Here is a 273,668-nt window from a genome sequence, read left to right on the forward strand (position 1 = left end):
GTGGAGACCAGAAATGGATTGTCACCATGGAGACTTGCATAAACACTGCCTGTATGATTTTCATGTGAAATCAGATACAGAGGATATTAGGGAAGGAAGATGTATAAATAGAGCTGGCAATTAGAATGGCTGGAGTGAGTTGTGTAAAGCGGATGGTGGGTATTAAAGCAAATTGGCAATCTAAAATGTGTCTGCTCACCATTGCTCCATCAGTGAGCAAGGAAAACCTTCAGGGAAAACCCTTAAGTTTAGAGAATGAGAAGGGTGTGTTGCATCAGCTACTAAAATCCTACAGGTTTGGAGGCAGTTTCTACCCACTCTTTCACTTCTTTGTTCACATTGGCTATCTGTTACTGTTATAATGTGATGTGATAAGAATAACAGCTAGTCTTTATTTAAGTCTTATCACATTGCAGGGACTGTGATAAGCCCACTATTGTTATTGTCACATTGAACCTCAATACTTATAAGAAAATGCAAATATTATTCTCACTTTACTAGTGAAGAAACCAATGCACAGAGAAGTATCTTATCCAAGGTCACACAGCTAGAAAATGGTAAAGCCAGGATTCTTATCAGGCAGTCTGGTGGCAGATCCCATGATCTTAAATACTATACTCCAAAGAGAAGATGAGGTCCTTGTTTTTGAGGTACTTCAAATCTAAATAAGGAAATTGTAATGGAATGGAAGTGTACCATTATACACCAGGGCAACAATATGTATTTATAGCACATATACACATTTTAGCTAGTATGTAATTATAAACCAATATCCATATGAATTTTATTCCTTTACTGTCTCTCCTCTACAGATATTCTATCATTGGGGTTCTTAGTTCAGAGAATAGAATCCATATTAGCTAGCTAACGGAGAAAAGAACTATATTAAAGGGTATCAGTCATAGGATAGAAGGGTCAGAGAGTCAAACTTGAAAGCTACAGAACCCAAATTACACCCCAATTCCTATTTCAGTGTATACCTACCAAGCTGCCAATCACATTTGCCTTAAAATATAGATTTAAACTTTCAAGGTGGATAAACTCAGGGGTAGACTCAGTTGGAGTAATGCTGGCTTCTCTGAGCTCTAATTTCTCACAGCAGCCCATGGCCAAGCTTCTCTAATGGTTACAAAGCTCCAGATAAGGGATTCCCAGTGATCGCAGGAAGCTTTGTGTTGGGCCAGCCACCCATTGCTGAGAAGCCTTGTCTGACAGCAAGGATCAACAGAATTTATTGCAGTCTTAAGAAGGCTGTATCAATAATTTTGGATAAAGTCCTTTGATTCAAATCTTGTGGAAGCCTCCTTTACAAACGAATGGTACACAGCACGAGACGCAACACTGGTTTTGCACTAAGTACTTAGCAGATAGCAGAGTATGCAGGACCTTCTTCTTCTGAGGGGAAGCGAAGGACACTGTGTGGAGTGCACTGGATTCGTACTAAGGTCGAAGTTGTTTTGAATATTAAATTAGAAAACATGAGGGTAGTGCCTGGCCCCAAGCACACATTCTACAATATAACCGGTGGTTCACTTCCTCCACCCTGAGACCATGAACGTAATTCCAGACGAGGCTTGTATAAGCCAGATGGGAAGCAGTTCGTTTTGTTTTTAACCCTTTAGATGCTGTCAGTTATGTAAAGAGGTTGTTTTCATTTTTTATTGACTGAAAGTTTATAACCAAATCTGTGACCCAACTTTATCTAGCCAAGTGCATAGGATTTTATGGCAAGATTTTTAATACACACCTAGCTTCATCTTACTTTCCAATTCTCTTTTCTCTTTATCTCTTTAAAAACTATTTATTTGTACTTTATGTCACTATGTTGCATGCATCTTTTCATGCTTCAATCCAGTTTTGGAAAAAAGGTGGCAAAACCACTGAGCCACCCTGCAATATCCCAATCACTCTGATGCTGGAAGAGGAATAGATCTTTGAATTGTCTGTGCCACGCACACTGAGGATAACAGGACAGCCTATCAATAACATATCAGGTTTCCTTCTCACTGGTGTGGATAGTTTCCCCTCTCTCACCCTGAAAAGGCAGCTAAGCGTTTTGTTCCCATCGGCAAGCTCTTGTGTTATGGGGCCAATAGCTGAAGTGGCCAGGTACCTGGCCAGTCAACTAAGCCTCAGCTTTTGTTTTCAAGGCATAAGCTCATAAAAGCAAAGTAGCAAAATACTTAAAAGGGAAGGAGGACTCCAAAGTCTGAAGAAAGTAGAATTGACCCATTTAAGGGGAAGAGAGGCTATAAAGCTTCCTTGAGGATGAAGGGGTCAGGGCTTCGGCCACAGGCCAGAGAGTGAGCACCAGCGCCATGCTCATTCGTAGCACTGGGCACACAGGCATCCTGTGTGGGAATGGTCACAAGCTGTGACTCAGGCAGCCCATGTGGACTTGGAAGCACTTCCCAGGAAGCAAGACCTGGATGAACCCAACAGTAGGATGTTCTTCTCTTCGGCTGGACCTGCAAGTCAGCTAAAACTGTAATTTAACCCTGGAGAAGTGGGGAAGCACCCCCAAACGAGATTAAATTCTGTACCACCCATCCCAGCAGATATAAGCTTGGGGAGAATCTTCTTCTTTTCCAACATAACGTTTTTAAAACCAACATGTTGTGTTAATATTTATTCTTGCTACAAAGGATGGAGCTGGAAGTGGAACTCGGGCCCCCTGGGTGTTGACCTTACAATATTCTCATGTAGCCCTGCTGTCTCTCAGAGCCGAGGGTAGGATTATGGGAAACAATATTGGTCACTGGAGAATGAGTCATCCTAATTTCTCATCTTGCTTCCTTGGTTCATCATTTGTTCTGTTTCCCCCCATATTAATTTAATCCTACATGGTCTCCTTGATAGGCTAGAAACTTCTTGAGGGCAGGTACTTGGTCTAATCTATGACACGGACCACAGGTGTGTTGCCTTGCTCACAGCTTGTCATTTCACCAACGCTTCGTCAAATCATCCTGGCGAGACTTATTAGCCAGGATTTTTCTGTTTGCGCTGGATCTCTCAGAAATCAGACCCAGAGAGAAGCGATCCCCTCAACAAAGTTGTGAGAAAGAGAGAGATCACGGTTTTTTTCCTCAGCCTGGGGCTTGTTACAGACTTAAATGCCAGACCCAGCTCTCCAAAGGAAACCCAGGGAGTTATAATCAGTGATATTAATCATTCAGTCGGTAGTGGAGGTTTTTTTAACTTTAGGTGAAAGCAGTGGGTTATGAGGAACCATTCTTCAGCTGAGTCATAGAAACGAGTTCCTGCCCTCTTGCAGTTACAAAAGCATGAAGCATTTTCAAAAGCTATTCAGAATGAGGCTTGTTTACATCTTTTCCCTTTCTTTCCTTAAATATTGTCCATATGATTATACCGTTGAGGTTTTCACTCTTAATGAACTGTAATCTGGTGTTTTCAAATGGGAAGCCTGGTTACCACTTAGTGAAACTAAAGAAACATATAATCATTATATGGAAGCCAGCAACAAAACAAAATATAAATGTCAGTGAGTTTTACTGTGCTTTGCTACAGGGTTGGCAGGCTTTGAAACTTGACATGCCAAGGTTGGCTCTCTTCCCAAGGTGGATAACTCAAACTGCTAACTTGAGGCTGGAAACATTTGTCAGCTACTGCATTTTACTGTCCCATGTTGTTCCCTCAATCAGGAACAACATGTGATTGTAGGGGTGGGGTGACACTTGATCCCTGACAATGAAAGCTGGTCAGTGTCTCCTAATTGGCCCAAGTGCCACAGATTGCCGGTGTCTGCATTGGTACCTCATAACTGGATTTCAAATATTAAGTTTTGCAGCCATGGTTCTCTGAGATGCCATTGCTTTTGCTATTAGAAACAGAAAAAGACATCAGAATACTTCCCTTAGCTGAATATTGGAAGAAAGTCCAGGACCTTGGAGAACTTAGTATTTCAGGACTGATGATGTCACACAATGTGCTGCCCTCTTGTAGTTAAAAATGCATGAAGCATTTCAAAAGGCTCTTGAGACACAGCACTAGACCTCTCCCCACCAAGTTGCCCAGCTCCTTGATCCTGACCTCATAGAGCCTAACCTGTGGAGATTCTAACCTTGCCCGAGTCCCCCACACCCATGGAGAAGTTTAGTAAATCTCTCTCTCTCTCTCTCTTTTTAATTTTTTTAATTGATTTCAGAGAGGAAGGGAGAGAGGTAGAGAGATAAAAGTATCAACAATGAGAATCATCGATTGGCTGCCTCCTGCATTTCCCCCATTCGGGGGATGGAGCCTACAACTCAGGCATGGGTCCCTGGCCAGAATCGAATCCAGGACCCCCTCTAGTTCGCAGGCCGATGCTCTAGCCACTGAGCCAAACCGGGCCAGGGCTCTTTGGTCTCTTTTTGTGTGCAGTACTGACTCATCCCTTCACAGCAGGCTCAGGAATGGTACAAGGCAAATGTCAGGAATCTCCAGAAAACCTAGAATTGTCACTGAAATAATAGGAATAACGATGATGATGATGATGATGATGATGGTGATGATGATACCATCTTCCTTCTCAGAAAGATAAGGATGCTTCTTTCCCAGAAGCCTTCAGAAACCATTTCAACTTTCATTAAACCAAGTCAATAAAGACCTACCCTAGGGCCAATAACTATGAGTAGAAGGTGGGACTGTGCTGATTTCTATAGGCCCCAGTCAGGTCTTCCACCTCTGATTCAGAGGGATATTGAGCCAAGAGTGTGTAGAGCTTCACCCAAAGTATAAAGGCCTTGTAGGGTTGGGTATGCAAAACTAGACAAGAATGACACATTTCCAATAAGAGGATGAACGATGACAAGATATTTGCAATGTCCACAGCAACTAACACTATTTATTTAGCACTCGTTTTATCTTTTCACAGTTTTAAGAACTTTTTCACTTAATCCTCACACACACACACACAAATGTAGAAAGAGGTTCCAATTTTATGCACCTTTTCAGATAAGAAAAATTAAACTCAGAGAAGCTAAGTAACTTGGTACAGTCACACAGCCAGGAAGTGGCAGAGCTGATATTCAAATCTGCGTGGTCTGACTCCAAAGCTCAAACTTATCCATTCTCCACATCAGAAAGTGCTTCCAAGTTTAGGCAGAGCACCCCGAGGGAGGCAGGAGCCATTCCAGGCCTAGGAGACCAACAAAGCTGTAGAGCCAGAGCCAGTTAATTAGCACAACTTCCTCTCCACCTGTGGTTCTGGCAATAGTCACCTCCCCAGGCATCCATCTACACCCTCCGCTGGCCCCTCTGCTTTGCTTTACACCTCCCCTGAGAGCAGAGGAAGACCTTACTGGGGCAGTATGACTTCCTGTGAACAACATCCTCCTAGGGTGGGCCCAGCCTGCAGGGACTAGAGCAAATGAAAGAGAGGGTTAGAATGGATGCCCTCCCCTAGCAGTACGTTCCCCTCAGATGTGATAAGACAAGCTCTTGTGGCTACACAGAAATAGCTCTTGTTACTACACAAATGATGTACCCTAATTTAAAAATGGGTAAAAGAATAATTTCTAGGAATTTTCCTATTAAAATAATGAATTAAAAGCATTTAAGATAGTCTTTTCTTATGACAGCTAATAAACAGCATTTGTAAGGTTAGCCCAAATAATAATAGAAGGCTCTTGTGGTGCTGATTAGGCGGGGCAAAATACCCCATTCACAACCGTTAGTAAAATCTATTCTATCAGTTTTGAGGGCTTAGTTCTCTGAGTAGCCAGTCTTGGGTTTCTGTTTCTTCCCTGAAGAAGTGGGTGTTGGAAATCAAGCCAGGACTCGGTAGTGGGACAATTGACATGTACCCGGTGAATACAGCTCCTCCTGACAGTGAGATCCTCTCAATTCATCTGGTCTAGCTCATGACATTTTATTTGGCAGGTTTAAAGGAATGAGATACAGAGAGCTGTCTGGGTATAGCAGAAAAGTCTTGCCTCTTTATTGTTCCTGTCTTCTCAGGTGGTGTCCTGATTCACAGTTCGTTCTGAACTGAACAGTTGTGGCCTTTATCAAACAAACCATGTTCATTCCAGATAGTTGGATCAAAAGGATGAAAGGAAAAGATGGGAAGGAAATTTATTTGGAGGTATAAACCCATAAATGGTTAAAGAGAACTTCAGGAAATTATATATGCCAGTTAAAAGGCATCCATATTGTTTTCTGGACTAAACCATTTTTATAAGTATTACAGTCATATGTGTTAATTGAGCTACATTTTTCAGGTTTGAATTAAAATTAAAAAATTAAATAAGCAATAAGATAAGCTGTTACCAGTATTTTTGAGGACCTTTGAGGCAGATTTAAGATGGTTATAAATAAGAAAGCTTTTGAGATTTCATTATTTATTTTAAACACTATCTACACATATTTGTTAATTTTCTCCTATTTATCAAGTGCTATGTTAGTATCGGAAAAGCAGTGATGAATGTGGGTATAGATGGTTGCCTGGAGTAGGCCTTACCACTTAATAAGAAAGAAGAAAAATCGGCATAATAAATAATTTCAAATTTGTAAAGTTCTATGAGGGTTGATAATAGAGTGCCAAGACATAGAATAACAATGTGGAAAAGAGGGACAAACTTATGCAGAGTAATTATGGAAGGCTTCTCTGAGGAGACACCAAAGTATGAGAAAAAACTAGCCAGGCAGATAGAGAAGAAAACAGTATTCTAGGACGAGGAAACAGGATGTCAAGAGGCCACGTAGAGGGAAGGCACCTTAACTGAGATAGGGAGCCTGAGTCGGGGAGGATCCTGGAAACCAGTGTTTGAAGTATCTGTGAAACACTGAGATTTCAAGTAGGCCACTGAATAAGAAACCTGGAATAGTGATTTTCAACCTTTTCATTTCATGGCAACATATAAAGTAATTACTAAAACTCTGTGACACACCAAAAAATAAATTTTTTGCTGATCTGACAAAAAAAAATAGGTATAATTTGGATTCATTCATAGCAGATGACTATTGTGTTGGTGCCATATTTTTATTTTTATCTGGCACTCTAAGGCAGTGGTTCTCAACCTTTCTAATGTCACATCCCTTTAATACAGTTCCTCATGTTGTGATGACCCCCAACCATAAAATTATTTTCATTGCTGCTTCATAACTGTAATTTTGCTACTGTCATGAATTGTAATGTAAATATCTGTGTTTTCCGATGGTCTTAGGTGACTCTGATAGCTGTTTTCAACCTTAGGTTGAGAACTGCTGCTGTAGAGCCTAAGACCAAGGATATTTTTTCCATTGATTTTTATAGAGAGTGGAAGAGAGAAGGAAAGACAGAGAGGAATATTGATGTGAGAGAAACATATCAATTGGTTGCCTCTTGCACAAGTCCCAACCAGGGCCCGGACCAAGGAGGAGCCTGCAATCAAAGTTCATACCCTTGAGTGGAATTAAAAATGGGACCCTTCATTCTGAAGGCCAGTCAGAGCGATAGATTTTAATGTGTCAGAGTGTGAAGATGTCAGATTCCACACAGCAATCACCTTGTAATAAACTATTATTTGTCCTGTTTTGGTGAAATATTTAAAAAATATTCACAATAGGAATTATTAGCTCTTCAGTGAACAATATTTACAAAATCACAATAATGTAAGCACTTTGTTGATTTTCAGTATTTAGAATCAGCTTATTGGCCTAATTATTGTTAGAGAACAGATGGTAAATAGTATCAACCTTGTCGATTCAATAGAGCAAGTACAGAAGCCAGAAAGTGAGACGTACACCTGGGAAAAAGAGATAAAGAATAGGGTAGGAGCACTAGTCCCCTCTCTTACAAAAAGACCAAGATGTTACATATAGTTGATGGAATAAGAATTTGATAGTGTTGGAATTTTATTAACTGCTGTAAGGAAATAACAACTAACAAAGCAAGTTAATTCTATTGAGAGAATGGGGAAATGAGGAGAGAAAGGAATAGAAATTATGCAACGAAACTAATCCTCATTTATTATCACAGAAGCAAAGAGATAACGTAAAAAAAAATCAAGAAATTTAAAAATTTAGAAACTTAGAAATATAGAACTAACTATCAGAAGAAGCAGCTTATAAAAATTAGGAAGTATTGCTCTGGCCGATGTGGCTCACTTAATTGATTGTCTGCCCCGCACAGAAGGGTCGCCGGTTTAATTCCCAGTCAGGGCACATACCCAAGTTGCAAGTTCAGTCTTCAACAGGGGTGTGTGCAGGAGGCAACTGATCTATGTTTCTCTCTCACATCAATGTTTCTCCCTCTTTCTAAAATCAATAAAGACATATTTTAAAAAATTAGAAAGTATTGCTTCTGGGGAGCAGGACAAGGTATGGGACATGGTGGAATGGGTTAGACAAAATATAACCAGTTACATTTGAATTTCAGATTTAAAATAAAGAATATTCTTTTAGTGTAAGGATGCACATATAATGCTTAAGACATACTAAGAAGTAATTGTTGTTTACCTAAAATTCAAATTTAACTTGGTGTCCTATAATTTTATTTGTTACATCTGATAACTTTCTGGATGGTGCTTTTGTTTTGTCTTGTTTTGTTCTAATGGCCCTTTTATAGGTTTACATTTTTAATCATATGTTAGATTTAATATTTTTTAAAGAAGGAGGAGGGTGAAGGTAGACCAACAGTGTTCAGTGCCAGTGAGAGGGTGACTAGGTGAGGTTATAGGCATGTCTATTGCATTTGGCACGTGAAGAACAATGGTGTCTTTGACAAGAACAATCTCAATGCAGGGGCTGTACCGAGACTGTTTGGATTAAAAAGTGAATAAAAAGTCAGGGGAGGCTAATTATAAAATCAGAAAAGAGGAAAGGAAGGCACAGGCATGAGATTTGAAGAAAATCCTTGGATGACAAAGTAATGATACATTTTTCTTTCTATGTATCCCTCACATATTTTAATCTTTTTTTTGAGCTATTATATCAAATCTGTGCAACATTATGAAAGATATGAAATTCTAAGAATAATTTGGGATATGTAAGGGTCTGACCTTCTGGTGGAGGATATTTGGAACAAAATGAACATTCTTTATAGAAAGGAGGAAGTAAGTAAAAATATAATATAGTGATTTGCCAAATATTTCAATCAGATATGGATCTAGGTGGGAATTTACAACCCCATTCTCACTGACAAAAGTCACCAAAGCAACCTAACTTCTCTCATGAGAACTTGGAAGTCTAACTCCCATGAAATTTAAATCTACCCAGTGCTTGTACTGAGCACATGATATATGCAAGGTCTTGGGGGCATACAAATATGCCAAGGACATGGAGCCTGCTTCTCAGGAAGAGAAGCTTTCAATACAGTTGCTGGACTAGTCCTCTGACTACAGATTGACTTGCTGGCTTGGTGCCAGATGGAAGACTACTCTTATGAGCTCTGTCCCATACACTCTTACCCCCACCCAGTCACTGTGCTTCACTTCCCCCAAAGCTCCTCTCAGACCTGGATTTGACCTGGCTTTTTTACCAAAAGTTATAAAACCAACCTGACTCTCTTCAGCAGATTTTATTAAAAAAAAAAAAAAAAAAAAAAAAAAAAAAAAAAAAAGTCTGAACACATTTTTTCTCTAGTTGAAACAATATGCAAGCCACCCTGACATCGCTTAAGCTTTCCAAGTACACTTTGTTCCCCATCCACTGTGTTGTGATTTTTAAAAAGCCAGCTCATTTGTATTGCTGGAGTCACATATGTGTATGATGAGCCATGGATAGCTTTGAAATGAGAACTTATTAAAAACCCTTCTCTAAGCAACACAGGAAGAGCAAAAAAAGAAATCCCTATCTTTTCATCTTTCCTGGCCAATGACTCATCATTTCCTCTCCTCCTTGGAGGTTACCCTCCTTGTGACCTCACCTCACTTCTCAATCACTTCTATGACCTTGAGACTCTGCCATCTTGAAAGCTGCAGAAAGAGGAGACAATAGCAGCAGGAGGTGATGACTTTCCCTTTGTGTTGGAGCTGCTTCTTCCCGGAGTAATCAGGTTGCTGCTGAGGCCCTTGGGCCATGCTTCTTTCTCTCTGAGCACAGTGTTAGCACCCTTTCCCCTATCAAACCTGTAAGATGTGCAATGGATATGTTTGCTAATACTTTTGAGAGGAGGAGGAAATTATGTTGCTCATCATGTAGGGAAAGCTTCCATTATGTCCTCACTGATCATCTCAGCCATCCCCTAAAATGTCTCCCTACAGCAACATCCATTCTCCCAGCCTCATCTTGGGCTTAACCGCTCTCTTATCAGCCCCTCAGCAACCAGGCTCTCTCTGGTCTCTCCCTTAGGATCCAGAAAACCCCATTCAGATCGCGTAAAACTACACACAAGGCAAACACTGGTTTAACAACAGCCCAAAAGAGAAGTAGGCTTTAGTAAGCAAACCATGGTCACCTTGTATCTTTTTTTTTTTAATAAATCTTTATTGTTCAGATTATTACAAATGTGATCCTCTTCCCCCCCTCAATTGCTCCCCTTCACCAGGTTCCTACCCCACCCTCTGTCCTTTCCCCATCCCCCGTTGTCCTCATCCATAGGTGCACAGTTTTTGTTCAGTCTCTTCCCGCACCCCCACTCCCCTTTTCCCTGAGAATCATCAGTCCACTCCCCTTCCATACCTCTGATTCTATTATATTCACCAGTTAATATTGTTCATCAGATTTTTAAATTCCCTTGGTTTTTAGATTCACTTGTTGATAGCTACGTATTTGTTGATCATAATTTTTATCTTTATCTTCTTCCTCTTCCTAAATAACCTCCTTCAGCAATTCATATAATTCTGGTTTGGTGGTGATGAACTCTTTTAGCTTTTTTTTATTTGTGAAGCTCTTTATCTGTCCTTTGATTCTGAGTGATAGCTTTGCTGGGTAGATTATTTTTGGCTGTAGGTTCTTGTTATTCATCACCTTGAATATTTCTTGCCATTCCCGTCTGGCCTGCATGGTTTCTGTTGAGAAATCAGCTGACAATCTTATGGGTGCTCCTTTATAGGTCACTACCTGCTTTTCTCTTGCTGCTTTTAATATTCTCTCTTTGTCTTTTGCTCTTGGAATTTTAATTATGATATGTCTTGGTGTGGTCCTCCTTGGATTCCTTTTGTTTGGGGTTCTGCGGGCTTCCTGGACTTGTAAGTCTATTTCTTTCCCCAGGTGGGGGAAGTTTTCTGTCACTATTTCTTCTAGTACTCTTTCGGTATCTTGCTCTCTCTCTTCTGGAATCCCCATAATTCTGATGTTGGTTCGCTTGAAATTGTCCCAGAGGTTTCTTACACTATCTTCAACTTTCTGGATTCTTTTATCTTCTCCCTTCTGCAGAGGAGTGTCCTCTGGCTCCTTGTGTTCTAAATGTTTGTCTTGATTCTTGCGATCTTCCCGTCTGTTTTTAGGACTTTGTATAATATTTTTTATTTCAGACAATGTTTTCTTCATTTCTTGTTGATCCCTTATTATTTCTAGTTGCTCCCTTTTCATATCCTCATAGGTCTCATTTATTTTATTGGCCTTTTTTAGGATATTGTTGAATAACCTTATAACTGTAGTTTTGAACTCAATGTCCAATCTTTTCTTTTCCTCCATCTCCTTCCTTTGTGTCCTTCATCTTATCTGCATTTTAGTTGTTTCCCTGATTTGATGGAATAGCTTTGTGTGCTAGGTGTTCTGGTAGAGCCCAGAAGCACAGCCTTCTCAGTTACCTGCAGTGGACAGTCTTGGTGTAGCCCTTTGTGGGCTGTGTGTGCAGTCTTGTTGTTAAGCCTTGCTTATTGTTGGTATCACTGGGAAGCGTTGATCTCCAAGCCAATTGGCTGTGAGGATCAGCAGTGTCTCAGCTAGGAGGGTTTCCCTACTCTGCTTGAATAGGGTGGGGGTCTCGGGGTGGCGCAGACAATCTTTGGTTCCCTGTCAGTCTCGCCTTAGAAAAGTCCTGTTCGTGGAGAGTTTTGGAAGATTGGTTGCAGGCGCGCACACACCTCTTTGGTAAAGGCACAGACAAGCTTTGGATTCCTGCAAGTCCCTCCTTAGAGAAAGCCAGCCTCTGGGAGAGCTTCTGTGCTCAGCCACAGGTAGGGCGGAGTCTCGGGTTGGTGCAGACAAACTTTGTTTTCCCTTGGGCTCCTCCCCAAGTCCCGCAGTAATGGCCTCTGGCTTCACACACCTCCAAGAGATCTCTGCCCACTGCCTGACAGTCTGGCCTCTCCCTGTCTGGGGCCGTTTATCAGAGCAATAGGGTGATTCTGTTTTCCTCTCGGACAAGAAAGCCAGCAGCGTTAGCTGTTCGCCCTCTCCGCGCCAGGAGTAAGCCAGTAGCGAACTCAGCCTGGCCCGCCCTCTCTGCGTGCAGGGAGTGAGCCAGCAGCAATCTCGGTCTGGCCCTTCCTCTCCACACCGGGATTAAGCCAGCGCCTTTTCGCGCACACAGTTCTCCGCACCTTCACAGTTCCTGAGGTTCAGTGTGCCTTCTCTCTCCTTCCCAGATGGCAGAGCCTCCTCTCAGCCAGCCGTCTGGCGCTTCAGGGCAATGCCTCCCCTGTTTTTCAGTTCTAAATTCAAATTTGTTGTGGTAGGCTGCATTTGGGTGTCTACCCTATGCCGCCATCTTGGTTTCTCCTTCACCTTGTATCTTTCAAGCCTTCCAGCCAGTGGCTTCCTCTCAGCCACAGAGGTTATCAAGAGCAGTGTGGGTTCTAAGGATGGTTCTTTGACAGGATACAATTTTCAGTTCATGTGAAGCTTTTAGAAAAGTAGGTCATTAAATGGTAACATATATGGATGTGATCCTTATATCATGAAGGAGAATTCCTTTTCTCCTAAATTCATCTTTTATATAAAAAAATAATGAATGGTTGAAAGTCTTTTGCAAGCCTACTTGCTTTGGAAAATATTATTAAAATTTGGAACATCTCTTCATTTATGAATTGATAATATAATTGAAATCCATGGGAAAGCTTGAAAGTGTTCAAATAGCTATAAAATGGACCAACCTCAACCTTAAATTTTTGTCCTTTATAATAAAAAACGTAATATTGAAATACTGTATCGTCAGTAATACATAAGGCTTCCATACCTAACTCAGCTAGATGGTCTTCTGGTCAGAAATTGAATGACCTTTGGGATACCACTTCTGTTTCACACTGCTGGATAGAAATATCAGGTTACTACACTCTGGGGCTTTCAAAAATATTTTTAAGGAATTAAAAATAAAAAGTTAATATTATGTGACTCATGGAGGCATTTTTTAATGGTTTTGCTGCTGTCATGTCATCCTAAGAGAAAGCTCTTCAAATTTGGTCAATATGGTGACACTACATCATTCTGAATTTTATATGAAAGACCACAGGATTATTTTCATTATAATGATCCTGCTATGATGATTCCATCAACCACTAACGTTTGCAGTTAAAATAGGTGCAGACTTTGTTCACTCTTATTTGTATATTCTCATAAAATATGTATGAAAACAATCAGAGAAAATGTCAAAATATCACCCTTTTTGAAACTTAGCAGGACTGACTCATGATGTTCAAAATTGAGTAACATATTGAATGGCTGAAAAAACAACAACAGTCAGTCTTAGAATAAAACATTTAAGTCTTTTTGAATGGACAATGAAATCTTTATATAATGCCAACTAGTTGAAAGTGAAAGGTGTGATGTGACAGCTTACATTCTGTCATTATGTTATTAAATGTCTAAAACTATATATAGGTAGTTGATTAATTGATTCCATTTATCATTATGAAGTGATGTTCTTTATTTTAAGTAACATTCTAAGAAATCTCTCTTGATATTAATATAGCCATTCCAGATTTCTTTTTATTAGTGTGATATAATTTTCTATTCTTTTGCTTTTAACCTGATTATGTGTTTGTTTTAAAGGTTTGGTCTTCTTTTTTTATACAATCTAATAATCTCTAACTTTAATTGGTATATTTATGTCATTTACATTTAATGTTAATATTGATATCTTTGGGTTTGTTCCTTATTTCTATTTTGACCTATCTGTTCTGTACTCCTTTTCTTCTGTCATATCATGGATTAACTTAATATATATATTCCTCACTTGAAGATATGCTTTTATTTTATTAATATATTTTATTGATTTTTTACAGAGAGGAAGGGAGAGGGATAGAAAGTTAGAAACATTGATGAGAGAGAAACATCTATCAGCTACCTCCTGCACACTCCCTACTGGGGATGGGCCTGCAACCAAGATACATACCCTTGACTGGAATTGAACCTGGGACCCTTCAGTCCACAGGCTAATGCTCTATCTACTTAGCCAAACTGGTTAGGGCTGTTTTTATTGATTTTAGAGAAAAGAAGAAAGAGGAGGAGAAGGAGGAGGAAGGGAGAGAGAGAGAGAGAGAGAGAGAGAGAGAGAGAGAGAGAGAGAGAGAGGAAGGAAACTATCCATGTGAAAGAGAAATATCAAGCAGTTGCCTCTTATATATGCCCCAACTGGGGATGGAACACGCAACCTAGGTATGTCCTCTGACCAGAAATCGAAACCCTCCACCTTTTGGTATATGGAATGACATTCCAACCAACTGAGCCAGGGCTAATTGAATATATTTGTGGTTTAATTTTATCTTATTTTTTTACTTGTTAGATATAACTTTGTTGTTATTTTAATGGTTGTTTTAGGGTACATCTTTATTTTATCACAGTGTAACTTTAAATAGTATAGAATAAAAATCTTACAATAGGTTTTTCCCATTTTTCCCCTCCTGGCATTTATGCTATTATTGGCATACTACTTGTGCATATATTATAAACTCCACAATACATTTTTTTTTGTTTCAAACAGCTGATTATTTTTAAAAGAGATTTAAATAATAAGAAAATTTTCAACCCACATAGTTTCCATTTCCAGGACTTTTCATTCCTTTGTATATAGATCCAGATTTCCATATGGTATCATTCTTCTGCCTTAGGATCTTCTTTAACACTTTTTGTACTGCATATCTGCTGTTGATGGGTTCTTTCAGGATTTCTAAGTCTAAAAAGTATTTGGCCAAAACTGGTTTGGCTCAGTGGATAGAGCATCAGTCTGCGGACTGAAGAGTCCCAGGTTCGATTCCAGTCAAGGGCATGTACATTGGTTATGGGCACATCCCTGGTGGGGGTTGTGCAGGAGGCAGCTGGTCGATGTCTCTCTCTCATCGATATTTCTAGCTCTCTGTCTCTCTCCCTTCCTCTCTGTGAAAAATCAATAAAATATATATATTTTTAAAAGTATTTGTTTCACCTTCTTTTTGTTCTCCCAATAATTTTTTATATTAATAGACCCACCATACTTGGAACTGTTTTAAAGTTACAGAAAATAAATAAGAAAATTCTCATTTATCTCCCCACAGAGTTTCCTCTATTATTGACATCTTACTTTAATATGGCACATTTGTTACAATTAGTGAAACAATATTATTACACCATTATTAACTAAAATCCATAGTTTATTCAGATTTCCATAGCTTTTATTGAATGTTCTCACTCAATCCCAGATACCACATAACGTCTAGATCTCAAGTTTCCTTAGAATCCTCTTAGCTATAATAGTTTCTTAGACTGACCTTGTTTTTGATGACCTAGACAGTTTGTAAGGGTATTCATCAAGTATATTATAGGATGCTCCTCTATTGGATATTGGCTGAAACTTTTCTCATGATTAGACTAGGGTTATGAATTTTGGGGTAAAAGAGCACAGAGGAAAAGTGCCATTTTTATTACATTATATTAAGGATATATACAGGGCATTCACCCCAAAATGTATAAATACTTTGAATAATTATTAATTTCAATAGTTTAAATCTAAAAAAAGAAAGAAACATCAATTGAGTTATCAGCTGTTAAAGTGTGTATACACTTTTTGGGACAATGTGTACAATAGATGAGTATGATTGATCACTAGTGATGTCCTCGACCACCTGGCTGAGGTAGTGTTTGTTAGGTTTCTCCACTGTAACATTACTCTTTCCCTACCACTTCCCATGCTATTCTCCTTAGAAGGAAGTCATAATGCACGGAGCACACCTAAGGAATGAGGGCTTATGCTCTGTCTTCTTTAAGGTCGAGTATCAATATCCTTTATCATATGAGAGATTCTTCTGTTCTCCCTCATTTATTTATTTAACTCAGTATGAGCTCATGAATACCTACTTTATATTTTCTATTATAATCTAATATTATCTTCTTCCTTCCTCCCTTCCTCCCTCTCTTTCTTTCTTCCTTCTTTCCTTCCTCCCATCCTTCCTCCCTTCCTCCCTCCCTCCCTCCCTCCCTCCCTCCCTCCCTCCCTCCTTCTGTCCCTCCCTCCCTCCCTCTCTTCTTCCCTCCCTCCCTCCCTTTCTTCCTTCTGTAGTTACTCTCTTGCACCCTCTATTGGCAAGGGAGAAACTCTTACAGGAGCTGGCTCCAATATCCCTAGGGGACAATGAAGGGTAAATTTAGAGCTGGATTTAACTAATACAGATACAAATGATAAAATTCGGTGCTGCTAGCATATTAATGGAACACCAAAAATACCAAAATAGATTTAAATGCATTCTGGCACTTGGCATATGAAAAATTAGGCATTTCAAATAAGTACAGGGAAATGGGTTATTTAAAAATTTGTGTTGAAAATAGCAGAAGGGCTGTTTGCAAAAATAAATTGAGCTAGATCCTTATTTTGCTTACTAATTTAAGAGAGAAACATTGATTTATTGTTTCACTTATTTATGCATTCATTGATTGATTCTTGTATGTGCCCTGACCAGGAATCAAACCCACAACTTTGGCATTTCAGAAAAAAGCTCTAACCAAACTTATTTTACTTCTTATACAAAAATTCTAGGTAGATCACAATTTAAATATTCAAAAAAATTAAAAGATAAAAACACGTGGGAATGATGCATATATAAAATATCAGAGTAGAAAAGTCTTTTTAAGTATAATAGAAAACTTTGAAGTCATTAACAAAAAAAAATGTCTACACTAAAAACATATATAGGGTAAAATATTTTGAAAAGTCAAAAGAGAAATGACAACCCTAGCCAGTTTGGTTCAGTGAATAGAGTGTTGGCCTGTGCACTGAAGGGTCACAGATTCAATTATGTTCAAGGGCACATACCTTGGTTTTAGGTTTTAGGCTTGATTCCTAGCCTAGTCAGTCATGTGTGCAGGAGGCAACCAATCAATGTGTCTCACATCGATGTCTCTCTCTCTCTCTCTCTCTCTCTCTCTCTCTCTCTCTCTCTCTCTCTCTCTCTCTCTCTCCTCCTCCTTCCCTTTCAGTCTCCCTAAAAGTCAATGGAAAAATATCCTCTGGTGAGGATTAACCAAAAGAAACAAAATGAGCGAGGGGTAGGGGAGAGAATGATAACTGAGAAAAATGCTTGTAACTTATCACAGATCAGATGAGGACACGGATCTGTGTGGGCTCAAGAATGAACAGGGAGGGCAGACTTCATATGGGAAGGAGGCTCCTTGCCAAATTATGTTCCTTTAAATCCAACTAACAATGGAATCCAGTCATTGCAGCAGGAGCATAACCAGTAAGCTGTAATCTTTGAACATTTTTTAAAAAATACTTACTTTTATATAGGCAATACATGTCTTATAGACAAAATTCAAAAAGTTATCTACTACTAAATATAGACACAGTTCAAGTATGCCTTACCCCCCACTCCTAACAATTCAATGCTCACCTCATTAGAGAAATCACAGACAAATCAGTAAGAAATAAACAAATTATTTGCAAAATTACATGAATAAATATTTCATAGAAAAAATGATATAAATGATCTGTGATATATAAAAATGTTCACTATAAAGGAAATAAACATTTCACTCATAATAAGAAAATATAAATTAAAATCTTAATGAAATGCAAGTTCTTACCTCTTAATCTGAAGCACTGAGCAAAAAGTTGTGATAGTAGAGGTGTGGGAAAATAACTCATATATTGGGTTGCAGTATGACACTTACTTTCATCATAGGCAGTTTTGCAAAATTATTAAAATTACATGGAAACATATTGTTTCACTCAACACTTGTACTTCTACAAACTTTACTGCAGATATACTAGCACTCCTTGCCCTATTGTTAGTGATAGCAAAAGATTGAAAACTACCTCAGTGTCTACTATGGTCTGTTTGTGTTATTTCCCCCCCCACCCCATATGTTGAAATCCTAACCCCCAAAGAAGATGGTATTAGTAGGCAGGGTCTTTAGGAGGTGCTTAGGACATGAGGGTGGAACCTTCACTAAGGGCACTAATGGGGTTATTTTATTCTTCTAAAAGAGACCTCATAGAGAAACCCTCACTCCGTGTGCCACGACAGGACACAACAAGAAGGTGCCAGCAATGAACAAGGAAGAAGCCCTCACTCGATCATGCTGGCATGCTGGCCTTGGACTTCCAGCCTCCAGAACTATGAGAAATACATTTCTGTTGTTTCTAAACTGCCCAGTCTGGGCTATTGTATTATAGCAGTCAGTCCGAATGGACCAAGACAATGTCCATTAAGGGGATTAGTTAAGTGCTTATGAGATCTCCACTCAGAGAATACAATGTGGCTCATTTTTAAAAATGAGGTGGCTTACTCCCATTTGGAATGTGGAATAATGCCCAAGAAATATTTTTAAGTAAAGAAAATCAAAATGCAGAAAATATGCATAGCATTATACTACTGCCAGGAATATATATATATATATATATATATATATATATATATATATACACACACACACACACACACACACATGGGGGCCCTGGAAGGAGACACAAGAAATTGGTAATGGTGGTTTTCTCAAAGGAGGTGAACATTGAATTGTTGGGAGTGGGGGTAAGTTATACTCGAACTGTGTCTACATAAATTTTGAATTTTGTACCATATTACGTGTATCACCTATATTAAAAATAAGTTGTTGTTTTTTTTTAATGTTTGAAGATTACAATTTACTGGTTATGTTCCTGCTGCAATGGCTAGATTCCATTGTTAGTTGGATTGAAAGGAGCACAGTTTGGCAAGGCGCCTCCTCCCCATGTGGAGCTTGCCCTCCCTTCCATTGGTGAGGCCTCGTGAGCCCACACAGATCCGTGTCCTCATCTGATCTGCAGGCTTCTTTGCGTCTCACTGAGTGTTGGCAGCACTCTGTGCTGTTAGCATCTGTGGAGAGCATTCATCTTAGAAGGTGCTGCTTGAATTTCTGAGCTATGGAATGATGCAGTGGTTATAATTTTGTAGTTATAATTTTAATTTAAGAGGCCATGTTTCATCATACACTTCATAAATAATGTTTTCTTCTTCATAAGGCTGTCGTCTCTGCTTCTGCACAGAGTTTGATATGCAAGAGAGAGACATGCTTTTATTCACCCCACAGAATCACCAAATGCCTTAGTTTTATAGGCAATAGATTCAGTAAGGGATCCTCTTATGTCCTCCCAATCAGAAGGAACATGGAACACTTTTGCTCAGTACCTTTTTCTTTATTTGCTTCAGAAATATAAAGGATGCCTCTCACAATATATCAATTCCAGAGAAAAGGAATTTGTCTTCAAAATCAACTTTTTCACTTAGATCTGCTCTGATTCCAAAGACTATTTTCTGAAGCTGATTTTGTTTTCCAGATTTTTTTTTCTTTTTAAAACAGAACCCCATCCTGGTGTCCTGAAGATATTTTGAGTTCAAGAGGATGAATACACATTGAAAGAAGGAGCAGCTTTTCCACCAGGTACCACGTGGCTCTAAGGAAAGTCCTGCAGGCCCCAAGGCGTTCAACTAGAGAATACATCCGTTAAGATGCCAAGCTAAACATCATCTCCTCTGGGAAGCATCTACCCACTCACCCGAGCAGAGTTAACTCTCTCCTTCCTTTGAAATTTTAAAATGTGCACATACCTAATAAAAACAGGCATCACATGTATTATAAGCATTTTTATACACATTTCTTCCCTCCCAGTTGGACCCTTCCCTCTAGCTAAACCAGCAACTAAGTATGTTGTTGAACATAATGCTTGGCCCGTTATCATCCCTCTTTAATTAATACATAAATGAGTGAGTGGATAAGTGAAATGGTACTGAGCCCCCTGAGAAGGAAGCATTTAAACTCCCTGGGTGAGTCAGGGAGAGGCCACTAAAAATGGGCTGCCTCATTTCTCTGGATCTGGCCAGCCAGACAGCCTAGAGGATGTGCAGAACAAATACAGGAGAGATCTTCCATCTCCCCACAGGGTGGACAGGGCAGGAGGGAATACCTGCCCTCCCACAGGGTAATTGGTGCTCAAATCAAACCTAGAAATCCTATATTCACCCTCCCTTTTAGTGGGAAACACTGCCTGTGTAGCTAGAATTTCAACAGACATATTCCCAACTGCCTTTAATATCATGACCTAAATATAAATATCATGGCAGGAGCCCATGAGGTGGGAGCACGATTTATTCTAACTGGAAATAGAGGTGGAAAACATCAGCCTTAGTATCCTGGGTACTAGAGTGGGGTTGCCATAGCAACCAGCTGAGTCACTAATGAAAAACGAACAGTTGTGCTATGACTAGGCTGACATTCTGTGACATTCTCTTATTTTACTGTAGCTCTAATGATGTCTTCAGTAGGAACGAAAGAGAGAAAGTGTCTGACCTCTCTATTAAACCTGCAACTGCCAGCCTTGACACGCTCCGCCTTTAGCCTAATGCATGTGAATCTCTGTGTGCAAATTCTGCCTTGGAGAAAAGCACTTTAGGAACCTGTATGATTCATATATTAAACTTGTTGATACCATTGTTCCTTTAATGAGGTCCCTTCTCTTCCAAATTAAGATGGCAGTGCTGCCGATGAGCCTCAGAGCAAAATGGGAAGGGAACAGGATCGTGAAAAGATGCAACAGGGGCATGCTAATCCATCACCGATGACATGAAACCGAGAAAAACAACCCAAAGCAGTGTCTGCCCCTTCTCCAAACAGGATGAGCCACAGGCAATTATGCAAGACATCTAGGACACTCTGCAAAGACAGAGGGCCTTGCTGGCTATGGTCAGAGAGCTTCCTGACCCACGCACTCACTGGTCGCCACAGTCAGAGCCCTGAGCTAGGCACGATGGGTGTGCAAAGAACTGGTATCCTCAAGTCATTTGAAATCTAAAGCCGAAGGAGCGGGTGAAGAGGATTAGTGACTTAAAGTGCAACCTACACGTGACCCCTGCAACTGCCAGGAAACGTGTGCAGGAACCCACACATGTATAAAGCTCAGTTTTCAACATCGAAGTTGATAAAAATAGAAAACGGCCACAACTTTGAGTATACCAGTGAAGTTTTAAAAATAAAACTGATCAAGACATTGTTGCTGAGCTTGTAAAACAGTGAGAAAGCTTTATTTATGTTCCCCCCCCCCACTCCCAATTGTACTTGTTTGCAAACATATGGATTTGTTTTAAGTCCAACATTGGGTTGCTTTCATCCTCACAAGAAGGGCCACAGGAGCTGGTGTCACATTGGCTGCATACCATGGGGGCGTGTCTGAATGTGAGTATAGGCGCACTCACCCCTTCATGGGCAGGAGAGGAGAGAGCTCCTTCATTATTAAACAGCCTTCCAGCTACCCGCTCTCCCATCGGCATAGCAACGCCTGACAAATGTTCTTCATCTATGACTTGAATCATGTGATTCTTCTCCTCAAGGTCTTACTTACCCTTTGTCATGCCACTCTCCCGGTTCAGAACAGATGGTGGTTCCCCTGCAAAACAGATCACACCCAGTTCTGCTGCCTGATTTGAAATGCCCTCCACGGTTCTGCCCCAGCATATCCATCCACACATAGAGCTAGTCTTCCCCAGCACAATCTTCCTTCCTGCCAGGCTGTCTGCTGCCGGACCACAAAACGGCATTGCCAATCCTCACCCCACAGCGTCCTTTCCGCCGATGCCGTGCTAACGTGTCCGGTGGGAAACAGCAAAGGCCGCTTCTGAGTTCTCGGAATGGCTGCTGCTTTTGTAAACAGGCCTTCGCTCTCCTGACAGCTCAGCGTTTTCCTAACATCTTCTCATTTTTTCTGTTGACTAAATTGATTGCCCCTGGAGAGAAGGCCTCCCATCCTATCTTTCTTTTCATGTACATATTCTCCTAGTTCATATACAGTCAGTCACGCCAGAATGCATTCATTCAATAAATGTCTATGAACATTAGGCCAGGGTAGCTCAGAAGACCTGTGGGCATCTTCAGGTGGGCTAGTTAGACTTCCCAGGGTCTGGAATGTAGAGAAGGGATGATGCTGGAGGGGTACTTTGGAACTAGACAATGGAGAGGATTGGAGACACCTAAAGGTTTTGTTATTTAATCCGTCCTGCTTTGGTGGAGCATCAGGGTCTCATCCAGGGGAAGGGACAGCAATAAGAGGTGACGTGCTTTTTTTCTTGATTTAACCAGAGCAGTTTTGCTTACATCTGTGGGTGTAGATGTCTTGTACTTTGAGCTAAATTTTCTTTTGCAGTAAGGGCCCTTTTTAACTAAACATTTGGAACCCTCTTTTCTGGGTACCGGTGAGCCGTTAGTGTTTGTGAGTGGGGAGGGAAGAGGTTTCGGCTCTGAGTCAAGACGGGATCCACAACAGAATTTACTGCATCACTGAGCCCTCTGGGGGCTTTCGTACCGGCAGCATCATGTATCTCTGACAGATGTTCTTTCGCTGTTTGTTTGCTGGTAAGACACAGAAGGTAAAGGTGGTTGAATTATCCCTTAAATCCTGAGAGGCTTTGCGAAAAAGTATTCTGTCGTTATATTTTGTCTTCGTTTGCCCAGAAATAAGATGCTTCCTTCTCTAGTCTTTCCGTGCCTATTGCTTTTGTTTTCATAGGCGATGTTTACTTCCTTGGCTTGTCACACAAGGGAATATTTTAAAGGACTGGTAGAGGACAAGTAAAACCGATCTCTATCAAAATGTGTAAGAACTAAATCTATATGTAGGTAGAATATAGTTAACAAAAAGCCAAGCATACTAGCAAGGGTCAGTGGAAGTGGCGTGGAAAGGGAATAATATATATGTGAGAAATCAGCACAGAATCAGCCTTTGCTATTGATATTGAGTCAGAGCCCTAAATAGAAGTGGCTGGTCCAACACGGCTGCCACCCTGCACAGGCCAGGCCTCTGATGCCGCACTCCAGCAACAAGCCTAAGGCTGCCACCTCCTCAGCTGCTGCTGTTACACATTTTAGGCTAATGAGTGGAAGAAACTCCCTGAGGGTTTCTATCAATAGGTGCCAAAGAAATAGAAACACCCTTCATTTTATAGAACGCCTCTCTGCTGAAATAGACATTAAAAAATAAAAAATAAAAATCCTAACACTTCAGCTCCTGAAAGAAAAGGCACAATGAGAGAGACCTCTCACTCGCAGCTCTGTTTCTGTCACAAGAATGTGATATGTGTGGCAATCAAGAAAAAGCATCCCCTATCCGGTTTGGCTCAGTGGATAGAGCATCAGCCTGCGGACAGGAAGCTCCCGGGTTCGGTTCCGGTCAAGGGCATGTACCTTGGTTGCAGGCACATCCCCAGCAGGAGGCAGCTGATTGATGTTTCTCTCTCATTGATGTTTCTAACTCTTTATCCCTCTCCTTCTCTGTGGAAAAAAAAAAAAAATCAATAAAATATATATTTTTTTAAAAAAGAATGAAAAGAAAAGCATCATGTCAGAGTCGGAAGCATTCAGGCCTGGCAGTCAGACAGTGCTATGTTCAAATTCTGGCTCAGCCACTTGAAGACAGAAGAACAAAAATTAGGAATATTTGGGGCTTGCACACAGAAAGGAAAATCCACAGGGAAACCCACTGAACACCGCGTCTGAGTCCTAGAGGCCACTCCCATCCTGCTGCCTTTGTAAGCCGCATCGCTCGGCACCTGTCACCTTGCTCCAAACATAACAGGCTCTGCATGTCCCCCTCCCTGAGCTCCCATAGCACACGGCTCATTACTACATCAATCTTCAATTTCCTTTATTGTGATTCTTCTTGTTTCACTGCTAACTTAGGAATGATAGAATTTGGAGACTAAAAGTCTCAAAACAGCAACAAGCAAGTCATGAATATTGACAATACAATCACAGCTCCAGTCTGATATGCCGTGGTGCCTGTAAAAACACCCACGGAGATTGCATTCTTCATTTGGACACCCCCCAGCACTGTTTCACTGTTTGATCAGAACTGTTTGCTTCCTGCCTACCCTCTCCCATGTGCCCAGAGCAAATTGCTCCTATGAGTCAGTAGACTGGACAATCTGATTAAGGCCCTGGTTTGACATTCTGCCTCACCTATTTCATTTGATGAACATGCATGGCACCTGGTTCTCAATCACATTTCTCCGTCTGAGACCTTCTCAGTCTAATTCCATCTGAATGACATCACAGGGACAGGTTGCATCCCCAGCTAGAACCAACATAAATGTATATATAGCCGGACCTAAAATTGGTGGCTCACTTGGGAATCTTGAACAGCACTGTGGTTGAAAACCACAAGTTTATGAATTTGACTGCCTCACAAGACTGTGAAATCCTTCAGGGCCTTGGGAAAAGTGATTACGTCTTGTTCTGCACTGAATGTCATGTGCTGAGCAGATGTCCTGGTCTTCTCTTCCCTTTCCCCCTCCAACTATAGCTGACCTGGGCATCAAAATAAGGTTTGCACGGATCCCTCGGCTGAAAATACAGCCTGCTTGCTGCTAGTCTCTGCACTTTGGACAGGCTTACTATTTCCTGCAGCGTGTGCCAGCCAGGAGAACAGCTGTGAGCCTGTCGGAGCCGAGAGGAGCTCTGTATTTGTCCACCAAGTGTCATACTCCTGGGGGGTATGGCTCATGGCACCATGCATAGCCTGGTGGGAGTTGGTGAGACAACAGGAAGAAAGGTTAAATGAGTAGAAGAGTTAGTGAGAGAACAGGAAGAAAGGTTAAATGAAAAGCAAGTGTGCTCAGGACAAAATAGAAATAAACTGGGCAGGGAGTTGAGTGGTGACAGGAACAACTTACCTGATGACTAATTGGGAAGGGAAAAAAGCTGTGAAACTGAAGGACAAGTAGGAGCAATACATGGTGTAGGTAACTGCTTTGGTTGCTGAATCTACCCACCAGGTAATTTTATTTTATTATGTTTTATGGTGTATGCCCTTGGATTGTGCACTGAGTGTGATGACTCAGATGGTTAAGAGCCAGATGGTCTACCATATCTCCATGGGAGTCCCCAGAAGGGCAGACATTTGAATTTCAAGGCATTTTGTTACCATAAAACTTACTTTTTCTTGTTTTTTTTATTTTGTCTATTTGTGCTTTTTACAAAATGACAAGCACATATTGTAAATATAAATGTACGGGCTGATGAATGTTGACAACTGTACCAACCCACGCATCCTGCACTGCAAACAAGATAGAAAACACTGACATCAACTTAGACAGTCCCCTTCTGCTCCTTCCCAGACAGTCCCACCCACTACTCCCTTGGGCAACCACTCTTCTGATCTTCATCATGGTAGGTTAGTTTAGCCTATACTAGTATGTCATAGAAATGTGATCATATAGCACATGTTCTTTGTTTCTGGCCTCTTTTGATCAGCATAAGGCTTTGGGGATTTTTTTCATGATTTATGTGTTAGTTTTTCATAAAATACACATAACACATCTTTATTGCTGAGTAGTATTCTACTGCAAATATACAAAACTTGTTATCCATACCCTCATGTATTTGCTCATTTTCTAATTGAATTGATTGGTTTGGTCCTATTGTATTTTGGCAGTTCTTTATGTAGCAATTATATATTGACTATGTGGCCCATAGATGTGTTCTCTCATGATGTAGCTTAGCTTTTCAATAAGGGCTTTCACATAGCAATAGTTTTATTTTGATGAGGTCCAGTGTATCAGTGTCTCCTGTTATGGATTGAGCATTCTATGTCAAGTCTAAATACTCTTCGCCTCCCCCTAGATTCCTAAAATTTTATCCTGTTGGTGTGTTTGTTTTTTCTAAAAGTTTTATAATTTTACACTTTTCATTTATGTCCCTGCTCCATTTTATGATTAATTTTTAATGAGGTATAAAGTTTATCTTTTTTGCCTATGAATGTTTAATTACTCCAGCACCTTTTGTTGAAAAAGCTATAATTTATATATCAAATTATTTTTGCACCTTTGTCAAAAACTAGGTCAGCATATTTGTGTGGGTCTATTGCTGAGCTCTCTATTATGTTCTGTTGATAAATGTGTCTATTTCTTTCCCTTTGCCTTTTCAAATAAATTGTAGAATAAGCTTGTCTATTAAGTAAATACATGTATACATACAAAGTAAATAACCAGCCTTACTGGGATTTTGACAAAAATTGTATTAAACCTTTAGATCACTATTAGGAGACTTGGCGTTTTTATTGAGTCTTCCAAACCAGAAACACAGTAAATCCCTCCATTTACAGAGGTCTTTTTAAATGTTTTTCATCAGCATTTTGTAATTTTTAGCATGTAGATCCAGTACCTATTTTGTTAGGTGTATTCTCTAGCAGTTTATTCTCTGACATAATTATAATGGTATTGAATTTTTAATTGCAGTTTCACATGATAGTCATATAAAAATGATTTTTATTTTTGTGTGTTGTTCTTATTGAACTCAGTTCTAGAAGGGTTGTCTGTTTTTGTGTATTTTGGGGGATTTTATACATAAACATTAAGACATCTACAAGCAGAAAAAAGTTTCATATATTTCTTTTCAATTTGTATGTTTTTATTTCTTTTTAAAAAACCTATTGCAGTATTATGTTGAATAAGAGTAGTGAGTGAACATCCTAACCTTGTTCCTGATTTTTGCTGATGGTTTTTGGCTAGTTTCAGAGGGATTCCCCTTCAATCTGGGGGAGGAATGAGCCTACCTGGGCTACCTCCATTGCTAGCTTGGGAGCCAGGAAATACTAAGTCTGGGTTACCTTCTTCAGTTATGTCCATAAGGCCTGCCTGATACCCTGCCATTGTGATGTTTCTCTTGTCTGGACTCCCAAACCAATGTGCCTTCTTACCAGTTTTCAGAGTTTCCTTTGGTTATCTTCTGAGTTATTCCCAGGGTTTGTAGTTGTACTTTGTAGGGATGAGCAGGGAAAACAGGTCTACATTATCTTCTTCACAATGGAAGTAAAATGTACCTTTAAAAGAGGAATTATTGATAAATTGAGTCCATTACATTAAAAAAAAAAAAAAAAAGAGGAATTATTTTTGGTTCTCAACTGTGTTTAGTAATTCTAGGGCCAAAGCCATTGTTGCAGTATTCGTTTCCAGACATTGCTGATGTGAGATTTAACACAACCCCCAACTTTCTTCTGGGACTGGATGCCTGGATCTGGTCCAGAAGCAGATGGTGAGGATGAGGGGTCAGCAGGTGGATGTTTTGAAAAAAAGAAATGAAGTCACTCAACCATCACATGCATAAATATCTTCAGTTAAATATTGTATATTATTATCTTGCCCTCTTTCTCCTTCCCCTGAAGGCTTATTGTAATATTCATATTAATTGGATTTAATATGTTCATAAGATAAAAGAAAGGGTAGAGGGAATTATCAAGAGCCTGACCATACCTCTTTATTCAAAGTTTTAGATATATTTTCCCCAAAACTGAGTAATGAGAATCTCTATGGTAATCCTAATATAATAAAAGGCTAATATGCAAATCAACCTGATAGTGGAACTACTGGTCGCCATGGTGCATACTAACCACCAGGGGGCAGACACTCAATGCACTCACTATGCTCCCACAGAGGGAATGTCTCTCAGCCAGAAGCTGGGCTCATGGCTGGTGAGCGCAGCAGTGGTGGCCGGAGCTTCTCCTGCCTCCGTGGCAGGGCTAAGGATGTCTAACTGACAGCTTAGGCCCACTTCCCATGGGGAGTGGGGCTAAGCCATCAGTCAAACATCCCCCAAGAGCTCCAGGACTTCAAGAGGGCACAGGCCAGGTTGAGGAATCCCCCTGAATGCATGAATTTCATGCACCAGGCCTCTGCTCTTAATATAAATATCAGAGCCAGGGGCAAGAATTAAAGACCCTTCATGCTCTGTTAAAGTCTTTCTCAAGTCTTAGTATGCAGGCAGATGGGTACCTTGTAAAACTGAAGCTTTTGATTTAGAAGACCTAGAGTAGGGCTTGAGAGTCTGCAGTCTAACAACTTTCAGGTGATGCTGGTCCTAGTCAGTGCACCACACTCTGAGGCCCTACTGTGCAGGTCACTTTTAGGAGATACTCACTTATGGGCCAGCAGCACATCTTATGAGAATCATTGAGAAGCAAACTTGTAAGGCAGAATAGACATTAAAACATAGTTCCATGAGTAACAGTAGAAAAGTCAACCCTTAATCCACTTAGAGCTCTTTCAAATTGGTAATATAAACCATCCAAAGACAACAGGTAAGCAATTGAAAAACAACAAATCACATAAAACCCAAATACAGATAACCAATTAACATTCAAAAAGATGTTTGACTTTAGTAGTGGTCATGGCATGCCAATTAAAACAACAATGTGATAGCATTTTGCTCCGAAATAGGCAAAGTTTAAAAGCTTGGTAAAATCCACCCTAGCTGGTGTGGCTCAGTGACTAGAGTATCGACCTGTGGATTGAAGGGTCTCGGGTTCAATTCCAGTCAAGGTCACATGCTCCAGTTGTGAGCTCAATCTGGGTTGTGGGCTTGATCCTTAGTAGGGGCCATGCAGGAGGCAGCTAATCAATGATTCTTATCATCGATGTTTCTGTCTCTCTCTCTCTCTCTCCCTTCCTCTTTAAAATCAATAACAATATATTATTAAAAACTAAAAACTTGATAAAATCCAATGGGAAAACAGGTATTGTCATACCCTCTTGTCATGTTGGTGAAGCATGAAGTACCACAGTCTTTTAAAAAAGTAATCCAGCATTAGGTATTAAAATAAAAAGGGCGCACATATACTTTGACTCCATAATTCCACGTGGAGGAGTCTTTGCTGATGAAATAAACCTAGAATTATGGAAATACTCACAAAGCTGCTGATTGCCACATCATTGAGAAAAACTCTGAATGTTCACCCACTAGTGATGGATTCTGTGCCCTGTGCAGTGTTAGAGAGAACTTGCTATAAATTCCTGCTCCCAAGGGTGGAATTATAAGATAGGAGGCTTTTTATAGATCAAACACCACCCAGAATGCTCAGTCAGAGGCCATCAGAAATGCTATTTGGAAAATCCTGTGGAGGCAAGGCATTGGTCTGCTTGAGTTCCAAGTTTCCTTCCGACTGTAAAATGCTCTGATTCTATCCATGGGGCACAGTGACCCTTAATGAAAGAAAGAAGAGGAAGAGAGGTGCCTTGTCTGCCCCATTTTTGTCTGCTTCCCTCGTTGTATAATTGGGACTTTGGGAGAAGGTTTCAGAGCTGGAATATTTTCATTGGCATGTACAGAGGCCACAGACCAAAGCTGTTTCGTTTAGAGACATAATAAATAAAGAAGAAAACTGGGCATTGGTTTGTCTGTCCCTAATTGTTGAAATGAGATCCCTGTTTCAGGAATGCCTCCTTGATATTCACAGTCACTAACGGAAAGTGACTAATTGGTGACTGTGCAGAGACAGAGCGTCAAACACCCTGAGCATATGGGTAAGTGACTCTCTGTGTGTCTAAGATCAATGAAGCCTGACGCCTGCTGCTTTGCCTGCGCGTGGGCCAGCATAAATGCTCTCTGGAAAGGCAGCCAGCCTCCCATTTCACCTGGGGATGGGGTGACGCCTGCATTTCTTTCCTCACTGGTGTGCACAGTATGATACTTCCTCACATGTGCTTCTGGGCCCAGCAAGCGTTTGTTTAAAATAAGTTTTAATTATTATTTTTTAAAACAATTTAAATAGTTATTTTTAAAACTGTAAATAAAAACTAACCAGCCAACACATTCAACTGTGATGGATATATGCTAAATTTTAACATTTGATTGTCTGTCTAGAAAGTAAATATCAATGTCAATGCTTAAGATAAGTTCATGTAAAAAGTACTGTTTTGCTTGATCTATGGTACAATATAATATCTTGCTTGAAAAAACAGAAAATTGCACTGCTATAATGTTTTATAATCACTGTCCCAAATGACAAGTTAGGGAAGATGGAAAAGTAAAAGTGGAATGAGTTAAGCCTGGAAATTACTATTAGAATAAATAATTCATACATATCACAAATCTTTAAATAGTCCTCACCTTCAGAACATCCCACCTGAACACAAAAAGCTCTTTTTTTTTTTTTTTTCCACTTTAGGACACTCAAACCTATTTTGTTTCTTTTCAGAAACTGAGATAATGTTCTTCTTCCCTCATTCTTATGTTTTACGTAATTTTGAAGGAGTGGGAATTGGACTGGGAGTTGGAGCTGAATTGAATGTTGGTGATAAGGGTTAATGTGATGATTTGCATGACTGTTACTATTCAAAGGAAGGGGGTTATTCTCAAAACATCCAATTCTTTTTCTATTGCAAACATATTTTGAGAGATTAAATGAATCAGGAAACTTTCCAGCGCAGGTTCTGGAGTTGGAGCACCTAGGTTCAAATTCTAGGTTCCTTATCAGTAACATCTTTAGATGTGAAATAAAGAACTATCTGGGGGGGGTTATTAACTAAACTTTTAGAATCTATTATAATACTTTGATAATAATTAAATGTATTTTCAAAAATAAAAACGGTAGCTAACATGGAAAACTTCTGTGTCAAGCACTACTTTAGGTACTTTACATACACTGTCTCATTTATGTCTCACTAGCTCCCTATAAAGTACATGCTTTTATTATTCCATTTTACAGATGAGAAAATTGAGGCTCTGCGAAGTTAATTACCTTCCCAAGGTTACACAGCTTAGAGGTACCAACTAGCTCTTTGAGAACTAATAAGAAGATAGGTCAATAACTTCTTAGGAATTACCTTTGCATTTCCTCTGTGTCTAGAAATAACTTTTTAATATCTGGTTTTGATCATTTTAGATTATCAAGAAGGATTATAATATAATTTTAGATTATCAAGAAGGATTATAATTATCATTTAGTATAATGTAAATGAGTCAAAATTTGTTTTGCTTTAACAGAAATGTTATATCCATAGGTGGATGAGGAAGCCACATCTCCTAGCCTAGAAGTTGAATGTCATACGAAGCAAATCAGAGACAAAATCTTGCTGCAGCCACAGTGTGGTGATCAACAGCTCTTCTGGGTAAGTTATTAATCCAGTAATCAACATGGCAGAAGGCTACAATTCATGAAAGCAACCATTTCCTGAAGACTCCCACTTCCATGATAGCTCTGACCCTGCAATCAGGATCAAAGTGAGGAAGGAAAAGCTGCTGATCTACACAGCACAGGCACATCTCCTGTGATTATACTTGGCTTTATTGCGTTTCGTGTTTCTTTTTTTTTTTAATTTATTTTATTTTATTTTTTAACAAATAGAAGGCAACACCCTTCACCAGCAAGAAAGATTACTGCTTGCTTTGTTGCGATACTGGCTTTATGATGGTGGTCTGGAACTGGAACCTCAGTGTCTCCACAAAGTATGCCTGTAAGAAGTTCCAGTATAAATTACTACAAGTTAACCAGGGGTTAATGCAGAAAAGATAGAGAAGAGGAATAAAAATCACTCCTATTCATTGGGTATCTATGATGTGTTAGCCAGGCAGCATGTTGAGCCCTCTCTATAGGTTATCCCATGAAAACTCCAAGTGAACACCCTCAGGTATTTTTATCTCCATATTACAGATAAGGAAATAGAAGGTAAATTAAACTGCATAGCATGTTCAAGATCACTGAGGTAGGAAAACTGCCTTTAAACCCAGGTTTATTATGTTTTTGTGTGTGTATGTTTTTTAATATATTTTATTGATTTTTCACAGAGAGGAAGGGAGATAGATAGAGAGCTAGAAACATCGATGAGAGAGAAACATCGACCAGCTGCCTCCTGCACACCCCCTGCCGCGGATGTGCCGGCAACCAAGGTACATGCCCCTGATGGGAATCGAACCCGGGACCCTTCAGTCCTCAGGCCGACGCTCTATCTACTGAGCCAAACCGGTTTCAACCAGGTTTATTAGGTTTAAAGACTACAGTCTTTCTACTGCTTCAAGCTGCCTCAGCTCTTATTGGATGCTATTTGTTTCTATAATTGTTATGGTTATTTAAGCAATAGAGTTTTGTTTGCGGAAAATAAGACCCTCATTCTCAATTCACCACTTCTGCTAGGAAGGTTCGTAAAGTAGCTCTTAGCTCTGAAAAACAAAATTGACCCATTAACAGGAACCTGTTACAGCTGCGGGAGCCATGGCCTCTAAAGCTCAGAAGGTCTATAGCAGGTGCCTGCAATCCTACACCGCAAGGCAATAATGCATTCAGTCATTCCAAGGGTGAAGAGCCAGGATTAAGAGGGGCTCACTGGGAGAATGGATGGAGACTTTACCATCGGGGAAAGTGTAGTTATGTTGGTAAGAATAGGACAGGAAGGAACAATAAGAAATAGTATTTCTTGAATGGTTGCTACTCATTAAGTTGGTAAATATTTTGAGTGTCATCTCTGCTGAGAAGTGAATTGTTGGGGCACAGAAGGAAAATGATGGTTTCTTTGTTTTTAAAAAGGCATGTGACTTAAGCAGAAAGAGGGGTAGAAAGTGGGTAACTAATAAGAATATTAGACAAATTAATCATGATAAATAATACATTTACTGACAACTTCAGTGCCTCAAAGATGTTCCAAGGGCTTTTACTTGATAGTTGTATTCAAGTCCAGAGGAAACGGCTGATTGGGAAATGTTGACAATCGTTAAATTCCCAAGACTACCAAGGTAAGAGTATTCTTTATTTTTGTTCTAATTGTGTGTGGTATTTAAATAGGGAACATTATGGAAGTTGTTTCAGAAGAGCTTTTATTTTTATGAAAAGCAGTCTTTCTTACAGGGAATAATTTTTATGAGAGCACATATGCAAAGTGCCTAGCACAGTGCTTACCCCGTGTAGCTCAGCTCTCTTTTCCTGATTGGAACGTGCTGTTCAGACTCATTTCATGACCCTGCACCACCCACCTGGGCTGGAATCACTTCGAAGAAAATAGCTTCTAGACGAGTGGTTCTCAACCTTCTTAATGCTGCGACCCTTTAATACAGTTCCTCATGTTGTGGTGACCACCAACCATAAAATTATATTTTTGTGGCTACTTCAAAACTGTCATTTTGCTACTGTTAATGAATCGTAATGTAAATATCTGTGTTTTCCCATGGTCTTAGGCTCTACAGCAGCAGTTCTCAACCTGTGGGTCGTTTCTTTCATTTACCAAAAGCTTTACAATTAAAGTAAATATTACAGCCCATGCTAACTTCACATTTTCTTCATAAAAATAAGGTATCAGTTCACCAGGTTTTGTCATTGAATAACCATAGTGGTCTAAGTCTAATTCTGTTGATGTAGATAAGGAAAAAAAAAGGTTTTTTTTACCCCACTGGATGAATTTACAGTGAGGTAGCTTGAAAAATGGTTTATGTTCAGATCCCAAGAGAGTAATCAATTTACACTCTGAAGCATGAAATCCGATTGCCCTTTTCTCTGATGTAAAACACCATGTACTACAATTTATTGACCATAAAACTACTCATCCATAGTCAAAGCGTTTCTTTTATAATTTCTCTATGCAATCTCCAGAGGAAGGATTGATGTAAGATTCATCAACTATTTTACTTCACCTGGAGAAAGCCCACCCACCCTTTTTTAGCTCTCCATTGAAGGGAGGGTCCAAAATTGGTAATGGAATTCTGCAGTTCAAATTCATAATTTATTTCATTCAAATGCATACTACATTTTTAGGCCTCCAGAATAATTAGTTTTCCCACATAAATATTTTTTAATTACCTGAGTTAAAGTTTGACATTTTTCTTTTTCTGCTTTTTAAGGTTATTGCTACAACTCCCCTGCCTTCCAAAGACATTTTCATTCAGAAAACAATTATTTCACTTACATTACTTTAGTGAGAGTAGACTTCTAAATAATGTCAAATTCTTCCTATTAATAAATGTATACTTAAATATCTCAAATGATGCTTATATTACAAAGATTGATAAATTGCCAAATGATTAATAAACTTTTCAGAGAGATTGAAGAAAGATGTTTGGATTTTATATCAGTAAATGTTTTCATAATTTTTTTCAAATTTTTTTATAGTTTGAATTTGAATAGGAATATAATTTATTTTAAATCTCATAGCATATCAATGCTTTCTCTTCAAAAACTGGTATTTATAAAATTAAAACATTTACATTTGTTATTTTCAAAATGCTAGAATTTTTGGAATTCCTTTCCTCTTTCAAAGAAATTTTAATGCCACTGAGCTTATCTTAAATGCCACTTTCCACTTTATCTAAAAGTCATTTTTACATTTGCCTTTAAATTTATTTCCATTTGGAAATGAAACATACCATTTATAGTCTCCAAATCTGCATTCATTGACAGCTGGACAGAAACAGTAACAGTTTCTAGAGCAAAAAATCTTAGTCACAATCTGAGGAAAAAAGGATATTTTAAGTTCAAGTGATTCTTTTAATAGTTTCTCTACATCAAAAGTCCAGAATAATATAATAATTTTAACATAATTATGCATTTCTTTGAGTACGTTCAACCTAGCAAAAACGTCTTGATAAATAACCAGCTCTCACCTTTGCTTTGCAAAGGTCTTTCTTTGATTACAAACAAAAGCAAAAACAAATTCAATAGTTTTCTGCATTCCAGACAAGTGTTCCTTATAAGAACTGTTCATAATGATGACTTTAAAATAGGTTTTAGAGTGTTACCAAGAACAACTTGAACCTTCTAACATATTGGATGTGCAAAACTGAACCAAGGCAGTTTTAGTCAAATACAAAGGTTGGACTTCACCTGCAGTTCAAAAGAGGCTGTCTTACACTGTTTCTGGTTTGATATTCCGGTAACTAATATTAGAAGTCAGGACATTTTATGAGTTCTATAGGTTTTCTAAGTTATATTAATTTTTCTTTAATTTGCAATGTTCCAGAGAAAGTTGTATTAATGAATCATCCAGCTCCTTGTTACACCAAGTATGGTCCATGAACCACACTGGTGTCGCCTGGGAGCTTGTTATAAATGCAGACTCTCAGACCTACTGAATCAGAATATGCGTTTTTAATGAGATCCCAATGCACTGCATGAGCATATTAACATTTGAGAGGCACTGAGCTAGTTAACATTGAAACTTGGGAGGACTAGAGACTGTTACAGAGCTTCCTGCCTTATGTGCTGAGGCAAGATGCTGGGCTGCAAATGTGTTGCAGGTGCACTCAAGGAATGGCTCCCTCGGCCCTCAGCAGATGGGTAGGAACTGACACAGTCAGAACCCCCTACAGTTGCAAGTGTCCTTGTCCATTAGCCACTGCGTGCCATACAGATATTACCATTTTCTATGTGTGCTGCTGCATGAAAAAAGATAGCAGACCACTGCTCTGATGAATTCGATTTAAAGGGTAAATGTTTTGATGGGGAATAGTTTGATGTTTGGGGCCCAGACAGATCTAAGGTGAGGAAGCCAGGATGAGACTGGAAATTTGCTTCAATTCTCTGGCTCCTTGCATAATAAGTAGAACTTATGCAACAGCTAAACGATGTTGGAAGAATAGTTCCTGGCTCATAGATTTTATTTCCCCCCCTAGCTCTTGCTTTAAGATAAACCAGCATATTCAAAACCATGCTTAAAATTCTTCAGCAGTAAATCCTTGGTAATGGCAACAGGAGGATCACAGAATAATAGTAGGATATAGACCAAATTTTAAAACTAATATTTCTTTTAGTCATATTTGTTAAAGCATTTGTCCAGGGCTTTGAGGAGAGTGGTTTAGAAATTATATAAGAATCTAACTCTATACCAATTGTGGTTGCTATAAAAGACATTGTGTTTTAGTCCATATTTTCGCTCTCATTCCTCAATATGAATCTGCCTTTCTCAATGATTTTTTTTAAGGGACAAAATTAAAGAATCCCACAGTCTGAGCTTCTCTCTTATAGCACAGCATTGGCTTCAAATTGGTTTCTCTTGCTACACTTACCCCCTTCAAGCCCATCATTCACATAAAAAAAAAAGGCCCTTTGTAAATACAAATCATTTTATGTCACTTTTCTGCTTATACTATCCAGTGACATTGCATACCTCTCTGGATCATTTAATCCCCCCATTTGGCACTCACATGCCTTTAAGACTCCTAAAAGGATGGCACCATCTTTTACTTTTAGGGTCCAGGGCTGGTATTTACCATGGCTATGAGGACCACATCAGGAAACATGATGAAAAATACTTCCAGAACACCTTTTCATTTCCAGGCTTAATTTGAATTCTAAATATCACAGTCGGACCAGGAATTTGCCCATTTGCCTGAAGAAAGAGAAGACAAGGTTAGATTTGTCACCATTTCCCCACACACCTATTTGAAATGCTGAGTACAGAAAGTACAATAGAGAAAACACTGTCTTTTTGTAGAAACCATGCAGCTGGGGCCTGCTACCAGGAGATATTGATACAAACTGGAAGTGCTCTCCAGCAGGCCACGTAGGTTACCATCCCGGCTCCATAAAGTGCCCAGGGAGCTCCTCTAATTAGTTCGGACCCAGACTTAGTCTTGTGTCTCTTTCACATAACGTCAGCAGCAGCCACGACAGCCTGCGCTTTCCAACATCACACTCCTTCATTAGTGTGCTCTGACTCACCCTCCTCATATCCGACCCAATAAACCTTTCACTGGGTGATTTATTTTTCCGTGTACTAGTAGCATTGAAGCCACTGCCTTCCTTTTCCTTTTTTTTCCTTTTTTTTTTTTCTTTGCAGCTGTCTTGTAACTCCTTCCCACAGATCTAACACACAGTTCTGTGAATAAAGGAAGCAACATATTTATTCTGAGTCATTTCCATATTTTTAAACTTTAAGTTGCAGTTGACATACATTATTATATTAGTTTCAGGGGCATGTAGGCTATTTTATTTAGGCCTCACGGTAACCCTGTTGAGTAGACATCGCCCTCTATAAATGGGAAAAGTGAGTATCAAAGCAGTTGTGTGGTTAAACAACAGTCCTGGGTTATCCTGATGGGCATCCAGAGGGATGGGGACAAGGGGGAGAGCGGGAAGGAAGAGGGAGAGACGGGTGGAGCGAAGAGGAGAGGGACCAGCAATCTGCAGTACAGTTAGCTGAGCCCCATCTCTGCCTTCCCTCCTGATCAACACAGCTCCTCACATTCCCAGAGTTCTGTGCCCAGAGATTAATTTTATGGGAATTCATTGTAATAGAAACTTGAATAACCTACTTGATGAGAATTGTTTGGACTTTCTGTCCAGACAGAGCAAAACTTTAGTGCAATTTTATAAATAAGCAGGGAGCATACAGTCAGCTTGAGGGAAAATATACTCTTTCTTTGCTGTTGATTTCTTTTTGTCCCAAATGCATTAGAAGTGACTTTTTTTTCTTTGCCTTTTACTTTTCTCTATACAAGTTGGGGTAGGGCCCCAAATCTGCCCAGAGCCCAGCCAGTTTCCCTGTTGCCAACCTATGCCCTGGGCAGGACCAAGAAAGACTGTCATGCCTCACCCACCCAAGCACCTGCTGAAACAAACTCCTCCACACCTGCCCTTTCTCTAGGGTAGCAGCCTTGATTTCTTCAGGAGAATAAGCAAAGGCCTGGCTCTAACCTCTTCCTGCCTCTCCGTGGCTTCTAAGCTGGGCCACTGGGGCTGGTGCCACAGGACAAACCAATGAGAACAGCTCTGCTGTCTACGGCCATACCACCCTGAACGCGCCCGATCTCGTCTGATCTCGGAAGCTAAGCAGGGTCGGGCCTGGTTAGTACTTGGATGGGAGAACAGCTCTGCTTCTGTTTTTCTATGAAAAAGGTGGGATCACTGTTGTGGACTTGAATGCCTGGGTCCTCCCAAAACTCATAGGTTGGAACCTTACGGTGGTTGTGATGGTATTAGGAGGTGATAGCATTAGGAGGTGGGACTTTTGAGAGGTAATTAGGATTAGATGAGGTCATGAGGATGGAATCCCCATTATGGGATTAATGCACTTACTAGAGTCACCAGAGAGCTTGCTTCCCCTCTCTGCCATCTGCCATGTGAGGAGATAAGAAGTCCACTGTCATAACCCGGAGGAGGGCCCTCACCAGAACCGCATGCTGGCACCTGAACTTGAATTTCTGGCTTTCGGTATTGTGGGAAACAAATTTCTGCTAATACCTACCCGTCTATGATATTTGTGTTACAACAGCCTGAGATGCTTAAGACTATCACTGAGCCATAACTTTGTGAGACTTTTAGCATTATGGTTATGTTTACAGAAAAATTTCAAGTTGTCAGACAAATGCACCATGTAAACACCATTGCCTGATAATTTAGGGGATTGAAGAGAAGGAGGGGCTGGTGGCTGCTGTCCCAATCTCCCCTCAGGCTGCTTGAATTCACTGTTGTCCCCAGTGCTCACATCAGTGCAGGTGACATGGTCCCCTGTCTCTAATTATTTGGGGGATTCAAGAAATACCCAGTTCTATAAGTAAGGTGAAGTACAAGATCAGGTGTACATTTAACCAAGTTATAAAGAAATTCATCAGAGGAAATATTGAGACTGGCTGCCTATTCAGTCTGATAAGAACCTGAAAATCTTACAGGGTATCCAGAAAACACTTTAGACCATCTGCTTTTCTGGGGTCTTTATTCCTTAATCCTGGACACCACTGACTAAGCTCACAGAGGTCCCTCTGTTTCATTGGGCTTGGTAAAAAAAAAAAAAAAAAAAAAACCCTCAAAAGTTATTAACTTTCAATGGCAAGTTTGAAGTGTTTCATATCAGTTCTTCTGGATGTCATGACTAACCTTGGCTTTGGGTTGGTGAGGGAACATGCAGTGCTTTAACTAGGCTGCAGGGCACTTGGAAGCCATGTGCCCAAAAGGAAAAAAGGCGGATATGCCTGGTGTTTGAAAATGAAGCTGTCCTAGATTAAAGCATCTAACCCATTCTCCCTGCTCCTCCTCTTTCTCTGTGTTTCTTCGTTTGTCTTCTCTCTGTGCACCTACCTCCCATCCCCCCCACTACCATTTATCTGTGATAGGACTCCCTTCTTCTTCCCCTGCCTCCTCCCTTTCCTTTCTCTCTCTCTGGTCTCTTCCTTCTGTGTGAATGCCTCTCTCCCATTCTTCTTCGGTATCTCTCAGTCTCTTACTCTTCCTTTCATTCTCTTTTCCCTCTCTAGTTGCCTCTCCACCCACCTTCCTCCTTACTATCCTTACTATCCCTCTTTAAAGATTACAAAATGGAAAGGAAATGTATTTATTAGTGCTTGTCATATTTTGTGTTCTATTTTTTACTTAATCGCAGGTGAACATCTATTTTATTTTTTAATGAAAGGAAATACCTAAACTAGCTGCTTTTGCAAGTGTCCCTTAGCTGATTGTAGTCTTCAGTATTCTGTGGCTTTGAGAGAAAACAAAGGTTCTCCAAGTCTAGGCTCTGCTTAGAAGGTTACCAGGGAAACAATAGATTCTCTGATCAGTTTGTATTGGGAAGAATTTTTTAAAAATCTCCCAGCTGTTTAAATAAAAGAGGAAAGAAAGAGAAAAACACAATCCATTATTTACTAAATTAGATTGTTAATCCAAAAGGGACAGAGCTGTTATTGCAGTGAAAACAATGATTTTAGCTTCATTATATAGAACTTAGCTCTCTTGGGGGTACCCTGGAGCTGACATCAATCGTTCCACTAGGTTAGTTTTGTAATGCTCCCATGTTGCACGTTAACTTTATGAATCTAAAAGTAAAGTTCCAGATTACATCTTACTCTTCGTAGACCAAGTCCAAAGCCCGTATCATAATCTTTATTATCCTGTCAAATGACTACAATCCCTTTTGGCCTTTAATGTCAACTGAGAAAGTTACCCAGCTTTTGGTATGCATTATAATGCTAATTGCTCCCTTTTGTAGCCAAGAGCATAGTCTCCTGCCACCTAGTGTCTTAACAAAAAATTGCAGTAAATGATCCATTGAGTCAAAGTCTCCTGGGCTCCCTCTGAACTCATTGGACTCCTAGGGTTTACGTTCAGATTCCTCTCTCTGTGAGAGGTTACTAGACCTGACTTCACTCTGAGCAGCAGAATCCCATGTCACAGTCGGGTGAAGTCCCTCTGGTCTATATGTGAGAATCCCTAAAAGAGTGCTCTTTCTCTGAACTTTATGGGAGAGTAAAGGATGGTTGAAAATAGCTGAAACATACCCAAAGTATGACATTAAAAATACATAAAGTACATACACTTAATGTTATATTGTTACCTCAACAATAATTACATGGAGTGATTGCACTGACATTTTAATTTAACATTTCACAAATGTTTAAAAGTAATATGCCCTGGGTACCATGCTTGGAACTGAGAATGAGGCAGTGAGTGTTGGATGAGGGTCCTGCCCTCACAAAACTTATGTTCTTTGGAGGAAGATGGATGACAAACAAAGCAAGATAAATCCACATTGGGATATTATTATAAAGGAAATAAACGGGACCATGAAATAAACTTATTGGAGAAGATGACTTGTTTAAGGTGGTCAGGGAAAGCATTTCTGAGCAAGTGGCATTGAGTGGGACTCAATAAGAAGATGCCACTATAAAAGTGGCTGGGGAAAGTTGCAGAGGGGTCAGCAAGTGCAAAGGCCTGGAAGAAGAAAGGTGCATGATGTGTGCAAGGGGCAGTAGAAAGGGCACAATCATTCAAGTGTGATGGGGGGGGGGGGTAGAATGGTGTCTGTTCATAGACATTGCTGATTTAGGACGCGAAAACAAAGTTGTCCCCTGAGATTTAAATTTTGAAATCAATGCATAATGGACTATGTATTTATTGCGACACTTTAAACCAAACCAAATTAAGAGGAAACAACGTCATGTTGCAGGAGAAGGAAAAGAATTTATTGGTTTATGTACCCAGAAAGGATATTAAATGTTGAGTGTTGAATCCAATCATTCCAGCAGGAGAAGCATGGATCCTGGTAGCTCTGGGCTTACATATCCTAATCTAAAGCTTCTTTCCTCCTGACTCGGGGAAGGACTCTGATTGCCCTGACTCTGTGCTCAATCCTTGGGTCCAGGGAAGTGAGGAACTATGCCTCCCATCCTGCACCATGTGCCCATCCCTGGAGCCAGGTCAGTTATTGCAAATAGAAGGGAAGTGTGTGGTGACACAGATATGGCCCCTGGGATGCTGAGCTATTTTTGTTTTACAAGAGATGAGAAGAAAGATATGCTAAATCGTATTAAGACTAGAACACCAATAATATGAAAATTTTTGTTGTTGTTTCTTTTTTAATCCTCACCATAGGATATTTTTTCCATTGATTGTTTAGAGATTAGACACATCAATTGGTTTCCTCCTGCACATGCCCTGACTGGGACAGGGATGGAATCTGCAACCCAAGTATGTGCCCTTGACTGAGAATTGAACTTGTGACCCTTAGGTGCACAGGCAGATATCTAACCACTGAGTAAACTGTCCAGGGCAGTAATATGTTTCTTTAGGTTATAAATAAAAGGGGAAAACTAGGGTTTGGATGATGTTAATATTATCAAAACGGGAAGAAAAAAACAAACAAACAAACAAAAACCTGTGTCCTTCTGAAGGAGTCTTGGTCAGCCATTAAAATACAGATAAGAGGAAAGCCACGAGATGAACTTTGGTGAGTCTCACCTGAATGCAGTCTTGGGGAGAGGAGGTTTTGGGCAGAGGCCCTTATGGTAAGGTGTATTGTTGAGCTAGCCAATCTCTCTGAGCTAGCCCCTCTGTGGGCTATTTCATTTTAACTCACATGATCAGTACGTTTCTGATGTTAGTTTGAAGTACGTCCTCACTGAAGAACTTAAGAATCTTTACCATAGTCAGGATAGTCTTAATTATTTTCCCAACCAGGCCTTTTTCTTCTTGCATGATTCAGACTGTTGGTATGTTTCTACGTCCCCATATCAGTTCAGATAAGATTTTGCTTTCTTATAATATTGTTAACAGGAAAATCTAAGGCTCTGCATCATCTATTGCTGTTAGCTCACAAAATTTGGCATCGTTTCTGCTAAGGACACTTTACTTCTCTCTAAAATGCCCTCCTGCTAGTTACTTGCTGTAGGAAAATAGCTTCTCACTCAATTTTTATGGTCCTGCTGCTCAGCTCTGTGTGTGTGTGTGTGTGTGTGTGTGTGTGTGTGTGTGTGTGTTTCCCTCTGGCTCTTAGCTGCCTTGTTAACAGTGTGATCAGCATTCCACCTTTGGAGAAGGTCTTATGTGGCATTACTTTGACATAAAAAGTAACATTTAACTCTTCTGAAAATAGGTGTAATGCTGGACAAAATTATGAATGATAGTAAAGATCAAAACAAACAAACTCATAATTGAGTCACACAGATACCCATAAAGCAGTGACCCTCAATCCTGACAGCACATTTGAATCACCTGAAGAACTTTCCAAAATACTACAGCCCAGGGGAAAGTGGAGAAGGACTACTTTTTCCTCTTTTTAATAATGAGCTGCTCCTGCACACACCCCAGCAGAGTGCTTTTCTACACATGCTTCCATTTCCCTCTATCTGAAATGCCCTCTTCCCCCTCCTCCCCCCTCTCTTCCTGACCTCAAGGTGTGGCTCTTATTTTTTTTTTTAATGTATTCCTTTATATTTCTTTATTGATTTCAGAGAGGAAGGGAAAGGGAGATAGAAACATCAATGATGAAAAAGACTGGCCTAGGACATGACTTCCTTTTAGTTAGGAAATTTTAACTTCCTATGTGGTTACTTCAGGTCACCGAGTTTGTAAGGAGGCCTTCCCTGAGCTTGTCAGGCTTAGTATGTGGTCCACTTTTTGTCCACAGAAACATCAATGATGAGAGAGAATCATTGATTGGCTGCCTCCTGTATGCCCCCCCCCCCACTGGGGATAGAGCCCGAAACCCAAGGCATATGCCCTTGGCCAGAATCGATCAACTGCCTCCTGCATGTCCCCCACTGGGGATCAAGCCCACAACCCGGGCATGTTCCCTAGGCTGGAATTGAACTTGGCACCCTTCAGTCCACAGGCCGATGCTCTATCCAATGAGCCAAACAGGCCAGGATAAAGTGTGGCTCTTTTAAGAGAAATCTAGCTCTTAACGGGTTCTACTACACAACATGTGACTCAGGGATAACACATTTTAAGTAAAAAACCACCCGCACCAACGTACTTAACGATGGATGTTGTGCTCAGGACCATTTTTAAGAGATTGGGTTCATGATGCTGCTGCCATCGCTTACAACAGCTTTGGGACTTGTGTAGGGGCAATTGCCTCTGTGTTAGAATGTGCTAGGCTGAGTTGCATGACAAAACACGGCCCCAAATGTCATTAGCTTGATGCTGTAAAAGCTTATTTCTCTCTCATCGTATTCCATTGCAGCTCAGGGGACTTTGGTGGAGGCTCTGCTCCAAATAGCGATTCAGAAAGCAAGGCTCCTCCCACGGTGTGATTCTGCCCTCTGTCTTAGGAAGCCTGGCCGCGGGCTGAGGAGGAAGAACTGGGCAGTTGCTCAGGAGGTCTGTGATCAGATTGAAAGGCGTTCCCACATTCCAAAACCCGGTCAGGTGATTCCAAGGTTGCTGCTAGCGGGATCCAGCCAACCCTATGCCTCTGCAGAGGAAACAGTACCGGAGAGTGGGCCAAGTTCTGCACACACTGAGGCGTTGTGCAGGTTTTGCAGGAAGGTGAGCTGCTCTGTGTTCCAGAGCTTTCCACCCATGGTCTGAGGCCCGAGGTGCGCAGAGATACTGCCTCCCTCCGCTCTCAGGGGGCTGAGCAGAGGGTGATGGCAGCGTGGAGGGGCCCAGCACAGCCACCACCGTCATCAACAAACTCATGCAAGTATCATCTTGGCATGGAAAACAAAAGGAATCACTGTTATGTGGTCATGTGGAGTCATTGACCAAAAGTCATATTAACTAATTTAACTCTTCTCCGAAATCAAACTCAGCTCCCAGATGTCTTTCTTATTCTAGAAACTCAAGCTAGAGTGCTATCTGCTCTAAACGTTATTCCAAAGGGGGCTCCAAAATTATTTTAGTTATTAATGATATCTCCGGGGTAAATGTTACAAATCGTGAGGGGCTGCTTTGAAAGGGATCACCTTCATTTTTACGTGTGAAAGGGTGTGCTTGCTAAAATAGCAGTGTCATTGCATTGCACAAGTAGGCTCCATCCTGCCTGGGATAATTATCTTTCTCTTCCTCCTCCTTCTCTTTCTTCTTCTTTCTTATTTCAAATATGCTAGCAGCCAGGTAGTCTGCTCCTGTATTCCCCTTACAGGAAGTAGCTTGCTGCCAGGCCCCTGATAGGTGCCCAGAAAATAAATGATCCTGGTTGATTAATTTGCTCTATAGACATGTTGATAGGAGAAAATAGATTTAAGCTAAAGTATGTTTTAAATTTTCCTCCCAGATATAAATATTTAATACCAGAATTATTTATTTGGCAGGATATCAATCCTCTTTAATAATCACAAATGCATTTTAATATGTGCCATTCATTTTCTGTACATTATCTTTCTCTCTAAACTGTTGCAAGCATATAAAAGTTCCAGACAACGTTATAAAAAATGTATCTAAGCACTAACCTTAAATTATTAAACATAGCAGATCTTACTGAAACTCTGTATCCTTACTGGAATGCTATCATTTTTTCCTTTACACAAGTAGCTACTATCCTAAATTTAGTATTTATTATTCATATGCCTAAATGGTATTATACTGTTCATATATCTTCGACAATTGCCTTTTTGTTGTTGTTGCATAACATGAGCTTCTGAGGTACGTGTTATGTGCAGCTCTAATTTGCTTGTTTTATTGGCTATATGGCATTTAGTTCCAAGAGAAAATATATTCACCCATTCTGCTGTGTGACTGTACTTCTAAATTATTTCCAATTTGGGGCTTTTGCAAGAGCTTCAATAAAATCCTTGTGAATGCTTCCTTGGTGCCATACTAACGCACTTCCAGGATAAATGCACAGAAGTGGGGTTGGTGGCTTTGTAAGTGTGTGTTTTTAATGTTACAAGGTTATGCCAAAGTGTCCTCCAGGGATGCTTGGTTGGTGTTCACTCCCCACCAACATTCATGGAGAGTTTCTCCTGCTTCTTCACTTGGTATCATCAGACTCAAGCTGGTGGTTATAAATTGCTATCTAATTTTTCTTTTCTTTTAAAAATAATTTTATTGAGGTATAATTGACAATATTAGTTTTAGGCATACAACAATATATATATATATATATATATATATATATATATATATATATATATATATATATACACACACACACACACACACACACACACACAAATAAAAGAGAGTAACATGCAAAATGACTGTACCTTCATGATACCCACCAGCCAATCAGGAGTGAGTATGCAAATTAGCCCAACAATGATGGTGGGTTAATTTACATATGCAAGCACCAAGTGGCCTGGGGTGTTCTGCACTGCACCAGCTGCTCAGGGCCTCTGGGCAGTGTGGGAAGGAGGAAAGGCAGCTCCAGCCAGAGCGAAGGTGGTGCCAGTAGCCAGGGAAAGGAAGGCCCATTCTTGCACAAATCTTTATGCATCAGGCCTCTCGACAGAGAGAGAGAGAGAGAGAGAGAGAGAGAGAGAGAGAGAGCGCTGATCACCACAATAAGTCTAGTTAACATCTGTCACAGTACATGGTCACAAACATTTTTTTTCTTCTGTGTTGAAGAATCTCAAGATCTACCCTCTTGGTAACTTTCAAATATGCAATAAGTATTATTAACTATAGTTACCAATCTGTTTATTATATTCCCATGACTTATCCTATATAATAAAACCCTAATATGCAAATCAACCGAATGGCAGAACCACTGAACGTAGGAGCTGCCCCCTGGTGGTCAGTGCACTCCCACAGGGAGGTGCCACTCAGCCAGAAGTCAGACTCATGGCTGGTGAGCACAGCAGTGGTGAGAGCAGCACTAAGGACCTCTAGGGGGATATCCGCCTGCTGGATTAGGCCCACTCCCATAGGCGTAAGCCGGCATGCAGGCATCCCCCCAGGGTCCCAGACTGTGAGAGGGCACATGCTGGGCTGAGGGACTCCCCTTTCCGCTCCCAGTGCATGAATGTCATGCACCAGGCCTCTAGTTTATTTTATAACTGCAAGTTTGTACCTTTTGACCCCCTTCACACATTTCATTCATCCCCCATCCCCTGCCTCTGGCAACCACAAATCTGTTTTCTGTGTCTATGAATTTGGCTTGTTTTGGGATTTGGTTTTAAGGTGTGTTTTTTAGATTCCACATGTAAGTAAGATTAGATTGTATCTATCTGACTTCAAATGGCAAGATTCCACTCTTTTTATGGCTAAATAATATTTTATTATGTATATATTGGATTGTTTCCATATCTTGGCTATTATAAATACTGCTGCAATGAACACAGTGCATATCGCTTTTCAAGTTAGTGTTTTCATTTTCTTCAGATAAATATGCAGAAGTAGAACTGCTGAATCATATGGTAGTTCTACTTTTTGATATTTTATGCTACATTATTTTTCAGTTTCCATTTCTCTCTGTTAAGTGCTGAGACTGAGCCCTTTGTCTAACAGACATTGATATATTTTCTTTTGTGAAGGGCACGTTCACATTTTTTCTCCATTTTTTCCACTGAGTTATCTTTCTTTGTTTTTATTGATGTACTCTGATACAAATCCTTTGTCAAGGATGTATTGCAATATCTTTTCTCATTCGGTTTCTAGTCTTTTCATTTAATTTATGGTGTCTTTCCATGCTTTTCAAAGTGTTCCTTTATTTAGGCACTCACAAATAGCTTTCAAAGTAATATTTACTTTTTTGCATAATTGCCCATCTTTTGTTAGATTTTATATTAGGCATCTTATATTTTTTATTATTACTGCTCATGTTACCTACATTTCCTGTTTAAATCTTCACAAACCCATGAGTTAGATATTTTATAACTAAGGAAACTTGATTTAGAAATATTAAGTAATCCACCAATGTCACAGGTAGGAAATGGCCAGGTAATGCTAATACCACTGGTCCAAAGGACTCATTGGGAACCACTGCTCTGTAAATCTCTGTGATGACCTTTAATTAACAATGACTAAAGGTGAGCGCTCCACCAGGTGGCAGCAGGAGCTCATCATGTCCTCTCGGTGCATTTCCACTTCCCTCTGGGTGAGACCCCCATGGTTAGGCTATTTCCAGAAAACGAATCGGGTTCCCTTCACTCCTGCGGCTCCGCGACCTCCTATCTACTGCAGCTTATCAGTATTGACAGGGGACTTGCATCAAGAGCAGCCAGCTGGGTCAGGGTATCGTGCCCACAGCTTCTTCCATAAAGCTTATTTCAAGAGGCTTGTAACGGAGGATGAAAAATTGTTTTCCATCACTTGCTTTTTCATCACAATGAGTTCAATTTAGGCACTTAACCAAGAATGGCAGGCATTATTTGAAATGTTTGGCAGGATATGAAAGGAGGAAATGATTCATTCCCTGTGAGGGAAGGAAAAACGGTTCAGGCAAATAACCCCAAACAGAGTCCAAAGATCCAGGGGAAACCCAAGCAACAAGCCCGAGGACCATTAGCTTCACTCCAGAGCCCAGGTTCAGCTTGTACGGAGAGGCCTCTCCCCTTACTCAGTCCTTTGATTTCCTCTCAGAACCAGAAAATAATTTATTTTTTAACATGAAAAAAGAGTCCATTATCTCCTAATGTCCCCTCTCCCCTCCCCAACTTGGTAAAGTAGGAACCCTACAGCCTCATTAAGGAGGAAACGGACTATTGATTTTTAGTTGTTCAATAGCATGAGCTTGTGCCCTGGGGAGGCTCCTCCCCTGCATCCGCCTTCAGCACACTCCAGGAGGCTGAGGTGTTTGGTGCCACTCAGTAGTCCTGGGGAGATCCCTCCTCCTCAGCTCTCCTCATCCTGTGGTGACCATTGATGCGGTCAGCACTCATCTTGCAGAGACTCCCACGGGTTTCAGATGACTTCATCCGTGGGGCTAGTGGGCACCTTGGAAATTAAACAAATCGAAGGGGGGAGTGTGAGGCTGTTCTGGCTGGCACTAGCACTGATGGGACCCCTAACACGCTCCAGCCCTGGGGCCCTAGGGAGACAGGGAGACTGAGAGGGGCAGCTGGGGTAGAGGACCAGATTGTCAGGGGCCCTACCTGCTTCAGCACTATCCTGGGGGGCAGGAAGGAGGACAGGGCTCTGCCGCGGAGGCCCAGAAATGAAAGTGTAGAGAGGTCAGGCCACTTCTCTAGTCAGATGGACTGCACAAAGTGGAGCTGAGCTGAGCTCCAGGCTCTGCTGAGTGGGCTCCAATACTCAGCAGAGGTCTAGTGAACTTATTTGTGAGAGAAGTTGCACTTCGTAACAAACAAACAAAAAAAATACAGAAGAAAACACCAGACATAAAAAGCCAGTCATCCAGAGATGGTTAGTGGCAGAGAATAGGAAGGTCCTTGGCAATTGGCTGTGGACGGTGGACCCCATGGCTCTTTCCTCTGGGTCTCAGGATTCCAGTCTCACACGGGGCGTGGTGCTGTCAGCCACACTTCCCCGCAGCTTCCCTGACCACACCTTCCTTAAGGCTCTCAGATTTCGGCCTTTGATGCATTGAGGCTATAGCCTGAATCACAGGCTAATCCACTGGCATTAGTTGCTGCTGTGAATCATTTCATAAAACAAAGACACCTTTTGTAAAAAAATGTTTAAGTTGAGACATAAAATCCTATTGGTGTCACTTAGTAAGGAAGGAGCAAAATAGGAAGGGATGAAATTGGAAGTTACTTTAAATTTGTACCTTTTTAGGCAGGCGTAAATAATAGTGCTCTTAAAACCCCATAAAAAGTATTCTAATGGGAACACTTTAAAGGTATTATAACTGTTTTAAGTGGCCACATTGGGTGGAGAGCAGGGAGAAGGATGTGGAGAACATTTCTGCCCGGTGGGACAAGGCCCCGGGCTCCGCTGCACACAGAGCAAGGCTCTGCTCCCGGGTGTGAGCCGCTGGGTGTGTGGGGCTGGGAGTCCCAGCTTCGATGGTAAGAGAGCACAGAGGACACTTTACTTCCATCACACAGTCCTGCTAGCTCTACCCCAGGGCCCTCCTCTAGAGACGGGAGCAGGTTTCCAGCCCAAAGGTGAATGTTGAACCATCTTAGGATGTTCTGAGGACATCTGTCTGAGCTCTGCTCCTGCTGGAGTTTAAAGCTAAGATACACTGAGCATGATGCTCTCTAGGCCCCTCCAGGCTGTCTCGAAGAGTAAGAGGTCCCTCTTTTTCATGGCTGCATGGTATCCCACTGTGTAAGTGCATCACAGATTTTTTTATCCACTCATCTGCTGATGGGCTCGTGGGCTGTTCCCAGATCTTAGAGATACAATTAATAAAGAAAAATAAAGATAAAATAACACAGCTTTGTGGTCAGACAGCTAAACTGGCCAGGCACCCTGGTTTTCCTGGTTCTCTGCTGGTAGTTCTGCATCTCAGAAAACCTCTCAGTCCTGGGCAAAAAGGCACAGTTGGTCACCGTACTTGAACCCTAGGAAGTGACCTTGGGCCAGATGCTTAATCTCTCTGAGCCTCCGTTTGCACTTCTGTAAAATAAGGCTCACCCCCTGTGTTCCAGGGGCTTCATGAAGACTAGATTAGGGACAATGCAGGCCAATGCCCAGTGTCTGGTAGGCGGTCTTTTACTGTTCTTTGTTGTTATTGTCCTCCTTGTCTTTGCCTGGAAGGCCAGGTTTTGGGGATTCCTTGGGGCTACAAAAATACTTGCAGTTCCCTCATCCTTGTCCCCTGGGCCTCTGAGGCAGGTCATGAGGCCCCAAATCCAGGAAGGTTAGTAGAACAGGCCCAAGATGGAAATGTGATAGAGGCAAAGCATCTTTAACTCTCACTTTCTGAATCTTTCTGCCCAGCCAGTTCCTCCTCAGACTCCCCACCTTGCACTCCCTGTCTTCCACTTCCCCGCCTGCCTCAGGAAAGGAGCTGCACTTTAGGTTTAAAAGAACCCCCCGAGAGTGATAGCATGTTAAATCTCTTGTCTTGAAAATAAAAGTCTAATGTCTCCTTTTAAAGGAGATTCGCAGGAGGATTTGACCCTTTGACAGCAGTGTCAGTTAGGCTAGGCTCAGCTACCAATTCCGAACACATGAAGTTACAGTAGCTTAAGCAAGACGGGAGTTGATGCCTCTCTGTAAAGGTCGGGAATGGCAGTTTTGCAGACATTCATGGACAAGGCATCTTCCGTCTTCCTCCCCCTCCACCTCAGTGCTGGTTTCTAACTTAAAGGTCACTTCCTGTTTCCAGGAAGCTGCTGGAGCTCCAGTCCTTACAGGTCATTAAGGGCAAAGGAAAGAAAAAAAGCTAAAAGGGCAGAAAGGATACCTGCTGAGTCAGTCCCTTTAAGCAGCCTTCTTACCGAAAGTCCCACCTCCTTGGCCAGGGCTTAATCATGTAGACACCACTAGTTGCAAAATATATTGGGAAATATGCAAAGGAAGAAAGGGAGAATGCACCTAAAAATGCCCCCCCCCCCCCTTTGGAGAGCTGCACTGGTGAAAGGTTTCACCATTTCCCTGGTAGTGGTTTATCAGATTCACCATAGTGGTGATCAGTGGGAATTAGACACTTCTCAGTGACCAATAAGAGAAAGAACAAAGGGAATTACACTAATATTGGAGGGACTTGAGTTTAATGGCTGGTCACTAGGTCAGATTTTCAGGGAATGTTCTATCTCGGGATTTAAAAAAAAAACTGTTTTAAAAATCTTTATCACATATCTGGAAGTTTAAGGGATTGTTCTATTCTCTTATGATCCTATTTATAGGTTTATAGTTGTTTATCAACTATGTAATGAAATTAACTTATAAAAGCAGTCAGGCCCTGGCCAGGTGGCTCCATTTGTTGGAATGTCATCCCGCACACCAAAAGGCTGCCAGTTAGATTCCCAGTCAGGGCACATACCTGGGTTGTGGGTTCGATCACTGTGGCATGTGAGGGAGGCAACCGATCACTGTTTCTCTTTCACTTCAATGTTTCTCTCTCTCCCTCCCTCCCTCTCTTCTTCTCCCTTTCCCTCTCCCTCTCCCTCCCTCTACCTACCCCTCTCTCTAAAACCAATAAAAATATATCCTCCAGTAAGGATTAAAAAATAATAAATAAAAGCACTCAGAAACTCTTAAAAACAGAGACTATTTCTTTCCCAACATTTATTGACCATGACTCACATAGTATGGGATGACCAATGAACCTTCAGCCTGTGAGCTAAAATTGCTAATGTAGCATTGGTAATATAGTGGGGGCTGATTTCTGAGGAAAAACATAATCCTGTGGGACAATTTCTAGCCTATCCAAGAAGGAGTAAATCACGTCAGCTTAGTTGCTATGTGCAAGCAGGAGCTGGGATTTCTCTCTAACATTACAAATGAATGACATCAGATGGATGCAATGCACATAGTGCTGAGCCTGATGCCAAAAACATTCTCCTGACTCTTTTTCTCTGGATACATGATTCTTTTAACATTCACATTTAAATCTCAGAAGTATGAGCAATAAACTAAATCACCCTTCCAGCTACAAAGCAATGAGTAATGAGATAGCCTAGGGTTGGCTGCACAGACAAGACAGCTATGATCCATGAGGAAAGCACCCCTCGATATGGAAGTCTGGTTGACCATAAAAAGAGTAGGAAACATTAAATGCCTAAAGAGCATTAACTATTTAGGGAAAACATTGAACACAAAGTCAATCAGGAGGTATATTCATTAAACTGAAAAATAAGAATCAACAGTCCTTTTCTTAAGGGAGAAACACAAGATTTGAATGGACAGTCAGTTGCATTTGCCGACCGATTCTGTGTGGAATCTCTTGCAGCAGCGGCCTGAGCACATTGGTCCTGATGGAGAAAGAGTGCTTGGCCCTGTTTTCTGTATTCAAAGCGTTCATGTCCAATTTATCTTAGTGAAATGCCTCATTCCATGAGGAATATAAATCATTTTCCTTCACAGATAGATTGTACCCCTGGCGTTTCATAAATTGCATCATATCCAGTGTGCTTCAATAATTGTTGTACCCCGTGCTCTTAACTGCCCTCTTCCATGATTGTCTTAGTGACAGGTCACAGAATCTAACGTGCATTAATAGCATCTGTTTTCATCCGCTCCAAAACAGCAAGTGGAGTGACTATTACTGTGAACGGACACTGCAAATTCATAGGATAGCACCTGGGCCTGAGATGGAACCCTTGGGTTAATTCTTTCAAAAATCAGTAATATTAATAACAGCAGCTGTCAAGAGGAGCACCCACTTTGAGCCAGGCAACTCTAAACATAGCTGTACATTCATGGTCTCATTTAATTCTCCTGACAACCTTCTGAGAAAGTATTTACATCTCCATTTTTTAAAAAGAGGAAAGTAAGGCTCAAGGTCTTATTGATATCAAATGGCAGAGTCGTCATTGAAATCATTGAAATCCAGGTCTGCCTGAACCCAAATCCATGCTATTTTCTACATTTAGCTGCCTCATGAAGGTTCAGATTTCCTTCTCCTCTGATTAATTTAGCATACCTTCTTGAAATAAAGGAGAGGAAAGTTAGGGCTTTTTTTTTTTTTTTTTTTTTTAGATTACAATAATTTTGTTAATGACACTCATGCCATATTATTTTAACTACTAGATTTAAGTCACACCCACAGCTTTCTGTACATTTTCCTAGATTAAAACTGGGCCTGTCTTTTAACCATGTGCTCTACTGGGGATTTCCACAAATGTTTGTGGGTATAGCGAGGAAATAACCACAACTAATTCAAGGGAACAGTGTTCTGATCCCCATCCCATTGTGTGTGAGTGCATGTGTGTGTTTCTTGGAAGAAATTCTAGGCATAACTTTTCTTTGAGAAACAAACAGCTATTCTTAGCCAGACAACGAAGCACTGACTAAGCATATGACACTGAACAAGTTTAAAAGAGTCTGGAGAAATAGGATAGATAATGTGATTCCAATCTTGTAAACACACATGTCTAGTTCATTGTTTAATATATGGATATAATTATCTGGAAAGAATTATACCAGCATCATAACAACAGCTACTACTGAATGGTAGCATTAGTGATTTTTCTTTTTTCTTTTAGGTGTTTTATAACTGTCCTAAAACAAATGGGTGTTACTAATATAATGCCCTCCTAAAGTAATGTTTTTAATGGGCATAAAAATTCCCAAAACATCGAGTGAGTTGTGGGAGGCAGAGTCATGTTTGATTAGGTGTGTTAGTATGGCATTCATCTTATTTATGGATGTAATTATTAATTATAAGATCTTTGCTATTTCTTTGTCGCTTTTCCATTAACTGAAAAGAGAAACTGGTCTCAAAAAAAAAAAAATGGCAAACTCAAAGCATCTACCATAGGTTTAATCTCTGTGAACCGGCATAATTTAATAAGCAAATATTCTCATCCATTTATATGTCTTTGTATGTGTGTGTTCCTTTTATATGAGAATTGTTTCTAAAGATAAGAAATCACTGCACCATTCTGGGTTATCTATTTCCATGGCAACACATGGATTCAGGGAAGAGTTCTTACTGTCTTGGCTATTTGTTATGTGCAATTTTAATAGACACTTGGTCCTTCTAAGTTAGTAAGGTTAATGCTGTGCAAGACTGCCTCAGTTGTCATTTTTCATGACAATTTCTCTTAAAAGCTCACAAAACAAAAATCTTTTTAGGATTACTAATTAGTATAGAGTATAATGATGATGGTGCTTTTAATTAAGGTTCTACTTTCTCTCAAATGCATACACACACACTCTTATAAATCAGAATATGACTTTTTCTTAATCTTTCATAAAAAAAGAATAGAAAAAAATGTAGGCCAATATTCTCTCATTGAAATGTTTTTGTTTTGTTTTTTGGTGAATGCTTCAAGATAGGGATAAAATTGCAAAAGTTAGGAGGCAGAATTCTGATCATTTACCATAATCTCTGTAATCTTAGGTGATTTTTCTAACCTCTTTGTGCTTTCAATTTCACAGTAAAGTAATATCTATATGTAAAAAAAATCAGCGACCTTAACGACCAGAATGACCCATAGACCAGTCGCTATGAAGTGCACTGACCACCAGGGGACAGACACTCAATGCAGGAGCTGACCCCTGGTGGTCAGTGTGCTCCCAAAGCAGGAGCACTGGTCCTGACCAACCAGCTCAGGGGGCCCACCAGCCTGGTGGCAGCCACTCACTCCCTCAGTAGTCCTGCAGGTTCAATCTCCTGAGGACGGGCCAGGCACCAATGGACCAGTGCCACTGGCACTTTCCCAATAGCACTGCTGGCCTCCTGGAACTCAGCCTCAGCACTGTGGCCGCTTCACCTCCCTACATGCTCCACAAGAAAGAAAAAATACCACCAGCAGTGCCAAGGGCGACCAGTGGTGACTGCTCTCCCGTGCTTCCTCCAGGTCACTCGAGCCGGCTCCTCCCACCCTGCTCCAGATGAAGTGTGATCGCTGCACATGGAAGGAATGTAGTAAAAAAAAAAAAAAAAAAAAAAAAAACATAAACCAATGACCAAGAGAATGCTGCAGTCCACGTCCAGAGTCCGGCTCAGGAGAATGGAGAGAAGGGAGAATTCTATAAGCTGGCCAATGCCAAGTTATTTCTGAGTGACTGCCTGGTGTGTGACAGTTGTGTGACCGCAGTGGAAGGAGTCCAAGTTTCTCAGCAGAATGCCAAGGACTTCTTCCGTGTTCTGAACCTTAATAAGAAATATGATACCTCACAGCACAAGGTGCTAGCAGTGTCCTTGTGTCCCCAGTCCCTGCCTTATTTTGCTGCTAGATTCAGCCTCAGTGTCACCGATGCATCCAGAGGATCTGAGGCTTCTGGTGCATATAAGACTTGGTGTGCACTGTCTTTGACATGAATATAGCCGCATCCTGGAGAGTCAGGAGGAATTTGTGTGTTGGTACTGCCAGCACCGGGAGGAAGAGCCCTGGCTGCCATGCTGACCTCTGCTTACCTCGGCTGGGTCTAATATGCAGAGCACATGCTTGGTTACCCCATCACCCCCCACCTCTGCATGGCCAAGTCTCCCCAGCAGATCATGAGCTCTCTGGTGAAGGATTACTTCGCCAGACAGCAGAACCTGTCCCCAGACAAGATTTTCAGTGTCATTGTGGCCCCAGGTTATGACAAGAAGCTAGAGGCCCTTCAAGAAGATGTTCCCACAGCTTTGCATAGTTCCCAGGATGCTGTGTGTTAACTTCAGGTAAAATTGTCCAGATAATGGAGCAAAATGACCTTGCCTCGAATGACACCACCGTGGACACTCTGTCTGGAGACATGAAGGAGGAGGAGGTGAGGCTCCACCATGGTGCCAGCTCCAACGGGTACCTGTCACACATCTTCAGGCACATGGCCAAGGAGCAGTTCAATGAGAATGTGGGAGTGCTCACCTACCACACCCTAAGGAACAAAGACTGGCAGGAAGTCACTCTTGAAAGGGATGGAGAGGTTCTGCTACTATTCGAGGCTGCTGTGGCTTTCGGAACATCCAGAAGTGGTCCTGAAGCTGTAGAGGGGCAAGTTCTCCTGCCACTTCGTGGAGGTCCTGGCCTGGGATGGGGATGCCTAAGCGGCAGGGGCCAGGCCCAGGTGAGGATGAGTGTGCAGAAAGGGCACTGCTTTGGCAGATGGAAGGCATCTATGCTGCCATCCCAGTATGGCCCCCGGAGACCAGTGCCCATTGCAGGAGCTGTACCAGGAGTGGCTGGGGCGGAGGGGGGTGACTCCCCAGGGCCCCCGTGGCCCTGCACACTGCCTAGCAGGGCCCAGGGCAGCCTGCCAGGACATCATTGGTAAAGGTCCAGCAGATGTCCAGCCTGCAGGCCACCTGAGGAGGGGCGTTAGATGCGTGAAGGAAAGGCTTAGCATCTCTGTAATTGCTTTGGTTTTCAGAATTCCCTGCTCCCCTTCTGTCGGCTCCCTCCTTCTGAGGGGCCCTGTCATCATCATCATATGGGTGCATTTGGAATATTGTATCTCAAGAGGATTGCCTTAATGTATGTATCCTTTTATGCGAGGATGAAAAAATCCCAAAGAACAAGCATGGAGACAGACTACTGTCCTTTAGGCTTAAAAAAAAAAAAAAGTGTCCTGCAGAGTGTCCTGCAAAGAGCTGAGACTTGGTTCTGTCCACACACCTCAGAGAGATTGAATGAAGAAATGGCCGGTTTGGCCCTGACTTTAGCCACTTGTGTTACTCTTTAAGGTGTCTTTGCCACAATGTGAATAAACTGCCACCTTTTGGAACAGGGGTTCATACGAAAGTCTGCATTCCCAACTTTTCTTGAAACAGATCTATGTTCTGCATCTGTGACCACTATCCTGAAACCAAGTCCTGTAGCTGGGAATCAGGGGGCGCTGGAGTGGAGACCCACCCCCGTGCCCTTTCATATTCAGGATTGAGCTGAACTCACTTTGGGAGAGGCCTGGCAAGGGTGACAGGTGGCACAGATGCAAGAATGGAGGATGGAGAGGCAGACACCTGCTCGGTCCCTCCCTGGGTGGGTCAGGCAGATGCAGGCTGGCCAGCCAGCCCCACAGTTGTATGAGATAGCGTCCTCTATGTCTACCTTTCACCCCATGGGCCTGGCCTCTCCCCTCAGCTCCGGGCAGCCCCCTGTGTTCCCCAACAGCATGCTCTGCCCTCACATGCTGCTTGCCCTAAGTGAGAAGGAAGAGAGCAGCTGGTCCACAGACAACTACACAGACAGATACGCAGCCACCACAGAGCCCAGCACCCCATGTGACATGAGGGCTGTCCTGTGACGTGAGGCCTGATATTGAGCACTTAGATTTTGTTACCATGTGGGTGACATTCTTGAACCCCTCAGCCTGTTAGATTTCCCTCATTCCTGTGTTATTGTAACTGTGCACCTATCTGGGTCGATAACTGGGACATTGCGTGAAATTACCTATTTTCTGCTTTCAATCTATTTACAGTGGGGTTTCATTCTCTGTGGTAACATAGATACATTTCTGATTATGAAATAAACAGTTGAAGTGTAAAAAAATAAAATAAAAATAATGCAGCTGCCAGGTCGCTCCTGACAACTGGCGGGAACATCTAGTGGGACCGATCCAGATCCCAGGCCCACAAGGGAGTCATACTGCCCGCCCAGAGGGCAGATGGAGTCCTGGCTCCTCCCACCCCCTTTGGATCCCTACTCACGAGTGAATTCATGCACCAGGCCTCTAGTAAGCTAAAAAAGAGTTTTAAAATGGAGGATTTCCACTCCACACAATTTCTGTTCTTGTTTTCTCCATAAGTGCAGGGTTCACAGAGGAAATAAAGAATATAAGAGGACTCCCTGCTGCTGTCCAAGCACACATAAACCCCCCAGAAAGTTTCAATTTGTCATTTACTCCAGACTCAAGCAATGTACTCCTGGCCCCGAAATTCATGCGGCTGGTGGTTTATCTAATAGCCCATTACCTAATGGCCCATTAAATCTGTACCTACCAAGACTAACTAGCAGTCAGAGATTTTCTTCAGATTTTCGGGAGCCCTTCGTCTTCTTCTTTTACTCTTCTTAGTACTTTTTTTTTTTTTAAGGAATTTATTAAAGGATACTAGAGGGCTCATAGACTTTCCAACAGGGCCAGTCTCGGAGAACATATTTAAACCCACCATAAGTGTTTCTCTGGGGACTGAAAAGCCAGAGAGAAATAATAGTCACAACTCGGTGAGCACACTGGTGGGTGGGCTGTCACCTGGGGAATCCAGGAAGACACAGTGGCCTTGGGACGATCACTGTAAGCCAAGAAGAGAATTGAACCAAACAAACTTTCCCCTGGACCCAGTATTAAAACCCCAGGCTCTTGGGGCAAGCCGATTGCAATCTTTTTTCTAGGGCTTTCAGGTATTACTAAAGCATGCCGAGTTTTCCTAGCTGTTGAATAGCTGGGCCAGGATTCCAGCCCAGGGTCCAGGTCCTTGATGCTCCACGTGTGGTGTGTGGGTGCGCAGTGTCAGCGCCACCAGAGCTCATTACGCCACATCCCGTAGCCCACATTTCCTGACAGGTGACACGAGAGTGATTCCTGTTCACCTGCTGTAGAGGTTGGAGGGTTTTTGACGAAGTTTTTACTGCTCTTCAGAAGAATGAGAAAAGTCAGGATAATATAGTGAATGTTCCAAAAAGTCCATTGAGGGCAATTTGAAGGGCATTTTATATTAACTGACTGCCTTGCTCCTTTGCTATGACCATTGCCTTTCTTTCATGAGTGATGGACATTGTATGTGACAACCTTTTTCTCTCAAAGATTGTTATTTGGGACAAAACACAAAGTTGGACACTCTCTGTTGCTATTCATTTTTTATTTTATTTTACTAGTCTGTGAAACCCAAAAATCTGCGATCCACCACATGAAAATGCTTGGAAAGCTGCAAAAATGTTTAAAAAATAAACATGAGGTGTTGCTATTTTCTTAATTAAGCACAGATTTCTAACTGAGAAAGAAGTTTATGCTCAGGGCACACAAATGTCAGTGTTTTACTGTCTCCTGGATGGTGCGGCTGGTTCATGGAAAGAAAGAGAAGGGCCTTCTGGGGTGACTTGCAGCGTGTGCCCTTAGCATAACACTAGAAGCTGTTAGGGACCTTCAAGTCCATGCCTCAGGCACCCTGAGTTTGCAGGTCCTAAGTAAACCCTAAAGATGAAATTTACCTATGTGCCAAACTTTCATTTTCATTTCACTGGGCACCTGCTTTATTCCACAAAGTGAAGAGGAAAAACTGGTTGTTTGCTTGGTTGCTATCAGTGACTTTATTATAGGAGCAGAAAACTCCTATATTAAAAGTGTACATAAATATTACCCTTTACTGTACAAATATTTAGACAGGAAATACATTCTTTTCATTGTTGTTGATTTTTTTTTTAAAGCATTCGTTTAAAGGGACCACTTCAGTGCACAATAACTTTTCTCCACTTATTTGTCTATTTCGCCTTCATCACACACAGGCCCCATATGGGCTGGTATGCCCCAAACAGTTTTGGCAGTTTACCTGGACTTGTTCAAATTGCTCTATAAAAAAAGACAGTTAATAAATAAATTACTCTCACCCAGTAATTCTCAACCTTTCTAATGCTGTGACCTTTAATATAGACCCTCATGTTGTGGTGACTCTCAACCATAAAATTATTTTTGCTGCTACTTCATAACTATAATTTTGCTACTGTTATGAATTGTAATGTAAATATCTGTGTTTTGTGATGGCTCTACAGCAGTGGTTCTTAACCCATGGGTCGCAGGTTGAGAACTGCTAGCAGAGTCAGCTAAGACCATCAGAAAATACAGGTATTTACATTACGATTCATAACAGTAGCAAAATTACAGTTATGAAGTAGCAATGAACATAATTTTATGGTTGGGTGTCACCACAACATGAGGAACTGTATGCAAGGGTCATGGCATTAGAAAGGATGAGAACCACTTCCCTAGCAGATCAGACACTCCCCATGGTTAACATGTTGGGAACTCAAAAGGGTGTCACCCAACCTCTTGTTGCTCAGAAGAGACTTCCCCCAAAATGACAAGAATCAGTTTTGACCCTTCTATAAACATAACGTTACAGCTGTGGGTACAAACTGAGTAAGGTTTCTATTTCTATGTGCTAAGTATTCCCTAATCATACATAGAGCATTAAAATATAAGGAAATTTATAAACCATCCAGCCAACCTCCTTTAAGAATCCAGAAAGCTGAGTGAGACAGCTGAGATCATGCAGCCTTAGAGCCAGGCAGACAGATATGCCCTGAGCCTGGCTCTGCTGCCAGCCAGCTGCAAGGATTTAGGATGTCATTCATCGCTCCTTATCTGTGAAGTGAGGATGATAATATTCCGAGATCATCTACGTCACAGAGACCTGGGCAGGGACCTGGCTTTCTCAAAGTGACCCAATTAGTTTAACCTTCAGAACCCAAATTAGAAAGTTGTTTGGGTGCTATTTTCCCTGCATAACCAAAACGTAGCCAGTGAACACAGAGCTTACTCCTGAATGGAGCTGTCACGTGATTACACAGCTGCTTTTTATCTCTGCTTAGGGCCAGCACACTACTGGGAAGGAGGTTCTGAGTCAACTTGAACTCTGCCCTGCACATCTCATCCTGAAGTTCCCAGAGAAGTTTAGCGTCAATGACAAATACTACCTCTCCGTGGTGGGCATAAGAGACAGGCAATGCCTTTGACTCCTCAGGGTCACTCACCTGTCTTTGAAAGGTAACGCCTCCTCGTTAAGTAACAGCATGAAAAGTTCACCTCAAGGAGCCTGGCACTGGAGGTAGACAATGAAGTTCATTTCCTCCACCCCTTATTCTCTTTCCTTAAAAATAACATTGCAGGTAGAATTAAACAGCTTCTAGCCAAAAAGGGAAACAGTCTTTTCCTTGTCAATCGATGATCTTAAAAAGTCTAAATGATTTTAAAGTCTTATATTTCAAACACCAAACCAAGGAGAAGGATAGCAGAATGCCGTCGTTGGCCTAACAATGTCTCAGGAAGAGTTAAGGAAGATGAAGTGGTCCTCCTGCGTGCCACCTATTGTTTAAAAAGGAAGGAATTTGATACTATTTCTTATGGGCTAAGAGAGGAAGAATACATGGACAGTATTTACAGTGAAAAAAAAAGTAAAGAAAAATAGCCCTGTTACAAATGTCAACCGATGCTCGGGTGGGCTTGTGTGGTAGAGGGGGGACCAGCGAGCAGATCCCCTTCAGGCCGACTTGTCCAGGTGCAGAGCACGTGGTCAGCGGGCAGCCTCCTCTGCCAGCTCCTTTCAGAGGGCTCCGCTGCAGAGAACTGCTCAGCCTGAGGCCGTGCCCTCACTGGGCAGCCTGCATGGCCACTGAATGGGCCTGGAGGGGTCGGAATTCCAGGTCGTAAGTTTGGTAGGATGTGACCACCCTGTTGAACAGTTCTCTTTCCAGAGCCCCCTCTGGGTTGGCTAAGGAATTGTCAACCCTCCACCATAGTTAACATCTCACGCCACAGACTCTGTTTTAGCATCACCTTCAGAGAACTACATCTGCACCAAGTGTTACACCTTCCTGAGAAGGATGGGTTAGCACTTGCCTCAGTCTCTCTCCAGCAATGAGCACATTGCTAAATGTGAGCGCTGTTACAGATCAACCAGGCTGATTTCAAACTCTAACATATCATCCTTTCTTCCAACCTCACCCTCCACATGCCTCCCGTCAGCCTTTCACTCAGCAGCATGGGTTTGCTTGCTTCCTGTCTTCAGAATCCACTGGTCTGCTGCCTGAGAGCAATGCCTGCGCCGTCTCTTCCTGCCCTACCTTCACTAGTCCAGGCCAAGCCTTGCATCACCACCCTTATTTGGGGTTGACTTTGGCAGAGATGATTTTTTTCCCTCTGTCAGGTGCTATAAAGTTTACAAACACAGAACTTAACCACAGCCAAACCTTAGACCAGCTAAGCCTGGGATGTTGTGGACCAGGCTGGACAGAATCAGTTTCAGAACAAGGCAATGCCAGGTGCTCTGGGCTGGTAATCTAAGGAGGCTTGTCCTACTATCCCAGCTCTCTGCCTTCACAGCTAGTCATTCATTCAACTAATTTTTATGGGTCACTGTCCTAGGCAGTGGGTATGTCACTGAAGAAAACAATCGTGTTCCCTGTCCTCAGAGTTAGATAGAAAAGTCCAACAAACAAACAAACAAGCAGAATTGCCTGAGTAGGATGCACTATGAGAATGCAGTGACGGAAGATAAAGGTGGGCAGGTGGCAGGGGCAGGGAAGGCCTCTCTAGAGAAAGACTTAAGTTGGGCCTGAAAGAGACACGGCATGAGCCCTGGAGAGCCAGGGGGAGTGCATTGCAGGCAGAGAGATGACCCCCCAAGCATTCTTTATTTATTGATCAACTAAGTTACTTCCAAGTTGAGGACCAAAATGAAAAAAGGAAGAAATCCATCTTTTAATCACACACAAAATTAGTGCTGTATTGACTTATTTTAAAAGTCTGTTTTTTGTTTTTTAGCCTATAACTGATTTATATATATATATATATATTATTGTTTTGTGTTTTCTTTTTTGTGTGGTTTTGTTTTTTGTGTTTTTAAAAACATATATATTTTATTGATTTTTTTTACAGAGGGGAAGGGAAAGGGATAGAGAGTTAGAAATACCAATGAGAGAGAATCATTGATCAGCTATCTCCTGCACACCCCTACTGGGGATGTGCCCGCAACCAAAGTACATGTCCTTGACCGGAATCGAACCTGGGACCCCTCAGTCTGCAGGCTGACGCTCTCTCCACTGAGCCAAGCTGGTTTCGGATGTTTGTTTGTTTGTTGAGAGAGAGGAAGGTAGAGGGAGAGAGAAATAGAAACATCAATGAGGAGAGAGAATCATTGATTGGCTGCCTCCTGCATGCCCCCAATTGGGGATTGAGCCCGCAGCCATGTGTCCTTGACTGGAATCAAACCCGGGACCCTTCAGTCTATAGGCTGACACTCTACCAACTGAGCCAAACCAGCCAGGGAGGGAGTTCTGCTTTTATTGAGTCAAGTATAGAGGTCCAGCATTTCCTGGGCTCACTATTGGGGAATCTAAAACATAAGAGTGGCTAATCAACATGCTTGTGTCTATGAGTCTTTTTGTTTGTTTTTTGCTTAATCCCTTAACCTTTTTCATCCAGCCCTGCAACCCCTCTCCCCACTGATAGCTATCAGCCTAGTTTCTCTCTATCTATGAGTCTATCTCTATGTTGTTTATTAGTTCATTTTGTTTGTGAGATTCCACATATGAGTAAAACCATATGGTATTTGTCTTTCTCTAACTGGCTTATTTAACTTAGCATATTGCTCCTCAGGTCCAGCCATGGTGTCGTAAAGGGTAATGTTTCCTTTTTTATGGCTGAGTAGTATTCCATAAATGGGGGAAAACCCCACATAAGAACAGGAGTATAAAGCATGGAAAAGAGAAAAACAAATAAATGTACAGATAGTTACTGAAATCAACTAATATCTTTAAAACAAACAGCCTCATTTTTGGAGGTGGCTGTAATCTTTACTCTTGTGGCTGGAAATGTGTTTATTCTGATATTGTTTTTGTTTGTTTATTTGTTTAAGTGGATGCCCCTCTGGATATCTCAGCAATCAAAGCTTAAGTCAGTCACTTGCATTACAAAAAATAAAAATAAAAATAAAAATGTCAGGACTTATGCTACATGTATGTATACACTGAGTTGCCAGATTATTAGTACCACCTAAGGTTTGTAGGCGAATTAGCCATATACTGCATTGAATGGGATATGGAAGCCAAAGGCCTGTTCGAACACCTTTGCTGTCTGCCGTTACCAACATAAAACGTCTCCAATTCGCAAGGGAACACAAGGATTGGACAGTTGAGCATTGGAAAAAAGTCATGTGGTCTGATGAATCACGTTTCCAGTTGCATCATGCAGATGGCAGAGTGAGAATTTCATGGAAACAGCACGAAAGAATGCACCCCACATTGCATGAGTGCAACCCTTCAAGCTGGTGGGGCAGTGTTATGGTTTGGGGCGTGTATTCCTGGCATGATTTGGGCCATTTGATTCATGTGGAACAACATCTGAATAGCACAACCTACTAAGTATCATTGCTGATCAAATTCATCCTATCATGTTGATGGCGTATCTCAATGAAGATGGCTTCTTCCAACAAGACAATGTGCCATGACACGGTGCTCGTATTGTGCAGGAGTGGTTTCAAGAACATGAGGGAGACTTTACCTTGCTTAGGTGGCCCCCACAATCACCAGATCTCAATCTAATTGAGCATTTGTGTGACAAAGTTAAAAGAGCCATCAGGCAGCTGGTTCCACAACCATCAAATCTTACAGAACTGGACAGTGCCATTAATCAGGCATGGTGTCAGGTTCCTCACATCACTTTTCAACATCCCGTGAAGTCAATGCCAGGAAGAATCGCCGCAGTACTAAAGGCAAAAGGTGGCCCAATGAAGTACTGATGGGGTGGTCAGAATAATCTGGCCACTCAGTGCATATTTTTAAAGTTTTTTAAATAGCTGCTTGCAGAGTCCTGAACTGAAAAATGAATTGCTTCATGGCTCTATGCTTTTGTACCTTTGGTATTCTCTGCCTAGAATTTATTTCTCCACTGTCCACTCAGAGGACCTTTATTTGCTTATTCACAACTCACTTTAAGCATTTTTTAAATATCATTTAAAAAATTGAGATATACTTCATATGACATAAAATTTATCATTTTTAAATGTGTAATTTAGTGGTTTTTAGTGTATTAACTATGTGCTGCAATTGTTGCAGTTAATACTACTATCTAATTCCAGAACATTTTCATCACCCCAAAAAGAACTTTAGTACCAATTAGCAATTAGTCCCAACTCCCCCCATCCCTTCACAACCACTTATCTGCTTTCTGTCTAGACATCTTCTATAATTGGAATCATACAACATGAGGCTTATTGTGTCTGGCTTTTATCTTTCATTTAGCATATTTTCAAGGTTCGTTTTTGTTGTAGCATAGATCAGTATTTTATTCATCTTTATGGCTAAATAATATTCCAATGTGTAGATATACCATTTTCCAATAGAAAGAATCATGATGCCTTGAAGAAATGGTTAATTCTAGTGCTGCAACAGGGAATACATAAACAGGCCGAAGCATCTTGTAAGGCCAGAAAGAATGTTCAGAGATAAAATGATGGGTTATGTCAAAGGGAAACAGAGCTGACCCAAAAGAGCTCCCAATGGCTCACACTGGAACATCTCAGCAACACAATAAACAATGTAGCATAAACTATAACCCAAAGTATAAAATACATATCCATGAGTCCGCACTGATATAAATAAATCAGTAGGGGAGAAGAGACAAATACTTTATACAGAACTGCAACTAATACTTCCTCCTCAAGAAAGTAGAGCTTAACTTTCCACCTCTTGAATGTGGGCTGTCTAGTGGCTTGCTTACTAAGAGTACAGACAAGTGTAAAAAAGTAAATTTACAGTCAAAGAACCTGACAAACACTACAACAGCCAAGTGACCCAGATTAATAAGGTCAGTGGAAAATCATGTTGAAAATATGTACCACTGATACAGTCTTATAACAAAGGGTTATGTTACAATGACCCTATGTTTCCATGGTCCTGAAAGTCTGAGAAGCCTTTACAGAACAGGGAGCCTAATGAGACATGAGGAATGACTGTAATGTGTCCCAGATGGGGTTCTGGGACAGAAAAAGGACATCAGGGAAAAACTAAGGAAATTAGAATAAAGTCTGGTTTAGTTAACGGTAATGTACCGATGTTGGTTCATTGAGTGTGACAAATGCACCATGGTAATGTGCAATGTTAAAAAAGGGGAAACTCTCTATACTATCTTTGCAACTTTTTTTTTTTTTTGTAAATCTGAAACTATTCTAAAATTTAAAAATTATCTTTTTAAAAATTAGTAATATATTTTCATACAAATATATACTTGAATCAGAATTTCTATAGAGTAATAAATAACAGAGACAAACACCAAGATGAACATCAAAAGTCCCATTTGCTGGAGGCCATCATATTTTTACATAATAGGTAAGTAGACAGACAGCATAGTGGGGAAGCAGACAGCATAGTGGGGAAGCAGACAGCATAGTGGGGAAGCAGACAGCATAGTGGGTGAAGCATGAGACCTTCAGATCCACTCAGCTGTGTTCAAACCCCAGCTCTGCCACTTACTGACTGGCTAACCTTGAGCAAGTTACTTAATCACTTTGAACCTCAGTCCCTTTATCTGTTACCTGTGGATAATTAAGTTGGAATACCTACTTTCTAGGGTTATTCTGTATACTGGATGAGGCAATGTATTAAAGCACTTAGTACAGTGCCTCATGTATGATCATTGTGTACTACTGCTGGTTGCGATGATTGCATTACATTTATTATTGTAATAATAAATTGAAAAAATTTAAATTCCTGTAGCATCCCCACCCTGAGTTAATGGCATGCTCATATGGGCCTTCAGACCTGCGGCAACACTGAAAACCAAGTCACACAATGAAGTACTCTGGCTGGCAGGTGTCTCTCTCAAATTATGTTCTTGAAATCTGACTGTTTTCTTCCAACTTCCATTCCTCTCACAAACACCATTTTATTGAGTGAATTTCCTATACAAAAATGTTAGCTGCCCAATTCTCTCAAAGGTAAACAGCTTACTTCAGTGCTTAGCAAAACACAGTTTTCATTTGAATTATCTTATCCTTTCCATATATCCTAATCTACCCCTCCCACTCAAAGTATAGTCACCTCACTTGTCCTTCCTTGCCCTCATTTCTTCTTTCTGTATGACTTTTACCAATTAATAAATATTTCTTGCAGTGTACCTAGAAAGTCTTTAACCTGGGCTGATATGCTGAGCAAACCATATTTCCTCACCATAGGGAAAAAGAAACCACAATTGGTCATCAACGTGACTCACCCAGGCTCTACCACCACACCCAAACCACATGTTACTGCAAATGCTTTGGTTAGATTTAACCAAGAAAAAAATGTCATTAGCAGAATAAGATTTTGTATATCAACATATGCCTAATGTCACATCTCTTTGGCATTGATAATAATATTAATCTTTCTTATTTCCGATCACTTCACATTACATAAGTAATGGTGTTGGATTTATTTTTATTTCCCCCTATATTTCTGTTGTTTCAAGCTCAGAGGACAATGTGTCCCTTCTAAGAGTCTCCTCAGTGGATTACACACCCATCCTATGTCCAGATTTCTTTTTATTGAGAAAAAGTATCTCTTCAATTATATACTTCAATTATATACTCAAGGTCATTTTGGGCACTTGCATAATCTTGATTTTTATCTTATTTTATTGCAATACATCATTAGAGAGTTCCTAATTTTTTGAGAGAAGGGAGTTGAGAGCATGCACAGGACCATTTTGAGTATACTCCCAGCATGTTCTAGTTTCTCCTCCTTTGGACTAGTTTCCTAGAGCTCATTATTGCCTCATCACAACACCCCCTTCTTCCCAACACATACTAGTGAACCCAGGGTATACCTGACTTGAACTGACCCAAACAAGGTTGCTTTCCTCATTGGGAGGTGGGCCTGGATAGAAAGGTAAAGAGGACAGAGAAAAACTTTCTAAATGACAACTATAAGAGGGGTGTAGAACTGGTATTCGCTATGAGAAGTGACAACCCAGAAAGCCAGCCTGCAGAGAAAGAACAGGGTAGGCCCCTGAGGGAAGCAGAGAGATGGATGGAGGTAGAGAAGAAGGAGCTTCCTTGTAGCCTTCCTGCCATGAGTTCCAATCTGAAGTGAGGCGGGTTGCATTTCAGCTCTTTAGTGTTGGCAGATCCCTTATTTCCTGGAACTAATCTGCCCTCTTTTTTGTTTGAACTTATACAGTTGGCTTTTTCTGTTACTGAATAACAAAAGAGTTTCAATAAATACAGAACTAGAAAATTGCTCATCTCACTACTAAAAACTTCACATCCATGGTTCTCTTTATGGGGAAAGACTGTGGGCTGCACTCAAACCTATTCCTCCCTGTTTGGTTCTCAGAGAGGATAAAGAAAAGTTGCCCTGAATCCTTCCTTCTCCCAGCCCTACTCAGGGAGCCAACTGTCTCCCACTTCTCCGCAGTTTTTCAAGTTGCACTGCCTGAAGAGTCTTATTCCTGATTATTTAAATCCTGCTTATGCTTCTGGCTGATCACTTACCCCACAGTTCTCTCTGCTCTTTCTGATCGCTTCATACACTTCTAATACATATTTATTGACACCAAAAAAAAAAAAATTCAAGATCCTATTTTAGGTAAATAATGCAGTTACAAATATCTTTATCTACATCTCTGTTCGTAACAGAGATGTAAATAAAGATAAAATTATACATCAATAACTTAACTGTGTATTGGGGGTAATTTTATTTCAATTTTATTTTTCCTGTTTGGGTTTTAATAATAATAATTTCTTCAATAAACATAATAAGAGGAAAAGTCTAAGCTCCTTGACCTGGTTTTTAAGGATTTCCATAGTTTGCATTCTTCCAAAATTTTATTTCAATTTTATTTTTCCTGTTTAGGTTTTATTAATAATAATTTCTACAATAAACATAATAAGAGGAAAAGTCTAAGCTCCTTGACCTGGTTTTTAAGGATTTCCATAGTTTGCATTCTTCCAAAATTTAGCACAAACCTATATTGTCTTCAATTGTTCTCACTTATTCAGGTTAGCTCCCACTTCCAAATATATTATAATATGCTTAATATCTTTATTGATTTCAGAGAGGGAGGGAGAGAGAGAAACATAAATGATGAGAGAGAAACATCGATTGGCTACCTCTTACATGTAACCATACTAGGGATCAAGCCCACAATCTTGGGCATGTGACCTGATAGGGAATCAAACCAGCCATCTCCTGGTTCATAGGTTGATGGTCAACCACTGAGCGGCACTGGCCAGGGCTACTGTTCATTTTCTGCTTACATAATTTTGATGTAACAATGAATTATTAATTTATATATTTTTGAAACTATGAGAAGTCACGCAGAAGCTCATACTATGTGTAAATGTGTGAGCTCCTTCTGAAAGATGCAGTAGTCAGCCTTTCATTGTTGGTGTACCTGTGGTCATGTTTCTGTTCCTGGGAGACTTTAAGTCTTACATTCTGCATTGCATCATTTTAATATAGGCAAGATAATCCCATGTCCAAATAATACACGTTAAGTGTGAGTCTTACTAAGTAAATGGCACACACTCATTCCTTGAGTGGGCTTGGCCAAATGCTGCACGTCAGGAGGTTCTCTGACACAGGGCGTTCAGTGGACGCTTCCCAGAGGAATCACCTAAACACATATTTTCCACCTTGTATGTGTGTCATGAGCTGATTGTGACTACAGTTAAACTTATAATTAGGTGCTGTGGGTTACTCACCTCACTTTTCTGCTTCATATCTCTTCCTCTGGGTTTTAAGCACCACTTAATGCTTTAGCTAAAATGATATTAAATCAATTATCTTTGCTTAAAAATATCCTTGTGACATTTGCTTTGATTATCCAACATAATAAAGGCAAACAGAGTTGGAAGAAAACCCTGGGGTTGTCTAGAACTTGCATGACCTGTATCACGTGTCCTTCTAGGACCACCCCTGACAGTGGCCGCCTCACCTCTGCCTAGGTGACTCCTGCAGGTAGGATGTGTGCTGGTGAAAGGCTGGGGCTTTGGGCCCAGTTAAATATAGGTCTGAATCACAGCTCTGGTACTTAGCTGGGAGCTTTTAAGAAATTTACTAAGCTTCTCTGAGACTCAGTATCTGCATCTGTAAAATGAGCCTACTAATCCACACTTTGCCAACAAAATTGTTGCATCAATTTATATTTCAACCAACAATGTGGAATACTAGCTCCTTCTTTACATTATTGCCTGTGTTGTGTGCTGTTAATCCTTTTTGTGTTTTCTAATCTAATAGGATAAAAATGGTATCTGATGGTGCTTTTATGTGTTTTTGCCTTATTTTGAATCAGATTGGAGAGAATTTTCACTTGCTAATAATCCATGTAATGCCCTTTTTCTGTGAAATTTCTACTTGAGTCTTTTACAATGTGATGTTTCTATTGAATTGTTGGTTCTATTATTGGTGAATAGTTATTTTTGTGTTATCTTTTTTATATACTTATTTTCTGTGAGAAAATTTTAATGTAATCAAATTTATTAATCTTTTCCTTTAGGGCTTCTAAGTTTTATGTTACATTATAGAGAGAGCTTTCCAATATAAGATTATGAAAAATATTCTCCCATTTTGTCCTCTGGACTAGTAAAGTTTGAGATACTTTTACCGTGTTTCCTCATTCATTCACATCTTAAAATTTAAAAAAAATCATAATTTTAAAAGAATTATACATACTCACATTTCACCTCTGGGAAAGTAAGAGTCACACAGTCTTATAATTTAGAACATATTTATTTCCAAAGTACTAGAATCTAAAAAATTTAAAGTTTAGTATTAGATATCAAAGAAAAAGAGAATCCCAGTCAATTGTAATAAATTTTGAAATAATTTTTGAAATAATTGGTGAAATTCAAATAAGTCTGGAGTTTAGTTAATAATACTATTCCAATGTTGGTTTCCTGGTTTTGACAAATGCATTTGAAAAATATGAAAGATAGTCATATTCAGGGAATCTGAAACTGGGAACCCTCTGTAAAAATGCAACTTTTCTGTAAACCTAAAATTATTTTTTTTAAATTTATTAGAAAAAGTTTTATGTTTAACAAAAATTTTCTAAAAATAAACACCCCCTAAAATATTTGAACTAAATTTTTATTTGTAATAACCATTTTTAAAGATTTAAAGATAATTTCCCAGCAATACATTTATTGCTTGAAGTAGCTGACCAACATGCAGTGTGAATCCTCCCAGCAGGAAAACTAGCCCTGCTGTGAGCATCTCTCTAAAATCCTTGGAGGAGCTGCACATGTAAATGGGTGAACAGAAGATTAGGTGATGGCCTTATCCTGTAGATGGATCTTAAAGTGTTCTTGTGAAATTCAGTTATCATGTTGAAGACAGGTTTGTAAGGAAGTATTTTTTAATAACAACTTTATTTTACATACTATACATTTCACCCATTTAAAGTGTACAATGTGATGTTTTTATATAGTATATTTCTTCAATTTTATTCAGACACGTAAATTGCCTGTTTTAGAACATTTTCATCATCTGAAAAACAAACAGCCCGGCCAGTGTGGTTCAATGGTTGAGCTTTGACCTATGAACTAGGAGGTCATGGTTTGATTCCTGGTTGGGTCACATGCCCAAGTTGCAGGCTCAGTCCCCAGTAGGGGGCATGCAGAAGGCAGCCAATCAATGCTTCTCTCTTATCAATGATGTTTCTATGTCTCCTCCTTTCCTCTCTGAAATCAATAAAAATATATTTAATCAAACAAACAAAACCAAATTCTCCAAATCCTTTTCTTATCACATCCTCTGGTTGGTTTTGGAGACTATAGAAGTTTCAGAGCATGGGGGAGTTAAAGGAAATAAGATAAAGAGAGAAAGGATTAAAATGTTTGGCTGGGTGTTCAGACTGTGTGCCCACTCAGGCATGTTCAATTGCAGTAAAAATTAAAATGGTGGATTTGGCTCAGTGGATAGAGCCTCGGCCTGTGGACTGAAGGATCTAGAGTTCCATTCCAGTCAAGGGCACATGCCCAGGTTTTGGGCTTGATCCCCAGTGACCTTCCCTCCATGCAGGAGGCAGCCAATCAATGAGTCTCTCTCATCATTGATGTTTCTCTCTCCCTCTCTGAAATCAATAAAAACATATATTGGGAACACATTAAAATGCTTTTAATTACCTTTGCAACGCTGGACCACTGTTGCTTTAAATACAATCTGCATTTAGGATTGAGCCATGCAGATTTTGGATCTTATTTGGGGTATAGACAGTTACAATATAATGAATGCCACGGAAAGTTGGAGAGAGCTTTGGGAATGGAAAGAGAGGAATATTTTAGGGGATGGGAAATGAGCAAAGCCAAAGCATGCTCCAGGATCTGAAAGAGGAGAGCAAGGTGGATAAAGGCATGTGGCGCCCCCAGGTCAAATCTGGCAGCCCCTGGGAGACCATATTAAGGGTCTTCATCCAGAGAGAGGCATCTAGGAGCCATCAAGGGCTGTAAACATTGAAGAAGACGATTCTGCAGGGCTAGTTATTTGCTGGCTGCAGATTGTACTAACACCGAGAACTGTGCTCTTTTCCTAAACCTGTATCCCCAAGGATGGAAAGCTGCAAACCTGAGAGGGATTAGCAATGGAAATAGAAGACAGATGAAGGCTCTTAAAACTTCATGACAAGCCAGCAGTGTCATACCTACTCCTTGCCTGCTGCCAAACCTACAGAGCAATCTTTTTTGTTTTAATGTTACTAGATAAAACAAAAAAAAACATAAAATTTTATTTCCCCTTTATTTCTAACCATTCTTAGTAATCACCACTGTAAAAATGTTGTTTCTCTGTATCCAGATCGTCATATTAACAGCTTGGCTGCTCTGTGAAACAAATTGCTCTTCAGTGACCCCTCTTGAAGGCAAATGTCATTATAAAAAGGGGAGAAATTTAATTGAATGGGTAATATTTTTAAACCTAATGTTCTGTTAAATAGCATTTTGACAACATGCTTTTGCAATATTTATTCCCTCCTCCATTCTATCTGCAAAATGGTCTGATGTTATATAACACTGAGGAGTGTAATGGGTGTGATGAGCTACCTGAGTCCCCTTCGGGAATAAAAGAGCCCTTATCTTAGCTGCTGGGAGTGCCACCAACAGAGAGCCCTCATCTTCCAGTCCCCTTTGGGGGTTGCCCCAACTCAAGGCAGCTACCTTCCTCCCCTAAAGCCAGGTTCCCGCCCCCTCAGTCCTATCCAGGGACTGGTTGATTCCAGCTTCAAAGGCCCTTTCTTGCCAACACCAGCCATCTCTAAGGCATCTCTAAAGGCATCCCATTTCATCCTACCCTGCAGGTTATCTGAGGCTTCTCCTAGACCAGCATCCCAGCTCAACTGCTGCCTCAGCCCATCCTTGCCTCCCTTCCACAGGCATTTAATCCCAAGAGATTCTCTAATAAATCCCTGGTGGGGCAAGGGGGCGGGGGAGGGAGGATGTAATCTCAGTCCTCTCTGTCCACATAGACAAGAAGCGGGAAATTTTGTCATGCTGAAGAATAGGCCTGAAGGTATTTTTAGGTGTTTTACTATCTGGAGGGACATAAAGGATGAGACAGAAAACCTGAAGTTCTAACTATCGGCATGTGTGTGACTGGAGTTCTTTTTTTTTTTAATTTCTTTATTGATTAAGGTATCACATATTTGTCCTCACCCCCCCCATTCCAATCCCCCACCCCTTCCTACTCAGACTGGACTTCTTGTGTGGTAGTTCTTGTCTGATAGTGAAAATTTAAAGCTACTTCCTCTGCTGTTTATTTTTTTTTTCTCTTCTGCCTCTGTCTCTCCATCCTTCTATCTCCTCTCTTCCCCCTCCCACTTCTGCCATCCATGCACAAACCCATGTGATCTGAGAAGCACACATGGGATGCTATAAAAAACAAACAAACGGTGAACTAGGGAGCTTAGAGGGAGCAGAAATGCATTTCTCACCGTTCTGGAGGCTGGACGTCTCACATCAGGGCGCAGCCTGTTTGAGTGAGGGCCCTCTTCTGAGGTGAGACTTCTTGTTTCTTCACATGGCAGAAGGGGCAAGGGAGCTCTCTTGGGCATTATTTTTAAGGGCATAAAACTCTGCCCTCATGACCTAATTGCTTCCCAGAAGCACCCCCACCTACTAATGCCATAGATATGGGCACTGAAATTTCGACCTAAGAATTTGAAGGGCACACAAACATTCAGACCATAGTACATAGCAAGGCTCCGGTGGTCTATACATATTCTCCAACTGACTAGCACCTTCCTCTCCTTTGTTTTCATAAACCCATACCCTCTAGGATGGAAAGAACTTTACCACTGAGGCTGCATTCTACAGTCAGATGCACGCAGCTCCTACCCAGATCCTTGATGGTATAAGGTAGTAGTCGGCAAACTCATTAGTCAACAGAGCCAAATATCAACAGTACAACAATTGAAATTTCTTTTGAGAGCTAAATTATTTAAACTTCTAACGCCACTTCTTCAAAATAACTCACCCAGGGCGTGGTATTTTGTGGAAGAGCCACACTCACGGGGCCAAAAAGCCGCATGTGGCTCATGAGCCACAGTTTGCCGACCATGGGTATAAGGGGAAGGAGGCTGAGAACCTTTGCATATTTGCTAATTAGTATGTGTTTACAAGGATTCCTTTTTTTTTTTTTTTTTTTTCTGGTTTACTCAGGAAAATACTATGGAGTAGAGCAAAGTTGACCTAGAGTCTGGAGATGGCAGATAGGCCAAGTATGTTTCAGTGGCATTGGAGAACACTGGGTGTCAGCCATAAGCTCCAGGGTAACATCCCTTCCTCTGGGGTACGTGGTGGTGTAGGAAAAAACACCACCCAAAGTGAAGGGGACTGTCCAAACTGTGGGTACCTCAGAGAAACAGTCTCCTTCTCAGTTTACCCACTGACTATTATCAAAAACCTCTCAGCTGTCAGATCAAAAGGACACTCTTCAAACATTGTCCCACCAAACCTTTGAGTGACATTTTTTATTGTGGACCAGCCCTTCCTTTTAGAAGGCCCCTCCCCTGGCCTTTAGTCCCACGTCTCTGTTAGCTTCCTTCGGCCCCACCAATGATCTTTCTTGGGCTCTACTGCCTTCTCTGGATTCCATCCTGTCCTTTTCTCATTTTATATGCTTCCTGGTGAGAAGTGAGAAGTTCCTGAACAATTATAGGGATGAAGAGGAAGAGATAAAATGTGGAGCTTACTTGGAGGGGATTTCAACTCACTCAAGTTAAACGTGGGGGGCGGGGGGAAGGGGAGAGAGAAAGAAGCTGCCTTTGAGCTCACCTACTCCTAGGTCAGCACGAAAAGCCCCTCCTAGGATCCTACAGCGCTCTTGAAATACCGCTCCTGGCCACTGTCCTCACCTGCAGTCACTTGTTTGTGGATTTGTTTGTCTTTCCTTCTGGACTGTGATGTCATTGAGTGTAGGAGGTCCCTGGTCCCTTCACAGAGCCTGACACACAGCAGGTATCCTGTTATTGAGTAAATACAAGGATAAAATTCTTATAATATATGCAAATAAAAATGTAGCAAAAGTTGCCATATACAGTATATTTAAAAGGAGCTTCCTCAAGATACTCAACCGCTGGTTCTGGTATTAAAGTTTCAAATTTTTCACCGACTACAAGAGAAATTGAGACCATCACCCTCTTCTTCAACTTTTTTGAAAATTTTCTTTTCTCACGGTCATCAAATCAATACACTGGTTAGCCTGTAAATGTTCTTATATGAGTTCCACCTATCTCCTCCAGATTTTGGTATCAGCTATCTCATGAGCACAGTGTAGCTGCTTAATAAGTAAGTTGATAAATGGATGGATGGATTACTCCTGAACTTGGACTAGTAACTTCAGCCAGGTGGATGGGCACTTTTTATTTCCTGAACTGCCTCAACCCTTTCCTTTTCAGTCCACATCCCGCCACCCAGCCAGCCCACTCAAGCCTCCTTTCTCTTCCTATAATCACTAAAATCCACAGAACTCCCAACTCCCATAACACATCTGTACTATTTGCACATTGTATAATATGTCTCTCAGTGACACCCAAGTGATCACATGTTATAAATGCCACAGGGCTTCAGCTAAAGTGCAAATCTCTAGAGGGCAGAAAATGTGTATTTAAATATTTATCATCTTTTGTTGTTGTTGTTGTTAATCCTCACCTAAGGATATTTTTTCCAGAGTACCTGCCCTCAACTGGAATGGAACCCACAACCCTTCAGTGCCAGGCGTCCTCAAACTTTTTAAAGTGGGGGCCAGATCACGGTCCCTCAGAGAGCTGGAGGGCCGGACTATATGAACTACTAATTCCTACTGTAACACCTCGGCTGCGCTCACTGCCCAAAAAACCTGGCGGGCCGGATCAGACTCCTCTGCGGGCCGCATGTGGCCTGCGGGCCGCAGTTTGAAGACGCCTGCTTCAGTCCATGGGCAGTGCTCTAACCACCGAGCCAACCAGCGAGGGCTAAATCTTTATATCACTCCCTCTCCAATTCCCTTCACAGTGACATACATGGGAGCCTTTCGGGAAATATAAACCTAATTGGTTTATATTTCAAATATTCTATTTGAAATATAAATAGAATTTATATTCTATTTATAATATTCCCGTAAAAACATCTCAAACCTGAATGAGAACCATTCTTCTTCCAGATCAATGTTCTCTGGGATCTAACATCAAATCTGGGGCCTCTGGGCTCCTGAGTTAGGAAATGGTTCCAGTTCCTGGGCCCGAGGTGGGCTGCCTATCACCTCACCCCGATAGTTTTACCTCCCACTTAAATCACTGCCTTCGTTTGGTCACAATCAGAAAAGCAGTTTTTTCAGGCTTATGACACTTGCCCAACTATGCATGTAACTGATGCCATCAATCACTTTTTCTTGAAATGACAATCATAGACCCCCATATCCAAGTTGTTTCTTTTTTTATGTACAAATTCCTTTTATGTATAAATTCCAACAGACTGCAGCTTGCTTGTTGGAAATGCTACATACCTAGACAGTAAGGAGAACACCTTAAGAGGAAATGCATTTAAATCATCCCTCCTTCCTCCCCCCATTAAGAATGAGGCTAGCCAGTCTCTTGAGTAAAGGGAAATCAGAATCCCTAAAAGTGAGAAAAAAACAAGAAGTCCATGCTGCCAAAATCCCTATAGCATGACAATCTGGTCCCTTTCTCTCTTCAACCCGCCTCAAACACAGCGCTGTGGAGAGTGGTGGCCCCGAGGCGGAGCGTCAATGCCATGAAAGGGCAACAGGTTTTGTGGTCGGATCTGATCACTAGCAGGCAGCCACCGCAGGCTGACATCTCTGCAGATGAGCGTTTTTGTAGCCTGGCTGGTAACATCTCACTTCCACAAAAACCAGGAAGTGCTGTGCAAGATGAGCCAAAGACAAAAGCAATCAGCCTCCGAAAGAAAGCGCGCCCGGCTCCGGAAAGCCTTATAAAGGGTTTCAACTTGGGACTGCTGTTCTATTGGGATCGGGACTTGGCAGCTTCCTCCCCCCACCCCCCCCCCCAATACATTATTACATTCTTTAAATTGCAACACCACTCCCCTCCTGAAAAAAAAAAAAGTAAAATGACAGAAAACATACGCAGGCGCTGGCGCACGCACATTCTCAAACACACAGACCAGTTTGTTTTTTGTGATCCGCTTTCCCATCCCGGACCAGATTTGGGTCGGTAAATTCTTCCAGGGCAGACTGCCAAAAAGGTGTCTCTTTCTCCAGATTCTAAGGGAGAAGCGTCCAGAAGTGCACGGCCACGCCCGGGTCCCCGCTCTCCCGTTGCACAAAGTCTGGCCAAGCCTCAGAGGGTACCTCGGACCTCCTGCCCGCTTCGCTGTGACCCCGGGGAGCCGGGCGGACCCGGGGGCGCGGGGGCGAGGTCCCCGGTGGAGCGGGACCGAGAGCGTTAAGTCTCAGGCCGGGGCGGCTGCAGCCCGCAGCGGGCAGGAAGGGGAGGGCCCAGCGGGCCGGGGCAGCCCCCAGCACGGGCGCGGGGCAGGATCGGAAAAGCCGCCTCACGGGCGCGCCCGCCCGCCGGCCCCTCCCCGCCGCGGGCAGCAGCCTCCCTTCCAGTCTCCGCTGAGCCCTCCCGGAGGCAGCGCCCGCGGCCGCCTCGTCATGTCCCAGCCGGGCCCGAAGCCCGCCGCCTCCCCGCGGCCCCGGCGCTCGGCAGCGGCCCGCCGCGCCCAGGAGGTGAGTGGCGCGCCCCCCGGGGGCCGGGCACCGGGAGGACCCCAGCCCACCAGCCGCAGGCGGCCGCCTCCTCTGGGCGTAGCCTGCCTGGCTTCCCACCCCCTGCGCCACCACCTCCCGTCCTGGGAGGACTGTGTGCCCGCCGCGGGCAGGGCAGGGCAGGGCAGGGCAGGGCAGGGCAGGGCAGGGCAGGGCAGGTGGCGGGCGGCGGCGAGAGGTGGCCAGGGGTGCCCGGGCCTGGGCTAGGTGCGCTGGGCGTGGTGCGAGCCGCATCGGGGGCGGCCGGCGCCGGGAAAAGTTGGGTGGTGAGACGTGAGTGCAATGGTGTGAGGATGAAAGGAACCAGCGTTCCTTCGGGGACCCCCTCCTGCGCCCCAGGGTGGGTGGGTGGGGTCGTTGCACTGCGCGGCTGGCTCGGATCTTCCGCGTAAAGTCGGGGCTGCAGGGCGTGGCCGCGGGAGCAATAACACCTCGCGCCTCCCAGCCCGGAGCCGGAGGGGGCGGGGCCAGCCTGTAGGGGCGGGGCTTGTGTCAGGCCCCGCCCAGGTGCCCGCCCCCCTGGCCGCTTGTAGGCTTCGCTGAGTTTGAGTGCCAGCCCGGCCCGGGGCAGGTGGAGTGGAGCCCAGCGCCTTGAGCACCGCACCCCGAGTTCTCGCTGGGTCCCGCGTCGTGTTGCTCAGAGCAAACCGGTTGTCACCATGGCATTCGCAAGCTGGTGGTACAAGACGGTAAATAGAAGCGAGCGTCCCTGGGCAGGACCGGGAGGGGAAGAGAAGGGAAGGGAATGTGTTCGCTTTGCCTTTCTGGGCGTGCAGAGGAGGTCTGATCCGGGTTTTGGCGGGGAAGGGGTGGAAGCTCGGTGCGACCTCCTCTGTATCTGCAGGCTAGGCTCCGGGAGAGGCCGGGACTCACCCTGCCGTGGTATGTGGGAGCGCGCCCGGACGTGCAAGTCTGTGTGAGCAAATGCACCGGGCTCAGCCCATGCTCAGAAGTTGAATGAAACAGGAATTTTTTTTTTTTGCTGGAGGAATTCCGCCTCAGGACGGGGATTCCTGGATGAACTCGGGCTCAGCTCTTGAGAACTAATATCTACGGCTTGTTTTTAACCCATGCACAAAGCTTAAAACGGAGGCATTCTCCAACGCAAAGGAGAGGCAGCTGGGATGGAGGCGTGGGAAGAAAACGCCAAACGCCAAGGAGCAGAAGCAGCTGAGTGTGGTTAAGACCCTTGTGGGGAAGGAGAGAGGCAGCGCTGCTCTGTACTTTATTACTTTGGATGAGGAACAAATATGTTCCATTTGTTTAGTGTTTTGAATGCCAGGCCAACCCACTAGATGTGATAGCCAGTCAAGCTGGCATTTGTAATGTGTAGGAACTAGGAGGCAAGATTTAACATTAGATTATGTATGCCAGTCTCTGCCAGCATGCGGTATTGTAAAAGAAATAAAAGGCAAGGACGTTGTCATCAGACCCTGTTTAGAAAGCAGTCTTGTGTTGGAATTAGTAAGCCGTCTCTTACCAGTCAGTGACCATGTACTGAACATCTATGTGCCAGGCAAAGTGCTAGCCTCCAGGTACACAGTGGAAAACAGGACAGGGTTCTTGTTCTCAATGGGCAATGAGTCTACTTTTTTTAAACCTGTTTCCAAATCTATAAAATGGGGGTGATAATAGGCACCACGTCAGGGATTCGTTAGATTCATGAATCAAAGTTCCATGGGTCTATACTTTTAGTACTGCGAATTCCAGTTTCCCTTGAGATATTTCTTCATGACTGTTTCCCATCATGTATTGTGGGCTTTTAAAAGTTTGCTTTGAGTCATTATTGTCCTAAGGTTATCAAAATGAAGTCTGCAAATATGGATGTCAGTGGTTCAGAGCTGGTATCAGAATCCTTCCAAACTGGTGATTCTCTAGAGCAGTGGTTCTCAACCTTTCTAAGGCCACGACCCTTTAAGACAGTCCCTCCTGTTGTGGTGACCCCCAACCATAACATTATTTTCATTGCTACTTCGGAACTGTAATTTTGCTACTGTTAATGAATCGTAATGTAAATATCTTTCCGATGGTCTTAGGCGACCCTGCTAGTGGTTCTCAACCGCTGCTGTAAAGCCTAATATCGGAAAACACAGATATTTACATTACGGTTCATAACAGTAGCAAAATTACAGTTCCGAAGTAGCAGTGAAAATAATGTTATGGTTGGGGGTCACCACAACAGGAGGGACTGTCTTAAAGGGCCGTGGCCTTAGAAAGGTTGAGAACCACTGCTCTAGAGGAAATTGTGGGGGAACTTTGGATGAAAGTAGGTTAAATCTATGCTTTTAACTCTTACTTTAAGAGTAGGATGACATTTTTGTTAAAACCTCTCTTAGAATCCAGTTTTGGAACTATAGTACTACAGAAATTGCTAGTAGGAAGGTCCTAAAGTCAGCAATATGCCTGTGGCCAAACTTGGATTTTCCCTAAACCAGTGCTGACCAGTGCTGCCCAGTAGAAATATATTGAGCCACACATGTCATTTTAAATTTTCCAGGAGACACATAAACAAAAAAACAGATAAGGTTAATAACATTGTATTTAGCCCACTGTGTCTCAAACACTATTTTAACATGTAACCACTGTATAAATCATTTTTATATATTCTTTTTCATATTAATTCTTCAAAATCCAGTTCACACTTGCCACATTTCAAGTGCTCAGTAGGCATGAGTGACTAATGGCTAAAAATGTGGACAGTACAGTTTAGGTTCTTAAACAGTTTTGTATGGTGATTGTGAGAGGGTGGGTGATCAAAGACCATTTGAGAATTAAATGCAAGTTAAGGGCCATTTTTCCACAAAAGGATATACACATACATGCCCAAAAGCCCACCAATAAATCCCCTAAAGGTCCATGGAGCCAATTTATAACATATACACATACATGATATGTATGCATGCAGGTATATATCATATAATATATTGATATATAATACAATAGCATGGCTTTTGGTAAATCTTATAACAAATATCTTTAGTGGGATCCTTTAAATACTGAAAAAAAATTGTGAATGACCTAACTTTAAAATTTTAGGCAGAATATAATTAATTAAAAGACATATCTGTGATGTGTTTGTTTAAACTTTAAAGGAATGCCATGTTCCCTTAAACATTGCAATGTATATTTTCCACATTGAATAACATCAATATCATTGATCTTCTGAAGAATTATGTATAGAGTTGAAGAACATCTGATGAGCATCATCATGATGAAGAGTACATTTGGTTTACACCAGTCATTACATTCCTGAGTCCTAAGTTGACTTGATTAGTCCATATTAATTAAAGGTGTTCCTTAGCCTAATTAGGCCCGTGGGCCCAGTGGCAACATGATCAAGGAGCCAGTCATTTGGGAGGCCCATCCTCGCAGCCAGCCTGGGAAGAGTGTCTGTCACAAGCCTTCCATGGCTGGACAGACCACTTGGCCTCAGTGATGCTTAGGAGTAGGAATGCAAATTATAGTGTCTGCAAAAAGGGCACAGGCTTTAGGTGAAGAGAGAATGGAGGTCAGACACTTTAGTCTTTAGGTTGGCAATTTATGAGTGTCTTTGCTTCCCATTGCAGATAAAGACTTTTAAACTGAGAGTGATATCTCATGATGGTGTTCTTTAATCAGTGTTGACACTTCCCAAAAAGTTAATTATATTCCACAAGTGCTTTTTAAAGAATGACAGAGCTTGCTGGGGGTGTAAAAGTGGGGGATCATTTGAGATTCTTAGGTGACTGAGTAGATAATTAGTTCCGAGTAGGTTGTTTCTCCGGAATACAAGACTTCTCCAAGCAGCCCATTTCTATTCTATCTTTTCCTTGAGGTTTTTTTGTTTTTGTTTTGTTCTTAATTCTGGTAAAATACACATACCATAGAATTTACAACTTTAGCCATTTTTTAAGTGTAAAGTTCAGTGAAATGAAGTATATTCATAGTCTTATGAAGCTATCACCATCATCTATCTCCAGAACTCTTCTTATCTTGAAAATATTGAGACTCTATAGTTTTTAAATGTTTATAAAACTACCCATCCCAGTTTGTTTTATAAACATGAATTCAAATATATAGCATTGTATTTAAGTATCTGTGTTCTTTACCATTTTCCTTTTTTATTTTATTGTAAGGACATTTAAGATATATGACATTTTGTTTATTCATTGATCTGAGAATGAACACGTAGGTTGCTTCCATTTTAGCCACTTTTAAAGGAACCATCTTACTGTTTTTCCAAAGTGGTTGTACCATTTTACATTCCTACCATTAGTACCAGAGGGTCCAACTTCTTCACATGCTACCAATACTTGGCCCACTGCCTTCTGATTTCTAAGGTTTGCAATCTTCTTGAATATGCCTTGCATGTGACAGTCAATTTTTCTTGCTGCTTTCAATATTCTGCTTTTGTCTTTCAACAGTTTGATTGTAATGTGGATTTATTTGAGTTCATCCTACTTGAAGTTTGTTGAGTTTCTTGATTATATTCATATCTTTCATCAAATATGGGAAGTTTTAGGCCATTATTCTTTAAATAATCTGCCTCTTTTTCTCTGCTTCTCCTTCTGAGACTCCCATCAAAGATCTGTTAAGGTCTGTTCACTTTTCTTTAATCATTTTTCTTTCTGTACCTCAGATTCAATAATTTCAATTGTCCTATCTGTAGGTTATTATTATATTCTGCCTCCTCAAATCTTCCTTTGAAAATCCCTCTAGTGAATTTTTCATTTTAGTTATTGTATTTTTTTGCCCTAGAATTCCTTTTTACTTTCTTTTTATCTGTCTTTTTACTGTTGCTTTTTTTTTTTTTACTTTCTCTACTCACTGATTTTTTAAAAATAAATATACTTCTCACATTAGCATTCTCAATGAATTTGTTTTTTTATTTTATTTTAATGAAAGTAAAATGGGTGAGTAGGGAAATATATAGTATTGAGATAAGAACACTCCAAATTTTTTTAAAAAAAATTTTATCACAGAAGAAGAGAGAATAACATAATGAATTCCTCATGTACCATCACCTGACTTCAATAATTATCAACATTGTAGCATTATGCCAATCTTGCTTTATTTATCAAACTTCCAGCTTCACCAACACACACACACACACACACACACACACACAGCCTTCCAAAGTATTTTAAAGTGTGGGAATCAGTATGGGTTGTTTGGAAAATGAATTCTCTTTACCCTGTCTACTTCATTAGGTATAATATGGATCTGTGAGATTAATACACAGTCATGAGATAGACAAAGTCGTAAACATAAATTTATTAGAGGAACCTAGTTCCTTTGTTCTTATAAAAAATAAAAATAAAATCTCTGTTCTAATATTTACAGCCTTAAACTTTTGCTTGCATCTCATATTCATTTTACTGTCTCATAATTCCCTATAATCAGATTAGTGCTAGAGAAAAAGAAGGGAGTGGAATAGCTTTTATTGTAGTATTCTTAAAATGAGCCAGGCAATGGGCCAGGTTTCTCATTAACTCAACCAATTTCATAAATATCCCATAAATATCCCTGGGGGTAGGTACCATTGGCTCCATTTTACAAAGGAAAAAAAACACACACACACACAGGAAGGTTAAATTATTTGCCCAAAGTCACATAGCCTTTCACTTCCATGCTCTTTCTGTCCTATTATTGTTTGTCAGGGAATGGAATGCAGGGAATTGGTTACCCAGGTTATAGAAGAGTCTGGGAAGCCAACTGGGGTGGGTGAGGCAACCCAGAGATTAGAAATTCCAGGAAGCTGCTACAGTACCTAGGCTGGAAAGACAAAGGGAAGAGCTGGATCACCCTGCTGAAGCTGGAACCTCCAGTGGCTTGTCCTTCAGGAGACCCAGAGGCAGAGAGGAGGGGAAATACTGCCCACCTACCACCTCCGGTCACTTGCTGGTGCCTCCCACTGGCCAAACCGAGCCTGAGGCCATCATCTTGGGAGCCAGCAAACATCCTTGCTACACCAACTGGCAGGCTCAGGGCGGCCCAGAACTGCACTAGGGAGACTGTTAAAGCAAAACCAGGGTTACATCTTGGTCCTCCTTGTTTGAACAATCCTGTTTTAGCAAGTGAAATACATAGAAGAATAGATTTGAAGGGATTTGGCAGGAAATATCAAATTTGCAGTTTTTTTGGGGTTTTTTTGTCTAGTTTTTGGACCTGAAAAGAGCAAAAGTGCTTCACAGGGAACATGTAGAGGTTTGTGGGAAGGTTCATTCAACCAAGATTTAGTTGTCATACCCCCATCATGGGCAAAAAAAAGGAATAGAATTTACCATGTGGTTAGGAAGGCAAAATATACATTTATGAAGTAACCAGTGAGCAAGAGAGTCTACAATAAAGTGCTAATTAGTTTGCTTTACTAAGAAAATAGAGGCTTACGTGCAGACATGAAGATATGATGTGCCATGAAGATGATATGGACAAGGCTCAGAGACAGGAAACGCTGGTGTGAACACAAGGCCCTGAGCCATCAGCACTCACCCAGGGGGCCCAGAGCTGCCCAGCCTGCCTGTCCAGGACAAGGCCCTCACAGAGGCTGACTCAGTCGGTGATTTGAGGAGCAGAAACCTCCACTTCCAGTCAGAGTGCCACAAATCTCCCTGCAAAACCAGTGGTTCCCAATCCTAGGTGCATATTAAGAATTTTAGAAACCATATTCATGTCCAGGCCCCACCCTGAGCAAACCAGCTCCAAGTCCCTGGCTCCAGTGTGAGTGTTTCCAAAAGTGCCCTAGGTCCTTGTGGCCCCTCTGCGGGTGGAACCCCCTGCTGACCGAAGGCTTTCTGATCCTGAGGAGGCCCCGAGACAAGCCTTCCTCAGAAGGTGCAGTGGTAGTGCAGTGAGAACTGAGCTTTGTGCACTGGGGAAGTCCAGAGGGCACCAAGATAACATTTTATTGCTTCATGGTTTTGGTACAGCAAGCCCTGGACATGCAAATACTGATCTCTGTGGCCTTGACTCCAAGTTGAAGAAGGAAAGTTTTCAAATAACTTTTATAGTTTTTTAACACAACTTTAAAAAAATATAATTCACAAACCATAAATTCACCCATTAAAACATACAATTTAATATTTTTATGTACTCGTAGGGTGGTATAACCATTGCCTCAATTTAATTTTTTACAGAGAGGAAGGGAAAGAGTTAGAGAGTTAGAAACATCGATGAGAGAGAAATATGGAGCAGCTGCCTCCTGCACACCTCCCACTGGGGATGTGCCTACAACCCAGGTCCATGCCCTTGATCGGAATCGAATCCAGGACCTTTCAGTCTGCAGGCTAATGCTCTATTCACTGAGCCAAAAACGGTCAGGGCTCAATTTAACTTTAGAATGTTTTTTGTCATCCCCTAAAAGAAACTATATTTTTTAATAAAGCAAAGGCATTTCAGTGTTGGCCTTTCACAGCTGGCCTTGGACTTGGAAAAGCTCATTAGTTTCTGCTTTCTCTCCTCGTTCACATGTGTAGAAGTTTGTTGATTGTCTCATTCTGTGCAAGGTATGCCCTTGTCTGTGTCTGGGTCATGGTGCATTTGGTAACAATAGGGCGGGTGCCCAAGTGCTGGAAGGTCCTCAGCTGGTAGGAGCAAGGGCTCCAGTCTTACTGCTCCTGGCTCTCGTTATTTCCTGATAGGTTCAGGGTTTGGTTTGCTAGGGTAGAAGATTTTAGCATATAACTGCTATCAATCGAATGAGGACAAAGACAGCTGTACTTCCCAAATCCATGGTGATGTCAGGGGCTGGCCATCGTTTGGAAAATTTTTCCTTTTTGAGGGATGAAAGGAAAGCCCTCTATTTGATTTGTTTCCCTGCTTCTGAACTCCTGTCTTCGGTGTCTGGTCTTCAAAGTGAAATTTCCCTTGCTTTAGGGCTGGCCTTCTGCTCTTCCTTGTCTCTGGCCTCATCTCCAGCTGCTTTTACAGGATGAAATGTACAAGTACTGTGTGTCTGATAATTTTATAAAACAAACCAGCCTTAGAAAAGAAGGATTTTGTATTCTTTTTTGTTTTTCCTTTTTTTTTGGGGGGGGGGGGGTGGTTGAGGGGGAGACCTTCTTTTCAGAGCATTAGATTAAGACTTTTGTTGTTGTTGTTGTTAATCCTCACCTGAGGATATTTTCTCACTGAATTTTAGAGAGAGTGGCAGGTGAAAGGTTTGGGGTTGGACCAGGGTTGCACAGAATGGACTCAAACTTCAGTGTAATCAAAATGATATTTATTCATGGCACCTGGGTGCAGGTGGACTGATTTTGAGAAAGAAACCAGTGGCAAATGGGGAGGGAGCAGGCTTTTTATGTGCTCAGGGAGCGCTGCAGACATATCAGGACCGGGCCTCTACCTCCACCTCCCACCCCCCACCCCCACCCTGGTCATAGTTTTACAGTCTTGCCCTATTATCCTTCTGCTGGTGGTAGAAGTCCTTCCTCCGGGGGGTGGGAGGGCTTGCAAGAATTAGGGTCTTCAGGAATTTCTGTAAAATAACCACTCAAGGGGAGCATGTTTGTGCAAGGCTTAGGCTCGCAGAATGAGCTTTCTTTTGTTAGTCTCTGCTGAGTTAACTCTGTTTCTTGATTAACCCTTTCAGAAGGAAGGAGAAGCAACAGAGAGAAACATCGAGGTGAGAGAGACCCTTCAATTGGTTGCTTCCTGCATGCACCCCAACTGGCAACTGAGGTACATGCTCCTGACCTGAATTGAACCCGTGATCCTACGGTCTGGAGGACTTATGCTCTAACCACTGGGCTACACAGGGCTGCATTGAGATTTTTTGGATGTGAATCTCAAGATCTCAGCTAGCTTTTAACTAGGTGCAGCATAACCCAGCCTCTGTCCATAGACTGTAATCCTGCCATGTGGTGTGACTAGAGAAGCCCTTACCTATCAGATCCTCTTCTTCCCCCCATTTTATTTATTTTAATACTTTTTGTTGGAAGTTTTACATATGTCTCCTTTTTCTCTCATTGACCTCTCCCTGCCTGCTTCCACCTCCCAGCACATGCCCCCAGCCCCCTATTGTCTGTGCCCATTAGTTATGCTCATATGCATGGATATAAGTCCTTTGGTTGATCTCTTACTGCCCTACACCCTTCCTTACCTTCCCTCTGAGGTTTGACAGTCTATTTGATGCTTCTATGTCTCTTGATTTATTTTTGTTCATCTGTTTATGTTATTCATTATATTCCACAAATGAGTGAGATCATGTGATATTTATCTTTCTCTGACTGGCTATTTTTGCTTAGCATAATGCTATCAGGTCCATCCATGCTATTGAAAGTGGTAAGACTTCTTTCTTTCTACAGCAGCATTGTGTAGATGTACCACAGTTTTTTAATCCACCCATTTGCTGTTGGGCACTTAGGCTGTTTCCAAATCTTAGCTATTGTAATTTGTGCTGCCATAAACATAGTGATGCATATATCCTTTCTGATTGGTGTTTCTGATTTCTTAGAATATATTCCTAGAAGTGAGATCACTGGGTCAAATGGGAGTCCCATTTTTAGTTTTTTTGAGTAAACTTCATACTATTTTCCACAGTGGCTGCATCAGTCTGCATTCCCACCAGCAGTGCATGAAGGTTCCTTTTTCTCTGCATCCTCGCCAGCACTTGTTGTTTATTGATTTGTTGATGATAGCCATTCTGACAGGTGTGAAATGGTACCGCATTGTCATTTTGATTTGCATCTCTCAGATGATTAATGACTTTGAGCATGTTTTCCTATTTCTCTTGGCCTTTATGTCTACTTTCAAAAAATGTCTATTTAGGGCCTTTGCCCATTGTTTGATTGAATTGTTTATCTTTCTTTTGTTAAGTTGTATAAGTTCCTTATAAATTTTGGAAATTAAACCCTTATCGGAGATAACATTAGCAAATGTGTTCTTCCATGCAATGGGCTTTCTTGTTTTGTTGATGGTTTTTTTTGTTGTTTTTTTGTTTGTTTGTTTGTTTTTGCTGTGCAGAAGCTTTTTATTTTGATGTAGTTACATTTGTCTATTTTCTCCTTAGTTTCCATTGTCCTAGAATCTGTATTGGTAAAGATATTGCTACGACATATGTCTGATATTTTGCTGCCTATGGACTTTTCAGAGATTTTTATGATTTCCCATCTTACTTTAAGTCCTTTATCCATTTTGAGTTTATTATTTTGCATATATCTGACCAAATTTACCAGCACCATTTATTAAAGAGACTGTTTTGACTCCACTGTATGCTCTTACCTCCTTTGTCAAATATTAATTGAGTATAAAGGCTTGGATTGATTTCTGGGTTCTCTGTTCCCTTTTATTGGTCTATATTTCTGTTCTGTGCCAGTACCAGGCAGTTTTGAGAACAGTGGCTTTGTAATATAATATAGCTTAATGTCTGGTATTATAACCCCGTCAACTTTGTTCTTCTTTCTCAGAATTGCTATGGCTATTCGGGGTCTTTATTTATTCCATATAAATTTTTGAAGAGTTTGTTCTAGTTCTGTGAAATATGCCCTTGGTACTTTAATGGGATTTCATTGAATTTATTGATTGCTTTGAGTAGTATAAACATTTTAATGATGTTGATTCTACCAATCCACAAACACGATATATTCTTCTACTTGTTTATATCTTCCTCTATCTCTTTTTTTCTAAAATGTTCTGTAGTTTTCTGCATATGGGTCTTTTACCTCCTTAATATTAAAAATATCACATACTCTGACCAAGTGGGATTTCTTCTGGGGATGCAAGGATGGTACAATATCTGCAAATCAGTAAATGTGATACTTCACATAAACAAATTTAGAGACAAAAATCACATAATCATATCAATCGATGCAGAAAAAGCATTTGACAAAAATTCAACACCCTTTTTTGATAAAAACTCTTAGCAAAGTGAGAATAAAGGAACCATACCTTAACATAATAAAAGCCTTTAAGACAAATCTATAGCACATAGTACTCAACAGGCAAATACAAAAACCATTTCCCCTAAGAACAGGAACAAGACAGGCATGCCCACTTTCACCGTTCCTGTTCAACATAGTATTGGAAGTGCTAGCCATAGCAATCAGACAAGAAGAAGAAATAAAACTTGAAAAGAAGAAATAAAATGTTTATTATTTGTAGATGACATGATATTGTACATAGAAAACCCTAACAACTCCATAAAAAGACTACTGGACTTAATAAAAAAATTTGGCAACGTAGCATGATACAAAATTAGCACTCAGAAATCTTTGGCATTTTTATACACCAATAATGAGCTCACAGGAAGGAAAACTTAAAAAAAAAAATCCCATTTACCATTGCAGCAAAAAAATTAAGATACCTAGGAATAAACAGATACTTTGTTCTTTTTAGTAGATGCTTAGCACCTGTTAATTTATTTTTTCTCATGGAAAACTGCTTGGATTTATCGGGATTGTGATTTGATTCTCTTCCCTGATTTCTCTTTCCTTTCCTTCTCATGCTTATCACCTCTCTCTCCGCATCTCATAGCCTCACATAGTAGCAGACAAAGTTTTCTCTCTTTGTTCTTAGAAAGTCTTCCTGCAGATTCCTAAACTGGATAAAATTTGACATATTTCCCAAATATTTTATTTCACCCTCTCAACTATGTCAAAATTTCTCAATTATTCCTTGAGTTAAAACATTACGCACTTTGACACTCTCCCAGTAAAAAGATATAATTGATTTTATGTCATTAATTGAATTCTGAGTGTTGAATGAGCCCCATAAAAGGTCAGGGCAATGGTTCATTCAGAAAGTTGCTATGTACTGGAAATTGAAAGGCATTAATAATACTTGTTAATTCTTTTAAAGTGATGATGGTGGAGTTTTATGGGAAAAGTCTTCAATTTAAGGAGATACATGGTGAAATATTTAGGGGTAAAGTTTCAGGATATTTCCAATTAACTTTCAAATATAGGTTCATATACAAACATAGATAAATAGATTTATGTATCTGTCTATAATGACAGATTCATAGATTTAGTTAATAGTTGTTGGATTTAAGTGGTGGGGATATTGTCATTTAGTGTATTCTTAAAACCTTTTGTATGCTACCAAAATCTATATATATAAAAGGCTAATATGCTAAGTCCTTCCAACTGTCCAACCGATCACTATAACATGCACAGACCACCAGGGGGCATATGCTCAACACAGGAGCTGATGTGATGCACACTGGCCATTTACAAAGAAACATCACTGCAGACCTGGTGCCAACAAAGTAATATTCAGCTTTCCCCAAATGGGACACAGGCCCCCACCATCCCAGAGCAGCACCCCACCAAATCGCAGCCAATGCTGCTGAGACTCCATGGCGCAAAATGGGGCCCATAGCCCAGCCCATCCTGGAAACAGTTGCCTTGGGCACTGGGAAATGACATCACGTAGCAATGACTGGCTTCCTCTCTCTAGCAACTAGCCTCCTTGGAGTTTTTACAGCCCAGGATCACGACTTGCTTTATAGCCAGGTGCAAAAATTTTACAGTTAAACCAAATGTCTGTGAAGCATTTTCCTGTGCCTCATCTCATTTGATCTTCACAGAAGTCCTGGGGTAGGTAGCTAGGAGACTTCGTGGAATCCTATTTTCTTTTCATTAGCTAGAAAATGGAGATTTAGAAAGTTTAGAAATTTGACCCAAAAGAAAAGAAGTAAGAAATGGTGGACCTTGAATATGACTTCAGTTTTTCTCACTGTGCAGAATATAGTCAAACACTGCTACAGTTAAATATTTTACCCTTTTTTCTCCCTGCAATATCTACAATAATAATCTGCCTCGTGTTGGTATTTATTGCTGTGTTGCTGACAATTACCTGAAAGAGAAGTTGAGATGCTTCACTGGGCTGGAAAAAGTTTAGCTAAATCAGAAAGCAGGTCTAATTAAGCAAGTTTATTCTCTATATATACAAGGCTAAGTTGACTCATGCATGCACGATACGTATAAAGCTCTCGCTGATGTCAATCGCACATGTGTGTTTTGATCTGTCATTGTCGATGGTGAATTTGGTTGATACTTCTATTACAGAGAAAGGGCAAATAATGATATAAAAATATTTCTTCTAATTTCCTTTCAATGTGCATGAATCTATGCACTGGGCCTCTAGTTTTATAACAAAAAGCCAGGTTAAAAAAGTAGAAAATGAAAAAATACAATACATACAGTTCCTAAAAATTTTGTCACTTGTTTATGTGACTTTTGTCATTATGCTTTTGAATATTATAAAAAAGCTTCTTATTTGAGAGCAAATATTTCTTTTGAAATGACAAAATACCAATTCTTAAAATCTATGTTTTATAAGTTGTCATTATAACATTTTAAAATATTATATATATATATATATATATATATATATATATATATATATATTCCAAACTATTATTTAGAACCAACATTATTTTGAATAATTTTGAGCATTTCAATGAAAACATGTAACTGATATTGTTACTTAATCTGGAGAACTGCAACTTGAAACACCATCAGGAAACAACTTTTTAAAAATTTCTAAAGAAAAATATCTGAATACCAATAGAGAGAAAAAGCTGTACATTTACTGTGGGGTAGTAAGTCGTAACCTATATTTGCTACATGAGTAGAAAGCAGATTGAGTCCTTGTGGAGAACATGGAACCTTGCACTGACTAGAGCAAACTTCCTCTTTATTTGTAAAATGGAATAATAATACTCCTGGCAAGTAAATGAGACATCTTAGACAGTGTGTCAGTAAAACAGAGGATACTGTTGTGTTATTACCTATATCTAATCTGACAAAGATATGGAATTGGAGATCATAAATGAATGTGCTATTATGGCTCTAAATGACTGGTGGTTCTGGGAGGAGACAGACTAAGTCGATCTCTATCACTGCAGATCTGTTCCTCTCAAATTCTGTCTCCAAGTGCCAAAAATCCTTCCCCCTACTCTGGCTTTTAGGAATTGTTTGCTCACCAAATATTATAAAATTTACCAATTCCCACCTTGCTCTGGTGCATATGGGTTTTTAAATGGCGTCCCCCTCTCCCCCCCAAGATTTATGAACTGCTCAGTACTGATTGCTCTCAACTGTGGACAAACAGACCCCGGGCTGGGCCATGTGGGTAAAACGAGCCCTGGGCAGAGGGCTTCATTCACAGGCCAGTGCAGCAGCCGCCTGCTTTTCTGCGGATTCCACTCACCAGTTCATGAGAGCTTGTCATACGGGGAAGAACTTTCCACTGATGATAGTGATTTCTTCATAGTCTTTCATACAAAAATGCCCATGTGTTGGGCATTCCTTGGCCTTTTCTTTTTAATTTTACTAAAATATCTGTTGATATTATTAAAGGGAGTAGTATTCTATCTTGTTGTTTGTATAATAACAAACAACATATTTTAAGTCAGGAGACTTGCTTCGTAAATTTTTCCCATTTGTTAGGTGTCTGTCCTTGTGAAAACCATAGCCATTGACTCCCATTCTTAGTATTTAATCCACAAAAGCAAAGGAGCCACTTTTTTTTTCAAATAAGTATCTGAAAGTGCCTTGTAAATAATAAAGGATGATATAATTATTATAACTATTTCAACTCTTCTTAATATGACTAATTTCAATGACATGCATACCATGTTATGATTCTGCTCTAGGGAATGTAATAGAATTTTATATTTTGGTTGAACTGAAGGTAATTGTGATTGAACCCAATGATGAGCTTTAAAAAAAAAATGTAGGCTTCCTTTTCTCACTTTTTTGAACATCCCACAATGTGCAAAAAAATGAAATTATTCTTTAATGCTCTTGTCAGGAATATGCAATTTTCAGTTTTCAAACAAATCAATAAACTTTATAGCTTATTTTACTGTAGCATCAAAACCAATGAGCCGGTAAGCTACTCGAAGCTTTTTTTGTACCACATACAAATACTCGCCTTCATCCCCAATGTTCTAGTGCAAAAAATAATTCTGTTTCTGGATATTGCAAACTTTTAAAGCCATAGTGATTAGAAGTTGCAGGTATGGTCTTGCCACTTCAGGATTTATCTCTCTGATCTGGTGAATACGTAGAAGAGCCGTAGGGAATTCCAAGAGCCACCGAAGTGATGGCTGACTGGGAAGATCTGGTCCTCCCTCTTGTCCTCGCTGATGGAGGCTTTATCCTCAGCATGACCCCCAGACTTCTCATCTCCCTCAGGAACTAGACGTCTCCCACACTGGCAATTTGGCATTTGGTAGGAGATGAGATGCCACCTTAGCATCCCCATCAGATCTGTGTCTGGTTAATTACAGACTGACTTTCTACATCCCAAATGCATGTTTGTAGTTTCCCTTGAGTTTTGAAAGCCACCCTCATCAGTAGGGATAGAATTATCAACATTCCCAGGAGGAAGATTAAAGGGGTCCTTGTTCTTGACAGTCTATATATTTAGCCCTTTGGGATTAAAGTCACTATTATCTTGTATCACCTCCCTTTATTAAACATTATCTTTTTTTTTCTTTACAGCATGTCTATGAAAAAGACAGTGGATCGCCTTCCAGGTCAGGAGAAAAGAAAGGAGCAGATGAGGTAATTTCCACAACACTGGGTTTTCATTTTCTCTTGCTTTTAAATTGTGAATTCTTCCTTGAAACAAATAATGGGGTAGCAAAGAATTCCTACTGGTATATTGGCAAATTTAGTTTTAACTAAATTTAATTCAAGAATATAAATGGAAATCATTAAAAAATAAAATGCTTGCCCTGGCTTGTGTTGCTCATTGATTCACACCGAAAGGTCACGGATTTGATTCCCAGTCAAGGGCACATACCTGAGTTATGGGTTCGCTCCTTGCTCTTGATTGTGGTGCAGGCAGGAGGCTACCAGTGGATGTGACTCCCTCACATCGATGTTTCTCTCTCTCTCTTTCTCTCCCTCCCTCTCTCTCTTCACTCTTTCTGAAAAGCAGTGGGGGGGGGGGGGGGGAAATATCCTCATGTGAGAATTAACAATAAAGTAAAATGCTCCTGGAAATTGAACCTTTAGAAAAAGAACTAAATTATTTAGGGTATTTTTCCCATAGGAATTGGTGAATCTTAAATGTTCTGTTGTGAACATGGCATATTGAGAAGGGGAATCCAAATGCTGCAGTGGAAACAGAAATTTTTTTATTTTGTTTTATTTTTCAGTTATAGTTTATATTCAATATTATTTTGCTTCAGTTTCAGGTGTATAGCATAGTGGTTAGATAATAATATATATTTTACAAAGTGATCCCCCAGATAATTCAAGTGCCCACCTGGCACCATACATAATCAATACAATATTATTGACTATATTCCCTATGCTGTGCTTCACACATCCCAGTGACTGTTTTATAACTTCCAATCTGTGCTTCTCCGTCCTTCCACTTTTGTATGCAGCCCCAACTCCCTCCCCCTCTGCAACCATCAGTCTGTTCTCTGTATCTGAGTCTGTTTCCATTTTGTTTGTTTATATTGTTCTTTAGATTCCACATGAGGAAATCTTTTCAAAATAGGAGTGCACTGTGAAAGGAGGACAGTGATGGCCTGGATTAACCAGTCATTCAAGTTCCTAAACAAAAGGAGGGGAGAAAGAACTATTTCTGTTTGGAGTGATTCTGTGGAAATGCTAGTAGAACCAAACCTCCCCTCTTTGAGGCGGGTTTTCTGGGAGCCGTGAGCTTCTCCTTTCAGGGAGCGATGCACCATTGTGTGCACCGGAGCACTGGCCCGCTTCTCCCGGGGAAGGTCGTGTGAAAGTGCTGTCCTTCAAAGGGGCATTGAGCTGGCCTCCCTTTTCCGGCTTTTTACCTTTTAAATCTCAATAGGTAGAGTCATCTTCATTCAATAGAAATTGTTTTATTCCAGTTCGCTAAACAGCTCCTGAAAAGGATGTGCAAAGTTAGAAAAGCATGAAGTGATCGTTTTATTTTTCTCTATTTTATCGACATGTTTATATTTAGAAAGTTTGCTCCACTTTCTCTTTATTTTATGCACTTTTGAAATACTCAGTATATTCCATATGTCAGGAGGTCATAACAGCTAGAACCAGCCAGGAATTATATGCACTAAGGTTTACTCCTTTGCTTTCTACTACCCATGAGAATGTAATTTAGATTATTTCTTATTAAGAAAATTTGCAGTACATTTTTGTAACCAGGGAAGGCAAATATTTTTTGAAAGAGAAAAAGTAAAATTTTATTAAGCCTTTTACCTGCTTCTTGGTTAAATTATTAAAAACTAAATGTTCATATGAAAACCACATTTTTCCTCTTCACAAGCATGAAAATCTATATAATATTATTCAGTTCCCTTATTGATCTTACTCTTAAAATATATTCCTAGATAAGTTTTCTATCAAATAATGTTCTTTTTTAAAAAAGTGATTTTAGAAAGGGAGAAAGAGTGAGAGGAAGGGAAAGAGAAAGAGAGAGAGACTAGAGCTTGCAGGTGAGAGAGAAACATCAACTGGCTGCCTCCTGTATGTGCCCTGACCAGGGATCAAACCCATAACCTAGGTATATGCCCTGATCGGGAATCAAACTGGCAACCTCCTGGTGCAATGGGACAGTGCTCCAACCCACTGAGTGACACTGGCCAGGACTATCAAATAATTTTCTGTTTGAAAACTGTAGTTTTGCTTTATTCTCCAAATAATAAATATATATAATATTTTTTATGTTATTCTCTAGTAATATTACTCAAGATTAAACTATTTGTACAAAAAAGAAAATCATTTTGAATATAGTCAAATGGTTAGTAGTCTAGTTCTTATAGGCTATTTCTCCCCATTTACGTTATCATTATGTGGAAGCTTACGTATTACCTCTGGAGTGTGCATGCATTGTTGGGTGTGCATGACTGATCACATAGTATTAGGACTTATTTTTTTATAACATCTGGACTATTAAGTGCCTTATTTCCATTTTTATAAAGAGCTTGGCAAAACTGATAAGGAGCCCTGTTACAGATGCAGCCAGGGGAGACTTCGATATTTCTGTCAGGAGGCAGGCTAAATGAACCTCTACCTCAAGAAAAAGGAGGAAGAAATGTTTCTTCTCTTCATCATCCAATTCCAACAATTCCAACATTGTTTCATAACACATGAGAAACCCAGATTTGCAGCTCCTGCACTGTGTCAGAGCGTGCACTGTGGGTCTGTTCTCTGTCCTGGCCAATAGAAGCGAGGGGCGGGGGGAGAGGACCCTGCTCCCAGGGAGTGAAACGCTGTAGAGATGCATATAGTCTGCGGTGGAGGATTGTTTATTACCTCACCAGATTTTGCCCCGGTCCACTTACCGGGGCTGACAGACCTGTGTGTGTGTGGGGGGGGGGATGATTTGGTGGGCAGGGAGCCTCTCCTTCTGTATGTTATGGGAAAATCAGTCACTGAGGAGATGCTGTGGCCTTGGAGACAGTTCAGGGAAGTCATCCTGCCTTAGTCTGTATCGTAGCCTTTGTATTCAAAAGTATGAAACCAAGTCCAATCTGGAGTTGTTGTCTACCCTGCCTCCCACTGTGGTTGCTTCTCAAGATTGCCAGAGAAGGATTTCCCGAAACTGATTCTTTCTCCCAAATATTTTTCTCACTACTGCTCTGCTGAACAAGAGGTAAGATTAGGAAGAGTATTTTGGGTTTTGGTAATCCATTTTCAAACTAGCATGCATTCCAAACGTTAAACATCACATTGTCCTCAACATATGTAAACATGTTGGTTGGCCTTCCAAGGACAGACCTAGGCCTTGGAAATAAAGTCAGTTTGAAAATTTGCGTTCTATGCTCAGGGTACTTCTTGTTGGTCTTTCTTCTGCCTTTATTAGTCTGCTGCATTTCATTTGGAGGTGCAAGAAAAAAAGGGTACAGAGGAGGACTTTGGGAAGTTACAACCAAATAATTTATAATTCTTCTATCTCTGAGAAGGACCTAACAAATTCATAATGATTGTATAAACTAGGGGTGTCGAACTCAATCAGAGAAGGGGCCAAAATCTAAAATCCAGCCTAAATCGCGGGCCGAATGGTTTACTGAACAGTCATAAACTGTCATTGTGATGGAAACGCAGCGGAGTGCAGTGATGACAGCACGGTGCGGGCCACATTGCAAGGCCTGGCGGGACGGATTTGGCCCGCGGGCCTTGTGTTTGACACATGTGGTATAAACAGATAAATACATTCTCATAGGCATTAACTCTAATCCAATCTCAAGTGTTTGCATTGCAAAACTGCCTTACAGTTTTCTCTCTTGGACCTTTACCTTTGCGTTCTGGGAGAGTTTCTGAAGTTTATCCCCCATATTTTTATTTCTATCATCTTTTTTTGTGGGGGAGAGTGTGTTTACTTGCAGCCCCCTCTTCTGTCTACTTACCTTTCTGTCTCACTCTGTTATCTCTCTATCTCAGTCAGTTCTGACTGCAGCTCTCAGGTTTTGTGGAGGTAAGATCATCTTGTTTCCTATTAAGGATGCAAACCTTTTCCTAAAACTTTCTTCTTGTTGCATATCATTTTGTGAGATCTATTCTCTTTTTTGGTCTTCAGGAAAATAATGCTCTCTCTCTTCCTCTGCAGTCTTTGAGATTTCTTTATTTCTGTGTGACCATTTTGAAGTAGAACTCTGTGTACATCTGGTTTGTCCATACGTATGAGCCTGTCACCCACAGCCCCGTTCTGGCCATGTACAGGCCGGTTCAGTCTCCTCAGATCAACATCTGTTTGGCAGGTGGATATGTATACTACCGGCAAAATCCCTGCCATTAACAGGCTGTCATTCAGCACAGAAGTCTGTCATCTGTACAAAATGACATGCATAGAAAAACGTCACTCCTTAGCCCATTTACTGCTAACGGGGCTCTTCTTACCGCTGTCCCCAAGGAGACCGCTTCACTTAGGACCGCTGCTCTCCCAGGCCGCAGGGTACCACCTCCACACCCCGCCCTCAGCTCCGCCCTCCCACGTCTTGCCCCACCCCTGAGCCCACTCCGGATGCTGCTTAGTTGGTCCTCAGATTTGGAAACCTTGACTTAGTTCAGAAAGAAGAGACGCTCGCATAGAAAGAGGCACCGATGAGGAATAAAGGTGGACTGTCTCATTCCTAGGCTTTCTAGGTAGTTGCATTTCAAAACGAGGAGCCCACACCCTAGCGGTTTGGCTCAGTGGATAGAGCTTAGGCCTTTGAACTGAAGGGTCCCAGGTTCGATTCCGGTCAAGGGCATATTCCTTGGTTGCGGGCACAACCCCTACTGGGGATGTGCAGGAGGTAGTTGATTGATGTTTCTCTCTCATCCATGTTTCTAACTCTCTATCCCTCTCCCTTCTTCTGTAAAAATCAATAAAATATATTTTAAAACAAACAAAAAAGAACAACAACAAATGAGGAGCCTGAGTGTTCCGGGAAAAGGAAAGGGCTCTCAGAGACGCGCAGGATTGCTCTGTTTCACCACTCATGGCACAGGTGGTTCGCCCATTGTGAACACACAAAGTGCTCTGTCAGTGCTGGCTGCTGTTCTTGTGGCTGTTATTATTATCATTACTTTATTATTATTAATTTTTAGGGCTAGAAAGAGAGCTCCCATGGCAATAAAGGCGAGCCCTGTGTTGATTTCTAACCATGGGATGGGACAGGACTCAAATTCCTTTCTTGATTACGCATTGCAGAGCCCTACCCATGAATAAAGGAAGAAAGTTTTGTAGTTTATTTAGCTTAGTCTTCTGTTTTAAAACCAACCAAGGGCAACACCTAGGAACATATGCCAAAACCTATGTTTAAAATAGAGACCTTTTACCTCATCATTCAGTCGTTTTATGAGAAGCTGTTTTATGAGAAGGTTTTAAGCTAATAATATTTCTAGTTGGAGATATTGTAGGTCCCTGTGGAGGTGTTTCTGCTATGCTTGTGAGAGTGTAGGTGGGGATTCTGCCTGGATGCCTCTCTCTCAGCGTCAGCATCGATTTATGTGCTGAACATCAGATAAAGCAAAAAAAAAAAAAAGTTGAAATTGGTGTTTATACAAAGAGAGATGAGTGTGCCAAGATGCATTACAAGTTACAGATTTCTTGAATTATTTCCCAGTTGTTTATAGGTAGATGAATTCAATAATTAATCGAACAGTAGCAAATAGGGACATTATTTGGAAAGAACTCACGAGTGACTTCTGAACTTATGTTCATCTACATTCCTAGGGCTCTAGACTTCGTCGTTGCTTACTCACATTGAGACCGACACACCTGGGCTTTCCCTTTTGCAGATCATGGCTCTGATTCCTAGGTCGTCTAATTTGAGCTTAAGGAGCAGAGTTTTGGGACGTTAGTATAGCCCAGAAATAGATCATGCTGAGTCTGCAAATATAGTGTTGAAGGAAAAACACTCCTCTTTATAGGAAATTGAGAGCTAAAATGATATCCTATTCCCATTTCAGTTTTGGTTTCACTCAGCACCTGGATAAAAAATTGCTTCTCTGAATATAATTTTGTTACTCATTTTTTTCTGCTTCCTTTCTTTAAACACTGAGTTACACTCAGTAAAATCTGAAACTCTACATGTCTTTCACTGAATAGTGGAAGCTGAACAGGAAGCTGAATCCCTAATGAACTTTAAAAATAACACGTTTAAAAGATAATGAAGGTTCTTACCACCAGCTACACAGAGGAGAGGTTGCTGAAATACTCCTTAGATATGATACTGTGCAATCTAGCTGCCCGAATGCTAAAGGTATAGTTCAGGGGACACCCAGTGGTCAAAGGGAGGAAATTCCTTGCTGTTGTGCAGTGTTAACAAACAGATGGAATAAAATATTTCTAGCCTCAGCGATGGGAACACACTGTTGATTTTGTCTTTCTGAATTAGCAAATGTTAGGGTGTGTATTTTTAAGAAATAGGCATGCTTTTGACTTCTTGTGTAAAATTTCTTCAAATATTTGAAAATTTACAAATTATAAGTTTGAAATGTTAGAATATGATTAAACTTTAAAAAAACAACAACAAAAACTATTGCTGCCGAAACCGGTTTGGCTCAGTGGATAGAGCGTTGGCCTGCGGACTGAAAGGTCCCGGGTTCGATTCCGGTCAAGAGCATGTACCTTGGTTGTGGGCACATCCCCAGTGGGGGGTGTGCAAGAGGTAGCTGATTTATGATTCCCTTTCATGGCTGTTTCTAACTCTCTATTCCTCTCTCTTCCTCTCTGTAAAAAATCAATGAAATATATTTTAAAAAAACTTTATTGCTGAGAGTATTACAGATGCCCCCCTTCCCTCCCCCATGGCCCTTCCATCCAGTTCCCGCCCCATCCCAGGCCTTCACCACCCTGTTCTCTGTGTCCATAGCTAATGCATATATGCATATAAGATCTTTGGTTACTTTCTCCCCATCCCACCCCCCTTTCCTCTGAGATTCATCATGCCTCTGGTTCTATTTTATTCATCAGTTTATTTAATTCATTAGATTCCTTGTTAGTTTACTTTGATTTTTTTCCTTTAATAAAAATATAAATTACATTTAGAAATGTGAAATAAGTGACTGAGATTAATGCACAATATTTAAACCTTTTTGACCCAGAAGTTCTAATTGTAGGAATTTGTTCTTGATGGCTATGCACAAGTATATTTACCCTAGCTTTACTTGATCATTGTGGCAAACTAGGGGAGAAACAGTTGTACGGCAGTAATGAATTAGTGAAGTTATGGCACAGATGTAGTGACTGAGGCATCTTTAACACCATGCTTTGAAAACTTTAATGAGAGAGAAAAATGTTTGTTAGGTTAAAAAAAGAGAGACAACTCCATTTATATAACATTTAAAACACATATTACTTATTTTTGTATTTGCATAAAAATAGAAAACTGAAAGTAGTTGTCTTGCTTGGCAAGATTTTGAGTGATTTGCATTTTCTTATATTTTTCTCTTTATTTTAAAACTAGAGGCCCAGTGCACAACATTAGTGCACTCAGGGTGGGGTGGGTCCCTCAGCACGGCCTGCACCCTCTCACAGTCCAGGAGCCCTCGGGGATGTCCAACTGACAGCTTAGGCCGGCTCCCCACTAAGCCGGCAGGCGAACTTCCTTAGTGCTGCCATAGAGGTGGGAGAGGTTCCTGCCACTGCCACTGTGCTTGCCAGCCTGTGAGCCCTGCTTCTGGCTGAATGGTGCTCCCCCTGTGGGAGCGCACTGACCACCAGGGGGCAGCTCCTGCATTGAGTGTCTGTCCCCTTGTTGTCAGTGAGTGTCATAGCGACCGGTCATTCTGCCATTCAGTCAATTTGTATATTATCCTGTTATTATATAGGATGTATGTTTTTTAATCAGAAGAGAAAGAACAATACACAGAATAGAGATAATAATGGAAGAGAGTGTTTTAACAATGACCAGAACTACATCTCTGCTTGTCTGCTTAGGCCTTGAAAGAGAAAGGTGTTTTATATGTGAGCCCTTTTCCTTGGGAACCCATAAGACTTAATTCCAGAGCAAGGCTGCTGGTGTGTATGTGTGTGTGTGTGTGTGTGAGTGCGAGAGGGAGAGGGGGTGGGGGCAGGGTGAAGTGGGGGAGGGAGTGCAGGTTTGAATACAAGTGCATCTCTTACATATGGATAAAGAATAAGAATTTAAGCAGCTTAGAGGGCAAAGGCTCTTAAATATTTTTAGTGCATGGTCCCTTTGGCATCTGGTGAAAACGGTTACATTTTCCTCTGAAAAGTACACATATACGTGAATACAAAAAAATATCCCCTAAACATGACCACAAATTAAAGAGGCTTAAAGATACATTCCCACGCTAAAGGGGCAATCTTATCAAGTAGGGATATGTAGGAGGCACCATGTAATCATGCTTTCCCAGGTGGCTTATTGTTCATGCCTGAAATTCCACCATTACCAGCTTCCTTAACCTTTGAGTTGAAGCATTACCTTCCCCTGGGTCTTCTTTTTAAATTGTTAGTATTCCTAGGAGGGATATTACTATATTAATTATTAACATTTTAGTGAGAACTATTGTAGTTTACAAAAGGGGAGGAGAATTACATAAACACTATTTTCTATAGATTTGATAAAGGTAGTTGAGAACTGGAAATCATTTGTTGAGAACTAGAGATTAAGAATAGCTAATACATATATAGGCATTTCACACACACACACACCCACACACACCCTTACAACTATAGTCTTCTGAAGAGGAAATGGAGGCACAGCTTAAGTAACCTGTCTGAGGTTATAGTTATTTAGTAGTGGAGCTCAGAATTAACTTCTCACAGAGTCTGTGCTTTTAACTAGTAATGACACTAGCTATAAAATGACCTATTTTAAGGATATTACTTAAGGCAATGACTTTTTTTTTTTTTTTTACTACCGTTGCCCATTTTTGCAACTTCCTTCTCTAACTTTTCCCTTCTTTCTTCCTTGTGCTGTGCCGTGTTTTCACTCAGAAGATCATAAAGTAAAATAGTCATTCCAATCCCCAGTGGAAGAAAGTATAGGGACAGACATATTCCCTCTTTTTTATGTGGAAAATGTGGCTTGGAGGGAAGCCGAGTCTCAGCCGAGGCAGAGGTGGGAGAAGGATGGCATTCTCCTGCCTCCAAGTCAGTGCAGCCACCTCTAGAGACTTGAGCTGATGACTGGGCGCTGAGTCATCAGGAAGAAACCCCACCTCACAGAAGTGTGGTCTAGTAGTGTGTGTCATTAAGGCTGTTATATATGGTATATCTCACTTAATTCGCTTCTGTGTAATCCTCTGAGTTAATGGATAACTTACTCATTGTGACTGACTTACCAGTGTTTCCCAAGGCCATCATATCCTACTTGCTGCATTGCCTTTGTGGTAGCACTCGTTTAGACTCCGTTTGGTAATGAAAGCAATTTGTACTTCTTTGCAGACTATTTACAACCAGGATATGAAGGAGCATTTCTAAATAAGAGTCACAGATTTATAATTGCTAGTGTGGGGAAATCTGCTTACCCTTTTGAAAAACAATCTAGTTCTAGAGACTATTTTTCCAAGAAAGCATGTGTTTTCATGTGGAAATACAACACTTGTCATTTCAGAGGGTGACTATTAAGTAGTGGAACTGATTTGTTAACAGATACGTCAAAACATATATTTTAATGAGAGTTCTTGTCCTGAAAACGCTACATTTCATCAAGCTTAAGATGCCACTGATTAAAAAACACACAACTGATTAGAAAATGCTAAGAAAGAAAGAAAAAACTATCAATTAATTTCTGACCACAGTTTTCTTATATTGGTTTTAAGAAGCATCAAATGTGAAAGAGGAAAGAAAAGTGACATTAAGTCAATGAAATAAAATTCAGTAGAAACCTGAAAATTTATGTAGTTAAGGTGTTCTCTGTTGTTCAGTTGATTTTGAAACTAATTCTACTTTTACATTCAGAACACACAAAAAGTTTTCTCTTCCCCTCAATATTTTTTTCACTAAAATCAATATTGTCCAGTTTAATAGCCTTCCCATATTTACCAGATATGAATCTGATTAACTTTTGATAGTTTAAAACAATGTGATTGCCATTTGAAGGATAAATATTTGTTTTTGCCTTTAGGAATAATCAAGTGATAGGTGGCAGTTTCTGAAGACAGTTAAACAAACAGGGTTTCAAAAATAACTTACACAATTATTTGAGCATGCCGGCTGCCAACTTGAACCTTTGAGGCTTTCCATACTCATTTAATGCAAAAGTGTTTGTGTATTTGTGTGCTCAAAATTTTTGCCACATGTAACATTCTGTTACTCATAGACCATTGTCAGCTACAGAACCCCCTGGCCTGCTCTCTCTTGAGAGCCCCCTATGGAATATTCGCTATGACTTTGGTTGAATTGAAAAGTGGTCTAGCCCCTTTTCCCTGGACTTTGGGTGGGGAAGACACTCAGTGGATTGCAGGCTGCAGGAGCTCTGACATGGCAGGGAAAGGCTCCGAGGCTTAGCTGGGACAGGAGGAGGAGCTCTCTCCCCACAGGTGGCTATTTCCTCCTCACAGGAAGTCTTTGAGGGTGTCCATCTAAAACCCAACTTGCCCATTTCTTCTCTCTTACTTGGGATTTGCTGGGCTTGAGTGGCTTATACTTTTCATCAGATGTTTTAACCACCTTTCCCTCAAATACTTGGTTTTGTTTCCTCCTCTCTCTCCTCTCTGGAGGCTGGGGTTGCACATGTATTAGCTGCTGGAAGTTGCCCCACGCTCACTGATGCTCAGTTGCCTATGTCCTGTCCTTTACTCTCTCTTTCATTCTGGGTAATTTTTATTGCCTCACCTCCAAGTTCACTGATCTTTTCTTTTTCACTATCTCATTGTTTGTTTGTTTTTTATTTTTTTATTTTTTTAATATATATGTACTTTTTTTTTAAAATTGACTTCAGAGAGGAAGGGAGAAGATGCAGAGATATAGAAACATCAATGATAAGAGAGAATCATTGTTTGGCTGCCTCCTCCATACCCCCTACTGAGGATCCAGCCGACCTGGGCTTGTGCTCTGACTGGGAATCAAACTGTGACCTCCTGGTTTCTGGGAAGACCAGCAGCCACTGAGCCACCTTGGCCAGGCTCTCACTGGTTTCTTTCTCCCAATGTAGTTTTCATCTGAGACCTGGTATTTACCTAATCCTTAAAAGTTTGATTTGGGTGTGTGTTTTTAAGTATCTTCTATGTGTTGTGTAAGGTTTTAAGTATCTTCTATGTCTCTCTTAAATATACTTTTGAAAAGCTTATTTTGAAATAATTATAGATTTCCATGACTTTGCAAAGATAGCATGGAGAGACCCCATGTACCCATTGGCTGAATCTAATGTAGGTATAGCACAGTACCACAGCTAGGAAATTGGCATTGGTACAAAATGTGTATATAAGTTCTAAGCCAATTTATCACATGTGTGATTCGTGGGGGCAGTAAGTACTGCAATCAGGGAACTATACTTTTGGAAATTGTATTTCCCTGCATATGGGAAATACGTTGTATTTTCCTGCTTCTATGCATGCCTTGTAGTTTTTTATTAGATGCCAAACAGAAGTACATTTTGTCTTGTTGGGCGCGTGTTTGTTGTTGCCTTCAGTTTACTTGAGCTTTGCTCCGGGACACAGTGAGGTTGTCTGAAAGCAGTTTGATCCTATGGGGTTTGCTCTGTAGTTTTGTTTGGCTGGACCTGCGCAGCTTGTGGAGGGGGACTACTTTCATCTGCGCGTCCCACCCAGTGAGTGACTCACTGCCGGGAACACGCCCTGCCTGGCCGGTGCGAGAGCCCAGTGCTTATGCCTCTGCCCCAGACTGAGGCTTTCCTCCCTATCTGGCGCTCTCTCTACAGCTCTCCTCTCTGGAGCTTTCCCTGGAGCCCCTGGGGCCGCAGCCTGGGGAGCTGCCAGCTCCTCCCCCTCACACCGGGGAGACCAATAGCTTCTGCCAGGCCCCTCCTCCAGGCTGTTCCAGGAGCCTGGGCACTCCCCTTCCTCCTCCTCTCCCTCTCAGGGCCACTGTCCTGGGCGCCTGCTGTCCACTGTCTGAAAACCACTATTTCAGGTTAATTGTCTGGGGGTTTTTAGTTTAAGGTAGGAACACTTCTCACTTTTGAATCTAAATATCGTTACTTAAGAACACCATGAACACAAAAGAGAATTAAACCCGTACTCATAAAGGGATTTGAAAATAGTTCCGGAGTTGGGTTATTGAGGTTTTTCTCAGCCATAAGCCTTATCACTGACTTACTTTTTTGTCCCTATCCTAATGAGTTTAGTGCTTTCCAGGTATTCTGCCGAGGCCTAACTGTGCAATAAAAACCTTTGAACTCGCCTCAGCAGTATCCTGCCCTGACACCTGTGTAGTAGTACCTCAAATGGGCCCTTGCAACTCTCAGGAAACACACTGAGGTCATGTCCATGCCTGTAGGTTATAATGACTCTGAGTCACCCCTCCTCCTCCCCCACTCCCAGACCCATGTGACAGTGTTGGCACCTGGGGGCCCCATCCCAGCAAGGCCAGAGGGGCGTCACCTTTGACATAAAAATGCAGGACAGCTGGGACCCGCTGCCGGCTCTGGCAGCCCCCTCAGTGGGCAGGCCTTTGAGCGTGAATGCTGTGAGTGGTCCCGGGCTCCCCATAGCTGGGGTGTCCTGAATGATTGCACGTCTGTCTGTGGGCTAGGTGCATCATATTTATATTTCATGTAATCCCCAGAGCTCGCACAGGGCCAGGACAGGACATGTTCCCACTAGTCAGAATCACTGGATAGAGTCCTCAGAAGGGTGCCATCTCTGCACTGAAAAAAGTCACTCCTAGTCTCAAAGCTGCTCTCACTCAACAAAGCTTAAGAGCCAACCTCAAAAGAATCAAATTGTTTCCAAGTAATTGAACTGTGTCCCTTATTAGAATCATAGTTAGTCCTAAGGAAAAATCACTTTTTCTTTGGTATGTAGTGAAAAAAATAATTATTTTTTTATGATGTAAATACAATAATAAAATCTCTTGGAAGATTCTCCAGACTCCACATCCGTTAAAACGGATTGTTCCCTGGGGAGATCAGGGTGTTTGATTGATGTCAAGAACTTTGGGCCAGTCTCTTTAGAGGAGGGATTTCCAACCTGTGCAACAAGCCTGAGGCCATACCTCATCTCATTCATCCTCACACTCTCCCTCAGAAGTTTGGGTAGGGCCATTCCATTTTTCAGATGAGAAAATTAACTTGTCCAAGTCATAGCTGATGTTTGGTAGTGTCAGAATTGTTGCCACATCTATCAAAAGATAGAGCCGTATTCTAGAGAATGTACCTTTTACAGAGCTACCAAACCTCAGACTGACATGAAACTCCACTCCAAGGGCCTTTCCTGAGATTTTTTAGGGATAGTCATTGAGCAATTCTCTGCCTGCCTCTTGGTGCTTCATTGCTACTTTGAAAACGGCTTTTAAAACTTGAGTTCTGATTCATTCAATAAAAATGTTTATTATGTACTACAACAAATACAATACAAAAAAAGTTATATGATTCTTTTCATGCCTTTCTGCAACTACAGATAGTTGATCTAATCTGGGCATTCTTTATTGAACTTCCCTGCTCCAGCATCAGGTGCCTCTTTGTGTGTCTCTTGGCTGTCCGACTCTCCACCCTTGTTGGGGACGGGAAGACCCCTTAAAGGAGCAGGTGTGGTTTCACAGTGCATGGGGTCAGGGCCTGTGCATGCTCAGGAGCCTGTGCCTGAGCAGGAGAGATTACTCACGCTCTCTGTAACTGGACCAGACTTGGTGTCCTGCAGTTTGAGTCCAGTAGAGGCAAATAGGGCGTGGAGGGTTCCCCTTCTGTCCCTGTCAATCGGGAGGACTGAGGCCCTGTGACGTGATGAGCTGCTAGGAGGGCATGACTCAGCCAGGCCTGCGACTTGACATGCAGGGGTGAGGGGCAGGCTGCTCCTGATCACTTCCTTTCTATAAAACTTAAACAAAGCAGAGCTCACAGATCAGAAGGAGAACGATTGGTTGGCAAGGAAAAAGCTGCTCCATGGTCTTTCGTCTATAGGTTTATGGAAAAGGAATTAAATTCAAAATTTGAATTATCATAGTATTGACATCTTCATTTAACATCATCATCTTTTAAAGACCAGAGTTCATTTGTATGTTAGGACAAACGCAGAGTGACAAATGGGCTTATTTTGAGCCTTCTGTGAGCAGATGAATTAGTTCTGTTTTATCTAAGGGTAGATCCAGCTCTAGTACGAGTTAGTGGATATGCACACCCACCTAAGGGAGAGGTGTGTCCAGGCCTGAGTGGGCTGTGTGAGGACCAATGATGATGGTGAGGAGCTGGGGCAGTGAGCGTGAGGAAGACACCTGTCAACTAAACAGGAGGTGACCGGAAGCCAGAGGATTGAGAACGTTTCACTTCGAGGCCAGGGAAGATTCAGGGGGGCTAGATGGCACCCAGAAAAGATCAGTGCTGGGAGAAACTGGTGATCAAACACACCTGACAGTGGGGCCATCCTAAACCTCTTACTTCAGTCCAAATATCTTGATCCAGCATCCTGTTTCATCTCATACACATGCCTGTGTGCACCGTGCTGCACCCGCACTAACTTCCTTCTGTTCCTCAGACTTGCCAAGCTCATTCCCACATCTGGGCCTGTGTACACGCTACTCTGCCCACCTAAAATGCCTCCCCTCCCCCATCCCATATGTGCGTGATTGGTTTGTTTGCAGTCAGGTCTCAGTAGAACATCACTTTTGTCCATCCTGTCGGAAGTAGCCCTCAACCAGTCATCCTGCTTTAGTGTCATTACCCTGTTTTCGTGTCTTTATTCACTTAACCCAAGTTATTTTGTTTTGTTTTTTTGTTGGCTTATTTAGAGCCCTCTGACTGTAATGTAAGCACTGTAAGAATAGGACTTTTTTCTGTTTAAATGATCATTACGTCCCTACTGCCTAGAATAGGACCAGGCTTATAGCCAGGGTTCAATACATGTCTGTCCCATGAGCAAATGAATGAAGGGATGAATGCATAAAGTCAGACACAATCGGAGAAAGAGAACCAAGTCTTATATATCAACCAACAATCTATAGTTAAATATATATATTTTTATTTATTTATTTATTTATTTATTCATTCATTCATTCAAATTCTGCCCTTGTTTCAGTTGAATTAAATGGGTCCTTTGTAGACCAGGTAGTCTAGGTGGCTCAGAGGAAAGGCAAGCTTTGAGTGACAGGCCATCCCCATCAGAAAGCTGAGAACCCGTCAAGTTTTGAGTCATCTTTTGAGTTAGAAGACATTGAACTTATTAGTAAATTGATATTTTGAAAGTACACTTTGATTTGATATACAGGTAAAATAAAAATCAGCATGTGTTTAAGTAGTTATTGCTTTTAACTTAGTAGTAGTTCTATAACTCAGACAAAGGCAAGTCTTTGAATTCTTGTGTGTGGTAGTGGAATTCATTTACAGATGAGCCAGGGTGCGGAATGTGGGCTTGGACGTGATGAATGGGAGCTCTCGTTAGCACAGCGCAGGAATGTGACCTTCCTCGGTTGAAGCTGAGACCAAACGCTGATAGCTGGAGTGAGGGGCAGCCGGGGCGCACGGGACAGCTGGGGCGCACGGGACAATGGCGTGACCTCTCTGGACTGAAGTCTCCTCCCTGCAAAATGAGGTTGAAAGAGTAATGAGGTTAAGTTGAACAGCCCCATTGCTGTGTTCTTGTCTTTATTTCTTATGCTTGGTCCCTTATACTGGATCCAAGTATACTCGGAGGTTATCAGAGCTGTTTGTTAGTGCATTTTATATTTTTAAAAGAGCCTTGTTTTATGGATAAAATTTAGGCCATCCCTCCTTTCACCGTGCCCCGTTATCACACCTGCATTGCTAGCTTTTTAGCAGCCTCTTTATTTTGACCAATTTACCTAGGATTTTCCTCCCCTTGGTTGATAGTGGTGCACTTGTGCTTTGGAGAGACTGTTCAGCCTCCAGGTGATGCCTGGGCGCCTGGCACTCCTGCAAATGCCTCTGAGGCCCTTTAGATGCCCATTTTATAAACCGTGTCCACCTTGCTTGTTTCGGTGACCGATATCCCTGGAGCGCTCTGAGAAGGGTCAGCCCCCGGGCACTTAGAGATTATACTTTGAGGACAGGAAGCTCAGGTTTGGCTTTGCTTCTTGCGAAGACAACGTTTACCGTGAAGGAATACGAGGCTTCTACTCGAGCTTCCGTGGCAGGCATTTTCAAAAATATGAAGCAAAGCAAATTTTGCTAACTAGTCTTACTAAATGTTAAACGATTAAACCAAAATTTTCTCAATTCTATATTTTTTAATTTTTTGCTGTATAGACATTCAACTTTTTAATGTGTTATGTGTCAGCTAATTAGTGCATCACCATCTCTCCTGTATTCCGTGTATAGAGTCCATTGTTCAGATTTTATGGATGGAGGCTAATCTCACCATTTTATATGATAAAACTTTACATGTTTGCTTCTTTGAAATATAGATGTTAATGAGAAATATAAGCTATCAACGCCTTGTTCAGAAAGTAACTGTGTATTTCACATTTCTCCCCCTCCCTCCATTCATTGTTCTTTTATCAGGTGAATAGTTAACAGTTATATAAGAAAATACAAAAAAGCACAATGGAGAGTATTTTTAAAAATCACTCTTAACCATATCATTAGAAAATAACCTATTTTATAATCTGAATTTCTTTACATAAAATATGAATATTTTCATTTAATGAAAGGTTCTTCTCAATGTAAGTTTTAATAATGGCATATTTCATCCTGTTGCTGTCCATAGCATAACCCCTGATTGCAGGAAGCAGGATAGGAGATAAGAAAATGGTCTGAAGCAGACATTCTCCTTTTTACTAGCTGTGACCATGGCCACGTTTTCTGCCCATTCCACTCCTCAGTCCCCTCTCCCATAAAATGGGGTAACAATAGTACCAGCAATCTATCCAGTAATGTGAGAATGAAATAAGTTACTCTATGCTTAGAGCACTTACAGTAATACTCTCAGATATCCTATTATTAGAGCATTATTATTCTATTATTATCTATAATTCCATTATTCTAGTAGAATAATTACCTGGCACATGGTAAGTATACAATAAACATTCATTCTTACTTACATTATCTTCAAATTTTTGGTGTTATACTACTGTGATGAGTATCTTGAAGAAAAAAAGGCTTTTGCTCTTTTCATCTTATTTCCCTAAGGTACATTCTTAGAATTTCATCTTTGCTGCTTCCTGCCAGGCCACCCGCACAGAGGGTGTATGTACCGCGTTCTCTCCATAGCACTGTAGGGAGGAGGCAACTGCTCCTTAGTTTCCGGAAGCGCACTGTGGTGGGAAACAGCAATGGCCCATGTGAGGATTCTTCCTCTTCTCCGAAATCACTGACTATTGACCAGCTGGGATTTAGTCCACTTACTCTTCCTTTTCAATATTGATGTAATCTTCAGGCAAAAGTATAAAAAATTAAAAGACATAATTTTTTTTTGGTGCTTAGTATGTGATAGTCTGATTCTTACTTGAGAGGATATTTGTATTGGTATGAAAATCTGCACTTTACATGGTTAAGATGTTTTCTCCCATTGAAACAAATATTTTCTATTTTCAAGAAAAAAGCCACAAGCCATGAGAGCAGTCAGCCCTCCAGAACCCATGCTGGTGGAAGAGTCCCGGCCTCCAAGGTCAGTCATTTCCTAATAATATTATTGATAAAACCATGAGAGGACCCTACACTAGGGTCTACCATTAGTGGGTGGGGCTTACAGTGTCCATGTATCACAGAAAGATTTTCAACAGAGTATCATTTGTGCATTGGAGGGGCAGGGTGTGTGTGTGTGTGTGTGTGTGTGCAATTTCTTAATTATTTTATTTAAAACCTAGTAAAACCATTTATGTTATAATTTTTACTGGCATAGTTTAATGTATACAATGAATATTATTTTCATAAATATCCTATATAATAAAAGCCTAATATGCTAAGTGTCCGGTTGTCCAATTTATGTTTCTCTCTCTTTTTTTTCTCTCTGTCTCTATCTCTCTGTTTGTCTCTCTTTCTCAAGTAAAAAAATCAATAAATATCTTTGGGTAAGGATTAAACTTAAAAAATAAAACTGAAGCTGTAAATTTTTTTTCAATACTTTTATTGATTTCAGAGAGGAAAAGAGAGGAAGATAAAGATAGAAACATCAATGATGAGAGAGAACCATTGATTGGCTGCCTCCTGCACGCCCCCTACTGGGGATTGAGCCCACAACCCAGGCATGTGCCCTTGACGGGAATTGAACCCAGAACTCTTTAGTTCTTAGGCTTACACTCTATCCACTAATCCAAACCAGCTGGCACTGAAGCTGTAAAATCTTAAAATCCTTCCCATAATACTTAGACTAAATCCAAATTTTTTACCAAATCTTTACAAGACTCCATAATCTGACACTTGCTCTCCATTAATCTTTTACTTTCTTAGTTCATTACACTGGCCCTCTCTTCCTTTAACACTTAATTTTTAAATTCTTATGAGTAAGAACTTCTACATTTATTGTTGTCGATACCCAGAAAGCTCTCCTACAGATCTTCCCAAGGACTCCCCTTTTTCAACATTCAGGTTTCCTTTCAAATATTATCTCCCCAGAGATTGCCTCTTTGCCTGCTCCATGTAAAATATTAACCCCATCCACCCATACATGAATCTAACTCAATTTTTGTAGTACTTAAAAATCATATTTACTTAGTTATCTAAATGCTTATTCTGTCTTCCTCCATATAAATCTATGCTAATAAAAGAGTAATATGCTAATTAGATCAGGAAACCTTCCTGACATCCTTCCGGACAGAGCCATGGTGGAGGGGCCGAGGCAGAGGTGGTTAGGAGCAATCAGGCTGGCGGGGGGAGGGGGCAATTTGGGGAGAGCAGGCCAGCAGAAAGGGCAGTTGGGATGAGCAGGTGGCAGGGGGGCAGTTGGGGGCAAGTAGGCTGGCAGGGCGGCAGGTGGGGGCGAGAAGGCCAGCAGGGAGGACAGGCAGATGGGGGCAATCAGGCTGGTGGAGGGGGAGGGCAGTTGGTGGCAATCAGGCCGCCAGACAGAGTGGTTAGGGGCAATTAGGAGGTAGGCAGGTGAGGCAGTCCCAGATTGCAAGAGGGATGTCCTTCTGCTGGTTTAGGCCCAGTCCCACAGGATCTGCCAAAGGGTCCCATATTGGAGAGGGTGCAGGCCAGGCTGCACAAATTTCATGCACCGGGCCACTAGTATAAAATAAAAGTCTAATATGTAAATTGACCAAATGGCAGAATGACCAGTAGAACAACTGGTCGCTATGATGTGCACTGACCACTGGGTGGCAGACACTCAACTCAGGAGCTTCCCCCAGCTAGTAGGCCCCCGGCCAGCCAAGATGGGTGCTGATGGGGGCCCTCTGGATTGCCCTGCCAGTAGCCTCACAGATCAGCCCTGATTGCCAGCCAGGCCTAAGGACTCTACCCATGCTTGACTTTCATGCACTGGGCCTCTAGCTCTAATAATATTGGACTTTGCACATACAATGAGTATAAATCTAGTCCTCCCACTTCTTTAGGAATTATTTTAAATTGTCTTACTGAGCATTAACAACACAAGGCACTCTGCTAAGTAAGTGTTCTATATAATTATCTTACATAATCCCCCCATAACCTTGTAATTATTATTCGTTTGTACCTGAGGAGACCAGGGCTCAGAGAGGTTTAGAAACATTGATAAGGTCACAGAGCCATAAGATGGAATGGAGTCTGACGCCAGGTTTCCCATTCACACAGGTCCTAGATGTGCTGGGCCTCATAGATCTGGTTGAGTATTCTTTGGTAACATAACACTTCAAAGCTTTGCAATTTATAAAAATCCCTGAAATGTCACCTTTCAAGATAAGAAACTGCAATTTTAGCTAGTAGTTAATAATATGTAAAATAGTTAGATTCAGCCCATTTCAACTTGTGTTCTTCCAATATGCTGCAAGTTTATCAAAAACCTTAACCTATTTCACGTCTGTCTAAACAATTTTTAAAATGAGCATTTTTCCTTTAAAACTTGTGGCTCTCCTAAGGAGGTCTGTGGATTTTCTCACATAGGCTACTGCTTGGTGAAGTTAATTTTTATTGCCTTCCAGAACCCTAGCTGCTTTCCAAGCCTCTAAAACACATGTGTCAAACACAAGGCCCGCGGGCCAAATCCGTCCCGCCAGGCCTTGCAATGTGGCCCGCACCGCGCTGTCATCACTGCACTCCGCTGCGTTTCCATCACAATGACAGTTTATGACTGTTCAGTAAACCATTCGGCCCGCGATTTAGCCTGGATTTTAGATTTTGGCCCCTTCTCTGATTGAGTTCGACACCCCTACTCTAAAAGGTGCCAAAACCAAAACTTAGCCGAGAAATGGGAAGAGGTTGGGCACAAAGTAGAACACCATATTAACTAAAAACTTTTTTTCCAGACATGTTGTCTTTTCTGGTATTAGGACCTTTATTTAACTTTATTTAAGTTATGCCTATAAAAATAAGAAGCCTAATTGGCACAACGGCAAGCCAGTGAGATTTAGCAAATCATTTGTAAGTGGTACCAGAATTGTTAGTGCCTAAACTCTTGAAGGTCTGTACCTTATGGAGAACCACACTCAGTTTTTCTTGAACTTTGCCGTAAGCAGCAGTACCTTTCCCATCTTTTATTTCCACATGAGAATTATTTAATCATTCTGCAGTGGAATGGTTAGGGAGAACTAGATGTTTCCCCCAAGGCCTGCTCTGCCTCAGGAAGCGGGGGGAGGGCCGTAGCTGGGAGGTGGAGATCTTTTCACCACATGTTTTTTCATTTAATGGCAATCTTGACATTCTTTCCTTGGCTTCTAAAGCACTGTCCTTCTTGACTCCATCCTTCTCTCTCCTGGTAACTGTCTCATCAGGTTTCCTGGCTCACTTTGCTTCACCAGTTTCCCCAATATTAGTTCTCCCTGGGTTTAATTCTTCACTCCTTCCTTCCTCTTTAACGCTTACACAGATTGGAAGAAAAGTAAATAAGTATATTATAAAATATACTTTCTTCTTTCTTCTTTTGACCCAGATTGAAAGGGCTTTAACTCAGTATCATTATCACTTTTTTTTTAAATCATTCCTGTGACTAATTAGCTGGGGTTAATAATAGCACTTGTGGTCATTTGAAGCTTTTATTACACAGAGACAAAAATAATATTTCCTCAACACATTTTAAAAAGGCATGACAAAGTAATAGATGTAATTGGTAGTGATAATTAATCCTGTTTTGTTTGTTTTTTTAAATTTTGGACACATTCTACTTGAAAGTTAAAATAAATGATACATTTACAATTATTAAGAAAACCAATTATTAAGTATTAAATATCTTTAATATTTAATACTTAATTTTGAAGCTTATGGGTAAGCAATATATTGTAGAATAGTCACCATGTATTTCAGAACTACCTAAGAAGAATTCTTACAAAATGAGTAATTACATGTATGAATAATATCACTTATGCCATGAGGTGTGGATCTCGGAAGATCCAAAGTGTTTAAGTGGCATTAGCAATTTCTAACTCAAAATAATTATTGTAAGATGTTTAGGGCTTGAAATTCATTTTTTTTGGTAAAATTAATAATGAAGACTAATGAAATTATATAGGCTCTTATTAAAGCTCATTGAAGGTAGTTGTGATTCATCATGTCATACAATTTTATTGTTGAAATAGTTGTCAGGCAACTTGTGTCATAACTACCTCCCTGTTCAGGTGAGGAAACCCAGGTTGACGCTGCATTAGGAATCTCTGTAGAAGACCATAGCTGTAAAGGAGCTGTATTGGTTAAGGTTACTAATTCCAATTGGAACCCACTCTGACTAGTCCAAGCCAAAAAAAGAATTTCTTAAAGATAGCAGGTAGCTCCTAGAGAAATCAGAAAGCTCCCAGAGGAGGATCCTAAAGTCTCACAGCCAGAAGCATCACCCATCTACACCATGGGAGCTTCTCCTGCTGCAGCTGCCACTCAGGTCACATGTAGGACCAGATGCCAGAAACTCTGCCGCTGCCAGTCTTAAAGACTGACCAGCCTTATCATAGATTTCCTGGTGGACAGGGCCATTCTTCGCTGGCACTTCTGATTGGCCAACACAAGTCACATGCCTCCACCTTGCTGCAGGGGAATCTGGGGTTGTATTCTGGATTCTACAATACTTTGGGAAGGTGAAGTTCGAGTAGGTGGGAGATTGTCAGTATAGTATGTATGAGGGTTTGTAAATGTGTGTGGTCAGCTGCCAACAGACACTCACCATGGAAGGGAAAACAAGGGAATTACCCAATTGAGCTGAAGGGAATCACTGATGATAGGCTGTTTAGTGACATGAGGGCTTTTAAACAGAAGAAGGTACAAACAACTTTTCTCTAGCTAAAGGGGGTAAATCTAGTAAGCACCGTCAGAGAAATGCTCTGGGATTTTGGTCCCGGTTCTGCCATAAATAGCTGTGTTGCTGGTGCCCACACAGCTCTCCTCTCCAGGCACTTGCTTGTCTCCTCTATTATCTGAGTGAGGGGCTGGCTACACTCTCCGTGTGTTGTGTGAGGAATTCCGGCCTTCAGTGTCAGTCTCGCCCACTTAGGCTACCTGTAGTTAGTGAGATGACTGTGTGTTCACAGGCAAGCGTTTTTATTTTAATAATGGTGCATATATTTTAATATCCTATAAAGAAGTAAACTAGAACTTCAAACTCATGATCCCATGACTACTTTTGCTTAAGACAAGGCTGAGGAAAAGTTAAAAAGTAAATATTTTTTTAAAAATATATTTTATTGATTTTTTTTGTCAGAGAGAAAGGGAGAGAGATAGAGAGCTAGAAAAGCCGATGAGAGAGAAACATTGACCAGCTGCCTCCTCCACACCCCTTACCAGAGATGTGCCCACAACCAAGGTACATGCCCCTGACCGGAATTGAACCCAGAACCTCCAGTCCACAGGCCGACACTCCATCCACTGAGCCAAACCGGTTTTGGCAGTAAATCTATTTTTTAAAATATTAAGTAAATAAAGTATACTAACTACAGATTAAAAATATGTATTATAGGTAATATACAAATAACATGAGTTTTAAGAAACAATATCCAGAGCAGTAATTCTCATATTTTAATGTGCATACTAAGTCGGGGAGAGAGGTTATTAAAATTATTCTGATTCAGAAAGTCTGGGGTGAAGCCAAGCTTCAGCTTTTCAAACAAGCTTCTGGTTGATGCTGAGGTTTCTGGTCTGGCAGCCACACTTTGAAGAGCAAGGATGCTGATTTGTGCTGCAAGTGGGTGGTTTGGAGTGCCTGCACTTTAGATTACCTCAACTTTGATTGGAGAATTGGGTTAAAACACAGATTCTCAGGTCGCAGCCACGAAATTCTGATTTACCCGGGAGTTTACATAGGCAATAGGTACCCTCAGGGGTTTCAGATGCAGATGCTATGAGGACCACACTGGGAGAAAGGATGGGAGCCTCAGCGACTGGATAGCCACAGAACATCATGGTGCACTAAGGTCCTTCTTCATCTCTTAGGAAAGGAGCCACTTTCTTCCGGTCTTGCAAGATATGAGTCTTCGGAAATTTATTTCATAAAGTGTAATTGCTCATCTGTACTCTTTGGGAGCACATAAATACTACCTTTATTGTTGGAGATATGCTGCCTAGCACTGGGGACTACGGAACCCAGAATTTATTGAACCCTACTGGGGTGTGGCCCAAATAAGTCACTCTGTGCTGGTTTGTCACAAGAGAAATGAGTATTAGTAAAACTTAGATGAGCTGAGGTTTAGTTTAAAAGAAAAAAGAAGAAGAGGAAGAAGAGGAGAAGGAGGAGGAGGAGGAGGAGGAGGAAGAGGAGGAGGAGGAGGAGGAGAAGGAGGAGGAGGAGAAAAACAGGAGAAAGAAAATACATTAAATAAAACAGGAATTTTTAATCTATATTTTGATTTTAAAAATTGCAAGGATAGGGTCTTCTGCTCAAGGAATTACAGAATATTAGAGTTGGAAGGGCTCTTACTTCAGCTTTATTTAGCAGAAGTAAGTGAAAAAAGAAAAGAAATAGGTGGCTGTGAGGAACACCTCCTCAGAGCAGCCAGAGGGACCCCAGCTGCTATGACTCCTGGTGGATGGGTGGATGCGGGTACAGAACTGTGCAGATGGCTCTCAGCTGTGAATGCCAGCGGGCGGTCACCTCTGCCTTGGCTGGATGCTCACCTGTCACTAGGTGGGTCTGAGGTGTCTGCTCCTCCACCCCTGACCACCACCACCTCCTCCGCTCACACCCCATGCTGAGGGCCCACAGTCTTCATTGTCATTGGCGGATGGGGTTGGGAAAAGTTGGCTTTCCTTTTTTTTTTTTTTTTTTTTTTTAGAATTTCATAGCTCTTTTCTCTAACCCCATCATTCATTCTTTATTTATTTATTCATTCGCATTCTTCTCTAAGAAAAAGCATTTCCTTTCCCCCTACCTACTATTCATTCACTCATTTTTCTTTTCAACAGATTAAAATCCATTCTTTTTTATTGTGAAAAATTTAGTCACAATTTTTAGCAAAATCCTGATTGTTAAACTGCTCTTAAAAAAATCCATTATACCATTAGAAATGTGATTTCTAATCCCTGGTGGTGGCGATCATGATTACTATCTAGGTTAAAAAGAGAGATGGGGGTGGGGCATGCATTTGCATAGAGCACCCCCCCCCCCCCCCAAAGAACACCCACCGCTGCTCCCTTACGTGGGTAGAATCCAAGGATGACCGCCCGGAGCGGCAGACTGTCACCAGCCTGAATCACAGGCCCAGAGCTCAGTGAGCCAGCCTCCCCGCCTCCGGGAAGCCACCCCGTGACCAGTCACTGCGGGCGGAGGGCGGGGCGCAGCCTGCGTCCTTTCCCAGGCCCGCCCCTTAGCTCTCTGCAGGCTCCGAGCTCCAACTGCAACCTCGGGGAGAGCCCCACCAAGAATGCAAACACCCTGACACCCCGGCTGGGCTGACGTCTCTGGGCCCGGGAGCCGCACCGGAGTGAGTACCGCTGTCTGCCGCTTCCCTCCCGGGCTGCGGGCTGCGTCTGCTCCCGGGCAGCCCCGCTGGCCGCCACCTCCCCGGAGCGGGCCGTGCTCCCAGCCGCAGACCCAGTCACTGCTCCCCCAGGCTGGGACATGCGCTCTTCCCTCCCGTCTCTTGACCCTAAAGAGACTTCCCTTTCCAAATGGGTTCTAAGTTAAAGTGTGTTGTTACTTGTCGGCCCCTGTGGACAAACTGGTAGCACTGTTGCTGGCAGCGGACCAGACTCGGCAGGGTTATAAAACCAGAGATTTGTGTGAAAGAATTAGAGCAGCAGCTATGCCTGTTTGGTTTGGCACTTTGATCTCTGAGGGGGTCTGTCCCTCGCCTTCTCCCCGGCGGCCCTGCCCCCTCCGCTGAGTGACCTCAGTGTTAGAGAATGAGTCCACTCCCTGTAACCTCTCCGTGTACCAGATCCATGCTGGGTGTGGCTGGCCAGTGTTGCAACATGTTTCTGTTTCCTTGATCAAAACCTGAGACCCGGATCCGATGCCATCCCTGAGGGGTAGTTGGTTATCTATCTTTCAAGAATGCGAAGTGTTTTTTTATTAGAGGTTTAACCATCTCTTCTGTACGGGTAGGGTCCCAGTGTTCCTCAGTTACACATGCCCAGGAGGCCAGCTCTTTATAGCTTGAGAAAAAAGAAGCAGGGAGTTTAGGACACTCCCCTCAGGGGCGGGACTGGGAACCCACCTATGCATCAGCGGAACTGTGCTGCTTGGTCAGCAGCCCTGGAGCATTTGCTATAGGAGACACTTCCCGGAGAGAAAACCTCTGCATTGCAGGGAACATCAATAAAGAGTGGCATCCTGACTGGTTTGGCTCAGTGGATAGACCATCGGCCTGTGGACTGAAGGGTCCCGGGTTCGATTCCAGTCAGCTGCATATACCTTGGTTGCGGGCACGTCCCCAGTGGAGGGTGTGCAAGAGGCAGCTGATCAATGTTTCTGTCTCTCTCTCTCCCTTCCTCTCTGTAAAAAAAGTCAATTAAAAAAAATATATATATATTTTTATTTGTTTTGTTTTGTTTTTAATAAGGAGTGGCATCTGCAGTGCCTGGGGGAAAGTTTGTTTTCTGATGAACAACTACTGAGTGCCTCTTCCCGAGGTTTTGTTTGTGGGCACTGAATTCAACTTCTGCACACCGGTTTCTGAGTATCTAAGAGAGTATTTGTTGCTGGGAATGTAGTGGGGCAGGAATGCTGTCTGGGTTCTAGGAGACAGGCCAGTGACATTTGCCCTGGCTGGGGTGGCCCAGCTGGTTGGGAGTCCCCCTGTGTAAAGGTCAGGGGTGCAGTCAGTGCACCTGCCAGGGCTGCAGCTCCATCCCAGGTAGGAGGCGTGCAGGAGGCAGTGGATGGATGCTTCACTGGCACATTAATGCTTCTATCTCCCTCCCCCTTCCTCTCTCTCTAAAAGTCAAGAAAAAAAATTTTTTTATAGTGGCACTTAACATAATCATAGAAAAGGCCACGTCTGCTGACTGATGGAGAGGGGGTAGGTGGCCACTCTCAATGAGGACGTAGCAGCAATCCGTGTGTGTGTGCAGCACGGACTCTTCATGCCTGTTATAAACCGCTGAGCTTTGCAGACTGCACAGCAGTGTTTAGGAAGCAGCACACTGAAATGTAAATACTGGCTTTGGTTCAGTTCACGTGTGTTGAGAGAGGTTCCCCAATGCGCTGGAGCAGTGGTAGGCAAACTGTGGCATGTGGCTCTCCGGCCGCAGTTTGCCACTCTGTTGACTAACGAGTGTGCGGACCACTGCACTAGAGGAATTGGTTACATAGTGCTAATGGTGAGCTCAGTTCCTTGATTGTTCTCTGAATTGGCTGTATACAATTCCCCTCCAACAATGAAAATTTAAAAGGTGTCACATATAATAACAGTTTGAAAGAATGAAACTGAGAGCAAGGGAGATAGGAAAGGAGGTAGGGAGGAGGAGGGAGAGAGAGAAGCAAGAGAAAGCCATTAGGAAAACATGAAGAATTAATTTGAACTAATTTCTTAAAATCAGCCAACTATTTGTGTTCCTATTCATTGTTTATAATAAATTACTTCGTTTACCTCTACACAAATCTTTATAGCTGTTCTATCACTAATCGCCACAGTCAAGTGACCACCAACTAATACAACTGGATAAAAATCCAGGGCACATCCATATAATGGAATACTACCCTGGAATAAAAAGAAGCTACTAATACATGCAAAACATGTACAAAATTTAAAAATCAGATAGTAAAGACTAAAAACTGTAAGACTCCATTTACTGGCACTTGAATTTCTGGGGAAGAAAAAAAAACTTTTGAGACAGAAATCAGATCAGTGACATTAGAGATTGAGGGTGAGGGTAGGAGACTGAGAGTTATAACTTAGGGGGGTTATGGTAATAGTTACACCATTAGATGCATTTGTCAAAAGGATATCTTTTAACAAAATCTACATTTTCTGATTATTTCTAGCACCTAGAAATATAGTTAACTTTTGTATATTTATCTTAGATCCAGCACACTTTCTGAACTATGAGTGTTAATCATTCCTATGTAGACAATTATATAATTTGTGAATTATAAGAATGATATTACTTCCTTTTAAATTCTGCTATTTTAATTTGTTCTTATTTAATTACTAGAGGCCTGGTGCACAAAATTTGTGCAAGGGGCTCGGCCCCTCGCAACCTCTGCTTTGTCTGGAATGTCGTCCGGATGGTCATTCTTCTGTTTGATCAACTTAGCATATTAGCTCTTTATTATGTATTGTAGGATGGTGGCTAATCTCTTTAATAAAATGCTATCCCTGAATTAGATAAGAATGTTTCTAAGATTTTTTTTTACCATTAATTATGATATTTGCTCTAATTTTTTAGAATATACTATCAAATTCATAATGTTTTCTTATATTCATAGTTTGCTCTGAATTTATAAGTGGCTATTGAATTTTTTTAGTTTTAGTTTTCAGTTACACTTTACATTCAGTATTATTTTGTATTAGTTTCAGGTGTATAGCACAGTGGTTAGACAATCATATACTTTACAAAGTGGTCCCCCCAACCCCGACATTTTAGGTACCCACCTGGCACCATACATAGTTACTACAGTTTTATTGACTATATTCCGCATGCTACACTTTACATCCCCATAACTATTTTTGTGACTATCTATTTGTAGTTCTTAATCTCTTCACCTTTTTCACCCAACCCCACAATCCCCTCCCCTCTGATAGCCATCACTGTTCTCTGTTTCTATTTTGTTTGTTTATTTTGCTCTTTAGATGAAATCATATGGTATTTGTCTTTCTCTGACTTATTTCACTTGGCATACTGCCCCAAGGTCTATCAATGCATCACAAATTGTAAGATTTCGGATTTGTTTTGTTTTTGTTTTTTATCACCAAGTCATATTCCATTATGTATATGTATCACCACATTTTTAAACACTTGTCTACTGATGGGCGCGTGGATTGCTTTAATTTTTTGGGTTATTGTAAATAATGCTGTAATGAACATAGATAGGGGTACATATATACTTCCAAATTTGTGTTTTGAGTTTCATGGGATATATACCCAGAAACAGAATTGCTGGGTCATGAGACAGTTCTCTCTTTAAGTTTTGGAGGACCCTCCATACTGTTTTCCACAGTGGCTGCACTAATTCGCTTTCGCACCAACAGTGCAAGAGAGTTCCCTTTTCTTCACATCCTAGCTAACACTTGTTTGTTGATTTATTGGTGTGTTAACCATCTGGCAGGCGTGAGATGGTATCTCCTCATGGTTTCACTTGTATTTCTCATATGACTAGTGACTTTGAGCATCTTTTCCTGTGTCTATTGGCTATTTGTATGTTCTCATTGAAAAAGTGACTATTCAGGTTCTTGGTCCACTTTTTAATTGGAATATTAGGTGTGTGTGTTTTTTTAAATGTTGAGTTGTATAGTTGGACTATACAGAGCTTATCTGTAAGTAGTCTTCACCTGGCCTTGGCAGTGCACTGAAATCTTGGTGAGAATTCTAGCTAGCTATTTACAAAGACTTAGAATTCTGAATCATACTGAGGTTGTCCCATGAACTGAATTGACTGATATCCATGTCCCACATTTGGAGCTTAAGCAAGGATCTGACCACTCCCATTTCACTCAAAGTTTCCATAAGAGATTGAGGCCAGGCTAGTATGTGAGCATGCTCTCTGGACTCTGAACTGGACTGAGGTCCCCTTAACAAGTGACTTAAATATAAAGACTTAGACCAGACTTTGGAGCCTCTAGAGTTGCCCATAATACAGTTGTTAGGGGAGGGATGCGAAAGCCTTGTTAGAAACCAGGGACTCAGTCTCCTGTGTTGTTTCTTTATTGGCTATTCTAAGAGGGCAGCCAGAGAAAGACGCAAAGAATAGAATTATTTGTACGTTTTCAGTTACATGTAGTTTTTTGAATTTCCTATTATGAACATAGGAAATTGAGTTTATGTCCAAAAGGGCAAAAAAATCCTTTCATAAAATTTCATTACTATGTCTTGCCATCATCATGCTAACAATTTATCTAAAACAATCCCTCACTGGCTTTAGACATGCATCTTTTCATGATATTTTATTGGGGTCCAAGGGCTTGGTCTACAGCAGAAAATTTAAACTGGTAGCCAGAATATTTTATCATCTAGGATTCTTCACCTCTCTTATATTTACTATCCCTTAGATTATCTATTTATTTATTTAAATGTTTGTTAAATTTTATATAGTATTTCTATGTGTCTGGAACAGAAGAGGATTCTTCCATTAGCATTCATACTAATTTCATTAGGCCTCCATAATGTATTAAAATGTTTAACCCTGGCCAGTAGCTCAGTTAGTCAGAGTGTCATCATTATAAGCCAAGGTTTAGGGTTCAATCTCTGGTCAGAACACATGCGAGAATCAACCAATGAAACCATAGAGAAATGAAACAAAAAAAAAATTGATATTTCTCTCTCACCCTTCCCCTTTCTCCCAAAATAGTTTTTTGTTGTTGTTGTTGTTGTTGTTGTTTAATGTTTGAAAGCCTTAAGGTGAGGAATGTATGCTCAGCTCTGTTACAAAGCCCACTATCCCCTATCCATACTGGCCTGATATACTCCTTCACATCACTGAACACATAGTTTCATTTGTGTTTTAGACTCCTGACCTACAAAAATAAACAAATGTTACTTTCTGAAAATTCAATAACTATGTCATTTGAAAATTGCACTGTTAAAAAAAAATCCTTGCAGATGAGCTGTATACTTGATGTGTATACTATTACGTGTTTCTGTAACAGAATAGGATATCTACCTATAAAATGACAACAGTATTGGGATTGGTGATGTGTACAGCATACAATTCCATAGAGTATAAGAAAGGGTGTGAGCTACCGGCATAATCACAAGAATCAAGAACCGCTGGGCTGTAGGGCCAGAAGACTGGAGAGGACAGATATTCTTGAGGCACCACAGGAATATCTCTTCAGGGAACACTTGGGCTGGCAATCTTAGCCCTGGCTGGAAAGTACTTTTGAAAAGTAATTTTTAAAATGTTTTCTAATATCTCGTGTGGTCTGGTTCCTTTCTTTTGACCAAATGAAAGCATGGAGAGACTGAGTTTGTCACTCGGAGGAAAGTGCCAATGGATAACCATAGATGGTAGGAAACAATAGCCATTTCTCTGGTCCACTCTAAAGCCATCTCTAAACGACCTAACGTGGTGATTCTTAATGTATGTCGGGGAGTTTCAGAATCACCTAAGGGGCTTATAGTTTATCGGACTACCACCCTTCCTCTTCCTCCCGCCCCTTCCTCTTTGTAAGTTTCTAAGTGTCCATGTCCTCCACCCTCCCTCCCACACACTGCCTGTGACTGCTCTGTTCCCAGGCCAAGAACCATTATGCTAAGGTGTTAATGCTTGGCCAGTCACATTGCCCAGTGACTTGACATAGCATTCATTGCCAAATCATTATGTACATTTTATGATAAAATGTTTAAATAATTATCTATTTCTTCACATTTTGCTTCTCGTTTCCATGATTAGAACTAATGATCATTTTTCCCTAGCAGTGTTATAAAACTAAACTATCTTCGATGTGGTATCTTGCTCTAACCTTGATGTTTAAGTCAATCAATTAATTAATCCTTAATTGTTTGGAATTTTGCCACATTGCTAAGAAACAATATATCCCCTTACTGAATATTCAGAGATCAAAAAGAAAAGGTTAATCTCTTCTGGCTATTGAGTTTGAGCCTTCCCCTGGTTATAAAATTTGCGGTAATGGGTTCTCAGTTATTCTCTGGGTGTTTTGTTTTGTTTTGTTTTGTTTTGTTTTGTTTTGTTTTTGGTAAACCAGGATTCCTAACCCAGCAAATTGAAATTATTTTCTTCTCCAGTCCTTTTGACAGTCATATTCTTATACCTCTTCACATGTTCCCAAAGATTGGATATGATGAACACTGATCTATATGTTTGCAATTAAAATCTTGGCAAAATACACCAATTAATTTCCAGTTCAACCACTGGTAAACCATACCTTCTCAGTGTATGTAAAACTTGCACACATTCTTCCCATAGATCAGTGAACTGAAGATTTGGTTACTATTCAAAATGGAAGACAACAAATAAAACATAACAAAGGACATTCTACCTAGTTCTGATACTCTGAAAATAGTTCTGGAATGCTCTGAGAGGGAGGTTAGGTCCAGCTGCATCTATGTAGTTTGGATAAGCTCTCCAGTATCCAGGGATTTGAAAATACATGGGAAAAAGAAAAAGAAACCATCCATTTATTACTTTATTGAACAACTGCTGTGCTAAGTGATATACATAGGACTTCATTTAATCCTCTTAAGAGTTGGATATTTTGCAACTAGGTAAGTAGGTGATAGGGCAATTTTATAGATGAGAGGACCAAGACCCTGAGAGATTAAATAACCTACCCTGGCTCTCTCAGCAAGGTTCTGTTTAATTCTGAGGCTCTTTTCAGTAGATTAGTCTTTTAAAAATCCTCCGCTTAGTAGTTTCTGTCTTGGCAGTTTAAATAGCTAAGAGAGGAATTTGTATCTAAATTCAAAAGAGCCTAGAAATCAATATTGTGCTCTCTGTTGTTATGCTCAATATCTTCATGCTGTTGAAATTCTCTGACTGATGAGGTTTCCAGCTTGTGTGAAGGGGAGAGTATTATACCCTGATTGGAATTAGCAGATAATAGTTTCGTTGACAGAGTTTCTTTTGGACATTTTAATAGGAGGTTGAAAAGTGATAAATTAGCCATCTTTGAACATGGTGGAACTTTTAAATGGCAGGATTAAAGAATACATAACTAAAAACTATTGTGTAGGAATACAGAACTTTTGCTCAGGTTGAAGGATAAGCAAATGTTTAAATTTTACATCCATTTCAAATGAAGCCTACTTTAAAATCATTTTTTCTATTCCCCTAAATTTTTATTCTTAAGGAAAGTGGAATGAAATACAGTAGAAGGTGCTACTGTTATTCCCATTTTATAGATGAGGAAACTGAGGCACAAAGCAGTTAAGGAATTTGCTCAAGGTCACACAATGGGCAGCAGAACTGGAATCAAACTCCAGTGGTCTGGTTTCACAGCCACTCATTCTCCTAATGACTACAGAACACTACCCCTTTCGTATTTGCTAAGAGATTAAACTTGCTGTTAGTATACATTTGTGAATTTATTATTTTTATATGGTTTCCAGAATGAGATTTTAGTTCATGCCACATTTTTGTTTTGATTATTTAAAACTCAGCGTGGATAAGGAAGCCTTGTTTTAATTCCTGTCATGTAAGTCTTATTAGAGCATGCTTCTCCTAGAAGGTGGCTGCAAGAATGCGCATGTGAGAGGCCCCTATCTCAGCTGCCACATGATTGGCTCTATCTCAGCGTTACCCTATAAATTACCACTCCCTTTCCGTCAGAGACATTTGAGTCAATCATCCCTGTAGATATTAGGCTGGCAATTGGTTTGATAACACAAGGACTGTAAAAGTCGGCATGTCCTCTCACTCTCCATTCGGTTTGTAGCTAAGAAATGAACTTAAATGTTCTGTGGAAGCCAAGCTGGAAGGCTCTGAGACAGTTGTTCAGGAGAGCTCAGAACTTTTTACTCTTATCCTATATAATAAAAGCCCAATATGCAAATCAACTGAATTGCAGAATGACAGTTGTCATGATGCATACTGAACACCAGGGGGAAGATGCTCAAGGCAGGAGCTGCCCCCCAGCCCGCAGGCCCTAGGCTAGCCAAGGCGAGTGCCAGTGGGCCTTCTCTCCATGACCCCGCTGGTCACCCCACAGATTGGCGCTGACCACTGGCCAGGCCTAGGGACCCTACCCATGCATGAATTTTGTGCACTGGGCCTCTAGTGCAGTAATAATATTAGTAGCCACATGTGCTTTAAGTGAGCTCATAATCTTTTAGGATTTGCACAAAGCTTTGCTGGCACCGATATTCCTTTCTCTGTATTGACTGGAACCTAGACCCAAGCAAGCCATGCATTTGAATCTAGAGAAAATGCTGTAAATGCAAAATAATGTTGCCCTTTTTTCTTTAAGGAAGATAAACAACCTTAGTGTGTAACTTCTCAAAGCAATGGTTGCTGCAGAACTGCACTTTCATTCAGAGACTGAGGACATTTTCTGAGGCTGCTGCTATTCATAAAACAAAAATCACTGCAGTTTATGCGCTTATCATGTGCCAGGCACTGAGCCAAACACTTCATAAACACGCCCTCATTTAAGCCTCACGACCAGCTTCTGACGTGGTTTCATTTTTATACCCATTCAACCCAGATAATAACTTTGACTTGGAAGAGTGAAGCAGCTTCCCTGAATTTACAGCTAAAATTAGACCCAGGTCGGTGGCACTCCAGAGGCCAAGCTCTAGTCTTTCCTATTTGACCATGTATCATTGGCTACATTATTTAATTGGCTTCACATAATTACAATATATAACATCAGCGATGTGGCACTCCAGAATTCTTAAGCCTGACAATTTGTAGGTGAGGAAACTGTTCCAGAGAGGTTAAGGTCAAAGGTCACATACCTTGCAAGGGCCTCCTCCTTCGTTGTTCATTATGGAGCATCTATTAGGCTGCCATCGCTTGACTCACAGGCTTAATTAATTCTTAGCTGGACAAACTTTTTCTCAAGGAAAAATCAGAAGAGGAGGGAGTATTGTCTTTTCTCTATTTTGCTTTATGTTGGGCAGGCAACGTCAGACATAGTTGGAATTATTTCATGCATCGAGAAAAGCAATGGGGTGGGGTGGGGGGAAGGGAGGCTTGGGTGGAGGTGGCAAAAGGGGAGGGGGAAGTGAGGACTTCTGTATTAGTGTCAACAATAAAAATAAAGTGGAAAAGAAAGAAAGAAAAAGGAAATCATTAAGGATTCTTAGAGGCAGGAACATAATTTCAGGGGAAAAAGTGGCTTTTCTACTCTTTCATAACTAATCCAGGCTCTTGCTCTTTAACTTGCCCCCAAAATAATTATCATTCCAGAACAAAACCAAAAACAAAACACACCCCACTGGAATACTGGGGTTTGCAAAGCAATGAAAATGAATCCATTTCCTTGCAGTACTGGAAGTTCAGCTTCATGCCATCTGTGGATTTTTTTCTAAGCACGTAGAGTGGTCCAGTCTCAGAGTACATAATCAGACACAGCGCGTGGCCAAAAGTCCTGCAGCCTCTCTGGCTTGGGCTGAGATCCAGATCAGCTGTGGCTATTGTCCTGGTTTCCAGGCAACATTAGGATGTTATTTTGAACTCTGCCCACATGTTGCAACCAGAGGCCAAAGCTTCTGTGCTTTTCACTTTCCAGAGCAAGCAGAGAGTAGACACTCTATTTTTTTCCTGCCTGTTGTTCCTTTTAATGGTACGTTTCATGAATGCACAGCATACTTGGCTGCAATGGAACCAACCATCTTCTGTCTCCCCCTACTCCCCCCCTGGGCCCCCCCCATGATCCTAGAGCGCCTCATTTTGCAGTGCTCCGTTTCATCTAGCTGGCCACACTCTAGATGGAGTATCTCTGACACTTTCCCCCCTCTAGGCTTAGCTCATCTGGAATGACAAGCACATCTCAGCCTTCATCTTCATTTTTAAAAAGTTCAAATATTTTATTTTATTAGTTTTTGAAAGTAGGAGAGTCAACTTGTAGTAGCAAAAAATTCATGAGCATCATTGTCATCTGTTCAAATCCAATCTCCACCGCTTCTTAACTGTGAGGTCTTGGATAAGTTACCTAACTTCTGAGCCTCAGTTTTCTCGTTTCTAAGTTGCAGATAATAATGGCTACCTCCTAGGATTCTATACAGATCTATTGGAATCAGACAGGTAAAGCACCTGTCACATGGAAGATTTGATAGCCCCTGCCCTTCTGTTGGCACACAATTAATATAAATACTAAGTAGTTCCCACCTCCTCTGTGAAGTCTTTTCTAACTATCTCCCAAACCAGCATCTCAGAAATCGCCTTCCTCTTCTAATCTCTTACAACATCATATCGCACTTAAGGTCCTATTGTACCGGTTAATAATGGCAGATTTTGTGTTCAAAGAAAACATGATAATTTCAAGAGAAACATCAAAAGTGCTTTATTCAAAGTAATGCCCATCACTAGCTACACATTTCCCCCATCTTTTGAGTAATTTGTGGATTCCGTCCCAATAGAACTTCTCTTGTTTTGAGGCAAACCATTCAGAGACCCAATTTTCCATTTCTTCATATGTTTTGAAGTGCTGCTCAGAAAGTGTGTGTGCCATCGATTGGAACAAGTAGTAATCTGAAGGAGCCACGTCTGGTGAATACAGTGGGTGGGTTAATACTTTCCAGTCAAGATCTTTTAACGTATCTTGAACTGGTTTTGAAGTATGTGATGGTGTAATATCATGAAGCAAAATTACTTTGCCATGTCTTCTGGCCCATTCTGGTCATTTTCCGACCAAAGCATGGTTCAAATTGATTATTTTTTGTTGGTAGTGATCAGTATTAATGGTTTCCTTTGGTTTTAGAAGCTCATAATACACAACACCTTTTTTATCCCACCAAATGTAGAGCATTATCTTCTTTCCGAAGCAATTTGGCCTTGCATCAATGTTGATGGTTGACCTGGGTCAACCCATGATTTTGTGTATTTGGAATTCTCAAAATAAATCCACTTGTCATCGCCAGTCACAATTCGGTATAAAAAGGACTTTCTTTCATGCTATTGAAGCAACATTTTACCGATGACTTTTTGGTTTTCCCTTTATCTTTTATTCAGTAGATGTTGCATTCATTTTCCTTCCTTTAAAATCTTTTCTATTGCTTGTAAATGATCTGAAATTGTTTGCTGAGCAACATTTAATCTTTCTGCAAGTTGTTTTTGAGTTTGACATGCAACTTTATCCAATAATGTTTGTAATTGTTGGTCTTCAAACTTTTTCACTTGACCTGGATGTTCTTTGTTTTTCACATCGAAATGATCACTTTTAAAGCGTTTAAACCAGTGTACACAGGTATCTTGAGATGAAGCATTGTCACCATAAGCTTCCCAAAGTACATGATAACTTTTTCTTTAAAATAAAGTAATGGCTGGGACCGGTTTAGCTCAATGGATAGAGCGTCGGCTTGGGGACTGAAGGGACCCGGGTTCGATTCCAGTCAAGGGCATGTACCTTGGTTGCGGGCATATCCCCAGTAGGGGGTGTGCAAGAGGTAACTGATCGATGACTCTCTCTCATCGATGTTTCTAACTCTCTATCTCTCTCCCTTCCTCTCTGTACAAAATCAATAAAATATATTTAAAAAAATAAATAAATAAAATAAAATAAAATAAAATAAAGTAATGAATTAAAACTTCACACAAATGCTCTTTTTTTGGTGCAAATCTTGACATTTTTAAGCATAAAAATATCTTTGATGTTAACACCTTCAGCAAATTTGACATATGAAGTTTTGAAGCTTGTTATCAATACAACAAAATAGCATACATCAAATTGCATATATATCCACATATATGTATCTCCATCTATTGGAAAAAATCCAAATTATTAACTGGTACAACTAGTATATTATGTATGTGCTGAGATATGTGTATGCTGGTGCCCTAAATAGATCTGCTGGCACAAAGGGATGGCTCAGCTTCACTTGTAGATGATCCATTATCTTTCATCAGAATCATGGTCTTGTTGTGAGAAATAATATACTTTGCTAGGTGACTGCATTGCAGCTCTTTTTAAAAGCATCATTATTATGCTATGTTAATAATTTAAGGCATTGCAAGAATGTGTGCCATGGTGTGACAGCATGGCTAACAATAGACAAACCGGAACATCTGAGTATTCTTTTGCTGACGTGAATGAGCCGTCACTGCAGACACCTGTAGTCACTGGGTCCCCAGGTGCTGTTTGTGAGGCTCAGAGGAGCTCTCCTTAGAAGGCGGCTCCCTCTGCCGCGGGTTGCTTGCTCCAGAGTCTAACAGGAGGCAGCCCCGGGATTTTTGTGTATGTGTGTGTTTTACGTTGTACAACTGCCAGGTTGATGTCAATAAGCTTGTAAGTTTTTAAATTAGGTTATCCTCACCAGTTTTCTGACGTGTTTTGAGCAGAATTTCTGATAATTGTAAAACTCATAATGTTGCTTTTGAGCCATCAGATAATACTTTTGTGTATTCATGCACAAATGCATACACTTATTTAACAAATATTTGTTCAGGAACTACTGTGTGCCAGGCTCTGGGGATGTGCAGCAGCTGAAACAGGCATGGCTCCTGTCCTCGTAGCGTTCAAGCACAGGACTGCCTTCTAACTCCTGTGAGGAAAAAACTTAAAAAATAGCCGATTCCCTTTTTCATTATTTGAGATGTGTTATTAAATAAGAATCGTATTATGATTCAGAAACATGTTATTTGTTTTTCTCTTGCGCATCCAGCAGAGATAGTTTTAAAAGTTAGAAATCATTATTGATTTGTCCCAGGTTTTAAATTGGGAACGTTTTAAATACTTATTTTGTGGTTTTGCCCCTCTTGCCTTAGTATGTTGTATCTGACTTGACTCTCTTAGCTCTGTGGGGTGCATGCTATTCCCACTGGGGGAAACGGGATGCTTAGTGGACTCTTGGTCACTAAGAAGCCATCATACTGAAACGTAAGCATTCTAATTTATTAATTATATTCTTGAGTCTAGCATTTTTTTTTTAAAAAAGGAGGTATTAAAAATATACCTCATTCATTTTTAAGTGAAATTTTAATTGATTAGAAAATGGAAACAAAGGTTTGAATCAAGAGTGATTTTTGAGTTCCTCTCTGTAACAGTACACTCAGTGTGATAGTGCATAGGGAGTGGGGAGGGAGGGTGGTGCAGAAATGACTCCTGTTTCTTGAGCATTTTATAGCTTCCTTGACAAGCCATGGCATACATTTAGAAAAGATCCCCATAACCCCCCAACGCAGCATGTATGAGTAAGTGTTCATGTGGGAAGTATAAAGATGAGTTGAGAAGATAATCTGAGCTAAAACAGATACAGGTGGTGTATCGTGAGCTAAATCCTCAAGGGGAGGGGTAAGTGGGACCTGAACAGGGGAAAGGCTTTGTAGGGGATGGGAATAGCAAGATGAAAGGCTCTGAGGTGGAATGTGGGGTGATGGTGGTGATAACTCTAGCTGTTGCCCAGCACGTTTCATTTGCCAAGCACTGTTATTGGTTCATGTACATTAACTTATTCTTAAAACAATCTTATGAAGTAAGAATTGTTACTATTCCCATTTTACAGATGTGAACACTGAGGCACAGAGAGGTTAAGTAACTTGCTTGAGGTTGCACATGAATTCAGTGTCAGCTAGAATTTCACCAGATGGTCTTGAGTCCAGACTCCTCTCACACTCTTAACCAGTGAGCTATGCTGCCTGATGAGGGGCCCACAAGACAGGAAGGACACCCTGGCTGAAGGGGAGCTGTGGGCAATATTGAGGGAAGTAGTGGAATAGATTAGTAATGCTGTGGTCGGCAATCCGAGACTCGGCAAGCCACATACGGCTCTTTGGCCCCTTGAGTGTGGCTTTTCCATAAAATACCATGGCCTGGGCGAGTCTATTTTGAACAAGTGGCGTTAGAAGAAGTTTGAGTTTAAAAATTTGGCTCTCAAAAGAAATTTCAATCGTTGTACTGTTGATATTTGGCTCTGTTGACTAATGAGTTTGTCGGCCACTGGATTAGGTCAAAGTCCAGTAATGGAGAGTCTAAAGTTCATGGAGAAGATTTGGGGCCTTATCTAGGACACAGTGGGAAACCAGAGAGAGTTCAGTATTTCAACAGAGTGGGAACATGTTACACGTTTATTTCCAATAAATTGGCAGCCAAAGAGAAAGGATTGTGAGCTAGAGATGAGAGTTGGGATGGGGGTGGGGAAAGAACCAGACCTGGAAACTATTAGAAGGGCCTTGATGTAATCCAGGTGTGGGAGGTACGTGATTGGATCAGGCAAAAGAAATGAAAGAGTGGCATGGAGGTGAAGACTAGCATTGTGCCAACGCCAGTGGTTCCGGGCCGGAGGAGTTCCCCACATTCCGTCGTTTGACCTTTCCATCCACTCCAGTGGGAGGCGGTGTTAACTCCCAGTTTAGAGTGAAGGCAGTGGAATCTCCAGGAGGTTAATTGATGTGGATTAGCAAGTATGGAGCAGGGATTGGAGCCTGCATCTTGCTGGGCTTCCTCACTTTAAGGAAAAACAATGTATCTGGTGATAAAGTAGGGCTGTTAATAAGTTAGGGAGAATTGTTCACATAATCATAGTACATGGCAGTTAAGGTCATGGGGAGAAATCCACTTCCTGAGAGAGCAATACTACAAGAGAGAAGAACAGGGTTTGTGACTGAAGATTAGAGAACACAGAGCAGGATGGGGCAGGTGGGAGAGCTTCGGGAAGGAAACAGTTCAGATGGGTGCCTTGGGGAAGAGGGCCTGTTGCTCTAGGGCCACTGTGGCTGTGGGCGAGGGCGGTCTGTGATGCAGAGTGAAACTGCCGATGGATGGATCATCGGGTGGGAAAGGAGAGTACCTCCGTGCGGCTGGCGTTCCTAGCAACCCTCCACAACACAAGCTACCTGGCCAGGTGTGTGCGGGTGGCTAGTGTTGCAGGTGGGAGGACACAGGAATGCTGCCGGCGAGGGGCGGGGAGAGGAAGCAAGCTCCGGGCTGAGGCGCAGCCACTCTGACTCACTCTGGTGAGCTTTCTGAACCACGCCAGCCAGTGACAGCGGGACGTCCAGGTGAGGCCCTGTGGGTGTGGACGGGAGGGAGTGTGGAGTCCCATAGACCTGACAGAACTACCCAGAAAGACTCTGAAAGTCTTCTGGGAGACCAGGCAAGCGAGAGGATGCCATGACATGGAAGACGGAGAGGTAAAGAGCTGAGGGGATGACTTTGTCGGCCAGATTGGATGGCAGCAGATGGATGAGTAAACCCTCGAGGTCCACCCCTTCTAAGGGAGCTTTTGGCTCTCTCGGCGTGGCCCTTCCCCAGGCCCTGTGCGGAGCTCACAGCTTCTCCACGCACGGGCAGCATCGGAGGAGGACAGAGCACGGTCCTAGGGCTTATATATCTTCTTGTGAAGCTTCACTAGAAACCCCATTGTAAATTAGAAAAAGCCCCACATAGAGAACTGCTGTCAGAGTGGGGGCAGCTGATGCGTGTACCCAACAGACAGCTCTTTTATTAAAGGGACCCCGTGCGCCGGAGGGGCCATTCAGGATGCGATTGTGTGATGGCCTGCCTGTGAGTAAGGGAGCTGACCAGAGTGCCCATAAAGGTGGGAGCTGGTGAGATGCACACCTGCAAGGAAGGGCAAGTAGGATGTGGATATTTGGGGAAGAGAAACATCTCAACCATTGGCACTTGTGTGAAAATCATATGAAGGGGAGACAAACGAGGCGAGCTCTGAGACAGGATGGACGGCTGCCTGGAGCAGCTGGTCTGAACTGGGGAGGTAGGGTGGGATTGGGATCTTAAAGGGCAAGAGAAAGGAGTTTCATATGATACGGCGGGCAGCAGTGGGCAACAGGAGTCAATGCTGGTTCTGCTTCCCAATGTGCCTGAGAATGACCAGAGAGGGTTAGAGAGCTGGAAGGCTATACTCTGGGGGACTTTCCGAATATTTGTGAAAAAAGAGAGCAGTTTCCATGGGTCTTAAAATCATACCGTCTTTCCCTCATATATCTAATCCTTTACTGTAGTAAATTTCCCAAATTCTTACTGTGGCAAGTAAACACACTTAAAGAGACTTTGTGGAATAATGCCAGAGGACAAGATGCTACATTTGATAAGAACAGGATTACATATTAATTTTCCCTAAGCTCAGTCACTCTCTTTCATCGACACTGGTTTACCTTTTATGTAACTTGACAGTACAGCCAGATTATTTGAGGGGGCCCTGAAACTGACTGAGCACTCAGCTCTGTCACCCAGGATTCTCTTCTCGCCTCTGTTAGTCCTTAGGTTGTAACGGAAGCCTGCAAGCTGTCCAGGCCACCTCGAGGGGAGGGGGGGGGTACTGACTCTTCCGGGGCTCCCTTGTGTCTTACTCACTGTGCATCCTCAGGGCCTGGCTCGTTGCCTTTTAAATAGCAATTGTGAGTGGGTGGGTGAGTGGAGAATGATTATAGGAGGTAGTTTTTCTCGACTTTGTTACTCTGGTTTATGCCTTCATTCAAGCCTGTAAATGACAAACAATACTGTGAACGTTAAGAGACGTGGGTGGGTCATTTGGGAAGGAACGTATTGTTATGGCTGCAGTTCAGTCTGATTTACAGCGCCAATCCCAGCAGAGCTATTTTCTTACATCTGAGTGCTGATGGTTGTGTTTTAAAATTGGCTGCCACTGGATGTTGACAGAACCTGCAAGGGCCTGCACCAGAGCCGCTGGTTCAGAAATCAGGCAACCTAGGTCCCAGCCTCGCCCATGCCACTCAGAGGGTCCGCTCCCGCCTTTGCCTGGGTGATGCCTCCTTACCTTCCGTTGCTACATTAACTGTCACTTCCTCAGCATCACCTGTCCTGACTGTCTCCTGAATTAACTCTGGTTGCCTCGTCTCTGCTCTTGTGGGACCCTTGATAACCCTTACAAGTAATGACTGAAACAATTATTCTGTTAACATTATCTCTGATGAGGCAATAACTTTCGCAAGGATAGGAACCCTGTGTATCGGTTTCACCACTGTGTTCTCATCACCAAACATAGTGCCTGGCAACTACCGGTACACTTAAATTAGTTCTTCAAACTTTTTTAAATTGTAAGTTATTTATACCCATAATTAGAAGTTCAAACAGTACAGATTTAAAATGAAAGTATATTCAATCCCTCATTAGAGATAACAAGTTTGGAGGTTCCTTGTCTTCACAAACAGAAGGAACATTGCACAAAACTAGAGTTGGCTGGCGTTGAATGAATTTGCAGTGGGAGGGGATTGCTTTCCTTCTTCCAGGCTGGGAAGCAGCCTGCCTGTTTCCGTTCCCAAGGTTTCATGCCTCAGTGATGGGATAACACTCCCATGGAGGAATCTGTGCTGAGAACCTATGGGGCCAAGACCCTGAGCTAACTACCCATGATAATCTGCTCTGTGCTAATTATAGCTATTACGTGTAGAAATTACCGTATTTTCTGGCATATAAGACGACTTTTGAAACAAAGAAAAGTCAACCGAAAATTGGGGGTCATCTTATACGCCGATTATATTCCGAAAAACGTCTCGATATGCTGCTAAACGAATTTTCCAATTCGATCCCGAAAATCGTCTGGATATTCACAAAAGGAGGAAACATGCGTGCGCCACAATTGGATGTTTTGTGTAACTTTGTCATAAAAGCCTGGAATGATATTACTGAAGAAACAGTAAAAAAAAAAAAAAAAGAACTGGTGTTGCCTCGGAAGTGGGGGGTAGTCTTATACAGCGAATATAGGCCTAAACCTATGTTTTAACTGTAAAATTAGGGGGTCATCTTATACACCGGAAAATACGGTACTTTCTTGATGGGCCTCTGAAAATGATTTTTGCTAGGAATAGAGTATTACATCCAGCTATTGCTTAATAAAGTAGTAAGGCAGGTTGGAAACTCCAGTGATTTGGGGGATGTTTTAATAAAATTGGGTGCTTAGGAAATAAATGAATGTTCACTTGAAGATTTGCAGCTTAAAAAGCATTTCATGTAGCATGCTTGGTCTTTGGTGGTTTTATATGGTGAAGGAATTCATTGAAGGAGTGGGATATATCCAAGCAAACTTCTTGAGTTTGAATGGAAATATGTACAAACACTTCTTAACCTGGAGAGACAGAATTATATGTATAAGGGAATGTTAAACCCCATAAATTTAATTTTTTAAAAATCCTCAAGGAAAAATATACATATTTTGTTCATTAATTCAGTGTGGAGGGAGGATTTATCTTAGTTCATCTTCCAATTCTTTATCCCAAAGATGATGTGAGAGACCACTCCATGCCCTGCAGTAGGACCAGGTGTGAGTGTGTGTGAGTGTGTGTGTGTGTGTGTGTGTGTGTGTGGGAGTGGAGGGATGCTCAGTTGGTGCTGAAGTGTACTCATAAATAGTTAAATTATATGATCAATATATAAAGGCTTTGGACATTTATCTGTAAATTGTAATTTTACATAAGTATATAAATTTCAAAATTTATAAACCTATAATCAAGATGCTCTGCATTAAGTCAGGTCTGAAGGGAAGGTGATGTTTTTATATTGTTCATGGGCATGGGCTGTAGTGGGCTTATACAGGCACCGAGAGAGACGTTATGTGGAGGTGGGTGAGGCAGGGGCCTCGCAGGGATAGGCTCGGGTCGGGTCTCAGCCTCTGAAGTGGCTCAGGGCCCGGCATTCAGAGACATGGTCTGGGGACTGTTGGCAGGGCAGCAGCTGTTCACTGACAGCCAGTTACTTAAGGAGGCAGCGGGTGCCAGATGGAATGCCTGGGCTCTAACACCTGACGACTCAAATGTTAAGGAGTTTTAATGAGCCTGGGTTGGAACTCCCAAAGATAGTAATTGTCCTTTTAATATTAACCAGTGTATTGCAAGCTAAGTACTAGAGCAGTATTCAACCCCATGCAAGTATCACATGCATGTTCTACTGTTTGGGTGATAAGATATCAGGGGCTGATCTCCCCTCCCATTGGCATCCCTAGGTACCATTCATCCCTTTTTGCCTTCCAGCTGGGAGCCAAGATGAGACAGATAATAGAGCAATATTTCCTCCACAACCTTGTCTGCACCTTCTCTTCCTTACATGACAGTGGAAGGACAATTCTAATCTCCCTGAGTCTGTTTCCTAGAGCTATGTCCTGTTCCTTCTACTTTGTATAATATATTATTATATAAATAATGCATGGGCAATTTAATGAGCACCTACAATGTGCTAAACACTTTATACACATGATCTCAAAAACAAACAAACAAACAAACAAAACAAAAAAACCTTGCAAATAGAAATTATAGACCCTAAACTGAGACGCAAAGTCACAGAGCTAGTAATGGGCAGAGCTAGCATTTAAACAACATTGTTTCAAGTTTCAAAGTCCATGCTTTTTCTAAAAAGAACACACACAATTACAATATTTTCTGTGCTCTTATGTACTAGTCAGTAGTAAATTTATAAGGTAGTTATCTATTGAAGAAAAATTGAAGAAGGGGGAAAATGGAGATAAAAAAATTTAAGTAACTTGCCTAAAATTATTTGGTAAGTGGCACATTCAAACTTAGAACCATTTTGTGTGAATGGCACTCTAGACGAGGTAAGAAGAGGTAAGAGCAAGTAGGCTGTGGATCTGAAGGATGAAGTAGGCTGTGGGTTCACTAGAATCAGACTTTGTTCCTTTCCTTCCTAGGTGTCTACTTCCTCTGCATCAGCAGGCAAGTCTTCCATCATGAACACCACCGAAAACAAGGTATGCAGATTCTTCTAGGGTCAGGTTGGGTGGGTGCCTTTAAGATGATTAATGTAAAGCAAAACAAATGTGGATTGATAGTTGGCAAATGAGTTGTGTTTTCTAGGGAGCTTATGTTATAGAAGTAAACGTTTTCTTCCTAATTATGGGGTTTGTTGGTTACTCAAATTTCAATATTCACCTCAAACCTCATCTATACCAGTGGTTCTCAACCTTTCTAATGCCACGACCCTTTAATCCAGTTCCTCATGTTGTGGTGACCTCCAATCATAAAATTATTTTCGTTGCTACTTCATAACTGTAATTTTGCTACTGTTATGAATCATAATGTAAATATCTGTACTTTCCAATGATCTTAGGCTCTACAGCAGTGGTTCTCAACTGCTAGCAGGGTTGCCTAAGACCATCGGAATGGAGTGGGGAGATGATAGTAGATGAGCTAAAAGAGGGAAGGACGGAAATAAGATGCACCCGGTGAAATATCACCAGTGGCTGACTCGGGACCACCATGGCCTTAATTCTGTGTCCTTGGTAGATTTCAGTTACTGTTCTCTGGTGTGCTTCTGATGTTGGCTCATAAACATTTTTACTAACCTCCTCTGAGAAGTTTTTGTGAACTTGATGAGCGTATTCCTCTAAATATTTTGAGTTAGTTCCTAGAGAAAAGATTTTAATTCAAGTTAATACCTAAACCAAATTCTTGCCATGTTCTACACCTTTCAAATGAAAGTTAGTCTGGCTCTGAAGGGGGGTGATAAGTCTAGACTTAAGTTCTCTCTTGCCCCTGGCACCCAAGAATTGGTAGTGTCTGAGGTGGAATTAGATTATTTATAATAAAATCATCAGGGTGGGATACTTAAGAGGATATGTAATGTGGACACTGGAGCCAGATAGCCTTTCTTAGAATCCTACTTCCACACCAGCTGGGATGTTGGAGATATCATTTTTGCTTTGGCTTCCTTATGTGAACAGTTTGGAGGAGAATGAAAATACCACCTATCTCACAAGACTGTGAAAGGAAATGAACATATAAAACTACTAGAGGCCCGGTGCATGAATTCGTGCATGGGTGGGGGCCCTTGGCCTGGTCAGTGATTGGGGCTGATCAAGGCTGTCTCACCCAGTCCTGATTGGGGCCAATTGGGGTCATCTGGTCAGGGAGAGGGACCACAGGAGGTTGGCCTGCTGTGGGAGTGCACTGACTACCAGGGGGCAGCTCCTACATTGAGCATCTGCCCTCTGGTGGTTAGTACATGTCATAGCAACCAATAAATTGGTTATAACAGTCGCTTAGGCTTTTATACATATAGATTGGACAGTGCCCATTCTAGGAACCTCAGGTTAGAACATCTTTACATCTCCTAGTGCCCAGTAGGAGCTGGCAGGTACTCCAGAGATAATATGCTGATTGAGAACACCAGGGTTGTGCCTCAGTTTCTCATCCATGAAATAGGGATGATGATGATGACAATGATGACAATGATGATAACAATACCTATCTCAAAGGACCATTATTGGGACTGAGTTGGCCCATGTAAAGTTTAAGACATTCCCTGGTACAAAGAGGTGATTAATAAGCATTAGTTATTATTGTCACAATTATTTTGCTCAGCACCACAACCATGTAAAATAAATTTAGGTAGTGTATTAAGTGATTACTAATTAAAATGCACATCCTATATAATAAAAACCCAAAATCGACCGAACAGTGGAATGACCGGTTGCTATGATGTGCACTGACCACCAGGGTGCAGGCACTCAATGTAAGAATTGCCTTCAGCCTGTAGGCCCCAGGCCAGCCAAGGTGGGTGCCAGCAGGAGCCCCTAATTGCCCCTCCAGTAGCCCCAGATCAGCTCTGGTCAACAGCCAGGCCTAGGGACCCTACCCATGCACAAATTTTGTGCACAGAGCCTCTAGTTTTATTATAAGCTGCTTGCATCTGTGAGTGTACATTCTTAATTGTATTGTAGAGTTCTTCCATGCAAATCTTAATTGCCAAATTAGAAGCCATGAATAGATTCAAACCATTATAAAACCAGCTGGCTTATTTTCTTTGTTAATCACTTAAAAAGTTACATTTGCATAAACTCAGAAAAGCATAGTAGTACACATAGAAACTCATTAGCAAAGATCCAGTTTGAAAGGGTCCAAAATGTAAATGTTCTTTAAAATATTTCTTTGATCATAAACTGTGTTTCCATAAGTGTGTCAGCAGAACAAGGGTCTATCATGTGAGGGACATATGGACCTTCATTACAGAGGCACAAGACATTATAAATTAAGAAGGTATTTGGTGTTACCCTTTTCAGATACTGGAATAAAAATAAAACTTTGTGCTAATATTGCCAAACAGATAAAAGAGACAGAAATGACAGGAAGCATCAGGTCTAATTATTAATCTCTAACTTTGAAAAGTTCCTAAAATGTTTTATCTCTGTTCCTGTATGTGCTTAAGGAATTGCTTCTTTCAACACAGGTTACCTTTGGTTGGGTACAACTCTGTACGATACTCCACTAAAGATCCTAAATCACAGCCTGCTCTTCACGATTATTCCTAGAACTTTAGATTAGATCTCTAGATTTTTATTGTGCAATACCAATCCATGCACTATTTGCAAAATTGTTGTAAGATTATGTTGCCAAAATTTCAGAAAACTTCTGACAACATCTGTAACTACTCCTTTGATAATAACCGAACATTAGAAATATAGGTGGAAAAAATATTGTGTAAGCAGCCTTTGCACAGGAAAGGAGGGGGAAGGAAAGAGATTCAAAATTAATTTTATTGATTGAAAACTTACAGATTTCCTCTCAACCAAAAAGAAAAAAAAAGTAATTTTAAACTGAAATCTTTGCTTGAGACTTTAGAAATTAAGAGCCTGCACTTCTTGGAGTTGTATCCATCTGCATAGAGTAAATGCAATGAATGAGTAGAATGGATTTTGATATGAACATTTTAGCCCTATTTGTACATGCTTCTTATTTACTGTCAGACAAATAAAAACTACACTTGGGGCTGTGCTCTTACATTAGGCCATTCCAGTCAGCAAACAGATGGAAGGAACACCTCCTCCTCACAGGAAAAGACACAAAAAACAGGTGATGTGGCTCATTGTCCTCGCTCACTTCAGCTGCTTGGCACGTGCTTATTGCAGTTCACAGTCGCCTGTAACCCATCACAGACTTTCTGGCTTAATCACCCATTGCCCACATTCTGGCACTAAAAATAAATTCACTGCTCTCTGTACTCTTGGTTCTGTCACCATCTCATTGTTTCACACTGTCAGATGAAACCTACAATGACTATTTTCCTCATACAGAGATTGATCTGCTACAATTTCAAGCAAAGTGTAATAATCTTAACTCATAACATTTACATTTATAAATACATCAAAGTCATCTCTTTAGCATCCTTAGTTGAAGAAAATCTGTGATAAATTTTGTAAATAATGTCTATTTTTCCTTCCTCCCCTCTTTCTTTCTTTTACTGAATTTAGGCTGTAAAATCAGAACCTGAAAAGAAGTCACAATCAACTGAGGTAAGTGTTGTAAGTTAGCAATGAGTTATTTGGATTCTTTGCAATAATAATGAATAACGAAGTTCCTTATTTGCTGTACTGAATGTCAGCTAATTTAATTAATTAGAACATGGTTTTATAGAGTATATGTAAAATATAACATTAAGTTTATACATTATGAAAATTAATGTATACTAATCTATACTAATAAAATAGTAATATGCTAATTAGACCAGACATCTTCTGGATATCCTTCTGAACAAAGCCACAGTGGAGGCCGAGGCAGAGGCAGTTAGGGGAGATCAGGCCAGCAGGTGAGGGCAATTAGGGGTGATCAGGCCGGCAAGTGAGCAGTTAGGGGGCACAGATGGTTAGGGGCAATCAGGTTGGCAGGGGAGGGCAGTTAGAGTAAATCATTTTGGCAGGGTAGTAGTTAGGGGGGTGATCAGGCCTGCAAGGGAACAGTTAGGGGACGATTAGGGGGCAGAGATGGTTAAGGGCAATCAGGTTGGCAGGGGAGGGCAGTTAGAGTAAATCATTTGGCAGGGGAGCAGTTAGGAGGCAATCAGTCTGGCAGGCAGAGGTGGTTAGGGGCAATCGGCAGGCAAGTGGTTAGGTGCCAGTGGATTGCAAGAGGGATGGTCACCTGCCGGTTTAGCCTAAACTGGCCGTCAGACATCCCCTAAGGGGTTCTGATTGGAGATGGTTCAGGCTTGGTTGAGGTAAACCGCCACCCACACCCCCCAATGCACAAATTTCATGTACCGGGCCTCTGGTCTATATAATAAAAGCATAATATGCTAATTAGACCGGGGGTCCTTCTGGATGATCTTTCAGATGAAGCCAGGGTTGCAAGGGAAGCCAGGGTTCGGGTGCCAGAGGGAACCCTTTGCTGGCAGTTGGGGGGATGAAAACCTACTCTTGCATGAATTTTGTGCATCGGGCCTCTAGTTTATAAATAAAAATAATATGCTTCAGAAGGAATTTTGTTCAAATCTATATATTCTTTTATATTGTTTAAAAATAAGCAACAGGAGCAAAGGACAGAGTTCGAAGGTAATGTGTGTCCAGTTACTTTAGCGATGAGCTCTCCAGAATAACTGTGACTGTTGGACCTAGCACCTAGATAGCTAAATCTGAGAGTCTGGCTTCCTCCTGACAGTCTTGTCTTGGTTGGTAGAACTAGTTACTTAGGAGACAGCTCTGACTTCCCCTGGGGAGCAGCTTCCCTGGCTTTCTTGACTCTAGGCTGTCCAGACTGAAGGCCAATCTGTGTCCACATGGAGAGTGATCCCGGGGTGTCTGCAGCCACGGCAAATGTTCTCATCAATCGGGGCTGCTCTTTCTTTCTTTCAAGCACACTTAAGCAAACGCTCAGATAAAACCACAAGGTTTCCTGTGGGAAAGCATAGAGGTGGCTCTGGCTAGCATTCTGTAAGTGCAGGCAAGGGTGAGGTCATCAGGGTGAAAATGGAGGTTTGTCTGATTTGGTGTGAGGCATCTTGGCTTCCCCCAAGGATGGTAATTCCATAGTCCGCTCTAGAGGAAGAAGTCAGCAGCCAGATGGGGGTTGTCTTCTATTTTATATTTAAATGCTTTTGGTTATCTACCCAATATCAAGAGAATTGTAACATAAGAGAGACTATGTAAATCATTCAGTGTAAGAAAATGCAGGTTTTAAAAAATCTCATTTGAAAGGAGATTTAAAAAAAAAATTAATTTCTAGCCCAGTCGGCATGGCTCAGTGGTTGAGCATCGACCTATGAACCAGGAGGTCATAGTTCGATTTCTAGTCAGGGCACATGCCCAGGTTGTAGGCTCAATCCCCGATGTGGGGCATGCAGGAGGCAGCCAATCAATGATTCTCTCTCATCATTAATGTTTCTCTCTCTCTTTTCCTCTCCCTTCCTCTCTGAAATCAATAAAAAATATATATTAAAAAATTAATCTCTAGAGTAGAATCCCCTCTTTTTCACCAAACTCAGAAGTCACAATGACCACTTGTCTCTGTGGATAAACATGCAGTTACCGAAAGAGCTGCATGAATTATGAAAAACGGCCCATAATTTAGATATACACAGCTCTTTGAAAAGTTGTTGTAGGTGAAAAACTAATTTTTTCATCATTATTCTGAATTATCATTATCAGACTGTGGGTAGGATTGCTGTTGACCAGACAGCACATGTCTGCTTCTCTCATTGGGTCATTCTCAAAAGAGGCAGAACGTACTAACTGGGAATTTTGTTCTTGAGCCTGTTTGGAATTATGAAAACAGTGAACTCCAATGTAATTGATGTTTTATCTTTTGAAATTGACAGCCGCCTCTGCTTATGGATGAGAAAAAAATAGAAAAAAAGCCAAAGGAACAACACGAGGTAAATGATCAGCATTAGTGCTTGATATCATTAAGGGGGGAAGCCTTTTGTGTGTGTGTGAGGGATGAAATACTAAATTCTCATCCGTCAAGACTTACGTCCCCCGAAGGATCATTCTGTAAATTGTATGATCGTTCAACCACTATGCTGTATAGCTGAAACCAATATAAAATAATATTGAATGCCAACTGTAATTGAAAAGCTTTTAAAATGTAAATTGCTATAGAAACAAATCTTGTGAAGTTGGCTGGTATTTGCTTTTAGCTAAAATAGCACCACCATGCGGCAATAAAAGGATTTGCAATTTACTCATGATTCTTGCTGAATTTGGGGGTGGAGGATTTGCATTATTTCAAATTTTGTAACTAAGGTGAAATTTCATTACATTGATATCACACTTATTTAAACTTGCACAGTTCAAAAACTACATAAAACACAACTGTTTTGAACACTTCCTACTCTATTGAGAAAAGTACCTGTATTTGCCATTTTGTTAACAATGTGGTGTGTGCGTGTGTGTGTGTTTTCAGCCAGAAAGCCTATCCAAAGGCACGTCGCATTCAGCAAGCAAGCATGGTCATAAAGAAAAGGCAGTTTCCAGGTCAAGTGAGCAGCCAACGTCAGAGAAACCAACAAAACCAAAGGTAAATAAATCAAATTAATAGCGAGGATATCACTAAGGTCACCTAGAGAGTGAGATACAGGTCCTCTCTCTTCATGGACATGTGGAAGTGAATCTGTTGAGCTATGCCAAATATATCTTCGATTACAATGATTTGGTGTGATCATGTTGATGGTTTTGCAAATTACCTTGTGGAAACATGGGCCTATGAAAGGCCTGAGAAGAGCACCAGACGGGTCCAGAGGATGTCCCACCGAGTCCTCTCCTATGGCCCAACAGGGTCCAGTCACGATGGCAGGGCAGCAGGCTCTGATGCCTCACACAGGAAGCTGCCTGGACCTTATGGGCTGGGGGAACCCAGATGCCCTGCATGATCACAGGTTGAGAACCACTACTATAAAGCCTAAGACCATCAGAAAACACAGATATTTACATTACAATTCATTAACAGTAGCAAAATTATATTAATAGTTATGAAGTAGCAACGAAAATAATTTTATGGTTGGGGGTCACCACAACAGAACTGTATTAAAGGGTTGCAGCATTAAAAAGATTGAGAACCACTGTTCTAGAACCACTAGAAATATCAACTATTAGAAGAATAAACAAATATGAGAGGAACTTTCCCACTGATAGCTCTTGCAAGACAAGAACTAGTCCTGCTTAACAGTGTACTTCCAATTAGAGATTGTAATCTCTGGCCCACCTGTTAAAGGCAGCTCATGTGTGTTTTGTTCAAATGTATTTCGTTTGGCTTACAATATTATTTACATTAGCTACCAACATTTAAAATCAGAATACTTAACATAAGATCAAAATGTCTAGCTTCTCTAGAAAAATCAGGACACTTGGCCACAGTGGGCTCACATGGCAAGAACTGACTAGAGCTTGACACCTGGTATATGTGCTCTAACTTACCACAGTCCCTCCCTGGCCCACTTCACTGTTTGTGTTACCTGCTCAGACTCTGAAAGCTCTGAGTCCAGCCTCACGTGGTTGGTGCTCAGTGTAGCATCGTGTTCAGTGGAAGCTAGTGACCTTTCCTATACAAGATGTCCACAAGGGCACACTAGCTCAGCGGTGACATTTGAAATGCATAGTCTCAAAAACAGTCACTCAAAGAGACTGAATTCTGTTCATCTTTCATCCTCCTCCTCAGACTAAATCTCAGGACACAGGTGCAGAGAGTGCGGCTGCTGCTGGTGTGGTTGTGGCCTCTGGCAAGTCAGGCGACAAGGTGAGCACACACAAGCAGGGGGGTGTGCGTGGGCCCGATGCTTATCAGTCTCTCGTGGTAAACGTGTGCTAAGGGGAGTCCCATTCTACCTGGGCTTTACCTCCGGCTCTCATTAACCATTTAGGGTTCTGGTGCTGCCACACTCAACACTGAACATTGTTCACATACAAAAATTTGTGAAGAGGATCATGTAGCTAAAGGATATAGAGGGAGCAGAATACTGAAATTGATTTTAAAATCCTTATATTCAATAAATATTTATTGGTCACCTGCCATGTATAAGGCCTGGTATCAGGATTGAGGAAATAGACATGCAGGTTGACTCAGAGCCTGCCTTCAAGATGTACAGGTTTGAAATAAAGCAAGTAAAATGGCCGTGAGCATTTGAATAGCATTACTCTCAATTGTCAACTAGTTTGCTCTCTAGTCAACCAGGAATAGTCACTACATCTACATCAATTGATATGGGAGGCTTTCAAAGGGGAGAGCATTACCCCCCTCAGGAGAGAGTATATATACCCTTCTGACCAGAGATAGGGCAAATTTTCCTTTTGTCCTTGATGAGCCAAATAAGATTCTAGCCTGGAAATGTAAGATGAGAAGTAGTCTGTGTTTCTATTCATGCAATACAGAGTGTTACCCATGTGAGGCCAGCTCCTTAGAAATGCTAGTACTTACTTCTCTGGAAACACAAGTAAGTAATCGAAGCAATAATGAGAAGATGAAAATAGAAAGGAGGAGTATGTATTTTCCTATTTTCCTGCTTCTCACAATGGAAAAGATATTCTCCTGAAGGCTCAATGGTAAGGAAAGTCGTAGGATAAATTATGGCACATCTGCCCGAAATATCTAATTTTTTCTCAGATTTGGGGAGAAAATGCACATTGTTTTTGTTCAAATTAATGCAAATGTTTTAGAGTGTAAGATAAAAACTTTTAAATGAAAATACCCAACTTTAGTTTAAAAATATTTTCTTGCAGTAGACCACTTGAGACCTCTACCCCCAACCCACCCAAAGGGTACACGTTGCTCTCTCATGTCGATGAAATGGTTTGAAAAAAGGGTAGATTTAAGACAGAGGATTAGATCTGATAGAATAGATTTTTAAATTAAACAAAATTTTACATTTTACTTTAAATATAAATTAGAGTTTCAGTAAAATCTGAAAAATAAAAATTAAGAAAGGCTTACATGGAATTTGAGCATTTGGAATGTTTGCACTGATTTGAGCTGGAAATTGTGGCAAATCACTTCACTTTTCTGTGCCTCTGATTTGTCTCCCATAACATGGGGTTGATCAGATCTACATGTTTAAAAATTATTTGTTTTAGTGCATACCAGGCTGAAGGCACTATGTCTGACACCCAAGGTGCAGGCTGGCCCTCTAGGGGTGGGAAGAAGACACTCTGCCTCAGCTGCAAATCAAGGAAGGTTAAGACAGGGAGCAAGCTGTTTGGTGAGGACTGAAAGGACCTGATTGCGGGAATCCACAGGGATCTTGAATGGATCCAGTCTGAGGGAGGCATGGGAACATAGTCTGGATTGCAGACTTGCAAAGGCATCAACATGGAAAAGGATAAGATGTGTTCTGGGAGCAGCATGCATTCCACCGTTGGGTGAAGTGCAGGGGAGCGGTGGGACTGTAAGACCAGAAGGAAAGGTTGAGGCGTTGCTATGGAGACTGCTAAGGTGAGTTAGTGATTCAACAGGCAGAGGCTAAACAGTGTGAAAGAGAATAGAGAACAGTTGCCGCGGTGCCATTAAAAGCTGCAAAAGGGTTAGGAAAGTGACCACAGGGGGATTACAGATAGGAAGATGGGAGGTTGGCCAGGGGCTGTTCCAGTAGTCCTGGTGAATTCTAATTTAGTGTAAATTCAAGCTGAGATAGAATAAACTGGTGGGGAGAAAAGGAGGAGGCTTTGCAGAGGTAAATCCTTCAGGTTCTGGGAGATGATTGGGCAAAGGTAAAGGCAAGCTCAGGCTAACCTAGGGCTTGAGTCTGAAGGAGCTAGGTCAGTCACCCTAAGGGGAGGGCTCCTGCCAGTGCAGGGAGATTGGGTGCCTCCTGACACTCGGAGCCGGCCCCTGGTTGCCACTGGGAGGCAGACACAGTTCCCCAGAGGAATTGGTTGAAGAGAAAACATGATGTCTGATTTCAGAAAAGCTGAATGTGTTTGAGGTATCCCAGGAAAGATGTGTAATAAGGCAATTAGAATACTGTTTTGGAGTAGCAAAGAAGGGGGAGAGAGAGAATTGGGGATGGCCCACCCAGTATTTTAAAAATCTTCTCCCAAGGATATGTTTATTGACTTGAGAGAGAGAGAGAGGAAGGGAGAGAGAAAGCCAAACAATGTGAGCACTGTGACCTCCCATCTATGCCCAGATGGGGATCAAACCACATCTTTTTGGTATACAGGAGGGCGCTCCAACCCACTGAGCCACCAGTCCAGGTCAGTCCTCCAACTCCCCAGTGTTTTTAATGTGACAATCACACAGTCATTTATTTAATTACGCACTTACAAAGGGCTCAGTATGTGCAGACTCGGGCTTTCACACTTTCATAGATTCATTTACCTAATCCTCACAATCCCTGAGGTAGGTGCAGACACTCTCTGTCTGAGATAGAATAAACAGGAGGACACTGAGGTGTAGCCAGTGCTTGTTGGGGTGCAGACCCAGGCAGGCGGAGTCTGTGCTCTCCGCCTCCGGACTCTGCTGCCCAGAATTCAGGGGCCGGCAAATGGGACATAGTTTCCCATTGTCTTCTCCTGGCCAAGTCATCCTTTTGTTGGTGCCAGGCCCTGAAGGCATTTGGCCCCTGGCCCTAGAGAATGAATGCTCTTGGACTAATCCGCCAGCACAGCACAGAAAAGTGTAGGCTGGGTGCAGCTGGGGGTAAAGCAGAAGAGATGCCAGAGGCGGCAGAGAACGGGGGCACAAACGCCCGAGATAAACCAGGATGGTGCTCGGTCATGGCTGCCGTGGGAGGTGAGAGTCATAGAGGGGTCCCTGGCAGGGGCTGGGGAAACGCATGAAATTACAGATTGGAAAGTTATTAGTGATTATTGATAGAGCAGCGGAAGCACTGGTTGGAAGGAAATTCGTTTTAGGGAAACATTTAGGGAAGAGTAGGTGATGAGATACCAAACCAAGGGGTGTGGAGGTCTTGTGTGGGTAGCAGAGACTGAAACAGCAACAGCTAGAGGAAATGGACACTTACAGGAAGAATTTATGGGACCCACAGAGACTGAGCCCCAGGAGAGGCAACCAAGATTGGTGAAGAAAGAGATGGGCAGTTCTGGATTCAGATCTTGGTTCTGTCTTTTTACTGTGTGACCTGGGAAAAGTTACTTAACTTCTCTGAGCCTTGATTTCCAAACCACTAATTTATATTATGGTTTATTAATATGATTTATGCTGTCCTGAAAAAGGGTATAACACATACACCGTAGTGTCTAGCACTGAGCAGATTCTGTATACTGTATGATCAGTGCTATTGTATTAAATTCATTTTAATATATGTAATATTACTAAATTTTATAAATGTGTGTGAAAACGTTTTTATTTCTTTCTAAACCTCCACCAGAAAAAAGAAAATAAATCATTAATGTCGGCTGTACCAGTTGAGTCCAAACCGGGTAAACCATCTGGAAAGGTATGAAGAAAGCAGTGCATTTCTGCCTAAGATATTTATTTGCAGCCTCTCTATCATGATCTCATTTCTTGAGGGCAGACATTATGAGGTGGGGGTAACTGAAAGGACCTTTTTGATGAACTGTTTCAAGATAATATAACTGGGCTAAAAGTGTGGTTTTCCCACATATGTTTGTAACATTTTATAGTAGAACCTTCTGTTCTGAAAACTCCAGTTACTTCCCATAAAGTTTTCATTCCACTTTCTCTCCTGCAAATATGTCTGCTTTAGCCAGAGTTATCACTAAAGAATGTCCGGTACTTCTTCAGTCTGAAATTCCCAGTTTAATTAGTCTAAAGCTAGCAGGCCCCAAATTTTAATACATTATGAGGGGAGTTTCTAAAATTGTAGTGTTAATATAGTAGTTATTTTTACTAACTAATTTGAGTTAAACAGTGAAAGGTCTTTCCTGATATTGTTGTTTTCCCTTTAAATTCAGGTTATCCTTCACAATGAGTCATTCTTAACCTTAAAACTAGAATGGAGTCATTTTTTTCATGATCTATAATATAAAAGCCTAAGCCACTGGCTGACCAGCTGGTAGCTATGACGTGCACTGACCACCAGGGAGCAGATGCTCAATGCAGGAGCTGCCGAGCAATACAACTTCACAGAGTGCCCTTGCACTCCGGGATCCCTTGGGGGATGTCAGGCTGCCTGTTTCGGCCCAATCCCCACCTGTGCATGCACCGGGCCTCTAGTACTGATATAAGCCCATATTGGTAGAGTAAACTGTCACTTCTTGAAAGTTTAACATCCCTTTCAGGTAATTTCTGTTTGTGAACATCTTTGCACAAGTACGTAAACAAACAAACAAACAAACACACACACAACTCCACAGATGGATGAAAGAACACAGGGCAATACATTTTGGCATAGATTTTATTTGGAGAAGGTGCTATGGAGAGAGATTTTGTTGAGGTTGTTTGTATACATAACTACAGAAATCTATTGATCAGCAATAAATACCAAGAATTTCTCCTACTGCATATAGCAACATGGTCATGATTCTTTGTACTTTGCTTTGTCCTTCTCTCTTTCTCTTTCTCTCTCTCTCTCTCTCTCTCTCTCTCTTTCTCTCTCTCTCTCTCTCTCTCTCTCTTTTTTTAGCAGTGAGTTCATTGGTCCGGAAGCTTTAATGAACAATACATTTGTTCATGTAGTTAATACCTTTAAACTTAAAAAAATTGCAATTCTTACCTGAATATGGCTTTTTATCTCCAAACTTTGAGACTAAATAATAAGGTTTAACTGAGATCAGATTTTTTTCAGGTAATTATAGACAGCATTTTCTGCTTGTTAGTGGATTTCAATAATAACAGGAAAGGTGGAAAATAGGAAGTTTCAGTTCAAATTATGTGCACATTCACAGCATGAGATAGTAAAGATGCTCACGTCTTTTTTCAATTTAACTTGAATAAATCATACATGTAGCATAGTTATTTTCTAAAAGGAAACTCCCCAACTCATTAGAATTTCTTATTTTACATAGCACTGAAAGTACTTTAAGAATAATTGGGTGTAGGATTTACCAACCAAATACACACCTTTTCATTTTAAAGAGGTGTGTAAATATAAGGTAATTTAAAAAAAACAAAAAACTAATTTCAGAGAAAAAAGGGAAGAGGGATAGAAACATCAGTTATGAGAGAGAATCATTAATCGGCTGCCTCCTACACGCCCCCACACCTGGAATTGAGCCCACAACCCAGGCATGTGTCCTGACTTTGGAATCAAACCTTACTTCCTGGTTCCTAGTTTGATGCTCAGCCACTGAGCCATGCCCGCTGGGCAAAATAAATTTTTTTAAAGTTATTTTTACTAAATAATAAAGCTTTTTCCTTTAAGCTTTACATTTTTAGCCTTTAAACTAAATTTTTCTATAGATTACTTATAAGTCATTATATAGTCTCAAATAGGCCGTTATCTTGTCATATTTTTAGAGTGTTTCTGCCTTTTTTCTCTGAAGACTTCTTTCTCTTCAATACATGTAAATATTTTTTGCTTCCATTTTAATTCTTTTTTTTTTTTAATTGTTGACCCTATTACAGATGTCTTCTATTCTCCTCCCCTCACCTTTGGTCACTTCCACTCACCCCACCCTCTCCCCCAGCCTTCACCACACTGTTGTCTGTATCCATGCGCTATACATATATGTTCTTTAGCTAATCACTTCACTCTTTTATATCCAACATCCCCCTTCTTCCCTTCCCCCTGAATTCCTGAGGCCAGATTTTAGCTATTTTGATATTTGAAGAACTTTTGGTGTTTGGTATTTTTCTACACAGATTAGTGTTTTGTGGTTTTAAAAAATCAAAAGTGAAGTATGTGTAACAAATAACGTTTAAATATCTGCTCTCTCTTCTTTCCAGTCAGACATGGATGCTGCCCTGGATGACTTAGTAGGCACTTTAGGAGAACCTGAAGAAACTGGACAAGAAGATAACACGCCATATACTGGACCTGAAGTTTCGGTAAGTGACCTTAATATCTGTAAAGATTCACCCTTAATGGGTAAGAGAGCAACATGAGGTCATGATACACAAAAGCCCACTCAGTGTTCTGTTACTTGGAGAGAGACAGGACCGTGTCAGTATCAGTAACAGCAACTGAATTAGTGTTGGGATGGAATTGCTGCTGACGCAGGAAACATTTATTAATTGTCTGTGCTGAGATTATCGCTGGCATAGAGTCCATTGGGCCACAAATACTTTTCTGTCCTGGAGACTGAAGTTCTGTGGACTTGGATTTATTTTGATTTCTAGATATTTACCATCCTCAGTTCATCCCTATCCCTGATTTCTTAAAAGCAAGAAAATTATATGATGTTTTATTTAAAGGAAAAGACACACCGTAGACTGGAAGGGAATATTTGCAACAGACACCACAAAGGATTTATACCAGAACTCAGGAAGAATTTTAAAAAGTGAGAAAAAGATAATCCAATAGGAAATTAGGAGAAAACATGCTGGGCTAATAAACAATGCGAGTTTCCCTAGTAATTAGGAAAGTGATACTACAACATGGAGAGCTGTCACTTCACACGTATTAGATCTCCATGGATGCTGAAGATGTGCAAACCCTGCAGCCAGCAATTCCGTGTCTAGACAGATTCCCCAGAGGGAGCCTTCGACGCCTGTGCAAGGAATTATAAGAACAGCTGCAAAATTCGGGAATGGTTCTGTTCAACAGGAGACAATATAATAAAATGGGATACTTTTGTAGTGATTAAAATGAAATATTCATTTATCTACATGGATACATTATAAACACATGATTTTGAATATGATATCAATTGTATAGCATTTGAAAATACGCAAAGTAATGCTGCTAATTGTTTGTGGATACCTATATATAGAATAACCGTTTTAAAATATGCTCCACTTTCAGTGGGTGGATATGACACACTTAAGTTCACCTTAGTAACTATCTCTGGTTAACAAGGAAGGGGAATGGCATTGGAAAGGGCCAAACAGGAGGCATCATTCTCTCTACTTGTTTTGTTGGAACTACATAAGAAGTGACTAGATCTGATAGAGTTGGGTGTTGGGTTATATAGAAATTTATTCTTTTTAACTGTATTTTTGTATGAATTGGAAACATCAGACAATTAAAAACATTTCAAATCCAATGTATTTTAATAGATGAATCAAATTTAACATAGTGATTTGAATATTTTCTAGCATTTCATATGGGTTAAGCTACTTAAATAAGGGAAAGTATGTAAACAAATTTCAGAGTTGTGTAAAGTATTGGCTTCTTAATTTATATTTTATTTCAATAGTTTTATAAATTGAGAATGGAATAGTACTTTGGTTTCAGAATATGCATATAACATTCTCAGATACTTAATTATATAATGTGCTTAAATTTGTGATTTTATTACAGGATCCCATGAAGTCTCTCTACATAGAGGAATTGGGTAAAAGAGAAGGCTCAATTCCTCCAGAATACAGGGAACTTTTGAATGTAAGTCAAATAACCATTTACTTTTACTTTACTTTTTTTTTTTTTAATATATCCTTTATCACATCAATATAGTTATGATTTTTTAAATTTAGAAAATAAAATGGGTAAATGAAAAGTTCATGACTATGACATTCACTCTATTAGTTTGCCATGGCTACCATAAAAAGAATCACAGCCTGGATGGCTTAAATAACAGAAATACATTGTCTTCCCATTCTGGAAGCTGGAAGACTGGAATCAAGGTGTGGGCAGAGTTAGTTCCTTCTAAAAGTCTGGTGGAGACCTCTCTCCTTGGCTTGTAGAGAGCTGTCTTCTCCCTGTATCCCTTCACGGGGTCTTCCCTCTGTATCCCCGGTACATATTTCCCCATTTTATAAGAACGCCGGGTATATTGGATTAGCCCCATCCTAATGTCTTCATGTAACCTCAGTTATCTCTCTTTTTTAAAATGTATACTTTCATTGATTTCAGAGAGGAAGGGAGAGGAAGAGAGAGAGAAAAAAATAATATCAATGATAAGAGAGAATCCCTGATCAGTTGCCTGCCGCACGCCCACCACTGGGGATCGAGCCCGCAACCTGGGCCTGACCACCCGGTTCATGGGTTGACAATCAACCACCCTGGCCAGTCTGTTAACCTCTTTAAAGGCTCTGTTTCCAAACACAGTCATAGTCTGAGATACTTAGGATTAGGGCTTCAATAATGTGCTTTTGGGAAGGACATAATTCAACCCATAACAGTCACTGAGGAACACATTTTGCTGATTATAAGGATTACTTTTGCCTTCTCAACGTTATCAATGTGTGTTTGTTTCAGAAAAAAGAAGGCATCACAAAGCCTCCTCCAGACTCTTCGGTGAGTTTACATGAATGTCTTCTGAGATCCAAGTGCACATTTTTGTATCTTTGGTTACTGGCTAGGGCTATCAGTACTGTATTATGGCTAACATAACCTCTAAATCAGATGCAATTTTCATCTGTTCAGAGAAAGGGAGTGTATGTGGGGGTTGTGTCAGTGCTCATTGGTTTCATATGGATTTTTGTTTGTTTTTATTTTTTGAGAAGAAGAGAAATGGAACCCAGAAAGTTTTAGGATAAGATAAGTGTTAATAAAAATAGAATGGGAATATCTTAACATATAATACATTCAAAAGAGGAAACAGAAGAGTAATAGTGCAAAACCCATTTCCTACCAAACATAGTCTTTCATCTGCGATATTTTACTAACACATCTCATTTGGTGGTAAAGGAATTGCCGGAGTACTGTCTTCCTTTGCTGGTGTATAATCTGATCTTTCGCCTGAATGACTCCCCGTGATACCATCCTGGTGTCGTTTGTCTAGAAACCCCTGGGGCCCGATGACGCCATCGATGCCTTGTCCTCGGACTTCACCTGCAGTTCTCGCACCGCTGGTGGGAAGAAAGCGGAGAAAGAGGTACTGTGTTTAATGCTAGAGGGGAACTTGTTAGAAACCCTCCCGAACTTTAGAACAACTACTTTCTAGTTTTGGTTATTACATTTTTCTCCTCTGCACGTTTAATCTTTTGTATTTTGTTTTTCAGAAATCTACGGGAGAAGTTTTAAAAGCTCAGTCAGCCGGAGTAATCAAAAGTGCTGCTCCACCCCAGGAGAAAAAAAGAAAGGTGGAGAAGGTATAAACAATTACTTTTTGGAAAATAACCATGTTTCGAGGGGCAGCAGCTGCCTTCCTGAGGCTGATGTAGCTGATGCCAGACAGTCCCAAAAGTGCATTCTGCATCCTGGGGCAGACGGGGGAGGGTGAGGAAGGGTGTCTTTCTCCCTGCAGGCCGGTGGAGCAATCAGATCAATCGGGATGATACTCATCACCTCCAGGCAGGTCTTCCTTGTTTCTGCAGAAGTTCGTGGGAGATTTCAGCACAATCTTCTTGGTTGTGAATTAAGACCATCTTACTATTCCAGTGCACAGAGGGCAGGGTACCAGAGAAATGATACTCTTGGAACATAAAATAATCAACTTGGTTTCCTCTAGGAGTTGGAGCACCAGTAGAGGGGTCTTGTTGTAGCCGCTTCTGTCCACCTCTCGTTACCACAGTCAACGCGGGCTAAATCTCACAAGCCCTAAGATGTGGTCCTCAGCTCTGGGCTGCAGGAGAAAGCCTGGCCCGTGTGCAGACAGGCCAGATAATGCGAGGAGCAGTTGCTGTTGAGCGCTCTGCCTCTCCCCTCCTGAGGGGACGGTTTATTTTTATCTGGCTGGTGGAGGAGCAGTCAGAGCACCACACCCCCAGAGTGGGTGTTCCCTCAGGGAGCAGCCTTTGTGCCTCAGAGGAGAAGGCAGTGGGAGCCACCCCAGGTGCCCCTGCTTTCTGGGCTTAGCTGCTGTGCTCAGGGACAGGGTCGTCTGATGTCATTTTTAGAAAAAGAAAAGCAGGATAGTGAAAGTTCGCTTCTTGCAGCTTTTATTTTGGCATGGGTGTTTTATAATGGCATAGTTATGATTAGAGGGATACTTCTAGCTTGCTAAGTAAGAGGTGCAGTGTGCCCCTGGGGCACCGTTACTGTAGGAAGAGTCTTGGCCCCCATTGTCACTCCCTGGTAAGTTCTTTATCCTTTCTTTCTTTCTTTCTTTTGCTAGGTTTCAGATAAACTTGCCTTCCTAATATCCTTCCCCAACCCACAATTCATCTCTTAGATTTAAAATGTGTATCTTACAAAGAAGTGGATGGGTTGTTCAGGCTGAGGAGATCCTCTCTTTTTTATTTTTATTTTTTTTAATTTTAATTCCTTTATTGATTAATGTGTTACATATGTGTCCTTATTCCCCCATTAGCCCTCTATCCCCCCCACTCATGCCCTCACCCCCTGTTGTCGTGTCCATTGGTTATGCTTATATGCATGCATACAAGTCCTTTGGTAGATCTCTCCCCCTGACCCCCACCCTCACCTTCCTTCCCGCTGAGGTTTAGTGGTCTGATCAATGTTTCTCTGTCTCTGGATCTCTTTTTTTAATGGACAGACCCTTTCCTTTGTCACAGGACGTGATGAGTGACCAGGCACTGGAGGCACTTTCGGATTCTCTGGGCCGCCGGAAGTCAGAACCCGAGCCCGACCTCAGCTCCATTAAGGAAGTCGACGAGGTACTGACCTTCGAGTTCATGTACAGAGCATGTTAGTCTGCAGGTTACAAAACTGAATGTGCTATGTGTGTCTCGAATGATTTTGTTTTATTGGAAAGCTAAAATGGACTACTCTTCACCCTGCCTTCCTTTCAGCATCTCTGGTTAATTTAGAGACTTCTGGCAGGGGAGTGAGCAGCCAAGAAGTATATTTGAGTGTTTGTCTTGAAAACCGTCTAGAATTTTAATATTTAAAATGAACACTAATCTCCTCTGCCAATGCCTGAATGATACCTGACTAAACAAGATAAAATGGAAGCAGTGGGCTGTTGAGAAAATAAGTTTGTCTACTCTTATGGAAGTTGGAAATTTGTATTTTCAGAAGGGTGTGGGGTGGCTCTTTATAAGGAGAGAAGCAGGTGACTGTAAGTGGGTAGGGAGTTCACACACACACACACACACACACCCCGTGGGGAAAGATGTTGAAATTTGTCTCAAATTAGAATAAAATCCAGCAACAGTGACTCTGTAACTGAAGCTACCGTGTACTTTGAGTGTGATGCTGGGCAGTTTTTATCCCTCCTCACTTAACGAGATCTTAACAAAGCCAAAGCAAGCTTGACCTGAGTGGAGTTTTAATATTAAATTACAATTTTTAAAGAATTTTCAACTGAGTCCTGTGGAGGAAAAGAGGACAGAAGAAAATTGTCCTGGGACATTCCCGGCAAGGCAGTGTGGGTCTGGGGAGTGGGGTGGGGGGCATGGACGTGCAGTCTGGGCCCTTAGGAGCAGCACCCTGTCAGTTGGGGGCAGAGGGGGGCGGAGCTGGCAGGTGCCGCTGTCACAATGCCACTGCCTCTGCTGTCACTTCCTGTTCTGACTCACTGGGGAAGGTGAGTCTCAGACTCCCAGCAACTCTCCCTGAGTCTGGGACCCTTCCTGGTCCAGAATGGGCCAGTTTCTATCTTCGACTTTCCTCGAGGGCTCCCCAGATGCAGTGTGGCACAGCACGCTTGGTGAAGGCGAACACAAGGGAGCCGGGGAGACGGCCCTCGTCTTCCAGGACGAAGTAATGTATGGGGAAGAAAGGGAGCCATTACAGCACCACGTTGTAATGCGGGACGCACGTTACTGTCTAAAGAGTGGACCAGGCAGAATCCAGGAGGCAGGCGTGTCAGCCCACGTTGAACTGGGGTTCCACCACCAGAGAGCTCCATGGCCATGAGCCTCCGGCTTCTTACAGAAAATTAGAGTGATTTAATGTGACAGTCATTGGGGAGGGGAGGGGAGGTATCAACATAAATCCCAGGACTAAAAAGAGTCTTAGAGGCACTAAAAATTAGGTAAATAGATGTAACAATAAGTGAAATAGCATAACGGAGTAAGCTGGCGGTTCACTATCTGATGGTGAACTCGTTACTTCCTGGGTATCCGGTGTGATAAGTCTGGCAAAGATCACCACCTCCAGGAGTTCGCCACCACACTGCACATTCCACCGGGGAGCTCTCTGAGCAAAAATTACATAGTGCTTCAGAGAAGGGGCCCAGGCCTCCTGGTCATTTTTGTAAGGTATCGTAACACAAAGTAACATCTACAATGACACCTCATCAGTCACCTCCCCTTTTCTATGTGTAGTTACGTAGTCTGGCGCTATTTCAATTGAGTAGATATTTACTTCCCACGCCTACAGTTCAGGCATTTAAAGAATATGAAGACCAAAGGAATAGAAGGGACCCAGCTGGGCAGGTACCTCTCCTTGTGGGCAGGCCTGAGCGGAAGGTAGGGGGTGGAGGTTGGGGAAGGCGGGGCAGTCCTGCCAAACAGGTGACCGTGCCTTTCACGAAGACTGGTTTGTAGGCAGAGACCCCACAAATCTCTGAATTGAGGAGAACCACTAATCATAGCGATTCTTACATATCTGCAGTAGAGTATAACTGGAAATGTTAAAAAAAAAATTTTTTTTTTAAATCTTTCATCCCTTATGAGAGCTGTTATGCTATAAAACTGTAGAGCATCTATAGAACAATAAAAGTATATGCCAAAGCCTAGAAGAGTGCCTGGTTCATTAAAGTGTTCAGTAAATCTTTTTAAATGAATCCGCTAACTAATCATTCAATGGAGAGGTACAATCTTAGGCTGAGATGTAGGTGGGAGCAGTGGTTTGAGCTGGAATTTGCTGAGTGACACCTGCCCACCTTTGTGCCCAGGAGATCCTTGGTTTGCATCTATGCCTTGCTGTAGGCACACATTGTGACATATCATGGAACTTGGCCTTACTCACCAGTTGTTTAAGATGCAGATGTTATATCCTGGAAGCCAGCAATCTAGTAGAGAACTACTGTACACTTTTATGTCGGATGGAGTTGGTAGCTCATGGTTCACTAATCCAGTGAAGTCTTGGTGATATGGAAGGGAGTTTTTGTAAAAGAGGCAAAACTAGTTGTCCATGGATCAGCCCAGATTTGTGATGGGCTGTTTCTCCCGTTTCCAACTGTGGCTAGCACTCAGGAGGATTGGGTTTCTCCCCTGCACAGAACCGCCTCATTGAGTAAGAAAGATGAAGGCTCTTGAAATAATTGCAACTAACTTCTGCACTGTGCCTGACTGTATCAAACAAAGGATATTTTGTTCGCCTTTCTCCAGCCATCCTTACAAGTCAGTAGCTAGGCAAGGATTATTAGTAGGCCCATTTTATAGCTGAAGAAACTGAGCCAAAGAAAGACTAAGTGGCTCCCCAAGGTCATGAAGTGCCTGAGAGCAGGGCTGGGTCACCTCCTGAGATTCCTGGCTGTTTTTCTCAGTCACCCCACTTGCTGCCTTCCTCAAAGCCACTCACCCTGGTCTTTGCCTTATAGTTTGCAAAGCCCTTACAGACACTTTTGTCTGAATTGGTCTTCTCTACATCACCTTTATGAAGTATATAAAGTGATGCTATCTTGTTTTACATATGTTATCCAAATGTTTAGTTATTCTTTTGTCTCCATTTTCATCAGGCAAAATCCAAAGAAGAGAAGCGAGAAAAGTGTGGTGAAGATGAAGAAACAGTCCCAGAGGAGTACAGATTGAAACCAGTCACGGTACGTTGTTAGCTACAGTGCACACAGCAGCGCCCGCCTCTGCTTTCCGTGGTGTTTTGGGTGAATGTCCCAGGGTGCAGAAGGGCTCATCTGCCCTGGTTTCTGTACTAACTCTGAAAGCCCTGGATCCTTTCATCTCTGCTCTCTAGAGTTGGACCCCATAAGGAATGGTTTCCTAAGTCGTGACCACGTGGTAATTAAAATTCCCACAAATTCAAGCTTTTCTACTATTTACAATACTTGACATAGATCCTTTACCTTAAAGCAGAAGGGGCAACTTGGGAATACTTTTTTCCTCTAGCTGCTATCTGGATAAAAGCACCATGGATCTCAGTGGTGGATAGAAACGTAGGCTATTTCTAATTGTTCTCGGTTAAGGTTTTATTTTGAGGTCAGAATGGTGGACGAATGCCTGTAATTATAGCTGTAATATATCTTTGAAGTAATCAAGTAAACATGTTAGAAAATAGTTGTGATTTTTATCTATTTTCATAGATGAAAAGTTTTTCACTTTTAGAAATACTCTAAATTGTGAAACCTCATATCCAAAAAATTGAAAACAGTATTTTAGGAATAATATCTACCTCTTCACCCTGGGTTGGAAAATTGACACTTAAAAAAAAAGGGGGGGGGGAATGTTTTATTAATGTAGTTGCACCTTTCTTGTCAAAGATATTTTAAATTCAATTTTCCTATTGAATAGGCAAAATTTTTAAGAAAAGTAAATGTGCATTAGATTTGATATTTGGTCCCTTGATTTTTACATCTCAACTCTTACCTCTGATACTTTATAAAAGATAAATCTGAAATAGAAATTCACTCAAATATGAAGAGAAAAAAAGCTTTCTTCTCATATTCCTGCAATTTCCCAAGAGAAACATAAGCAAATTTTTCTATTTAGTTTTCAATAAATTTTTTATTTCATTTGCAGGATAAAGATGGAAAACCACTATTGCCAGAACCTGAAGAAAAATCCAAGGTTGGGAAATAAGTTTCTTATGGATACTTACAGCACAATAGAACTGCAAAGTATAAACTGAGATAATTGTGACAGAAGGATGAGGAGAGGGAAACTGCTGATAGCAACACTTGGCTCCGATCTGTGACTCTTTTTCACATATTTATGTTGTTTTCCTCATGGGTTAGCACTAGACTATTATCAATTGCTAGGTGACATCTACTGCACCTTAGGAGCTAATGTCAAGAGGGCCTTAAATTAGATGGTTAGCATTTTGCTTGAGTTTGATTCTAATCACAGCAGCAAGCACTCTAATGGTTTTGCACTGCCATTACTGAAGTTGGTTTGGTATCAACCAGCAGCATTTATTAATCACTTATTATGTGCCTGGTTTCGTAGGCTATTTTTTTGAGTCCTCACTAAATGAGAAAGGTGCTATTATTATTCCCATTTTACAGGTGAGGAAGCAGATTATGTACATAGCCTATAGTCACACAGTTAGAAAATAGCAAGGCCAGGAATCCAAATTCAGGCTGCCCAACTCGGGGCCTAGATTTTGAATTCTGTCATAGGTCACTCTTATTAGGAAAAATCACCAATGCCCTAAACAAATAATCCACCTCACCTGCAGGAACTAAGGATAACAGAACTTCTGCCAAAACCCCACGTAGTCATAGGAGAGGAGTACATAATCTATTCTTCCTCTGACTTACTCAGAAAGGAAGTCAGTGGGAAGGAGAAAAAACAGTTGCAAAAGAAAAACGACACACATCTTCATTGGGAAGAACAAACAATTTTATCTGAGAAAAATTACTCTGTAATTGAAGTATCAAGAAAACTTTAAACCATTAACATTTTTGTGCCACTGAGGTGTCTAATATTCCTTATTTGCATAACATCTTACATTGATAAATGAAATATCTATAAATTAGCTTTGATGTTTCTCTCCTCCCTTCCTCTCTCTCAAAAAAAATTTTTTTAATTAAATTAGCTTTTAGTTTTAGATCTCATATGTCCTAATTTGTGTTAACCAGAAAAAAATTCTTCATGAAAACTTTTTTTTAACTACTAGAAAATACTTCATAATATACAATGTCTCTTGTATTACAGCCCCTCAGTGAATCAGAACTCATTGACGAGCTTTCAGAAGATTTTGACCAGGCTAAATGTAAAGAAAAACAATCTAAGCCAACTGAAAAAACACAAGTATGTTTCTAAAACTAAGTCTCTAGCTTTGTTTTTTTTAATGACTTTCTAAAATCTTAAAAGTATGATGCCAAAGTGTTTTAACATGAAGTGGTTAATAAGAAAGCCCCATTATGCTGTCTTTTTGAACATGCAGCTTTGTTTTGCCTTTTTCTGAAGGTGCTTTCTTTCCCCAAGCTGACCTTGACTTTCTCGCAATTTGAGACCTGTAATTATTCCTTCAGGAAGCTGTTCACGCCTATGCTTTCCTTTCTATTCCTGCCTCTGTGACTGACCTTGCTAAAGTTGTCACACCACTCCCCTCAAAATGGCAATGGCCTCTGCCTTCAGTCTCCTTCCAGTCCATCCTGTATGTCCACCAGAATTCTTGAGCATGCTTGTAGCCACGTCGTCCTCTTGCGCCAGCCCTCAGGAGCTACCCATTTCCTACAGAAGAATTTCTGTTAATGTTTTCTGGCCCCAGCTTCCTTTTTTACCCAGGTGCCTCCCCACGTCACTAACCCATGACATTGAATGTGTATCTCCATGGCTTTGCTCACGTGGTTCCTTCCATCTCGAAAAACTCCCCTCTTAATTCTACGTCAACCCCTAGAATGTCTGATTTAGTGTGTTGGCGTGGGGGCCAGAGAGTTTACATCCCTTGAAGGCTGTGCTAAAATATGGCCTCTGTCTCCTACTTTTCCCTCCCCAAACCTGACCACACTTCCAACTCTAAGCAGGATATAACATGCCAGAGAGTCTGCAGTTCTTTTATATATATATCCCTGACAAGGCATTTGTCGCAAACAAGTTATTAGCTCTTGGCACTTCTTTACACCTTATATTTATACAAAGTTTTAAGTAGTCATCTGTTAAACACCGTGCACATAGGATAGATTTTCATAAATGCCCGGATTTATAAATAGTTTATTTGAATTTTTACCTTGTGATAAAATACAGCTCTCAAACTTTAGCATACATCAGGATCGCCTGAGGGTTTGCAAAAACAGATTGCTGTGCCCTACTCCTAGAATTTCTGATTTAGTGTGTTGGCGTAGGGGCCCGAGAATTTACATTTCTAATAAGTTCTCTGGAAATGCTGAGGCTGCTGGTCCATGGACTGACCACACCTGAGAACTCCTGGGATAGTATTACTACTTGTATTTGTATATAGCTATTTACAATGTGCAGGGAGCTCTAAGATACATAAAAATGATGTATTTATGTAAAGTCTTACATTGTATTATATGATTGATATATGATGAGAAATAAATAATTCATAAAAATAAGAAATAACAGTTGCTAAAATTTATTGCATTTACTGTTTCCAGGTACAAGCAAAACACTTCACGGTTTATCTCCTTAAAGCACATTGCTAACACTTGATTTGTAGTACTACTATCGTTTTCACTTTTTAGATGTGGAAACTGAGTCTTCCAGAGGTTAGGTAACCTACCGAAGGAGAGAGGTAAAACTAAGTTGAAATAGCGGTAGCCGAAGAGCTTTAACATGCCTTGACTTATTTACTGTTCAACAACCCTAGGTGTCCAGGAGAATCACGCTCACAGCGTAGTCTATGGCAGAGTGTATTGTTGATCCATCATTGTTCAGTGTTACTAGCCTGATAGCTCTCAGAATTTGTCATCGTGCCTGCTTCTTCCCACAGGAAACGCAGGCCACTGCCCCGGCTCCAGTGGGAGAGGATGTGCCTCGGGCCTCCCTGTGCAGTGTGCAGTCAGCACCACCCCAGCCCGCGGCCCTGGTGAGTGGTCCTCTGGGCCCTGAGAAATGTCTCGGGGAAGTAATATTCCTCCCACTGCCTGCTCTGGGCACCAACCTATTCCTCCCACACACTGTCTGCTCTGTGCACCAACATATTATTTTATTCTGACACAACAAGAAAGTCTTCTCTAGCTGTAGTCACTACTATTTGGGGGCTCAGGGGGTGCTAGAAAGTCAGGCTATATTTACATTTTAAATTAGATTCCTAAACGCTGTGTTTTTTCTTGCACCTTCTGAAATTCTTCCTAGTTTCTCCGTGATTGTGAATAATCTTGCTTTTTCACTGTCCTGCATTTTTTTAAGCCTATTTGGAGTTCCACAAATAGCCCAATCTCCGTTTTCTGATTCTGGGTGCGTGCGTGTGTGTGTGTGTGTGTGTGTGTGTGTGTGTGCGTGCGTGCGTGCACACGCGCGCGCGCAATAATCTGCACCAGTATCATCAGGACCCCCACTCCCACTCCTTCATCTCTCGCCTCTCTCTCACTTTCCATCTCTTGGATGAATTCTGATACTTACCTAGTTGAATCTTTGTTTCCTTTTGAATTCACTAGCTCATAGAGCCTGGCTTAGAAAATAACACCAGTGGACTATGTTTCAGTACTACAGACTTGGTAGCTCTGTACTCTGAACAGCTCACCTGTTCTAGATGCTTTATAATATCTTCTTAAACTTCCACAGGGACAGGATACAGACTGATCATCTCTCATAGATGAGGGAAATGAACCTATAACTTGACCATGAACAAGCAACTTAACCTTTCAGAGCCTAGCTGAAATGAAACTATGGCTCCAGCCCACCTTCTAGTCTAGTGTGGAGATGGGTCAGATCTCAGACTGACGGCAGGACCTGGTCAATCGTGTGGAAAAGCGCAGAGGGAGCGTGGGTGCCTCACCCTCCAGGGAGAAGGAAGACAGGCTTGCCGGTGATGGCAGTGTCACACTGAGATGGTGGGAGCAGCGCTGTACGTGGGGAGACCAGTGAGCCGAGGACAGGCTGAGCACCGGGGTGTGCGGCACTTGGTGTACTTGGGATGTGTGCATGTAGGTGTCCGAGGTGCAGGGCAAGTGTCCTGGATGTTCTGAAGTGGCTCTTCCTACCAGGGGAGTCCTGGGTGCCAACTACATATCCCCTCAAAGCCCAGCGTCTACCTCCTGCCATATGCAAGATTTGAGCGCCCCCACATCACTTTTTTTTTTTTTTTTTTTTTAGATTTCAGGGTATTCTCTAGAAGTTCAACATTGTGGGGGCCAGGCATAGGCCATGGTAGCAAAGACCAGGAGACAGGAGAGAACCTGTGAACAGACTGGAGAAGGAATAGAGACAGGCAGTGATGGAAATCAGGACGATAACAGCCAACATTCCAGGGCAGAACCCTTGTGACCTAAGCATGTGTCGCCTACTCCTCATGCCAAGTGTGATTGCCAGGCCCTCAGAGGGTTCATTTACTTCCTTCCCAACGTCACCCTGACTGTAGAGCCAAGCTTTGGGCGTACAGTGAACAGAAAATAAACAGAGCTCTTGTTTTTCCATTCTCTGACCCCCTTTCCTGGCCTCTGCCCCAGCAGCTCTGGTTACCACGGTTGCCAGGATTACTGTCACCGAGGTTCGTGGGCATTTCTGGGATTGTGACACCCTTGGGAGCCAGAGAATAGCTACAGTGTGTGCTAAAGGTCAGAGGAATCGGGAGAGGCTTGAGGATTAGTGAGCAAAAGGTAACAAAGACCAGAGGCCGGAGGTGAACATGTGCCCCATGTGGTTCTTGTTTGTATAAAAAGAACATTTATTGAGCTGAAACCGGTTTGGCTCAGTGGTAGAGCATTGGTCTGTAGACTGAAAGGTCCCGGGTTCGATTCCGGTCAAGGGCATGTACCTTGGTTGCGGGCACATCCCCGGTAGGGGGTGTGCAGGAGGCAGCTGGTCGATATTTCTCCCTCGTCAACGTTTCTAGCTCTCTATCTCTCTCTTTTCCTCTCTGTAAAAAAAAATCAATAAAAATATATTTTTTTAAAAAGAACATTTATTGAGGAAATCCAGAGACCCGAGTTCTAGTTCTGAATCTGACAACATGAAATGCCATAGAAATAGAAGTTTTAGTTCTTAGTCCTATTTCCAGATTCCTTAGTTCTTAAGACTGCTGCTGCTTCTCAAAGCTTTTCTGTTGCACTCCTTTTTCCCCCATAAAATATATTGGGTGGCGTTGGTTAATAAAATTATATAGATTTCAAGTTTTATAATCCTATGACTTACCATTTGTATGTATAACCCAAAGTCAAATTTTCTTCTATCACTACATATTTGACCCCTTTACCCTACCTTCCCCACCCCCCTGCTTCCCTCTGGTAACCCCCTTACTGCTGTCTGTGTCTGAATTTTTGTTTGTTTTTTCTTGTCTGTTCATTTGTTGCTTTCAGTTTTATATCCCACACATGAATGAAATCATATGGTTCTTGACTTGCTGTCTGATTTGTTTCTCTTAGCGTAATACCCACCCATTTTGTCACAAGAGGCAGTAATTCCCTTTCTGAAGGCTGGAAACCACTTACTTCTTACTCAGAGGACAGAGGCTCAGGAAACAGGGGTTTCCAAAGGTTCTACAGCAAAGTAGGAGAAAGCAGGCATGGAGTGTGAGCAGGGGTCTGGGATCAGATAGCAACTCGAGCTGCTTGGATAAGGTTTGAGATCGCTGCAACTCTTGCAATTTAGATATCATCCCAAACAGATTAGATACAGCAGGGATTGTTGTTGCTCTTTGGAATAAAACCTATGCAGCGTCCAACCACTAGATGGTGATGCATCACTTTCCTCTTAGGCTCCCGTTCCTGGGTGGTGGTCTTCCTTTGGCAGTGCCCTTTAGCAGAGAACCAACTTTCTTCGCTTGGAATGACGGCCGAGCTATACAAGAGAAAGAGACTTTTACTCTGAAATCCCAACATATACTCAATAGGAGGTCATAGGCTTTTCTGGTAAGAATAAAGTTTGGGAGACTGTTTAATTCAGAGGCTTTCATAGTTTTGAGCAAGACCAATAGTCGGAAGTGTATGGATATCACAACCTAGGACCCACACAATAGAAACAGCAGTTTGATAAGTAGTACTTATCCTTGTTATGCAAGATGTCTTCTGTTCTACTCTTTCATTAAAAACAAAAACAAAAGAATGCCCTGGCCATGAACTCTAATTTGACTTTACGAGCCATTAGCATGTGGCTCGCGGCCTGTGGTTTGGAAGAAGCCAGGTATAGTCCTTTCTTTTAGCCCAAATGTAGTTTCTTCGTTTTCCCCCCTTATTCCATTTATGCTCTATGTCCATCCACTTTCTCACTGCGTCATGCGTCATGCGAGGAGCACATTTCATTGGAACAGCCGGACCACAGTGTCATTGTGCCCTCGGGTCAGCCAGCCACAGGCGTTCACCCGGATCAGCCTGAACCCCTTTGGCCAAGGGAGGCCGGCGGGCCCACGCAGGCTTCTGTAGGCTGGCTCACAGAACATCGAGAAGAATGTCCTCTCCTGGGCTTCTCTGGAAATCTTTCCTTTGCGGCCTCAAAAACAGTCACAGAAGTCACTCCTTTCTTCTTTCCTGGCTATCACTTGTCTGTGGTACACCTATTCCACTGCCTGCCTTATGTCCAACCAAAACCACTGGGTTAGAGCTTATGGTCCTCAGTGCCAGTACACCAGTTGCACACACTTCATGCTTCATATACAAAACTTGCTCTTGATTTCTAACGTTTTAGATTCTAATTCAGTTGATAATTTAAATTATTAAAAGATAACATGCATTTCTTATCTAGGTCTGAAAGAAAGATATGCCGTTTGAATTATTTGATGTAGTCTCTTTAAAAGGAGGCATTAACCACCTATTTCGTACATCTACTTTTCAAAGGGCATGGTGTCAGACGATGCTGTGGAAGCCTTGGCTGGCAGCCTGGGGAAGCGGGAGGCAGACCCAGAAGATGGAAAGCCGGTGGAGGATAAAGTCAAGGTAATGGCAGCTCAGATACTCCTAGAAAGTAGCTACCATTGATCACCCTCAGTCCCCAAATAAGTTCATCATTTTTTAGACGGTTTCCCACAACACGTGACCAGCTGGCTTTCTCTGCTGCCGCACATACACTGCTTCATAAGCTCAGCCTGCGTGAGCATCAGGTGTAAGCACAGCGGTGGGTGGACAGCATGCTCGTGTCTGAGTCTGGGGTCCCACCTGGCCACCTGCACTCCTGTTGTCCAGAGCTCGGGAGAGAAGTGGCAGTTGCCTGCTTCTTCAGGACTTCCTTGTAGCTCAGCAGCTCCGGGGTGGGTCTGTGCCTGCCAAACTGGTGCACTGTGAAAGTCTAAGGTGCCATCGGAACTCTGAACGTAGGGTCATCTGTGAATTGTAACCTAGCGATGGCTATATTGACCTTAACTGGAGTGATGCAGGCATCCGCTCTATAGAGAAAAGATGTACTGACAATGGAAATGGTATGATTTCTATTCAGGAGAAAGCCAAAGAAGAGGATTGTGAAAAGCTTGGTGAAAAAGAAGAAACAATTCCTCCTGACTATAGACTAGAAGAGGCCAAGGTAAATAGGCTGGGGTATTTTTTCTTCTTTTTTAATTCATACTGGATTCCACATATGTAAAAAGGGACATGGAAGCAGACATGGAATATTAAGATCTTGTTTCTTAATACTTCTAACACCAAATAGTATTGATAGTGAACCAGACGTGAAGCTAAAATATTTCCAACTGGCATGTTTAGTCCTCCCTGAAATGAAAGTAATCTAAGGTCTAAGCTACCTAATTTTTTTTCCATCTAATCTATGGTTTGTTACAATACCAAAAATAAGAAAATTTAGAAACCTTTATATAGATTAAAAAAAGGGGGGGGGGGGAATGGGCAGTTGTTTCCTATGAGGGAAAATTTGCAACTTTCAGGAAAAAATAAGAGCACTGTTTTCTTTATTTTCAATGTACAGATTGTTCAGAACAAGGCACAGGGAGACCCCAGTATTAACCTTGTAGTTGTAGTTCAGCCACTTGAACAGAAGCAGATGCATGAGCTGTAGAATAAAAGCCAGTCATCTCCATTATGAGCCATTACTAATGAGGATATCCAACTAAACATGAACAGCTCAGCAAAGCCATCCTCGTCCATGTGCACTAGTCACTTGTCTGGCAAAGACAGGAGCTGTATTGAGCTCTCCCAGGTTAAGAGTTCATTATTCTGCTTGCTTATGCGTTTCTTTTTTTTCTTTCTTTTTTTAATTCTCACCCAATGGTATTTTTCCATTGATTTTTAGACAGTGGAAGAGAGAGGAAAAGAGAGAAATATCAAAGTGAGAGAAACACATTGATTGGTTGCCTCCTGCAAAGCCCCAACCTGAGCCTGGGCCAGGGAGGAGCCTGCAACTGGAATTAAACCCGGGACCCTTTGGTCCACAGGCCAGTGCTCTATCCACTGAGAAAAACTGGCTAGGGCCGCTTCTGCATTTCACAGTTCAGTTGAAACCTTGGCACTTCTATTAGTACTATAGCTTGTGTGTTTGCTGTTGCAAGGCTTTTAGAGAATCTCTTAAGGGCCATGTGTTCTGTCCCTACTCACCTGCTCCCCAAATTGTAGAGGCAGGTAACTCTCTTCCTCATGGGATGTTGGTTGCTTTTACGCTCCCTTTGCTGAATTTTAGTAGCAGTTGATTGGCTTTCCCTGACCACTTTGTTTGGTGGAAGTTTTGTGTTGCCTCTATGGTTACCCAGCTTTTTCTAAGCAACTTCTGCAAAGCCCTCCCTAAGCTCCCCGTGTCCTGCAGGTGCCCTGTCACAGGGCCATGCGCCGCCACACAAACTGTCCACGTGTTTTGGTCTTTTTTGGTGCTTGTTTGTGGGCTTCTGAGGTCACAGGCTGCCCCATCTGCGTTGTAGCCCTGTGCCCAGGGAGTGCCCGGTATATGTGAGCCGTTCGTGGCCATGAACTAATTATGGCATATTCTCTGGTGAGAGACTCTGTTTCCCGAAATGATGATCTAATAATGCACAGCAACATCAGGCATAATCTGACAATGTCTACAAGGGTTCATACTTAAGATGAATATGAAATGACTCAGTACCATGTTTTTCTCCCCTGGATAGGACAAAGACGGAAAACCACTCCTGCCAAAAGAGTCCAAGGAATCACTTCCAGTAAGCAAGCCCATTTTCTCTGAGCATGTCTTTCTCATGTGGCCCTGACTACAATTCAGGAAGGGCATAGCTTTCTTTTTAATGATTGACCAGCTTATGAATAGTAACATCATTTTTGAAGAGGAGACAAATGAGGTGTCTGATACATTTCCTGGTTCTTGCAGCCCTTGAGTGAAGACTTCCTTCTTGATGCCTTGTCGAAGGACTTTGGTGGACTCTCAGACACTTCACCACTTGTAAGTCTGAAACTCATGGTTTTATTTCCTCACTTGCCAAGTGGCAGAAATAAATGGAAACCTGTGACTTAGAATCTGACTTGGGAGCTGAGGAAACAATCACAGAATTAATGGTCCTTAACCTCCAGTAGCCACTAAAAATGTGTTGCATCCTGAAATAGTAAATATTGTGCCAGCGTAGTTAATATTTTCAACAGCATCACTAAGTAAACCAGTGTGCATGTACTCTATCAAGAATACCTTTGAAAAGAGAATTTCAAATTGGGTTTATCTAAAATTGCTTCTTAGACAACTTTACCAGCCGCTATTCTACAATTTGGTCATTTTCCAAGTACCTTTAAGGAAACTTAGCTTCCTGTGGAATAGATGGGCCTTTAAAGGGAATCCTGTTACTAGAAAGTTTGGAAAATGTTGGGTAACCATAAGCAGGTTTCTCCACTGTAGGATTTTCAGGACTTTTTTGAATGTGAACATATTGTAAGTCTTTTGGAGTTCCCAAATGCATGTAACTGCAGAACCTTTGCTGTGGAGTCTGGGTTATTTAATCCTATGTGGACAATGGCATGGAAAATATGTATCACTTGAGAAACAGAATAAGTGATAAGCAGAAAATAATTAGGATTCCTTGGAGTTGTCAGAAGTTTTTGCTCTCACCTTTGTATATAACATTATGTATGCTATGTATATTAGTAACAGATTAGAAAATATAATTATCCAACAAGGTATAGACATATATAAAGAAAACTGCAATAGAAGACATAAATTTAAAAAAAAAAAAGAATATGAAGAAATTAAAACCCATACATCTAAGGCAGTTTGATAAATGTTTTAAAAGGATGACAATTATTTCCAGTCACTTTTAAGTTAATATTTTATTAAGATAGTAATAAGTTACTTTAATATAACTCAAAGTTATTCTGAAATATATTTGAAAGTGAATGCATGAAAATGTGAAAAAATATATACTTAAAAGTACTTTTCACTCTTTTTAGGGAAGATTAACCTAACTAAATGCTAGGCTTTATAATGGTTAAAAAAATACAGTTCTGATTCAGAAAGCAAAATCACAGGGCAATGGAAAAAGAAATCAAATCAAGAAATGAACATAAATGACAGGTTTAGTATATTTTAAAAATGAGAGAAGAGGTCATTTCATAAAGATTCTGGAATAATAATAAAACTGAAACTTCATACAATGTAACAGGTAACAGTATCATACCTAATATATTCTCAGAATTTGAAATATGTGATAAACACCTCATTTGGGTGAGCCAGGCTTGCTTATTCATTGCTTTTAACAGTATAAGTTCCTAGTAACTTCTAAGAGGGCAGTTTGGCAGAATTTAGTTAACACCAAAAAAAAAGTCACTGCTAGAATTTTGATTCAGGGCAACTAATTACACAGAAGAAAGCTGAAAAACTGCAAAAAATATAGCAAGAAATCTGTAAACCAACCATGAAGCTCTAAGTCATTAGATAACTGAACACTACCTGGAATCATAAATAGGACTAGAAGGTGTGCAAAATAATACCATGGAATAAGAAATAGGATAAAAATTGCTCTTAAGCTTCTATGTTACTAGGCTTTCCATTTGGATCAAGAGAATTAACCGTAAAGCTATATTAAGAGTTGTATTTAAGTGATGGCATTGTGGGCATACTTTTATATGTAACATACTAACGATCGAAGTCTTCCTTTGAACAGAATCCATTTGACAATACTAAACTCACAGCTGCCGTCTCCGAACTGGTTTCCCAAACCCCAGCTGCAACAACGCACTCTGCAGGCCCACCCCCGAGCACTCTGGTAAGCAACATATTTTTAAATACTCTTCCCACAGCAGCAACAGCAAGAGGAAAGAGAGTGTAGAACTCCTTGCTTAGAGTAAGTGGAAATAGACAAAAATTGTTAGAAAGGTTGGGCACCTTCAGAAGAGAGAAGACTTTAAGGAGATGACAGAATATTGAAAATGATCAAAGGAAACAATATGTGTGAAAATACTTTATACATAGTTGAGGAGTTTAAATTGTTGCTTTATTAGAATTGAAAATGCAGTGTGTACATATTTATTAGATTTTTAAACATTTTTTCAGCTTTCCTGATCGATTTTTCTCATTTTTTTAACACATAATGTGAATACTATCTGTTATTTAACTTCAAGTTTATTTTATGGAATTGTTCAGTATTTGAGCTTCTCCCCCCAAAAAAAACTAACAAACAGAATCATGGACTTGCATTGTTTTCCTCCCATTCACACTAGTTAAAAATGTGTCATTGTCATGCTAGCAATAGAAAAACCTCAGCATCAATACTGTTTTAATTACTTACATGTTCTGAGGGATCAAAGTTCTCCCAGACTTCCTTGATTAATTTTCTGTGCAGTACCAAAATGTGAAATTACATCAAAAGGTGGAGATTGCCCTAAGCCAGACCCCCATCTCCTCTGGTTGAGAAGTGCCGGGCTGGCTAGATGGAGATGAAGTAGCTTTAGTGAAGTCAGCTCTGCTTCCTCTCCTTTTGATGTAGCATCAAAGCTCACTTAGTGCTGTAGTCAGAGGCTCTGAATGAATTTTCAGCCTGTTGGGTCAGCCTCGGGAGCATCTGAAAATATCCAGAGGCACAAATGACAAAGGCCAGACCCTGCAGCAGGCAGCTCCACCACCAGCAGCTATAACCCTGGGCTCTCATGGAGCACATAAAGTAGTAAAATGCTGTGTATGTGACACCCACGTGATGAAGTCCCTGTGCCACAGAAAGGAGGAATCATTAATAACCCAGGCTGCCTTGACACTTTAGTTCTTAATACTCAGGTGAGAGGCTCTGCCCTGACTGAGGCTATTAGTAGACATCCACTACCAAAGGCCTTTTCCTTTTTGAGCCAAATGGTTTCTGATTTTATTTTCTTTCAATTAGCTTACTTTTCCAACTATAGTTTACACCTAATATTATTTTGTACTAGAGGCTCGACCAGTGGGGTCCCTTAGCCTGGCCTGCGGCAACTGGGCCGAAACTGGCTCTCCAACATCCCCCGAGGAGTCCTGGATTGTGTGAGGGTGCAGGCCAAGGGACTCCACCAGTGCATGAATCTGTGCACTGGGCCTCTAGTATGCATGTAAGATCTTTAATCAATCTCTTTCCCCCACTCCCTTCCCCTTCCCTCTGAGATTCATCAGTCTGTTCCATGTTTCCATGCCTGTGGTTTCCACTCCGGCGTTGTGGAGTGGCCAGTGCGCGTCACAGCTACCAGTCAGCTGGTTGAACACTTGGCTGGTTGCTAGGGGACAGGCCAGGCTAAGGGACCCCACTGGTCGAGCCTCTAGTACAAGGTTGCTTAGGCCTTTATATATATAGTTTCAGATGTACAGCATAGTGGTTAGGAAATCATATACTTTACAAAATGTTCCCCCCATATTTCCAATACTCACTTGGCACCATATATAGTTATTAAATATTAACTATATTCCCTATGCTGTACTTTATCCCATGACTATTTTGTCATTTCTTAATTTCTTCACCTTTTTCACCCAGTCCCCCAATGCTCCTCTGGCCTGGCAACCATCAGTCTACTCTCTGCATCTAGAGTCTATTTCAGTTTTATTCTTTAGATTCTACACATAAGCAAAATCTTATTTGTCTTTCTCTGACTCATTTCACTTAGAATAATACCCGCTAGATTCATCCGTGCTCTCACAAATGGTAGGATTTTGCTCTTTTGATGAACACTTGGGCTGCTTCCAAATCTTGGCTATAATGCTGGCAGTGAACGTAAGAGTGCATATATCCTTTTCAAATTAGTGTTTTTTTGTGGAATTTTGGAGTCATAAGGCAGTTCCATTTTTTAATTTTTTTTTTTTTTATGAAACTTCATACTGTTTTCCATAGTGGTTGCACCTATCTGCATTCCCTCCAGCAGTGCACAAGAGTTTGCTTTTCTCCGCATCCTCACCAATATTTGTTGATTTATTGATAGCCCTTTTCACAGGACTGAAATGATATCACATGGTTTAATTTGCATTTCTCTGGTGATTAATGACAGTGAACATCCTTTCATATGTCTATGGGCCATCTGTGTGTCCTGTTTGGAGAAGTTTCTATTCGGGTCCTCTGCCCATTTTTAAATGGGATTATTTGTTGTATGAGTTCTTTATAAATTTTGGATATTAGCTTTATAATCATTGGCAAATACATTCTCCCATTTAGTAGATTGTCTTTTCGTTTTGTTGATGGTTTCCTTTGCTGTGCAAAAACTTGTTATGTAGTCCCATTTGTTTATTTTTTCTTTTCCCTTGCCAAAGAAGATATGTCAGAAAAAAATATTGCTAAGAGAAATGTCAGATTTTACTGCCTATGTTTTTCTCCCAGGAGTTTTATGAAGGTGGTCTAATTTCATTTTTTTTGCATGCATTTGCCTTTCACAAGTATATTTTAGAATACCTTTTTTTAAAAATCAGTTTTTCCACGAGAGGGTCTAGTTTTAGTTAATATTTTATTTGGAGCCATCACCAAAATTAGGTATAATCTTTAGTCGTTGATTCCTGAGTATATTCATTTAAATAAACTATAATAATTCCTTACTGGGGACATTAGATTGTCACCAGTAGTGTTACATACACGGAAAGCATTTCAAGACATATTTCCAAGCAAATCAGGTCAGGGAATCCCATCATTTTAGGAAAGACCTCTTTTCTTAGACGGTGCAAGACTTTGGGGGTGGGGCAGGGGTAGACAGGCACCAAGAGGTCACTGAGAGCCAGAGAGAAAAGCACTGACCACGGGTTGGCAGACCATTGCCTTCCACCCGCCCAGCCCATCTCCCTCATGAAAATCCTCGTGGAAGTATTAGTGGCGGTGTTGGGGCCACTCTCCTATAGGTGACCTGATTTGGCCAACCAGTGACTAATTCAGATTTTTTTATTTTTATTTTTTTATTTTTTTTAGCAGAGGGACAAAGAACTCGACGATGCCCTGGATCAACTTTCGGACAGTCTAGGGCAAAGACAGCCTGATCCAGATGAGGGCAAGCCATTAAAGGATAAAGTCAAGGTAAAAGAACATTTCAGGCTTTTTTTCATGGCATAGAATACTCTATCCTCTACACACACCCACACACATAACTTCCAGCTTTGTCTGGAGTTAATGAATAGTTGGTTAACTGTTTCATTTCCCCCCATCTCTGTGGTCTAGGTTGTATCTCTTTACTTCCTTGGTGAGGATGATGCTATGTCACAGATTCAGGCAAATCTCCTGTTTGTGAAGCCAAACCTTGTTTTGATGCAAAAGCACACTGACATCCATCAGTGTGCATTTCTTAGGTGGACACAGTCTGTACATGTAGTGGCAGAGATTTCCCTAGAAGCCTTCTCTGCTGGCATAACTAACTGCCTGCAAATTCCAAAGGAAGAGGGCGTGGGACCAGGAGTTCAACACTGTGCGGAGGTGTGTCTACCAGGCACAAACTGTTCTCCCTCCATATCTTACACAACATGTATTTATACTTAACAAGCAGTATTCAACAATCCATTTAGCCTTGAGCCAGGAAGTAACTAACCATCCAAATTGGTGTCTCAAAAACAAAGACATTTCAAAGAATCATTACATCTTGATTCTGCCATTGTCACAGGAATACTGAAAATGTGAACTTAACCGATGCAGAAAAAATCTAAAGCACTCCCTGGGCGGGGTAAAGTTAGTGTCGCTGGGTTAGGGGGGCGGGGGGTGGTGGAAGAAAGGCCAGCCACGTCCCACTGGGATGCTAGGCTCCAGGTGCTGCTTACTTAACAGCAGGGATTCTCTCACCTGCAACACAAGCAGTCAGCACATCCATTGAGGGTTGCTAAAAAAATAAGCCAAGGTACAGTGACTTGATTCTTTTGAAAAGTGAAATTCACAGAAAAAGGTATTTAATGCCCTTGAATTTTATCTCTTTACATGGCTTCTGGAATAGTTATTTAATAATTTCAGTTTAAAATACAGGTGGAAAATTCACAGATGTAAACCGACATAGAAGCACATGGGTTTACTTTTTTTCATCAAATAATAGTATGTTCAAGCCATGCATCTTGTTCTCTTTGCTTAAGAAATTAAAAAGATCATACTTTTTGCCTCAGAAAATAACATACAATGAATGTTGCATTTCAGAATGTATTCTGTAAGCAAAGGAGGAAAGGAATATTAATCATATCGATTCGATGATTATAGGAAAGAGCGAAAGCTGAACATAGAGACAAGCTGGGAGAAAGAGATGATACTATCCCACCTGAATACAGACATCTCTTGGATAACGATGATAAGGTAAACAAAGGCAAATGTCTAGATTGGATCTATACAACAAAGCCTTTTAAATTCAACCCTTACTTGATATGACTAGGAAGGTACACTTTAAAAGTAGCATTAAAAGTAGCATAAAATGTAATATGACTTTTTAATTTGCCCATGATTAGCAGGCTTTCTAGGATTCTGTTTTTTAATATTTATTGACACCAATATTGTTTGATGTTCAGTTATATGGACACTTTGGTATAAAAGAGTTGAATAATGTGTAGTCACTCACTGATGCTCAACAGAGATTCCAAAGCATGTACACAGATGAATTCTTTTTACAAGAAAAGGTATCAAAAAGAATATTTGTAATCCTAACTGAAGCAGTCTGTCTGTCTAAGGAGCTAGAATTGGAATAATAGGGCAAACAAGGCACCCACAAAACCATATCCTCAATCACAAGTCCCATTTCTAGATCTAAACATATCTGTCAAGAAGCCTGGCCTGTATCTCTCCCCATTCTGTTTGGCTCCTAGTTTCAAGTCAATTAGATGACACAAACCCTTTCCAGGCCTGTTCATCAAATACAAACAGGAGAGTGCAACTGACATCCGTCTTTGTCCTGCATTTGGTTTAAAGGAGGCTACCTACCAGCTTGAGTGTCTCTCTTACAGAAATCAATTCTCCTTGCTTTCGTCAGTATTCCTCATGATAGCAATTCCGCACCCGGCTAGAATCCACCCTGCTTTGGTAGGCCCACCTTATCCTGCTTGAATCTTTGGGAAATGGATTATTTAATGTTCTTGCCTTTGTAGATGGGAAAAATCCCTGTGCTCATAAACATCTCATGTCTCTGCAAACTGCTCCTTAAATCCTTCTGACCTATATAATAAGCTGTAGTAACTAAGACATAAAATATTACAAAAGCAACTTGTGATTTTAAATAGAATTCTAATACAATGATGGCAGAAAGTTCCTAAATAATTTGTGTTTCTTTCACTTCCAGGACCAGACTCTCCCATTTTTCTCCCAGGATATTGAAATAGTTATAGGGTGGCAATTAAGCAAAGCTAGTGGAGAAGAGTAGGGACCCAGGCTAATCAGTTGTTGCAAATAGTACATCTCTGCAAGTCAAGTCATTGGATGATATTGATTACACCTAAGTAAACCTTTATAAAAATTTATGCCTAACCAATAGTCTGCTTTGCTTTTAAGGACAAACCAGTGAAGCCACCCCCAAAGGAACCAAAGGTAAATACCATAGGTGCATATTTATATAAAAATATTTTTTTTAATTCTAGCTGCAATTTAGAAATATTTATTGAATGCCCACTCTGTCCTTGGTGTGATGCCAAGACTACTTGAGTATTATTTTCTTTCATTCAGTCTTCCCAAGAACTTTTCAAAATAGGCAGTTTCATTTTCCATATTAGAAAATCAGGGCTCTGAGAATACTAAGCAACTTGCTGTCAATATTAATGTCTTCTTGGTAATACACTACTTACTACTTCATTAGAAAAAGAATGTCATCAAGTTTTGTTTTTTTGGTAAGGCATGTGGGAAGAGGTACTACCCAGCATTTTTTCCTTGTTTTCTTCACGTGGTTATTTCTATGATCTTGACTGATGGTTATTCTAACTATTAATGTTTCAGAAACCTGCAGATGATCAAGACCCCATTGATTCCCTCTCAGGGGATTTTGACAACTGTCCAAGTACAGAAACTTCAGAGGATACAGGAAAGGTACTGTACTTTGTCATATTGACTTTCTTGGAATGTGTGTCTACATTTTTAGACTATAAAATAAATTGATGCCACAGAGGAAAACAATATAATTCTACTACCCTTCAGAGTCCATAAAATACATTGCATAATATTTCATGAATGTTTTCCATGTTGCCATCATTTTTTACTGCTACACTATATTGCTTTACAACAATGCTTCCTTCACATCCCTCTGGGCCCAATTCAACCATCAGCTCCTTACCACTTCTCCCTTCCCTGCCATCTGGGTTACCTATGACCACATGTGTACTTTACTTAGTACTGATATGCCTTTTACCTCCATGTCAGCATTAGCAAAACGCCTGGAATATAAAAGATGTCAAAATGTGTTTATTAGTGAATGAAAAAAATGTGTGTGGCATTTTATCTTTATATTATACTCTTCCATAAATCAGGAGAAAAAGTGAAATTGACCATAGATCTTAGTTTGCTATTATGTATATCTTCCAATCACTGAATTTCCAGTCTCCTTCAGAAACTGATTTCTCATTCCTAGAAACTCATAAATAATGTGTTTTTGGTGAGTGGGCTTTATTTTTATGTGTGACTTCCCCAGCTATCTGTGATTGTCTCCATTTCTCTTTGTAACACTGAAAACAACGTCCTATTCTTACTCTTCATGAGAAAAACAAGTTCTGGGTGAATCATGCATCATGGAAATTGTCAGAGCATCAGTGTGACCCACATTTCCCTCATTTTTATACTTTTACCTCCAATCTTCATCACTTCTGTGTACATTCACCATTGTTCAAAAACTCCTGACTAAAACGCCCAAAGTTTTCCATTATTTAATTAAATTGGAGATCTTCATGCTACTAAAAAGAATAGTCTGAATTTATAGATGGATTAATGATGGCAATAGCCTCTTACCTTTCCTTTGCTTTAGGACAAAGACAAGAAGACTACTTCCAGCTCCAAAGCACCCAAGAATGGGGGGAAAGCAAAGAATTCTGCAAAGGTAAACAAAGCAATTATCCTTTTAGTCATTTAATTTCTGATTGGAATCTATTTAGAATAAAAATTTCAGCATTAAACACTACACTACCTATCCTGTGTCTTGGTAAAGAAATTGAAGTTTTAAAGAGTTTTCAAAAAAAAACTGGTACTTTAGAAATTTAAATGAGCATTCTTATCACAATTGTTAAAACACTACTAGAGTTGCCCTAGCTGGTTTGGCTCAGTGGATAGAGTATTGGCCTGTAAACTGAAGGGTCTTGGGTTCGAATCCGGTCAAGGGCACATGCCTGGTTTGTGGGCTCGATCCCCAGTAAGGGTTGTGCAGGAGACAGCCAATCAATAATTCCCTCTCGTCATTGATGTTTCTCTCTCTCTCCCTTCCTTCCCCTTCCTTTCTGAAATAAATAAAACACTAGAGTCCTATTCTCACCTAGAGAATATCACACAAACCACTGATAGTGTCCAAATGTCAGGTTTTCGCACTCCCTTCCCAGCCACACCCCACCACCACCCCATCTGGAGATGGCGTTGTGTTCTACTTCAAAAAGAAAAATTGAGGTCACTGCAGAAAATCCTAAAGTCCTCTTCTCACTTTCCCATTGATAAACTCTCTCTTCCAGCAGTCAATAATCCACTCCCTCCAAAATCTTCATCTCAATTTCCCCCTTTATAGTAAATATGTTTAAGTTCTTTCATCAATCTAAAAGCAATACTCAAGCTTAGTAGCCCTCTGCCTGACATCAGCAATGCCATGCTGTTAACTATATCATTAATCTCTCTTAGATTTGATGCTGTCATGTGATTGAGAGTTTAGGGAATATTGGGATGGGTGAATGCATTTTGCACACTCACCTCTTCTAAAGACCCAGGCCACCACTTCCAACTGAACATTTCCACTTGGATATCCAACACATTGACAGTACAGGTTCATATACTGCATCTCATAAATTGAAATTACCATCAATAAAATAAACCATTACTTTGTGTATCATTAAGGAAAAGTCAATTTGATTATGATATGCTATTCATTGTAAGAACCATTGCAAATTGATATATTTTAAGAGTATATAGAATTAGGGAAGATATTAGAGTTTCAATACTGTGGTATATAATTTTTCATGTTGCTTTCAAAAGTAGCACTAAAGCTGAGTGGAAGCTTTAGGTTCTAGTTTCAAGATTCTCCTATTATTTAAATTATTCAAACTGTTATCAGTAAATTGAATTAGACAACTGGATCCCTTCCAATTCTTAAACATATGATTCAGGTTATTATTACTCTGATCCCCTAACTCTCATGAGAAATTAAAGGTACAGGTTTAAAACAGTAGTCCAGCTACATCAACACTCTTTACAAGATACTTCCAATTCAAGATATTATAGTAACACAGGAAGAGCTTGAACGCGCCTCCTTCCATGCACACAGAATCTACAGCTATAAGTGAAACGATTTGCTCTGGGGGGGAAAAAAAATCCAGAAACTAGCTAAGTGACTCTTACTCATTGGACAAGTGAGGAAAAAAACACACCACATCAAAGCAGGTAGGAGAGGCTGAGATATAGTCTTGGCATAAACCTTACTCCTAGTGTGGCAACCCAGAACTTCTCCCTGAAGAGCTTAGTTTGAAACCCACTTTTGGCACCTGATTTTTACTGCACCTGAAAGACAAGGCCCCAAAACATCTAGCTTTGAAAGTCAAAAGGCTTGTAGCCACAAAACTGTAGCGAGCTGATAAAACAGTCCTTAAAGGGCTTTTGCACGCTTGGACTCAAGAGCCCAGCACAGAGGCAGCCAATTGAGAGGCTCCTCTACGTCTATCAAAGAGGCTTAAATGACTTGTCAGCCTGAAGGTCAGGCATCCAGCACAGACCTAGATAATTACTTACCAGGGACAGAGGCTGATGGTGCCACCGTTGCTCTTTTGCTCCAGCCAGCAGGTGTCATCTTGGTACTGCTTCACTGCAGCTTGCCAGCAGCTCTGGAAAGGAGCTCGCACCCTGCTCTGGTGCCTCAATATTTGCAGCTCCTCCCAGGGGACCCCTCTAGATCACCTTGTTCTGATGGCCAGTGCGACTGAACCCTTGGGGCCCCACATAACTATACAGTATATCTGTGTACTTTAAAAGCTGCCTGAGGGTCTGGCTCCCAGTCAGTCCTGACTGAGATCCTCCCCACTTTGGAACTCTGACAGATCTCAGCACCCCCTCAGCTACTGGGGGCCGCTTCAGTTACATAGGCTACTTGGACAATCACAAAGGTTTGGAGACAACTAGTAGCTAGAACAAGGTTCATTGATAAGCTTCACCTCCTCCAGGAGGCCACTCCCTTTTATCTAAAGCACAGAAACCAACACACAGTATCACAAAATGAAGAGGAATGTGTTCCAAACAAAACAAGAGAAAGCCACAGAAAATGTCCTTAACCAAATGGGGATAAGGAGTTCAAAACAATGGTCCTAAAGATGCTCACCAAACTCCGTGAGACCCACAGAGGAGGAAACTGGGTGAACACAGAACTTTAACCAAGAGTCAGAAAACATAAGTACCAAATAGAGGTTACAGAGCTGAAGAATACGATAATTGAACTTAAGTATACACTAGAAGACTAAATGAATAATCAGAGTAGCAAAACGAAAAAAGATGGAAAAGAAAATGCAGATAGCTTGAGGATTGTGTGGGACATTTACCCAGGAGAATAGGCAGAAAACTCCCCTGACTTGGGGAAGGAAACCAACATCCAATCTAATGTTGTAAACGTGGTAGATTAGTAATTTAAAACTAGTATGAAGGTTAAAAGGCAAAAGGTAAAAAATAACTAACTACAGAAATTAAAGGGTATACTCAACATAAGAGGATTTAAAATGCAACATCATAAGAGGATTTAAAATGCAACATCAAAAATATAAAATGGGCTGGTGGTGTAGAGCTCTGGAATGGATTCAAATTTAAGTTATCAACCTAAAAATAGACTTATAAATATAGGTTGCCTCATGGTAACCACAGGGCTGAATGATACAATAGATACACAAAAAATAATGAGAAAAGAATCTAGGCATACCACTACAGGAAGTCATCGAATCGTAAATGAAGAGAGCAAGAAAAGGAACTGCAAAAGAGCCAGAAAACAGTTAACAAAATGGTCATAAGTACAAACCCATCAATAATTCCTTTAAATGTAATTCTCCTATCAAAAGAGATTAAGGAAATAAGACCCATCTATGTGCTGCCTCTAAGCGATTCACTTCAGATCTAAGGATATACACAGACTGAAAAGTGAAGGGATGGAAAAAGATATTCCTTGCAAATAGAAACCAAAAGAAATCGGGGGTAGCTATTTTTCAACAAAAACAGCTTTAAAACAGACTGACTGAGAGAGATGTCAGCATGGTGGCCATGTGAGTTGTTCCTTTTTCCTTTCCCCTTCGATTTACAACTCTTTAAACTTTCATAACCGAGCACAGGTGACTGCACAGTAAACCAGGATACCTGAGGGGTCCTTCCGTCTGTGCATCCGAAAAGGGGTGGATTGAACTGCAGAGGAGGTGCAGAGCCAGGAGAATGGTGGCATAGAGGCCACCTTGCTGGAAGAGGAGGTGGAGGGTGAAGGAAGTGGGTGGGGATCTTCCCAGCCATGCAGGCTGCAGCAAGGGAGACCCACTACTCTGAGGAGATGCCTTGGGGAAATGGGGGATTATAACAAAAAAGTCTTCCACCAGACTTCCAGGACTCCCCAACTCAAGGATCCCTTACCAGGCCATGGGCACACCCAAAGCCCCATGTGCTAAGCATTTCTCTCTCCCCACACTGACTTTTAATTTTTTTTAAAAGCCAGCTTATTTTCACAGGCACGCTTCCAACTTTAGCAGCAAATCAGCTCTTGTAAGAGAAACCAAAAACGTGTGCTATACAGCCAGTCTGGAAAAGTAAAAGTATTCTAATTGCTGGTTAAACAGAATCAAAAGTAAACAAAGCATCACCTAAAGAAGAAAGGCGTTTGTTACTTCAAATGCGATGGCAGAGGCACATTTCATCAAACACTATGAAAGATCATAGTAATACAGTATCACAAGAAGAAAACCACAATTTTGCAACAACCAAAGACATACGGAATATTATTACCTGATAATTCACAATAGTTGCTATAAAGATACTCAACAACCTATAAGAAAGCTCAAGCCATTCAGTGAACTAATGGAATAAAATTAGTGAACAGAGGAGTACTTTATCAAAGACATAAAAATTGTAAAAAATAAAAATAAAAAAGAACCAACCAGAAATTCTGGAGCCAAAGAATTCAATAAATGAGATGCAGAATACATTAGAAAAGCATTGGAAATAGGGCAGATAAGACTGAAGAAAGATTAAGCAATCTGGAGGATAGGAATCTAGAAATGATTCAGGCAGAAGAGGAGAGGGCACTAAGAATTTTTAAAAGGGAAGAAACCCCATGAGAGCTATTAGACTCCATTCTAAAAGCCAATGTAAGAATAATGGGTCTACCAGAAAAAGAGGGCAGAGAGTTTACTTAAAGAAATAATAGCTGAGACTTACCAAACCTGGGGAAGGAACTAAACATAAAAATCCATGAAGCTAATAGAATGCTTTATCTCAATGTAAAAGACTTTCTCCAGACATATTATAATGAAACTTTCAAAACTCAATGGTAAAGAATTTTAAAGACAGTCAGGGATAAAAAGAAAATAATCCCCATTAAGATATCTCAGCAGAAATTCTATAGGCCAGGAAAGAATGGAATGACATATTCAAAGCATTGAAAAATGAAAACTGCCAGCCAAGAATATTCATTTTGACCAAGTTATCCTTCAGATGTGGAGAAATAAAGGCTTTTTCAGACAGACAAAAGCTGAGGGAGTTTTGGTGTTTAGGTGCTGGAAAAATATAACTGCCTTTCAAGAAATGCTATGAGGATTTCACACTGAAAAGCAAAAAGAACAGTACTCAAAATGTTGATTATGGTGATATTCAAAATTAAAAAATGCTAATTCTTAGAAAGGTGTGTTAAACAATTACAGCATAAAGGTTAAAGGAAAGAAGCATTAAAAATAAATACAGCTACTACAATTTATAACAAATTCACAGCATAAGAAAAATAATATGTCATGTTAAAAATATAAAAGGGGAGGAATAAAAGAATGTAACCTTTACAGGTGAATGAAGATAAGCTGCTATCAGCAGAAAAAGGACTATTTTTTCTATTTTTAAATAATTTTATAATTTCCCAAAAGATTTTGTCTATGAATAAAAAAAAAAAAAAACGAACAAAGTGTTTACAATTATTATCAAGACAAAGTATAACACACACTTCTTTGTAGTGTCATTATTCTGTCAGTAACATGATTCTGGCCACTACACACATATGAAGGCAGTGGGTTTTTTGTTTGCTTGCTTGTTTGTAAACCACATGGAACCACAAAAAATATCTAGAGCAGAGACAAAACAAAAAATGGTTGGTAGGGGTGGGGTGAATGAACAAATCACTATGAATGAAGGTAGACAGATCAGAAGGAAAAAGAAACAACAGAATTATAAAATAACCAGAAGACTAAATATAAAATGACATCAGTAAGTCCTTACATATCAATAATCACCTGGATTAAGCTCACAACAAAAGCCACAGAGCAGGTAGACGAATTTGATTTTTAAAGACCCAACTACACACTGCCTACTGGAGACTCATTTCAGCTCTAAAGACACACAGAGGTTCAAAATGAAGGGATGGAAGATAATATTCTAAGTAAACAGAAACCTAAAGAAAGCAGGTGTAGCCATATCAGACAAAATAGACTTCACGCCAAAAATTGTTACAAGAGACAAAGAAGGTCGTTATGTAATGATAAAGCAGTCAATACATCAAGAGGATATACGTAACAACTCTAAGGATCTATCCTTCCAATACCCAAGCATCAAAATATGCAAATACTAACAAATATTAGGGACAGATATACCATAAACAATATAGTAGGGAACTTCAATATTACATCAGAAATCGATAGATTAATCAGAAAGTCAACAAGGAAATGTGAGAATTGAGCCATACTTGAGAACAAATTGACTTAACAGACATACAAAGAACATTCCATCCAACAGCAGCAGAATACACATTCTTCTGCATTTGGAACATTCTCCAGCATAGATCATGACAAAACACAAAACAAATTAGCAAGTTTAAGAAGACTGAAATCATACAAACTATCTTCTTGTACTGCAATTGTATAGAACTACCGGTAGGAATGAACAAGAAGAGAGATCTACAAATTTGTGGAAACTAAACAACACTCTGAACAACCAATGGGTCAAAGGAGAAATTAAAAGGGAAATAAGAATTATCTCAAAACCAGTAGAAATGGAAATACAGCATATCAAATCTTGTGGAATGCATGAAAAACAGTTCTGAGAGGAAAGTTTATAACAACAAGTACATATATTAAGAACTTAGAAAAGTCTCAAAAAAAAAAAAAAAACCAACAACCTATCTAAATTTAGTACACCCTGAGGAACTAGATGAACAACAAATTAAACCCAACTTGAAATGAAATAAAAATCAGAGTGGAAATAAAATAGAGACCAGAAAAACAATAGAAAGGATCAAAACTAAAAGTTGGAGCTTAAAAAAAATAAAAAAAATTAAAAAAAAGATCTTTATTACTTATTAAGAAAACAGAAGACTCAAATTATATTAGAAATAAAGAAGAGACATTACAACTGGTACTACAACTATTCATAAGAACATAAAAAATTACTATCAACAATTATGTGGCAACAAATTACATAATTTAGAAGAAATGGTAAAATTTCTTACCTACCAAGACTGAATCAGGATGAAACAGAACATCTGAACAGACCAGAAAAGAGATTGGATCAGTAATCAAAATATTCCCAAAACACACACACACACCAGGACAAGATGGCTTCACTGGTGCATTCTATCAAACATTTCGAGAAGTAACACTAAGCTTCTTCAAATGCTTCCAAAATAGCAGGAAGGAGGGAACGCTTCCAAAGTCATTCTACAAAGCCATCACTACCTTGATACCAAAACCAAGTAAGGATGAATATAGTTGCAAAAATTCTCAAAATATTAGCAAACTGAATTCAGGAACACATTAAAAGAATTATATACCAAGACCGATTGGCATTTATCCCTGGATGCTAGGAGAGTTCAACATATGTAAATCAATAAATGTAATATTTCACATAAATAAAATTAAAGATAGAAATCACATGATCATCTCAATAAATGCAGAAAAAGCATATGTTAAAATACAGCATCCTTTCATGATAAAAACCCTTAAACTATAGGGTATAGAAGGAACATACTTCAACATAATAAAGGTCATATGCAACAAACCCAAAGCAGACATTTTACTCAACGTAAAAAAAAACACAAAAACCTGAAGCTTTTCCTGTAGGATTAGGAACAAGAAAAGGATACCTACTCTATTTAATACTTCAATATAGGAGGAACTAGCTAGACCATTTAGGCAAGACAAAAAAAATAAAAGATGTTCAAATTGGAAAGGAAAAAGTATGGTTTTGTATATAGAAAATCCCAAAAAGTCAACAAAAAAAGTGTTGGAACTAATTAGTAAATTTTCAGGATTAAAAAAAAAAATCGACATACAAAAGTCACTGGTAATCCTTTACACTAATGATAAAACATATGAAAAAGAAAATATCCCATGCACAATAGCATCGAAAACAATAAAACAGGAATAAATTTAACCAAGAAAATGAAAGATTTGCAGACTAGAAACTGTATGACTGCTGAAAGATATCTAAGACAACATAAACCAATGGTGAGATATCCCACGTTCATGAATCAGAAGAATTAACATTACTAAGATGTACTTACCACCCAAAGCCTATCAGTGCAATTTCTATCACAATTCCAATGGCATTTTTCACAGCAATCTTAACTTCTATGTATTTCTCCAAAGAAAATGAAAACACTGACTCAAAAAGATATGTGCACCCCCATATTCACTGAAGCACTATTTATCAGAGCCAAAATATGAAAACCTAAGTATCCATCTAGGGATGAATGGATTTTTAAAACTGTGATGTATATATGCACAATAGGTTATTGTCCATAAAAAAAGAATTAAATCTTGACATTTGTGACAACCTGGGTGGACCCTGAAGGCATTAGGTTAAGTGAAGTAAGTCAGAAAGACAAATGACATATGATCTCACCTACGTGTGAAACCTCAAAGTTGCTCATGCCATTATCTCAAATAGATTAATTTGCTTATTATTTAACTTCAGTTATAGAAAGCATATGACCAACCCTTTCACAAAAAGTAGAAAGCATAATAATCCTATATGCTGAATGGGTTAGCTGGCCAGCAATTCCCTCCATTGCAGAGAGAGGAATCACTGCAGAATGAAGGAACAATTCCATCTAAAAACACATACATATTCTTTTCCTCAATTACCTTGATCTTTTAAAAAAAAAAAAAAAAAAAAAAAAAAAAAAGGCTGAAACCAGTTTGGCTCAATGGATAGAGTGTCAGCCTGCGAACTGAAGGCTCCCAGGTTCGATCCTGGTCAAGGGCATGTACCGTGGTTGTGGGCACATCTCCAGTGGAGAGTATGCAGGAGGCAGCTGATCGATGATGCTATCTCATCGATGTTTCTAATTCTTTATCCCTCTCTCTTCCTCTCTGTAAAAAATCAATAAAATATTTTTTTTAAAACAGGAAGTCTAGAGTAAAACATTTAGAATCACTTAAGGTTATTTTTAACTTATAAACTTGAAGGGGAAGAATTCATAGTGCTTTGGCTAAATAAAAAAATAATTAGAAAGACCATCTCATTTTCCCTAATTGATTACCAAGTTTTGCCCCTTTAATTTTTAGAAGCCCATCTCCTCAGAAGGATCTTCTGGTTGATCAGTTTTACGATACTTAATCTGGAAAAGGAAGAGCTTTTGATGGTTTTGCTTTCCCTTTTAGGCAAAGGAGGAAACTTCCAAGCCAAAAGCTGATGAAAAACAAACAAGTTAAAGTTCACACTATTTGGTAAGTTGAATGTTTGTTGCAAATGAGGGCAAGGGTACCTTCTACCAACCTGTGTGTTACAGGCGAGAGAAGCTAAGTCTGCTTCTTGAGTATTTCATGTTCTCAAATATTGGCATGAAATGCACATTGCAAAATCTATAGAGTAATTCTCTGAAAAGCACTAAATGGGACGATTGTGCTATTGGGATGTTCAAAAACAATCTTATAGTAAGAGCTCTCTAAAGTATTAGGCTAGGCTCTTGAAGAAAATGACCATCTTAAGTCTAGGGGACACTTTGAAACCCAATTGCTCATATTTTTGCAGATTACTGTGGCAAAGCAAAATTAGCATGTTGTAATACCTCTTACAGCCAAATGCCCCTATGTTATTGATACCAAGACATGATGGGTGTGGAAAAGTACCCTTTAAGGTCTGGAGGAAAGTAGAGGGTTTTTGGAACCAAGGGCAAAGGAAAAGATTGGCTACTTTTGGCCAAATACTATGTTTGATTATACGTTATGTTGACTCACGAGCTTGTATTGATGAGAGAATCTCAGAGAGATCTATCTTGAGAGCTGGACCCTTAACATGAGAAAGAAGAGATGTTATTATAAAGTATAAAAGCTTATAATTCTTGCCAAACAAAGCCTAAAGGAAATAAAAATATAGATTTCTCTCACTATGTTCCACTTTTAGTTCCATAATGAGGGAGGTATGCTGATGAGAAGTACTCTAAAAGAATCCCTCCAAAATTTAAAAAAATTCTATGAATAATTCACTTTCATATTTACCAATAGGAAATTCCTTCTTTGTGTGTGTGTGTGTATGCTTTTGCTAAATGTTACACTTATTATACCTTGTAACTACAAAAATTACATACCAAAGTGGTTCACTGGATTTTTGTCTGAATTTTTCAAGGTATCTACATATAAAATCTTCAGCTGGTGGTTGGTGACTTCTGGAGAACAAAAGGCTTTGACAACAAATTTTTCTGGGTGGCTTCTACACAGTGATCTTTGCTGAGTGTTTTGACATCCTAAACATTGGTTTGTTACTCTTTTCCCAGAAAAAAATTGAATTTGTGTGGTTCACCTGTGCTATTGTACTGAGTATTGATAAACTTTGAGTTTTTAAAAATTGCCTTCAGTTGGGAGAGAAAAGAACTTTATATTTCTAAGATATATTTGATAGTTTCTTAAAGCAGCACACACACACACACACAGAGGGCGGGGGAAACCTTTGCAAAATTTTGCACATCCTACACGCAGTGCCTGTAAATCTCATTAGTATTTTTGGTTTGCACTTAATTTGTTGTTATTGTTAGCATTTGGAAAACAATGCTGTAAACATTCGCCAATGTTCTGATTTCTCATTACCCCTTTCCTCTTGGGCTTTTGAACTGTATTTGATGTTTCTCTGGGTTAATGTCTATAAGCCCATTAAATATTGTACATTGGGCACATATCTCCTCTTGGGCTGCTAATAATAAATTGGTAGGTAACCTGGACAGACCAGGAAGCACTGCACCTCTTTTCAGGTTAAACTATTTGCCAGAGGTTAGGAGTTACGCACCTTATTGCCTCACAAAGCATACTGAGACTTGAATCAAGTCAGAAGAGCAAGGTACAGACTATATTTCACCGCATAGCAAGTCTCAAGAATAAAATGTACTCAGAATATTCATATGGCTTGAACTCTGTTGGTTTACTATGTTAAGCTGTGCTTCCACTCACTCTATATAAAACCTGAGCAGCAGCAGTTTGCTTAGTCTGTTGCACTGTATAGCACCTGGCTTCATGGGAAGTTAGGTTTATCAAATACAAAACCAAACTTCTGCTTTAAAAAAAGAAACCTGGAATTTAAAAATTTGCTCCCTTCCCCCACAGGAACTTAAGAACTAGGCTCTGTTGTCCTGCAACTTTGAATGGTTTCTTAGATCTTTCTGAATGAACTGCTTATGAACATAGCACTGAGGTCATTGATGAGATTTTGATAAATATTTAATTTCATCTTTACTTCCCGGTAGTGAAGGCAGGAAAAGATATCAGGTACATATCATACACTGATTTGGAATTTCTTATTTCAGAGAGCACAGCCTTCTTTAGCCTATGTGTGAAGATTTAATTTATTAGGACTTAGCTGACTTCACTAAATATATCATCACCAATACTGTCTAATAAGGGGGGAGAGACACAAAAACAATAACACTGCTTATAATGGGTGTCAATAACACTGCTTATAATGGGTGTCAAATTTTAAGACCCTCTATAAATTCAAAAATCATGCAGTACCTATGGGATTTCAAGCGTCACCCACTTTAAATGCTATGTCTGTCCCATCAGAGAGACAGAGCATTTTTCTATTATTCTAAGTCTGGGAAATATAAGCCAGTGTTATGGTGACTGAACAGACCTCTTCAAGGCACTGACAAGAAAATAAAACACATGTTTCCTGAGGGATTTTCACTATATATCTAATTCTTCCATTTGGGTAGTACAAAGTAGGGTTTTTTTTGTTTGTTCAAAAAGGTAAAACCTTGGACATTGACAGATGTGTTTGCAAGGATATGGCTGCAGTGTTATTAACCTGATGCATATATAGTATTTTTAAACAGCATACCAAAATCCAGAGAGTTAAGAAATGCCTGTAAAAGTAAACATTTAACGTACTCTGACTACGCTTTTTTGTTTATTAGAAATGTCTTCAAGTGTTGGGTGTTTTTTAGTAATTAATGATGGCTTGAGTCAGCTTCAGCATCCAAAGTGGTCCTTTTAACCCATCTAATTAGGAGGAAATAATGGCAAATATCTGCTTACAGGTAAATTATAGCCTTTTATTACCGAACAGGTTTTGCACATTGCTGTGGCAATATTGTGTCCGTTTAGGAAATGGACTTCTCCCAACGCATTGGAAAGTAGGTTCCTCAGGTGACCAAACTGAAGACCACTATTTCCACATTTCATATTTCTTTAATCAAGATGTAAAATACAATTAAAAATATTTTACATTCAAATCTTGGCTTTGTATGTTTTTGGACGGAAAATACCTGGGGTAGCAATTACCAGTGATTTCTGTTTCTATTTCTCAAACCATTAAACCATGCAATGTTTAAAAATGGAATTGTAAATGCATTTAGGCCCAGAAAGAGTCGCTATTCCTGGTGTACGAGAACACATTTTGACATTTTCCCTATCACATTCCTTTATCTTGAAAATTCTGCATTAAAAACCTCATAAAAGATTTCTCAGTTAGAGGAATATAAAATAGTTTCAGTTTCACCATACATTGTCATTTACAGGAGACTCTGCGATGGCTTATTGGCAATAACTGGCAATACTGAGTAATTCAGGAATTGTAAACTAGGCCAAACAACAAGCACCTACCTAAGGATCAAGAGCTCTCAGGTTCAACTTCAAGCCACAGGTTCCTTCTCTAGACCTGAATGTACTCTGCCGTTTCAGAAGGGACACTATCAGTCAGGATCCCTGAGGAGTAGATGACACTCAAATTAGGATTACTTGAGGAGGGTGTCATTCAAGGTGGTGTTTTGTTTTTAAACAATGGCAGGACAGGGATGTATGGAAACCACAGGTACAGCCAAGACTGGTAAAAGCCAGGCTGCCACTTCTCTTCTCACCCTTTGGGGACGAGAAGGAAGCAGTTGCTAGAACGTGGAGATGGAGAAGGCTCAGTGGGCAAAGGGGCCACCTCCAGAGCAGTGGAGGCCAGCCTGAGGCAGCCCGAAGGGACCTCGGAGAGGACACCCACCTCCTCTCCCCCACCACAACCTGCCCTCCCGGGAGACTGACCACAAGCTGGAGGCCAGGAAGCCCGAGGAGGTGGCCTCACATTCGCCCCTGGGCACGGGCAAAGAAGAGAAGGCAGAAGCAGATCAGACACCCTGGTTCTGAGTGTGTCTATTTCATGTGTATTCCATAAATACACATAGATGCAAACTTAATCTTTTTAAAACACAGTATCTAAAAGGCGGATCCAAATGGTCACTCAGTAGTTCCCACCGTGCACAGCGTTCCAAGGAGACTAACAAAAAAGTTTCTGAATGACAAAGGTGGGAGGGAAGGGTTTAGAGACTGAGGGGCTTAAGTATAAAATAAAAAATAAGAATAAAGCACTTTACTCCTCAATAGTGAGGAACCCGCCTCTTGGGTTTACATTGTAGGCAACACCTGTAAATGAAACACACAAAAGAAATAACCCATTGATGGGAAAATTAAGGCCTGGTCAAATGAGGAAGAAGCTAAAGGAAAAGGAGGTGTCTTCAGGGGGCAGCCCAAACAGCCATCTCTAGGTAGAAGGTATTCACATCCAACAACATGTAGGTGACTACAGATCACAGGAACCAACAAGGAAACAGTCTGTTAGAGCAGTTCAAGATTTTGGTTTTGGAGCCACACTCTGATTTTATCAAAATTCTTATCCATCCAACGTATGTTTTCCTCGATGGTTTCAATTGTTTGTTGGACACAACGGAGCTGAGAACCATTTTCTTTCAAAGAGCTGAAGAATCCTTTTACCTTGTGAAGAGAGGGGGGAAAATGAGTTTTCAAAATTTTGCTTTATTACATTATACAAGTTCAGGCTCATTAAAAGAAAACTGGAGCCGAAATTTCAGCATTTGTCAAAATTCTATACGGAAGGCAGTGCCAGGTGTCTGGATACGATTATGTACACAAACTTAGCTGTATGAAATGAGCTCATGCCTCATGATGTCAAGTTTTGTGTGTTTTTTTCCTCTGTAGTTTTTTTTTAGTTTGTTCACAGTTGCCAGATTCTAAAAGACTTCACTGTTTACCACTTTATAATTAAGGTTTAATTGAGTGTGTCTGTTTAATGTGTATTCTGTTATAGACACACAGATGCTAACTGAATTTCTTAAAACATGGTATCTGAACAGCAAAATGTGCAGAGTGTCTTCTTTGCCAAGCAAAACAGTTTCAACCACATAAGTGTAGTCTTTCTCCATGGACCTGGCCTCGTGTGTTGTTATAGAAACACTGTGGGGAATGGGGTTCTTAGCAAGTTATGGTGGTAATACCCTTAACTTTGCCAAGTTTTTATTATCTTAATCCACAATTCAGGTATTGTTCCCCTAGGATAAAATCCATACAAAGTTCCCCATGGTGTTAATGTGATAAGAAACTCTTGGCTATCTCCATGAAAATATATTTTTGTTGTTTCATCGCTGGGTATGTGAACCCCTTTCAGCTCACAGGAGGAATAGGCCGGCTTTGCCACACCGTTGATCACTGTGCTACTCTGTTTCACCTTACAGGGTTCTAAACCTTTCCCCATAAATTTTCACAGCATTAATCCATCAATTTTTGATTTTGCAGACAAAAAGCAAATCTAGGCCAAGATGTATTGTTTATTCAGCATGGATTCCAGAAAGTTAATTCTTGAAGAAGAAAAAGAAGAAAAAATCCCACCATGCCATAATATCATGAGTTTGAAAATAAGAGGGAGGTCAGAATAGGTGTTTAAAACACCAAATTCCAATTCTAAATGATGTAAGGCTGTTTCAAAATTATCGCAGTGTAACTTTCAATGAGCTTAGAGGCATGCCCTCCTGCTGCAGCAGCCTAGAAAACACTGCTTCTCTGTCCCAAGTTGCAACTCAACCTTCTTTCCCACTTAACTCAAGAGTAGTTGATATTCAGCTAAAAAAAATCACTCTGAGCACTCCTCAACAGTCACACCTCATCGACAGTCTTACCCTTTGACCAAACTGCCTAACCTAAAAACACCACTAAAGAACACTTACAAGATTGGCAACAAAACTGGTTTTAACACTTGGTCTTACATTTTTTTTTTTTTTTTCGGACGCCCCAAGTCTCTCTCCTATCTGATCTGATTTGGGAAACGCAGCATGTCATCTGAGTATTTGATTCAAACCTGCCTCCTTGAGAATATTTTCTGTGCAACAAGCAGCATGATACCGGGATAGAAAAACAGGTTTATCCGACCTTGTTGGACCTTGAGCAAATAATTTCACTTCTCTGGAACTGTCTCATTTGTTAAATGAGGGTCATATCTACATTGCAGAGGATGTGATTATGGAATGTGGTAAGGTGCAGAACCTCAAACCCAGACTATACTTTTCAGAAAGAATTTCAGGCAATTTATAAAGTCCAGGTATAAAATAAATGTTAAAGAACAAAAAGCTGCATAATGGACAGAGAGAGGTAACTGTCTGAAGAATTTATGCAGAGAATAATTTACCTCTTCGAGCCGTGCTCTTGTGGAGAACTGATTTGTTGTTCTGAGTCTTTATGTGGTTTCAAAACTAGGCTGAGTTTAGATAAGATCTGAGTGCCAAATATTCATTTTTTAAGGAATAGTTTCATATGTAGTCTGGTTACACCATGAATATAGGAAGAATAAGCAAAAGAAATGTCACGTCCCGAGCCTCACCCGGGCTTGTAAAATTAACTTGCACATAACATCTCAAGCTTGACCTCCACTGAGGATTACAGTGGAGGTCATCTGTGTGATGACCTGAGAGTTGTCCACAGGCTGGAACTAGCTAGAAGGCTGTTCATAGACCAGATCTGTGGCAACAAAATATTCTATTCACTCACTTGTTCATTTGTTTGCTCATGAATTCATTCAAGACGTCCTCCTACTTTTACCATATGGCAGGCTTGGTTTGGGGTTCTAGGGAATGAAGATGAACAGAATAGACAAAGCCCTTGCTCTCATGGAGCTTAAATTCTACTGGGGGAATGAGACAATTAGACCACCTTTGTCAGGTTGAAGACAAAGGATCGTAAGAGGATCCTTTGCAACTGTGCGGATGTGCGGCTGTGTTTTATAGGATGATTCGGAGATGTTTCAGTGGACATTAAAAGAAATGCAGGTATCTAGGAGGGGAGAGGTTGCGTCCATAGAAAACATCGGGTGCACAAACTGAGATAGGCCAAGGAAATGAAGGTAGTAGGATGTTCTCTATTATGAAAGTATCTCAGGCTTCTTCGTTTCCATGGCCTATCTCAGTTTGTGCACCTGATGTTTTCTATGGATGCAACCTCTCCCCTCCTAGATACCTGCATTTCTTTTAATGTCCACTGAAACATCTCCGAATCATCCTATAAAACACAGCCGCACTCCCCATCTCAGGTATTCTCTATCCTTTCCTTCCTATCCTGACGAAGCTCTGCACTTCCTTCTCTGCCTGGCTTGCTCTTTCCCCAACTCCTCACTGGAAAGGCTCATTTTATCCTTTAGAGATTCCAGCTCAAGGGTCAACTTTCCAGACCACTCTGTGTAGCAGGCCACCCCCTCCACAGTTACTGTCATAGCCCTAGTTTATTTCACAGTTTATAGCCATCAGAGTTTACTGCCTGTCTTCCAAGAAACCTGTGAGCTCCCTGAGCTTAGGGTGCTTGCTCGATTCACGGCCACATCCTCAGTTCTAGCACAGAAAAGAAGGCAAGGGATGAATAAGAACCAATGCAAATAGGCATGACTAAATGGATGAGGCTGAAGCCCTGACACAGCTGGGTTTAAGATTCTGCACCTTACCGCATTCCATAACCACATCCTCTGCAATGCAGATATAACCCTCATTTAACAAATGAGACAGTTCCAGAGAAGTGAAATTATTTGCTCAAGGTCCAACAAGGTAGGATAAACCTGTTTTTCTATCCCGGTATCATGCTGCTTGTTGCACAGAAAATGTTCTCAAGGAGGCAGGTTTGAATCAAATACTCAGATGACATGCTGCGTTTCCCAAATCAGATCAGATAGGAGAGAGACTTGGGGTGTCCGGAAAAAATATATATATAGGATGCATATGCTACAGACAGGGCGGACAGGACTTGGGGATGGATTAGATGTGAGGAAAAGAAGGGCTCAGAAGGACTCCTGTGTATTCTAAGAAAAGCATTATCATAGAAGGGACACCAGAAACAACCCATCGATCCGATTCCTCAGAGTTAAAGACTCAGAAAAAAAGTACACTTTTGTAGTTCCCTCTTACTGGACAATGGGATAACTCATACTGCTTTTTCATCTTTCCTTAACTGCTAGGAAGCTGTGATAAAGTTAGGGTTCGAGAGCAATAAATTATCCTCTGCATAAATTCTTCAGACAGTTACCTCTCTGTGTCCATTATGCAGCTTTTTGTTAACATTTATTTTATACCTGGACCTTATAAGTTGCCTAAAATTCTTTCTGAAAAGTAAATGGCATATAAATAAGTAGCAGGAAATCATGAACCTGGAAATGGAACCTGGATTTCAGACTCGCCTCTTTCATAACTGCTGGATGATCCCTTCAGTCATTCATATTTCCCATGATCACTTTTATCATCCCAAACAGGGATTCCGTATTCGAAGTAGCCTTTAAGCTCTAACCTTCATAATGGCCAAAATTAGGACTTCTTTATGTGTTTGGGAAGAGGCACAGTTTTTACTATAATAATTCATTCATAGCTGATTTTTGCTTATGTTAACAACACTACAGCACCCAAAAGGAACATCTACTAAGCGACAAGATTCGTTGCTAACTCGTCACACCCTTAAATATTTTGTCTACCCCATACTTATTAGCTAGTTGTCACTTAAGCTATATATATATATATATATATATATATATATATATATATATATATATATATATTTTTTTTTTTTTTTTTTTTTTTTTTTTTTTACCTCTTCAAGCCGTGCTCTTGTGGAGAACTGATTTGTTGTTCCCATCACCATGTAGGCTATGGAAGGAGAGCCAAGGTCAAACCTAGAAATGGAAACTGTCATGTTACATTGTGAAATATTCATTCTCTCAACATATATTTCTACGTGCCCCTTTTATTATAGCACTTAAGTAAAAACTGGTTAGGCATGGAAAACATGGACATGATCCCTGCCCTCCAATGGATTAAGATCTAGTTGCAAAATCTAGGTGAATAAAAGATGAAGTACCCAGGAGAAAATGATAGAGGTAATGATGCTACACAAGTTAGACAAGGACAGATGCAAATCAGCAAAGGTGCTGAGCAGGAGACTTCTAATAGGTCAGTGGGTGCGGGGAGGGATTATTCCAGGTGGAACAGAAAACCTAGTCAGGTTTTCCAGATTCATGGGCTAGCAATGAAGTAAGAGTTTTATATTGTCTAAGGATATTATAAGGACCTCTACTTTCTAGCTTCAGTCAAAAAACCCCTTTGGATGATCACTGTTGTTTTACAAACAAATTTTTTAAAGAAAAATAGCCATGTTGAGGAACTTCCCCAGGGACAGCACAATCTTTGGCACTACTTACTTTTGTATAAGTTTATTCCAATTGTCCTTCAGAAACTGCCAGGCCAGTGGATATCCCACTGGGTTTCTGCCAACAGAGCGAAGAATAGCTGGAAACTCTTGAGTTTTTATTACATCTCCCTTAAAACTTTGGTCTAGTAACCTAGAATAATTAAGAGGGAAAAATGCTAGCAATGAATATGCCCTGGAAAAGTTATGAGAAAGTTATTCCATAAAATAATTTAAAGCCAGCCTGTCAATAACAAAGAGTGAAAAGATGGTTAACCAGAGCCCTGGTAAACTTGCTATAGCTATTCTATCTAATGAAAGAGTAAAATGCAAATTAACCATCACTCCACTAAACCCACCAGCCACGCCCACAAGCCAATCAGTGATAGTATGCAAATTAACCCAAACCAAGATGGCTGCAACCACAGAGAGCAGGAGGGAGGCTTGGGTTTCCCTGGCAATGGAGGAAGCCAAGCTTTCCGCACACCCTGGCCGGCCAAGGCTTCCACTCCAGGCTACAAAGTTTCAATTATAGAAGATACATAAATTCCAACAAAAATGGCTGCTGCCACGGAGAGAGCATGAGGCTTGGCTCTGCTCCAGGCTACAAAGTTTCAATTGTAGAAGATAAATAAATTCCAGATATCAGGGAATCTGCTTGGGTCGCTGGGGGAATGGCTGGCCTTTTCCACAACATGCCCCTCGCCCAGGCCACTCCACACCCCAAGCGGTCCTCAACCTGAGCCGGGATACCCTTCAGGGCAAACCAGCTGGCCCCCACCTGTGTACCAGGCCTCTATCCTATCTAATAAAAGAATAATATGCTGATTGACCATCACTCCAACACACAAGATGGCTGCCCCCATGTGGACACAAGATGGCCACCACAAGATGGCCAGCAAGAGAGGGCAGTTGGGAGGGACCAGGCCTGCAAGGGAGGGCAGTTGGGGTGAAAAACCCTGAAGGGGAGGGCAGTTAGGGGTGACCAGGCCAGCATAGGAGTTAAGTTAGGGGTAAATAGGCTGGCAGGGGAGCAGTTAGACATCAATCAAGCTGGCAGGGGAGTGGTTAGTGGGTGATCAGACTGGCAGGCAGAAGTGGTTAGGAGCAATCAGGAAGGCAGGCAGACGAGCAATTGGGAGCCAGCAGTCCCGGATTGTGAGAGGGATTTCTGACTGCTCATTTAGGCCCAATCCCAGATTGGAGAGGGTGCAGGCTGGGCTGAGGGACATTCCCCTCCCCCCCCATGCACGAATTTTGTGCACCAGGCCTCTAGTATAACAATAAAACTAACACACAGTATTCACAATACACATTCCCACATATGCTCTCATTTTCTCATAAAAGGAGCTAAGAAAGTATATGTTTCTAAATTTGTTATTTTAAAGATACACAAATATATGCTTCTTTAAATATTTTTCATGACACCTGCTTCTCCCTAATTATTTACCACTAGAGGCTCAGTGTATGAATTTGTGCATGGGCTGGGTCCCTAGGCCTAGCCCTCTATAAGGGCCAATCAGGGCCTGCTGGCTGGAGAGGAGGGACAAGGAGAGGGAGCATGGGCCAATCGGGGCCTGCCAGCCAGGGGTGAAGAACAGGGCACAGGAGGTTGGCCGGTGCAGGAGGTTCACTGCCAGCCCCACGTAGGGAGCTAGCCCTCAGCTCCACTAGAAAAGGGGCCTTGTCCCCCCTCCCCCAGTTACTCATCCTAGCCTGGGGCCCAAAAGTCTCAGCGGGGTTGGAAAAGGAGGTGATGGTCACCGGGCCGGCTGCAGAAGAAACAGACACCAGTGACCTACTACTGCATGGTTCCCAACCTCCCCCACTCCTCCTTCCCTCACTGCTGCACCACCACTATTGGTGGGTGGGCAGCAGGCCAATTGGGGCCTACCATCTGGGGTGTGGGGCAAAGGGTGGGTAGAGAGGACATGAGAGGTTGACTGCCAGCCCCAAGGAGGGAGACAGCCCTTGGCCCTCCTGAGAAAGGGGCTGTATCCACCACCACCCATCCCCATTTCCCCATCCCAGCCCAGGGCCTAAGGCCCTGACACAGTCAGGAGAGGAGGCGACAGTCACTGGGCTGGGCATGAAAAAAACGGATGCCAGACACTGACGCTGCCAGCCGGCTGTGGGAGGTTGGCTGTGGAAGTGCACTGACCATCAGGGGGCACCTCCTGTAGTGAGCATCTGCCTCCTGGTGGTCAGTGCACGTCATTGCGACTGGTCAACCAGTTGTCCCATTTAGTTGGTCTTAACAGTCACTTAGGCTTTTATATATATAGATATATATATATATATATATATATATATATATATATATATATATATGATACCCGTTAGCTGTCTCCCCACTAATATAAATGTTTCCAGCAGAACAGGCAATTCCTGCTCAAAAGAACAAAAATAGATGCGAGAAGGATCTGATCTAAATTCCTTTGTTCATACATGAACATGAATGAATTACTCACCACTGGAGTTTTTCCTTGTTTTGGCTAATACAGAGGGCAAATTCAATTTGGTTTTTCTCGGTACTGGACAGAGAAGACTGATATTTACGATACAGAAAATCCCATCCTTCAGTGGTCTGGGCCCCCACAGCAAACACTGCCATCGTCACATCATTGGGCAGCCTTTGGGAAAGAGCACATGGGCAAGAGTCAGAGTTGTAGGAACTGTGTGGAGATGCAAAATGGTGACTAGTTATGAACTGATAAATGGCCTCATGATCAGAGATGCAAGCCTGGATATCTAAACAAAAATAACCTTTCCTTCAATTAAATTTTTTGAAAGAGGCAAAGAGAAAATATCTAAAATTCAGTTGTGAGTAGTCTTCTCGAAAATGTGAACATGAAATGCCACTTTCACAAACACCTATGTGTCTAGCACACTTTAATGACACTGGGTGACTCCCAATAGGAGGTCACTCTTCAAGCCAAAAGAAAGAGTTTCAAACTAGACTCAAGATGTAATCCATGAACAAACATTAGGAATCCAATGGGACCACCACTTAGAAGCATGTCTTTCAATGGAAGCATGTTTACTATGGGCTTAATGTTTCCCAGATGGGATTTAAGACCCAGATATACCTAAGTATAGTGAGAATTAATTTTCAAAATAGAGGAATAACTGTACTTAGGTAGCATTAGCAACTACTATGCGCCTCCTGTCAGGGACTTTGGAAACACAAAGAAACTACTGTGAGGCATCGCCTCTGTTTCTGCCAGTGCAGCTGTCTCGGTTCTGGTAGGTTTTGTACCCTTGGCCACATAAAGTGGGAACTATTCTAATCCCCTTCTAACTCTCCGTATATTTGACTTTTGTGCATAGAACTTCCCTCCTAGCATTACTGCAAGTTGAGAGATACACAGATACATCTTAAAAAGTAATTTATTTTCCTAAAAAGGAAGGCCAGGGAGACTTTTTGTAGTTGGTTTTGCTCCGAACATGTAGCAGCAATGATGGAAAATAGAAAAGGCACCCCTTTTCATGAACGAACTAGCTGTTTGCTAAGGACGCACCTTAAGTCTCCATCAGATTCCTTCCATGCTCTGAAGTAGCCTTCTGCCCTCTGCACGCAGGGCTGATACTTGCGTACACAGGCGAGGAGGAGGAGCTGGCTCCGCAGCATTCGCTCTGAGACAGAGCCCTCGTCAGTCCAGGTCTGCTTGTCAATGAGGCCCCTCAGCAGCCTGATGAGAAAGCCCTGAGGGAAAGCCACAGTGTCAGCAGTACAGTCCCAGATTACCGCATGTTTTATGTAATCCAGTACGCTCAGGCGAGGGGGATATTTTACAAAGTGTAATAACAACTCTTATTTCTAAAACCATGCAGTTCTGTTTATATAATAAAAGGCGAATATGCAAATTGTCCCCTCAACTGGGAGTTTGACCAGGGGACAGGGCCAGATGGCCAACCACTGTGTCTCCTCCTAGTCTGGTCGGACCCCACCTATGCACAAATTCGTGCACCAGTTTCATTATAAAAGTTGTCAGACACAAGAAATTATGAACTATTTTAGTATTTGCTTAACAATCTTTCATAAATATGTTTATCTACTTAAAATCAAGATAAATTGCCACTTTTAAAAAATAAACTAAGAGTTTATATGACTACATTTTGAAGGCAAATTTTACAATGGTACTTCATGACCTTTTGCCAAAAAATAACTTTGTACTTCTTCAAGTACCTGAGTCCCAAAGAATCTTAATAGCAACCATCATAATACAGAAGTAAAATAAATTAAAAGGTTTACAAAAGGAAGGAAATAAAAAATCCATGAAAATTAAGTACAGAGTCTCATAGTTCCATGTCTACTTTCAATACTAAAATAAAACCAAATATCTTTGCTAGTCAATCCAAATACTGAGTTAATTTTTATTTACTTTTATATATACTGATATATATATATGTACATATAATATTTACACACACACAACAGTAAGAATTCTTGCACAACCATATAAAAGCAAACCACTTAAGTAGCCTCTCAGTTTATTTGAGGTTTTTACCTTGAATTGAATTTCCACTTCATTCATATCTCTTTTCTCCATTAACTTATACATAGGTATCAGCTCATTCAAACCTTGGAACACAGGCATGATTTCTGTTTCATGTTTCAAGTACAGGGTTAAATCCAAGGCTTTTTCGATCGGTAGCTTTCCAATGCTGGTCGGGAGACACCATGGTGAGAGGTTTAAAAGAAAACTTAGGAAATCAACTTTTTGTCTCAAAAAATATTTTAACAATCTACCAGCAAAAAATTCAACAAGTTATTAACACCCCTCATAAATAAGGATCTATTAGTATCTTTTCTATCATAAATAACACAACATTGACATGTTTGCATGGTGAAGGGAGTTGCTCAAACACAACAGAGCTAGGGCTAAAGTGGTTCAGACACAAAGCAGGGCAGGGTCTGCTCCTCTACGCAACGTTGGACTGTGTGCTGATCTTTGGTTGGGATTTTGATCACAGATCCTTCAGGAAGCCTAATTGGAGAGACTGCCACTCAGCTGACACTATAAGTCTCTGGGGTCAGCACATCCTCTTCTCCATTCCAACAGAACTGAATATGGATAAAAACCCTGCGTTATAGAGGGTTGATGCTAAAAGTCTCAGAGGTAAGGTATATGCTCATAAATACAACATCCTCTAAGATTTAAGCAGCAGTATGCTACAGAGGGGAATATTTGTAGGCGTGAGGAAACAGCTGGGTATATATTTATCCCCCTTTGCTACTTTTCGCCCCAAGAGGCCCCGATGAGGAAGAACTTAACATTTAGAGCAGAGGACATGGAGTATGAGGAGAACTACAAATTATTCCTTTCTACCTGAGTGATTCCCCTTAGGACCTCTGTTCTGCCTAAATACTGAGGAAGTGTAAGTTTTTGTCTTGCAGACTCTTTCCTTAATAACCTTTGTCGTGGGGCAAAAAATCTGAGTAAACACTCAACAGCTCAAAGTTCATTTGTTTGGGCAATATTTTATGAGCTGTATTCCATTAAGAGGCTGTGAAGTTCAGGAATCCGAGTGTGGGCAGGGGTGGATGGAAACCCCTTTAACCCAACAAGGGGAGGAACCAGATCTGCTAAAGCAGGGCCAGAGCCAGAGAAAGCCACAGGAAAACTCTTTAGAAACCAGCTAAGTAGCTTCTCCAGGGAGAAAGTCTCCTGATTTTCTACACTTTTGCCTCCATGTGATCATACTTGTTAATGAAAAAGGTTAAAATACAGATGCCTTCCTTTACCTGACTCAGCAGACACAGACAGGAGGTTAACCATACAGCTACAAGCAACCTTGGATTGTTAGAAGAACTTAGGGGAAAACACCCTCCAACTTATTAGCAATCAATCATTTCCATCTTTAGAAATCAAGAATTTGAGTGATAACAGCTGCTTTCAGATATAAGCCAAGACTCTGAGGAGTGTGTGTTACCTGACAAGCTGAAATGCATTGTTAATGAGACTGGCCCGATCATTACTGCTGACTGCTGTGTGGGTTCCTTGTAAAAGGCCCGTCAAAGAATCCCATCCATCATCCTCATAATGCACAATGTAATAGCCATTCATTCCCACGTTAAATTTGATCCATTCCACCTCTTCTGGGAGGATGAGCACATCTAGAGCAAATAAAATAAATCATAGCTCTATGTTCTCTCTTGACGGATGAAAGCTTTTCTGATCAGAGACTAGACCACGAAACTACAGGCAAGTTTAATACTGAAAATGAGTTGCATATTGAACAAGTTTCTTTTAGAAACCAAAAAACAGCATCTCCATCGACAAAAGCCAACACTAGTTTTAGGCACCGATTTCGTGAGATTTATAGATCTATGAGAAGAATGCAGCCACGTTTCAGGCCATACATACGATATAACCCAGCAATGTTAACAAAATAATGGGGGTTTTTTCACTCATAATCCCTTCTCTTTATCATTACATAAATCAACTGTTTTAATCTCTATCTGGCAAGATACTGGCTTTTTTTTTTTCCCCCCCCAACCAGATAGGATTTTCAACCTATAGTCTTCACTAGAAAATGAAAGCCAGGGATCTGCTAAAGATAAAGGTGGGCCTGGTCCTTTTCATTTTAACCAAGATAAATAGCCAAAGAAAGGCGGTATCTAAATCCTGCACATTTCTATAATTCCTTCTTGCATTAACCTAGTTACCCCCCCCCAACAAATTACCTGTTTTTGTCTTCAGCAAAAATTTCTGGGCCGATTCTGATTTGCTGGTGATGAACGTCAATGGAACGTGCCACAGGTACCTAAAAGAAAGGAGGATGAATTGCTCATTTGTTGATTCAACTGATCAAGCAGTTATTAAATCACGTATCATGTGCCAGGCACTGGCTAGTTTAAGAAAGAATGGTACCAAAGATGCTACAGACAAGAGATTAAAACACTCCTCTATCTTGTTTTCCAGGCACTATTCACCCTTCTCAGGCTCCTTAAATAGTTAAGAATTTGGGCTCAAGCGAGCCCTGATAGCCTTTAGTGATTGGCTGGGAGTTCACGAGCCGAACTTAAGAACCGTGACCACTAGTAATGGCACAAATTGACATCATGTGCCTCCTAAATGATACACTAAGAACACATCGCTTCTATGGAATTCCTACTAATGATGCATAACCTGAATTTGATCATGAAGAAACAGCAGAAAACCAAGCTGGTGGATATTCCATAACATAACTGGCCTGTACTCTTAAAAAATGGCAAGGTCAAAAAAGACAAAGACTGAGGAGCAATTTCAGAGAAAAAGGACTAAAGAAATGTGGCAATTAACACAATGTTACCCTAATACTGAATTCTACCTGAATCAGAATATTTTTTTCTTTTGCTACAAAGACATTATTACTAGGACAGTTGGAAAAACTTAAATAGGTTTAAGTTAATAATTAGATAATAACATTGCATCAAATTTATTTCATAATTTTGATAACTGTATTATAGTTATATACATGAATGTTCTTGTCTTTTAAAAAATACCACACTAAAGGATTTTGAGGTAAAGGATTATCATGTCTCCAAATTACTCTCAAACAGGGGAAAGCCATACATATAAAATCACACATATATATGGCATATATGGAGAGAGAGAGATATATAGAGAAAGCATATCTTTACTTAGAGAAATGTGGTAAGAAGTTAACATATATCAGGGTTAAAAATATATGAAAATTTTTTGCACTCTTCTTACAACTTCTCTATTAAGTGTAAAATTACTTTGAAACAAAACCTTTTTAAAATAGTGTCCATCTAGAGCCAGTCAAGCTGCAATGTGTCATTTCCAGTGATGTCCTCTGTCCTGTCAATCTGGCAAACCAAGTTCCAGGATCCAACTCAAACTTCCCAAAGAAAAGAATTGAGTCTCTCCCTAATTCCCAGAAATTGTAATTTCCAGGCACTGTTGTAATTTAGTGACAGTTACTTAGATCAGAGCTTATTACAAGCCAATTACTGGACATCTGCATCCCATCAAAGTACAATACAAAACATGATAATTATACATCATCAGCTTCACCGAGATGAACCAAGGTTTAGAGCAATCTCCATTCTCCTGGGGAGATGGTGGTGTATAAGTCAACTTCATAGGACATGCAGATTTGATTGAAACATTTTAGCAATAAAGGTAAGGGCACCATTTCAAAAATAAGGTTTTATCCTGGAAGGCAGATGTTACCGAAGCAACCAAATGAGTTTTCCTCAGGGCCCCTTACCCAGATTCCGGGCTGCCCTCAGAGCCTTTCATGTAGTGCTCTTGCTTCAGGTGGACATTCCTCCCCTTCATGGTGACGGTGATCAGGGGAAAGCCCTTCTGCAGCGTCCAGGTGTTCATCATGGTTTTCACATCAAGGCCTTCCTGTTGCCAGTGCTGGTTTATACAGAAACACACAGACGCGTGACCCACTTAGACCCAACTAAGAAAAGGCAGAGCCGAGCTTTTGCTCACAGACGGGGCTGCTGTCAGGGGCCACCTCCCCTGTGAAGCTCCTTCTCATCCCTCCTTTGCTCCCAGCCCCTGCCCTGCTCCCATCCCCGCTGTCTCCAACCACAGCACGTGGTCCATGAAAGCACTGACAGTTACTTCTCGTTCTCTTTCTGTAAACATGTGTGTCTTGAGAACCGGTACCATATCTGGTTCTACTGGGCATACCTTGGGCGTGGCACTGGGCACAAAGTAGGCAAGTGCACGCATGAATGAATGGAAGCAGAGAAGGGAAAGTGGCCAACGCCCAAAGCGGTAACACCCAGATGGCCCACACTCCACAGCAGTCATGAGCTCACAAGAGGATATTTTCTTTGATACTAAGAAAAGCTTTTAGGAAATATTTAAAAGTTAGTAAAAGGATAAAACAGGCTATAGAACTAACCTACAAACTTCTGGAGAAAGCTGCCTCTAAAAACAAACAAGCCAAGAACATAAAAATATGATGGATGGAATTCTGTTAAAAATCTCCAGACTAACCCATAGCTGCCTAGGAAAATAGTCCATAAGTCCAGATCAGCAGATATGTAGACTGTTCTGTGATTCAGATTTTTTTTTTTAATTCTTTATAGCTTATTGGTTAAAAACACAAGTTGGAACTAAATTCACATCCCAGCCCTGTAATTTACTAACCACATGCCTTTGGATGTCATATTCACATCTGTAAAAATAGAGATAATGGTGCCCCGCTCACGGGCTGACTATGAAGAGGAAAGGCGATAATGCACATAAGCGCATAGCACGTGTCTGATGCGGAGTAAGTGCTCAGGAATGCTCGCTGCCATCATGTTTCCTTCCAGATGAGGAGCTCTGGAAATGATCGACACAGCCTGACTGATAAAGCCCTAACTCTCACAGAAACCTGTCAGAAATCCACTGCCTTACCGAGAGCGAAGCTGAAGAAATTAGTATCGGTGAGACGCGTTACCAAAGGAGGCTGTGCGACTCCCTGGTGTAGATAACGTTTTAAAAATGGTAAAAGGCTGTCAGTCTGGTATGGTTTAAACGCAGTCTTATCAAGAGCGAGGGTGATAGAATCTAGGGCCTCAGAGAATTTGGCACAGAGCCAACCTTCAAAGGCTGTGGTGGGAAAGAATGCGAGGAGGGGCACCGTGAACAGATGTAAAAACTTACTGAGGATGAAGATGAAGGTTGACCCCGAGAGCAAAAGCCCTCCATCCTTTGTGAGCCGTCTGTAGGGCAAATCTAAAAACCGAAAATATACACGTCACTCTCAGGCAGGCCTGTAGAAAACCTTCATGATTCTTCTCAGAGGGATTAATATGATTGAAAAACAAAACAAAACAACAAAACCATAACAACAACAAAAATACCCAAAATGATAATAAACCTGTCAATCCCAAATGCAGAGATACACAGAAACATACTCACGCTTGCCATACTGTTCCACAGGTCCTCGTTTTTTGTGTTTTTATAACTATACGTCTGGAGATAATGTACAATACCACGTTTAAATGTATCGGCACTAATATAATCTCTAAGCATATTCAGAATACAAGATCCCTGAAAAAAACACACACAAAAAAACACAGTATAAATAAATGTTAACTATACTTCCTCAATCTAATCCACCATCACACTTTATTTTGGAATAATTTTTCTAAAAGTGTCCCTTTCTGGAAGAATTTCCTAGGTCCCTTTAAGGTAGAGGTAGTCTCCCTCTCCCTTTGGCTCTAGGAAAAGTTGGAGGTCACAAAATAGGCAAAGCCTGGATCCCTGAATATCTACATGAAGTGTATATCCCTGCCTACAGGACTGGTACTTATTTTCTTGATATACTATAGGCCCAGTGCATGAAATTCGTGCACAGGTAGGGTCCCTGGGCCTGGCTGGCAATCAGGGCTGGTTGGAGCCCTTCTTCCCCAAGCTGCCAGCTGTCGGATACTGGCTGGGACCCTCCTTCATTCTGTGCCACCCCCTGGTGGTCAGCGCACATCTTAGCAAACAGTCAAACTCCTAGGGACCCGGTTTTCCCAACACCATTTATTAAAGAGACTGTCCTTTTCCAAAGGTATATTCTTGGCTCCTTTACAGTAAATTGACCACTTATGTGTACTTTATTTCTGGACTTTCTATTCAGTTCTATTGATCTATGTGTTTATTTATACCTGTTTTTGTGTTGTTTTTATCTCCCCTGCACTATTACAAAAACATCCAAGCAAGAAATACTTTTTTGTTTGCAACAAACAAAACACCAGCCAAGCACAATGATAAACGACACATTTTCCACCTTAGTGAGAAGACAAAAGAAATGGTGACACTGGAAAGGAAAATGGAAAAGCAGAAATCTGACCTCATAAAGAAGCCATCACTTAGCTGCAGCCTATGTTGCCAAGGGAAAAAAAAACAGGCCCCATGTGACCAGAAGCCTCCCCTACTCCCCCAAGAGAAGCCATAAATCTGGAGTTTTATGTAAAATCTCCCAATTATTGAATGTTGGAAACTATTTCCAATTCTGTTATTAAACATGTTGTGTTGGACAATAATTTGCAGTTCAACAATGTACACCATTCCTAAAGGCATCGAATGTTAGGCTACACAAGGGCAAGAATTTTTGCCTGGAACAAAGACAATGCTTAATTGAGACCTATTTGTTGAATCTACGTATATAAAAGCCTAAGCGACTATTTGACCATTCGACTGATAGCTATGACATGTTCTGACCACCAGGGGGCAGAAGCTCCGACCGATAGGTTAGCTTACTGCTGGGGTCCGGCCAACAGGGACTGGACAAGAGGAGCTGGACACACCCTGGAACCCTCCTGCGGACCCTCCCCATCCCTGATCATGCGCCAGTGGTGTCCCTTGGCCTGACCTGTACCCTCACACAATCTGGGACCCCTTGGGGGATGTCAGAGAGCTGGTTTTGGCCTGATCCCCACAAGCCAGGCCAAGGGACCCCACCAGTACACGAATCCATGCACTGGGCCTCTAGCAATAAATAAAAGGAAGAGTTTTGGTAAGCCATGAATTTTCAACTTACAACAGAGTAAATAAAGTATTTACCAAAAAGTAACCTTTAGGATTATGAGACAAATTGCAAGTTAGACTTAAACGGGTGAACTCCAGCCAGCTCAGTTCAGAACAGAAGGCAGTCAATCCAGATTGCTCCTTATGAAAGAACAGTCACCCCACAACCCTAGCTATAACCTCTCCACCCCAGTATTTATAAATTTTAGTATTCAAACTGCCTAAGTCCATTATAGTCCATTTTTACCTTATCATAAGAAACCTCATCAAACATCTCCCGAATCTGAGCGGGATTCTCCACGGGTGTGGACACAGGGTGTGAGGAATTCAATGCGTCTACCTCCATTGCATCAAAACACTTGCCAAGAAAATAATCTTCCTAATGAGACAGAATACAGACACATCAGTTATGATTTACATGTAGATGAAAAGTATAAAGGGAGGATAGCTTGATCTGGGGCAACAGATTTATACTTCAAATTTTTGGTCCAATATAATCTGTATTTCTAGAATTTACAAAATAAAATAGAACTACTATCTTCTAAAGAGCATCTAAGAAACAATGATTTTAGGTAAACATTTTACATTTCCCTCATCTTAAATATTTACTTATCACTTTAGAATAAAGAAAAGTTCATATTAACTTAAAAACAAACCATTATGCCTTTAGTAAAAAACAAACAACAAAATAAAACAAAACAAGAAACTAAAACGTATAATAATTTCAAAATTTCCAATCAGCCTATATTATTTTAAAGCAAAGAAATTTAGCTTTAAACGCATGTAGCAAAAGAAAAATGGAAGAGGACAAATTCCAACTATAACTTGATTATTAAGGCCTATTAACCAATAGAATAATATGCCTACCTAATCATTTTTAAAGATTATGTGGAAACACAAACATTTATGATCTATTATAGTGTAGTAATTATAACTATGTATATAAGGAGATGAATATGAACCATTGAAATCATTATACAATAGAAGAATAAATAATTTTTTTACATAAAGTTTACATAGTTTTTTAAAAGTTTTACTGCATGTGATTTTCTCAAGTTAAACACATGTCTTTTAAAATAATATATAGAGGTTCCAAAGCAATAAATCTGTGACCTACTAATCTAGGTTCACATATAATCAAGTATGCAGTTACCTTAAACAATTTATTTGATTTGGCAAGTAGAATTCTACTGAAATAGCAATCTGTAGCTAATACTTCAGTGAGAAAACTGATGGTTGGAGAAATTATACAGAACTGATAGGCTTTCATTATTTCTAGTTCTCTGATATTAGAGGAGGACAAAATTTAGTATAATTTTTACAACCATCCTAGGTTCATAATTTATTTGGAAATAAGCATTTGTGATATATATCTTCAAAGTTCACAAGCATTTTGGGAACATGAATCTATATAAACTCCCAAAGAAGCTATTAACCTATGAATTCTGTCATCAAAGCTCAGTAAATATTTTCCGGAAACACTGAACAAAACAACAGATTAACCTAAAATGTAAAAAAATAATAAGTAAATGCTTCTTACAACTTTCAGTTCTGGATGAGTCACACTGACAGACACAAACTCCATAAACTTGGCAAATCCCTCATTGAGCCATAGATCATTCCACCATTCCATAGTGACCAGGTTCCCAAACCACTGGAAGGAAAACATTCCCCAGATTATTCACACATTTCTATGGAGACTGGTTTATCTACACAGCCATAAATATAAAGCCTTAAAAGGAAATATATTTTACATGTGTAATGTCCGTTAGATGGATGTTAACGTAGTCATAGAACTCATATTTTATCAAAAGAAAAACATCTTAATGTGCATTATAAAACATGCTATCTAATGCTTTAAAGAAATCACTTTTCTTACAGGAAAAAAAAAGGCAAAGTAGACATTGTCCCTGCACGATACGAACAGCCTCATATGTCCTGTGAAGCAATTTAGACAGTCTCCACTGTGTAAAAAGTGTGAGTGGGCTTCCGTACCTGGTGGGCGAGCTCATGGGACACGGTCATTGTGATGCCAAGCTTGCTTGATGCAGAAGCCTTTTCCACATCAAACAAGAGAGAAGATTCCCGATATGTTGTCAGTCCCCAGTTTTCCATAGCACCAGACTGAAAGTCAGGAATAGCAGCAAGATCTTGGGGTGGAAGCAATAAAAATATACTTAAAAGCTACACAATTACCAAACACCCTACCTTTCAGAATAGGTGAATATAGTAATCAAAAGAAAGGCTAAGCTGCCCGTGTGGACTCATGGGAGTTCTAGACTGGAAGCAGCTTTCACAGTGGAGGAAAGGCGCCTGGTGACTCATTCAGAGTCACTGAGCTACCCTGTGAGAAAGTCAGACTCGGGTCTCAGGCCTCCTGACTCCATTTCTAACTCTCTGACAAGGAGTTTAGGATTGAATAATGTTAACAACTGACTCAATAATCCACTCTACTTTGAATTCCCAAGACCTCCATACACCTAAAAACCTCAAACACAAAATAATTTTAAGGGGTCTTATAAGAAAATGCTAATTTTCTTCCACTGTGTAAATTCATTCATTCATTCAAAAATTATTCATTTTAGCATCTTATGCAAGTGTGTGGGAATAATGGGAAAAGTGCGGCATTTGCATTTTGCTGTCTGCCCACAGACAATGTTGAGTTTCTCTTTGAAGTCCCAAGGCAAAATTATTTCCATGCCATGTGCCTCAGGGACTGTATCAAGACCTGCTTTTACTATTACTAGTTTACTGAACAGATCAGGGGTGAGGAGGATCAACCCTACGGTTGACACCTGCCAGGGTTTTAAAGACTTGAGGGACTGGTGCAATAACCACGGGGATGCTAATTAGGGGGATATAATCGATGGCTGGGTTCAATAAATGCCACAATGTGTAATATCTGTGCCAAATCTCTACCTTGTTTGGGTAAGGGATACGGAATGCTAAAATAATCCTCATAAAATTCCAGAAGAGTCACTGCAGCATCCAGTGCATAGTCTGCCTGATTGATCTTGTCTGGCACGGCATACACGGACACCTGAAGAGAAAGGCATACGGACTTTACTCAAACGCCATCATGGCTGCTCTCCACAACTGCCTGTTTACCAGCTTCATATTGAGAACAGGGTTGCCAATATCAAAGAAGGCAACTGGAAGTTCTATTTCTTGTATTGATGCTGACTGTTCCTGATCTACTCCCCTTCGGAAATCAGCTACAAATGCTGGATAACATACCGTATTTCCGGCGTATAAGACGACTTTTGAAACAAAAAAAAAGTCAACCAAAAATCGGGGGCAAAAGACCAAAATTGCACAAAAATTACCTGCAGATCTTGACGGCAAAGTAAGTCTTTTCTTTGAAGTGGGGGGTAGTCTTATACAGCGAATAAAGGCTTAAACCTATGTTTTAACTGTAAAATTAGGGGGTCATCTTATACACCGGAAAATACGGTACACAAGAAGGTCTCTTTAAGTGTTTTCATTCAACAGTGATAAAGACAACTTAGAGGCCAGAAGTGAAGTGACAGGAAGAGCCTCAGAAATCAGAACAATGCTGCCAGCTTTTGCCCTATACACTAGCTCAATACAGAGCTTTTGTTTTCGCGGTATTGAAAGACTCAGGGGATAGGAGACAAAGTTCAAAGCCTGTTTAAGATGGTCAGAATAACAGGAAACGCACCTGAACAAAAAGACATGCCCTTACTGCAGTGATGAGAATCACCTGGTGGAGTTGTTAAAACACAGATTCCTGAATCCCAACTAAGAAGTGCTAAACTAGAATTTTTGGGAACATATAGGTAAAATTGTATACTTAACTAGTGCTCTAAGACAGATTTTATATACAGAGCATTAAGTTAGGTATGCAATTTTACCTATATGTTCTCAAAAATTCTAGTTTAGCACTTCTTAGTTGGGATTCAGGAATCTGTGTTTTAACAACTCCACCAGGTGAGTCTCATCATGAGAGAAGGTTGGGAAACACTGCCTTACTGTAAGCCAGTGTTTCCTAAAGTGTGGTACGCGTACCCCCAGGGGTACGGGAAGAGTTTGGTGGGGGTACGTGTTGCACCGGAGTTTGGTGGGGATATGCACTGCACCGTGCTTAGCTGTGCCTAATTCCACGTTCTCATGAGTACGAGGGGTACTCAGCGTTACGAAAATTATAGAAGGGTCAAAAGTTTGGGAAACACTGCTGTAAGCAAACCAGAAATAACCACCCTCTTCCTCAAACGAGTGCATTGAAAAAAGGTGGTTTTCAATCTTTGCTACTATATGGAGAATCTGAACCAAAAGCTAACCTTCATGCTGTTTAACAGTTACGATTCACAATAAGCAGATGGTCCAAAAACCCAAAGCCAGTAATTCAATTTAAAGTGCCGTCCAAAGTTCTTCCAGTCACCCGACAAGAGCAAACCCAAATTCTCTCTGGAAGAATCCACCTCTGACACAGGTCATACAAGCTCACAAACATAATCCACAATATATACAAGGAACAAGACACCATGAGCAAGAGACAGCAAAAACCATAAACCACAGAACCGGATACACAAAGACTCTACCCATGACAATTACTACACAGAGAGTATAAACCATGTGTTTAATGCGTTTAAAGAAATACAAGGACTAAAAATATTAGTATGTAAAAGGGATTCTGGGACCCAGTTCCATTGTGGAGGGGTGTGGGGAGTTGCAGGAGGGTTTACGGGAGTTTCCCCCACATTACCAAGCAATTCTCCAAAACCAGCTGGGTGTCCTACAATGTAATTCAATTCTAACACTAGAGATAGCATCCGATTCACAGTTTAAGGGCTCAGCCCTCCATGACTGCCCCCAACTCTCACCTCAGATGCCAGTCCAAAGTCCAGGTTGTGAGCTCCGCCTCTGACTAGCGGATATGAATTGGAGGTTTCAACATCCACTCCTTGGGCTTGCCTAATTTGCTAGAGCGGTTCACAAACCAGAAGTTGACTTACTAGATTCCTGGCTCACTGTAGAAGGATATAACCCAGGAACAGTCACATAGACAAGGTGGGTAAGGCCAAGGTACAGGAGAAGGGTACTGAGTTCAGTGCCCCCTCCTAGCACACTGCCCTCCCAGCACATCCAACCTGGAAGCTCTCTGACCTCGTCGGGTGGTTTTGGGTGGAGGCTCAGACTCAGGCAGGGCTGATTAAATCATCCTCTGTTGGAGCTGGAACTCAATCTCCAGCAAGGTCAGGGGAGGGGATTGCAGTTCCAACCCTCCAATCACCTGGTGGATTCCTGGCAGCCAGCCCCCAACCTAGGGGCTTTCCAAAGGTCACCTCATTAGCAAAACAAGAAACACCTTTATCACTCCCTTAGCTTAGGAAACACAAAGGTTTTCGCAGTTCATTGCCAGAATCAGGAGGAAGATGAATTTCTTAGTATAAACCACAGTATCACAGTAGGGAAGAGACCTTATAAAAAGATTCACAAATAATTCACAAAAGAGGGCAAATCAATGAGTGGGTGTTTTTGTTGATAGATTCCCTGCTGAACTGAATTGCTCCCTACATCCAAGTCTCAGCATCACCTGCAAGTTCCCGGGGTAAGTGGCGGTTTTTTCACAAGGAGAAGCCCTTACGGGAACAAAAGGCAATTTAATTAACAGAGAAACCCTAACTACCCAGGCCTCAGTGAAAACCAGTGCAAATAAGTGAGCTACCCTGTTCCCCCGAAAATAAGACAGTGTCTTATATTAATTTTTTCTCCCAAAGTTGTGCTAGGTCTTATTTTCAGGGGATGTCTTATCTTTCCATGCGCTAGGTCTTATTTTCGGAGGATGTCTTATTTTCGGGGAAACACGGTATCTCGAAATCGTGTCCTGCAGCTCCTTGCCGAAAAACGCATTTGCACTCAGTGTCACAGAAAAGTTGTATGGATTGTTCACTTCCCAATGGTACTCCAGACAAGGAGCGAGTGCTCCTTGAAATGATAACTTTTTTCTTCAGTGTTTCAATATTCCTTAGCCCAGTGGGTCGGCAAACTCATTAGTCAACAGAGCCAAAAATCAACAGTACAACGATTGAAAGTTCTTTTGAGAGACAGATTTTTTAAACTTAAACTTCTTCTAACACCACTTCTTCAAAATAGACTCGCCCAGGCTGTGGTATTTTATGGAAGAGCCACACTCAAGGTGCCAAAGAGCGGCTGGTGAGCCGCAGTTTGATGACCAGGGCCCTAGCCCAAGGGCCCTCCCCAGAGCCATTAAAGACTCCAAGCCTACTGCTCTATCTTCCTTCCTTCCAGAAGTCACCTGCTCAGATAGCCAGTGGCATTCATTTCCAAACTGCAGAAAGTTATAGCCAGAAGCCAACTTAGAAACCACTGCAGGGTCATGTCCAACTAACACACTTTAAAGACATATAAACCAGGTCCCAAAGGGAGGGAGGTGGACCGAGGTTAGAGAGCCAGGTAGTGGTGGAGCCGGAACCAAGACACACGCCAGGCCAAGCTTCTCTACATGTTTTTTGTGATTAGAACCTCACTGCAAATATGAGCATCTGTGACAGGAGGATCACCAACCCTGGTTTGCCCCTGACTGAGGGGTTCCCAGGATGTGGGTTTCCAGATATAAAACCAGGACAGTCCCAGGCAGACCCAGGACTAGCTGGTCACCCCATGTGATGATCACAGGTTCACCTTGACTCCGCTCTTGGTCATCTTGCTGACAGACTTAAAGTCCGAAATAATGAAGGCCACGAGGTAGGTGCTCATCTTGACAGTGACATCAAAATGGTCTTCTATGAGTCCTTCAGCAATAGGCTCCGACTTAACCTAAAACCAGAATAACTTACATCAGCAAATAATCCAATTTTGTAATTTTCTACCAGACATACCACTAAAAGTATATGGCATGGCATTTGTATAATTAATGTCTTTTTCCAATATTCTATTCTAGTTTAGATATCGATGAAACCAAAATGTGGGTTTTTTTTAGTCCAAGTTCATGGTCTCGTGAAATTGAAAAATGAAGTCATGGGCAAAAATGGTTATTGGAACTGAAGTTGATTGAGAACAGCCAGTCCAGGAAAAGGTACAGCTGGGGTTCCAGGAGCAGACCAGCATCCAGAGCTTCCCTTCCATGCTGCAGTCCAGAGTAGTTCAGCATTCAAGAGAATTAAAGTCTATTAGTCCACATGTGGAGGCCCACATGGCTCATGGCTGTAAGCCACATAGGCAACAGGATGTGTGCTCCCCTCCCAAACCACTCTCCCACCCCATCACTTTCCCCCACCCCCCACCACAGGAACGAACATCAGGAACCCATTGCCTGCTGGGTAAAAGGAAGAGGGTGAGAGGAAACTCATGCTTTTGAATTTAGGGGGTGGGTACAGCCTCACTAGCACCTGATTATTGTTTTTTTTGTTTTGTTTTGTTTTGTTTTGTTTTTTTCAAAGAATTCTGCCTTAATAACATTCTTGGGGTTGGTTATATGCCTCAGTCTTAGGACTGGTTATCTGTAAGCTGCCTGTCTTAGCAACAGCCATACATTTCATGCCTCTCATTGGCCCTTCCTTCCCCGCCCAGTTGGGGTACCTTCCTAACTCCACCCAGATGGGTTCCCCTCTCTACCTAGCTTCCTTTTGTCTCCTCATTAAGGCCAAACCATTCTATTCAATTTCTTCTTTATTGAGGTATCATTTATATACCATAGCATTCACAATTTTAAAGTATAAAATTCAGTGGGTTTTCAAAATTATATCCAGCATAGTGCAACGATCACCACGTAATTTCTTAAAAATAACCCAGTTGACCACAAACTGACTTCATATTTGATGCATGAGGATTGAAGATATGGATGGGACAAAGCAAAACTGAGATTTCTGGGTTTGCCAAGGCACAGTCCTCTTGTCCTTAAATACCGGTATGAGACTTATCTAGAAGTGTAATGCTTAATTTATTTTCTACACTGGTCAAGTATGTAATGATTACACAGCCTACAAAGAGCTTCTAAGTAACCCATGCCTGGGCCTGCCCTGCAAACCTCCTCCAAACTGATTTGCTTCATTGGAATCAGCCTTTTAGTGCACTCAGAAGGCAGCCTAGCAGAGCGGGGTACAGCGAGGAAGGTACAGCCTAAGATGTCTGCCCCACAAAGAAGGAAGGCTAGTACCTCAGCCAACAGAAAGCACTGGGCCAGGATTTGGAGAAAGGACCCTCCAAACTAGCCTGGAGCAAACCATCGTTAACATATGCATTTTCCTTTAATCTCATTTCCACCCAATTTCTGGGCTCAGGTCCTTCTTAATATCCACCAGCTGGTCACCCTCTGGTCATTCAAACCCTGATGCTTATAGCCAACCTAGGTTTATACTTGAAGGACCCAAAATTACCTTTTCTTTTTAAAATGCCTTTACCAACTCCTCACCAAAATTTCCATTCCTGATGTGCTAATTATTAGAAAAGTAAGCTAAATAAACTAATAAACGTGGTTAACTATTTGCTTTTCTAGCCTCCAAAAAAGATCCTTTGAGTTTCCATTGTCTTTCCCCCCAACTCCAGTCTGCAGCCTGATTCAGGCCACTCCTACTTGGCTTTCCTGTCCAAAGGGCAATATTACATTAGAGAGTTTCCTATCCTCAACAAGTGGGTCCTGGATGTTCTTGGATTTAGACTCTAGCATCTTCGCAAAGCCCTGGGGTGCTCCTGGCCTTTCCCCTGCAAACCTACGAATTTCTCCACCAACCTGTGTAATCTGTCTCTCCTGGTTCCTTTATCCTCTTAAATCTGTAATTCTCTAATTAGTGAACTCACTCCCATCCCTGGGAGCAATACCATCATATTGGGGAAGGGAACTATGAAAAAGCATGGTCTCTATCTCAAATTTATATTAGAAAAATGACAAATTTTTTCTTATCTTTTCATATATTTATATGTGGGGAGGGGGAGACAGAAGTTCTTGGCTGGCAGGGATTTTTCAGAAAATGTTTTTCAGAGGGGCAGCCCTCTCTGGGGGCCTGTCAGAACCTTGTTTGAGGAAGGGATCCTTCAGGGTATTCAGAGGGGACCCAGAGTTTTAAAGGTTGAGAAGTACTGTCCCAGAGGTTGGTCTGTGGCACTCTGCGTCCCTTCATGCGAAGAAGTTGCACAGGGATAAGGAGGGTCACCCTTCAGGGCTCCCGACAAGGGGTCCACCCTGAGTCTCATCCACAGTGAGCCTCTCGGGGCAAATGTGTGCTTCAGGAGTTAGCGTGCATCTGTTGTAGAATGACAGCTCAGCTGATGTTTTTTTTCTAAGCTACCAGAATCATAGGACAGGGGCCCTTGCATCCTATTCATTTGGCACAGTCATTTCTTCTGGCCACTTAGAAAAATCAGAGGAAACACTACCATGTGTTTGAAATTTGAAGGATAATGGTTTTTTTAAAGCAATGTTTCCCAAACTTCTCATCATGAGAATCACCTGGTGGAGTTGTTAAACTACAGATTCCTGAATCCCAGCTAAGAAGTGCTAAACTAGAATTTTTTGGAACATATAGTAAGTTAAGTATACAATTTTATCTATATGTTCCCCAAACTTCTAGTTTAGCACTTCTTAGCTGGGATTCAGGAATCTGTAGTTTAACAACTCCACCAGGTGATTCTCATCATGAGAGAAGTTTGGGAAACACTGCTTTAAAGGAAACTGAGCTGCCAAAGCTGGTTTGGCTCAGTGGTAGAGCGTTGGTCTGTGGACTGAAAGGTCCCAGGTTCGATTCCGGGCAAGGGCATGTACATTGGTTGCGGGCACATCCCTGATAGGGGGTGTGCAAGAGGCAGCTGGTCGATGTTTCTCTCTGATCGATGTTTCTAGCTCTCTATCTCTCTCCCTTCCTCTCTGTAAATAAATCAATAAAATATATTTTTAAAAAAATAAAGGAAACTGAGCTACCTATCATTACTAACCTTTAGTGCTGTAATATTCTGAAAAAAAATTACTTTTTCCTTTTTTCTATCGGCCCAATTTTGTGCATATGTTACCAACTACATAGTTAATGTTAATATATAGAAATTATAGAAAATAACTACAGACTAGAAATATGGCCCTATTTGACAAAGCATGCTCTTTAAGATGCCTTTAAAAGGTCATGTGAGAAAACGAAGTGAAAGTGCTTTGTGAAGGACCCGAGTTCGTCAGACTGAATCCCTCCTGAAAGCACAGATGACCTGGAATGTCACTCTTCTTGAAACTTTGCATGTTTTTAGAGACAATTTTTTCTCTGACTACAAAGAAATGTTTGCTTGAAGCAAAAGCATAGGTTAGAAATAAACAAGAAAAGTCAGCCATCTGTCAGGCAATAAAACAAACGAAACGGGGAGCTGAATAATAAGGATTGTTGGGATAACGCGAGTCGCAGTGAACCAGTGGGCTTTCCTGTGAGAAGGCGCAGAGGAGCTGAGGCTCACCAGGGGCATATTGGAGATGGCGAGGTGCCTCGGCTCCCTTCTGATCCTGATGGAAAAACTCGCTTTGAAGGCAGGTTCATCGAAGCAGGGAAAGGCCATTCTGGCTGCAGTAGGTTCAAACTGTGTTGATGCGAGAATCCTAAAATGACAACAAACAATATAAAAACTCAGCATGAAGTACCAGGGACTCTAAAATAGGTGTGTGTGAAGGGTGAGCCTTCACCCAATGTGACTGATGTCCTTATAAAAAGTGGAGATTAGGACATAGTCATGTACAGAGGGAAGAGCATGTGAAGACACAGGAGAAGATAGCCATCTGCAAGCCAAGGAGAGAGACTTCAGAAAAAAGAAAAAAAAAACCTACCCTGTTGACACCTTGATCTCAGACCTCAGGCCTACAAAACTGTAGAAAAATAAACTTCCTTTGTTTAAGACAAATAAAATGAAACCTCTCTATATAAAAGCTAAGTGACAGGTCTATCAGTAGCTATGATGCACACTGACCCCCAGGGAGCAGATGCTCAATGCAGGAGCTGTCCCCTGATGGTCAGTGCACTCCCACAGTGGAGCACTGCTCAGCTGACCAATGGGCGTCAGATGCCTGGCTCATGGCTGGTGAGTGCAGCTGTGGTGGAGGGAGCCTCCCCCATCTGGACTGGACTGTGGCAGCGGTAGGTGCAGCGGGGTTCGGATAAGCTAGAACAGTGTGGCACCTGGCCTGGGCTCAGGCTTGGGCTCCTCCCTGTCTGCCTACTGCTTTGTGCACTACTATATCGCTCGTGGGATGTCAGAGAGCCAGTGTCAGCCCATCCCCATAGCCCAGGACAAGGGCCCCTTCCAGTGCACGAATCCATGCACCAGGCCACTAGTAATAAAAAAAAAAAAGTAAATAATAAAATAAAATAATAAATAAATTAAATAATAAATAAGATAAAATAGGTGTGTGTTTTAATTTCTTTTTTTTTTAAATATATTTTATTGATTTTGTACAGAGAGGAAGGGAGAGAGATAGAGAGTCAGAAACATCGATGAGAGAGAGTCATCGATCAGCTGCCTCTTGCACACCCCCCACTGGGGTTATGCCCGCAACCAAGGTACATGCCCTTGACCGGAATCAAACCCGGGACCTTTCAGTCCCCAAGCCGACGCTCTATCCATTGAGCCAAACCGGTCCCGGCTGTGTTTTAATTTCTAATGTTACCATGAGATAGATGGATTTTATACTACTACTAAAAAATATTTTACAGTATATGACAAAAGCTATCATAAACTAAGGGAAAAGACAAATAAAACCCAGGAAAACTGAAATGTATTTGACAAAGGGTTAAGAGTCTTAACAGATAATGAGCTCTTAAAATGAATAATAGTATACTGAGCAACCAAGTGGAACAGCAGACACAGGTCATAAATAGGCAATTGACAAAAGAAGAACCTACAAATAGTAACTATATCAAGAGCTGCCCAAATTCCTCAATTACCAATGTAATTTAAATTAAAAGGAGATATCTGTTGGCTTCTAGCTCTAAGAAGACTGCAAATACACAAAATTGATTATAGGTGAGGAATATAGCAAGAAAATCAAACATTTGTCGATGCTTTGACTTAACAATTTCAGTTCTAGGTATTTATTCCAAAGAAATAATTTATGAAGATGTTCACTGAAGTGTTGCTGATGTTATAAATTTGGAAACAACCTAATCTCCATGTGGGGATTAGTTAATAAATCAGTGCTCAAACATACATTTTAATACTCACTAAAATGATTCACAGTGATAGCCATGCATATTAAACATCTTCTCAACATATTTTTAAGAAGCCCTTCTAAAACAGAAAACAAAATGTACCTCCCATTTACATAAAGTAATGTATATACATATTCAGAGAGAAGTCTTTAGGATGTTCCCCTAAAATAGAAGTAGTGTTATCTCTAGTGTCACAGAAAAGTAAGTATAATTTACTGACAAATAAAACTTAATTTTAAAATGTAGCATAAAATCTCCCAAAATAAATTACCTCCTTAAAAACAGAACTAAAACAAGGCAGATGAAGATCCCTAAAAACTTTTAACTGAGAGGAAAGTATTTCATCTAATAGACTGGTTTGAATTATGTCTTCCAAAAGGATATATTGACATCTTAATCCCTAATATCTGTGAATGTGATCAAGCTAATATAAGGCTATCAGGTTGGGCCCTAATTCAATATGGCTGGGGTCCTTATAAGAAGAGGGAAATTTGGAGAATGGCCCTATAATAACAGAGGCAGAGACTGGACTGGTGTAGCTACAATCCAAAGAATGGCAAGGACCAATGGTCACCACAAGTGATGAAGAGACAAGGAAGAATTCTACTGACTCAAAGGACAGGCCTGCTGACACCTTGATTTTGAACTTCTAGCCTCCAGAAGTGTGAGAGATTAAATTCTGTTGTTTTAAGACACCTAATTTATGGTATTCCGTTATAGCAGCCCTAGAAAACTAATACATAGGCTAAGATAATTAAAGATGCTTATTACATCCCAGAAATCTAATTAAACAAAATATGTATTCATTCTGATAAAGCTGAAAGCAAGAAAATTGGTTAAAACAGAATGAAAAATTAGATCTAAAAAATAAACAAACACAAAGAAAACAAACTATTGCCATTTTTATCTCTACAAAGAAGTAAAAACCAAACACCAAAGAAATAATTCAACATTTAAGGGAATTTTAAAAGGTAATCCATTTGAAATAACAAATGTAGTGTGGGCAGCACTTGAAGCTTTAAAAAAATAATAGAAAAAAAATACCTCACTTCCCCTTCCTTGGTTCTGTAGGTGCTTTTATAAAATCCGTGGAAGCTCTCAGAAAGATTGCCAGCATAATCAAGGACAACTGTGTATGGGAGCCCAACCTCCAGAGGTGTGGGAGCCAGAAGTGCGATTTGCTCACGAGGTGGGTATTCCAGGACTCGCAGCGGTTCTTCAGAGGGCATGTCTCCAGCTCCCTTCCTGAGGGTGGCTTTCAGAATCTGCAGGTGCTGACTATGCAGGATGATGGCGCTGGTGGGCTGGCTGGCTGTGATGCTGATTGCCGAGGTCCCCTCGAAGGTCAGCGTGGTGAGATTGGCATGGATCAGGAGATCATAGTGAACTGGGATGATGTGCTCAGGAAGTCTCATCTTATCCCAAGGAAACAGGGTCCCATCACTCGTTTTTGGAGGCATAGTGCCACTACTCTGACACCAGGAAGGAGTTGGCACAATTAAGAGGATCAGCAGTGAGGAAGGTAGAAATGACATGGTTCTAAGTGACCATTTGCTGGACAGAGATACCATCTTCTTTGTTCAATCTACCCTTAAAACAAACAACAACAACAAAAGTCACTAAAATATTATCAAGACAGCATGATTTCAGAATGTATCCACCTAGCATGGGCAAATGCAGATATAAACTTTCAACACAAGTATTTGGTCTTTTTCCTAAAAGTAAAAATACCTTCCCGATGTTATTGCTTTATAGAAGTAAAAAGCTTATGGTTAGCAACAATCATTAACACCCACTCAAAGGCATCAACTGGTTTTCAAAGTTTAAATTATTTTTATCAGTAGGTTCTTGGTTGAAAGCAACAGAGCAAGCTCTGGCTGAGGATCCTGAATAGCTCACTAAATAGGTTGCAGAGTTGCCAGGACTTTTGGGAAACCAGACCCTCATGATGAGCAAAGATGAATCACCAGGACTTCATCAGAGAAGCATCAGATCAGAGAACCATTCTCCCCTCCCCCCTCTCCCCCACACACACACATTGGGGCTTAGAGGAAGCCAGCCGCCTTACTGCCCTGGAGATCAGATGCCTGGCACAGCTACAGGCACCACTACAAAGAGGTCTCCACTGCTCCTGCAACTGTGCTTTGCTTGTTTCAGCTTCAAGGTCCCTACCTTCAACTACGACTGCCTGTCAGGGCAGAGGTGAGGTATCCACACTACCAGGCAGGGAGGTAGAGAAAGCAGAATCAGGACTTTGCAGCATCTGCAGTGGAGACTGGCCTTACTTCCCACAAAGCTTACAATGCAGAGACTTTTTAAAGCTAGAAAGCACAGGAAGCAGATGTACAATAGATTCTGAACAGCAAGGGGGCACAAGGCAAGTATCCATAACAGGATCCTTCAGTAACACTGGTATCTTGTCAAATGATTGTGCCAAAAGTTAATTTAATATATATTTAGCCAAGAATTACTGAAACAGTTTATGGTGATTTTCACCATAATGTGTGACAAACCCACCAGTCACCCGGATTCTCTTTTACAAACAACCCAACACATAAGTGTTGAAAGCCTGCCACATAGAAGGCCATGTGCTGAACACTGTGTGGAATATAACAACACACGGGACACAAATCCCACAGTCAAGGACTTTAGAACCTGCGAGGGCAGGAAACATTCACACACAAATAATGAAACACAGCGGAAAGTGTGGAGTGCTGTGAGAGCAATAAAAGAGGGCGCCCAGAAGAATGGAATGATGTTTCTAAAGAAAGAGAGTGACTTAGCTACAGTGACTCTGGGATGCCCCCCATGTAAGACCAACCTCTGAGTATGGTCTGAAAGATTCCGTCGGATCTGGAAATGAAGGGAAGACATTGAAAGCATTCATTGCAGATGGAGCGAGCCAGGGCAGGAGCTAAAGCACAAGGGGAAAGAGAGCTGTTCAGGTAATTGATGTGGACCAAGCGAGCCTCAGAAGAATGTAATGGAGAAGGATTTTTCATACACTAAGAGGAGATTGACTCTGGGATTATGCTCAAAGCATCCTGGGAGTCATACCATCTTTTGCCCTTTATGTTAAGGCTGCAGACCATATTTTTCCCTTTATGTTAAAGCCATAAGACACAAAAAGAATGAATCTTAAGGGAGAACCCAGCATACTTCTGTCTTTGATAGACATATCTCTAATGGGTGTTTGCCAGGAGGGATCTCTGTCAGGTGAGCCCAGGTAATTCCCTCAAACTCCTCTGTCTCCTAGACATTTGGGTCAGATGAGAAGAGTAATGCTGCAATATGGATCCCTGGAAATGATGGTGGTGCATGGGATTCTCCCCCTACATGTCAGTGGTTTTTCAACTCTGGCTGTGTATTAACATCACCATGGAGACTTTTAAAGTAACTGTTGACTAGGTCCCTATCTAAAACAATTAAACTGGAAGCTTTGGTGATGAGGATGAGGCATCAGAATTTTTTTCAAGACTCCCCAGAAATTCTATTGAAGAGACAGGTTGAAAAGCTCCTAGATAATTCTTTTTTTTTTTAAAGTATATTTTATTGATATTTCACAGAGAGGAGGGAGAGAGATAGAGAGCTAGAAACGTCGATGAGAGAGAAGCATCGACCAGCTGCCTCTTGCACACCCCCCACCGGGGATGTGCCCGCAACCAATGTATTGATACATGCCCTTGACCGGAATCGAACCTGGGACCTTTCAGTCCTCAGACCGACGCTCTACCACTGAGCCAAACCGGCTTCAGCGAAAAGCTCCTAGATAATTCTTGCCAAACTCTGGTCTTATCCCTTGAATCCTACATGGGGAGGATAATAGTTTAAGTTAACCACTGATGTGCTCTCTCCCACCCCACTTTCCATCCTGTTCCTTTCCCAAACACACAGCTAAGGGCACCTACCTCCTCTTCCCCATGGAGCAGATCTTCAGGCTAAACAGAAAGAATACCAATGCAGTAGAGACAGCCAACCACGGAGACTTTTCAAAAGGCATCAGCCAGACCCAATTCAAAAGGCATCAGCCAGAAAAGACATGTAAACATGTGGGAAAAACAAGCTTTTTTTTTTTTTTTTTTCCTCTCAGAACCAACTAAAAGATGCCTCCTGTTCCAGAGGATCAGAGCGATTTGGTAAACAACAAAGATTAAATATCAAAATGGTAAAGAGGTCTTCCCCTTACCTCCTCAGGCAGAACCCCAGGGCAGGAGGAGAATAATGGATTTCCCTTCAAGTGAGGACCAGAAGTAAAGGGAGTTATGTGATGCTTCCATTTGAAATTTCTGATGGCAGTAGCTTAGTGGGCGTGGCCAGTGACACAAGGTGGTAGAAGAGGGCACGGAAGGTCCCTGAGTGTTTTCCAACAGCCAAGAGGAAACTTAAAAATTCCAACTGGTTCTGCACTGACAGCAAGGCCCAGGGACTGCTAAAGAGCCTGGCAGGGAGAATTCACTCAGAACATGTGGGGGCCAAAGCAAAGGATCCTTCAGTAACATTGGTATCTTTGTCAAATGAGGATGTGTTCCAAGGAGGATCCAGTGCCAGGAAACCAAAATGGAACATGAAATACAGACAACTTAAAGTCAGACTATATGTCTATATAGACATACAGATATAATTGCGGTATTTTCCGGCATATAAGACGACCCCCTGATTTTTATAGTTAAAACATAGGTTTAGGCCTATATTCGCTGTATAAGACTACCCCCCACTTCCGAGGCAACACCAGTTCTTTTTTTAATAGACCACCTCTCTGACTCTGGCCAATCTGAGCAGGCTTTTTGCTTCAGGTACAGAACATAATTTGCATGCATAAAAAGCCTGCTTGGATTGGCTGAGTTAGAGAGGCGGTCCAAGCAGCCTTGCAGTGATTGGTGTGGGATCGAGTTGGAAAATCCGTTTAAAAGTCGTCTTATACGCCAGAAAATACAGTATAGCTATATTAATCATATGTATACCAGGCTTACAGTCAGAAAAATCTTGGCTTTGAGGCCTTGCTCTGCCACATACTGGATGAACTTGGGCAGGCGATTTAATGCCAGTTCCGTTTTCTTTATGTGTAATATGAGAATAACAGCTGAGATAATCGTGAAGATTAAATGAGTTAAAATATTTTCAACCACTCGTTCCACAAATATTATTGAGGGCCTATTTTGTGTCAGGGTTTTGCTGACCACTAGCAGTGCAAGATTGCACAGGTCTCTCTCTGACCTCAAAGAGTTTACAGTGTGTGAGGGGGCGAAGGCACAGGTGTGTGTGGGCCAACAAGTTGACACAAATACACACACACACACAGTTACCAGCAATGAATACCTATAAAGGAAAAGCACACACATACTGAAAGAATAAAGAATAAACTGGCAGACCAGTTTACATTGGGGCTCTCGTATATTTTTAGCTGAGATTTAAAGGACAAATTCATGTGAGCTGAATCAGTAACAGTACCTAATTGGGAAGTCAGAAAGAGTCCAAGATACCTCAGGAATTTTATTTAGGCTGCCTTTTCCCACTCACACAGTAAGTTGAGGGCAACTAGTTCTGTTCTCTCAGCCTTCCCTTGATCGGGGCGCTACGGAATGTGAAATCGATCACCAAGAGGCAACTGACTTTCTTCCCAAGTCTTCTGCACAAAGACATCACAAGCATAGATAAACTTGTCATCGCGGGTAAATAATTTTAAAATGTTGAATTAATTCTACATTTTTCTTACCAAGCTAAAATATTTTTCTATTTTTCAGGCCCACCAGAAAATATGCTAGGTATCACTTAGGTGACCAGATCGTCCGGGTTTGGGCGGAACAGTCCTGATTTTTAACAATTTGTTCCGTGTCCCTCGGCGTTTAAAAAAAAAAAGTCCCGATTTAATTGGGACTGTTTTAAAACGCCGCGGGACGCGGGACGAATTGTTAAAAATCGGGAACAACTTCAACGCTTTAGGGAACTTCAACTCCTTAGGGAAACAGGCAACTCTGCCAATTGAAGTATTTAAAAAAAAATCCTAGACCACACACGCTGAGTTGAGCTGAGGGCGCACCCGCTGGGTAGAAGGCGTTTCCCCCGCACCTGCCCGCGGGACCCGCGGAGCACGAGGCAGGGCCGCCGGGCGCCCAGTTCGGAACCCCGTAGCCCCCACCGGGAGCTTTATCCGAGCTCAGCCCCCAGGTGGTCATTGCTATAGGAGACGCCTCCAAGGAGGAAGGAGATAGAGTTCCCGAGACAGCTGGAGGGGAGCGGAGGGAGGGCAGCCAGGTTCGATTCCGGTCAAGGGCATGTACCTTGGTTGCGGGCACATCCCCAGTGGGGAGTGTGCGGGAGGCAGCTGATCGGCGTTTCTCTCTCATCGATGTTTCTAACTCTCATGCCTCTCCCTTACTCTCTGTAAAAAAAAAAAATCAATAAAATATAGGGGGGGGGGGGGGGAGAGACGCTGACAAACGCCAATCCCAGCCCCAATCCCAAACCGGCAATCACCCGAAGCCATGTTCGCTTCTCGGGCAGCTACCTACCCGCAAGGTGGCCCGTCCTCCTACCCCCGCACCCACCCACCCCTCCATCTGACCCAGCCTGGAGCCCGGGGGCCGAGGCCTGGCCGACGCCCCGCGAGGCGGGGCACCCGGAGGCTCCTGGTCGCGGAGGCGGCACAGCCCGGAGCACGCGGAGCAAAGCGGGCGCGCCGCCGGCCCTGCGCCCCCGCCTCCCGGGGACCGGGACCCAGCGGGCCCCCGGCCGCCGCCCCAACAGCCTGCCCCGCGGAAATGGCCGGTTCCAGCCCCTGGGCCCTCCTGCCCCGTCCTGGGCCCTCCTGCCCCTGTCCCGGCCCCAGGCCCTCCGGCCTTCCCGGGGCGCAGGCAGGCTCTCTCATAGATACACGGACCGCGCCCTCCTCCAGCCCCGCAGCCCCCCGCCGCGGGGCGCCCCGGGACGGTCCCCTGTACCTGGGGCCCGGGTCCCAGCCGCTCCGCCGCCCGCCGCCGCCTGCTGCACCGGCCCGAGAGCGAAAGTGAAAGTGGAGCCCGGGAGCCGCACGCGGCGCGAGGGGCCCGTGACCCCGAGGCCGGCGGGGGAGCCCGGGCCGCGGCGGGAGCTGGGGAAAGGGCGACCCGGAGCGGGGCTGCGGGAGGAGACGGGCTGTCCCTCGGCGGGAACGCGCGAGTCATGCCTGGGAAGCACTGGGGTTGCCATGGGGGGAGGAGCACCCTTTCTGACTGTAATCGTGCTCTCTGTGTCTCCGGAGGAGTTTGTTTCATTGGGAACACCTGGCGCAGCGGGGTCGGGGCAGAAAGAGCCGGCAGGTGCTCCGGACCACGGAGCTGACCCCTCCGTCCAGCCTGGACGGGCTCCCGCCCCTCATTGGGCTCAGCGGGTGTCCATCATCTCTCTCTGCAAATGGGCTGAGAGCCGTTGGCCCGCCTCCGAAGGAATCAGGAACTCAGAACAACCTTCGGCTGCAAAACCGCTAAGCCCCCAGGTGGTCAGTGGAGAGTGGTTTTACTAGGAAACGCCTCCAAGGAGGAAGGAGGTAGAGATGGTTCCCGAAACCTCCCTACTTCTCCCCAGGGGACATGGACCCCAAAGATTTGCTGCTTCCTACATTCAAACGTTCATCTTGCTTTAACAAATCAAGTAATCATTCCTTAGGCTCCCTTTAAAACATTAGCACTGAATGAAATGCACACCCCAACCCCAGGCCTATCTCTGAACATCTGATGGTAAAGGAAGTCACAAATGTTCACCCTCAGCCAATGCTACAAGTGGGGGAGGGTACTGTACCGCTGTGCCTCTGGGACCCTTCCTATACTCAGGCTTTCTCCTCTCACTTCCCTTTTAGCCTTCTTCCTTTTCAGAATTGGTATTTTAAATCACTGAAACAGTAAATGTTAACTCTCTTTCTCCAGTCTTATGCATCCTTTTGAAAAAACACACTTTGTTCTGCATATTCTCTCCAGTTAAGGACATTTTGTAATATAAAAATTTTTTTATATTAGCACCCTGTCCCCAGATCCAACCAGGGTGTGATCAAGGGATATTTTTCAACAAGAAACAGGGCTTTGGGATCAGGTAATTTCCCAAGTGTGGCAGGGGAATCAGTGCATAGCCGTGTCCTCCAAGGCCTTCAGGGGTCAGTGAGTGATCCCAATTTGCACGGATGAGAGGTTCTTGTCCAGGAAACTGATGCCTTCCTTTCCTTTTATATTTATGTTTTGGGGTGTAATGGTTCCACTTTAGTTCTGAATACAGTTTCTTTTAAATATATATCTTGAAGATCAGGATGGAAGGGCACCAAGCAGACTGGAGGCTGCTATAAATGGCGACTGAAGTAGGGGGGGGGGAGGAATGAGGGGAGAGGAGAGCGCTTTGTAGGGATGTGGGAAGAAGAGAGCTGAAATATCAGCAAGGAGAGTGCTGCCACGAGTCTCTAGACTGTTCTCTCACAAGCTCCTCCTTGCTCAGACTTTAGACTCAGTTACCCTGGCCATGATTTCATCTTCAGAACCCAAGTGCACGACAACAGATAAAGCAATAAAATAGAGGGTTTGGCTGCCTTTCCTTCTAATATCAAAGTTCTAGCAGCGATATGAGGGATGCAGACCCTGGAGTGAGGGACTTGAAGGAGTCCCAGTTGAAGAATCTGTGAAATCAAATCTTAGCAACTACCAAATGTAAAGGTAGTATTAGAGGAAAGCGGACTGAAAGAAAGGACACCTGAATTTGATTTCTTAACATTAGATACTGGGCAAAGTGCTAGCCACATACATATGCATATGTAATTTACTCTTTCCCAGCAATCATGTAATGTTATTGTGCTTTTATAGGTAGGAAAAGTGAGAGAGGTTGACAACTTGGCCAAAGACAGAAAGAAAATAAAAAGTGAAACCTAAATTTGAACCCTAGGTAAGTCCATTTGACTCCAAAGACCATGCTTTTTCCACTAAATCACACCACTTCCTCAATTAGCTGTTTTCCACTTGCTCCTCCTCCTCTTCACTTCACCCCCAATTCACTGGGCACTCTCAAATTTGCTCTTTCCCATCCATTTCCCTATGAATTTCACATCCTGGGAAATCTTCCTGGAACCTCCAGGTTTCTTCTCAGTGAATATTAATTTATGCTGCTGTAATGGAGCAATCCTAAATTGGCAGTTGGTTACGAACACAAAGCTTGCTTGCTCACTCAGGGTACACAGCCCTTGAAGACAGGCAAGGCCCTCTGCCCTGTGTGGCCACTGGATACTCAGGGTGACAGAGACTTGCCATCTTATAGGTGCATTCATCTGAAACTTGGCAGGAAAGAGAAAGTCCAGAGAATTATACATCAGCATTTCCTCACCTAAGTGCATCACCTCCACTCACCTGTCACTGGACAGAACTATGAACACCATAAACACTAATAATATTGTCTACCACACAGTGTAAGAGGATCAGTTGAGCTCATCCATTTCTAAGGCTTCTCAGAGGCCTTAGTCCCAGATGCGGGCAAAGATGTGGGCTTAAGCCATTTAAGCATGAATGACTTTAGGCTACTACTGATCAGTTTTTTTCTATTGGATTACAGGTTTTGATCAAATGGGGTTTAATTTTGCTCCAATTGATTGAATCAGTTCTGTCTTCATTGGCTTTTAGTTGATTACTACCAGCATTTGGCTAATTTCTTCTCTTCTGCTGCCAAAGCTGCTGCCATTTTGATCATATTACTACACTCCTTTTTGATGTAAAATCTTACCTAGAATCGTGATGTAGAAAACACACAAAAGCAAGGCTACTCTGATTAAGTGGAATAGCTTCACCCATTCAGTCTTTGCCAGCTGCCTGCCAGCACCTCCTGCCTCGCCTCCACCCCCATACACACTGTGGTCCCTGAGACACCTCTACAGCCCCTAAAGACCCAGAACTCAATTTCTAAAGTGTCAACTTATAAAGGAATAGCAATGTCCCTCATTCTTTATATTCTTGGTAGAGAGGATGATACTTTTTTTTTTTTTTTCCTGTGTGCCAAATTGCAGGAGAGTCCTGCTCGATAAAATCAATTCCATTTTATTAACAATCAGAAACAGGGAGGAAAGTATAGACGCCAAGTTAAAAGAATGACTGTCTCAAAGCAGACCTCTGAGCTAATAACAACTAACAAATTCCTCTGAAACACTGTGGTTTGAAAGCATTTACGTATTCTCTATCTCATTGGATCCTTGTGTAGGTGGCTTATAGTTCCATTTTTCTAGAATGAGGAAACTAGGAATGGGAGGTGGTAAGTGACCTACCAGGGGACACCACATGGGGAAGGCTGCTCTAAAGTTAAGCCAATTCACAGGAAAACAGAGGTGACCAACACAGAGAATAACCCCACTGAGGCTCTCGTATCCATTGTCCTGAGCAAGCCCTGCCCTTGGACTTTCCAGTCAAGAGAACCAATGATTTCCTTTCTTAATTGAGCCAGTTTGGGTCAGGCTTTAGAAAGAGTCTCGAGTCACCATTATGAGAAGCACTAGAGGAGAGAGCAATGGGTCCCAGTTTCTGGAGGAACAACTGAACTTCTTACCAAGGGACCAAAACTGCTGTCCAACCACTAGGACCGCCAGGCCTGATTACATTTCCCCTTTTCCCTCCCTCCTCGAACATCTGAAGTATCTGGTTCCTGCAGCCTCACGGAGTTCAGGGGACCCACCAGGATTTGTCCTCCTTTGCTCTCTAGCCAGCATGTTCATTCCTATTGCTTTCCCTTTGCTCACGTCATTAAGGAGGTAAATTGCCATAAAACATTTTTTTAACTTACATTTCTGTCATTACTGATAAGACAGAACACAGATACTGAACATATGTTGATGAGATGTCTTTACTTATTTCCTCTTTTGAGGATTATATGTTGATGCTTATTATTTAAATTTCCATTTTAGCTACTGGAAATTTATTTCTTCATTATATATAAATTATGACAACTAAGAAAAACCCATAAATTCTATTAAAATTTAAATATCACAGTCAGTAAGGCTCTATTGTTTCAAAGCAATCCCACAAATCCATTTAGATGAATCATGGCAATTTCCTAAAATTCAGACCTAAGCCTGATACATTATTTATGTTGGAGTTTACCTGATATTGTCAATCTGAACAATTCACCTGCTCTTCGAATGCAACCAATAATGCCAACCTCACTTCATGTTTTGTATCCATGTAATTACAAAGACAGAAAGGAAAAACAAAAAGCCCAGTGACATTTACAAAAACTAATTTCTATGTTGGATCAGTGAGGATTCAACCCCAGAGAACAGAATTTATTCAAGTCATTTAATCAGAAAAGGATTTATTGCAGGCTATTAAGTGACTTACATAATCATTGGGTTAAAGAACACGTGCTAGCCCAGTCCCTCAAGGTGAAATCAGAAAATTTGTACAACAAAGGAGTCTCTCATGCTTGGCCCCATTTCTTTCCCTCTTTGGCGTTGGTTCCACTTTTGGGATGGGAACTCCAGGAGCAAGTCCCAAAGCCACTTTGTAGAACTTGGCCACCAGTGAAGCTACTTCTCTTGTCACGACTCAGTAGCCATCTGCTAAAATGGGCTGCTGCTATCAATCACAGCTGCAGACTCCAGGTCTAGTGATGGATGCTCCAATCTGTCTGAACAAAATGAATATTTTAAGCCCTGCTTCTCTCTCCACTTAACTCAATTGCAAATTCAGTTCTCCCACCAGTGCTTCTGTTTGGCAGAGCCTAACTCCCACCCAAAACCCAGAAGCCAGGAAGTCTGGGAAGTGAAATATTTGTTTTCCAGGACTGCAATGGAGTGAAGAATTTCAAAAGGAGGTTGGGAGAAGCACTCAGTGAGCCATTCACAGTATCCACCACAAGTGTTAACTGTATCAAAGCTGAAAACAAAACAAAACAAAACAAAAAAACAATTGTGAGGAAGTCTCAAGTAATTCTGAATGTTTTTATAGAAAAGAAATAACTGGAAAATTGATTGTAGATTTAGATTATGAGAGGCAATAGAACACTTAGGCGTATGAGGAATATTCAACTTTGTGACATAAGCTTATTGCTAAGCATCAATTAAGACTTGAAATCGTCAAAATGTTTCTAGGGCTCTTTTTTCCTTTGTCTATTCAGCACCCTTTCCTCCCGGCTCCTGGTAGACACATAGTCACATGACCCAACCTTAGTCTGAGATCATAGCACCCCCTTTCTCTGGCTACAGTGATCCGGCCCAGGATTGGCAAAGCCAGGGCCTAGGCCTTGCCCAGGAGTATTCTGGCTGAAGCTGACAAAGAAGCCTCTTCTTTAGTTTTTTTCTCTCTCTTTGTGTTCCCTATATTATAAGAATGTGGCCTTAGGCAAGTTTCCACTTGGAGGCAATGCCCAGGTCGTGAAACCAACAAGGAAGAGGGAAAAGAAAGGGGCCTGAGCTGGAGAGACTCTGTTGTGCACATTTTCTAATTTTACTTTCAAGGATTGGGGCTGCTTCCTTTCTGCAGTTATTTCTTCAGTTTGTGAGTATCTGGCATCCTTCCCATAAATACTCCCTTTGGATTAAAATCGTAGATTGAGTTGAGTATTAGTCACATGCAATTTGGAGAGTCCATGGCAAGTCACCGCCTCAATTTTATAACCTACTAGCTCCACTCGTCACTCGGAGGAAGGTGGTGTCCTCTGTGTCCCATGGGAAAATAGAGTTTTGTGTTTTTTGCTTCCCATACATTGTTTGCTGTTGACCTTAAGGTCAATGATGCCTAAACCAGAACTACGATTCTATTCAAACAGCTTGATTTCAGTAATCTTGATAGTGACACCCAATTGCAGAGAAGCAGCCTCTCAGATTAATTCCATTTTTTTAAAAACTCACTGACCACAATAGTGTCTGCACCCTATAGCCACCCACTGTGTTGTCTGGAGAGCCCCCAAAATGTCACTGTGAGGGGAAAGAGCCAAAGGAAAACTACTGTGAGACCCGGAAGGGAAGAGAATCTATGGTTCCATAGGGCAGGCTTTGTGAGTGAATGTGTGTGTCTGTGTGTGTGTGTGTGTGTGTGTGTGTGTGACAGAAAAGAAGAAAGAATCAAAAACTTTTCCTACCAATAACACTCAGGTGTGTTGTTTTCCACTTGCTTTTTTGTGTTGTTGTTTTAAATATATTTTTATTGATTTCAGAGAGGAAGGAAGAAGGAGAGAGAGAGAAACATCAATGATGAGAGAGAATCATTGATCGGCTGCCTCCTGCAGGCCCCCTACTGGGGATCAAGCCTACAACTCGGGCCTGTGCCCTTGACCTGAATTGAACCTGAGACTCTTCAGTCCACAGGCCAATGCTCTATCCACTGAGCCAAACCAGCTAGAGCTCCACTTGCTTTTAAACTTCCTCAAAGCTCAGTTTTACTGTAAGTTTGAAAAGAGTAAAACCTGCCCCAGGTTTGTCTTTTCAAACACTACAGGATCAAATCAAACGGGCATTAGAAATATGGCATACACAATAATCACCCTCAAGGAGGGTTTAATTAGGGGTGAGTCCTTGTGGACGTTCACTTTTCTGAGCACTGTATTCATTCAGCACAGTCTTCTAATGTTGTGTGGGTGATATTGTCACCTTCTTGGACATCACAAAGAATTGAGCATAATAGATTTCAATCAGTCATGGATTTAATATTCACAGTTTTTATCATTTGAGTAGTTTGTAATTTTGCTGAGGCATGACTTAGAGTTGCATGAACTGAAGTGACAAAAGCAGCCACTTAAGCCTTGAGTGGGCCTGGCCAGCCATTTAGAATCCACACCCCCATCCAACTCATCATCACAGGCACAACTTCTGAAGTGATAAAATCTAAAAAAGTAATAAAAAAAATTGAGGTTACATTTCTAGAATTTTATTAAGAATCTTGAGGGGTCACTTAAAGTTTTAACATTCATTTGACTGCATTTTATGGGAGAAAATATATACTCAAGTGGTATTTGAAATTGGAGTCTTGGAAAATTCTTGCAGAAGTCTGCTATAATTTAAACATCATTAGTTTTTCTTAAGCTGTTGAGGATAGTATAATTCATGAGTAAGACCACAAAAGTTTTTATAGTGAGTACTATAAAACTGCTACTAATTCTGAAAATGAGATTTTCTTTTATTTGTCTTAAAAAAAAAGATAAGAAAAGAAAAAGGAGTCATGTCCTTTGCAAAACTGCAAACAACAAATGCTGATTGATTAGTTGCCAAAATGGTCTTTTTTCATTCATTATGCTGTTGGTTTTTGTATTTGATGTAGTTTATAACCTCTTCTTTCTTGAAATCTCTCCTGTCCCTTGGCTTTAGAGATACCACTCTCATTGGTAAACCCAAATTCACTTACAGTTGTCCTTTGTATCTCTGGGATGCCCTGTGGATACAGAAATCCATGGATTCTCAAGTCCCTTAAATAAAATGGTAATTCTCTTTAACCTATATTCGCATAGAGGCTACATCAAGAGTTGCCTACACTTCATTTCATTCACTTCGTGTGTATTCAGCACAATGCTTGGCTCACAGAAAATTCATGTTTTACTTCTTGGAACTTTCTGGGATTTTAAAAAAATATTTTGATCTGTGTTTGGTTGAATCTGCAGATATGAAACCCACTCAGAGGGCTGACTGTACTTGGATTTCTCTCTTGAATTCTAGATCTGTATAAACACTACTTAACTCTGGAACGTTCTCTTGGATTTTCTATAAACGAACTCCAAAAGAGACTGCCCTTGCTCCTCACAAACTCATAACCTCCTCTGTCTCCCCTTTTTGATTCTTTTCTCTGGTAGCAGACCTAGAAGTCAGGCAGGCCTGGGCACTCAGTCCCATGGACCCAGGGGAAGTACAACATGGAGAAAAGGGCCAGGAGCAGAGGGGTTCCTTACCTATTACCAGGGACTGGCTGTCATGGCCTATAACTAGGTGAGTGCCAAAGTCAAAGCAAGTAAAACTAGGAGGAACTACTTACCCCTGTCCCCCACTCCCACCCCCGCCCCCAGGGCAGTTTCAGTTACCCACAGTTTAAAAATATTAAATTAAAAATTCCGGAAATGAACAATTCATAACTTTTAAGTGGCGTGCCATTCTGAGTAGTGTGAAGAAAGCTTGTACAGCCCTGCTCCAGCCCACCAGGTGTAGAGGGCCACGTGGGAAGACACATGGACATCCTTTAGATTGTTGCTGACTGGCCTGGGATATTGGTGGAGTCATGTCAGTTGCACTCCAGCCCTGGGAGTGTGATGTGTTCTTAGTTCCTGGCTTGTGTTTATCCCCGAGGAAGGCGTGGGTGGAACCTGGGCCCTCCCAGGCTCCTTGTTTTCCTGTGAAACCCCCTTGTTGGATTGGAGAATAAATAGATATGCCGCCTGGCTTCCAGCAGAGCAGGTCGGTGGCCCTCCCATCTCTGTGTCTTCGCTCTTTATTTCTATTATTTCTCAATCCCTGGCCACCTCCACTTAGAACCAGTTCATTCATCTCTCTTTCCGTGCAACTGTATCTGCTTCCACTCCCCACTGATTAGTCACTTAGAGAGAGGAAGACCCATTCATATAACTTTTATTACAGAATACTCTTATAAGTATTCTATTTTATTAATAGTTATTATTTTTAATCACTTATTGTGCCAATTTATAAATTATACTTTATCATAGGTATGTATGTATGTATGTATGTATGTATAGGAAAAAAATAGTGTATATAAGGTTTGCTACTATACATGGTTTCAGGCATCCACTGAGAGTCTTGGTATGTACCCCCCTTGGATAAGGGAGGACTACTGCAGTTAAAAAAGGAGATCTCAAAGCAGCAGGAGATCTGAGACTGATTAAAACATCTGTGGACCAGAGGGGCACATCTTACTAATAAGAACTGGTGTGTTTCGAGCATTTTTGTGTGCCAACTGCCATGCCATGCACTTTATATGAAGAGGCCCCTTTAATGCTCACAACACTAGGTTATGCTACATTGTCGTTTTCATGGAGAACACTGAGGCTCTGCAAGGTTAAGTAACTGGAGGGACATATTGCTAGGAATTGGTAGAGCTGGGTTAGTGGTGAATTCTTAAGATTAAGAATTTCAAATCTCTCCCGGTGCAGGTTTGCTTGTGTGCCATCTTAGTTTAAAAGGGACTGGTGAGAGATACACTAATCCAAGTGTGATTATGATCTTGCCTTCAATCTAGTTACCCAAGCTATCCATTAACATGACACTATCATCTAACTCCTTCATTCCTTCACCACTCAACCTCACCAGGTCCTGTCATATTACTTCCACAGAAAGTATGTCCTGAATCTTTGACCCAGAACCTTGCTAAAGCTATCAAATAATTTGACCATACTTCAATTCCCGAGGGCTCTTTTAAGTGTAGTCTACAATGAAATGTCCATCTTTCTCATTATTCTTTGGCACTGCACTTGGTTGTCTTTGATTTCCCATAATTCTTTGGCACTTCCTTGACTGGCTGTCATGAATTTGTTTTACCTCTGACTCTGTGCAATACCATGTCTAATTTTTGTGTGGCTCTGATATCATGTCCAAGTTACTTTCATATCATGTGTTCCAATAATAGATTAAAAGACATTTTTGGCAGATTTGAGGGACCCTTTCATAGGCAGCCAGCTCTTTGGGACCCTATAAAAAGGGTCCTTCCACCCTGGAGTCCAAAATGCAGTTCAGAAATAGTGTTGAAGTAAGTCTCTTCTTCCCAAAGAAACAGGGCCATGGCAGGAGCCACTAAAATGAACACATCTGGCCTGGTTACTTTGCTTGTGTTGGTGCCAACCACTTCCTTCTCTTTCCCTACTGGACCACTTTAGCAGTTGAAGGGGACATTCGGGGTCGAGCTCAGAGTGTGGTGCCAAATTTTGCTCCTGCACAGCCGTCATGAGTTCTAAGCAAGAAAGTTCAATGGGTCAGTGTCCTCTGTACCAATGCAGGTCGTGGCTATGTAACTGCACAGGCAGCCTTGCCAGCTGGACTGAATTTAAGAATTAACATGCTGCCGAAATCGGTTTGGCTCAATGGGTAGAGCGTCGGCCTGTGGACTCCAGGGTCCTAGGTTTGATTCCGGACAAGGGCATGTACCGTGGTTGTGGGCACATTCCCAGTGGGGGGTGTGCAAGAGGCAGCTGATTGATGATTCTCTCTCATCAATGTTTCTAACTCTCTGTCCCTCTCTCTTCCTCTCTGTAAAAAATCAATAAAATATATTTTAAAAAAATAAAATAAAATAAAAACTCCAATGGATTGTCTTGACACTTCCCAAAGCCTTTAGGACCCTGTATAATCCAATCCTGTATGCCCTTACAAATAATCTCACATCCCTCTTTATAGGTTTTGCTATACTGACCTTCTTTCATTTCCACAAATAGGCTAAACTGTTTCCTGTCCCAGACATGCTATTCTCTTAGCCTGAAAAATACTCCCCCCCACAACTCCCACCCCCACCTTTCCCAACAATTGGATTTCAACTTGAATGCCCCTTTTCTGACCACCTTTTAGTGGTCACATTCCTTTTATTATTTAACACAGCTATAACCACAATTTTTTATTCTTTTAAAAATTTTCTGTTTCCTTGGTCTTAGTCCGTTTTCTCAGCTATTTTGTAAGTTCCATGAAGCCCACCTGTGTCTATTTTTTTTCTAAGCAGTACTTTTACTGCATCCTACAAATTTTGATAGGTTGTATTTTTATTTTGTTCAATACTTTTGATTTCTCTTGAGACATCTTCTTTGACTTATGTGTTATATATAAGAACATTATTTGGTCTTCAAATACATTGAGATTTTTCAGTTATCTTTTTGTCATTGATTTCTAGCTTAATTCCACGCTGTCTGAGAGCATACTTTATATGATATTTATTCTTTTAAATTTGGAAAGTTATACTTTATGGTCCAAAATGTGGTCCATCTTGGCAAATGTTTCATGTGAGCTGGGAAGAATGTAGATTCTACTGTTGCTGGGTGAAGTATTCTATAAATGTCAATTAGATCCAGTTGATGGATAATCATCTCTCTTTTCACCATTAAATGCCCAGGGTTTAACAGAGAACTTGGCCTGTAGAATGTGCTCCATAAATGTTTATTGAATATGAAGAGAGAGAACTAGCAAGAGAAGAACAGATACAGTGACCTCACATGTTTTTCCCCTGACTATAATTTTCAATATTTAACTATTACCCATACAATACATTTTAACTATTATTCTTCCTATTCTGTAGTAATATCATTTGCCCTATTTCTTCTGTTGTAACAGATGGAATTATTTTATGTACCACTGTAGAAAGGGGGGAGAAAAAGAAGCACTGCCAATAAAATTGTGAAATGCCAATCAATTTCAAAGATGTTTCAATATGAGAAAAGCAAGTCACAGGGTTGATGAAATGTTGTGGCTAGCTACAAGTCTGCCCTGTGTGCTTATTTAGCTTTGTATCCCCAGCACCAAGCTCACTGCATAGAATAAATGCTCATTAACATTAGTTTAGTTATTTGATGTGTCACTCACTCCCCACCGCCAGCCCCCTGGCCAGCCTTCATCCCCCAGTCCTGACATTTCCTTGTTCCTATGCTGTCAGTGTTCCTAACTGGTCAGAGATTTTAATTTCTTTTGAAATATATTTGTTGCATGAAATTCTGATGCTTTTTCTCATTTCTCAAGACCTGGCTGTGGGCAGTCAGCTACACTACAGCTACATATCTGCCAAGCTCCTGTTTGCTCTGCAAGCTAGTGTGATAGACTGCCGTCCTCTCCGCTCTCCTGGCTCTCAGTGCAGCTGCATCGGGCCTAGTGGTGGCAAACCAGTGACGAAGAGAAACTGGATAGAGAGAAGGGGTAGAGGGGATCAATGGGGGGAAAAGGGAGGACATTTGTAATACTTTCAACAATAAAGGTTTTCTGTTTTTATTTTTTTGGTTAAAAAAAAAGAGGGAATTGGGGCATGGAGAATTTTGGGAAGCTTCAAATAAGTTGCCGGTAACTTCTTGTCCATTCACTGGCCTGACCTTCCCCTAAGCTTTATTTATTTTTAACATTTATTTAGGAAGAGCAAAAAGAAGTAAAAGCCAGGGATCTTCAACTCCAGTCAAATAAACCCTATTCCTTTTAATCCCTTTTCTATAGGACTTTTTTAAAATAAGGATCCCACATGGGTATCATGGTGGAGTGAATGTAGCCACTCCATTCAGCCAGCATGGTGTGTTTTGAACCGTGAATTGGCTGTGCATTCTCCAGTTGGCCAGCACGTCACTTCTAACCATTTTATTGCAGTGGATTTATATATTCCTATTACCCCCTGGACCCTTGAACATATCTGAATGTTTGACCCCTGCCTTGACTGTGTGGTTTTTTTCCCCCGGGAGGCCCTCTGGCTCACCGTGTCCCCTTGGTTTTCTTATCCTCATTTTGATATTAATCAGCCATTAGAGATGGGTCAATTTCTCTAATTGTAGAGAAAACTATACCCTGAAGTTGAAATAAACTATTTATAGAAATGTTTGTTAGATATATTTATTGGTGCAGGATGTAGCTATAAAAATAATCCCTGCCTCTATTCCCACAAGGCCCAAACGCCTTGTGGTCATTATGAAGCAGTATTGGAAGGAGGAGGGTGGTGGACAGAATTTTAAAAATTGTCATAATGTTAATTAACATTTAAAATTGCATTTAGAATTTGGGGATCTAAGACCTCCCTCTAGCCCAAGCTCTAATCACAACTTTCAACAGATCTTCCCTGGACTTTTGCGTGGAATTTACTAAATAAAGTACAGGTAGGGGAAGATAGTGTTGGATGAAGCTGCGAAGAGTTGGAGTAGTCTCAAAGTGTGTCCTGTAAGGCATGGCCAGGAGGAAAAGATGTTCTTTTGTCTCCTTTATGCAGTCAATTGGGCATAGAAGACAAGTGATTAAGTTAAAAATAAACCTGAAGTGCTTCTCTCTGTTTCAGGAATAAAAATATTAAAAAAAAATTTTTCTGGAATTGGTTGCTTTTAATCTTTTAATAGTAGTTTCCATTTCACTTCTCCCCTCCACCTCACCTTTCCCCTTTCCCTCTAACCCCCTGCAAGGTATTCATTCCCTTGCATAAAACTGAAGTTCCCCAATTCTTATCTGAAAAATGCTGAGACCCCTGCACTGGTAGAAACCCCAGGAGGGTAATAGAAGGGTATTGCATTCCAAAACACTGATCATTAATTTTTCTACAGGGCTGATTTAAAGTCAGACTTATTAGGTTTCATAATTATTTTCCAAATAAGACTTTTTAATTCACAGACTAACCTATTTAAAGCTACTGTGATAAATGAAGCCTAAATGAAACACACTCATCTTGTAAATTATTTTAAATTTGAGCCTGGAATGTATAAAGAAATAAAAATTTTCCACTAAGCACACAAAGAATAGAACCACTAAAAACATGGACGCCGTCTCTGCTGCCTTTTGTGATGTCTGTCCCCCAGTTCCTTCTGTTTCTTATCTATTACAGGGTCAAGTCTTTAATTTACAGGTCTTGTTTTATTGAGAGGTAATTGGCATATAACACTGTATAAGTTTAAGGTGTATAGCATGGTGATTTGATATTCTTATATATTGTATATTGCCACTGTAGTGTTAGCTAACATCTCCATCATGCCACATTATAATTTCATTTTTGTTATGAGAACACCTAAGATCTTACAACTTTTCAAGTATACAATAGTATTGTTAGCTATAATCACAATGCTGATCCCTACAATTTCTTTATCTTCTGATTGAAAGTTTATACCCTTTACCAACATCTCCTTATTCCTCCATCCATCCCACCCCCATTCTATTCTCTGTTGCTATGACTTGGCTTTTTAGATTCCACATATAAATGAGATCATATAGTATTTGTCTTTCTCTCTATGATTTATTCCCTTAGCATAATACCACAAGGTCCATCCGTGTTGTTGCAAATGTTGAAAATCAAAATCTTGTATATGGCTTCACAGAAAGGAACAATTAAATTGTTAGTACCACTGGATTTTTGTTTCTTCAGTAACTCAATTACATCTATAATTAAAGTGGGATTTCATTAAAGAGAAATGTTTTTGATTACCTTACTCTGGCACAAGAATCTCCTCCAATCCATTATGCCAGGATTGACTAGCAGACCCTGAGTAACGGATGAATGGATTCCTCTGACATGTTTCTGTAAAAGAGAGGGCTAAGGGACTGCTTGGCTATAGGAACCAAGCAGCCCCATTTGCCTGCCTTCTTAGGCTTTTATTGTAACAACAGTTTGAACTAAAACTAACTATTAGATACTATCAGCAGGATAAGCATCTTTGAGAAAACACATGCATCTATAGTGTCCTTTAAGCGAGGATGCATCTAAGTAAACAACCAGGGGCTCAGACTTACTTGGAAAAGTCAAGGCAGGGTCTGCTGCCTTTGGTGAAATTCCCCTAGAGGCCCTGAACTTTTGAGAATTCCTCCTTTCAGACTTTCCAACCAACTCCTGTGCTCCCCCACAACATTAGTTTTCTTTTTGCCAAGAAATGTGTGTCCTTACCTCCTATGTGGGCTGTTAACAGACTGGATTTCTATTCTAGCTCTGTCTCTTTCTATCTGTGAGAATCCATTAAGCTTTCTAGCCTGGGTCCTCTAAATTATTAAATATAAATAATAACCTCAGCCATAAAGAGTGTTGTGCATAGTGGACATATCACTAATGTTGATTCCTTCTTTCATTTCAACATGGTTACCAGACCATGTTTAATATGAGGAATTTTAAATTCTTTGCTAAATTGTGGAATAATAAGTGAACTACTAGGCTTGATGTATATCAACATACACTAAGACATAACTTTCCAAATGGCCTTGTTCACAGTAAAATGAACTACTAGGAGAAGAATAGAGAAAGACAGAACAATCAAAATATAATTGATCCCATACAGCAGTAGCTACAGTTTGCTGATCTTGTTCAGTGAAGAACATAGAAAATAGGTCTCGAATGTGACCATTAGAAGTATTTGATGCTATATGAAGGAATAATTTTTCTATTTCATTGTTATTACAAAATCATCGCTGCCTTATGTTTAACCCAGACTGTATAAATTATCTAATGAGGATTAATTTCTTTTGTTGTTGTTGTTGTTGTTGTTGTTATGAGATACAAATGTTGACACCATGAAACATGAGGTAATAATCTAGTAATAAGCAGTTTTACAGACCCATTGAATCAAAATCTGATTAGGGAACTAAAAAGGTATTTTAAAGAAGCACCACACATGATTCTTATGCACACAGGTAGGTTAGTACCACTAGCATGAAGGCTTTTAGTAATTGCTGTATGTCGAACCCTTCTAGGTCTTAAGGAATAATATGGGGCTGTTAGGAGTATTCTGGTGGTTGAAAAGTTTACTTTGATATAGTGGAAAAGAAACATTACATCATTATTTGTGGCTTGAAGTTAAATCGTGATCTTGCCTATTGAGAAAGTCAAAAGTTTTCTCCTGACTGTTCTGGAAGGCTCAGAGAAAACTAGAGTTTCCAAGGAGGTTATGACAAAAGCTGCTTTGGTTCTTTAGTAGTTTAACTACATGTGTAATTAAAGTGGGATTTCATTATGAAAGAAGGTGAGTTGGAGGGGAGAAGTGAAATGGAAACTTTGATTAAAAGATTAAAAGCAACCAATTTTTATATTTTTATTCCTGAAACAGAGGGAAGCACTTCAGTTTTTAACTTAATCATTTGTCTTCTATGCCTAATTGACTACATAAAGGAGACAAAAGAACACCTATTTTGTGGACACACCTTAAAGGACACATGAGACTACTCCAAGTCTTCGAAGCTTCATCCGACACTTTTTCTCCCTACCAGCGCTTCCTTCCCCCACTGCTTCAGGGCTTGCTGAGTGATTCTTGCCATGTGATGGGGTCCACAAGAACCTGTCAAGTTCCTAATAACTGAGAATTGACACTGCCCCATTAAATGGCTTGAATTGCTACAGAGATCCTGAAAAATATCAACAAAAGCCAAAGAGAGGCTCAAATGCTGGTCTTGTGGGCAGCATTTCCTATTGTATGTCTTTGAACAATAACAATAAAATAGAACATCCCGTTGTCGGGTACAAGCTCCTCAGTGAGGGACATGACCCTCCTGCATGAGGAAATCACAAGAATATACGTGTACAAATGGGACATGCTTTATTCCACATAAAAGCAGCCATTGCAGGCTGCTCAGCGACAGCTTATATACATGCTCAACCAAGTTCAAACAAAATAAGTACTTTGCCATCAGTATTTTGTGACAGAGAGGCATGTGTGCACAGTGTAAAGCTTGTGGCTACCTTGCACCTGCTTAATAGTATCTTAGCCTTGAGCATCCTAATTAGGCTCAGGCTTAGAGTAGCCTTGAATATATGGTATATTCCAGATAGGGCCCCACACTCCACCCCTTACACCAGACAGTTTCTATGGAAAACTCTTGCCCATATTCCAGCACCACAACAACAATACCAACCTATTATGAGCAGTACTACAACTCCAATACCACCAAATGCCCACTGCCATGCTCCTGTCAGTATATACCACTGACCTTGGAGGGGGTAATAAGACAGGGCTTGTCTGGCCTGTATGTCCCTGTCTATCTCTTCTAGGGCACTGGTTATAGTCCATTGATTGTCAGGTATATATGTACAGCATTCTGTAGCAGTTAAAAAATCTAATGCCATTCTCTTCTGCAGTACCACCTTTTGCATCGGTGTCATTTCATCCATCATTAAAGTAAGGGCTTGCTGGGTCTGATTCAAGGCTTTAGCTGTATGCTCAGCTAAAGCTGTTACTTCCAACTCCACCTTAATTGTTCCTGCTGCAGGGAGGAATACAGCTAAGGGGTAAAACCACCAAGGAGTCTGTTTAACACGGTGCCACCGGTGGTAAACTGAGTCCCAGTTATGGGGAATTTCTTCTAAAGTCTTGAGAATCCGCCCGAGGATGTAGGGCCTTCCCCAGGTACATCGACCGGACCAATTCGCTGGGAGGTAGGGCCAGCCATACCTTCCACACACCCATAAGAATCCTGGCATCATCATACCTGCAGGGTTCATGCCGGTATGAAGCTTTCCATTCCAGCACCGCCGGGCCTCAACATTAATGGTTACGTTACGACACAAGTGTGAAGGCAGCCAGCCAACACTGTGATTCTTACTGCCTCGCTGCTCCTCCACATACCTGGCTGTAGGCTCTCTTAGTTCTTCTTGCTTTCCTAACAGCCACCCCCAACCGTTCCACACTGGATAACCAATAAAGGGGTGGGCATTGCCGTGGTCCTGCCCGATTAAAGTCTCTATGGCTTGACACACAGGGTCCCAGGAGGCGTTGCCGAAGTCTTGGTCAGCTAGCCATGTCCGATTGGCAGTGGTGGCCGGATGGATGCACCATGGAAATCCACCGGCCTGTCCTGGAGGAATCTCTGTGCACATCCAACAATGGGGGACATTGTGTACTTGAGCGTAGGTGTGTGCCCACGACACCATGCTCTTAGCCAAGCTCACCCTGGTCGAAGAGACAAAAGAGAAACTGAGAGATCATCGTAGAGAGATCACGGCCTTCCGGCACGATGCCAGCAGTACTGTCTCCCCAGCTCTGTGGCTGGAATCGGAGGATGACGTGGCCCGTGATACCAAATGGGATCTCCCCTTTCATGGGGGCTAACATCACAGAGGAAGCACTGGGAAATCTGGCATAAGCCCCCTTTAACAATGTTCCCTTCCCGTGTTTACCAGTTTTGACTTGCCCGGTTACAGGCCAGGGCTGGATTAAGGGGTGTAGCTGTAACTTGTAGTCATGCCTGCTTCCCCAAGGAGATAGGAGGGCTACCCTGCTTCCCCAGTAACAACAGTCCATGGCCAGGTCCCCACTGGCTCCTCCCACTCTGCCAAGGGGGCAGGTGTAGGCAGTGGCAAAGTTCCAGATGGGTGTACCTTGGGGTATAACAGTTCATTGGTTGTTTTCACCTGTACATACAACATCTGAGGATACGTACGCATCATTAATTCTAAGGGGGAGGCACTCATCTTCCTGGACCTCTCATTCAGCAATTTGATGGTCATATTCAATCATCTAGCCCAGTGGTCAGAAAACTCATTGGTCAACAGAGCCAAATATCAACAGTACAACGATTGAAATTTCTTTTGAGAGCCAAATGTTTTAAACTTAAACTTCTTCTACTTCAAAATAGACTCGCCCAGGCTGTGGCATTTTGTGGAAGAGCCACACTCAAGGGGCCAAAGAGCCACATGTGGCTCACGAGCCGCAGTTTGCTAACCACTGATAGCCTAACCTTTTAAGCTAGGTGGGTCCACCTCTAGATGGAGCTTGTCCTTTAACAGGCTTTGGTACCATTCAATCATCCCAGCAGCTTGGGGATGGCATGGAACGTGAAACTGCCAAGCTATGTTCTGGGCCTTGGTTCAGCTCTTTCCCTGTGAAATGGGTTCCATTATCACCTGGTATACTAAGGTGGCCCATAGGTGGCCTCCAAGTGTCCCAAGCCTCGGACAACTGTCCGTTGGGTGGCCTCCCTTGCAGGGCAGACGAAGAGGAGGCCGGTGGCAGTGTCCACAGCTGTCAGGGAAAACTTAAAAGCCTGGTCTAGAGGAAGAGGCCCAATGAAATCCACCTGCCAATGTTCACGAGGGCCCCTTCTCTGAGGACATGGCCCTCCTTCCCTGGAGGCCATATTGACAGGAGTATGCCTGAGCACAGCGGGGAAGAGCCTCGTACTGCAGCCAGGGCTTCACCTGTGGGTAGGACCAGGCCCCACCGCTTAGCTACCTGCACCATTGTCCATGTCCCCACGTGCCCCAATGTCTAAGGGAGCCACCAAGGCCCATCTTCAGGGGAAGGTACTACCTCCCAAATCCTTGCCAAGGCATCTGCTCCACCATTTCCAGAGGCTAGTAATGGTCCATGGCCACTCAAATGGTATATTGTTGCTTCTTTGGAAGTCCCTACTTCCCCATGTGTCCTTCCACATTTCCTGTCCCTACTCAGAACTATCTCCTACCAGCCACTGCTGCTTGTGCCAATGTGGCAACCATAAGGAAAAGCATTTAAAGTCAGCCCAGCTGAATGTCCCAACTGCCCAAGGGCCAGGCTCCTTTGTCAAAACCATCCAGACTGCTCTTAGGTCAGTCCGTTGACTACTTTGCCCAGTACCAGAATCAAACCACAGTTTGTCTGTATCCAAATGGACAGCCATTGCCATCCATGTAGCAGGGTTCCCCCTACTTGACCTGTCCGTATATCAGATGGTCTCCAGGAGGGGTGGCATGCCCTCTCACAACCGACTGGGAAGTAACTCTTCCATAGGAGCTTTATCCCTTGATAGGATCTCATATGTCATAGGCCCCAACAGGGTCTGCAATTCCTGTGACAGAGGACTCATACTCACTACTGACCTCTATTCCAAATAGGCCCCTCACTTTGCTAAAATTGAAGTTTGTGCCACCCCTGACTTGGGCATGGTCACCCAGTATCTAAGCCAACTGTTGGCTATAAAATGGCAGTCTTCATGAGCACCTTACTTTGTGTGGTGATTGCCTTACAGGCCTGCAAGGTCGCATAAGTGGCTGCCAACTGCTTCTCAGCGAGGGAATACCAACTCTCGGCTTCCTTCTATGGCTGAGAACGAAAACCAATGGGCACCCTTCTCTGCCCATGCTGTCGCCAATGGTTGTGTTGGGTCTACAGCCTATAAGGTCTGGGTTTGGGCCATCACCCTCTTGGCAGTGAGAAAGGCCTCCTCAACCTGGAGTCCAGGTCCATGTCTCTCCCTCTGGGACAACTGGGACAAGGGCTGCAAAGTTGCGCCAGGTGGGGAGTGAAGACTCTCCAATACCCCCAAAGACCGGTAGGTCTATAACTATTTCACTGTAGTGGGATGGGGAAAAGCTTGCACTTTGTCAATGACTGCTTTGGGTATCATCTTGGTCTTACCCGATCAGACAACTCCCCAGAATTTGACAGATAAGCCAGGTCCCTGAACCTCGTAGTCGTTCACTGCCCATCCCCATGAGTCGGCTATTGGCAGCTGTGTTCAAATCTGCAAGAGAATCAGAGGTGAGCATGATATTAGCAATATAATGAAACATGGTCACTGTGGGAGGCCTGCCCCAGGTGGCTAAATCTTGGGCCACCAGACCATGACAGGTGGTAGAGCTGTGCACATATCCTTGAGGGAGAACAACAAAAGTCCACTGTCTGCCTCCCCTCCCAAAGGCAAACTGCCCCTGGCTCTCCGGGAGAAGAAAGCATTAACCAAATCCTCCACATAGTGATATTGCCCAGAGACAAAGTCAAACGGTCCATCAGATCTATTACAGCCATCCTGTGGAGTGTAATGGGGGCCTCGCTTTATTCAGTTCTCTGTAATCCAGTCACCCCGTAGGTGCCACCAGGATTTTCCACAGGCCTATTAGAGCTTTGTAGGGGCTATGTGTGGGCCTACAGTGATCTTTGTCTTTGCCTTTGTCAGCTGCAAAATTGTCCAATTTCCTCATGCCCTCCTGGGAGGCGGTACTGCCACACTAGCACCACCAAGGAAGGGGGTAGGGGGTGGGAGGGGTAGGGGTAGGGTTGGGGGAGGGGATAGTCAGAGTCACAGCTGCATGATGCAGGTGCCCTCTTGTGTTAGGTTTTATCACAGGCACCCGCTGGTGGATTTCACCCTGGGTCATTGCAATAGTTAACCCTTGAAGTACATCTATTCCCAAGATGTATTCAAATTTGCGGGAGATTTACACACTGCAGGCCTTTGGGGTAGGCAGCCAATACCCAGTGTTAAGGTTGCTTGCCATACATGGACAGTCCTGCCTCTGTACCTGTCTATATGGGACAGGGCCGTATATTTGTCCTGGTTGCCATAGAATCAGCTGCAGTCCACACACGTATCCACCAGTGCCAGCACACGTTGCACATTGGGTGTGTGTGTGTGTGTGTGTGTGTGTGTGAAGAACAATCAATAAATAGTAAGTTCAACATGCGGCCTCCGGTCCTCTGCCTGCCCCTCCCTCCCCCCCAACTGGGTCCCTTGACCTTGTCCTTAGTCTGTAAGATTATATTCCTCCTTCTTGGGGCAGTTTAAGTAATCTTGGAGGCACACCGGTCCCTGGGAACTGCCTTTCATGGGCAGCTTCCGGAAATGCTAACCTACTGATAATTGTTTCCACAGAGCCAGTAACACAGCATTAGGCTGTTGATCTATCTTCTCTTTCTGAACTCCTGCAGCCACAACCTGGTCGGGGGCCACATGTCCACCCACCAGGGAAGGACTGACCCCAGAATCCTGCCTTCAACTAGCCAATTGTCGGGTGCGAGCTCCTCAGCCAGGGATGTGACCTTCCTCCATGAGGAAATCGGAAGAACATGCGTGTACAAGCAGGCAAATGGGACATGTTTTACTCCACATAATGGCAGCCATAGCAGGCTGGTCAGTGACAGTTTATATATGTGCTCAAAAAAGAGGCACTTTGCTGTCAGTATTTTGCTATGGAGAGGCATGTCTACACAGACATGGTGACCTTGCACCTGTATTATAGTATCTTATCTTTGAGCACCCCAATTAGGCTCACGCTTAGAGTGGCCTTGAACATTCAGTGTATTACAGACAGTATCATTTATTTGCCTGAAATTCTGTAAAGGAACACCAGATGCTTTTTTTTTTTTTTTAATGTATTGCTGGTTATTTTATTTAGTATTTCTATGATAATTTTAAAGACTAAGTTTATAGTGTGCCTTTTTCCTATATAACCATATTTTAAATGGTACTATACCTGACTCACCAGACCCCATGAGTGAAACCTTAAAAAAGCCAGCAGTAGTAAGGCTCACAAATAAGGAAGGCCCATTCTATTTGTTTGCTATCAGAAACCTTATTAGCTAGGTCAGGATCTTCAAGAGGAGTAATCAGACCTCTGGAAACTCAAAAACATTCCAAGGACAGCCAGGCAGACAGTTGGTTCTCAGGGAATCAGTTCCAGAACCCAATTTTTATATGTACCCTTTCTAAACATGATCTGAGGACACTCATGTGGTTTAAAGGTCATACAGGATCTCATTTCCACCTTTGCTTTCACTTTACAAAGACAGGCCACCCTCTCTTCGTGGCTAATCTTCCTCTGATGCAATTCCAGGCTTGAGAAAACCTCCATGAGGCAAATCAAGAGTAATGTGAAATACTGTTGCTGGTATTAAGAAAGCCAATACCTCTAATGACTGGGTAACTAATTTTCATTTCAAAATTATTTCCAAATGGTTGTTTTCAACAAAATTAAAGGAAGACCTAACTAATAAATAATTAAAAATACTTCTTATTGGTATGTTGCAATGTGATTTGGGGTATAAATAAATGGCAAGGAGTTCAAACAACTGAGTAACATTTCTAGAACAAAACTCATTACATTCCCAATATGTGAACAAAGTTTCTCATCCTTAAAAAAAAAAAATCATCAAACTAGAAATAATTGAAGCTGAATCCTGACTCGTTTAAGCAATAAAGAGTATGCATACACATATCAATTAAAAAACAAAGCTCAGTTGTTTTTTTAAGAGATACATAATGTTAAATAATTTGTCAAAATTTGCAATATATTTATGTTGTTTTGATCAATTGTGCATCAATAATGGTTGTAATAATAGTATAAACCATATGATTAAAAAAATAGTAAGACTTATGATCACTGGAAGTTAAATTTTCATTTTTACTTTCAATTACATCCATATTTTTGTTTCAGAAAATTATGATAAGGTAAAGACATTAAACCATAAAATATATTAGATGAATATTCTAGGAGGAAGTGAAGTGGGGAAGAAGAAAAAAGTCCAAAGTATTAGACAAAGAACATGTTCATCTTTTTTAGTATAGATGTGATAGATAACAAATCCTTATGACATTCACACTCCATTGGACATATTTTAAAATGTAATATAAGAGCTTTAAGTGTCAATATGCCAGAATGGTATCATTTGTCACTATTAATAGTATCTAAGTATTTTGGATATTTAAACTTTAGGTGTAGATTAAAAATTTTTAAATTTTGAGAAGGTACATAGTTTCTCAAATTTATTTGATAGGACACTGCAGCAAAAACATTTCAAGACCACTGGCAGGCCAGCAGGAATCTGCAAATGTCTGGATTGCTTAATGGGTTGTCACAATGAGTAGAAATGGAGGTTCCAGCTGAGAGCTTGGAGGTGGACCACCTTCCTGAGATAGACCAGGCAGCCCTCAGGGCATTTGGGTGCCAGTGGTCCAAGCGCTGTAACTTGAGAAGTACCCATTAAACTAGGCTTTCTTTCCCCTGTTTTGGGAAACTTGGTGGTTTAGAGGTGTTAGCCATATAATAGTACTTCCCTTGCAATTTGAATTCTTAAATTTGTGGGATAAAGTTCCCCAGTTTCATTATTTCCTTTCTGCTGTCCATATATTTCCTTCCCAAATCCATCCATGGAAACAGTTTGAAGCCATGTAATTGTAAATATAGTGTTTTCCTGAGTTCTGTGAATCATAAAAACTGCTGAAGTTCAGTGAGTAGGGATTTACCTCTATTGTCTTCCAGCTGAACATTCATTCATTCAATTATTCATTATTCACTCATGTCCTGGGGCTGAAGAAGAATCAAACAAATGCCCTACGCTTAAGTAACTCCAGTCAAATGAGTGATTCAGCTACTTGAACCAATAATTTTAATACATTAACTAAACTTCAAAACAAAGAACAAAAGGCCTTAGGAACACAAGTAATGAGATACAAACTCTGCCATGAAGTTGGAAAGGTTTAATAGATGAAGCAACGAAGCTAACTTTGAGCCCCAATCAGCAACATGGGAGAATTGAGTAAATTACTGACCATAACACCCACACACACACACACACACACACACACACACACACACTACAATACAATTTTAAATACAATTCTTACAATTTCAAATAGAAATCTGGAGTTAATGTAGACTTCACAGTTAAGGGTATAGCCTCCAAAAACAACTGCTCTCACTTCAGATATCAGTCATAAGTTTGGGGAGTCCCTGCCGCCCACACTCTGACCAACTGGTCACACATTCAGGCATTCCCAAGACTCCCTCAGGTTTGATAATTTCCTAGAATGACTCACAGAACTCAGGAAAGCACAACACTTACAATTATAATTTTATTATAAAGAATACAAATCAGGACCAGCCTAATGAAGAGAGACAGGTGTCACCTAAGGGATGGTTGTTTGGGTGGGTAACTCCATGTTCAGAGGGCAGGCTTACCTTCTGCTTCAGTGTTGACCAGGTGCATGTTGACAAAGGATTTACTTCATAGCTGTCAAGTGTATCCCCACCACTGACCATGAGCACTGGCAGGAAAGATGAATTTGAAAGAGAATAAAGAAGAGAGAACAAGTCTACTAGCCCTCCTTGGGTTTTAGAATGTTACTAGATGGGGCCTAGGCCCACCAGTAGCGTGTGGGTTCTTGACTTTGTGTAAGAAAGATTTCAAAACACAAGTCCAAGTGGTTTTCGAGAGTATGATTATTAAAGTTGGGGGCAGTGAAACAAAGGGAGGGCTTAAGTAGGAGAAGCAACAGGAGAGGAAAAGTCAGAGAAAAGGGGGCCTTAGAGACAGGTTTAGGGGGTTAGCCCGGCTTGAGCTGCTGCTGCCCACTGCTCCCTGGGTTGCAAATCTCATGGGGTCTCTTGGAGTTGAAGAGAAAAACAGCAAAGTTACAAGATGTGGGTGGTGTGCTCTTGAAAAGGCTCACCATGACTCCTTTGTCTTGAGGCTTTTTATCTCCCTTCGGCCTGCCTGAATCCTAGGAAGGTCTCAGAGAGGGTCTTAACAGACTATTTATTAGCTTTTCAGGTGTGTCTTTCAAAATGTTGATACATCACAATGTACGTAAGGAGGGGTCAGGGGTTGTTTTCTGGTTAATTTTATTTTTAAAGAATGTCACATTATGTCCTAGGACAGTCTGAAATGTGTAAACCATTTGCTCCTTAATGTCATGGGTTAGGAAAGATAAAACCTTGTGATTCAGGAGCTGGCTGTAAATTGCTCAGATGGTTTGGTCTTGTTTAATTCTATTGTCTCAGTTACCTTTATTCTACTTGTTAAGGAATCTCCCTAGCTTCTTACTATCCTGCCTCAATATCTCCCAATTTTCTAATTGCTTAACCCTGGTTAAATTACATATATATTCTAAAAAGGGATAGTGACTGCATAGAAAACTCTTGGGTAGCTGCCCGGTGTATATAATCCCTTTCTTTTAGGTCACCATGGATGTACGCATTCAGGGTGTGCTATATCTGTATTTTATAATCCTGTCTTCCTGGCCATACATAACTAACACAGAAGTGGACACTTTGACTGCATCAGTCCAATGATCTCTCTTTAGAATTTGAAGTTTGGAAGAAAGTTAATGTTGCATGGTAGAGTGCTGGAGATGCTTCTGTAGCATTTGCTAATGCCCTTGGTATAAGTACATCATGGCCAATTTCAAGTGATCAATGTCATATCATTTGGTTTGCAAAACTCCTGAAAAAATTAACTGACTCTCCCAAGCCCTGGTGATCCATCTCTAACAAACCTGTGGATACAAGTCACGTTAATATCAGGCCCTCAGCAGGATTTAAGCACACTTCTACCCCATTCCCTACATTTCCCAAAGGCTAGGGAATGCAACTCCTTCTTAAATCCTTCTTAAATGAATGGGAGACATCCCTCCTATTCATTTTCTTTCCTTTTTCTGCTTAAGCTAGTCACAACCCATTTTTTATATGTGTGATATATAGAATCTAATATCATATGGCTACTCATTAATGGAGTAACATTTTAGTTTGAGTAAATTTATGAGATGTGTAAGTCCCTGTGAGAAGTAGGAAAACATTTTAGAGGGCAGGCCAGGTGGATGAGTCCAGTGGGGAAGCACTCAGCATCAGATGGTAGCTCAAAGGCATGGTGTGCTTTTGGGAGGTGGTGAAAGAGGGTCCCAGGCAGGCTGGAGGACAATGGAGTGCTAAACACAAACCTTATTTTCAGAATTCTGCTCAGCATGGGTTCTGGCACTCTACCTCTTGTGGAGAGAATTGCTCAAATATTTTAAAAGGGCTATTGACCTACCACCATGGGAGCTTCCTTTGTTTATTCACAAGTACTCATCTTCTATCTTGTGAGAGAACTGAGATACTGCTGCTTAGAGGAGTAGGTAAGAGAAGCAGAGGAATCAGGGATAACCAATGGGGCAAAGACAATAATGTCTGAGTCTCCTCCCAGATAAGCCTGGGCAATGAGGCATTCTAACCCTCAAAATTTACAAGCCTGTTAGAGCAGTGTGTCTATTTAATATTTCAAATTGTGCATGTTGTTGTGGGGGAAAAAACTAAGCCCTAATGCTGATTATATATAACTAGAGGCCTGGTGTACAAAATGCATGCATGGGGGAAAGGAGTGTCTGGTCCCTCTGCCCGGCCTGCACCCTCTCCAATCTGTGACCTCTCAGGGGATGTCCAACTGCCTCTTGAAATCCGGGCTCACTGGCTCCTAAGCCCTCGCCTACCTGCCTGCCTGCCTGCCAGATCTCCCCTAACCCCTCTGCCTGTCTGTCTGGCTGATCACCCCTAATCACCTTGAATGCCTGCCTGATCACTCTTAATTACTCCCCTGCTGGCCTGATTGCCCCTAACCACCTCTGCCTTGCCCTGCACCCGGGACCCAGAATTCCCTCCTCTGGCTGGTCGCAGGCACCCAGGATCTGGGCTGGCTTTGCCCGGGCCAGCTGCAGTCGCAGGGGACCATGGGCGGGTAATTTTACCCAGGCCACAGCCAGAGGTGCAGCTGCTGGCACCCAGGACTGTGGGGTGGGCAGCTTGTCCCTCTCCTGGGCCACAGCCTTGCTGGTCCCCATTCCTCTCTGGAGAACTCATTCGTGCCTGGCTGGTCCTCATTCCTCTCTCCCCTGTGTTGAGTGTCTGAGCCTTTATGGTGTGATGGTGTGACAATCATTTGCATATTAGCTCTTAATTATGTAAGATATTTAAATGAAATAGAAAATTTGATTAAAAAAATAAGGATGTCAGTTTAAAGTAATACTAATTATAGTCATTTATCCAAACTCCTTGCCATTTGGGCTTAATTTTATGCTGCAACTAATTATATGCACATTAGTAAATATTACCTATAAGCTTTTATTTGATTAATTTATGTGAGTAATACATAACTCCCAAAGTTTAGGCTGATGTAGCAGGTTTGCCTACTCAAAAACTTTTAAAAATTAGCAAGGCTATTGCTCATATTCTGCCATTCTCTGTGTGATCTTGGGTGCTCACTCACACCTTCTGGTCTTCCTTGTCCTCAACTGAAAATGACAGATGAGATTATCCATAAGAGCCACTTTCACTCTATCAGTTTATAAATCTAAATGTATTTGCACATGTAAATTTTTATGTATGTTCTGAGACCAAAGGGAAAGAAATTATATGAATACATGATTTAAAATGTCTGGATTTTTTTCTTTGAAGATTACATATAAAATAATGTTCTTGGTAGTACTAGTCTAGCAAACAGACCATAATTTAATCCCTGGAAAAATCAGGGCTTGACATACATTAGTTGATAGAACAGGAAGGGAATAGGTCATACTAATGCTTATATCAGGATTCTAACTCAGTCATAAATAAACAGAACACAAGGGAGATCTCTGGGAATGTCAGAGGACCTTATAGCTGCCCAGTGATTACACATCCTTTACTGCCCCAGAGATTCTGAAACACTGGTGTTTGTCAGAATCAACTGTGAATCATGATACAGACAAATGCTCAGGGTCTGACCTAGTCAGCAGCCTGGTCCTCTGTGTTGCTTTATTGTTTTATTTGGTGGTGACACATACCAAATGTTGAGAACAACTGCCCTTGGCTATTTACTCTTCCATCCTCCTTGACCAGAGGTTGGTTCACAAAGTTTTCTGCACAATAGAATGAGCTGGGAGCTGTTAAAAACCCTAACACCCAGGGCAGACTTCAGACCAATTGAATCAAAATCTTCCCCAGGGGAAACCAGGCATCAGTACTTTTTAATCAAGGTGACTACAATATGCTGCCCAGTCTGAGAACTGGTGTCTTTTACCTGTTCTTCTTAAACTTCAATGGGCATATGGATTTTCTGGGAATCTTGTTAATGTGCAGATTCTGATTCAGTCAACTGAGATGGGGCAAGAGGTTCTGCATTACTAACAAGCGCCCAGGAGCTGCCATTGCTGCTGGCCTTGGATCCTACATTGAGTAGTAACTTTGTGGAGGACAATTTGTATTTTGTTCTCTTTCCAAAATCCCCAGCTTGTCTTCTCCCATCCAGCTAACTAGAAAGTGAATCAAAAGTAGGAACTCAGAAATAGAGAAGGCATGGCAAAAGAATGAGTGGTTGATTTGGAGAGTGCTGCTGGTGGTATAAAGACATTGAAAACTGGAACAAATGGTGCACTTGAGGTTCTATTTGGATGCTATAACCAGATGGTCATTGGAATGGCATGATTTGTGTCCAGGAAAATGCCATTTAAAAGTTAAATCCAAATAACAGAATTTTTTTTTAATGTGCTGGGTAAAGATAACCTGAGGGCCAGTATTTGTGAATAAGAAGAGGTGAGAGAAATAAATGGATGCTTATGAGAAACTTTTTCCTGATGAAACCTTCTTATAGTAATAAAGACTCAAAATTTAGGAGCTGTTTCCTTGAGACGCTTTAAGGAGTCTTTAAAGTTAATATAGTAACTTTCTGGTTACTATATTTTGTAACATGGAAATACAAATTCCCTTAATCTATTTAAATAAACCCTTACTTGCTTGAACAATAAGAATCTAAGAAAGATTGATTTGCATTAAATCTTGCTGACTTTAAAAACAACCATCTAATTTTCTGCTAAATGTACACATCAATATTGCATATTTGTCTAGCAACTTACCAGCAAGACAGAACATGGATTAAATGGATTCCGATGAAGCTGTACCAAGTGCAGTTGCTTCAGTACTGCTCTGTATGCCCTTGTGTTGCTCTGTTATCAATTTTTAACTGTCCCTTTAGTGTAAAAACCACATTTCAGTGTTTAGTGATAACTAATTTTGTGATTTATATAGCGTAGACTTCCAAGAATGTGTTCCATAGAATACCAACACAACAAGATCTTCTACCACTCTGTCTGAATAAGCCTGGGAAATGTTACGTGCATTTCTTTTTCTTGGGGATTTATACTACATCCTAGTGGCCCTGGATTCCCTCAGCCCAGCCTACTCCCTCTCCAATCAGGGTCCCCTTGGAGAGGCCCGACTGCTGGTTTAGGTCTGATGCATGAGGGACTGCTGGCTCCTAACCACTCACCTGCCTGCCTGCCTGATCACCCCTAACTCCCCTCCCCTGCCGAGCTGATATCACCCCCAACCACTCTCCTCTGCTAGCCTGATCGCCCCTAATGGCCTCTGCCTCGGCCCTCACCACCATGGCTTTGTCCAGAAAGAAGTCGGGTGTCTGGGAGATGGCTGGTGGACCTGGTTTGATTAGCATATTACCCTTTTAGAACTATAGATAGATTATATAGGATAGGATTGCTTAAATGAGGTGGGGGGGAGGGAGCCTTTTTCAGCAGGAGAAGATGCTCTTGGCAGACAAAAAGTACATAACCCCTATATCTGGACTGATAGCCAGCCATATGCACTATATTGCCAAACTAGTCATTAAAAATTAAACTGCTTTCTTATACCTTACACCTTACACCTTACACCAAACAGTTGTTGCCCTGAAAACCCCTCCTCAGCCCCCACCTTAGGTTCTGCCTTCTCAGTTCATCCAGATTTGGTTCTGATTGGTCAGTTTCTATGCCAGTCAGTGTCTCCAGACCTATCAATAGGCCTGATCAGAGAGGTGGGGCTGATCAGCAGCCCCAGCGGAGGCCCAAGAGAAAGAGAGGTGCAGCTCCTGGCCAGGCCCTGAGAGAAAAAAAAGAAAAAAAAAGAAAAAAAAAGAGGCAAGTGCCGATCAACAGCTACCATGGAGGCTAAGGATTAGACCCTGCTTCTCTGTCCAGGCCTCTCTTAGGGCCTGATCTTCAGCCCCTAGGCAGTCAGTGCTGATTCAGTCAAGCCTTTGGTCCTTTTGGATGTTACAGATCCTGGATTTTTATATATTAGCACGGTTGGTATGTGACTTAAAGACTTGCAAAAAATAAAACTTCAAAATTAGACTTTTCAACCCTTTCTAGGCCACTGTTTTCCCAACTTATCTCCCACAGAAACCTTCCCCATCCCGTCACACATGAGCATCCCACATTTGTAATATGTTACTCTAGAGTCATAGAACTAATAGTTGGAGGGTGCTCAGTTTCCTCCACTTTTCTTTCTTCTTCAAAATTATCATTTTAGATTTCTTTCAGTTTTCTTTATATTCCCTCAAAAATATATACTTGAATATATAAATAGCACCTATGGAAATTATTTCTGATTAGGTTATTAAAAGCCAAACATAATAAAACTATGGTCTATATTTAATTAATGCTTTATAATAATTAAACTTTTCTTTTAATTGAAGGCATGACTCTGAGAGCTAATTATCTGAAAGTAATTTCCTACACAATAATCCTGTTTCTGTTGAAGCATCAAATTGAAAAATGGGCAAACTTGGTTTTCTTAATCAGACTGTGTTAAGCCTTGTATTCCATGGCTCTTTCACTGGTGAAGAATGAACAGGAACACCAGAATCTATTAATTAATTGCAAACTAAACACCAAGGAAAACAAGTCTGGAGCCCTCTGCAGACTTTGATCAGTGTTTGCTGAGGTCTACTACTGTAGTTAGCCTGGACTGCTTGACTGTTAGATAATGTCCTGTATTTTTCTAATGCTTTCCCTCCCCCGACCCCACCCTGCTTTCCAGGGTCCTGTAAGTTTGTATCTAAACAACCTATATGCATAGCACAGCAGACCTACACTCAGATGTTGATTTTACTTCATGTATTCAATCCAGGATGGTGAGTGGAACCTCTGTTTTCTGGCAGTTCACCTTTTGAATCTTGGAACTGAAGAGACTGCAATGTCAGGCCACTTCAGTGTCAGAGCAGCAGGTGCACAGCCAAGTGCAGCCAAAGATCACCAAGTGTGCCTTGTGCTGGGGCCAGCAGCACATGATCACTTTGGCTGAAAATGGCAGTGACATATTTACCTTTTCTCAGGAGAGGTGAGGCACATAGGAAAAAGGACGAGAACCAGAGGAAATATAAAAGACAAAAAGAACAGGAAGAGCAAAGGAAACCAATGTCAAGCACAGTACTGATTAGAAATGGTGGCAAGCAGCAAGTCCTCTGACAGCTGAGAAGAGAGCAAGTGAGAATAGACTTAGAGTGGTTCTGCCACGTGGAGAGAGGGATCAAAGAAGCTCCTCAATAGTGTAGCAATGGAGGCATTAACTCATTCATTCATTCATCATTTGTTCATTAACTCATCCATCAACAAGTACTGACTGGGTTCTCTCTGTGGAAGAAGCCTAAACTTGATTCACTTAAAGAAGCCCCCACTTTTTTTTTCTCTTTTCTTCTTTTTTTACAATGGGCCAAGGAGATTAGACTCCCTGATTTGCTCCAAAGGGTAGAGTATTGCTAATTTTTTTCTGGCCATATATACTCAGGAGCATAAAATCTGGCAGAAAAACATAGATGGATAATACTATTTTTTGAGAGGGGAATGTCAGCGAAGATAAATGCTTACTGGGACTAAATCCCTACCCCCAACTTCTCCGATCTGAGTGTAACATAAAGCTGTCCCCACCTCCAGATAGTGATAAACATGGAATCTCAGAAATCACAAGAAAAATCTTTCTTTGACTCCTATCACTGGGTGGATTCTGGGGCAAGATAGAAGTCAGTTATAGAAAGAAAATAAAAGTACAATTTTTGCATATTTAGGTTTGTAACTTAAGTTCTATTCTTAAGTTTTTTTGAAAGAAATATTGAAAAATATTCATTCCCATAATTTTTTAGTTAAAATTTTAAGGTAAGATATAATACCCATATTTAACAACAACAAAATGGTACTGTATTTCCATAAATATAATTTAGTGCTTTGTTACTTTTGAAGAAAAAAACTTATTTTAGATGCAAAGTTTTATATTTAAGTCTGACAATTAAAATAGGCCTTTTCAAAAGCAATATTACAATCCCATTGTTTTTAATTAAGTTTTACAATGTTCAGATGGCAATGTGAAAGATGAATAGATTCATTTTCTCCTGACAGGGAATTATTATTGCCTTAAATTTAATCTTAGTTCTGTAAATGCTGCAGGGATTCAACTGTTTTAAATTACCTTATGATTTATCTACCTTGAAAAATGAATGTATTCTATTCACAATAAGGCAGAATGATATGTAGTAGGCTACAGATGACTTTAAATGTGATTTTCTAGAGATATTTTATTAAAATATTTCTCTTGGGTGAGCTGTTTTAAATTATGCTTCTTGATTCACTTCAGGGGCAGGGTTGGACTCAGCTGGTAGTATGGTACTTGTTCACTCATTTGATAAGTACAGAGGTAAATAGATAAGGGTTCGAGGCCAGAGGCTCTGCTATAAGAAAAGAGAAAATCAAGTCTAGACGTCCACAAAGAAAGGAAGGGCTAACTGGGGTGCTCCAAGGACAGGATTGTGGTAACGGATTCCAGGGAAGGTGTTTGCTCTCCACAACCTGTGGGTAGAAGGTAGGGACCTAGAACAGGATCTAGGCTACCAAAGAAATAGATCAGACATCTGATTATATGAGGCCAAAACAAAGAGGCTAAACTTACCAATTAGTCTCATACATATTAAGAATATGTACACTACAGAGTTCCAAAAGTTATTCAAAAGTCAGTTCAATGGCTTGTATACTTAACTCTATTTGGAAGTGTGTACAAAGGGACAAAGGCAAGGACTGGAGATATGACCCCCTATTAGGTCATAGGAACAGCTATGATCAACCTAATTTGGCACAGTAGACACATCTTCCCTCTGGTAAGAGTTTGGATAATATGAGTTGTGTTTATTCAAGTTGTAAACTAGGGAACACACAGGCCACTGGAAGATGTGAATTTGGAACTAACTGTAAAATGTGGCTTTGGAAAGATGGTTTTTCTCCATGTAGTATTTTCAAGTTTGTTTTATAAGCAGCGTGCCTAAAATAACAAGAGGCAATGTTACAAGTCTGAAGAGCAGTCAACCTCAAAGTACCTAAGAGTTCTGAGAAAAGATAATCTTAGAAAGGTAAGCAAACTATTAATAGTGATAGCAACTGTATTTGTGCCCAAAGAGCAGGAAGCGTTCACTTATAAAGGACAGTAAAAGGTAGATTTTTGAAGGACAACAATACCTTGGAAGAAATCTATAATTACAGACATTTCCGAGTTCACCCTAAATGAAATCATCCTGCTCTAACCTTTGACTCCCAATCTTGAACACTCACACACATATAGAACTTTACTTTTACACTCTATCAACCAGGAGAAAGAGTACTGGCCTCCTAGTGTGAGAACAAAAGACATGATGATGCAAAAACAGTGTAATGGCCATCTAGCAGGTGGTGAAGGTGACTAGAAGGCTGTAGTCATTGATGCAAATTAATACTATGTTTTATATTCTATTGACACCCCGAATACCTAGCAACAGATGCTGCTGAAGTGGTCTGCAGCCCACATTTTTCTTGGATTTATAATCAGATCAAATTAAGCAGATTTATACACTTAAATAATTGAAGGCCAATATTGTACTCTGAGCACTCTTAGTTTTTCTTTTCATCTTTATGTTCAAATGATAAATATAGTATTGGCACTTACAATAACCTCATAGATATGTTCCTGAAAAACTTTAGATTTTGTAAAAATTGCACATTAAAAATAGCAGGGTCTATGGGAAAATTTAGTATTAAGAGCATAGTATTAAAAATCAGTACAACTTGAATGTCATCTTTCTAATAAAACCAATTAGAATTCTAATAAGACTTTATACTAGCATGGTTACATGTCCATAGACATTTGCCATAGAATCTCAGTCAACTCAACCTGTGGCCTATTACTCTGGAGTCATGCTTCCTTTGTCTTTCAAAATAAAGATCTTTAAAGACAGACACACCCATAATAATCAGTTTAACCAAAGTTTAAAATACAATCCCAGAGCAGCCTTCTTTATCCTTAATTTCTATTTTTAATGTGGGGTAAATATTTTAGGCTTCTTCATCTCTACTTGAAACTCCCTGGAGAGCTTAACATAGTAAAAAAAAAAATGTAGTGGTTTGAAAGATAAGTCACATTTTGCACAAAGAAAAGGAATTTCTATAGGATTTTTAGCCTTTATCTTAAAGTCTTAATATACTGTGAAGCTTTTTCTCTAATTGTGAGAAAGTTTAGCTCTAATGACTTTAAAACATTGATATGTTGGGCAAAATTGTGTATGAAACCACACAACTCCCACAATACACTGATCTCATTCTCCAATTTACAAGGCGCGTATGTTAAATTAATTAAATAAGGAGTCTTTTAGTCTGGGGTGGTTCTAATACCTGAGCAGCTGAGATAAGTAAACCAAAACCGAAGCCTGTAAATACCGGAAGGTTAAGAAATCGAGCTCTAAGGACAACCAATCACAAACAGCTACCTAGGCTTTTCCAAGTAATGCAGCTGCTTAAGCTTTGGCCAATCAAGTAATTTCTTTGTTTTCTTCCACCTCTTCTCTAAAAAACTCTTCCCACTATCTTCTGTTGGTAGAGCACTCCTAACCATTCCCAATGGTTTGATGCTACCCAATTCAAATTGAATATTGCTCAAATGAACTCTTAAAATATTTACTCTGCTTTAGTTTTTCTTTCAATGCATGCTCAAATCAGCATTAAAAACATACACTGTAGAAGAACAGACTGTATGTTTGCATCATCATTATTATAACAACTAATGGTGATACTCACCACTAAGCCTTTTTCTCTGTGGAAAACTACAAAATAAACTGACAAACAAAAGAGTATCAGAGACATGGAGAAATGGAACAGACTGACAGACCTCTGAGGGGAGGATGGAAAGAGATCAACCAAAAAATATATATGCATATATGCACAGCCTATGGACAGGGACAATAATGTGGTAAATGCCTAAAAGGGGTGGGGGCAGGGTGGAGTAGAGCAAAGAATTGGCGGAGGGGTGGGAGGGAAGGGACCGATGGGCATCTATAATAGAATCAACCATAAAAATATCAATGATGAGGAAAGTTGAATAAATATCCAATGGCAGTGACCTGCAGGAATGTAAACAATTCCGTCAAAACTACTTTTATATTAGGATGCACTGTATCTCTCACTCTTGAAACAATTATTTATCAGGAAGGCTTTGGGGGAAAGGTCAACGTAACTGAGTGGGCAGAGGTGTGAACAGACCAATGCTCCCCATGGGGCTTCCCTTGCAGAGTAACCTCTGATTTTGGGGTAAAGACTGTGTTCCTTTCCATGACTCACAGAAACCAGGCTTTTACTCCAAGAAAATATAATAGGTTGATGACATACTTTAACCCTTGGCCCCTGTCAGAGACGATTGCAGCAGAACTTTGACTCCCCTTGGATTATTTCCACTCTCTGCCACTTACTCAACAGCTTAAGCCACACTTAGATCTGCATTCCCAATCAAGTGAATCTGAGTCCCAACACATCTCCTTCTGGAGCTTTTAGGTATACGGGAACAGGAAGGTGCAGAGGAAGGGAATTTTCAGTTCTCTGGCAATTAGTGCAAATACACAAACTCATGCACACGTGTACAGACACACATATGTGAGTGTGGCATGTTTCATTCTCAAGTATAAACCCAACATATCATATTGACATATCTACCTTTCAGCTTCTGTACGTCTCTCACTACCACTGAAACCTAGAGCTGGGTCAGAAACAGGATAGCTGTGTAGTTTTCCAGGTCACTGAACTTTGATGAGTGTCAAAACCAGGCTGATAGTTAACAGATATGCACAGTATAGTTATTCCAGTTGCTAAAATGTTGAAATATTTCTATATGGTTTTCTTGAGTTCACAAGTATCTAGGCCACCATCTGGTCTCCCTAGTGTCTCCCTGGAGTCTTCCAGAAGTCCCCTATCTCACCTCATGCCACTGCTCTGGACTTCTTCACCGACCGGAAACAAACGGTTTAATGCCTGGCCGGCAAGACATCCAGGCCGTGCCCTGAACTAAGGCAGCCTCCATTCTAATTGGCCTGCGGCATCTGTGCACCACTGATTATTGAATACTTTTTACAGGACCCCTTGCTGAAACATCACTATAAATGTCACATAATGAAGACATTTCATTGAGGTGACCTTTCTTTAAAACAAGAGTGTACGCAGAGGCTATTTACTGAAGAGAGCAATCATCATCGTATGGTCACAATCCTGACGTGATTCGTTAGCTAATTTATAAATGTTCTCCCGGAAGCGTAGAAATCTATTTCTACGGCCCTCCTAATCATTCTTTGAACTGCCAAATATCATTTAATAAATTCTCACATATAATGCATCCAATTATATCATAGCATAGGAGGTGTGAGAAAGGGCTATGACCGTGGAATCTACAGTCTTAAAACCTGCCACCGCTCCCAGAAGCAGCTGACTTCCGTGAGAGTTTTCTCTGCAAACATGTTGACGTCCCAGAGATAATGACATTTCAGCCAGGCAGTCTGCAACTCACTCTCTGGCAAAACAAAGAGCTCCCTTAGGGAGGATTTCTGAAGAGCAATATCACTACGGGGCCTGAATGCAAATAAGGTAAAAATCTAAGTGGTTTTTAACTGATACATCTGATGCTTATTTAAGGATTTCAAGGAGATAGTCTTGAGGTTCATAAGCAGCACCAAAGATACTGAAAGTTATTTCTGAAAGCCTTAATCCAGTTCGGCAATGTTTCCTCTGATGCTACTGCTAAAATCAGTCACCATCAATAACAGGAATGACTAATAGTACTGAGCACTTAGTATGGACCAGGCCTCATCACATTTGATCCAGCTTTCCAGCCCTTCAAGGTAGGTGCATTCATGATCTCCATTTCACAAATAAGGAACTTGAGGCAACAGAATTTAACTGAAATAAGTGCACTTAACCTCAAAGCTCATGGGCTCAACACTTGATTAGATCAGTGGGGCAGAGCCAATGCCCTTGTGACAATTCTGCTGGCATTTACCCAGCAGTAATTTTCCCCACTACTTTTTAATAATCAAAATACACTTGCAATTTAAGGCATCCCAATACCTTTCTCATTCTGAAATAACTTGTGTGATTTGTGAACCAATCTATATTGTGATTCTTGGCTTGATCCACAAATTACTCCCAGAAACAGGAAACTAAATCAATCTTTATAAAACTTTTTCACCATTATTAAATTCTATACTCAACAAGACATTGCCATACAAGTTCTGTGCCTCAAAACACACACACACACACACACACACACACACACACACACACACACTAAAACTTGCCTTTTAACTTGGGAAATTGAAGCCACTGACCACGGTAAAGGTGACCTGAGAATCAGGCTAATCCAAGAGGCTATTAGTAAGTATCACAGTGTGTGACAGCCAGGCATGAGATTTGGAGCTTTTGACAAAAATTATCTGAAATTTGAGTGGTTCTGAGCAAGACATTAAAAGAGACTCCATCATTATCTGGTAAATGGTTGACTTTTTAGTAGCTAATGAGTTACAATGTGTCACACAACTGACACTTAACTTATGCTTCTCAGAACCTTAGGATTTACTTAATTGTTTTACATAAATATTTCTTATTTCAAGACCAACCTCCACTTATCTCCTGAAGTCTCTCCTCTCTAAATCCACCATTTTGCCTTAATCTTGGCCTTTCACCTTCTCGTTTCCTTCACGCTCCCTCAGGAGCCTCTGCTCTTTCATTCCCCAGGTCCTCCCCCGCCTCCGACCCCTATCTCATTCTACTCTCCACAGCCCCTCACTGCAGAGCCTCTATGGCCTCCAGGGATTCCTGTCACCAGTCACCTGCACCCACTCCCAGGCTGGCACACACTGCTTTCCCCTGTGCTGCCAGATAGCAGGGTCCTGCTGCCCTCACATCTGGTAGGGCCTTCTAGCTGTTGTCTTCATCTTCTTGGGACCTGTCAGAGCAGCTCCAGACCCACATATCTCTGTCTTGACCTCACACTTATAGAGTCTATCCCTGCCCTTCCCCACCCCTATCTTTTCTCATTGGAGTAAGTAATGAAACTCTCTACCTTTGGCACTTTAAAAAATGTGTTGTTGTGTTTTTTTTAATGAATACATTTAAGTTTTTTAAAGTGGGAGACTATTAACAAATATTAAGCAAATCATAGTTTAGGTAGTCAAAGAATGTGGAAAAACAAATGGGAGGGTCCTTGTATGATTATGAGATACTGAGACTATTTCATTAGCATTTATAACAACATAATGAGTTTTTATCTGTAGTTTAATTAGAATAAATTAATTTTCATTAGCATTTATAACAACAAACAGTTTTTATCTGTATTTTTCAAAGAAGGAATTGGAGACTCAGAGAGGCATTCAGATCATAGTCTGTAAATGGCAGAACTAAGGATTGTACCCAAAGCTGTCTGGTGCCAAACTCCACTTGACCAGGTACCACTGTACATCAGCACTTCTATAAACCACTTAGATACAGTACCTGGAGTTTAAGAAAGGTGGAGTGGGACTCTTGAACTTCAATTATGATTCCCCCAAACCACTTGGTGCTCTGGAATGCACTGAAGAATACATTGATCACATTTTCAACAGCAAAATTGGGTGTGCATATTAAAGATAAATGTCAAGTCTTGTCCTGCTCAAATTCATCCTCCATTCAGCAGTCAGAGTGGTACTCTGATCAAAATGCAAATGGGATCTAATCACAGCTGCCACTCTCCCCAACTGAAGCAGGGTTCCCCTGCTTCAAAGCAGGTCATTCATTTAAAAAATCTCATTTCTTTAAAAAAAAAAAATCTCATCTTATTTATTGTCCCTTTAGTATCACTTTCTCATGTGCCCTCTTCCCCTTTTCAAATTCTCATCATTCTTTAAGTTCCAGTCTAGATTCCCTCTTCTCAAATCCTTCCTTGACCCCAGGAATAGTATAAATTCTGCACTATAAATTCCTAAGGGCAGAGGCATGGGTTAGACAACGTTGTATTTCTCATTATATTCATCTCCACCGCCCCTCCCCAATTCCCAGCACTTAGTAAGCTTTCAGTATTGTGATACCTATGTATGGTGCCGGGTGGGTACTTGAATTATCTGGGGATCACTGTGTAAATTACATACTTGTCTAACCACTATGCTGTACCCCTGAAACTAATATAAAATAATATTGAATGTTGAAAAAAGTGTTTCTTGAGCACATAAATGAAAAAATGAATGAATAATGAATGGAGAAAGGACTGCAAATATTTGGGGAGAAGAGAAGGAAAGGTAAACGTGGCACATTTCTTGGTTTTCTTGGGAATAGTTACATGGTCACAATGTATGTGTACTTAATGGTTTTCACCCTTTAGAACTGACCTACAAAAAAGGAGAAGATTTAAGTATGATGATATAACAGATGGTAAATATTATTTATCTTACTGCTGTAAAAGTGCAGGTCTGGTTGATCTAAGGTGGAAGCGGGGAAGAAACGTAGGGGACACTGATACCCTTCTGTGGGAGACAGTAGAGCTTTCCGGGTTTGGATTCAGACTTTCTGATCCCTCTGCCACCTTCCTGACCTTTAAACCTTAGGCAAGCCTTCCCCCAACCCCCCACTCCCCACACACACCTCATCTGTAGATTAGGAATGATAGGACTGCTACAAAGATTAAATTACATCATTCATGTGAATATTAGAACAGTGTCTGGCACACAGCAAATGCCCAATAAAATCTAAGTCACTGTTATCTTGTACATGTTCAGGCAGAAAGAAATATTGTCTAAAGTTGATGGAATCCAAAAACAAGGTTTACATATATTGTATAAAGATATAAAGGTAACAGAGGAACTAAAATGAAAGTAATTTAAAACAACTTTTGGAGTAGGAGGGAAAATTGAAGAACATAGAAATGAACTAAATTTTCATATTTTAAACCAGGGAGACAACAGACCCTATTTCAAGGTACAGTTGTCCAAAATACAATATTATCTAGAATTAGGGAAATAACTGTCAGAAAGTAAAACAAAAAAGCTTACAAGTGGTTGCTTCTGGGAAACAGGAAGGAGTATGGAGAGGTTTTCTTCCTTTTCATTCTAATTTTTCTACTATTTGATTTTTTACTGTGTGCATATTTCTGGTGATTTTTAAAAGATGGATACATTCACATTTACATGCATGCAAGGTGTTTCAAACAGGGGCAAGGATTGTTTTATTCCCTGGTAGCACCTAATATAGTACTTTGCTATATATATATTCAGAGGCAACCTGAATGAATAATGTTGCTACTCTCACCTGTATTGAAATAAGGTTTGGTAGTTATATGACATTGTTACCTCAGAGAGCAATAAGATTGCCTTATTATTAACATAATAGCTGAGATGAATATTATTTAATTGATGCCAAATATGCCAAAGTTGTGTGTCATTATGTTTGCCCTTAAATTGGCAAATGGTTGCTTCTTCTCTCTTTAAAAGTAGCATTCAGAGTTCTCTGAGCACTTCAAGGAAAATGAATGCACATTGAAAATAACATCTTTCTCACTACAGAAAAGATGATAGTGGGAAAATCTCAGATTTATTTTGCTACTGTATGCAACAGTCTGGTACAAAAGTGCACAGAAATATTCAATCAAATGATAAACAAAAGTCAAATTTCAGCTGTGGTTGAAGGGTTTAAGGTTATTTTTAATAAGTTATAATTATAAAAAAATATTAAAAATCAATTAATTATGAAAAATACATATATAAACCCTCTTTCTTTGGAGGGGATACAATGCTTTGAAAGGGAATTCTGCTTTTTAGTCAACTGTATTGCATCTGATATTCTGGATTTGGGTCTCTTGAAGGTGCAAGTTCAGTAGTCATTTCCTTAGCATATGGGAAAGATTTGACAAGAGTTGAACAAGGGAACAATATGATTTTTTTCAAAGTGACTTCCTTAGATGTTAATTAAGCTGTATTTTCTTATCAGAGATTCAACTTATAGAAATACTAGTGGCCAGGTGCACGAATTTGTACACACTGAAAAAAAATTAATTAGAAGAAATATTTTAATATCGCTATTTGACCTTTCTCTATAATAGAAGTGTCAACCAAATTAATGTTCAACAATAACAGATGGAAACACACACATTTGACTGGCATCAGCAAGAGCTTTATATGTATTGTGCAGGTGTGAGTCTACTTAGCCTTTTATAGATATAGAATAAACTTGCTTAATTAGGACTGCTTTCTAATGTAACTAAACTTTTTCCAGCCCAGTGAAGCACCCCAACTTTTCTTTCAGGTAATTGTCAGAAACACAGCAGTAAATATCAACATGAAGCAGATTATTATTGTAGATTATGCAGGGAGAACAAAGGGTAAAATATTTAACTGCAGCAGTGTTTGACTATATTCTACACAGTGAGAAAACCTGAAGTCATTTTCAAGGTCCACCATTTCTTACTTCTTTTCAGTTGTGTCAAGATTCTAAACTTTCTAAATTTCTGTTTTCTGGCTAATGAAAGAAATTAGAATTCTACCTAGTCTCCTATTTACCTACTCCAGAACTTCTGTAAGGTTCAAATGAGATCAGGCATGAGAAAACGCTTCTTAGACATTTGGTTACAATGTAAAATGTTTACACCTGGCTATAAAGCAAGTCCTGTTCCTGGGCTGAAAAAACTGCAAGGAGGCTAGTTGCTAGGGAGAGAAGGTGGGTGCTGTTATGTGACATCATTACCTGGTGCCCACAGCAACCATTTCTGGGCTGGACTGTGGGCTGCATTTTGCACCATGGGGTCTTGGCAGCATTGGCTGTGATTTGGTGGAGTGCTGCTTGGGGTGGTGGCAGGGGAAGCTGAGTGTTGCTTTGTGGGTGCCAGGTGTCTGCAGTGCTGTTCTGTAAATGGTCAGTGTGTGTCACTGCAGTTCTGCAGCTCTGCAGCTCCTGAGTTGAGTGTCTGCGCTCTGGTGGTCAGTGCGTGTCATAGCTACCAGGCGGCCAGACACTTAGCATATTAACCTTTTATATATATAGACGTATGCATTAAGTGGGACTCTTATTGGTAAATATATGCAAATCTAAAGTAATTTGAAAAAATTGAAAATTGAGCAGAGAGATATAAACATTAAAAACAAATCCTGGATTAGAGTTAATATTTTATTTTAGTTTTTTACTTTTTGTGCTATCTCTTTCTGAAATTCTTTCTAGGGTTTTTAGTCAATAATTAATCTCAATTCCCCTTATGTCTCCTAAGGAAGTGACATTCTTATCTAAATAATAGCAAAGGTGTCTGAATATTCTTACAGATACAGAAAAATCACTCAAGACCTACATCATATAGAAAATTTTCTATTTAAAAAATCTGATTAACTTTAAAGCACCCAACCAGAACAGGTTTGGAGGGGGGAGGGGGAACAATTCCTCCATTTCTAATGTCCCACTGATGTAATAAAGGATTTAATTCCAAAGTATTCAAAGCTTCCAGATTAGACTTAGTAACAGAATCTTTTGACTTCTGACCCCTCAATTTCACATATCAGAAACCCAGGTCTACCTAGAAAAGGGATTATCTCACGTCTGTGTTGTGTATTATATCTAACTGCCTGTTGGATTGCATGATTTGCCATAGGCTGCACGTTTGCATAGTTAGGGCTGACAAAAGCCTTCTGCAGTTACACTTGTCACCACTAGATGAAGCTCCTGCCACTCTTGCTCTCCTCTCAAGAGAATTTGTTCTGTTTGACTACCAGATATCAGTGATGTGGAATTTAAAATCCTTAGCCAAGCTTACTCAAAGTTGCTTTGCTCTGAGGGTAAGGTGACCAATCTACTTTGCTAATTTCAGTGAAATTTAGAAAGCTACGAGTTAAAATGCACATGAATGGCCTTAAAATTGTATTCTATGACTTCTCTAGTTGATACCTGTTTTATTTTAAAAAGTGAACCCGCCATCCCCAACTGACTAGTTTTATACCAAGTATTGACTTCAGGGAGGTGCAAACAAGGGACATCAGGAGAAAGAGAAAACTCTATGTCCTTTCAGGTCAGAGTTGGGAACTACTTTAGTCAACATATTTTCTCTTTGGTGATCACTGTTCTCGCTGCCTCGCAATTGTCTTTTGTTCATTCTTTTTGGTTGTTGCAAGTGAGGAGATAAATCCCAGGCCCTATTCTATTTTGGCCAGAGTGGAAGTTCTTACAGATTTTTAAGCTAAATTTTTAAGTAGTGGGAAGCCAAGCAATACTCTTGTTTGGTTCAATCAGTTGGAAGCATAAAAATTTCCATTCAAAATATTTAACAAGCTCTGAATCACTTTGATTTCTTTTTAAATTACTTTTCCTGCTTGAAATTCCATCATCAGTTATTTCTGTGATCTTTAATTGGAAAGGTGACAGAAGCAAAATAATTTTTCATTTGGCTATTAAATAAAAAATTTAAATCTAGTATAATTTCAATTGTACTTAATATTCCGTTCTACACTAACAATGTAAATTTTTTACTGAGGCATTCTTCTGTTTTCATTTTTAATAAAGGTTGTGGAAAGCATGTTAAAGATATTAATATTTGAAAAGCCACCTTCCTGTCAGTTACTGACTTAAAATTCTGATTATATGCTGTTTTAATTTTCCGTTGAAACTGAATGAGTTTAAAGGAAGCAATAGAATGCATTTTCTAGGTGAATTCCCTGCCCCCTTGTGGACCCTGAGTTTTTGTACTATCATAAACTTTATTTTTTTAAATTAAAATTTTTAAAACCATATTATAGACTCTGCCTCTATTTTATTTGAAAATGTACAGAGGCATAGCAATAATTTCGTGAAGTACTTTCTATAGGTTTTTAGAGATCCTTTCGGAAAGAAATGGAAGGCAGAGAAGAAGTAGTTTTTTAAACTGTGAGCCGAAACCTGTTTGGCTCAGTGGATAGAGGCCTGCGGACTCTAGGGTCCCAGGTTCGATTCCGGTCAAGGGCATGTACCTTGGTTGCGGGCACATCCCCAGTGGGGGTGTATAAGAGGCAGCTGATCGATGACTCTCTCTCATCGATGTTTCTGACTCTCTATCTCTCTCCCTTCCTCTTTGTAGAAAATCAGTTAAAAAAATATATTTAAACTGTAAACTAGCTGGCATTCGGAGTGATAGCACCTAGCAGAACAAAGGCCAACCGGTGTCTATGTTAAGAGGAAAAAACCAACAGCAAAAAGCTAAAAGGAGATTCAGTGCCCTTTCGTTTGTCAGGAGGCTATAAATCATTTTTTTTTATATTGAACTCTCACCACCCACAACACTAAAGCACAGGCAGCATTAAGAAATAGATTTTAAGGCATCTGAGTGCCTGAAATAATGTCCAATTAGCTTCATTTGCTAATTTGTCAGACTGTAGCACTTTTAGAAGGAATAAACTTAAAATAAGTATAGGATGTTGGGAATAGATGAGATAACAAAAGAGAGTAAATTAAAATACTAATAATAATGGACAAACTGGAATTAACTCTGTATAGTACCCACAGAATTGAAAAATATATATATTGAAACATGGGTTATTACATCTGTTTGGCCTCAAGGGCAGCACTTCACTATAGCATGGCATTGATGATTATTAATAAAAGGCAGCTGATGCATGCAAACAACTTAAAAGTTTTCAAACCACTTATAAACTGTTTCCACATATGTATGATCACAGTCATTCTGAGATTGACAATAATCCTCTGTAATAATTAAGGAAAGTGGTACTGCTTCTTCTTTGGAAATGAGGAAGTGACCTATTTTAAGAAGATGGCTGTAATCCAATCCTCTTGATTCTAGGTCCAGTGAGTAATAAAATAAAATAAAAACTCTAGCCACTAAGATTTAAATCTGTTGAGAACACCATAAGGGGATGGAAATTTTTGTAATATATTTGGGAAAGTTTTTCACTAAAAATTAGTAAAACTCTTTCAACCTTTTTACAAATACATCAATTTCATCGCTTTGGAAAATTAATTTTAACTCATTCATTCTTGCCTGTGTGTTCAGGGCCTACAAGGTACACAACTCTGAGCAGGACTGGAGAGAGGTGGGGGCAGGGTGTGTGGCCCCAGCCTTCAGGAATTGATAATTTAAGGAAGAATATGAAGCACAAATATGGCAGCATAAGGTAAGCCTGTGTCACTTCCCAGGTGGCTTTCTGGAGGTGACATTCGCCTTGTGATAGGTTTACACACGACACATTGAGAGAGATGTACTGCACATGGAGTGGCAGCCTCAGTAAAGGTGAGGAAAACCTGGCTCACCTAGAAATGGAAGTTTCCCCAATTAGCCTGAAGCATGGAGCCAAGTGTAGGGCAGCCTGAAAAGAAAAACCTAAAAATATTAAAAATGCCTTCTCCCATTCAGCAGATATTTATCGAGGGTCTCCTACATGCCGGACTCTTCCCAAGGCTCTGGGCATGGAGTGGTGAGCAAAGCAGACAAATCCCCTGCCAGCAAGGAGCTTATGTCCGATTGGGGAGATAAACAGAATAAAGACATACATAGTGAAGTGTCAGGAATTGAAAAATGTTAAGATGAAAAATAAAGCAGGCAAAGGAGGCAGACCCTGGGTGGTGGCTGGGGTGGACTTAGGGAGAAGTGCTACTGTTTTAGACTGAGCCAACAAGGACAGCTTCTCTGAGCAAGAGATGGTTGGGGAAGACCAGGATGATAGGAGAGAGTGAG

At 41.1% G+C, this 273,668-nt stretch overlaps 2 protein-coding genes and 1 pseudogene across 33 annotated transcripts; 2 read left to right on the forward strand and 1 right to left on the reverse strand.

The window, feature by feature from the left end:
- The first annotated feature begins 54,488 nt into the window (after nucleotides 1-54,488).
- Nucleotides 54,489-56,539, forward strand: LOC118703109 (annotated as a pseudogene).
- A 20,771-nt stretch (nucleotides 56,540-77,310) lies between these two features.
- Nucleotides 77,311-190,930, forward strand: CAST (calpastatin). Of its 28 annotated transcripts, none has more exons than XM_045571775.1 (32): nucleotides 77,316-77,529; nucleotides 93,000-93,062; nucleotides 110,574-110,645; nucleotides 137,927-137,986; nucleotides 141,021-141,086; nucleotides 141,485-141,535; nucleotides 143,824-143,880; nucleotides 144,411-144,524; nucleotides 145,662-145,739; nucleotides 149,326-149,394; nucleotides 151,806-151,907; nucleotides 153,322-153,402; nucleotides 154,219-154,257; nucleotides 154,745-154,837; nucleotides 154,965-155,054; nucleotides 156,420-156,521; nucleotides 159,494-159,577; nucleotides 160,509-160,556; nucleotides 161,646-161,741; nucleotides 163,387-163,482; nucleotides 167,384-167,485; nucleotides 167,982-168,065; nucleotides 169,612-169,662; nucleotides 169,827-169,898; nucleotides 171,604-171,705; nucleotides 174,838-174,942; nucleotides 176,098-176,190; nucleotides 177,373-177,408; nucleotides 177,811-177,900; nucleotides 178,829-178,900; nucleotides 187,872-187,937; nucleotides 190,613-190,930. In XM_045571775.1, the coding sequence occupies exons 1-31, from the start codon at nucleotides 77,455-77,457 to the stop codon at nucleotides 187,920-187,922; spliced, it is 2,394 nt and encodes a 797-aa protein (XP_045427731.1). In that variant the 5' UTR covers nucleotides 77,316-77,454; the 3' UTR covers nucleotides 187,923-187,937; nucleotides 190,613-190,930. The 28 variants fall into 28 exon arrangements, with proteins under 28 accessions (XP_045427746.1, XP_045427736.1, XP_045427743.1 ...); XM_045571774.1 differs by lacking the exon at nucleotides 190,613-190,930 and adding an exon at nucleotides 188,836-189,131 and having other exon boundaries at nucleotides 77,317-77,529; XM_045571776.1 differs by lacking the exon at nucleotides 190,613-190,930 and adding an exon at nucleotides 188,836-189,131 and having other exon boundaries at nucleotides 77,317-77,529; nucleotides 167,387-167,485.
- On the reverse strand, nucleotides 190,737-227,920 carry ERAP1 (endoplasmic reticulum aminopeptidase 1). 5 transcript variants are annotated; one of them, XM_045571773.1, is made up of 19 exons: nucleotides 227,760-227,915; nucleotides 221,866-222,406; nucleotides 219,080-219,218; nucleotides 215,333-215,467; nucleotides 211,586-211,706; nucleotides 210,662-210,816; nucleotides 210,207-210,320; nucleotides 208,914-209,045; nucleotides 207,068-207,199; nucleotides 206,810-206,881; nucleotides 205,407-205,561; nucleotides 203,875-203,954; nucleotides 203,121-203,304; nucleotides 201,695-201,851; nucleotides 200,705-200,889; nucleotides 199,655-199,816; nucleotides 197,197-197,337; nucleotides 196,590-196,671; nucleotides 190,737-192,452 (listed from the first exon to the last, which is right to left on the reverse strand). In XM_045571773.1, the coding sequence occupies exons 2-19, from the start codon at nucleotides 222,390-222,392 to the stop codon at nucleotides 192,297-192,299; spliced, it is 2,829 nt and encodes a 942-aa protein (XP_045427729.1). In that variant the 5' UTR covers nucleotides 222,393-222,406; nucleotides 227,760-227,915; the 3' UTR covers nucleotides 190,737-192,296. The 5 variants fall into 5 exon arrangements, with proteins under 5 accessions (XP_045427729.1, XP_036266482.1, XP_036266483.1 ...); XM_036410589.2 differs by having other exon boundaries at nucleotides 221,866-222,411; XM_036410590.2 differs by lacking the exon at nucleotides 210,207-210,320 and having other exon boundaries at nucleotides 221,866-222,411; nucleotides 227,760-227,920.
- Nucleotides 227,921-273,668: the final 45,748 nt, after the last annotated feature.

The sequence above is a fragment of the Pipistrellus kuhlii genome, unplaced genomic scaffold (genome assembly GCF_014108245.1).
Source record: "Pipistrellus kuhlii isolate mPipKuh1 unplaced genomic scaffold, mPipKuh1.p scaffold_m20_p_4, whole genome shotgun sequence".
NCBI classification, from domain to species: domain Eukaryota; kingdom Metazoa; phylum Chordata; class Mammalia; order Chiroptera; family Vespertilionidae; genus Pipistrellus; species Pipistrellus kuhlii.

Bases quoted from the DNA above. Each gene is read 5' to 3' on its own strand.
- CAST (XM_045571775.1), top strand. From the start codon at position 77,455: ATGTCCCAGCCGGGCCCGAAGCCCGCCGCCTCCCCGCGGCCCCGGCGC. The intron at 93,063-110,573 runs GTAATTTCCACA...TCTATTTTCAAG, and splicing joins AAAAGAAAGGAGCAGATGAG to AAAAAAGCCACAAGCCATGA. The intron at 177,901-178,828 runs GTACTGTACTTT...CCTTTGCTTTAG, and splicing joins CTTCAGAGGATACAGGAAAG to GACAAAGACAAGAAGACTAC.
- ERAP1 (XM_045571773.1), bottom strand. From the start codon at position 222,392: ATGGTATCTCTGTCCAGCAAATGGTCACTTAGAACCATGTCATTTCTA. The intron at 215,468-219,079 runs GTGAGCCTCAGC...TTCTGGTTTTAG, and splicing joins CCATCTCCAATATGCCCCTG to GTTAAGTCGGAGCCTATTGC. The intron at 192,453-196,589 runs GTAAAAAAAAAA...TCTCTTCACAAG, and splicing joins CAAGAGCACGGCTTGAAGAG to GTAAAAGGATTCTTCAGCTC.